Consider the following 249,310-nt stretch of genomic DNA (forward strand, 5'->3'; position numbering starts at 1 on the left):
ACCGTATCATAAAGCACGTTAGCTTTCTGAAGGCTAGCTGGGAATTTTCGGGAAGCTAGGACAAAGGCAGTGCCCCTCAGATCTGCACCCCCATTTTTCCTTCCCTCTCCTTTCCCCAAACACAGACACTTAGCAAAGGCTTTGCACTAATTTTGAAACAAGGATAGAATAAGAACTAAATCTCAAAATAAAAAGGAAAAGGAAAAGCAAACCCTTTATACTTAACTTCACCTTAAAGCAACTATTAGTTATGTTAGGCTTTCATCTTATTAGCTATGCTCACTTATTGTCAATATCTTTGAAAAAAACATGTAAGTATTAAACATTTTAAGGACCTTTCACAAACCAAATGACAGTAGGTTTTTATTAACATATCTTACAATGTTGATTATTCCTAGTTTTATAATTTCTGCTTAATTATAAAGATCAATTTAGCTTCCACAGTAATGTACTGTATTTAAATGATCATTCATACAAGGTATCACACCAGTACATTTTTTGAATAATATACACACACCACTCTAACTTGGACCTGTTATTTTTAAAAGTGGATTTATAAATGGGACTTAAAAAAGTTATGGGAAAAAAATTAAAGTTCTAGTTTAGCAGCATGCATGTATGTATTCAAGTACAATTTTCAACCAAGTGCTTTTTTAAAATTTACTGGTGACTAATTCACCAATATCAAAATAAACACTAAGAAACCCAAATTTTAATGTTAAGGCTAATATTTTCACTTCACATCCATATGCACAACCATAAAACATTCCATTTTAAATATGTAGTAATCAAAGTCTGAATACATTATACCATGTATATATAGCATCAGAGTTTCAAACTGTAGAATTATTCAAGTTCATGAATCCTGAAACAGTATTTACTAGAGATGTAAATTAGCATTTTGCTCTTCAACCACACTTACAAATGGTCTGGTATTCATAATGACTGAAGCAAAAAATATGACAGGCTGAAGTTATGATACATTATTTTATAAAGTAGCAATGAGTTGGAAAGGACAGCTATTTAGTTAAACAGAATCATTCTAGTCTTTCAGAAAGTTATCTTAATATTTTGGAAATATATATAAAAATAGCAAGCTATTTCCATGTAATTCATTGTAGAGCTATAGATAATTTTCTGACTTTTTGAACACATTTGAGTATGTACTATTCTGCTCTTCCTATTTTAATTCAAGACCATCATTTAATGTCCACTTGCATATTCTGTAATGGCATGTCATTCATGATTTTTAGAAGCTAGATCTGACTTTTTTATATTTTATCATTAGATATTTTTAGTTTATTTTTACATGTAAAAATGTAATTTCATATAACAAGCCATGTAAGTCCAAAAGACCAGGAACTGCTTGATAGCACTATGTATGAAACAATCATCAACTTAATTATTTGAAAGAAAAATTCTGGTAGCAATATAGAACATGCTTTTCTGTCACCTTCCTTCTCTACTAATATAGTGGGCATTAGCTCAACCATTCCCATTCTGACTGACCAAAAAACCCTACACACATAAGCTGCTTTTCACAGCAGCAGCAAAGAAGAATGCAGATGCATGGCTCATCCATGAGGGTCATCATCACTGAGCCTCCCCCAACGCTTTAGAAAACCACACAGAAATAGCAGTGATTACACTGAACAAGTACCTTATAGATGAACCTCTTGAGCTAAAAGGAAAGTTCCAAAACTCTGCTTCCTTTGTGAGGAAGTCTGAGCATTTCCAATCTGGTCATTTAAATAAAACTGTGGTTGGTAATAAAAGGTGGGCATGCACAGACTCAAAATCTGCTCTGTGTATGCTCCTACCACTGTTGATTTTATAGTCAAATCTACTGCTTACTACCTCCAGTAATTCATCCAATTGAAATGGAAAATTTCGATTTTTAAGGGCTCCTTCCCCCACCCACACATGTATCTCCCAAAATGTACTGTATTATATTAACAGCATCTATCTACTTATTTTACAACTATTTCAATTATTTACCTGGGGACAATATTTATGAAATTCCTGAGAATGAATTAAGTTTTCAGCAAAGCCTTAAACTTTTAACAGATTCCTCACAATAAGAAAAAAATTTTAAAGTTCTACTATTAGACCAACTTTTACTATACAATATTTCACATAAATCATGTTTTACATTTTTTCTAATTACATACAGCAAAAATCTCAAATCAACACAAGAATGGCAGAGGGAAAAGATGCATTGAAAATATGCAGATGCAAATTAAAACACACAGATATAAGAAGCAGTAAAACTTTAAATAAATCCCACTCTAAGTATCAATGAGTAGCTGATGTGCATTGCTGGGAGAATTAGCTTTAAATAATTTTGTCAAGTTGTGCTTCTTATTAATTGTAGATTTTCTGAAAATGACCACTAAAGAATGATTTAACTTGTAACTTATGTTCTCCAGATATTTAAAAAAAATTATTATACCATTAATGTGATTACCAAGCACCTAATTTTGGAAAGGCTTTATAATGTATGTGTTCTTCTTATCCCTCAGCAGAAGCATTAATCTCCCAAAGTAAGTTAAAGCTTATTGTTGGTAAATCCTCAATGAAAATGATGACACAATGCAATGCCGAGGTGCTGAGTCACAGTCCGTTGTAATGTGGACCCCATCTCTTATTGATGTGATCGAAGGTGTGAGAAATCCACTGTTGTTCAAGAACTTTGTATCTTTCCTTACAAATGTAGAGAGGCTTGCCTCGCCTAGAACAAAAAGGGGGGGAAGGTATTAAAAGCAATAAAATACAATGAAGATTTCACACACATTTTTTAAAATAGATTTTTCATGACAAAAAATTCACACAATAATTTATTTCATGTTTCCTTAGCATATCGATGAAGAAATGATCTCAAAAAGTAGAAATAGCTCTACGTTAGTGACTGTTAGTGACTGTCAGAATTTAATATAAAAAATATTATCATTGCGAAGCCAGAAATAGCACACAGCTTTTCCCGACCCGACCCGACCCAACCTCCGGGAAACACCGAGCACGCCATGCGCATCTCACCTCAGGTCCCGGTCCTCCTCTCCGTGAGCGTCCAGGTACACAGAGCCCCAGAGGCAGAAGCGGTGGCCGCGGATGATGATGATCACCGAGGCATTGATCAGAAGGAAAATCCCTGTTCCTGCACCACAGTTCTGGGAGTGCTAAAACATTCAAAATGTATCGGTTAGCTTCATAATCAAATGGACTTTTTATAAGAAAATCAAGACTCTCCTAGGTAAATTTATTCTAAATAAAACAAATATTTTTTAAAATTTTAGTAAGATGTCCCTATGTTAAATTTATAATCTCATTTCTAGCACTTTATTAATAATACATTGGGAGGCATTCAGATAAGGATCATCTAGAAGAGTAATTAAAATCCAGTCTAAACCTGGCTCAGAGGTCAGCACCTGCAACGGCAGGCACGACCACCGTTCCGCTGCGCGCCGCTCACAAGCAGCGGTGAAGGACAGTGGGAGCAGGAAAAGGAAGAAAAGTGTACTTAAGAAGAGTTGTACTCAAAACCTCAAGTGTTTTGTTTTCTTTCCCTTTTTTTTTTTTTTACTCCTCTACTGGATTAAAAAGAACAGAAACAAATGGGGACGAAAACGAAGAACAAAATCTTTATACATATTATTTTTTTCAAGGTGTAGTTAAACTTCTGGAGCTGTTGTGACCACATGTGCCATACTTCCACATGACGGGGGCTTCTGAGTTTCCATAAATTTTGTATTTTTTACTAATGCTTACCAGTACACATTCACAGTAACTTTGTTGCTTGCAGCAAAGTCCTTTCAGGCATACAAAAGTCCCACAAACCAGGCAAACGGCAGGGTCTTTAGGAACCTTAGTGCAGACACTGCAGGTTTTCCTGTGGTAGTACTGGAAAATGGTATTATAATTCTCAGGCAACTGGAGGAGGTGTGGCAATTTCCATCGTGATTCTTGGATAAGCAAGGCCTAAAACATTATCCAAAAATATTAATTAGTCCTATGTATTTAAATTACTAACACAAAATATTTATTTTCTAAAAGGACTTTTTTTTAAAGAATGGAAACTCGGTCTCCAAAAACTAGACTTATTTTCTTTATCAACACTCTTCTTATTTCCATTATACAAATGACTAAAATAGTACTTCAAAAATTACCACTACATTTTAATGTTTCCACTTAAAATATGATGCAAGATTTAGATTAAACACCCTTCAACACTTAAACATTTTATTACTTTAAAAGAAAAATATTAAATATAACTAAGCATGCATGGCAAGTGTATCTAGATATACTTGTTTTTAAACATGCTTTTAAAAAGTTATACTTTATTTTTAAAGCCAAGTTCTGATCTTTCTCAGTTAAACAAATAATTCTTTGGTTTTTCTTTAGGGAAGGTCATACTTTTAACTCATTATTTCTATTTCAATACTGACGTAAAATCTTCTTCTACCTCAAGCTAACTAACATCTTTTGTATCCATAAGCACTGGGGCTGTAACTCTTTATAAATTTGCTGCTTAAGTATTTTTAAAAATGCCAAGTTAGTTCAATTTCCCTACAGGGTATGCTTTATTGATTATTTGCAGGTGTGTAAAAATATTGGCAAGTAATAGCACTAATTTCTTTCCAGATGCTACTCCCTTAACGCTTAAGTAAAATGTAGTATCAACCTTTCATCTCAAGAAACTAGAGATGGCAGGCACCTCGTGATGACCATCTCATGTCCTACAGCCATAATCTAGCCCAATCAATGCAGTAACTAAGTAGCTAGCTTGGTCAGTTGGCCAGTGATTTCATGGATAAAGCAGCTTGGATGCAAGGACAAGGACCATACATGGGCATCCAGTGTGCTATTTGCCAGCACTCAGTGCTCAGTTTTGGAACCCCCAAAACTGCATATTCTGTAAAGGGTTGATCATATTGGAACCCTCCCCTCAGTGAAAGGGACAGGAGTTTGTTCTCAATAAACTTGATATTTGTCTAGATTAGGTTGTAAACTGTCCAGAAGCCCACACCACGTGGTCTCTAATCGAAGAATTTTCTTCTTAAAGAGAGATGTAAGGCAGTAAGTAGGTCTCTATGGAATTAACTGATCTTAGCATATACTCAATCACCTAAAAAAAATTACTGATCTTTTAAATAATAAACTACTCTGCTGATCAATTTTTCCGTGGCACCAGCAGGAGGAAGACACCTAGAGACTGAGGTGTACGCTCCCACAGAATGCAGTTTATGGTCTTAACAAGCAGCGTACATGCATTCTCTCACAGCTGGATCTGCACAGGTTCAGAAACTGGGGGGAGAGGAACGGTTGTGCTCTCTCTCTCATGATTTCATTGAAGAATTTAGTCTTTAACTTCTGTTTCCCTGCTATTTTAGATTCTTCTGAGGTTTTAGTACCATCCTAAGGAAGGTGTATACTACCCTCCACTGGGTTCCACTGAATTAGAAATGAAATGTCATCTAACCATTCTAGGTTCCCCTGCACCACCAGAAGAAAAGGGATCGCTTACCACATTGTTTGGAGGGATGGACCCTGGCTATTAAGAATAACAAAAATATTGCTATACAATTGGTAACAGTATGTTTGGAACTTAGAGACCCCTTACTTTCACAGTGCCCCCACTGTGTCCCAAGCTTGAAAGGTAAACATTTAACACAAAACTATTACGTATTACATAAGCAAGAGAGGACCAATCCCCAGGGGCCTGGACCTCTCAGAACCAAGTGTGAGCTACATCCTTGGTCAAACCAGTCCAACCAGGTGAGATGCTGGTCAAAGGAGGTGAAAGAGACAGCCATATATTTGATTATATATCATTATAGGTTTATGACTGGTTGTAAATTTTCTTGCTATCTGTGGCATATATTTTTCATTCCCTTTTCCTTTTTCTTACTATTGAATTCAGAGCAGGTGCTAATTAAAATTTTCTAGACCACTGGGGGTGTGAGAACAACAAATCACAAAGGGAACAGACATCTCCCAGAGCCTCTAGATAGGGAGGCCCGATGACAGAGCTGTCCCATGTGACTTCGGGCTGCACATTTGGAAAAGCGGTAGCTGCATCTGTGGCTGTATCAGTGATGTGATGGTTACTTCACTTTGAACAGAGGAAGAAGTGAAACTCTACAAATGAGAAGGATGTCTATGTGCCGGGCAGATAAGACGTGGATGTAGTCAGCTACCAGTGTTTTTTCTTTTCCATTTGTCTGACTTCCTTATCTGCATTCTTACATTAATAGTATTACAAGTTCTTTTGGAACAAAAATAACCTCTTCCCCTGCTCCATACAAGATCCTTCCCCACCACAGGGGTGAACATATGATGCAGATCACTCAGATTCTCTCTCCCAGGAGTCTGAATCTTGAGCGCACATACACAGGAAAGAAAAGTGGTGGAGGCAGAGTCACCCAGTAGTAGCACTTCAGGGAAAACAGACGTCAGGTCTGCTGCCAAACCGTCTGTCTGTCTGCAGCCAAAGACTCAGCTGATACACAACACTGGAACACTAATTAATACTATCTTTCACTCATCCACTGTTCATCTTGCTAAGTCCCTCTATTCAAATGTAAAATTCCTGGTAAACAATATCTGGTGTCTGGGGTCCCGGTCGGTGTTAGACACAGAACAGAGACAGAGACAGAGATGTAGACCAGATGGTGATGCAGTCAAATACCTTGTAAAAATTCTGCATACATAGACATATGTAAGTAAATGTCTACTGTTCTGACTCTAAAACAATTATCTCTCAATTTTACAAAAAGATAAAATATTTTTAATGATAAATCTTTGTTCTCTATCAATATCCACACCAACAACCAGTCATATAAAATGTAGACCTGCTCTTATGTTATCACATAAGTTCATTTTTATCTATTGCTTAACCCATGGCTCATATGAAGACAAAAAATTCTAAGTATGCTCATCCCTTTTTCTCCTGTACTGGTTCTACAATTATACCCATCTCTTACTCCAAGTCATTCCTCATAGGTTCTCAAACATCAAAATATAATTTCAGATTGTAGCTATAATCTGTGAATAAAAAAATTACTAGACAGGAAAAAGATTTTCATATATAATATACAAGGTTCAATTACCTTCTTGACTTTCCCTTTTCCTTTTAAAAAAGGTATAAAATGAAAAATTATCTCTTTAAGGATTTCAACAAAAACCAGAAATGAACAAAAGAGACATTTAGTATTTATGCTTACCTTGCCTTTATTATTCATTTAAATATTTTGAAAATGAAGTCTAGTCTGACACCTCCATCTGAGATACTAATCTTTTATTTCCCCTTTGATGTTAACATTAAAATTCTCATTTTCCCTGAAACTTGGCTCCCCTTTCATCAGTTCTGTTTCTGACAATGACATCCTCCCACCACTAATTGTTCCACAAGTATGTATTAGGTCACTAGTCTATATCAGGCACTTTATAAGAACTAGGGATTAAAAATAAATAACTTCTGTTTTGTGGAGCCTCAACTCAGATGAAACAAACAAAGTGATAAACATGGCAACTGTAAGAGACAGTAGTGGCAAAAGTACTGTCATAAAACAGAGGGAGGAGGTTAGGACTTCAAAGGAAGATGGACTATCAGATAAGGTTTTAGAGAAGGGTAACATTTATCTTAGCAAAACCTTGAAAGGTGATTAATTCAACAGGAGAAGGGTAGGAAGGTTGCTTTAGATAAAAGGAAGAGCAGTGAGCTGTTTTGAGCAAGGTTGTGGGCAGGGGAGTGGCAGAGAACAAGGTCTGAAAGGCAAGCAAGATGGTGAAAATCTCTGAATGCTAGGCAAGGAGCACAGATCTTCATCCAATGTCAATGTGGCCATCACCAGTGGTGTTTAAGCAGGAGCAGGTTCCTATCAGAACTATGTATACATTACCATTCTTCTAGTGATTTGGGTTCAAGATCTTAAAATCCTGTATATCTTTCCACCAAGACCTATATGTTTTTCTCAAATGTCTCTTGCATTGGTTACATTCTAATTTTTACTAACAGAACAATAGTAAAGATTTTCTTCATCACCTAAATAATAATCTCTGGTTTCCCTCTCTGCTTACTTCAATTTACTTGCTAAAAAACCACCAGATTACCTCCATAAAAGACTACTTTCGTTCTGGCGGGTATGGCTCAGTGGATTGAGTGCTGGCCTGTGAACCAATGGTCATTGGTTCAATTCCCAGTCAGGGCACATGCCTGGGTTGCAGGCCAGGTCCCCAGTGGGGGTACGTGAGAGGCAACCACACACTGATGTTTCTCTCCCTTTCTGCTTCCCTTCCCCCCTCTCTAAAAATAAATAAATAAAATCTTCAAAAAAAGACTACTTTCATCATATTATGCCATTTCTCACAAACTGCAGGTCCAACTATAGAAAAAATCTGAGCACCAAACCACAGCATTCAACTGCCCACTGCTGCCCTCAGTCTCCAACACAAAACCTGTCACCCGCTTGGTGGGCAGCTCTGGTCCAGCACATTTAAAAGTTAAAGATGTGACCTTTTAGATCTCCTAGTCCCAATCTTTGATTTTTATATGACAGTTCTCTTTCCAATAAGCTTACAAGTTCCTCATCTATCTCAGAATTCCTTTGTACCTTCCAAGACTAATGCTGTGATTATTTCAGGATTCAATAAAAACCTGGCAACCTAAACCTAAAAGTGACATAGTAACACCTTAGCTTTGTTGACTGAAATGTTTCTGCTTTTACACTCATAACAAATATTATGCAAGTAAATAGTTTTCAATATAATTAGCTTAATAAATGCTTCCAGGAATAGATGACCTGAAATTTTAAATTCTTCATTATCCTCTTACCTATCAGTACACCTCCACTATAGCAAGTGAGAACTGTTCCTTTTACATACCTTCCCTTGTTCTGCGTGTCTTTCAGTAAATGCATTTATCTCAGAGCACCACTGAGATATGATACTGAGTGCTGGAACTGGCCACTCCAGGCAGGAGGCACTGATGAAGGGGTGGTCGGTTTGGTAAAATGTTGGCAGAAGTCCCAGGCAGCTGGAAAGAACGGAAAATTCTTCTTCTTCCTTTAAGACATGAAATAGAAAATTCTCAAGACATTTTCATCAAGAACATTTCCCCCTTTCAATATTTTAAGTGTCATTCTCATCAATTCCTTTTGGATAGTAAGAAAACTTTCTTGACTGAGTCAATTACAGAACACTAAAGGGGGAGCAGAGAAGAGAGACACACATCTGTTCCCAGCTGTTACAGCCAAATATCCCCATATTTCTTTGAAATGTAACTTCTAAGTGCCATGGCATCTGCTTCTTTTATACATTTATTTTTTAAATAGTGTTGCCACATATCTGATGAGTACAGTCTACAGAACCCAGTTACTCCTTGAGAGCAAATGTTAATTTGGGGCAAGGGAAAAGGGACTTTCGGTTTAAAAGTTATAGTAGCTATCAGGGTGGATGAAGGGCAAGAGTCAAATCATGGAATTCATGAAAGGCAGTGCTAAATAATTTGCCTAGATCCCGAATAAGTGTGAAACAAAGTCAGTTTTGACAGGTGGAGGGAGTTTTTTAAAATTTTAGAGATCTAAGTACCAGGCAATCTGAAGCGCTCTTCAGTATAACAGAACCAAAGTAATCAGTCATCCAAAGACTCACATTTTGAAAGGTCATTTTTAAGGAGTTTCATAGTCTCATAAACACCAAAATACACTCCCCAAATCTTTATTTAATTGAAAAACCATCTCTGAAAGTATGTGTACTTTCCCCTGTCCACTGGATCAATTCCTATCATCCTTCAAATTCCAGCTCCCCAGGAAAGATTCCTCTGACCCACTTAATGAAACATCAGATTACCATTCAGATAAAATCAGTCCTTCTACACCTTGTAAACAGCACTTCTGCTCTTGGATGTTTTCTATTAGTGACTTTAAAAATAAACAGGCTTTCCTTTAAGACTGTGGGAGTGGTAACTGGGAGTGGGAGATCTGCCCTCCCAGGGCTTGGCGTACAGGAGAAATTCAACCAACATCTCTGCAAAATCAAACTATGTAGATTAAGTACAAAATCCTGAAATGTTACAAAGATGAAATAAAGATGAAAAAGCAAAATAATATGACAGCAAAATAATGTTATTTTTTAAAATCTCTAGGAATGAGGCCACAAATCCCCCATTCATATAGCTACATAAAGAAGGCATTTTTAAAAACAAATTTATTGAGGTACAATTTACATAACCATAAAATGTAGTACTAACCTTAAGTGTAGTCTGATAAATTTTGGTAAAAGTATAGTCATATAACCACTGCTACAATAAAATTTTAGAACAATCCCTCCCCCCAAAAATAATTCCTTTGGGCCCCTATGCAATCAATTCCAGCCCCTTCTGGTCCAAGCAACAACTGATGTACTTTCCGTCCTTATAATTTTGGATTTTAAAAAAATTTCATATAAGTGAAACCATATAGTATATAGTCCTCTGTGCTTGGCTTCTTTCACTTAGCATAATATTTTGAGATTTATTCATTTTATAGTGTGTATCAGTAGTCCATTCCTTTTTATTACGGAGTAGTATTCTACTATATGAATAGACCACATTTTTTTCACGCATTCACTTGTTGAAGGACTTCTGGGTTGTTTCCAGTTTGTTTTTTTAAAGATTTTATTTATTTATTTTAGACAGAGGAGAAGGGAGGGAGAAAGAGAGGGAGAGAAACATCAATGTGTGGTTGTCTCTTGTGCGCCTGTCTCTAGTGGGGACCTGGCCTGCAACCCAGGCATGTGCTGTCACTGGGAATTGAACCAGCAACCTTAGATCACAGACCAGTGGCTCAATCTATTGAGCCACACCACCCACGGCTGTTTCCAGTTTTTGACTACTACAAATGAGGCTGTTATGACCATTTAAAAGTATTTATGTGGACATAAGCTTTCATGTCTTTTGGTATAGAATCACTGTGTTGTATAGTAAGTATATGCTTTATTTTTTTAAGATACTGCCAAAGTTTTTCCAAATTTGACTATACTTTTTGTATCCCCACAAGCAAAGAATGAGAGTTCTAGGTAACTCAAACTTTTCAGGAACACTTGTAATGTTAATCTGTATTCCTCTAAATCAACAACAATGTTGAACATTTTTTCATGTATTTATTGGTCACTGATATATTCTTATAAGAAGTGCTTGTTCAAATATTTTTGGCCCACTTTGTGTTGAATTTTTTGTCTTCTTATTGAGTTGTAAGAGTCCTGATATATTCTGGATATAAGTCCTTTCTCAATATATTTTTAAAAACTGAGATATACTTCATATACCATAAAAGTCACCCCTTTAAAGCATATAGTTTGGTGGAGTTTGGTATATTTACAAAATTGTGTGACTGTTACCACTATCTAATGTCAGAATATTTTCAACAACTTATTGTAAATAACATTATTTTCTTAACTTCATTTCCATATTGCTCACTGCTAGTGCAGGAAACACGACCAGTTGTTTTACACGTTTGTCACACACTCTACAGCCTTGCTCAACAGGTTTACTAGCTCTGATAGTTTTTATGGAGATTCCTTATGATTTTTCACATACAAAATCATCTAATTTGTAAACAAAGATTATTTTACCTCTCCCTTTCCAATCTCGATGCCTTTTATTTCTCTTTTTTACCTAACTGCTTTTTCTTGAACCTCCAATCCAATGCTGAAAATAAATTATGAGGAGAGACATCGTTGCCTTTCTCCTGATCTACCGGGACAAGCTTTTCATCTTTCACTATTACGACGTTAATATGGGGTTTTCATAGATGCCCTTTACCAGCTTAAGGAAATTCCCTTCTATGCCTTGCTTTGTAATGTTTTTATCATGAAAAGGTGTTAGATTTTGTCAAATGCTTTTTCTTTGACTGAGATGATCATAGGCTTAAAAAAAATCTACTCAATTAATATGTAGAATTAAACTAATTGATGATTTTTGTTGTGGAACCAACTGAGTATTCCTAGGACAAATCCATTTGGTCATGGAGTAGTTCCTTTCTCTTGCTAACATTTTATCAAGGCTTATGCTTCCATGTTCACGAGAGATAGGTGTTTGTAGTTTTACCCTGGTTTGGGTATCAGAGTAAGATTGGACTCATAAAATGGGTTTGCAGTGTTCCTTCTTCCTGTTTTCTGAAAGAATTTGGATAGTACTGATACAACTTCTTCCTTAAATGTTTCATAGAATTCACCATGACATTATCTTTGTTGTTACAAAGTTGACTTCTCTTCCTTTGGAAAAAACAATTACAGAATTTTAATAACTAAAATCAATTTTCTTATTTGATATAGATCTACTAAAAATTTTCTATTTCCTCCTGAGTCAGTTTTAGTAATTTGTGTCTTTCAAGGAATTTCTCCATTTCATCTACATTATCAAATCTGTTAGTAAATGTTACAATATTCTCTTATGGGGGGATGGAGGGATATTTCCTCCATCACTGGTACTGGATGGAGGAAATTAATTTGTACCTTCTCTTTCTTGTCTAATCAATCTAGTAAAGAGTCTGACTCCTGGGTGTGATTTCTCAGGCCTAACTTAGGCGATTACAAAGGTTTTACTTTACAGGCCTTATGGGTAAAAGCTGCCCTCCCAACACCACACTTAGTGCACAGCCAACGACAGTCTTTGAAGAGACTTGCAGTCAAGGTCTCAAGACACCCCTGGTCAGTCAAGCTCTCACATGTTTACAGCCCTAGCCCTGGTGCCTTTACTCCCAGGCCCCTTTATCTGAAGACGTGGGCAGGAGTCTTTCCGATGCCTCTGTTGAGGCCATCTTTTAGAAAGAAGAAGAGGAAACCTTAAAGACACATTTCCATATTCTGACTCAATACCCAGTACTTCCCCCCTATCTCTCCCACCTCACCCCCTCTCCACCTCGGAGTCCATAAAACTGCCAGAGCTTTTTGTTTGGGGCCCTCTCAAGAGATCCCACATCTGCAGACCCATGTGATCTTCAACTGGTGTGCCATTTCCATGAATGGAATGGGGGCAGGGAGATTGGTGTTTTCTCTGGGTTTAGTCACTAGCTTATACCATGACAGTAAGTGGTTAAAGTTTTAACTCTTTTATTTTTGGCTTGTTGCTTTAATCAGCTACTCTAACACCTAGCAGCTCAATTCTCTTTCCCAGTTCAGCTAAGTTCTTGACATTTAGGTTTATCTATTTTATTGATCTCTTATGAACCAGATTTTGGACTTGATGACTTTTTTTCTCCTGTTTCTCCTACTTTTTCCTTTCTATTCTGATTTTTGTAATTTCCTTTCTTATACTTGTTCTGAGTCTAATTTGCTCTATTTCTAGCCCTGTAAAGTAGAAATTTAGATAATTCTAGACCGTTCTTATTTTTAAATGTAAGCATTCAAAGATATTTCACTCCAAGAACTACTTTAGTTGCATCCCATAATTTTGCTATGTTGTTTTCATTTTCACTCAGTTTTAGTATTTTCTAATTCCCTTGTAGTTTCTTCTTTGATACACAAGTTATTTAGAAGTGTGTTGCTTAATTCCCATATATTTGGAGATTTCCATATTTCCTTCTGTTACTGGCTTCTAATTTAATTCCATATTATTGTCAGGGAATACATAATTTCCATCCTTTTAAATTTATTGATGTTTGTTTTATGGGTTGGCATATGGTATATTCTAGTGAATGTTCCATGTGCCCTTGTGAAAAATATACATTCTGCTATTACTTGGTGAAATATTCTATAGATGTCAATGATATCAAGTTGATTGACAGTATTTTCCTGGTCCCATTTATTTACAACTACTATATTGTCTTGTTCTATTTAGAGAGGGTATTTATTTTCTAATGCAAGGCATAAAAATAACAAGACAATAGAAACCACCAATGGTAGAAAAAGAGCAACATTTTTTCATCTTCTTAATGATGGAAAATCCAACAATGGATAAAAATTAACAAAGATCTACATAAATGCATTTTTCCCTGGGATTCATAGGCTACTTCAAGATTGTCTGGCCTCTCTTATGAAGCAGACCTTGAGTCCAAATGTGGGTCACTAAAATAAGAGAAACCTAACTGAGAAAAAACTTGTGAAAGAAAAAAAAAATTCTCATTCCTCTACCATTTGACTTGGACACAATAGATGAGAGTGGCAGATTATTCTAAGCAAAGAAAAACTCATGAGATACTTATTTAAGATTAGATAAATTGTTTTCCTGATTGTCTTCATTTTCTAATTTTTTAAAAAAAGTAGTACGTAGCAAGTAGGTCGCAGTAAAGAAAATATAATGACTCCTAAATAGGGAAAATGCTCAGCCTTAAAAGAAATGCAAATTAAAACTACACTGAGCCCTGGCTGGGTAGCTCCATTTGTTGGGGTGTCATCCTGTGCACCAAAAGGCAGTGGGTTCAACCCCCCAGTCAGGGCACATACAGGAAGTAACCAGGAGGCAGCACATCAATGTTTTTTCACATCAATGTTTCTCTCTCTCCCTTCCTCTCTCTGAAAAATCAATAAACACATTCTCAGGTGAGAATTGAAAAAAAAAAAAAACTACACTGAGACATAGTTTACCTAGTAAAAGCATCTAAAAGTAAAGATACATGCGGTAGTTTGATGACACTCTAAGGAGACACAAGTAGAGGAAAACTCTCGCACATTACTGGTGTTAAACCTAACTGGCACAACTTCAGTGAAGGGCTGTTTGGTAACAGCCATCAAAAGTACAAAAGTATGTGAGTGCTGACACAGCAAATCACTTCTACAAATTTATCCTACAAACACAATCAAATCATGCAAAATAATTCACATGTACTATTATTCACTGTGGTATCATTTATGAATAAACAAAGAACTAAAATAGTCCAAATGTTCATTAACAGATAACTGATTAAATATATCCTGGTACATCAGACACTGAAATATTCTGAACCTGTAAACCAAAATAGAAAGACCTGCATGTATTGAATACAAAATGAAATCTCCAAGATAACACTCTAAAGTGAAAAAAAATGCAAGCTGTTAAAAAATGTGGTAAAAGGGGGCTAAAACAATACACTCCTACACACTTTTTTCTTCTGGATTAATACAGAGAAAACTGATAGCACTTCACAGCTTTTGAGTGGCTAAGAAAAGGGATAAAATGAATTTTTTCATAAAATATTTTTTGAATTTTGAAAAATGTGAATACATTAACTATTTTAAGAACATACATTGTCTCTTCTGTAAAATTATTACAGTAATATATTTATACTTTTTAAAAACTAGAAGGTATAAAAAATATTGTTAAAAAGAAGTCTCTCAACCTTCCTATTCCCCTTCTATAGAAATCTCAAACTTTCTACTTACTCCAACTCCTAGATAAGAACTGACCAAAACTGTTAATGTATTTTTTCACAGTATTTTATATATCAACAAGTAAATATGAATGCCATTATTCCTCCCCATCATCATTTAATATAAGCACAGCTTGCCTTTGTTACTTAATATATTTTTGAGATTTTTCATATTAGCAGATAAAAAAACTTTCTATGCTTTCCTTTTCTGCAGAAAATTCTATTGCATTAACAAACAAACCCCAGTTTATTCATACCAGTTTCCCATTGGTGGCTGCTTGATGGTTTTGCGTTTTTGCTTTTCTAGTATGTTTAGTAAGCTATCAATAAAGCAACCACTTATTACACTATAAGAAATACCTATAGGTAGATTATTCATAGTTATATTGAGATTGAAGAGTACAATATGCAATATTATAATGGTTTTTACAGACTTAGTACTAGAAGAACATTAGTGGCACTCTTCAAAAACTGTTTGTGCAGCCAGCATGGCTCAGATGTTAATAGTGTACATTTGCATCCAAACTAAATGTGTTTAAATCCTGGCTGCTTTCCTTAATAGATGTGAATCTTGAGCAAGTTATTCATCTCTCTGTGCCTGTTTCATTGTCTGTAAACTGAGGCTTATAATAGCTACCTCACAGTTGTTGTGAAGCTTAAACGAATTTAAATGAAAAGCACTCACAACAGTGCTTACCATATAGTCAGCATACAAGAAATGCTAACTATCATTGTTATTTGTAGGGAAACTATTTTTAACAGACGACAGAAAAAGAAGCAAAGGAGATATACTGGAGCAGTGGTTTTCTACTTTGGAGGTAGAACGTGGATAACATGTTCCCATGTAAAGATCTTATAACTTTTCTTTCAAGAAAAATACAATACACAGGTATTTTATAAACAATGCTATGGAATTCAAAAATTACCTGTTAGTCCCTCTGTTAAGAATTCTATAGTTAGAGGATAAATAAGAGAGAAGGTATTTAAGTAGGAGAAAAGATAAGAGAACCATATAGGTTACTATAATTAGCCCTAATAGAATAGTAGAATAGCAGAAATAGCATTAGGCTAAGACGTTTAACTAAATTGCAGGCTTTCTGTTGTCAGAACACATACTAGGAACCATTCTCAATGATTTCCCAGGCTTAACAAAATGTTTAATTAAAAAATGTATTGTTAAATTCTAGAGTCTCCTAGCTATTAGAAATAATCACTGAATTTATTAGCAAGATAGCTAAATATGGAAGAATAATATTCAAAAATTCCAATTGGATGTCTACATTCAGCAACATATTAGAAAATATTTTTAAATGATTCCATTCACAATAAAAACAAACAAAACATGAACAGAAAAGCATTCTCTTTGGGGCAGGCACCACAAAAGGATACTAATACTCCCACTGCTCAAAATAATGCTGGACATGTATTAAGACAACAACAGAGTAATAAAGATTTGAAGGGAAGAAACAATTTGTCATTTTCAGATGATATTTTCTATCAGGAAATTTAAGAAGCAATAGGCAAATTATTAGAATGAGAGAGTTAAGCAAGTGGCCAGTCATGAGACATACAAAAGTCAATAGTATTATTCTATATAAGCAAAAAGTAGATGATGTTATAGAAAATAAGATATCATTTAAAGAGAAACTAGAACTATAAAGCCTCTAGAATTAGCTTTATAAAGAATGCTCCAGACTTTAAGATGACAATTTAAAAACTCTATGAAAAGTATTAAAAGACGATCTAAATAAATGGACATATGAACTATGCTCAATGTCTTAGAACTATAAGTCCAAAGCAAGTGTAATCTAACATCTTGTAGAATTTGGGAAGAAAATTTACAAATTGATTATAAAGTGTATATATAAGAATACCACATATAGCTAACCAAAAACATACTAATAATTTAGCAAAAAGAATAAGTTAGAAGGGAAAAAAAGAAGGGGTACCCGCCCTACCAGATATGTCTACAATAAAACCATAGTAGTTAAAATAGCCTGTTATCAGTATAGGAGCAAATAGCTTCATAGTATACAATAAAGAATCCAGAAACATAGAAACCTGTTAGTATCAAAAATCAGTGAGAAAAAGTTAGATTACTTTATAAATAGATTATTTGTAAATAGTGAGAATAATACTGTCTCATCTCAAATGAAGGAAAAATTAGATCATCACTCCATACCTTACTGTAAATTTCAGATTAAAAAAACATCTAAAGATAAAAATATGAAAATAATAGAAGAAAATACAAAATAACTTTATAATCTCAGATGGGAGAAGAATTTTTTAAGTAAGACTCCAAAAGCCTAAGTCATAAGGAGAAAGGCAATATTAAAATTAAATATGCTGTCCAACAAAGCACAGTGTGGTCAAGCAAATGTCTATGAAGAGATACCTGCAATGAGTAAAACTGACAAAACGGCAGAAAAATAATGACAGCAAACCCAATTTTTAAAAATGATCAAAGAAGAGGAATGGGAAATATACAAAGGAAATTTTAAATGGCTATAAGCATATAAACAGATAACCAATTACATTTATAATTAGATAAATGCAAATTTAATTAACCATAGCATATACTTTGCACCCATGTGACTGGCAAATATTAGTGCACTGGATAACAAGAGTTGCTGTCAAGCACAGGGCAGAAAACAAGAACCGTCAAGCACTGCAAACAGAAATGTGAACCTTGCGTAGCCATTTTAGAAAGCAAACAGGCAGGACACATCGTGTGGAACCAGCAATCCCATAACTAGGTACAGAAAGAACCTAGAGAAAGTTTAAAGTACATGAGACATTGGGTTCACTGTTACAGTTTACTTTTTCTGTGAAGCAAAGATCTAGATGTTCCCCATAAGGAGTAAGTAAAATGCGTACTGGAATACCACTCTGCAGCAATAAGAAAATCATCTAGATCTACATCATTAGTTCTAAATGGTGTAATAATTAGTGGAAAAAAGAGAGATGCAAGATTTATAACACAACAGTTATGCAAATTAAACAAACACAAAAGAACACATATGCAGTTTATACTGACACATACATTACTTCCCTAAGGTACCACGTAGGGAACAGAGGCATAATAATAACACCAGAGGCACTATGCATGATATGCCATGAGCTGAGGAGTGTGATCAACTAAATTCCATGAAGATACACCTCCATCCCCCATCCTTCCTCTCAAAACTGAAAAGAGAATTTCAGGTACAGAAATGAACAATGGGGACAATATAAATCTTCTCAGGTGAATGAGGTAAATTCTACCTTTAACTGATTAGCTTAGATATACCTTTATCCTTCAATTTCCTTACTGTAAAATAAGAACCTATTTTATGGCCAGTTAATAAATAGCTGGTCATTATTAATTGCTTTGAAAGTATCTTTGAGCAAATACAGTGGAACCTCAGTTCTCAAACTTAACTCATACCAGAAAATTGTTCAAGAAGTAATTTGTTCAAACACATAATCCTCTTTGTTTGTTGCCTGAGAGACACGTGACTGATCATACAGGAATCAGCATGAAAGGGTTGTTGGGTAGAGATTGAGACCCAAAATTTTGTTAGACAACTGAGATTTTCTTTTTTCATGAACAACTCGGTTAAGAACTGAATTGTTAGAGAACCAAGGTTTGACTGTAAACGTTTAGTCCTTTCTCCCCCAAATGAAACAAAGGGGAATAAATGAATGATTCTTGAGTTCACTTTAAGAAATACAAAAGAAAACACTTAAGGCAGGGGTGTCAAACTCATTTTCACCGGGGGCCACATCAGCCTTGAGGCTTCCTTCAAAGGGCCAGATATAATTCTAGGATGGTATAAATGTAGCTACTCCTTCACAGTTAAGTGAGAGCTCGGTGCTGCCACCATGTAGAAATAAGGTGATGGCCGGATAAAACAAGGTGGAGGGCCGGATTCGGCCCACAGGCCTTGTGTTTGCCACCTGTGACTTAATGGAAAACTGATGTAATAAGTTGCAAGTAGAATCAAAGAGAGAAATGGAATAAATGTCAATAAAATATTTTTTGGATAAAAGTATGAGATGAACAAGTGAAATACTCTAAATGAAAAAAGTGACAAAAAATATCAAATCCACAAAAGTTAAAGTATATGTGTAACAGTCACTTATCTATACCATACTGAGATTAACAGAAAAAGCCAAAGTGAATACGCTGTAAGAGCAAGCAAATATCTGTATGTATTTACATGGTACATATATTTATATATTTTAATCATATATATTTGTATATACATACTATGTAAAAGAAATTATATTTAATATATCTATTATAATATATTTAATATATTATATTTATATACACATTATACAAAACATATATTTAAAAACAAAAAAGATTACCCAGATGACAGAAATATAAACAAAAAGGGAGCAAACTTCTTCCAAAAGTTGTAATCTTACTTTTTCTCGCTTCAGTTGAATATATCCACTTAAACAGTCTAACCAATGCCTCACCTTGAATATATGCAACATACTTTCATTCAAGAACCCACGAACCTGTTCCATACTCCCTCCTTCTATTAACTGTACCACAAAGGTTCAAGTCTCCCAGGCAAAAAACCCACATACAGTACAACTCTTCTCCCTTGACCCTCGCATGTTCAACTAGCTGTCAAATCCTATTCCATCTCTGAAATCTCTAATCATTCGCCATCCTCTTCTATTTCTAATACAGTCAAACCTCAGTTGCCCCCAGCTGGTGTAGCTCAGTGGATTGAGAGCGGGCTGCGAACCAAAGTGTCGCAGGTTCGATTCCCAGTCAGGGTACATGCCTGGGTTGCAGGCCATGACCCCCAGCAACTGCACATTGATGTTTCTCTCTCTCTCTCTCTCTCTCTCCCTCCCTCCCTCCCTCTCCCTCCCTCCCTCTCTCTCTCTCTCTCTCTCTCTCTCTCTCTCTCCCTCCCTCCCTCCCTCTCCCTCTCTCTCTCCCCCCTCCCTCCCTTCCCTCTCTAAAAATAAATAAATAAAATCTTTAAAAAAAAAACCCTCAGTTCTCAAACACCTCCCATCTCAAACAATTTAGTTCTGAACAGCCCTTTCAGTTCCCAGTCCTTCCAATTCCTCACTCCCCACAATCTATCTTATTTCAGAATGAAGTTTTTTCTGAATTAAAATTTGAATTATGTCACATTCTGGTCCAAAATCTTTCAGTGCTCTGAAAGATTCTCTTACGTGAAATTCTCTTATGTGAAATTCAAAATCCACCACCACTTCACTGTAATCCATCTTTTTGATGCTGCCTCGCACTACTTCCTGTCACGCATTCTTGCCGACGCACTTCTTGGGCTAAGCCCATCTGGGGTTCTACTCCGGGCACCACTATACACCCAAACCCCAGGCCAAATTTCAGTGCTCGGTTCAAGAGCTTCTGCCTCCACGTGTTTTCTAACCTTTGGTAGAAGAATACCTTCCAATAACAACACGTGAAAAAATAAACCATAAGGGAAAAAGCACATAAGAAACAACAGTCTATGACTTAAAACGTGAGGAAAGAAAAGTTGATGAAGTAGTTGACTTTGGTTAATTTCCATGCTTGAGGATGCTCCTATGCCTCCTCATATGAAAAAGAAAAGAAATACACTTTTCTTTTAAGTTAAAATTTAAAACTAAATAATTATGAAAGAAAATAACTAATAGGTGATTTCTTTTGATAAGGAGGTAGAGGTAAGAAGGATAAAAAAAAATTTAATGAAATAATGGCCAAATTTTTTCTGAGTTGTGAAAACTACAAACCCACAGATCTAAAAAGCTCACTTAAGGTAAATCAGAGGAAACAGAGAGACCCATCACTGGAATTCTCAATAATGTTAACATGCTAACATTATAATATTATAGCATCAATTCTGCAGTTAAGATGAGAGTTTTAAATTAATATTTAGAGTTGATGCAATTCCCCCAAAAAGAGAAAGAAACATCCCAACAGGTTTTGTTTTTTTGGTAGAAATTTCCAGGCTGATTTTAAAAATTACAGAAATGCAATGAATAGCCAAAACTACTTTGACAAAGAAGACAAATTTTGAGGACTTACATTGTGTGATTTCAAGTCTTACTATAGAGGTCTGGTAATTACTTGGAGTTCTAGGCAAGATCTCATTTGAAAGAAAGGCTCTACTGATAAAGCACATTTGAAAGCTCCAGAGGCAGTGTCCTGGGCCCCAGGGGAGGGGAGAGATTGAAGGAAGGAGTGAGGAGGCGCATCAAACTGCACTGCAACCAGAAGGTGGTACCAGTGGGGAAAACAACACAGATTTTGTGGGGTTAAGGAATGAGTAGAAAGTAAATGCAGGCAGCTGGTACAGACAATTAGAACTAGAAAGGAGGGGCATAGAGAAATGGCCTGGTTGGGCAGCCAGCCCCTTTCTCATGCCCATGCACACTATCATTAATCCTAGGGATGACTTCTTAAGTTAAAGGTACTTTGATTAAAGCTGCAGTCTTCCAGTGAGTTACTTGATTTGACACGACCTAGGCCTCTCTCACCTTTATCTATCCTTCTAATGACTACAGAAGAGCTTACAGACAACCCTGATATATGGCTGGTTAAGTCACTGTTATTTATTTTAGAAATATTTATATTTTTATAATCATCTTGGCTTTCCAGTGCCTGAATTACTGTTAAAAAAGAAAAACCACACTGCCCAATTTAATCTCTACTTTCTGTTTAAGGAGATACTCCCGGGATATTGGTACAATGCAGTGACATGAAGAATTTTTTAATATTTTAATTTGTTCAATATCTTATAAATATAAACATAAAATTGGGGGAACAAATGTGCAGAATTTATATCAAGTCATTTCATAAAAACCAAAGAATCCAAACTAATGCAATGGAGGGAAAAAAACACAATCAACTTCTTAATTGTGATATACTTCAGGCTTCGAAGACCATAAATATGATAAACACCTTAACTGCCACATCAAATTCACTGCAAATGAATGGCAGACAATACCAGAAACATAATCCAATAAGCAGTGTTTGCTTTACTTACCTGCTGCTTTCCTCCCTGTCACTTTCTTGCCAACTCACATTGACCAACAGTTTTAAGAAATGAATTAAACCAGCGATAATTCATTCATCCAAGTTTTAATATAACCAGCCACAAAGCGAAATTTCGCTGTTCTCAAATTATAGAAATGCCATCATGTCTTCAAATAGCCAGCTTTCAAACCAACATAACTTTTAAACGGCTATTAAAAGCAGATAATTAGTAATAAATATATCAATAAAGATAGTGATAAATAATACCAATATGAGCATTATAATCCTGTTAAAGTATTGGGCATTTATTATCACTGATCTAATCCAAAACTGCTCAAATATCAAACATCAGTAACATTATAAAAATTAGTGGATGCTAACAAATATAAAAAATAATAATAGTAAATATTCTAAATATTCATTCCTTTGAGACTAAACAAGACTCCCTAATCTCTACCCCAAATTATACCTGGCAGCTGGGTAAATCTTCCCCAAAAAGGTGATGCTGAAGAAGGCTGGTGATTCGAAGGAAAGGTAAGCAAAAGTCCTGCAAGTATTTTTCCATGGATTCAGGAGACCAAGAAATAGGGCTAACCTAAAGTTACAAAAAGAAAAGTTGAACAATTCATTCTATAATAGACATAGCCTTAAAAATTGTATTCATAATGGCAACAAAGTCTAAGTTTTTAACTAAATAACCACCACATCTGATCTTAGAGAGAGCATACCATTGCACACTCCTGAGTTCCTTCTTCATGGTATAACTTTCCTTTAGACAGCTCACTTATCACAAAGCTCAGTAATACTTTATAAGACTTTTCAGCATCGCACGTATTCTAGAAAAAAATAAAAATACTAGTTTTATCAGTCACTGAATTTACAAAAAATAATACTGAAAAGAATACTTTTGAATGAGTACAGAATAATTACAATTACATTTACCATTACAATTTACAATTACAATTACATTTTTTAAGTAATTCCTCAAAACCTGTACACAACAATATATCCCTGGATTCACAATAGAATTGGGTAATTAAATACTTCTTTAAAAGAGAGCATATGAATTATATAATATACATATAAGTAAACATGTAAATCATAGATTTTTATCCAGTAATTCCCACTCCTGGAAATTCCTCTTAAAAAATAATCCAAAATTTAAAAATACCTGCATGCCTAAGACAGTCAGTACACCACTAACAAGAACTGAGTACATGCTGTGGAATATCACTTGACCCTGAATTTTTAAGGCACTGGTAGCCTAGACCACAGAGCTTGTTATTTGATGATGTTCAGTCTTTCCTGTAGTCCCTCACTGTTCCACACGTCATCATGCTCTCTTCAATGAGACTGTGAATTCCAAAGTGTTGGGGACTATGCTTTGTATTTTGCATGTATCCCTTTCCATAATAAAAATCTGAGCAATAAATGCTTAATTGATGAAATTTATTTTCAGTCTCAGAACTTCCATTGATGTGTCTCTTTTGACAATGAATTCTTTGCATTATCTTGAAATCACTCTTCTATCCTTTCTGCTGTGTTCACTCAGCCATAGAGTGTTTTTGTGCCCTGATTTTTAACTCTAAAAACATCTGCAGTATTGTATGTCAATTATGCTTTCATTAAAAATCAGGTCCCTTGGCTAAACTCTTCTCAAATTAGAAACAAAAAATATTAGGTAAGACAGTAATTTCATATATAAGAAAGCCTTAGTAAAGCACATTTTGTATGTGCAATATTTGAATAAGCCTAAGAGTAGGCTCATAAAGCTTAAGAAGAAGATTTCTGAGACCACGGATGAAAGACCTGGAATCCAGATCAGAAGAACTCTCTGAGAGAGGTGACAAAGGCATGCGGGTTAAACAAAGGCAAGGACCAAGGGTTGAAAGATGCAACAAATGCTGTGTTGGGTAGATGCTTTGTCTGAATTGTAGTGCCTTTTTATTTAACATTTTGTGGTGACAGACCCTTCAAGAACATGTCCTACTCCCCAGCCAAACAAAACAAAGGAAAAGGACCCCACATTAAGAAATTCTGACATAAAGTCTCTTTTAACAGATATTCCCAAGAACTAAAAAAACCACAATTAATACTAACTGTAATGATCATTTTTTCAACACAACTCAACCTCATTATCAAATTAATTCTGCTATCCTTTTGGAAAATACATATTTCTATTGCCCTAGGGCAGGTTAGGTCTGGCAAAAATCTGTTTTCACTGGAATTATCATACCTGAGAATAGAATCATAGGGATGGGATAAACGAGACTCAAGGAAGAAAGAACAGAAGAAAAAGGATAAGAAAAGAAGCAAAGGAAATGAATAAAAAGGAGAAATGAATGATACAGAAATCTAAACAGTTAACAGAAGTCACAATGATACACTTCATTACTCATAGAAAGAGTTGCTGCTAATATTTACAATATGCTACATATCTAAATGTTTAGATCAACTGCAGAAAAAGCTAATAACATAGCAAAACAACCTATTGAATATTATGATTTTTGTTTTCAACCACTAAAGAAATGTATGTGGCTATAAACTTCTAATTTAAGTTCTGATAAGAATTTGATTCATATTAAACATTTTATTTTTAAAATAGCTAAATTTACCTAATCAAGAAAGAAAATTAATAGAAGTTACCTAAATCAGTTCAAGTTCCTTCCATCACAGATTTACAATTGTCTTATTTTCTGTCTCAAGGTCTCATTTTTGCAGTTTGATGAATAGTTGAGAACCAAATTATATCAGGAAATGTTTTAAATGTGTAATTTTTCATTATGAGACAGTTTACTAAGAATACATAAACAATGACACAGCACAGAAACCTAACATACTTGATTTGAATACCAACAATACAAATATCAGATTTGAGTGTGTTCAGAGAATTGAAAGGATGTTTAGAAAAAAAGATAACTGCAGAATGAAAAATTATCCAAGAATCAATTAGGAACATAGAGGGAAAATCACTGCAGGGAGAGACAAAATTCCACTTTGAGAACTTAAAATAACAGAATTTTAGAAAGAGAGGCACTCATATTAATCATATATTCCAAATTCTCATTTACCTTTGAGAAAGCTGAAGTTCAGAGAGTTTTTATGTCTTGACTAAAAAAGTAATATCTCCATTTAGTGGTAGGAGCTTGGCCTAGTATTCAGGTTCAATGGCCAACCACCCATGTCCCTAATTAAGACATAATGAACTTTATGATGATATCATACTAAACTTTTATACATATAATCATGATCTGAGAGTAAACTGGTGATTAAAGTGAAGGATAAGTTGAATACGTTTCATGTATTTATAATTAGTTTTCTGTCCTTTGATATAAGTAGATATGGTTTTAACAGACACTTTTCAATGAGGTACAAAACCTCTTTAACAGTTTATAAGACAATCAAAAGGTTCAATTTATACTATACCTATATTTTTTCTACTAATTTCCCCAAGTAAGTATTAATTTTCTTATTTTAAACTATCTCTAAGCCAAACCACACAGTCAGTTAGTTCTTTGATTCTATGGTATCCCATCTGCTCTCAAGCCACTGAAAATACTCAACATTTAACTAGACCTGCACAATTCTTTTAAATGTTTACATAATTTTAACTAAACAGAACTCCTTTAAATTTGCTAAGAACTTATTTGTATTCTAACATGGGAAAAAATCAGAAAAAGGCACAATTAAGAAAAGGTTAAATTTTTTGTTTTTAGGCTTAGTATATTCTATCTTTAAGCCTATAAAATACTTGACAGGCAAACTTGCAATCCCAATAGTAAACAAAATCTAATACATTAAACTTATAAGTATAGTAATCAAGTTATCTCAAACATATCAGTAGTATTTACACACAATAAATTTCTGATGCATCCTTCACCTTAGGATTTTTAAATTTAAAACTGATGAGTGAAAAGCCATCTTTGGATTGTGACTGGGAATATGGAGAAGAAGACAAAAAGATGACAGATAAGTAAAATAGGTAGGTCCGCAGGCATTTTTTTACTTCCTCATGTGTTAGCACAATATTTGTAACTTCTCTAAGTTTAAGTCTTGTAGCAAAAACAAAAGAAAACTTTCCAAATATAACAGGATAATCGCCAAGGTTTAGATATGGATGCAGAAGACCTCATTGTACAGAGAAACATTTTTAACTTTTTTGACCTGAAGGTGTTCCATTTCCAATTAAAATACTATTAACTCATTTTGTCTTTCAAACACGTAATGTCATTCATTCACACATAAATTAAATGAGGTTACCGAAGTACCAAACGACAAACTCGGAGGAGACACTGACCTTTTTGAGAGCCCCTGTGTGTTTCCAGGCCACCCTATCTTCCTCACTGCATTTCACTGAGAGTGCCGCGAGAGCTTGTGTGTACAGCAGAGTAAAAAGCACCTTTACAATGCAGGTGAAGTGGTCTATAAGAAAAAGAGAAGATCATTATTTTTTTTGGACCTAGACATTTTATACTCAAGATAATCTCACAAATACCTGCCTTTCCTTGCATGTGTAATTGATTTTTGTTCAATTAGTCAATAAAATGAGGTTGTAATATGATGATGTATTTTGTACTCAATAGATCTGAAATTATGAAAGCAAAGTTCCTTTATTCATTCACTGACCATGTAAATGAGAGGCATTTAGCACAGTGGAAGGTGTGCTGTGTTTTGGAAGACCAGAGTCCTAATGCCAATTGACCTTGGAACAGCTGTGCAACCTTGGCAAATCCCCTTATGGGACATCACGTGCTTAACGTCTGGGAGTCTGAGTGCTTAAAACCAACATTTCATCTACTTCTAACAGGATGTACATCCTATAAATAATAAGGTAACATAATGTAATACAACATAATACAATACCATACAGAACTTCTAAAATTAAAAAAAAAGAAAGAAATCCCAGTGTTTTAGGTATTCTGAGATTTAAAATTCAACAAAAACTACATCAGTGCAAAAACAGTAGTAACAAGAATGTAAAATGCCTGGTATGTATTAGGTATTTAGTAAGTAGTAGCTTAATAGTCATAATTAATATTTCTATATGCCTCATAGCAGAAAATTTCCTCAAATGTCTCATGCAATCCTCACAACAGGTTTAATTGGACAACTAAGCTTTGAAAGGATGTGCCAGTAGTAACAAAGTGAGTAAGCACCCAGGTATTAGCATCCATGAATATCATTCAGATTCAGCACACCTTCTATGTATTCTGTTCCCCTGTAAATGGGTATTACCATTTAATCAGAAATGGTTAAGTTCAGAAACTTGTAGATATTCTTGATACTCTCCTGTTTCTTTCTTCCCACATTAAAACAATCTCCAAATCCTGCCAATTCTACTCTAAAAACATCTCACAAGTCAGTGCCAACCCCTTGGACCAGGCTTCGACCCTTCCCTGCCCGGACCTCAAACCTCAGCCTAAGCAGTCGTGCTGGGGTCCCCAAGGCCACTTCTAGGTTTGATGATTCACTAGGACTCAAAAGACTCAGTATACAGTCCTATGATTTATCACAGCAAAAGGATACAAAGTAAAACCCACAAAGGGAAAAGGTTTGTTGGGTGAAGTCCCAGAGGAAACTTTCCGAGTTCTCTACTAGTAGGCCACACAGGATATGCGTAATTCCCCCAGCCATGGGTTGTGACAGCCTGTGTGAAGTATCTACCATGAAAGCTCATTAAGAGACTTAGTGTCCAACACTTTCTTTGGGAGCAGGTCACAAAGGCAACCCCTGCCTAGTACCCACCAAATTTCTTGACTCCCCAAAGGAAAGCAGGAATGCACAGCTTAAATGTCTGTCTGTACAGTTTAGAGGCATAGTGAGCCACTCTCTTCAGTTCTAGGGAGGCGGAACCCCTCCCCAAATCAAAGTTCCCAAATGCTAGTCGAGCCCAACCTTACACACAGGCCTTTTAAAGGACAACAGTCAGGCCTTCTACAGTAAATCTTTTCTGCACCGTGGTTTACCCTTATCACCTCCTGCACGCCTGCCATCTACTTTTTAAATTAAACAGACTGATCTTTTTTAAAAGAAATAGTTGGCACTTTCCACTGGGTCTCAGTATAGGCTAAAGCTCTTTTCATCCTCATAGCCTGGCTAATTCCTAAATTAGTCAGGTGACATCATAAAAGTCACTACCTAAGGAAAATTTTCCGATTTTAAATTGTGTGCTTGTGTGTACTCACTGCCTCTCACCCATGTTGATGTGTTAGGGTAGAAACCTGCCGTGAACTGAGCCGATCAGAATACCTGAGGTTTTTCTAGCTGGAAGTAAAAGGAAGGTAAACAAGTAAAAATGAGTCTGGAGGTACCAGAGGTCATGTTCCTGGTCTATGGCAGAGAATGTCTAAAGCAAGATTAAATGAAGCAGGTCCAAAGAGAGACCCAAGATTGCAAGAACCCTGCCAGCCTCTGATGCTCTAGTTCTGGTCATCCATAAGACCACACCCAACTCCTACAGTTTGGTTAGATGAGCCTATTGGTACTCTTCCTTTGTTCTTATAAGCTAGCTCTAAGTGGATTTCTAAATAGCCTAACACCTAGATACTTCCACCAGGATACAGACAATAAGGACCTACAGTCTCAATAGAGACAGACAGACAGATGGCTGCAAGCATGTTCATGGTGTAATGGTAGCAAATGGGAGGAGGAACTCATACAGGCCAAAGGCAGGGCACAGAAAAAAGATGAAAGTTCCTGCCCCAACCAAGAGAGCTAGTCTCGAATGATGAAGAGAAATAAGCCATAATAAGAAAGGTAGGGATGAGAGAAAGAGAAGGGGCAGAAGAAGCCACTTGTATAAGGATCACAAAAAAAGCCTAAGACTTACAAGAACAGAAAACTGTCCAGGGCAACGAGACTCCAAGCAGTGATTTGTGCGAGATGAAGCTAGAAAAGCACTGTTTACACTGACCACCAAAGGCTGCAAACTAGAAGCTACCTGTCTGAATACAGCATGCAGAAATGTTCGGTTTGCCTTTAGCCTGCCTGGTTTGGTTTTGTTACTTTTACAGGCACTATCCCATTGTGTTACTTTTATGAGAAAGAGGATATTTCTCACTAAAGTCCAGAATCTCACTTATTCTGGAAAAACAGGAAGATCTGGCACAGACTTATCAAGAACAGGCTGACAGCTGTAGGGGGTAGGGAGCTGGGTTGGGTTTGAGAGGCGTTGAGGGATTGTCAGGGGCATGGACAAGAGTGTGGTGATTGCCGAGGAAGGGGTTGTGAAGGAAGGTGCAGGAGGGTACAGGTGGGATAAATGGCGATGGATGGAGACTTGACTGGGGCGGTGAACACCCAATACAGAGTACAGGCGATGTGTTGTTAAAAAAAAAAAAAAAAGGAAGACTGACAATACTGGGCCCATGTTATTTATGTCAACAATCACCTGGAGCAGAGTAGTAACTCTCCTTTTTGGCCAAGCGTACATTCTCTAGCTTGTCACAGCTCCCCCCATCCCACTCCCATTACATCGGATCAAAGACTATTTCACATAGGGTATCATTCATTTCTGACTGGATCTTTTTTTGTTGTTGTTTAGGTCCTCACTAAGCTCCTTGAGCATCCTTATAACCAGTGGTTTGAACTCTGCACCTGATAGATTGCTTATCTCCATTTTGTTTAGTTCTTTTTCTGGAGTTTTGATCTGCTCATTTGGACCATGTTTCTTAGTCTCCTCATTTTACCAGCCTCCCTGTGTTTGTTTCTATGTATTAGGCAGAGTTGCTTTGACTCCATGTCTTGGTAGTGTGGCCTAATATAGTAGGTGTTGTAGGGTCCAGTGGCACAGCCTCCCTATCCCCCAAGGTGAGTACTTAAGGTATGCCCTTCATGTGGGCTGAGTACACCCTCCTCTGGTAAATGAGCCTTGATTGCTGATGGCAGGTCAACAGGAGTCAGCTGCAAGGACTGGCTGTGACCACTGACACCCCAACCACCACCCTTACGGAGGATCAGCTGTGCAGGTACAGGATGGTGGTGCTCTGACATGGTCTATAGCTGTCCACAGGGTGGTGCAGGCCAAGGTCAACCCCCACCTGTGTTTTGCCTGGGGACCCCTGCATTAGCTATAAAGTGATCTGCAGATAGCTACTACTTGTGCTGGGCTTGGAGACTCCCAGGCAAAGCAAAGCTATGAACCTAGGCTGGCTGCTAGTACCAGGCCTGGGGCCACTTAGCAAGAAGTATGGGGGCTAGGGGCTCATTGAGGCTGTCTATTGCTTGTTTGAGAGGATTAAGGAAGTTGGGTAGCATGAGCCAAGACCAGCTATTCATACAGAAAAGCAGCTTGGGTGGGCCTATAAATTGGGTGGGATAGAGTCTCTGGGGATATCCAGGACAGGGCGAACAGTGTTAGTCATGTTGATGGAGTCTCAGATATGGCACCCACCTGCTTGCTTTGTGGCTCTGTTGGGGGAGGGCTCAGAAAGGGACAATGGCCTCTGCCTGCTTTTTGGTCTGGGAGAAAGCTGTCCCTCAGCTCTCACCGTGATGCCAAACACTTTAGTTCCTCTCTATGCCACTGGTGCCTGTCAAGCTGCTACCCTGGTGCTGGAGCTCAGAAGGAATGAGTCTGCATAAGATTGTTCTTTGTAGCCTGAAGTTATAGGAACTTATCTTCCTGGGCTGTGGTTCTGGTGTGGGGCTGGGACTCCTCAACCCTGAGATATCCTTCCTGAATTTCTATCATCCTCACATGGATGTGAGACCAGCCCGTTCCCTATCTCTAGCCCTCCTACCAGTCTGGATGATGTGGTTTCCTGAATTACATAGTTATCAGACTTCCATGCAACTCGATTTCTGACAGTACTAAACGATGGCTGTTCTATAGTTGTTGTAATTTTGATATGGCTGTGCAAGGAGGTGAGTCATGTTTACCTATACCTCTATCTGGACTGGAAGTCTCCAAATTATTTTTTAATTAAAAAGAAATAATGCATTTAATTAAAGAAATGACAGCTACTATAAGCATAACTTTACTTTTTCTTTGGTTGTAGCAAACTAATTTCTGTTTTTAATCATATTGTCTGCCTTGATTATCATCATTTTAAAAATATTTAAACTGGCAGTTTGAAGTCAGAGTTTAAGCTTAAGTTCTTGCTTTCACTCATTCATTTAGCAAATATTTATATATTGAATATTATTCAACACATATGCACACCATGTATAAAATCATGTCTAAAATCAGTGTCTTTTAGGGACTTAGAAAAAAAAGAAGAAATCACTTAGATGAGATGTCAACAGGTTGCTATCTTCCAAGGTTGCCATAGAAAGCAAAGACCTTCAAATACAATTATTAAAATTTAAAAAGGAGAAAAACAATTGTACATCTATGTATTAAAAAAATTCTGCTATCAAAACACCTGAGGGTGAACAAAAGAAGATACTTATTTGAAATGCCTTAGAAGCAAAAAGACTTTAAACAATGACACAGATTTTAAGTTTTGTAGTGCTACTGCATGATAGGAAAAACGAAAGGGGTGGGGCAGGGAGATATGATATTTAAAATTGAAAATTTCTGTGAGAATTAAACTAGAAAATAGGTACCACATCCTCCTCCGTTACACTATTTCAGATAAAGTCATCATTTTTATGCACAATTCACTATTTTTATGGATTTGAAATACTATAACTCATAAAATTAAAATAACTCTTTAAATAGTTATCATTTGTAAATCTTTGTCTATATATCTGATTTTCCTTCACGAGATAACATTTTTAAAAAGGAATAAATAGTTGAAAGTATATTGACATTAACTGAGACAACAGCTTGACTCTGGAATGATACCAACAACATCTAAGTAAACCATGTATTCTTCTGTGGCTAAATATAAAAACACAATGAGAAAATTTCAAAAATCAGACAATTAAACATTTAGTGAGTATAATCTATGCAATGGTATTTGCGCTCGATTTTGCAAGAGTGATCCAAGGATTGATAAACAAGAAGGCAAATCAGGTTCAGTTGTTTGCCTGAACCTGAAGTTCCTTTCCCATAAACTGTTTTAGTTAATACAAAATGCTTCAAGTTTATTTTAGGACAAGGTAGAGTATATATAAAATATATGAAACCCTAAAGGGAAAAATCATACAAATAAACAGGACACAATCTGAACAGGACAGTATCAGACATTTTATTCTTTCCTAAAATTACCATAAAAAATTTTTACTAAAACATACCATTCCAGCCGTGGCCAGGTGGCTCAGTTGGTTGGAATGTCATCCCATACACCAAATGGTTGTGAGTTCAATTCCTAGTCAGGGCATACACCTACTAGGGTTGTGGGTTTGATTCTCAGTTGGGGCACGTGTGGGAGGCAACCTACCAATGGTTCTTTCCCACATCAATCTTTTCTTCCTTCCTTCCTTCCTTCCTTCCTTCCTTCCTTCTTGCTTCTCTCCCTCCCTCTCACTTCCTCTCTCTCTCTTTCCCACTTTCTGTCTCAAATCAATAAACATATGTTTGGGTGAGGATTAAAAAAAATACTATTCCATTGCTTTCATAAAGTACTGTGCACATATCCATCCAAACAGCAACTCTTCTAAATCTTCCCTTTTATGATCTGAGTTATTGACTACATGTCCTCTCTCTTCAGAAAGTTCCATCTACAAAAGTCAATTTGTGATATGTTTTTGTGTAACTTTAAGTCTATTTTTTCTTTGGTAAGTGAAGATCTCAGTTTAGTTAAGACTTTCTTTGCTTTAATTAACACAGAACTGAGAAAAGATTCCAAGTCCATGTAACAACTAATAAGGTAGTCAATTCCGTCCCCTTGAGTATAAATCAGAGTACCTAAGGTCTGGGCCTAATAAAGTGCCAACAATCTCAATGAATATTATATAGAAGCAATTATAATGTAAAATATAAATATTCAAGTAGTAACTTTCTTTAATTTCAAAATAGAAAACAAGCAATTTACCAGTCAATGTGACATTTAATACATCCAATCCACAAGTATTTACTGAGCCTATTATGTACCAGGTAGACACTACAGATATGCATAAAATGGCATGTGTCCTAAAGGAACTGATAGTCCAAAGACAGAGATATTTTTTAAAAATCTACTATGTGACAATTAGTGTCAAAAGAGAACTATGAATGACTTATTATTGGAAAGGGAAAAGGGGACATCCAAGGGAAAGGCTTCATAGAGGGCAACACTTAGGGTAAAAGACCACACCTGGAGTTATTAAGTGAATAGTGGATAAATAGCAAGTACTTAAACATGCTCAAAACTCTCCTATCTTAAAAAACAAGCCCAGTCAGGCCACATACCTGGGTTGCAGGCCACGGCCCCCAGCAACCGCACATTGATGTTTCTCTCTCTCTTTTTCTCCCTCCCTTCCCTCTCTAAAAATAAATAAATAAAATCTTAAAAAAAAAAAACAAGCAAAAAACAGCCTCTTGAATTATATCCCCATATAGCTTCTGTTCTCCTCCCACATTCATTCTTAATAATTCTGTTTACTATTTCTGTTCTCTCATCTCCTTCTCATTTCTCATCCCACTATAATCTGCTTCTGGCTCTATGATGACTCAAAAGCAATTTCCTTATTGTTATGCCTTATTATATATTTATTTGTCCATCAACTGAAAAACAAATAAACAAAATGTGGTATATTCCTAAAATGGAATATTATTCAGCTATAAATAGGAATGATAAACATGAACCCTGGGGCCATAGACTACTGCAGGTCCTTGGCCTGTTAGAAACCAAGAAGGGAGAGAAGGTCACCTGAGCTCCACCTCCTGCCGACCTCTCTTCCATGGTCCACAGCAGGAGGTGAGTAGTGGAGCGCAAGTGAAACACCTGAGATCCACCTCCTGACCCACCCCCACCTCATCTCCACCTCCTGTTCCCCTGTCCTCCCTGCACCCTTCCAGTCCATGGTCCCTGCTGCCCAAAAAGGTTGGGGACCACTGATATACATACAACTCATACTACAACAGATGAACCTTGAAAACATTATGTTAAGGGAAAGAAGACAGACACAAAAAAGCCATGCATTATATACTTTCATTAATATTAAATATCCAGTATCAGCAAATCCATTTAGACAGAAAGTAGATTAGTGGTTACCAGGAATTAGGGGAAGAAGGAAATGGGCAATGACTATGTAATGGGTACAAAATTTCCTTTGGGGCTGATGAAAATGTTCTGGAACAAGATAATGGGGATGGTTGTACAATATAGTTAGTATATGTACTGAATTGTACACTTTCAAATAGTTAAAATGGTCAATATTATAATTAAACCAATCCAAAACTTATAGTGTCAGTATAAATAAAATATCAAGCTTGTTTATTAACATTTAAATCTTTATAGGGTATCATAATTTATATGAAACATGAATTAGCCTACATTTAAAATAAATAACCACTTCACATACTTAGGTAAAAAGTGTTATCAAAAGATCAAATTAAAGACACACAAAGAATATTTACTCCAGTAACAAGGCCTTTATACACCCACAGATCTTCTTTCCTTTTTTTAACAGAATTTATTGGGGTGACATAGGTTAATAAAACCACATAGGTTTCAAGTGTACAACACAACAAAACAGCATCTGCATACTGCATTGTGTCCTCGCCACCCAAAGTCAAGTCTCTTTCTCTTCCCATGTATCCCACCTTTGACCACTTTCAAGTCTCCAAACCCCTACTTCCTTCTGGCTATCAATATACTGTTCTTGTCCATGTCTATGTGTCATATATGTATCAAAGTCTGTCCGGAAAAGGTCTAGCCATCGTCAATATAACGAGAACAGTTTACACATTGATGTAACCTGGCACCAGGGACAGTAAACCAGAATGCACATGCGTGAACAATGACAACTTCACTGTACTAGTCAGTGGGGATGGTAGAAGCTGTTGAGTGAGCATGTGTACTATGGGGCCATCACATTCAAAATGACTGAGCAAGTAGAGCGATGAATCTGCATTAAATTTTGTGTTAAGCCTGAATATTCCTCTGTGGAAACTATTTGGATGATTCAGAAGGCTGCAGTTATGGGCAACTGGTGATTGGCAGCTTCATCACAACAACACACCCTCTCATGCATCATGGCTTGTGCAAAGTTTTTTGGCAAAACATCAAATCACCCAGGTGACTGAGACCCTCTAAAGCCCAGGCGTGGTACCCTGTGACCTCTGGCTTTTCCCCAAACTAAAATCACCTTTAAAAGGGAAGAGTTTTCAGACTGTCAATGAGATTCAAGAAAATATGACAGGGCAACTGGTGGCAATTGGGAAAACTGTGTGAGGTCCCAAGGTGCCTACTTTAAAGGGGACTGAGGCATCATTGCCCTATGTACAATGTTTCTTGTATCTTCTTCAATAAATGCCTCTATTTTTCATAGTGTGTGGCTGGATACTTTCTGGACAGACTTCCATGTGTGTTTCTTTTTTTACTTAATCCCTTCACCTTTTTTCACCCAGCCCCCACAACCAACCCTCCCCCGCTCTGACAGCTCTCAGTCTGTTTTCTGCATCTATGTTTCTGTTTCTATTTTGTTTGTTAAATTACTTTATTGATTAGATTCTACATATAAATGAGATCATATGGTATTTGTCTTTCTCTGACTGGCATATTTCACTTAGCATAATAATTTCCAGGTCCACCCAGGCTGTCAGAAAAGGTAAGATTTTTCTTCTTTCTTACAGTCAAGTAGAATTCCATTGTCTACGTATCACTGCTTTATCCATTCATCTACTGATGGGAACTTAAGCTGTTTCCAGATCTTGGCTATTGTAAATAATGCTGCAATGAACACAGGGGTGCAAATATTCTTTCAAATTAGTGTTTTGGGTTTCTTCAGATACATTCCAAGAAGTGGGATCACTGAGTCAAAAGATAATTCCATTTTTAATTTTTTGAGGAAACTCCATAGTGTTTTCGACAGTGGCTGCGCCAGCCTGCATTCCCACCAATAGCACACAAGGGTTCCCGTTTCTCCACATCCTTGCCAGCACTTGTTTTTGGATTTATTGACAATAGCCATTCTGATAGGTGATAGCTCACTGATGTTTTAATTTGCATTTCTGTGATGATTAGCGATGTTGAGTATTTTTTTCGTATGTCTATTAGCCATCTCTACGTCCTCTTTGGAGAAATGTCTATTCAGATCCTTTTCTCATTTTTAAATTGGGTTGTCTTCTTAGTATTGATTTATATAAATTCTTTATGTATTTTGGAAGTTAATCCCTTATCAGATATATCACTGGCAAATATGTTCTCCCATGCAGTGGGCTCCCTTCTCACTTTGCTGATGGTTTCTTTTCTGTTCCCTTCCCTTGCCCAAGAAGATATATTGGCAAAAACATTACCAAGAGATATGTCTGAGATTTTACTGCTTATATTTTCTTTGAGAATTTTATGACTTTGTGACTTACATTAAGTCATTTATCCATTTAGAGTTTACTCTTATGTATGGTACAAGCTGATGGTCTAGGTTCATTTTTTTTGCACGTACCTGTCCATTGTTCCCAACATTATTTACTAGAGACTTTCTTTACTCCAGTGTATGTTTTTGCCTCCTGTGTCAAATACTAATTCACCATAAAGGTGGAGGTTTATTTCTGGGATCTCTGTTCTGTTCCATTGATCTATGTGCCTGTTCTTATGCCAGTACCAGGCTCATTACAGTGGACTCGTAGTACAGTTTAATATCAGGTAGTGTGATACCTCCAACTTTGTTCTTCTTTCTCAAGATTACTGAGGATATTCAGCATTTTTTGATGTTCTATATAAATTTTTGGAATAGTTGTCCTAGATCCCACAGATGTTCTTTTTAGTGTAACTTATAATAGAGCAAAAACAAAAGCAAAATCCTTGTGTCCCAGCAAAGGAGAATAGTTAATTATTTGATAGAATATTTTAAATATGTTCAAATGGAAACTGTAGACTATGCAGTAATAATTAAAACATTACTATATTAATGCTCTTAATAACATATTATGACACCAACACTAAGAAGATGAAACATTATACTGAATAACATCATACTATTATATTAAAATATACATTCACGTAAATAGGATGAAGACATTAAGGCTGACAGTTTGCTCTATTTTTCACATTTGTGTACTATAACTTTAATTTTTAAAAAACAAGTTCTCAGAGTGATTTCACGTCTTTACCTCATTATTGACTAAAAACCTAGAAAGAATAGACCTATAAAAGAAAATTTTTCATTGTCTTCTTTATATGTATATGATTACTATAACTAAAAAATTTTTTAATGTTATTTACCTCTAAACAAACTCCATCAGACTAGATGCTATATTTGTCTCCCCAATTTTTAGAATATTCATTATATATACTACATAATCTAAGAATCTGAATTATAAACACATACCTTTGCATAAGGGTTGCGGCATCATTAAAATCTGAACAAGCAGGAGAGATGTAACATCATGATAAAGAATTGGAACCTCAAGCTGTTGTTCTTCATTTCCCAGCCTAAGAGAAAATGCATAATCACTTTAGACAGTATTATACATCTTTTCTTTCTAATTCATTTTATATTTCACATATATGCCTATGGAACAGAAATCAAACTTTCGTAAGCAACTGAGAAATCACAAAAGAAAAGGCTAGAGGTCATATTTCTTGACTAAAATATAATCTCATAGACATTATTTCCTTGACTTTGCCTAATATGAAAAAAATTACATAGAAATTTTATTAGGTCTTACTAAACAATTAGCATACAATAATTTAACTCATTCTTTAAATAAGTCAATGCAATTCCTATCAAGAATCCAATGACATATTTCACAAAACTAAAACAAAGAGTTCAAAAATTTATATGGAATCACAAAAGGCCCTGCATAGCAATAGCGATCTTGAGAAAGAAGAACAAATTTGGAAGAATCACACTACCTAATATCAAACAATACTACAAGGCCATAGGAATCAAAACAGCATGGTATTGGCATAAAAACAGATACATATATCAATGCAAGAAAATAAAGAGCCCAGAAATAAACCCACACGTTTATAGCTAATTAATATTGGACAGAGGAAGTAAGCACATACAGTGGGCTAAAGGTAGTTTATTCAATAAGATGGTATTAGGAAATTGGATGGCTATGTGCAAAAAAATGAAACTTAGGCCATCTTTTTATAGCACACACAAGAATAAATTCAAAATGGATCAAAGACTTAAATTTAGCCCTGAAACCATAAAAATCCTAGAAGAAAATATAGGCAATAAAGTCTCAGACATTGCTTCTACCAATATTTTATCTGATATATCTCTTTCAGGGAAACAGGGAAACACAAGAAAAAAAAACAAATGGGACTACATCAAACTATAAAGTTTTTGCACAGCAAAGGAAACCATCAACAGCAAAAAAAAAAAAAGACAATCCATGAAATGGGAGAATATATACACCAATACATCTGATAAGTAATTAACATCCAAAACTTATAAAGAACTTACAAAGCGCAACACCAAAAAAGTAAACAACCCAATTAAAAAATGGGCAAAGGGCCTGAATAGATACTTCTTCAAAGAGGACATATAGACGGCCAATAAACACATGAAAAGATGCTGATCATCATTAATCATCAGAGAAATGCAAATTAAAACCAGAACAAAGTATCACCTGTCAGAATGGCTGTCATCAATAAATCAACAAACAACAAGTGCTGTCTAGGATGTGGAGATATGGAAATGCTTTTGCACTGTGCAAAGCAGTATGGAGATACCTTAAAAAATTAAAAATGGATCTGCCTTTTGACCCAGAAATCCCACTTCTGGGAATATATCCAAAGAAACCCAAAACACTAATTTGAAAGGACATAAGCACCCCTATGTTCATTGCAGTGTTATTTACAACCATCATGATATGGAAGCAGCCCAAGTGTCCATTAGCAGATAAGTAGATAAAACAAACATGGGACATTTACACAATGGAATTCTACTCAAGTGTAAAGAAGAGGACAATTTTACCCTTTGCAACAGCACAAATGGGCCCGGAGAACATTATGCTAACTGAAATAAACCAGTCAGAGAAAGACAAATACCATGTGATTTCACTCATATGTGGACTCTAATGAATAAACTGAACTAACAAGCAAAACAGAGACAGACTCATAGATAGAGAGCAGGATGGCAGCTAGAGGGGCAGGAAGTTGAAGGGGAGGGATCAAGCAAAAATAACTGGACTCAGGGACATGGACAATAGTGTAGGGAGTGTGGTGACTGCAGGAAGAGGGTGCATAAGGGGGATAAATGGTGATGGAAAAATACAATAAAAAACAAAATAAATTTAAAACAAAGAAATTCATATCACTAGTCATAGAATGTTGTGTTGAAAACTAAAGTGAGAAAACAAGATACCTCAATTTTAAAAAATCTAATATATAGATATGAAATACAGATGACATAATCAACTGTAAATACAAATTAGTGAACTAATGAAGCTAATTGAACTAATGAACTAATGAACTAATAAAAAAGAGAGTAAATACAGGGGGTAAAAACTCAAACAGGTTTTTCTGGAAATTCCCTAGATCTCTTAGTACTAGGAAAGGAAGCATAAGGTAATAGTTAAGGACTTAGGCTCTGAAATCAGAAAGATCTGAAATCAAATGCCAGCTGTATTCCTTTCTAAGCCACAGGTTCCTGATATGTATGCAATAAAAACTGGGATAACAATGGTATCTATGGTATACAATCATGGTGATGATTATATACACAAAACACAAAAACGCCTAGCATGAAGTAAGCACTAGAGAAGTGTTCACAGCATTTCAGAAGTGTTCACTACTATCCTAATGGATATTAAATCATAGGGCTTAAAAAGAACATAACCCAGCAATGAGTATTATGGAAAGCATGGTACCTATGTCTCTTTTTTAAAATCTTAATTCAACAATTCTATACTTAAAAAATCTTTTGCTTGCTGAACATCTTTAGACTCAGAGTTAGGCTTTCTAATACTTTATTTGCACAACATCCTGTCATTGAGTGTGCAAGTCTAGCTAGGAAAAAAATTACTAGCTCATACAAACAAAAGTGATTTTCCTTAGCCACAACATGAAAAATACTTATAGTTTGCTCATTTTTGTCTATAAACACCCCAAAACACACAAAACTTTATTTTATTTTGTTTTTGAGAAGTAGCAGGACATATTCATAACATCAAAGTATCTCCCCACAAGATACTAACTACCAGAGATGAAATAATAACTGTACAGTGAAAAAACCTGGCAGATACCACATTAGCCAAATGATGACAGTTATTATCATCAATAATAAGATAAATCAATATAACATATGCCTCCTAATAAAACACAGTAAAAAGAATGCATTACTTCTGTGGTATTTCTGCCAAAAGTTTATAGCCTGAATCTAACCACAAGGAAATATGAGATGAAAATAAATTGGAGAATTCTACAAAATAATTAGCCTGAGCTCTTTTTTTTAAGCATCATAAAATACAAAAAAAAAGTGAGGAACAATTTCAGATTAAAGGAAACTAAAGAGACATGACAACTAAACAGGTACATGATCTTGAATTTTCTTTGCATTGCATTTGCATTTCCCAGGGTATTCCTGAAACTAGAAAAATCTGAATAGGTTCTGTATGAGGTAGGGGTCAATATTAACTGTTCCTCATATAAACAGACAATTACCCAACACCATTCACTACAAAGACTATGCTCCCCTCACTGCTCCTTAGTGCCATCTATACTAGATATCCAGTATCTAGTATATAGGAGAACGGTTTGTGTGTACGTGTTTTAAACAGGTGTTTTGTTTTGTTTTGTTTTAATCACTATTGTGCAGCACCTAATGAAATACTTGATTTAGGAAAGAATCACCAAGGATTGAAAAATCCTTAGAAGAAAGGCTGACAGGGAACTTTACAATAGAGGGATCAGATTTAGACTACCTGAACCCACTGATCAATTCTGATATTAAACGAGGAACAACCAGCCATTTTGTGCCTCCATTAGACTATTTTATCTGCATAAAAACTAATGGGATTCTTTAAAAATTTTTCTCAGTGGGTAGGAGTTTTTATAGAAAATATAATTGTAAACTTTTCCATTTTTATTACATATTTCTGTATTTTATGAGGAAAATTCACATATTCATAAAGAATTCCAATCTTATTTTTATACTTAACCAACTGACTTTAATCTTTCAATAATACTTACTGCGAATTCATCTCTTCTAACTGTGTGAGCTTTCTCCAGGGACTATACTCAGAATCAATGCTATAAAGCCGCATGTGCAAGGCTAATACATGGAACAGTTGATCTAAATAAATCAATGAAGAAAAGGTAATTAGAAAGTTTACAAAATTCTTCCAGAACAATTCAGACAAAATTTCTCACTAATTCATAAATGTTTCCTATCCTTATAATTACAGTTCACCAACTTTCAGTACAATTACTTCAGGTTCTCTTTTAAGCTAAACTCTGAAATACATCTAAATTTCAATGGGAATGTGGACTGTCCTTATGGTCAGCCTTAACAGGAATGGTTTTGCTTTTTCTTCATCTGTCACAGACTACTTTTCCTTGGCTCTATGCTACAGCCATACAACATGTATTTCTCCTTGTATTATTGTGGTCTCCTCCTAACCAAAATGAACTATTATCTTCAACACCATTCCCTGAGTAATATGGACAATAACAACTATATAAATCAGTTAGGTGAAGTTTTTCTTTACCTAATATTTCCCCCTAAGTCTTCTTTAGGTTGAATTTTGACTTTATCATTTTTTGATTCAACATGAAGAAAAAAATAACTGAAATAAGAATATTATTTAGGAGGACTAATCCAGCTATTTTCTTCCCTTTAAACCATAATAATAATTTATCAGTCTTACCTTTCAACAAAATTCTACTCATGACATTTATAAGAAAAAATTTTACTTAAAATTTTGTAATTATCCAGAAAAAATCCTAAAGTTTACTTTGGTATCACCTGTCTTTTTTTGTATAAATAATAAGGATTGGATTATTCTGTCACAAATACTCACAAAGATTTATGTATCAAAAGTCATTTTCTAGAAAGTCAGGTAATACTTCTTGACATATGACTTTAATTAATTCTTAAAACCAGAAAGGAGGAAATTAGCCACCATATTATTGTCACATTCTCTAAATTAAAATAATCAAAAGTAAACAAGATTTTGTTTCTCTAAGCAACTGACTTGAAAATCAACTACATTTTAGACTAAGATCCATCAATATGATTTCTGTGTGGGTAGGATATGTAGTAGTAGTTGCAGTAATATTTTGTAGTAGTAGTAACAGTAGTAGTTGTTGTTTTGGGAAACTATTGTAAAACACAGAACTGTAAGATTAACAAAATAAATGTTCCACTCTGTGGGCAGGGGAGGTAGGTGGCAGAGTTAATCCTAAAACTGTGCATACATTTTTTAGTCTGGTCTTTCCATAACAAACAGAAGAATCTAAATACCTTACCCTGCTTCAACCTCTGTCTATAAGTCATTGTATAGTATAAATCCTCTCTTAAAATTTCTTCATGCTATAAATGGCTAACACTAGGTGAGTATTCATTATGTGCCAAGCACTACTTAATAATTTATTTTACATAAATTATCTCAATTTTCGTAAAAATTCCACCAAGTAGGTAATATTGTTATCCCCAGTCTTGAAAGCAGTAAGCTTCTCAAATTTCACGTTTTTTCCACTACCCTGGTCCCACTGATAACACTGAGAAGAAGGGGTATTTTTAGCAGAAAGGTAACATAATGAAAAATATATTGGTTGTTTTTATTTTAATCCATTACACATAAGAGATTGTTTTTATCAAGTATATAATTTATAATTTTTAAAAGTATTTAGAACTAAAAGTATTACAAAACTAAATCGCTCTATCAGAAAAATATAAAGATTAATTCAAGTTGCAATGTGGGAAGTTTTGCATTCTTTTTACATAGGTGTTAACTGACTCGAAGAGCTCTTTTAAATATATCCTTCTGAGATGAAAGTCAGTTAACTTAAAGTTTAAGATTTAATCAAAAGCATAGAAGTTGCCATTTTATTAACCTGTTTTGCACTGAAGCCATAGCCAGCACAGAAATAATGTTGTAATCTATATTTCCAGCCTCTACCATAATTAAAGAAATACAAATGGTAGAGGAAACATTTTCATCTCCTCATATTCCCTCCTTCTGCAGAGGAGGAAAGAGGCCCATGCGAAGGATGCACCTTGTCAGATGACACTAATATTTACTAGAAAAACTATTGAGTAGAATTTAAGATTCACTATTTCCTAGTTATTTCCATCACTCCAGTTCTCCTTGAGGTTTTAATGATTAAAAGAATAGTACAAATTCCTTTTAAAAAAAAGGAATCCTCACCAGAGGATATGTTTATTGACTTGAGTGAGTGAGAGAGAGCAAGAGGGAGACATCGATCAGTCTGCCTTCCGTGAGCACCCTGGTCAGGGATCAAACCCACCACCTGTTGCTGTATGGGACAATGCTCCAACCAGCTGCACCACCCGGCCAAGGCCAAAACCCCTTTTTTAACACACACACACACACACACACACACACACAACTTTCCTATGAAAAATTGAGATTGTAACCCTAAGGCATCTTCTAATACTATTAATACAATATATAACAAGAGTCCTTGGTATTGGCTTTTACCAGAACAAAAGAATAATAACATAACTAATGACGTACTTCTACCTTTCAAAACCAATTCTAGAAATTGCAGGTAACTTCAGTGGGAAATAGAGAATTGGCTAAATAACAATCAGTACTTTTAACTATGTTTATACAATTCACTGTGTTTTCAAAATTTAGTCTGAGACCCATCAGTAAGAATGAACTCTAACACTCCTACAGCAGCAAGAATATCACATACTAAACAAATACTGACAGTAGTAGATACAGGATAAGGAAAACCTAAATCATAATCAGAAAGTTAAAAACTAAAAAAAATGAAAAAAATTATTAAATACCAACTGTGTGCATGATATTTTAAAAGTTGAAAAACAATTATATCAAGACAGCATATTAAGCCCCGGCTGGTGTGGCTCAGTGGATTGATCACTGGCTTGCGAACCAAAGGGTCAGTGGTTCGATTCCCAAACAGGCCACATGCCTGGGTTGCGGGCCAGGTCCCCAGTAGTGGGTGCTTGAGAAGCAACCAAACATTGATGTTTCTCTCCCTCTCTCCCTTTCTTCCCCTCTCTAAAAATACATAAATAAAATCTTTTAAATAAAAAAAGGAAAGCATATTAAAATTCTGAATAACAGTAGTAAAAGGAATAGATAACTCCTTTTTTGGAATGACACATTTTAAAGTTCTAAAGTTAGACCTATATTTATAAAAGAGTTTGGAAATGAAAACATTAAATTAACTTACAGGTGTGCTATGTGATTTCAACACATGTATAGGAGATACCACTGTCTAGCAGGAGCTAAGAAGTCTCGGATTTGAATCCAAGCTCTGTACTGGCCATGTGTCCTTGGACAAATTATCTCAGTTTTATTATCAGTAAAAAGGGGATAATACCACCTTTCTGGGCTTTTATACAGTAATAGAAGCCACAGTAATAACACATCTGAGGTGTGTAGATAGGTATGCTTACATATATGTATGTACATATATGGTTTCTAGGAATAAATTCTAAACAATAAATTTAATATTTATAAACTTGAGATATTATACCTAAAATTGGAGATTATGACTATTTTAGAAACATCAGGCCTCCATATAAAATTAATACTCTACAAAAATATTAACATATATTTTTAACTCTCTTCTCGCTCCTCTCCTGAACTGTTGGTATCACTCTTCCCTGGTTCTCCCCCAATTCTTTCTCAATTACTTTGTATATGCTCTTCTTGCTCTACCGAACCCTAACAGGTGTTATCCTCCCTAAGGAAGGAAAAGGGATCCCTTCTTAGTCCTCTTTGCCTCTCATTCTACATACACTACTTCACCTAAGCTAGACTTCCACCTCTACCTATAATTTTACCACTGACAAATTTCTCTAGCACTTCAGATGTTCAACAGGCACCATAAAAATCAATATATATCCAAAGCTAAACAGATTATATAGCCCCACCCAGCTTCAATGTTCATTTCCTCTTATAGTCCCTATTTGAGTAAATGACATCAATGACCACACAAACATCCAAGGAAAAACTTGAGAGTCATCTCCTACATCCTTGCCTTCCGTGGCTAATTAATTACCAGTCCTATTCATTCCGCTTCCTATGATCCAACCTCTCCTGCTCTACCACACCACTACATCATTTCTAAATTGGATAACTCAAAAGAGTACTCATTCAGCTTCAAATCTGTTGTGTTACCCTCTTCCAATACCTGTAAACAATAAATCTGTTCATATTACCTCACCATTGGTTCATGAACCACTGAAGTAACAGGCATGGAATACTCTTCATGAGCTAATCCCTATCTTCTTTTTCCAGTTTCTTTCTCTTTTTTTTTAAGATTTTATTTATTTATAGAGATAGGAAAGGAGAAAGAGATGGAGAGAAACATCAATATGTGGTTGCCTCTCATGCACCCCCTACTGTGGACCTGGCCCAAAACCCAGGCATGTGCCCTGACTGGGAATCGAACCAGTGACTCCTTGGTTCACAGGCCTGCATTAAGCCACTGAGCTACACCAGCCAGGGACGTCAGGTTTATTTCTTAACCTGTTTTCCTCCCTTCCCCTTCCCAAGTAATTCCACAATGTGTCATGTTATCTCATTTTTTTTTTGCAAACTGTCCTTTCAGCCTAGAATAGTACCTTATTGTCTTCAAAGAAAATTCAATTCATCACCAGCTCAAGCACTCTTCTGTAAAGTTTTCTCTAATATCATACCTAAGACAGATGTAATCAGCCCTTGCTTTTATGCATTCTCTATACCTTGGGTTAACTGTTTTAGCAGTTTTTATACAGCCCTGTAATTATCTTTTCCTTACATTCCTCTCTTATTAGATGGTGAGTTCTCCCTGAAAAAGACAATTGTGTCATTCCCTCTTTGTACTTCCTAGGCTAGCAGTGTTTAACATATAATACGATTTTTTAAGAATGATGAATATTATATGAATACGTCAACCATCTTGTAAAAATCATAATATGTAAGCATACAATTCATGAAGAATTTATACTCATCCTTTTCTCTCATTATAACACACTGGATCACTAACCAAAAATAGGCCAATTAATCAGCCTTAATTCCACTGCTCCCGAAGAGACACACCTATCCACCCCACGGAAGCAGTGCCGGACCGACTGCTCCCGCCTTCCTCCCCACGCTAGCGGCTGTAACAGCTTACGTGGGACAAAGGATTCTATTTTTCTGAACTACTTCACCAAATGCTTTCCTTACAACTGTGAGAAATCTAAGGCATTATTGTGTGCTTAATTACAACACAGACATATCATTACTAAAACAGAAAACATCACTAAAAGACTGGTCTGTACTTATAAAAATAAACAAAACCCTAAAATTTCATTATAAGAAGTCTCAGCTGGAACAAACAAGTAAGGTTTAGCAATACCGCCCATCTTTATCAACTTTAAAGTAAGACTATTTTACATACATACAGGAAAATCTATAAAGTACATAAAAACAACTTCTACTTTACTGTAAAATCTATAGATTTACATGTATGACTATGAATACCATACATACACATGAAACACCATTATGCCAATTTTTATGTCTATAGGAATATCCACTTAAGGAAACTGAACCCAAAGTTGTTACATGTGAAAATCTTTTAAAAACGCTTTTGAGCAGATGTTCATTGAGCTTAGAAATCTGTGTCTCTGTCAGTTATTTCAGGATGTGTAAGAAATTGAAAACTGGTATATTATTTCTTCATATAACTCATATTAGTCACTAAGACAGAAATACATATGAAAGAGAGAATTATCCTAAAGACTTTTTTTTATTTTAATCATTGTTCAAGTAGTTTTCTCCCTTTTACTCCCATTCCAGCCCACCCACCCAACCCTCCCCACTTCCTAAAGACTTTTATAAATTTGTTCTACCTTAAATTTTATCACTGTTAAAATTTCCCTAAGATAAACTTAACTTGGTCTGCATTTCCACCTCAAGATTTTAGTCCTGTAAATGTAAATTATCAGTGAGTAAATAACTGTCAAAGAAAAAACAATCTCTGAATTAGCACAGGGAGAAAAATCTCAATTTCCCTGGAAGAAAACAGACAAAATAACAGGAGGGTTAGTGTGGCAGTGCCTGTGAGGACCCCAAGGCAACAATGTGCTCTAGGATGCCCTTGACTAAGCCCATGGGTGAAAGTTCTTAAAGGCTCTGCATCCTCTGGGACACTTAAGGGCAAGGGATACTTCATACATAACTAAACTCAGAGTCAGAAGAGCTGGGTTCAAGTGCAAATTCTGACATTTGCCAGCTGTATGACTTGGTAAAGCAATCACCATGAACTTTAGTTGCCTTTTCTATGAAAAAGAGATAAATGATTTATGTGAAAGTACTTTACAAACTTTAAAACTAGAGATGTAAGGTATTGTCAAAATACCGTAGTATGTTACTATGTGAATCAATTTTGCTCATACTTTACTGTGAAAAATTTCCCAGACACATATTTAAGAGTGAACTCTTATTTTGACTACATACTGGTCATTTTACTTCAATATTTAAAATTTTGGCTTGAATACATGAGCACTATGATTTTATTTGATTCTTCAGTATAAACGTCCCCGTAGCATTTTCTGGTTCTACTGTCAGAGAAAGAACAATTTCCTCCCTGCCCTGACTTTCTACTCTGACCCTGACTTGGGCTTGCATGCCTGTAATCGCCTATCAGGCATCACTCTAGCTGTTCAGACAAAATTCATTTTATCCTTCTTAACAAAACTAATCTTCAATTTCATCAAAAAGTTGTAAAGAAACATTATTTCAAAAGTGAAATTTCCCTCATCATTTGTTTAATTAGTGGAGCATTTTCTCACTCTCTTACGTCAAAATATCATGGAAAAAAGAGACACTTCACACAATGAAATATACAGGTGATGTATCATACAACTGTACACTTGAAACCTATATAATTTTATTAACCAATATTTAATTAAATGGGAAAAAAGTTATGTTAAAAAAATTTTAATGAGATATTTAACAGGCAATGGAGAGCTAAAGAATGAGAAAAGGAAAATATTGACTTATAAGGAGTCTCTAGAAAAAGACAAAATTTTTGTTTAATAGTACCATTAAAGTTCTATTGGAAGATGAAAAAAAATGAGGTATTTGACCTAAGAGCTTATGAAACACCATCGATTTAAGTTCTGGTGTTCAGCCTAAATCAGGTGTGAGTTAGGCTTCAAGAAAAACAAATACAGTAAGTTTATACACTTAAAAATGGTGGGATGTCATATGACATACAATATATTCTACATACATGACTTAATAGAGCCACTTTTATAATGGGATAAAATGCATAAGCAATTGAACAATAACAAATCATATGAAAACTAAAATCTAAATATTGTGTTGTATATCATAAATATATATATAATTTTTCACTATCAACCATACTTCAATAAAGCTGAAAGAAAAAGAACATAATTGATTTTAAAAAAATAAAAGAAAACTCAAAACAGTATTAACTTATATTTAGGATGTGCTTTATCACGGCCTTTTCTGCACTGGCATAATATAATTTCTTATTTGCTAAAGGGGGAATTAAAAGGAAATGAAAATTTGGAAGTAACTATCAATTTAATAATTTAAATAAAAATTGAGTGTAATAATTGAAGTGGTTACTGCTATAATTTTACTACTAATTTTAGGATTCTGAATAAATTCATCATTTATAAACCTCTGAATAAATTTAAATACCTAAGAGGAAAAAATAGAGTTTTGAACATAAAACTAAAATTCCTTTATTAAACCCTTACTAATATAACAATTTTTGGAATGTTATCAGCCAATGCCAAACAGCAATTGAGAATAAGTTAATGAAAAAATAATTTATATTAGTAAAATTATACTTCCTTCTAATTCAAACAGACTATATGCTAAAACTCCTGTGTACCAACAACTTCCCCATTAAGCATAATACCAAATCACTGCATATAAGTAGGATTTAACTGCATACATCAAGGGGGACAATAAGTACTAAATACTCAGTAAAAAAATAACTTTCAAAACATTAAAGTTCTAGGAATCAAGTAATAACCCAAAATAAAATATCAAAATCTAATATAACTAGCAAGAATTTTAAAACTCAGTTGAAATTTCCTATGCTTGTATATTGATGGTGGAAATTTCAAGTTAGTTTTGATTAGTCTTTTGCTTTGAAATCATTCCAAAATCACATATACATCTTTTTACCTTTCTAAAAGGTTTTATTTGTTTATTTTTAGAGAGAGGGAAAGGAAGGGAGAAAAGGAGGGAGAGAAACATCAATGTGTGGTTGCCTCTCAAGTACCCCTACTGGGGACCTGGCCCGCAACCCAGGCATGTGCCCTGACTGGGAACTGAACTGGTGACCCTTTAGTTCATAGGTCAGAGCTCAGTCCACAGAACCACACCAGCCAGGGCATATATCTTTTTAAAATAATGTACAAATATGTTTAAAAACCAATATGTACTGACAATTTTTATAATTACTAATATTTTAGCACTTAAGATATTTATTTTTCAAAAGATTATATTATGTATTCTAAACAATTTTTATTTCTTGTGCTAATCACATTAAGTAATATTTTAACTCCAGTAATTTGGAACCAATAGTTAGCTATACATGACATTAGACAATATTATTTCCAGAATTCACATTGATTCTCTAAACAATAACTAAATAGAGATAGCATCAAAACCATGTTCATAAAAATCTACTTTAGTTCCAAATGACAATTCTCCCAACTATATACCCTTACAAAAGTATTAAAGAATCATGCCATTTTACAATATAAAGTATATTCATAAATAAAAGCAAATATATACAACTTTAATGCACTTTAACATGCATACCAATATAGTAAAAATGTCTTTTTGTGTCAACAGCAGCTATATACAGGACTCTGTGGGCAGTACAAGTTGTCATTATAAAAGATTTTCTTAAATCTAGACAATGTGAAAATTCTTCAAAAGAATTCAAGTTCAAGGACAATTTTTTATTGTCCTAAGAATGGTATATTATTTTAGAACCAATGTGAATCTGATCAATTAGTATGGCATTTATTTACTGAGTAATCACAGTACAAAAAGAGCAGATTATTCATGATTCTTCTAAGTACAAGAGTAACTATTTAAGGTATATAATCACTACTAAAGCAGATTAACATAAAAAGAATCTGAAAACGCAACAAAAAATCACTTTGTCTGTATATGCTTTCAATATGCCATAAATATAAACTTTTAAAATTTTTACCCTGTTTGATACTTACTTAAACAAGACCTTTTGCCAGCTGTGCTTGCACCACCTGAACACAAATTGCCTCCTCGATGAATTAATTCAAGTTCCAAATTGGTTCTGTAAGTAAAGCATTATAGTGTATCTCAGTCATTAGGCTGAAGCAATATTTTTTTATTTGTCTTACTGATACGACTGAATCAAAATAAAGTTCTTCATGCATTATCAGTACAATTTTATTTCTGATACTTAGAAATAAAAAAGAGATAGTTTATCTGTCCTTACTTATATGTTCATGTTTATACCTGCAAAACTGCATACACATCATGGTGTAACTTTGAAATGCCAAATGTTGGCAAACACGAAAAACTAGGCCATAAGGAAAATAACCACATAAACCTGCAAATGAATCTGAAGAATTTGTACTCTGTTAGCCACTGAGTAGGTGGCCACTGTCATACAAACACAAGGGCACACCAGTTTTTCTATCAGCAGAGCTTAGAGGGCATCTAGAAATCAATACTAAGAAGCAAAATCACCGACATCAAAGTGGCTAGCAACAACACATAATTAACAGCAGTCCTTTTTATGGATTTTTAAAATTACAGTTTTATTAAAATACTTTGTCTAACTAATGACACTGCTAAGCATCAGTAGTACTATTCATATAGATCTGAAACTATGAAATATTTAGCAATTATTAACTTACAGAATAGCAATAATTAGTAAATTGGCATTTCAAAAATCAAACAGATACAGAATCTAGAGATTTACTCAAAAACAGTAACAAAAAATAGCCATTTTTGCCAAAATAATAAGTAAAAATTTTGAATGACAAATTATGTATATTTTAACTTCAACAGTATTAATAAACTTAAATATACTTTTATTTGCCACAACTAAAACTGAATAAACATGTTTATATCCAAAATATGCATTTAACACTACTAGTCAGCTATATCCCCCTCTTAAAAAAAATTAGGTAGCCAAGTTTCAAACTTACTCTTTACAAGTGAATTCAAGAATGAATATTATGCTATTTTATTTAAAACAAAACATTTTGAACTGGTTGTGACTGTATTTTGAACAAGAATGTTTCAAAATGTTATTTTCATATATTTACTTATAAACACAAACTGTTCAAAATATTAAATATTCCTAAATCTGTACATTTGCCTCCCACTTCTAAAGGAATGCTTTAATCCTATCTAGTTGTTGGGGCTAGGGGTGGGCAGTGAGTCAGGAGGGGGAAGAAAAGCAATTTAACACTGATAATGTTTCTGCTCAGAGCTCCATCTGGCTGCTGCTGATAAGGGCATCTGTGTGACAAGGAAATTTTCCACCCTTCAGGCGATTTGCATTGCTCACTGAACTTCTAAAAACCTACCAGCAAGGAAGCAGGGACAAGGATTTCATGTTAGTGGACAGAAAGCGAGCGGAGACCAGCATGTGTTCCTTCATCAGGGGAATATAAATGAGATCAATACATTTTGTTTTCACAAATCTTCTGTTGCCTAATCTGTAGGAAAAAATTAATGGCTATATTCTCTTATAAAAACTAAGATTTCCTGGACAGTACTTTTAAAAGAGCTAACCAGAAACATGATTCTTATAATCGAACCTCAGAACTAGAATGTCAACTTTTATTTCAACATAATTTGCAAAAATATTCATTAAAATATAAAAACAAGAACAATTCTGTTTCTTCAATAATCAAATAAGATACTTTAAAGGATGACGAACATGTTACTAGGAGTTTTAAAGAATTCTTGGAAAAAAACTACTGAATGTAATGAATTATTTCAGATAATGGTAGGACAACCTCCTACACAACATCCTTTCTGGACTAAAAAAAATACTATCTATTGAAAGGTTAATATCATTCAATATTATCTAAAACTTTAAAAATCAACGTCAGAGGCCCTAACCATCAGCTTTTCCTTATTTCATTTACAACAAAATTGGCCCTCTAATTTGACACTGCTGGAAAAAAGAAGACACAAATTTATCTTGTGCACCATTCCTGACCTTCCTTCACTGCTGAAAATCACAACACAATAGTTTTCCCTGCCCTCCTAAATGGATGATGTTAAAATAAAGATGTTCTGGGAGCAGGAGTTTTCTGGGCATTCCAACAATTTCTTCTTTACTGCCCTCAAAAAATCTTCTAAGGCTTCACCATACAAATAAAATTAAAAACAAAGATATACTCACTGTCGTACAAAAAAAAGCTCTAAAAAATTATTAAAGGAAATAATTTTATAGGCTAGTTACCCACTAGCAATATTTTGTTTCTAAACATCAAAAAATTGGAGCTCCCCAAAGAGCAAACAAAATTGCTTATTCAGCAGGAAGAAATTCAGCTCCAGGAAACTAGGGTTGCAGTCCATTCAAATTACTAATGTCAAATAAATAAACTTGTACATTCTAATCAATTATATATTTAAGAATCATGATATTTAATTCAAATGTTAAGTAATTCAAATTAAGTTTATTTCTAAATATTTTATTTAAATATCTAAGCATTTCTGATATTAATATTTTAATACCTACCTTTTAGGCATAAAAATACTCATATCTATAACCATAAATATTTATGAAATAATGTTATATAGTAGGCATAAGATAATTAGAAAGAATCTGGTTACCTAACTTGAGAAAATTACATCCTATTCAAATAATTTACAAAATACTTTTCTTCCTTCAATTCCTGCTTTTGTTTTCTGAGTCAATTTGGTTTTTGTTTTCTTTTTAATGACTAAATAAAACTTAGAGAAAGCATGCAATCTCACTGTGAAAACTTGGCAATGCCCTGGGTAATGTTAACCAAAGGAAAATGAGGTTTTTAAGCATTATATATTTTCTCACTCAGAATCATTATTTTCCTGCTTTAGAGTTTATCATTAAGGATCTGAGAAGTATGAGAGGAGAGAGTGCATGTTCTCTGTATGTATACCTTTAGTATATAACATCTGACATTTGTCTCTGCTTCTCTATAAAAGAGAAAAACTAAAATATGTTGATTTGAAAAGTCTCCTGCATTATCACAGCAAGCTTTATTCTATAAGTTCAAACCAACAAAAAAAAAGAATCTAAAAACTTCTGCTAAACTAAATTTAAATCAAATTATTGAATTTATCTTTCTATAGCAAAATTCCATATATAGATCATTCCCATTCAACCATGACTTTATTATGAGGTCGATCCTAATAAAATCAAAGGCATAAATATATAATCAACGTAAGTGTGCATGTGTGCAGTCATGCATTGCATAGCAATACGTCAGGCAATGGTGGACCCCATATACCACAGTAACCCCGTAAGATGAGATGGAACTAAAAAACTCCTATCACCTACTGATGTCATAACTATCCTAACATCACAGCAGAATACATCACTCATGTGTCTGTGGTGAACCTGTAGGTTTGTCTGTCTGAACAACCTACTGTGCTTCCAGTCATATAAAGTATAGCACATACAATTATGGATAGTACATAATACTTGGATAATACCTGGATAAGAAACCATGTTACTGGTTTATGCATTTACTATACCACACTTTTTGTCATTATTTCATAGTGCATGATTTCTAGTCATAAAGAAAGGTTTGCTATAAAACAGTATACCATGTTATACTGGCAGCCACCTTATATATCTCATGTTTACTGCATCTGTTTATTGTATTGTTTTTTCCTGTACTTGATTTAATATTGTGTTTATTTGTACAGTAACATACTGTATAGGCTTGTAGCCTGGGAGCACTAGGCTATATCATACAGCCTAGGTGTGTGGGCTACATCATCTAGGTTTGTGTAAGTATGTTCTATGATATTCACATGGCAACAAAATTACATATGGACACATTCCTCAGAACAGGTCCCATTGTTGAGTAGTGGAGGACTGACTGTGTGTGTGTACACACACACACACACACACACACATCATAACTGAGTTGACTGACATTCATCCCAATCTTCTACAGCATTATTACCACAATAGAGTACAAAAGTTTTGTAGAACCTTGAAACCTTGGGAAATTAACTTATATTCAATTAAAAAATAAATTATATTCAATTCACTTTACTCATAAAGTGTATTTTACTGCAAGTATGCAATTGGTAACTATCCAGAGACAAAATGTTAAATTAACTGTTATATCTTCCCCCAAAGCATTCTGGATAAATAAATAACAACAGTCATGAATGTGCAGACTAGAAAGTTACTTCCCAATTCATTAGATCCTTTTATATCAGTCTATGTCCAGCATTTGCATTCTTAAACCAAAGATAGTGTTTCCTTATCTTGAGTTCTAACATGCTTGCTTCAATTCTCCTGAATCTGGTTCCAGAATTTTCCTGGGTTCTAAAGACAACACATAACTTTTTTACCCTCCATTATGCTCTGCTCCAGGAATGGGGCAAAGAGAATGGCCATGATGAGCTACATTCATTTATGACCTATAGGTCATAAAGAACACTAGAGCATGACTCAGGAGATCTCTAGTCCAACTCTGCCACTAATCTGCTGCATGACTTCCAGTCACATTATCTCTCTAAATCTTGCCTATGACAACACTACTTGGACAAATATGAAGCATGCTTAGAGAATAACAGGGGCCAAGAAAATCAGTTCTGGCAGAACATGTTTACAACTTTCTAATTGGGCCCATTTCTTCACTATTTACTTCTTTTATGGTTCTTCATTTTCATTCAATTAAGTTTTCTAAAATTTGGAACTATTTCTTAGATATTGAACGCCTACTCAGTCAATTAGACTAACCCTACCTAGTGTGAAAGTTGTGAGTTATTTACCTGTGCTTTCTTGAGCCTCCGGCTAGCTACTAACAGAGACTTAGGATGTGCCTAATCTTATGCTTCCTCTCCTTTACTTAACCAACTATAGTCTTCAAGGATTTTATTAGATCTTCGACTAGTTTAAAACAAAATAAGTTCTTCTGTTATTTTTAAAATAAATAGTGTTTAACATAGTGCAATGTTTTAGTTCTCAATATTATCACTTGTTGACAGACCTTGAATAGTGATTTCTTTTTTTTGATAAAGATTTTATTTATCTATATTTAGAGAGGAGGGAAAAAGAGAGGGAGAGAAACATGTATCGATTGCCTCTCGCACATCCCCAACCAGGGAGTTGGCCTGCAACCCAGGCATGTGCCCTGATGCGGAACTGAACTGGCGGCCTCTTTGTCTGCAGGATGACATTCAGCCCACTGAGCCACACCAGTCAGGGCTGAACAGTGATTTCTTACCACCACTCTTCACATATAATATTTACATACTCTGAGATAGATATCTGTCTCAAAATGTTAATAACATACTTTTCCCACATATTGCATAATGCTTAATGACACTTAATATTTCATTAAAATAGACTCTTTAGAAAAATGAAGAAAAACTATACTTTTATAGTCCTTTTAGGAGGTTCTAAAACTAGCCGTAATTTCAACTAGCATTAAAAATATGCCTTCTTCAAATAAATATGAATGACAATGGATAAAACAATAAACATGACCAATGAGTAAATATAAGAATATATACTATATACACCTACCTAGCAACAGAATACATAAAGAGAAAATCATTGTCTGGTGAACCTGGGGTCTTGCTGTAGTCTCTGTACTTCTTCTGAGTTGTATTTTTTATATCTTTCATTACAGATTCCATTTCTTTACTTAAGTTGGTTTCAGACTGTTAAAAATACAAACAAAAATACAAAATTTAGTTATATTCAGTTTTCTCTAATAGTCTAACACTACAATGTTTATCATATGAACATACTAGAAAATTAAATTTAAAAAGTACATTAGCTATCTGCTATAAATATATTTAGTGCAGAAAGATAAAACAGATCAAAGAATATTTTCTCTTATGTTTGAGACTGCTAACACCATATAACCCAACCATGAACTAACCACACAAACTACATTATAAACAAATGAGTGGATGTCATTAAAATAATATTTTTGAATAGTTCCCATGTTTATAAAAAACCTATTTTCATTTTTCAAAGATTGATATCAATGTCCCTTACTTTAAGCATATTTTAAACATGTAAAATTTAGAATTACCAAAAAAACAAAGCACACAGACTCTAAAATTAGTCTTCAACTGAGAAAAGGGATAGCTAGGAGGGGATTCTGAGTAACTTCCAAAATGAATTTGTTTCAAAAGTCAAATATTCAAAATTTTCATAAATTTATTGCATAAACCAGGTATAGCTGTCACGTTTCTCAAGAAATACAATATCATAAATATATCATAAAGGTGAAATATTTGAATTTAAATCAAATAAATCCTACTGGATGGGATAAAAGATGGGTTCACTCATACTAAATCACACAGTAAAATAGACTGACTTATGGTGAATGGTTCAATCAAGTATATACAATATTTCATCTAATAATTATAATTATTATAATTATACATACATAATAATTATACATACATAAAATGTATCTGTGTATATGTATAAATATATCATCTTAGTCCTAATATACTTAATGGACATATTTTTAAATTATTAGACTATGCTTTACATTGCAAGATACATAGATATAGTTTCTTTGTTTATTTGGTTTTGTTTTTAAACATTTCAACATCTTTAAAAAGTTTAACCATATCTAAGCTTATGGGATTTCATGATCTGAGAAATATATATTAAAACCATAACAACTTAGACTAAGGAAAAGTACAGCCTTTGGTAAACAATTTGTTCTATTACTCATTTTTATTTTTAATAACCACAAATAAAGAATAAAACCTCTAAAAGCAATTTCTACTAAATGTATAAAGGCCCAGAGTAATTTAAAAACAGAATGAAAATAAAAGCTAAAAAGCAGAGCTGAGTTAACCAGGTTTTTTCTGCCTTACAATGATGCTTACTGGGAAAGCTCCCGGCTGTCCCTGCAGCTCCTCCACCTCCTTTATGAGATCTTGTATGCTTTTGTTACTAGGACGTTGCCAAAGGTTATTTTCCACATTGCTTCCAGGATAACAAGGAAGGACACTGTTCGCAAACTGCCTACAGAGAGGACACGTGAATTCTCCTTTGTCCACTGAGAACCCCTGAAGAACCTGGTCATTCTAAAAGATGAAATAAACATAACAGATGTATGATGCACACCTTAACATAGAATAAAATTTATACCACTACATTTTATAGTAAATAAATGAACCATACAAAAGAAAGACATCCCTAATATATGTCATAAAAACATAAAATCTCTCATTTAACTGTTGAAGGTTATCAAATCACCTCTTATCTCATGGCAATCATGCAATAGTTGCCATCACCAATGAACAGCTTAAGCACCCTACTCTTCTCTCAGTACTAAAACATTCAAGCAATGAGGTAATCAATCTGAAGTGTGGATTTAAGATAAAGAGTAACCAAAAAAGTAGGCCACATTAAAGTGGATCACCTTTCTCTTACTCCCTGGCTCCTGTTTTCATAATCTATCAGTGATTACTAGGGAGATTCTCTGAGTGCCCATGTAGGGAGGATAGACAGCTTTTGAGCATAAATTAAGCCAAAAAAAAAATGCGATGTGTCTTCTAAGGTTTCTTAATTGCTGAACACAACTGACTAGACGTTTGTGGTACGTTTGTCTAGGATTAATGGACAGAGGGAAGATTCAGAGTACTCAGAACATAAAAGTGTAATAAGAGGGGAATTAACACCTTCCTTCAGATATTTCTGATAGAAAGAGGAGGAGAAAGAATTCTTCAAAAAGAGACACATAATGCACATGAGCTCTTGCTCATGAGAGACTGCAATGCATACTAACTAAGCAGAGGACTTAAGACAAGAATCCAGGCTGATGCACCTGTTCCCTCCTTTTGCCTGGCGCCATCCCACACCTGTTTTGCTCCTTTGGGCCATTGCTGTTGTATAGCCCTGTCATATTTCTTTTTCCCAGCAGTCTCTCTTACTCTGTTAACTAACCTAACACTTCATCTCAAAATGCACTTTTAATCCATTATGTATATGTATGAATGCAACCATATGACCATTATTACCAACAAGACAAAAATAATGAGAAAGTAAGATACGAAGAAAAGAAAATAAATTTATTTGCCTATGGTTTAAAAAGGTAGTTAATGACTACATCAGAATGAACTTAGGATTTCCAACTCTTAATTTAGTGCTCATTTCACTATATCTTGGATCTCAAATACTTTCACTAATAGAACTGAATTCTATTTTTTTTACTTGTGACATTTAGTTTTTCAAGTTCTTAAAAATGCAACACCTTGTCTTCTTAAATCCAATTCCTTAAACACTTATTAAACTCTATCATGTGTCAAATGATGGCATAAGGAGTTAAGATATATCTTACTTGAGGTACAAACGATGTAAAAGCAGATAGAAACAACTAAATAATAATAATAATAATATGATAAATGCAACAAAGAAGGCTTCCCAGGGGAGGAGATTTGTGAGCAAAGTTTTAGAGATACCAAAGAAGAGTGTACTAGAAGGCAGAGGCAGTGGTCCTGGTCACTGAGGGATGTTCTGTGATAAGCTTCCCTGCAGCCTTAATTTTAAAGAATACTGCATCATCCTCCTCACCTTCTTTGAAACTTGGTTCTTTCCTGAGGCCCCCCAGAAACCCTCTCAACCAGGCATCACTCATTCCCCTTCATCCTCACATCGCATCAGGCTTCTCATCTACTGTGATGGCTCAAGATCTTGCATTCTCCTCTTGCGTTCTAATCTTGCATTCTCCTCTCTGTGTGGCTTGTGTCATCTAATGATGCCACAATTTTCCTTCCATTTTACTAGCCTTCACTGCCTTCAATCACATGAAGACTTTGGTACCAAATCAGTTTTCCTCATCACTCCAAGTCCTACCACCCTCCTATGAAACTTCAGTGTATACGTCAACAATGCATCTTGCATCTGAATCCTTCAACTCCTTGACCTAATCAGCTCCTATGAGCACCTGTTCCCAGGACCACACTCTTGTCCTGTAGTGACCCAAAATTATCCATATCTGGAAGTGCTAATTCACATATCTTATATTCTGACTGCCAACTCCTGTCTCCTTTAGTCCCTTCCTTTTTTATCCCATTTTATCAGGCCATTCCTGTCGTGCCTATACATCATGATCTACCACTTCAAAAACTCTCAAGTCAATACTTCTCATTCCCCTCCACATGTCCTTCCATCATACATACCTAACAAAACTTTCATACAAAATTAATCCAATGTATGACTTCTCTGGTTCTACAAATCAAATGCTATTAGAAAAAACTGAAATCAGTTCTTCCACAACCTATTTCTAACCTCAGAAGTCCAGAATACTGCATGGCAATCTTGCTCCAACACCAGCACTCTCTCACCCAAGTCCAAAGTGGTTTTTCAAAACCACCTCCTCACTTGTGAAGTCCCTTCATCTGCCCCAGCCTTCCCCCTTTACTCTAGGGGAAAAAAAAGCTATCACTCCTGCCTTAGAAAGAAGAGAGTCATGTCAGCTGCTTCAGCTTCCTGACTTCTCCCACCCCAAATATCTAGTTAATAAATCCTATCAATCCTTCCATGCACTTTCTTCCTCTGCTCCTTTGTTAATGTCTCCTAACCAGTCTCCCAACCACAGTGCTGCCAGTATGATTTACCTAATGTAAGATTCTTATTACAAGTCAGAATCTTTCAGTGATCACCATCACCTCTCACCTTGATTCCTTCCTGTCTCTTATGCTGTACATGCAATCTCTCACAAGACTCTTTATATAGAGAGAGTCTTATATTCATATTCTATATACATTTCAAATATCCAACCTCTTCTCCATTTCCACTGTCATGACCAAGCCCAGCCACCATCATCTCTTGCCTCCTAAATGATATCACCACATTCTTTCTTATTCTTCTGCAATCCCACAACAATCCCCTGCGATCTACACAACTACCACAATAAACTTTTGGAGCATGTCATATCTCTGCTTAAGAGTATTTAATGGCTTTAATGTATCTCTGTAAGGAATCTGTCTAAAGTCCAAATTCCTTACATGGACCACAAAGCCCTTTACAATATGACTCCTAATTACTTCTCTAGTCTTCTCTCTCATTACTCAAGCACCTCACTTCATGAAATGTTCTAGCACTTAGCAGATGTTCCAATAACACCCTGTATACCAGGGGTGTCAAACTCTTTTTCATCAGGGGCCACATCAGCTTCCCAGTTGCCTTTAGAGGGCTGAATGTAATTTTAGGACTGTATAAATGTAACTACTCCTTAACTGTTAAGGAGTTGAAATTACATTCAGCCCTTTGAAGGCAACTACAAGGCTGATTTGGCCCCTGGTGAAAATGAGTTCAACACCCCTGCTGTATACACTTCATAATACTTAGCACATATACTGCAACTGTTCATTTCTATCTCACACAATGCATAGTAAACTGATTAAGAGAAACTGCGTCCTGTTCACTACTGTATCCTGAAGATCTATCACAGTACCTAGAACACTGTAGGAACTGCATAAATATTTGTTGAATAAATAACTGAATAAAGACGTATAAAAAAGAATAATGTGCTTATGGAGCTTTTAATTAACTCAATGCTGAAATGATGGAAGGTAAAGCCAAAGGAAAAGGCAAGCCCAGATAAAAGAGTGCCTTGAATGCCATTCAAAGAAGAGTAAATTTTATCCCATCAGGACTAAGTCAGTATAGAATCTTTAAGCCATAAGTCATCAGATTTACATTTTAAAAAGACCAATGTCATGATTAAACTAGACTTGGAATAAGGAAATTGATAGGAAAGCAAATGCAATTGTGAAGAGATAAAGGCATACACACAGCAGAAGTGGGAATAATTAAGACAGAAAGAGTGAGAGTTAGGAGACAGAGTCAGTAGAATTTGGTAAGAGACTGGATGTGAGAGGTAAGGAACAGAAAAGGGAAAAAGAAATCCACTGCTTCTGAGTTAGGAATATGGGAATAGAGTAGACCATGCTTTTAAGAAGTTGAGCTGAGCAAAAGACAAAGACTGCAGTTACAGGGGAATGCAAGGCCAAGCGAAGGAAGTTTAAATGGCAAATTTTGGTGTCTTTATGAACTGAAAAGGGACAGACCAGGCAGAAAAACTGAAGATGAAGAGAAAACAAATTTACTTACTGATAAATCAAAGCCCCTGTGGTAATGGGAACAGAATACTATGGCATAAACATAAAGATTATTCCTCTGAAGAAGGAATACTACCTCAAAGACTAGAAAAGAAAGGATTGGTTTTAAGATGCAGTCATTTATCAAGAAATAGAAAAGCAAGGTAGGAAGCTAAAGCAGTATGTGAAAGAAAACCACTGTTTTCTGGTAAGAGGGAAGGGATCTTGGGATGTAGCCGAAGAGTGGGATAGGGAAGGCAAAGGTTTGGAATGGCTGCTAAGGAGACTGGAAGAGAAACCTGATCAAAGACAGATAAATAAATCAATAAGCAGTAACTACAGTCTGTGATTCTAGACCAGCAATTTTCAACCTTTTTCATATCATGGCATATAAAATCTAATTACTTAAATTTTGCAGCACACTAAAAAATATATATAGGGTCCAAGCAGAAGTAACTCCTGCTTAAGGTGGTTGGTAGGGAATTATATGACTATAATAATTTATGGTTTTAATTTGAACATTGCACCTAAATGTCATATGGTGTGCTTGAGTGTAATATTGTTATGTGACAGAATTACATGCTTATGATCTTGTAATAAAAAGGGGGCATTATTTGTGCCAGCCCCTGTATTTTGCCAACCTGACAAAAAAAATAGGTATAATTTTGATTCATTCACACTGACTAAATAGTAAGTTGTTGCATGTTTTAGAAATTCTTACAGCACACCAATGTGTTATGGCACACTGGTTGAAAATTGCTGCTCTCGTCTGAGACACTATTGTAGGAAACCAGTAGTTTATGGAGGTGCTAGTTTACTTAGTTTTATGATTTTTTTCTAGCAGAGCTAGCTGCCTGGGTCTATGACCAAAGGAGGTGGGTTAAATGTCTGGTATCGCAAGTGGAATGGGGAAAGGACAGGTGGGCAAGGCAAGGCAAAAGCTAATGCACTAGGGGAACTGGATTAAAGGACTAAAGGATTAAAAGACTAGAGATCTTTATGCCAGAAGCAAAACATACGAGTGAAAATAAAAGAATTTTTAAAAAATCAAATAATACAGTAGCATAGTAAAGCTTAATATTTCAGAACTAGAATAGCAAAGTATGAAATCACAGCCATGGAAGTCAGTCGCCAAAGTCAAGTGAAAAAATGAAATCCCTGAAGTCGAAGAGGTGAAAAAACCGTAGTCTGGATAGTTCAAATGATATACGTAATATCAGGAAAGATATATAACCTTGAAAAATTATTCAATTAACTTACCCGTAAGGATTCCATGTAAGATTTATGACAATCTATATGTAATGTGTGGCCACAGGTTTGTACGTAAACACCTCCTTCCCAGCCAATTGATATTGCCAAGAGACAAGAACTCTTAAAAAAAAAAAGACAAAATCAATTAATTTTAAAGAAGTATAAACATGTTCAAATATATCCACATAAACCTCTGACTGATTTCATATCATCACACTAATGTGGACTTTGTACTTTTGTGATATAAACTAATATCTAACTTGACAGCCTTAAGGCAATAGCTTTGAACTAGAAATTCCATAAAATTTTAGCTTCTAAAACTCTATGCTCATTATGAAAAATAATTATGAATTAGCCTTTCTCCACCCCATAAAATATAAGCTCTCAATGTTATATTAGAGTTCAGTGTAAACTATGCTGCTCTTGGTTTTACCTGCCCTATATGGTACTTAATCTCTCTGTGATTGACATTAACAATGTCCTTCTTAAAATGTCTACTTCCCTTTGGCTTTCATAATGAGATTCTCTTTTGGTTTTCCTCCCATCTCTTTAACCATTTGATTTAGGCCTCCTTTTAAGACTCTTCTGCCTTCCCCTTCTCTTTCAATGTTTATATTCCTCAAGATTCTATTCTTAGTGTTAATCTTTCCTCATTAAAATTATTCTCCCTAAGTGATTTAATCAGTAAATTCAACTCCCTCTGAGCTGGATGTCTTGCAAAACTGACAGATACAAATATTTAGCTGCCAACCAGAAATCTCCAGTTTGACATCCATCAGATAACACAAAATTAATGTGTCAAAAACTTGTCATTTTCTCCATTAATCTTCCCTTTCCTCTTGGTTTAAAAACTGTATAATCTATTTAGTCACCAAATCAGAAAGCTAAGAGTCATTCTACATAACACCCTTTCCTTTGCACCACAGTCTTAGTTCCCAAACTGTGTGGAATCTATTGCATAGCACATGATGTTAGCCTGTCCTCTTCATTATAATATTCAAGTCTGTATCATTTGTTGTGTGTGGGGGTGGGGGAGTCGGGGGGAGTATTCTTATATAAAGTTTCTTAACTGGTCCTCTTGGCTCTGATTTCATCTCTCCATGATGCATCCTCCACATGGCTAATAACCCCCCAAAAGTGCCTTAACATTTACAAAGGTTTAATATAATACACAATAAAGAAGGGAAACATTATATAAGCTAACTACATACTCATTTGAAATTGGTTTTAAAAGTTAATTGCTTCTATCTCCTCTTTTTCCTACATCTTCAACTTCTTCTCTAATTCCTTCCCTTAAACCTGTAAACAGGCTTAAACATTTCCTTCCAAAATAATTTTGAGTTTTCATTTGGCCTCTATCAAATAGCACTTGGCCCCGAACTTCAGTTCACCCTCTGGAGTCTGTAGCAAATAGATGGCCAAGCAAGAGCAATATGAGGCATAAGGTCTAATATGAGTGACAGCTATGATAAAATATTTGAAAGCCATAAAAATTGAGTAAAACTTTAAATTTTATTTTTATATTAGAAAGAAATTTATACATTATAAACATGACCAGATCATCTTTAAACAATAGTAAACAAAGTTCTGATATTAAATCAAGACTCTTCATGAGCATCTGAAAGTTGAAACTATTCCAGTGCAAAATGCTTTCCTAGCAGATTTAAATATATGTGCAGCAACATAAATCAAATACTCACAGCAGGTGAGCTAGCTCCTGCTGTTATAAATCAGAAAAACAACAGGAGACCTGCTCATCTCTGTTTTATGACTTGCAGCCAGTTGAAGTAGAAGCAGATTGTGGCATTAGATCATTTTAGAATGGTTGGTAGTCTGTTAATAAACAAGCTGCTCTCTTTGACAATGTATTATGAAGATGTAATTAATCTTTCTTTTAAAAAATTATTTATTTACAGAGAGGGGAAGGGAGGGAGAGGTATTAATGTGAGAGAGAAGGGTCAATCAGTTTCCTCTTGCACACACCTCAACCAGGGAGGAACCCGCAACCTAGGCATGTGCCCTGACCAGGAATCAAACCAGTAACCTTTCGCTTTGTGGGATGATACCCAACCAACTGAGCCACACCAGCCACAGCTAATCTTTCTTTTTAATAAAAGCAGTTAAACTAAAATGGCAAGTCACTTGTTAATGTAACTGTTAGATGTGTTATTTTAATCTGCTAGACTCAAAAAAAGCATTTACTAATATGAGACTAATATTTTAAAAACAGTTCAATGATGTGCCCAGCACTGTGCTTAAGTGCTTACCATTGAATATTCACAACCTCAATATTTATTAAAACCTCACACAGTAAGTGGTGTTATCTATTTTACAAAAAAGGAATAAAGGTTTACCAATTTCACTCAGTTATAAATGGTAGAGCACAAGTTCAAACCGAAGTCTATCTGACTCCAGCGCTCTGGTTCTTCCCCTACTGTGTTACATCTCTCATATATAACTCTTCCAGTTTCAATAGTAACTGTACTGTCTAACATGACTAAAATTCTAAATGTCAAATGTATGCATTTGATCAGAAGAGAGCAGAATCTAAACAGTTTAATTCTATAATCAAAATCAGTGTCCACTGATAGTAAATCTCTATACAGTCTATCTTCTGACTACCAAACTTTGGTACTCTTTGCTAGAATAATTAAGAACTCCTATATGCATCTACAACACACATAGCATGTGCTAGTCCCTCAGGAAACTATATAATTAATTAAAGAAAAGGCTCCAGACCTTCAGAGGCACAGTTTAGGGATCACACCATACACGAGGTCTGTCAGGAAAAATTCAGCCATTGTTAATATAATGAGAACAGTTTGTGTGACATCTATGTAACCTGGCAGCTAAGGATAGTAGACTAGAATGTGCATGTGTGAACAATGATAACTTCACTGTACTAGTCAGTGGGGGTGGCAGATGCTGCTGAGTGAACATGTGTACTGTGTGGCTGTCACATTCAAAATGACTGAGCGAGTAGAGCAAGGAATCTGCATCAAATTTTGTGTTAATCTTGTACATTTCTCTGCAGAAATTATTCAGATGGTTCAGAAGGCCACCCCTATGGCCAACTAGTGGTGGCAGCTTCATCACAACAACACACCTATTCATGCATCATGTCTCATGCAGTTTTGTGGTAAAACATCAAATCACCTGGGTGACTCAGCTCCCCTATAGCTCAGATTTGGTGCCCTGCAACTTCTGGCTTTTCCCAAAACTAAAATCACCTTTGAAAAGGAAGAGATTTCAGACCACTGATGAAATTCAGGCAAATACGATAGGGCAGGTGATGGCAATTGGGAAAACTATATGCAGTCTAAAGGTGCCTACTTTGAAGAGTACTGAGGTATCTTTGTACTGTGTACAATGTCTCTGGTATCTAACATCTTCTTCAATAAATGTCTCTATTTTTTTTACTACATGGCTATATACATCCTGGACAGACCTTGTATATGAAAAATAACCATTATATTAAGTACACAAAAGTATCAATATAAAAATAAAGTCTCATAATCACTAACAGATACATAACAAATGTTCAGATTTCAGAATCTATTAAAGAAAAGATCTTTTTCTAGAAATGATTAAGTACTCTGTCTCCAAGAAAGAGACACCCTACTTTTTCTCTCCTTTATTAGATCTCCCCTTCCCTGAAAATCATTTTGCTTTTAGGTCTGGATTATATTTTGATTAAATGAAGTCATTTTTCTATTTGGCTTCAGGATTTACCTTTAACCATTTACTCTAAAGTTATTCAGATTTCCAGTCAGGATGGTGGCATAGGTAAACACACTTCACCTTCTTGCACAACTACAGGCAAAAATTGCAACGAGACCTCAAAACAAAACACCTAGAAGCATCAGAAAATCAAGCTCTATGGAAGTCTGAGAACCAAGGATTTAAAGAAGCCACGCTTCTCCAGATGGGTAGGAGCAGCAGAGACGTGGCGATGGACAGAGAGGCGCAGTGACGTGGTGTGGCGCAGAGAGGTGGTGGAATGGGCAGTCCCACGTTCATATGTGGTGGATAAAAACTGAAGGGATACCTCAGGAACAAAGGATCCCAGCCACAGGCCAGATCACACAGGTGGTGTAGCCCAGGGTTAAAGCACCAGGAAGAGAAATCTCCATAACTACTGGCTGCAAAAACCAGTGGAGCTTGCTGCTGGATTTTCAGGAGACTCCACTTAATGGACTGCACAGACTTAGAATTTATGAGGTTTACCCCCCTCTAAGATTCAGCACCACGGAAACAGGTAAAAAAGCACCAGGTACGTATAGAGAGTATGTGTGTGACTGAAAACAGGGCCAGTGCCAGGAAAACCTTCAGAGGCCAGGAGAGGCATTTTCCCCTTTCCAAGCCCACCCCTACACAGAGCCACAAAATGGTGAAATGGGTTGCCCCTGCCCTGCTGAGTACCTAAGGCTCTGTCCCACACAACTTACAGGTACCTTTTCTACAATAGGCCACGCTACTAAAACAGGGAGTCAAAGCAGCTCTTCCTAATACACAGAAACAAACACAGGGAAGATGCCAAATTGAGGAGACAAAGAAATATGGCCCAAATGAAAGAAAAGAGCAAAAGAACTAAATGAAATGGAGATAAGCAATCTATCAGATGCAGAGTTCAGAGCACTGGTTATCAGGATGCTCAAAGAACTCAATGAATACAGCAAAAACATAAGGGAAGAAATGAAGGTTACACTAAGTAAAATAAAGAAAAATCTATAGGGAACCCACAGTGGAGAGGACAAAGCCAAGTTTCAAATCAATGATTTGGCTCATAAGGAAGAAATAAGCATTCAACCAGAACAGCAAGAAGATATAAGAATTTTTTAAAAATTAGGATAGTATAAGGAGCCTCTGGGACATCTCCAAACATACCAACATCTGAATCACAGGGGTGCCAGAAGGAGAAGAGGAGGAGCAAGAAATTGAAAACTTATTTGAAAAAATAATGAAAGAAAACTTCCCCAATTTGGCGAAGGAAATACACAAGTGCAGGAAGCACAGAAAGTCCCAAACAAGTTGGATCCAAAGAGGGCCACACCAAGACATGTCATAATTAAAATGCCAAAGGTAAAGATAAAGAGAGAATCTTAAAAGCAGCAAGAGAAAGGCTGATAGTTACCTACAAAGCAGCTCCCATAAGACTCTCAGCTGATTTCTCAAAAGAAACTTTGCAGTCTAGAAGGGACTGGCAAGAAGTATTCAAAGTAGGGGAGGGTGGTAATGAGGGGGAAGTGGGGAGGACGGGAGGGGGGACTGGATTGGGAGTAAAAAGGAGAAAACTGTATTTGAACAATGATTAAAATAAAATAAAATTAAAAAAAAAAAAGAAAAAAGAAATTCAACACCCAAAAAAAAACAAAAAAAAAGAAGTATTCAAAGTGATAAAAAGCAAGGACCTACAACCTGGATTGCTCTACCCAGCAATGCTATCATTTAGAATGGAAGGGCAGATAAGGTGCTTCCCAGACAAGGAAAAGCTAAAGGGGTTCCTCATCACCAAGCCATTATTACATGAAATGTTAAAGGGACTTATTTAAGAAAAAGAAGATCAAAACTATGAATATAAAATGGCAACAAATTCAAAACTATCAACTGAATCTAAAAAAGAAACTAAGCAAACCACCAGAACAGAAACAAAATCATAGATAAGGAGATTATTTGGAGGGTTATCAGTTAGGAGGGAGAAGGGAAGAAAGTGTTAGGGAGAAGGTTCAGGAATTAAGAAGCATAATCGGTAGGTACAGAATAAACAGGTGTATGTTGAGAATAGTATAGAACAGGGGGATCAAACTCATTTTCACCAGGGGTCACAGCAGCCTCAAGGTTGCCGTCAAAGGGCCAAATGTAATTTTAGGACTAAATAAATGTAACTACTCCTTAACTAGGGGCAAGGAGCTTGGTGCTGCTGCTAGATAAAACAAGGTGAAGGGCCGGATTCAGCCTGAGGGCCTTGTATTTGCTATCTGTGGTACAGAAAATGGAGAAGCCGAAGAACTTACATGCACGACCCATGGACAAGAACTAAAGGGGGAATTGCTAGAAGCAATGGGGTACTGGGCAAAGGGAGGCAAAGTGGGAAAACCTGGGGCAACTGTAATAGCATAATAAAATATATTTTTAAAAATAAAATGAAATAAAGAAAAATAAAGTGATTCAAATGATAAAATTAAAATCAAGATTATTTGAGGAAAATAATCTAAATAAAGGTGGTAGTAAATTTCTGCAAAAGCAGAACTTAGCACAGTTTTCATTATTTTCTTCAAAATGAAGATATCTGTCCATCTCTGACTAATAAAGTAATATATATATATATGAGGGAGGACTCAAAAAAAAACACAGAATTTAGGGCCTTTTCCCAAGTTCACGTGTCCTGCGGGCCTACTTGCTGGTGTCTCCTTGAGGTCACAGCACAAGAGCAGAATACAAACTGTAGCGGCCAGAGCCATTGCCAGACAGGCATTCAGAAAGTTTCTTCCCCTCCCGGACTGAGTGTTGGTTGAAAAGTGTGCTGCAGAAACTGTAACCAAAGGAGGCATTATACTTCCAGAAAAATCTCAAGGAAAAGTATTGCAACAACTGTCATAGCTGTTGGATCAGGCTCCAAAGGAAATGGTGGAGAGATTCAACCAGTTAGTGTGAAAGATGGAGATAAAATTCTTCTTCCAGAATATGGAGGCACCAAAGTAGTTCTAGACAAGAGGTGTTATTTCTTATTTAGGAATCATGACATTCTTGGAAAGTATGTAGACTGAAATAAATCACTATTGAATGGCATCACGTGATGCAGCCCATTCCATTGAAGTACTGAAATCTTTCATCATGTAAATAATGTCTCTTCTACAATAAACTGAATTTATTTTTAAGAAACCATAATTTATATAAAACACTGCGTATTTATTCTTACATGTTTAAACTTCAGTCACCTTCAAAGTACTCTCTATTTGATGTAATACACCTATCGAGACTTCTTTCTACTGCTCAAAACAGTTTTTGAATACATTAATTTTGATACCCTTTAGTGCTTCTGTCTGTTTTTGTTTCTCCTCTTCTAATCAGCAAACATTTCCCTTTGAGGATGTTTTTTCATCGGGGAAACAAAAAAAATTCGCTTGGGGCAAGATTGGGTGAATGGGGGTGGGGGGGTACGGCATGGGCGTCATGCTATTTAGGTCTAAAAGCTGAACACTCAACGCAATGTGGACAGATGCACTTATAAGTCACCCATCACAAAATGGGTAAATGTAATAGCATAACCAATAAAACATATTTAAAAAAAAAGAAATGGGCAAATGCATTGAAAGAGTCTTCAAAAAAATTCAATGAAACCAAAGGAAGCCTCTTACAACAATGCCAGTCAGCACACTGATAGAGATGGGTTCCAGGAAGACTCACCTAGTAGGGAAAGCCTGTACTACAAGAGGCCCACCCTCTGAAGATAATTCTGGTTTTTTGGGGGGTCCCTCCCTCATATACACTGCAAAACATTCAAAGAATAAACAAAAGAAGTATGAAAGTTTGTGGGTTTATATTTTTTTCCAAATAATAATAATTTCATTTTAAAGCCTCAAAATATATGGAAGCATGATCCTCATTATCTAACCAGAACTACCTTTATAAAGCCTAATACCTGAGCCCTCCTAAATTGCTGCATGAAAGATCATTATGAGCCTTACCACACAGATGAGGAAATTGAGTGCTTATTTGGCCAAGTTCACAGTATTAAGAAATGGCAGAATCAAGACCAAACTAGTGTTTCTGATCTGCACTCTTTCTACACTACAGGACACCTCCACAATTAGAGCCATCTTCTCCAGATTTCACCATAAACCTTCTCCTCAGTCCAAACCGCTGAACCACACTCAACTCTGTCTCCTACCATCACTAGGTCAGTTACTGTTTATTCTCATTAAGCATTCTGTCTTTTACCTGTCCTTTTAGTTTCTTACACACACTCCAGTGCATTATGGGCAAGAAAAAATATATTTGGAAATCTATCCAGATTATGATCTCAAATAGCTAAATAAAAATAATGCTTCACTTTACAATTTAAGCAATTGCTTCTCATCTGTTTACTTACCTGAAGATACAAAATCCAAAAAACTACAGGTGAAAGAAATCCCATTTGATAATCCAGTCAGGAAACATTAAGAATGGTACAGAAATTTTATAAAGAAATTAAAGCTGCAGCAACTAAATAAATAAAATTGGTCTTCTAAGACATATGACAACTGAGTGCTAAATTCACTAGGTACAAAAGCTAGACAAAAATCTACCAAGTTCACAAGAAATCATAGAAGCCATGTATTAAACCTGACCCTACTTTACATTTAAACAGCATTAAATAAGATTTCACTGTATATCTTTATATGAAAGTAAAATAAGGAGACAAAAATCTTCATAAAATATCCATACCATATCTAAAAGTTTTTATAGAGTTAATACTTATTATTCCATTATACTGAATTTGTACACCTCCCACTAAACAAATGTAAAACAAAGGTGTAACATTTATAACCTGAAATGTTTACTTATTAATAGATTTCCATTTTACTATTCACAAATTAATTTTTTCTAATAAAGTTCCAGATTCCAAATTAGAATGACATTTATTAGAAGAAAAAATATAAAACTCTGCCATGAATTTTGCAAACAAAAATACTCATTGATAAAAATGATACTCACATCCTTAAAATAACGCTGTAATAATGAAAGCCTCACGTCGTGAACTGCTGCACATGTGTCCCAAGGGTAAATCTGCTCCTCTTCAGTGATGGGCAGCGTTTTGGGCTCAATGTTGTCACGGCACTGCCCCAAAACTACATTAATGTCAGAGATAAGAACTCATTAAATGACCAGCATACAGACCTGGTTCACCATAAAAGCTGCTATTTACACCCAGCTACACTAATTTTTGCACTATTTGAATGTTGGTAAAGACCCCAAAAAGGTGGTATTCTAGCTCTAACTTCAAATACACCAATACTTAATCTTTAAATAACGTGAAATATGAGTATGAACTCTAGGTGGGTGGATTGATGGAGGATGGTTTCCAAAGTCTGTGGACTTTGAAGGTCTACTGAAAAGGTCTAGAAGTTATGACACTCCAGTATCAATAAACTTCATTTATAAATACACCATCTCTCATGGAAAGGAAACAGATTCTTAGAGGAAAACCTGAGTCCAGGGTTGGGGAAAAGTTCAAGATGAGCCTGGCATTTTGTGTAATAAAGATCAAGGGTAATGGTAACCCTGAGGGGGCAGGTCATGAGGACCTAAAGGAGTTCTGACTGGTCAAATCTGAGAAAATTTCATTACTGAAAAGAATAATGGTAACAGATAATATATTCATTGATTCAGATGAGGAACATCAATTAAAAAGATAAAGGATAAATTGTTAGTGTCTCAATGTATTATCATCCTATAGATCACCTACCACCTTAGCCAAGTGACCAAACCTCGCTGGCCTCATCAACAACAGGACAAGTTGTCACTATGAACCTCATGCTACAGAAGAACTGACTTAGACTCTTCAAATATTTTTGAAGGGCTGGAGAAACTGTCTTAGAGTAAAGGAGACCAACAAGAAATGGCGACTAAATGCAATGCATGATCTTTCCTTGGCTCTTGGATCCAGAAACAAAAACTTTGCTATAAAAAATATTATTGGGATAATTGAGAGAAGATGAACATACAGTATTAGATGTTATTAATATTAAATTTCTCAGGTATAATGATGATACTTGGTTATATAAAACATATCATTGTCTTAAGAGATACAGTCTAAATTATTTAGGAATAAAATGTCATGATGTCTACCATCATCTACTGAAGAGGAGAGGGAAAGAAAAATAATATGACAATATGTCAATTATTGGTGATTATAAGTAAAAAGTATTCAACTTCTCTGTAGATAAAAAATGAAAAGCTGGGAAAAGAAGTGTATGGAAAAAGGAGAAGAACACACACTATAATTTTATAATTGTAAAACATCAAAACACAAAAAAAGGGAGTGGGGATATAAACACAGGGTGCTATACATTATTATAAGACTCAACAGCATAGGAGGAGCCATTATGAGGGGAGGGAATATCAGGTGTATTGTTGTGGGCCTAGGCCCCAAGTTTTGAAGAGATTTATAGTAGCTGCAGAAAGAAAAGAAGCAAATAAATCCTACCAACTACAAAATAATGAATTATCCATGATGTATAATTCTCATACGCTTCTGAATTGGTTTGTTAGTATTTCACCATATCTTTATGTGGCTTTTGTATCAGGGTAATGCTGGGCTCACAGGATAAATTAGGAAGTGTTCCCTCCTCTTTTTTTTGACAAGTCTGAGAATAATTGTTGTTCATTACTTAAATGGTTGTTAGAACAACCAGGGAAGCTATCTGGTCCTAGGCTTTATTTATTTAGATGTTTTTAATTACTGATTCTATTTCTTATTTAAGGTCTGCTCAAATTTGCTAGTTCTACTTGAATCAGTTTGGGTAGTTTGTTTTCAAAACTTACCCATTTCATCTAACACCAAATCTGTTGACAAAATTATTCATAATATTCTCTTACAATCCTTTTTATTTCTGTAAGGTCTGCAGTAATGTCCTCATTTTTGTTTCTGATTTTTAACTATTTGTGTGTTTTTTTTTTCCTTGGTCACTCTAGCTAAAAATTTTGTCCATTTTGATATTGATTTTCTGATTCTCTCTAGTATTTTCCTATTCTCTCTTTCATTTATCTTTCTTCTAGTCTTTATTTCTTTCCATCTGCTAGCTTTGGGGTTAGCTTGTGCTTATTTTTCTAGTTCCTAAAAGTATAAAATTAGGTTACTGATTTAAGATCTTTCCTAATGTAAGCATCTGCAGCTATAAATTTCCCTCTGTGCTCTGTTTTCACCCCACCACCAAGTTTTGGTATGTTGTATTTCAATTTTCATTTGTTTCAAAGTACCTTCTAATTTCACTTGTAATTTCTTCTTTGACCCACTGGTTGTTTAAGAATGTGTTATGTAATTTCCACATATTTGTAATTTTCCAATTTTCCTGCTGTAACTGATTTCTACTTTCATTCTTTGTGGTCAGAGTAGATCCTCTGGATGGTTTCAGTCTTTTTAAATGTATTGAGACTTGTTCCATGGCCTAACACACGGTCTATCGTGGAGAACATTCCATGTCCAGTAGAAGTATTCTACTTCCCCAATGTAGAATACAGTTGAGGAAACTGTATTCTACAATTGTTAGGTTGTATGTTCTATACAAGTTTTTTAGGTTTAATTCTTTCATAGTATTGCTAAAGTGGTTTATTTCTTTTTTTAATCTTCCGTCTAGATATTCTATCCAATATTGAAAGTGGGACACTGAAGTCTCCAACTATCATTGTAAAACTATTTCTCCCTCCAATCTATTTTTGCTTCATATTTTGGGCCTCTGATGTTTGGTGTGTATATGTTTATAACTGTTATATCTTCTAACCCTAACCCTACCTCAAAATACTTTAATGTGGGTGGGAGACGATGGAGAATATTCAGAAAAATCCTTCAAATTAAAAAAAAATAATTTTTTTGTCAACTATGGATGGGCAAACATATCAATTTGCTGTTATGCTGTTTCAAGAATAACAGCTTCTACAATAGCAGATCAAGATATAAGGGCAAAGCTATCTCAATATGCCTTATGCAGTTAAAATATTTAAACTGACAATATTTCTGGGATTAAAGCACCTCCAGATTTTAGAATAACTAAATTGCCAAATGCTGACCTCAGTTATTGGCCACCTAGCCTTGGTAATACACCGCATCATTTTAAGGAAAGACTGTAACATATAAAGAGATGTCTTTGTTAAAAAGTTCTTCCAACACTCATGTCTAGGAAGGTGAGATAAAACCAGATTAAGAATCTTTATTATACAAATCCTAATCGATTCTTGCTATGTAGATCTATAGTTATATCTAGACAAAGACACAACTTCCATTCAATGCATGTATGTATTAATCTGTTACAGATACTTTGTCTCTAATATGTTCGTTCCCACTGAAAAATTACTTTAACTTTACCTGAGGATGCTTGTAATAGGACAACCAGTCCTGTAGGTCTGTCTTCAGAGGAAGGGCCGCTCTGTCCACAAATAACACAATCATACACCGCCTCAGAAACCTGTGGTTCTGCTGTGGTGATCTCCATAGGAATATCATTCTCGGGAGAATCTGAGAAGAGAAACCACTCTTTAATGGAAATGTGAAAAATTAAGTTCAAGTAATTGTGAGCTTCCATACCCATAAAGTTATAAAATATTAAAATTCTGGAAATAATACCTTGCTAAAATAAAATATTTACTCAGAAAAAGATAATAAAAAGCAAAGAGTTGATATAATGAAAGACCTTAAATAATATATGATTAAAAACTGCTAATATTGTATCATTCACATACAAAATTGAAATGGAAAACAAAGAGGCAAAGACATTTTTATCAAAAAAAGCTTTAAAATATTATAATTTAAGGAAATTGCTTTAATTGTCTTTCAGGCACCTCGGAAGCAAAATTTATAACATTGCAGCTCTCAGGGGGTGGGAGAAGAATGATGATATTTACTTGGAGATAAAAAAGGAACAAGCTATTTCTCCTTCACTTTCAATTCTAGTGATTGTATCTTGGCAACAGTAATTATCAATATATTTATTTATGTAGAGAAATCACTTAAATATGACCATATATATTCATAAAGCAGAACTGCTATAGAAAGTAACAGTAATCCTCTGGTGGCATAATGTTGATAACAGCAAGAAATAAAATACTTAGTTGATAATGATTTTCTGATAAAGACTCTTAAATTCACAAAGATCAGAGGCATATTCCACAGTTACAAAGGAATCAGTAGAGGGGGTTGGGAAGACCAGAAGAGCAGAAGTGATTTATGGCTCACTTAAAAGAAGAAAACATACCTAAATAAAGATGCAAAAATACATGACAGAAATAGAAAAAGAAAGACATCAAGTTCAGATACATTTAATAAGAATCCATGCAGATAAGCATATATCTGACAGATACTGAAAGTAACTGAGAGGACAAGTGAAAGAAGCCTAAAATAAAACTTTGGATAATATCTGGTATTAATGGAAATAAAAAATAAGCCAATAAAGAAATCAGAGAAAAATCAATAATATACAAGTAGAATCAGAACAAGAAATCTCAATGTCTATGAAAATACGATTAATGAATCAAAATGAAAAGATTTCAAAAGAAAGTACCAAAGGCCATGAAGACTTGATATGTGGTTACTGGTTTTTAGGAAGAAAATTTTAGCACAGAAAAGAAAGGATGTGTCTGCTCTCAGGTTCAAAGGAGAATAAACACCTGACTTAAAGTGACATGAAATAATTCAGGCTCACCGTAAATGCCAAAGAGATTGCATTTTATTAACTCTGTCTCACTCGCAAAGATAGTTTTCCTTATCTTTTTCCTTTTTTTTTATACTGAAGTACAATCAACTTGAAAATTTCAAGGAAATCCTAATACTAAAATGCAATACTAGAGAAGCTGCTAAGTCTCATTTTCTACAGCTTTAAAATGTAAAGCCTGACAGTGCAAAAGGGATGAACATAAAACAGAGGACCTCTTTTCATGCATAGTAATATTATATTTGAATTCTGACTCTAATAATTAGATAGTAATGTCCATCTTTATTTTTCTTCAAAAAATAAAAAGATCATGGTTTATTTCTTTTAAAAAAAGGAAACCACTGCATCTATGTATTGTAATATTATGTTAAAATATGTTATTGGCAATTTATGATTGATTCTATCATTCTGGTACATTTAAAACAGAGTTAGATTCTCTTCTCATGCTCTGTGTTCCATCTTGGGACCTCCAACCTCCTAAATGACTTTTTAAATTTGCATACATTAAGATTCACTCTGTTGTAAAGTTCTGTGGGTTTTGACAAATGTACAGTGTTATGTACCCAATTTTATAGCATCATTCAGAATAATTTCATTGCTCTAATAAAATCCTCTGTGCTTTACCTATTTAGCCTCTCACCACTCCGAACCCTGGCAACCAATGATTTGCTTACAGTCTCTATAGTATTGCCTTTTCCAAAATATCACACAATTGGAAACATACAGTATGTGGCCTTTCCAAACTGCCTACTTTCACCAAGCAATACGCATTGAAGATTCATCCACATCTTGCATGATTTGATAGTTCATTCCTTTTCATTGCTGAATAGTATTCCATTGCATGAATGTACCACAGCTTATTCATATACTGAAGGATATCTTGACTACTTCCAGTTTTGAGCAATTATGAATAAAGCTTCTATAATCAATCATGTATAGATTTTTGTGTGGACATAAGTTTTTTTTAAAGAATGAGTATTTATAATTTATCTTTTTAAGATTTTATTTATTTATTTTTAGAGAAAGGGAGGAGGAAAGAGAGGGAGAGAAACATCAATATGTGGTTGCCTCTCATGCACCCCTGAACTGGGAACCTGGCCCCGCAACCCAGGCATGTGCCCTGACTGGGAATCAAACCAGTCAGGGTTTGATTCACAGGCCAGAGCTCAATCCACTGAGCCACACCAGCCAGGGCCTGGACATAAATTTTTACATTAGTTGGATAAACACTAAAAAGCATGATGACTGGATTAAATCATAAGCCTAAGTTTAGCTTTGTAGGAAAATGTCAAATTCTGACTTCCAGCCAAGATGGAGGCATAGGTGGATGTACTGTACCTCCACGCACAACCAAGATTAGAACAACAACAATTTAGAAGCAGAATAACACCAAGAACTGACAGAGAATTTATCTGAATGGAAGTCAGACAGCCAAGAAGTTGAAGTAGACCTGTTCATCCAGACTGGTAGGAGGGGCAGAGACAAGCAGCCTGGCGCGGGTCGCAGTGAGGAGAGCAGAGAGAGTTAGGCTCATAAGGCAATTGGGGGCACGTAAGGCATCTGGGGCGTGCAAGATCACAACAGGTGGACCTCAATACACAAGCGGCAGCTGGCAGACCCAGTGAGACTGCGATTGTGGAGCAGGACAGAGCGCACAACTCAGTATACCAGAGAAGGGACTGAGGTCCCATGGAGAACGGAGCTATCGCCATTGTTCCCTCCCACCCCACCCCCCCGACCCTACATACAATGTCACAATCTAGTGACTGGGGTGCCCCGCCCTGGTGAACACCTAACGCTCCACCCCTCACCGTAACAGGAGCGACCAGATCAAAAAAAAAAAAAAGAGAGAGAGAGAGACATGTCTCAAACAGAAGAATAGATCAATGCCCCAGGACTCATCATTTTAAGTAACCAAGAGATAGCCAACCTATCAGATGCACAGTTCAAAACACTGGTGATCAGGAAGCTCAGAGAATTGGTTGATTTTGGGTGCAAATTAGATGAAAAAATGCAGGTTACCATAAAAGAAATGAAGGAAAATGCACAGAGAACCAATAGTGATGGGAAGGAAACTGGGACTCAAAACAATAAAGTGGACAAGAAGGAAGAAAAAAACAACCAAACAGGAAAGATAGATAAATAAGAATTAAAAAAAAAACGAGGAGAAGCTTAGGAACCTCCAAGACATCTTTAAACGTTCCAACATCCAAATTATAGGGGTACCAGAAGAGGAAGAGGAAAAGCAACAGATTGAACACGTATTTGAACAAATAATAAAGGAGAACTTCCCCATTCTGGCAAAGGAAATAGACTTCCAGGAAGTCCAGGAAGCTCAGAGAGCCCCAAAGAAGTTAGACCCAAGAAGAAACACACCAAGGCACATCATAATTACATTAGCCAAGGTAAAAATGAAGGAGAGAATCCTAGAAGCAGCAAGAGACAAGGGGACAGTCACCTACAAAGGAGTTCCCATCACACTGTCAGCTGATTTCTCAAAAGAGACCTTACAGGCAAGAAGGGGTTGGAAAGAAATATTCCAAGTCATGAAAGACAAGGAAGGACCTATATCCCAGATTACTCTATCCAGCAAAGCTTTCATTTAGAATGGAAGGGCAGATCAAGTGCTTCTCAGATAAGGTCAAGTTAAAGGAGTTAATCATCACCAAGCCCTTATTTTATGAAATGTTAAAGGGACTTATCTAAGAAAAGAAGATACAGAAAAAAATATGTATAGTAAAAGGACAGCAAACTCACAATTATTAACAACCACACCTAAAACAAAACCAAAAGAAACTAAGCAAACAACTAGAACAGGAACAGAACCACAGAAATGGAGATCACATGGAGGGTTAGCAACAGGGGAGTGGGAGGAGGAGAGAGGGGGAAAAGGTACAGAGAATAAGTAGCATAGATTGTAGGTTGAAAATAGATAGGGGGAGGGTAAGAATAGTATGGGAAATGTAGAAGCTAAAGAATTTAAAAGTATGACACATGGACATGACTACAGGGGGGGATGTGGTGGGAGAGGGTGTACAGGGTGGAGGGGAGTGAAGGGGGGAAAATGGGACAACTGTAATAGCATAATCAATAAAATATATTAAAAAATAATAGTTAAAATAAATGAAAAAAATAAAATGTCAAATTCCTAAACCAGAAAATTTTATGAGAAAGAACTCTTTGTACCGTTAACTGGCAACACATGGGGAAAAAAATCTGAGTTAATACCAGAGTTATATCCCTATAACTGGATCTTTTAAAATTATTAATAGGTATTTAAACTATATAAATACTATGAAAGAGTAGGTATACAGAGTGGGGCGAAAGTAGGTTTACAGTGGTTCATATGGAAAATAATACAATAATAAATAATAATATAAAAATAAACTTTCACATACTCACAACTGTAAACCTACTTTTGCCCCATCCTGTATGTAGTGAAATACCAATTTCAGAAACTTAGATTGGCTGTTTACTTAAATATTGCTAGTCATAGCAGAATAAAAGGCAACAGCCTGAAAATAAAGTGAATATCCAATAATAGAGACATGGATGAGCAAATTACTTCCTTTTGGACTATTAGGAACTTTCCCCCACTTCCCTCAAATAAAGAAACACTGAATTACAGCAGTGGTTCTCAACTTTGGCCACACATTACAATCAGCTGGGAGCTTCCAAAAGATTCTTATGCCTCAGCCACATTCCCAGATATTCTTCTTTAACTAGTCTACAATGGAGCCCAGGCACAGATATTACTCTAAGGGGACTACAATGATTCTGAGTGCTCTCAAAGCTGATAACCACTGAATCAGAACTACTGGAGAAGACTTGGAGGTATTACTAAGGTAGAGAGCAAGGAAGGGTCACCCCATTCGGTAAAGCAAACAATGACCAAAACAAAGGAAGGAAGGAAGGAAGGAAGGAAGGAAGGAAGGAAGGAAGGAAGAAAGGGAGAGAGGGAGGGAGGGAGGGAGGGGAGAAAGGGAAGGGAAGGAAGGAGAACCTCGTATAAACAAAAAATTGTAGTATGTTTGTATATGATTATATGAATATAGAGAAAAGCACAAGAGTACACAAACAAAATTGAAATCATGAGTCACAGAAGAAAATAACACAAACCAAAAGCATTTATGTTAATCCCACATATGTAACACTGCATGCATGTGCATGTACATGTGTGCATAATAAAATCTGGAGAAAAAGAAATCTGCACACACTATTTGCAGGGACATTAACGATAAGTAAAAGGAAAAAGCAAACTGCATGTTATGTACAGCATAATTTTATTTACAAAAAAATAAATATGAACAAAACCATTTATATAATTTTATATGCATTAGTTAGTATAAAGCAAAAAAGCCTATTTATAATAGTTTATCCCAGGGGTGAGAGGAAGGTATAAGGAAGGTAGGAAGAGGTGATTAACTTTGCTTTTATAAAGTTTTACATAGTATGTTAAGCACATTATGTTTTTTCAAACAAATATGAAATAACCAAAATATAACTTTTATTTATGGGCTGTATTTTTTAAAATGCACATCACAGTAATTGACTTAAAATGACAGACAGACTATCCCTCAAAATTGAACAAATTCATATTCAGAGCAATCAATGTAAAAAGTATTCTTCCCATGAGATCTGCATTCTCATTTCAGTGAAAAGAAATACATGTAGTTTCTATTCAGCTGAGAGAATAAGAACTTTACAAGCTAACACAGAAATTCAAAACTACAATAATTTAAATTATATCTTTTACAATATGGATGCAATAGCCATAGATACATGGGACTACTTATGTATTATGTGCATTCCAAGGACACAGATAGATTGGTGACACCTGAATAACAGCAAGGTCATCAACTTTGCCTGATTCCAAGAAAATTTAAAAACATAAAAAAGAGCCCTGGCTGGCGTAGCTCAGTGGATTGAGCGTCGGCTATGAACCAAAGTGTCACAGGTTCGATTCCCAGTCAGGGTACATGCCTGGGTTGTAGGCCATGACCCCCAGCAACTGCACCTTGATGTTTCTCTCTCTCTCTTTCCCTCCCTTCCCTCTCTAAAAATAAATAAATAAAATCTTAAAAAAAAATTTTTAAAAGGCTAAATACCTAAAACTTTCCTAAAGTAGCAAAGAAATGTGTCAGAAAACAAGCAGCAGCTAAAGATGTAAAAATCATTTTTTTATAATAATAGGAATATTAATTAAAAGTAGACCATGATACCATATCTTTCACTTACTAGATTAGCAAAAACACTAAAGTTGGACAACATATTCTAATGACAAAGATGTAATTAATACTCTGACATACTGTTGATAGGAATACAAAACATTACCACCCCTATGAAAACATTTGGCAATATCCAGCAAAATTACATGTGCATTTACCTTTGACCTAGCAATCCCACTTCTAAAAATCTATCTTATAGCTATATTATCAAAATACAAAGAAATACATGCTCTTTATTCATTAGTAATATCTGCATAGCAAAAGAGTGAAAAGAAACTAACTGTCCAATAATAAAAAACCATTTGAATAAACTATGGAAAAATCTGCAAAATAGAATATTATACAGCTAAAAAAAAGGAATAAAGAATATCTATACACCACATGGTAAACTTGCCAGGGTAAAATATTAAGTAAAAAAGGCAAGGTAGAAAAGGTGTGCATAGTATATTATCATTTACCTAAGAAGAGGAAATTGGGATATAAACCTTTTTATATCTCTATATTTTTATATATTTAAACATTTTACTTATTTATTTTTAGAGAGAGAGGAGAGAAAGAGAAAAAGAGGGAGAGAAACATCCATGCATGAGAGATACATCGGCTGGTTGCCTCCCACACGCTCCCAACTGGGAATGTGGCCTGCAACCCAGGAATGTGCCCTGACTGGGAATCAAACCAGCAAACTTTTGGTTTGCAGGAAGGCACTCAATTCACTGAGCCACACCAGCCAGGACTATATTTTTATAAATTTAAATATATATATATATATATATATATATATCCCCACTGCCCTTCTTACATAAATGGTAGCATATACATAGTATATTGTACACTGTTAAAAAAAAAGATAAACCTCAAATAACAAAGCAGCTCTCTCCAAAACTAAAAATAATAATAATTAACAAAATCCTGATCAATGTCAGCTGTTGCTTGGACTATCCCACTTTTCAAGTGAAATCTTAAAGGATGGGTACTCTGGACAGATGCTATTTCTGTCTACCTACTATCTATTGCCCCTTCTGCTAACAGCTGGTCTCAATTTTTCTTTAGGAGAATCACCCCCTCACCATCCATTTTCAATTCATATGATTTGGGTGGAGCTGACCCAATAATCAGTGTAAACTCATGGTATAACATCAAGGATCTTTTAAACTATATTTTATTGATTATGCTACTACAGTTGTCCCATTTTTCCTCTCCCCTGTACCCTCTTCCACCTGAATCAATCAATCAATCAATCAATCAATCATCAGGTGTCTTAATTCTCACCATGCAACTATTCTCACATCTGTTCCTTTCTATCCCCAGGCTACCAGCTTGGCCTGAAGGAGAACTTAACTCTCCTCAGTATTCTTCAAATATGAATAAAGTGTAAAGAGCAGGCAAAGCTTGCTGATAAATAGCCAGACTCCACTATTTACTACTGTATAGCCTCAGACCCATTACTTAATATAAATTTAGGCATCTGTATCCGAAATAATGCCATCTATTTCATGGGTGTGTCAAGAAAAACAAGTTGGTAGAATGTGCTTAGCATAGTGCTGGGTACACAGCTGAGATACAAACATATCTATCATCATTATCCTCCCAAAACAATGTTTCAATCCCTCTCTTTGTCCCTCCCTTATTTTAGATAATAAACCTATTTATTATCTCTCTAAATAATAAAATCTGTAAGAAAAGTAAATTATAGAATAAAAATAATATTAATAGCCATAAACTTATTATGTGTCAAGCACTCTGTTCTGTTTTAAATGTACTAGTACTATCGATCTTCCCAACAACCCTATGAGGTAGGTAGTACGGTAGGTCCTCATTTAATGTTAATAGAATAGGTGACTTTAAGTGAAATGACACACAAGGATTTTACCACAGGCCAATTGATATAAACAAGAGTTAAGTTCCTATATAATCTCATTAACATTATAATAAAATGACCTTGAATGAAAGGATGTTCTTTGAGGACCTGCTGGATAATAATCCTTTTTAACTGTGTGGAAACCAATGCCAAGAGAAGTTAAGTAAATCACTTCGGGCAATGGAGTGGCTGAGATATGAATCTAGGCAACAAGCTCCAGAGTCCGTTCATGCTCATAACCATTACCCCATGCTATCTCTAATGAAGTACGGCTTTTAAAAATTATAGTTGCTAGGAGTTTTAATAATAATACCATGGGGATATTTTTATGCTACAATGTTGAGTAAAGAGGCATGATACGTAACTGTTACTACACAGTATCATCAGAAATATAGTATGTTTCTGATGGTAAGATTAGGGATAAAGTTTGTCCCTTCCTTATTTTTCTGTATGGTATATTTCTACAATTAAAACAAAGTATGTCTAATATCAGAAAATAATTTCCAAAATAAATAAGTTCTTTTAACTCCCATTTGAAACTCAATTCTGTTGCATTTCAGCCATCTCTATGTGACTAACTTATAATGGATCAAGGTTATAATTTAACATTTTGACTCCTACACCTTGATAGCTAGTCAAAATAAATAACAGGGATTAGTGATCAGGAGAAAAAATATGAAGGACATACAGAGGTGAGACTCTTTGTGTCGAAAACTTCATAACCTCAGAAAGGCAGTGAACAATGAACTGGTTAAGAGTGCTGTCACACGGCAGAAATCTCTTGCATTCAGAGAAAAAAGTTTTGTCCTTAAATTTTCAACTAATAAAATTATTTAATTAGAGGATTTGAAGAGTACTGTGTGTTATAAATTTGAAATATTCTGCATGTTGTGTTACTAAACTAATAGGAGAACATCCCTCAAACACAAAGATAAAGGCAAAATAAGAAAACAGCAACCACAGAATGTTTACATTCCTGCAACACTGATAGGAAATAAGGAGAGAAGATAAGGAATCTGACAAATGAAGCAGAAGATGGGACTGAGATTAAATTGTATCTGTACTACTGCCAGGTAGTACTTCAGCTATAAGTGTTAATATACATGTGTTCATGTCCAGGTTCATGTGTTAACAATATTATAATACATAATGTTCCATGCAAGTGAAGCAAATAGTCATTGGAGGTAAGAAACATGTGACTGCAATTTTCATCTTGGGCCATGGATGGAAATGGAGCCTCAGATGGGGTTTTGGGGTCAAACAGCTCTCCATGAAAAGGAACTGAGTTATAAAGAAAAGGAATATATAAATCTGAATGGTCCAGGGTCCCACTCCCACTGGCATGGCCATGAATAACCTGAATAAACCAAGTACTCGTGAACCTTTATTACCTCACCTGTTGCCACTGCAGCATGCAAGAACCGGGGCTGGGGTCATTATCCTGACGGCTTCTGTGAATTGCCTTTGTTTGCTAGCAAGCATGTCTGCCTGATCCCTCAATTGTTCTTCCTGTGCCCTGGCTACTGCCAAAATAGGCCATACCTTTCAAAAAGTAGTAAGATTTAGAAGAGGGAGTCAATAACTTGCAGGCTAGTAACAATTCAAATTTATGATCTTGAATATAGCTGGTCCCTAAGCATTGTTTATCAATCTTTACACTTAGCCTTGGTGAGCATTATCTCCCACTTTCCTCAGCAACTATTCCAAAACTCTGGTTGCATTCTTTTCACTCAGCAGAACTCACAATTTACTTAACCCTGAAAACTAAAGCAACCAAGTGATCACCTAAACTTCCCACTTCCCTTAACCCCAGTGAAACTTACCTCTATCTCCATCCACTCTCTCTTCCTTCCCTCCAGTCTGCTCGGGAAAGGAGGTGGCTATTCTCCTATTCCAGAGAACACTACCTGACCTCCTCTAGGTGCTTTGCTTAATCAATTCCTCAAAAAACTATTTCATTTTATCTCACTTGGGACTGGGAAACAACAGATAAAAACAATTTCTAAAATTATTATTAACATTCCTTAGTTCCTCAAGTTGAAAACAAATAAACCAAACTGCACGTGAAACTGATTACATTACCTCCCAAAAACAGGACGGCTCTCCAGTGACTTCAGAACACAGAACTTTGACTCTCTATACCCTTAGCGGGATGTAGTTAAGGACAAAATGATATGTAAATAAATTTTATTTTTTTAGTTACTTCAAATAATATCATTGTTTAACATAATATCAAGGTTAATAGTTTGAAATTATTTTCTTACATATAATATATTATGGTTGAGTAGGAGAATATTCTCAATCCTAGGACATGCATGCTGTAACTTTTAGGAATAAGGTAATATGATGTCTGTAACTTCTACAGAGAGAGAAAACAAGAAAGTGCAAGCATAAAGAAAAAATGCTCATAAAGGCTACACTGGTATATGGGAATTTATAATGCTATTCTTTTAGCTTTTCTGTACCCTCTCCTGCTGCTGCTCTTGCTCCTCCCATCATCCCCATGTTCCAGTGGTCACGTACACCAACCCTGGTGCGTGTGGAAGTAGAGTGCACCAGGCATCAACACCAGGAGGCGTGGATCATCGAGGGTCATCCTGGAGGATGACTATACTAGTTATCAAGGAAATCATGGGAAAGTGTTTTCTCAGAGCTTCAAAGATACAAATCTTCAGACTAAAAGGCCCATTAAGTACTAAGGAGAATGAAATAAGATCTACCTGGATACAAATCATAAAATTTCAGGTCTCTAAGAATCAGACAATTGTGAAAGTGTCACAGAAAAGAAAATGCTCACCTACAAAAAATAAAAATCAAACTACCACCAGACTTCTCATCAAATGAATGGTCAAAGACAAGTGAGTATTGCCTTAACAGTTATAAGAGAAAATATGTATCAACCCAGAATTCTAATTGTATCCAAATGAATGAATCAGCATGAGAGCAAACTAATGTCCCATCCAGAAATATAAAGAATCAGATTAGCCTCCACATAAGCATTATTAGGAATAAACTTGAAGCTGCACTCCAATAAAACAAGACAAAAAAGAGATGGTATAAGATGAAGGATGCTCTGGCTGGCATAGCTCTGCACGCAGGCCTGTGAACCAAAGGGTTGCCGGTTAGATTCCCAGTCTAGGGCACATGCCTGGGTTGCAGGCCAGGTCTCCTAGGCAACCACAGTAGGCAACCACACATTGATGTTTCTCTCCCTCTCTCTCTTCTTCCCTTTCCCCTCTCTAAAAATAAATAAATAAAACCTTAAAAAAAAAAGATGAAGGAAACACCATATCAACCCCAGAAGAGGAAAATTCCAAGGCAATGGCTGTACAGCATGCCAATAAATCAAATGGACCAGACTAGAATAGAATAACATGCAAAGGACAGTAGTACTGGGTGAGTAGAATAGAAATATCATAAAAATAATTAGTTAAGAAAAAAGGGCAGTTGGAAACTTCAGGAAAAACAAAAGACAATGTAACAAAGCAATGGCCCAAACAGAAATGAGTAAAGGGTGGTATGGTTTTACCAGTTGGGAGAGACTATAAGAAAAGAGGCTATATACTAAATACAGTCTCCTTAAAGTGGTCCATCCACACTGGACTCAAAAGAAGCAAATGCATCCTAGCACACTACTTAGCCCTGTACTGAACAACATTCGAAGAGTCATACTAATTGTTTTCAACTTTCAGAGTCAACCTTTAGATGAAAGACTTTATTGCAACTGCAAAACAAAATGTTAGCAACCTTGACAATTTAAAAGTAAACAAGTAACTGATAAAATGTGGAAGACAGATGAAGAAAGCAAAAATAAAAAAGGGGTGCTTTATTAGTATATTTTATATAAATAAGGAGATATGAAGAAACTCATTATAGATATAATTATATTTAGTATGTAAAAAATATATAATTATCAATATTTGGAAAGAAGTAAAAGAAGAGATGGAGAAAGGGAAAGTAGTGTAATGAACTAAATTCTCTTCTTTCATATAAGACAATCAACTAAGTTAATCGAAAAAAGAGAACTTAAGTATTCTTAACAACAAAGTTATGTCTTGAACATATACTCTCCACTGTTGATGTTTAGAAGACACTATGCTAGCTAAGTCTGGACTGACCCTCTCTCCACACCTCTTCTGGACATTGGTCATGTGTGCTTATGTGCAAAAAGGTGCATGAGAATGTATCTGCATGTTTGAGTGAACATAATATGTGTATATATTTCAACTAAATGCCTAACTTTATTTTATTTCAGAATTTTTGTCTAAAAATATCACTGGCATGCAAGAAGTACCATATTTTGCCATATATAATGCATACCCACATTTTTGGCCCAAACTTTCAGGAAAAAAATCTTTCATTTTAATTTTTTATTCAATTATTTATTTATATTTAGATACTTGTTTTTGTATTATAAAGGAGTTTTTTAGCATTTATTTTTAAATATATTATGGTACAAGAAATTTTATGTAACAAAACACAAGTACAGATAAAAGGTATTTCAGATACTACCCACATATTATACGCATCCTTATTTTTCCCTCAAAATTTTGAGCAGAGGCCCTGGCTGGGGAAGTTCAATGGACTGAGTGTGGGCTGCGAACCAAAGAGTTGTTGGTTTGATTCCCAGTCAGGGCACATGCCTGGGTGATGGGCCAGGTCCCCAGTGGGGGGGCACATGAGAAGCAACCACACATTGATACTTCTCCCCTTCTCTTTCTCCTTCCCCTCTCTCTAAAAATAAATACATAAGATCTTTACAAAAAAATGGGCAAAAAAGTGTGCATTATACACAGTAAAATACAGTAGTCAGAAAGGAAGACTAAGATTAATTGATATTTAATCTGTTTCTCCAATGTTTGTAAAAGATTACTCAAATCAACCTACCATCATACAGGAAAATGGCACTGCTTCTCATTGTACAAATGCTCATGTTAATCCAAATGAAGTGAGAAGTGCATTTGATTTTAAGGAATACTGAAGGGTGGCAGGAGGAGGAGGCAGTACACCTGTTTGAAAACTATTTTAAGGATCTTAGGATAATTTCACTCACGCGCACACACACACACACACACACACACAACAGAATAAGTAAATGCACATTGGTGAACCTCACAAATCTACAGGAGAATTTAACAGATGAGAACAGTGAGCAGACACTTACAGCTACCATCAGGAAGCACTTTCTAATTGCAGCTACTCAACAACAGAAATGGATGACCTATAAAGATCTGATCTTCCAGGACTTCATTATATAAATAAAGACCAGAAATCATTTGTCTGTAATGTTTAAAACTGGTGGAAGATTAGACTAAATAATTCCTATGATAATAACTATTATTATGAGAGTTCTAATAAATTTTGACTTACCAACATCCATTGCTGTTTCCATGAAGCTTTTCTGTCGTGAAGCAAACTCTGCAAGCAATTTTTGCTGCCTCTCTCTAGCCTTTTGTCGCCTAGGTCAAACAGAAATAAAGTGATAAGTACCAACCATGCTAAAGACTTACCTGTTATCTCTCAGGAGTACATAACATGCGAAAAGGCCTTGGTACACAGTTGAGAACAACATGAACTATATATTAAATTTCATGAAGGTTGCACTGCTTTTTTAAAATCCTCTTCTGAGGATATGTTTACTGATTTGAAAGACAGGAAGGGAGAGGGAGAGAAAGATGGGGAGAGATGGGTGGGGGAGGGAGAGAGAGTAAGAGACAGAGAGAGGGAGGGAGAGAAACATCAATGTGAGAAACATTGATTGGTTGCCTCCCACACATGCCCCAACCAGGGATATAACCCACAATCTAGGTATGTGCCCTGACCGGGGACAGGACCCAAAAACTTCTGGTGTATGGGACAACACTCCAACCAACTGACCCACCTGGCCAGGGCAGGATTCCACTGTATTAAAATGGTTCGATCCCCAGTTGGGGTGCAGTTGGGGTACATATGGGAGGCAACCAATTGATGTTTATCACATTGACATTTCTCTCTCACATCTCTCTCTCTCTCTCTCTCTCTCTCTCTCTCTCCCTCTCTCTCTCTCTCTCTCAAATCAATGGAAACAAGTCCTTGAGTGAAGATTTTTAAAAACATACTTTGAAAATCACTGGCTTAAAGATAAAAATAAAATTCAAAATTTATTTTAAAATGTGAAATAATAATTAAAGTAGAAAATTTGGATTACCAACACCACAACTTCCTAAGCATATGTCAATTGGTAGCATGAGCTAGAAAAGTCTTTTTAGCAAGGAACTGAAATTTTAACCCCAGGAACAAATAAGAGCAAACTGATTTCTAGAAGAAGCTATGATGTTTAGATATGAGCAGAATCTAGAAGATAAGAATAGTCAGATTTACTCTCAACTTCACAACAGACCTCTCCTTATAGAGAATGAACAGAGAAGCCAGGAAGCTTCCCAGTTTCTACAAGGAAATGCTCCAAGTTCAGTTTATTTTGTTTTAAGTAAAAGAATATGAAATAGTCTCAAATATAATATAAAGAATTAAACTATATTCCAAATCTTAGCATGAATATTCCTTTGGATTTAATTGCTGGTGGGAGGGGGGCTACAGGGCAGAGGGGAATAAAGGGGAGATAAATATGGGACAACTGTAATAGCTAGCATATTTGATAAAATATATTTAAAAATAATAATTCACTATATTCTATTTATAACTAATCCCTTATCTACTTCCAAAGAATATTTTAACTTGAGGCTGGCAAAAAACAAAAAGTACAACAGAACTATACACAAGAATAAGAAAATAAAAGTAAACTAATAAAATAAGCAGATAGGCTTCCCTAGATTTGGGAAGACTAACAATATTAATGAGCGTAAAAGTTTATCCAAAGCTAGGAAAGGTTCAAAGAGTAATTTAAAACAAGAGGAAAGGGAGGGGGAGAAGAAAAAGAAAAAGGATTAAAAGATGAGTTAAATATTAACTCATTGCAAGAGACAAACTTTTTAGCTAAACAAAACTCAAAATGGGACTTACCATAGCCCATGACACAAAGGACACTAAAAACATAATGAATAGAGTATACTATTGCAGTTTCTTTTCATGACTATTTATTATATCTATACTCCAAAAGTCAAAGCATTTCATTAAACTGAGATTCTATGAAGTCACTTCTATGGGAAACCTAAAAGAATTCTTCTATTAATCTGAAATGATTCAAGTATATAGAATGGAGAATTTAGAAGAAAGGAATGCTAATAGTAATTTTTAGAGTATTCATACATCTGCTCTCATCTAATTAATGGAGATAATCACAAATACCTATAAAGCCAAGTGCTGTGGTCCACCTTACTGTAAGAAGTTACATATTTATGCCAATAATATTCAAAAGATTTTTAACACTCCTTTTTCTAACATTTACTTTAAGTTAGGATACATTTAAGAAAAGTCACTTGATTATTTTATAACTATAACTCATATGTTTTACATTGTTTTTCAACTAAAATATTACCCAGGCCAATCCTTCATTCACCTTACTAATCAAACTTACTATTTCAAAGAAGTTAAATCCGCTCCTGCCCTTCCTTCCCTCCTGAACACGGAGAGCGGCAACAGTGGCCTGGCACAGGGTATCGAAGCCCAACGGCCTGGCAACAGGAGGGCATTCTTGTGTGGTAAGATTACAAGAAATTGGTTATGTAAAGGGAAATTCATCAAAACAGTAATATATATTGAGGATTACAGGTGCCAAGTATCTCACCGTGGGAAAGTAACAAATATAGAGAGAATACAAAAATGACTCTCATGGTAGTGAATTAAAATTGGAATTATTAGGGTAAACTCAAGGTTTTTAATACCTCCCTCCACACTCCCTCCATCTACACCCTCCCCACTGCCCCCCTCTGTCTCACACACACACAACACATGCAACTTTCCCTAGTTCTGTCTACTAAGAGAATCTGAGAATAGCTATACCTCATCAGAATCAGGGCATGGATTGTGTTTTCTAATACCATTCTCTATTAACATAACGAGGAATCCTTGGAGAAATGGGTGATTCTTGTGCCTGAAAATAAAAAAATGCTCAAAGAATGATGTGGATAAATCCAAACCAGCTTGAAGGGACTCCCACTGCTCAAATCTACAACAATTTGAGCATCAAAATGAGTAACGAGCCGTACTGCATAAAACAAAATAGGAATCCATAAATCCAGACTGATATAAATAAATGAATGAATAAATTCAAAGTTGATGAGGAACACATTATTGCAGCATCTCAAAATATCTCACCACAAATTATGTATTAATGACAAAGTGGGAAAAATTGGTAACTTGACAGTGAAGAAGTCTGGCAGACATCCCCTTAACCAAGTAATCAAAGTTAATCGCCAATGAAACAAACTAAAATCACGTGACACCCAACGAGCTACAATGAACAGACAACAGCACTTCCTTGATATTCCTGCCAGGGATGCATAACCTTAATCAAAACATAAGGGGACAGTAGATAAGCCCAAATTGAGGGATATTCTACAGTGTTACCTCCCTGTAATCTTTAAAAGTGCCAAGGTCAAGAAAATAAAAATTGAGGAAATTATTCCATATTGAAGGAGATCAGAGACATAACAACCAAATGCAATGAGTAATTCTGTAGTGGATCTTTTTAAATGCTATAATAAACATTATTGGAACAACTATCAAAACTTGGGATTTAAGGATTTTATCATACTCAAATAAAATGTTAATTTCCTTATTTGGAAAGCTGTATTGTGATTATATAAGAAAGTGCCCTTATTTCTAGGAAATACGCTATAACGTATTTCAGTGTAAAGCAATTTACTCTGAAATGGTCCAAAAAGTTATTTGTACTATCCTTGAAATATTTCTACAAGTTCAAATTTTCTTTAAAATGAAAAGGTTTTAAAAATTAAATCCATCCTCAGAAGAGAAAAATTTGTCCCCACAGAAGAAATGGAAATAAACAGCAATATGCTGCGGATGCTCAAAGCATTCTCTGAGGCCTTCAAAAATGCAATGAGCGACAACAGACTTGACAGGATACATGTTTGGTCTCCTATACCTCTACTTTGTAAATTTGTAAGTTTTAGCAGGTTTCTTTAATTAAAATACTCAGTTATGCCACTTTACAGCTCACCTTTAAACATGTACGTTTACATTAAGAATATATCCATAAGAGAATATTTCAAAAAACAAACCCATATATCAAACATAAGAAAACCTCAAATGTAACTGCTTGATGCTAGTATTAAAATGCATTTCCACACGAGCCTGGAAGATGGTAAGATCAGCAATAGTGGCTGTCACCTCGTGAGACTAAGCAGAGAGAGAACCCAATCACACTATGTCTAGACTTGGACATACATAAACAGTGAATAAATAAATGGGTGTTGCTTTAAGCTTCTAAAAAATGCATGTCTATATTAGCTTTCTATAGTTTCCAGAAAAGAAATGTCATTGTTATTTTTCTATTGTGAATTTGTTCTTAATTCAGGTTATTCCTTTCTAAAATTGGGCATAGATATGAATAAAGCCATAAATAAGCTCTGGCAGATTCAGTACAACTCAAGAATTTTCCATTATCCCAGAGGTTGCATAATGTTACAACCATCTAAGGTTTCCTATTTGTACCTTGTTTTCTATGGAGTTTATCTATTAGAAAAGTGATGCCAAGTTTGTCTATAGGTTAGGGAATGGGTCATCATTAAGTGTTTATGAATTATTCTGCCTTTATTATGAAACTTAATCCCAAACTCAAAATAAATTAAGAAAAGACAATGTGGGAAACAGACTGAGATTCAAATAGATTCATCTTAATCCTTAGCAGTCTGCTGCAGACTTAGTTTCAAGATGTTGTCAATACCATCACCGCTCAAAGGAAAGAAAGCCTATTACGAAGAAAGCCTTAAAATTTTTAGAATATTATTTATTACAACAGCATTAGAGCTTTTGTAAAAATAGCATCTGAGCTATGTCCTCCAGTATCATATATATTATGAGTAATAATTACAAAATGCCTTTACCCAAATAAAATAAATTTAGACTCACTGAATGTTTATGTTCCTTTAAAAAAATTATTCTGTAACCAAAAGATCACAAATTTTAAAAAGGTTAGCAAAAACTAAAATTTAATTATTTTAACCTTTTAATTTTATCAGATCTATTAAATTCTAGAAAGTTACTGAATCAAAATTAATGAACTGTCAACTAAATTATGTTATTTATTTATTTTTTTAAATTGTTATTTATAATAATTCCTTTTATAAAGTACTATAAGAAATAAGAACTCTCCTAAATTCTTAATATACTAAAGCCTTTTATATATACTTGTAACACAAATTACCTATCTGTAACAAAATCACATCAGCAATAAAATGCAACTATATATGTAACTAAAACTGCTCCTGATATAGACCCCAAAAATGGCCTCCTGACTATAAGATTAAACAGGACAGCCAATCTGAACTGAACTTTTGTAGCATTTAACAATCTTGATAAGTTTCTTCCTTTCTGAACTTCCTCATGCCTACTCTAATGCCACTCTCTGAAATTTTCCTCCTACTCCACTCCTTTCGGTCACTTTTGTAGGTAATGCCTTCTTCAGTCACTCCCTTTAATGATTTTTCCTTGAGTCCTATATCAAGTGTTCTCATCTCTTTACTATACACACTCTTCTATATACAGGGCTTTAATTATTACCTATGTGCCAAATGTGTAGCTATAACTCAGAATTCTCCCCTAAGTCTCAAATGTATTTAACTGGATATCTTCACCTGGGTATCCCGCTTAAACTCAGTAATGTACAAAGCCGAGCATATCAGTTTTACTGTTAAGCCTGAGCCTAACTTCCCTTATCTTGGTAAAAAGGAACATCATCCAAGAAAGATTGTTTTAAATTTATAAATACCATGATTTAACAACAAATTAAAAGTAATGTAAAGTTCCAAAAGCGAGAGCCCTAAGTATGTTCTAGAGCAAAAGACATAAAGGAAAGGATAAACAAATGGGACTTCATCAAACTAAAAAGCTTCTGCATGGCTAAAGAAAAGATCAGCAAAATGAAAAGGGTACAAACCATATGGGAAAATATATTTGCAAATGATACCTTGAACAAGGTTTTGTTCTCCAAAATGTATAAAGAACTCACACGCCTCTACTCCAGGAAGACAAACAACCCAATTTAAAAATGGACAAAGGACCTGAACAGACACTTCTACAAGGAGGACATACAGAGGGCCCAGAGATATATGAAAGGATGCTCAGCATCACTAGCCGTCAGAGAGATGCAAATTAAAACCACAATAAGATACCACTTCATACCAGTCAGAATGGCCAACATAACCAAATCAACAGGCAGCAAGTGCTGGTGAGGATATGGAGAAAAGGGAACCTTAGTGCACAGTTGGTGGGAATGTAGACTGTGCAGCCACTACGCAAAACAGTATGGAATTTCCTCAAAAAACTGAAAATGGAACTGTCTTTTCAACCAGCAATTCCACTGCTGGGATCATGCCCTAAGAATCCTGAAACACCAATTCAAAAAAACCTATGCACCCCAATGTTCAGAGCAGCACAATTTACAATGGCCAAGTGCTGGAAGCAACCTAATTGCCCATCAGTAAATGAGTGAATTAAAAAACTATGGTATATTTACACAATGGAATACTATGCAGCAGGAAGAAAGAAGAAGCTCCTACCCTTTTCAATAGCATGGATGGAACTGGAGAGCATTATGCTAAGTGAAATAAGCCAGGGGGTGAAAGACAAATACCATATGATCTCACCTATAAGTGGAACCTAATCAACAAAACAAACAAGCAAGCAAAATATAACCCAAGATTGAAATAAAAAACAAACTGACAGAGGGGCAGGGGAAGGGGGGAAACAGGAGAAGGGCTGTCAAAGGCCATGTATAAAGGACACATGAACAAAGCCAAAGGGGTGAGGTTAGAGGGTAGGAGGCAGGGACAGGTGGGGTGGTGGGGGTGGGTGTCGTGGAAGAAAAATAGAGATAACTGTATCTGAACAACAATAAAAAATTACAAGAAAAAATAAAAAATAAAATTAGTGATCATACATTGGAAAGATTGGGAAGAACCAAAAGGAACTAAAACAATTATTTTTTATTTTGAGATATATTTAAAATATTTTTTTAAGTTTTCTTTTCTTACTTAAAGTTAAATTGGAAGACTGGTGTTTTTGGGAAAACGCTCTGGTTCCTGCAAGTTTTTTGCAATCTGACCAAGATCTCAAGCCAAAGACGGTGGTGATGAGTAGACTGAGAGTCATTCTTCAAACCTCTCCATTTTTTCACTGTGGAGAAAATTCCAGATTCCGAGGTCCATGGCAGTGAGACTTTGAAGGCTCTACACCTGCACTTACAAAACCTGAAACTGAGCCTTGCACCCACTCTGGGAGAGCATGGACCTGGTACCTGGTCCAGGGAGTCCAGTGCCAGTCTCCCATCAACATCTGGTGGAGGGATAGTGTCTACGATCCTGACTTAACACTGCTCACCATCTCTTATGACCCAACCTCCTGCCTACACATCTGGAATAACTGATATTCTTTTCTTGTGGAATTTGAAGATTCTACAGATAAATCAGTGATCATGGGAGGACCCTTGGAACACAACTACCAATTGAAGAATTCCACTTTCACTAGGGGGCCATCAATGCCTAGGGCTCTGACCATACCATGGACAGCAAATGTTACCTGGCAGAGCTGCACCTGGTGCATTGGAATGCAATCAAATTTGAAAACTCTGAGGATGCAGCACTGGAAGAAAATGGTTTGGCTGTGATAGTAGTATTTTTAAGTTAGCAAAACATCATTAAAGACCTACAGAAATTGGTGGATACATTGCCATCAATTAGGCATAAAGATGCCCTAGTGGAATTTGGGTCATATGACCCTGCCTGCCTGATGCCCCCCTGCCCAGATTACTGGACCTACTCCGGATCCCTGACGACCCCACCATTCTCCAAGTCCCTCACCTGGATCATTAAGAAGCAGCCTGTAGAGGTTGATCACCATCAGCTTGAGCAATTTCAGACCCTCCTTTTCACTTCCAAGGAGAGAAAGAGAAAAGAATGGTGGACAGCTTCCATCCCCTTTAGCCTCTCATGAATAGCACTGTCCGCTGCTCACCCTTCCATCATGATTATGTGCTCAGTACACAAGTGAGACCCAAGCTGATGACCAGCCAAGCGAGCCCCTAAATGCCCATTTCTATGTGGTGTTTTGCATTAATACATACTAGCTTTTAAAAAATTGTTAACTAAGACTGTTCTAAACACCTGCATTTAATACTAATTCTATATGTGCATTTCTTGGTAAAAAACAAATAAATAAAGTTGAATTGATAAAAGTTTTTTAAAACAGAGGGTAAATTATTAGATCCCTATACTATGAACAGAAGTAGCAACTTTTGCACAGGGACCTACAAGTTTAAGGCAGTAATTTAATGTTGGGTTCAGAAACTTGGGTTTTCTTACCTCCAACTAAAGCATACTACACACACAAGCACCAACTGCATTTGGTTCCACATTGATAGTACCATACAAACCAATCAGCTGTGATTATAGCCGCTAAACATCCAAGTGATTAGTCTTGGATGGCCAATAAGGAAGTTATATCAAATCGAACTGTACCACTCATGCTTACAACATTAAATATAAAAAATTACCTTTCTTCTTTGTCCAGTGTTTTTTTCTCTGCTGCAGTGATTTTTTTGGGTGGTACAGGAGGGGTCACTTTTCTACAAATCTCTTCAATGATACGTTTGTTCATTCTGCTTTGCAATGCAGCTTTTAGTAAAATTCTTTCTACTGCAGTTATACCATCTCCATGACTGTACTTAGGAATTTCTGGTTGAATTAAAATTTCTATGTCATCAAGCCAAGGAGGATAGTAGGAGTTTTGTTTTCCTGAGAGTTTGTGGTGAAGCTTAATGAGCAAAGACAATATGCTTTCTTTAATTTCCAAAATGGCTGTAGTTAACTGTGGAGCTGAACCAGGAGCAGACCATTTACTTGAAGTTTTGGGACGAACCACCTGATTTGCTTCACTGCTACTGCGATTGATGATCTCCTGGAACTTCTTCCTACGCTCTGCTACTAAGCTGAAAACTTGTGCTGTACCAGAATTCTACATTTAAAAAAAGGGGAAGAAAGAAATCAAGAGAAGTTATTCCATGTCAAGTTTAAAAACATATTAGTACTTCTTGTTCCAAAGGTAATGTTCAATAGATTTTCTCTTTAAGGATATTTGACCCTTCACCTCTCTTGCTCAAATATACTTAATCCCACTCAATCTGAAAACAACAATAAAAAGAAATAAGATTATTAAAAATAACACCTCTTTTGCAACCTCCTGGGCCTATCTACCAGAGATAGAACTGGTAGCAAACACAAGGCCCACAGACCAAATCTGGCCCTCCACCTTGTTTTATCCAGCCCGGCACCTTGTTTCTACCCAGCAGCAGGGCTGAGCTCTCACTTAACTGCTAAGGAGTAGTTATATTTATACAGTCCTAAAATTACATTCGGCCCTTTGAAGGCAACTGCGAGGCTGATGTGGCCCCAGTGAAAATGAGTTTGGCACCCCTGATCTCTAGTCACATTAAAGAGGAATCATAAACTAAGTTCCTTATCTGTTTAAAGGAAGAAAAGATGTTCTACCAACATTCATCATGAATACTATACTCTATTAACTTTTAGAAGATTGCTATATTTTCCAGTTAAGGGGCAAGTCAAAGAACATGAATAGAGGACTCAGGGCATGGACAATGGGGTGGGGATTGACTGTGGGAGCAGGGTGGTGAGGCGGAGAGAGCAATGGGGAAAAAGTTGGGACAACTGTAATTCAATAATAAAAAATAATTTTAAAAAGAAGGCCTGGCTGGTGTGGCTCAGTGGATTGAGTGTCAGCCTGAGAATGAAAGGGTCACTGGTTTGATTCCCAGTTAGGACACATGCCTAGGTTGAGGGCCAGGTCCCCAGTAGGGGGGGCTCAAGAGGCAACTACACATTGATGTTTCTCTCCCTCTTTCTCCTTCCCTCCTCCCCTCCCTAAAAATAAATGAAATCTTAAAAAAAAATAAAAAACAAAAAGAAGAAAGAGTACTAAAATATAAAAAATTATAAATTAATTTTTTCTAAGTTAATCTGAAGTGTTAATTTCATTTTTAAGAAACTCAAAGGTTTGAAAATTCTAACATATATAAAGTTACTAACATGAAATATAAAGATGAAAAATCAAATTGATCTGTTTCATATTTGAATGTAACTATAATTTGTTATTTGAACAGATTTTTTAACACTATTTTTCTTGATTCATTTTCTAAATAGCCTTTTTGCTAAAGCAGTCAGACTGCATTAGGTCTCTTAGAAATCGTCTTTTTAAAAATAAAAAAAAGAAAAAATAAATAAAAAAAAAGAAATTGTCTTTTTAATTAAGATACAAGTCAGTTTAATGGATTTCATTAATTTTTAAAGCAAGAATAGAAAGAATGTGCCAATATTACTTGAGCTTTTATGAGGTAAATTATAACATACACTATTTTTCAAACAACCAAGCTGTTTTTCTAAGGACTCTCTACCAGCATAATAGGCAAAAGCTCTTTCTTATAAAGATTCCAGTATTTTCATCAAAATTCTTTATGATGTTCACAGGAAGAACATATTGTCAAAGGCAAAGAAAGCTCCTACAAATGGACTCTACAATGAGAAATGTCTGATTAAATGTTCTCTACTCTCAAAAAATATAGATTGTAGGAATCAGAGGTGTTTAAGTTTAGTTCTTTGGCATGTCATTTCAAGATATTTCATTTCTGCTTTTTAAAAATTAATTAAGCTACACACCTGGCTGGCTTAGCTCAGTGGATTGAGCGCGGGCTGGGAACCAAAGTGTCCCAGGTTCGATTCCCAGCCAGGGTACATTCCTGGGTTGCAGGCCATAACCCCCAGCAACCACACATTGATGTTTCTCTCTCTCTCTCTCTCTCTCTCTCTCTCTCCCTCTCTCTCTCTCTCTCTCTCTCCTTCCCTCCCTCCTTTCCCTCTCTAAAAATAAATTAAAAAGTCAAAAAAAAAGAAAAATACAATAAAATTTGAATAAAATGTAGCACCCATCCTTTAAAAAAAAATTAATTAAGCTACATGCAATAAGAAAGCTGATTTTCAAAATAAGTCCAAATATACAATATATGGAGTTTAAGGTTTTGGGGTTTATTTTATCAAAGTTAATTAATTGCCATCGAAGCAAAAAAAAAAATGATAAATGGCCATGCTGCCAGCAAATAAAGCTTAAATTTATTTTGACTTAGGAAACATTTATTTTTAAGATGTTAGTAACAATGCTAAATATAAACAGACCCAAATGTACTGCTTATAATTGGTCTAAAATACTTCTAACACTATTAAGAGAAACTCACTATTAAATAAATATACAGTATTATTTTCTAAGCTCAATAACATAAATTATCTTTACAATTATGCCTAAATCACTATATAAAACACACACACAGGAAAGAAACATTTTAATTTAAGCATATTAATTAAACATACATATAGACATACAAATGCTTCAATGTTTTTCCACACCTCCAGTTAAAGCCATATTGCTAGTTAATGCAAAGATCATATACATCTACCTCTCTTTGAAGAACTTTAGGCCGTCGTGAACTCTGGCAGATTAAAGGAAAAAGATAGGTGAGGCAGAAGTTGCTTAGATATATCAGAGGAAATAAAAGACAATTCATAATTATCTATAATCACATTTATTTTTGTTTCGGATATCACAGGATGATCTAAACAATATATCTATCCCAACATAACATAAAGCCTTTCCTTTTTTCTTTCTCTTTTACACTTACTTGTAAAGACCCCAAGCTATCAGAGCTGGTACTTGCAGGTGATTCTCTCTTCACTTCAGGAGCAGTCTCTGGGACTCTCACTCTAACATAGTTTATAAAGTGTCGCATGTTGGATACTAAATTGCTGCCAGGAAACCAACTGTCATGACAACGTTCTGGTCCACATAATGATGCCTAAAACACAGACGTAATGAATATCAAGTTTTGTCAAGTTAGGTCAAAACTATAATTGAAATATAACAAGCCCAAATAATCATCCACTGTCTGTCATTTTCCTAAATCCCTCTAGCCTCATCCACAAATTATAAAGTGCTTATAAAACCAAATTCAAATACAACATACAAGAACAAATTTCTCAATATTAATAGGTAAGTTCAATAAAAGTCAGCTAAATTTCTCCTGAAAAAGTATACTTTTCAATCTGAAAATGCTAACAGTACAGAATATTTTTCCTCACCCATTAGTAACAACTCATCATACAGCCAAATAATGGTAATTTGGACTAACTGTGGAAGAAAGTGAAAAATCAGCTAAAAGTCTGACCTAGTCTTAGAGGAATCGTAATGATCCTTTAATATCTATGGAAGAATATATGTTGACTCAACTTAGACTACAGAGTACTGCCTAGTCTTTTTACTTGCTTGTTTTTTGCTGTTGTGTTGTATTTTGTCTTTTTTGAAGGGAGGAAATGAGGATATCTTACATAGTAAGATGAATTTGTAGAAACAATTGCTTTTATGTAATAATACTTCTAAAGTCCCCAAAGACCTTAACTTGTATACTTAAGTACTACCTTGTTCCCATAAAACAATAATAAAAACAAAAACTCCATTAATTTAAAATCTTAAAAAAAATTTGCTACTCAAAAATGATCCCTAATCAAATTATTAGACTTTCTAGACTGAAGTGATTATTACCAGTAATCAATATTATTAGCATAACACAAAAAATTCATTAACTACTTTTCTCAAATCTATATATCATGAATTTACAAATTTCAAATTCAATAATTCCACAAGTAGAGTTTAGCATGTCAGTGAAACCTCTAAAAACCCATGAATTTAAAGATCAAAAAGAGCCTTTACCAGTAGTTCCCAAGAAGATCATATAAGTATTCATAAATACATTTCAAGATAATATATTACCTTTACTAAGGCATGTTATAATGTCAATATTTAAAATATAAGGAACTATTTACCTCTTCATCTGATTCCTCGTCAGCTGAATTTTCAAGTCCTAATTCAATCAGGTATAAAACCATGCAGAGTACATGTTCTGACAGATTTTGATGATCCATCAAAATCTTTAAAAGAGGAAAAAATGCCTCATAATTACTTTTTTCCACAAAATATTTTTCCTTAAGTATCCCAAAACATTTTACTGTTATAGATGAAAATAACAAACATATATATAAATACATAAGATGATCAAACATGTAAGTAAAGCTACATTTTGGTGAAAAGACAAACTAAAACCAAAAACACAGGTTCCCCTGCAAGATTATGTATATTTTAAACAATATGTAGAAATAAGAGTCCACTGATATCCTAAAGGTTAACACATTAAACAGTCCACTAAAGCCATTATCATAAATATACTAATATCTAAAAATAATTCAACAAGAAGTTTTTACATCCTAATTTGTTGATACTCTTCTACTGATGACAAGGATATAAGATAAATATGTTTGTTAAATAGGATAGATAATTCATGCAAATGTGCTTATCATAACACCTGGCATATATCTGAGATCACAGTAAATGTCTGTGAACATTAATGTTCTTAAAATCTATCTCTAAAATTAAAATTCTGAGCCTGAGTATTTTGTGTTTATATGGGTGAGAAAGAAAAAAGAAATGCAAATGGTAGGAAGAGGCTTCTCTCAGGAAGCATCAGTAAATCTGATCTTATACATGGATTGCACAACACAAGGCTTACACATCTTATGCAGGATTGCGGGGCTAACCTATACCAATCACTCATTTGATACGATGCAACAAACTACTAACCAGAATGGACTGGTAGCTATTATGTTGTCCTCACTGTAAAAAAGCCATCTAGCCAAATGATGGAAGGGGTAAGAGGAAAACGTTCTGCAGGGAGTGGCACTGTCAGCTGTAGGTGAGATTGCAAAGGGAAAAAAAGCAAGCAGTATAGGCTGAACCTAATAGAAACTGCCCAACTCGCTGAGGGGTCTTGATAGGACTTGGTCACTTAGGAAATAATCTATTATGATTAAAAGAATAAAGACTTTAAATACACTTACTTTCTAATGATTATTTTGACTACTGAGAAGGCTTTTTCATTCATTTTTTTGTGGCAGAGTGGTAAGGAGCATAGACTTGCAAAACCTTTTGAAAACACGATGTTTTTTATATAAATTCTGTTTATATCTAACAATTTGACCTTGAGCAACAGATCCTGGCCTTAACTCTCTCATCTTTAAAACTGGAATAATAGTCCAGAATCATTGTAAAAATTACATGACTTAATATGTATGATTTGCTTAATACAGTATCTAGCAACCAGTGTTCACCAAATAGTAGGTGGTGGAGGTGGTGGGAGGAGCAAGAGCAGCAGTAGAAGCGGGTGAAGGCTGGAAGGCAACCAACGTCATCACTGTTTCCAATCCACTACTTTCTAAGAGGGGAAAAACCAAGGCTCAGCCACACACTCTGCTAGTGTAAGCAATACCAGAACACAGACTTCAGGCTCCAGTGATTACCTATCATTACTACACTGCCTCCTCTTGAAAAATAAGACATTATAAACTAAATTCAAATAAATTTTGGTCTGAAATCCTGTGACTTTCCATTTTACACCTCCAAACAAGTAACATAATAGCTAAGAAAAAATCATTAGATACTGCAAAAAAATTTTTAATGATTTTTTTGAGAAATTTTATTAACATGTTCTATATTAATGTTCTTCATTGAATTTATTGGGGCAACACTGGTTAATAAAACTATATAGTTTTCTATATTAATAATTTTTAAACATGGCAGGAGAGAAAATGGTTTACTGACATTGATTTGTAGAAAGTTGACCTGCCAATACAATGTCAACTAGAGAAGTTGTTATTATTATTATTATTATTATTATTAGAAAAGCTATTACAAAGTTCAGACTTTTAAAACTTTGTTCAAAATAATCTTGTAACAACTAAAACACTACCACTCTATTTTTAATAAAATATTGTTTTCACATTAAGCAAATAAAAAGATTGAAAAGTATAACCTGAAAAAATACAAATTATTTGAAGGCTTTTAAATTTTTAAATCATTAATTATTGACCTACTACTTATTAATTATGACAACACTCAACTTCACCATCGGAACTAGTTATTTAATCCCTAAAACTCAATTATCATATCTGAAAAATGAAAATAATAAAACTTTCATAAATTTTTGTGAGAATTAAAGTAATATATATAAGTATATATCAAGCATTTGAAACAAAATCTGGCACTAAGTAAACATTGAAAAATATCTGTTATTTGTAAAATAAATACAAATATCTTTTTAGTAAGAAAAATATTTTACTTTTTCAATGAAGAAAATTTTAAATCATTTTACTTAATAATCCTCCTGAAAATTAATGGAAAGAAGCCATTCAAGGTATTTTTTGAAGCACATGTCTAAAACTTAACAAGTGTAACTTTAACAAGTAAAATGAAAAACTACTGGGGTCATAGGGTAGAGCTGAAAAGAATGGGGAGATACAAAAATCTAAAAACATTACTTCATTACATAATGAACATTAAGAAAAACCTAAAGTATCTACTTAACTAAATTTAATATATATTTTCTTAAGTAATTAAAAAATGTGTATGCAGTAACTGGAAATATGTGCAACAAACATGCTTACTATTCTTTTTATATCTTTTACTTTTTCAAATGCTAATAAGGAAGAATAACATTTTTATATCAAATTATGTATTTATTGTTTCTGTAATTACTTTATAAATGTCTATAGTAATTTTCTCTATATAATGTAAGTATAGTTCTTTTGTCTTTAATCTCTTATCCAGATTAAATCATAAATATGCCTATTTTATATAAGTATACACATACTCCACAAAATTATGCATGTAACTTGAGTACATAATTAATGCTAGCCAAATAAATAAATTAGTTCTGTGTGAGAAGATCGAAAACAAAACAAAATCAAGGTAACAAGAAAGTAAAAGTGCCATCTTTCGAGTTTCTAGGGGATGTAACAAAAGCAAAATCTTAATGATGTCACATAGGAGCCCTCTATGTCACGTTCCTGGTCAGAGTTGAAAAACCCAGAGCACAACCTTAAACACAGGGTCACTAGCCCCCATGGCTATCCTCTCAGTTGTGTCATTATAGTGGACACTGGTGGTTGTCTGGTCCCTGTTGTTCACTTCATTCCTGCTGTAATCTCACCATATTTCATTGTTTGTCCTACAGAAACCATAAATAAACATTCCTATCTGAAACTGCATAGCATGAATAATTTCCCACAAAGAATGGTATAGATATTCCATTATTTTTAACTTAGAATTCACATAAATGTGATTATAACATACCCTCACACATCTCAAATATATTAATACACTTTGCTTTATAAATGGTACTTTTATATAAATATTATCATTTAGCACTTTTATTTGAAAATTATGGAAATAAATTCTAATCCGAGTCATTCTATTCAAATTACTACTGTACCTTGTAAAGCAGAGTGAATAGCACAATGTGTAAAGTTTTACAGTGCAAAAGTCTCATGAGACCTTTATAGCTGGGGTGCAGTGGTGTCCTTTTCTTATAGGGAGGCCAGGGATTTCCGGGGAATTTTCCACTCTGTTTTAAACTGTAAAAATAAAGCAAAACTAATGTTAGATGATAGATGCAAGATTAAGCTGTAATTTAAATAGTGATTTATAGACATTAATTTTTGTCACATTTTTATATGCAGTACTATTTTTTTTAATCCTTACCCAAGGACATACTCATTGATTTTGGAGACAAGGGATGGAAGTGGGGAGAGAGAAACACTGACGTGAGAGAGAAACATCAATTGGCTGCCTCTTGTATGAGCCCCAATTGGGGGACTGAACCCACAACCCAGGTATATGTCCTGACTAGGATTCAAACCCACAAACTTTGGGTTTAAGGCAGAGTTATCAAACTCATTTTCACCAGGGGGCCACATCAACCTCACAGTTGCCTTCAAAGGACCAAATGTAATTTTAGTACTGTATAAATGTAACTACTTCTTAACTAGGAGGCAAGGAGCTCAGCGCTGCTGCTGGGTAGAAACAAGGTGCCAGGCCAGATAAAACAAGGTGAAGGGCCAGATTTGGCTTGTGTGCCTTGTGTTTGCCACCTGTGTGTTACGGGATAGATGCTCCAACCAAGTCACACCAGCCAGGGCTATGCCGTACTATTTTTAATCAAATTGCTTAAAAATGCCAAATGGACATCTATTCTCCCCACAATGAACATTATTATTGCCTTTCATAATGGATAAAAATGAGTAGAGTTGAACATTAAATAAAAGTACAAATATGAAAATGTTAACAAAGGAAAACAGAAAGAATACAATGTAAAGAGCTAAACAAAAACAATTTTCTAGCTGCAACAACTGAACAAAATAGATTACCTAAAAAATTTCCCACTACAGCTGGGAAAGCTGGATAAAATGTAAAACATAACCATTTAAAGGCATATTTGAAGTCACAAAAAAGAAAGTAGAGTTCCCCCAAGTACCAGGAAAAAAAATTAACAAGCACCAACACTGTGTTTAGCAGTGATTTTTAAGTCTTTGAGCTGGCAGATTTCAAGGTGTTCGACCTGTACAACTAGGCTCAGAGGTGGAACTGAACTCCCACATAAAGCTAAGATCTTTGTAAAGCTTTACCCTCAATGAAACTCGCAAGGAGAAATAAGAATTTGTCTCTTCTGTGTTGGGAAAACAAGATTCCTAGGAAGATAATAATTATGAACTTGTAAGCAACAGCAGCAGACTCAAAACAAAAAAGGGAAAATCTGAAAGAATTACACGGAGAAACCGACAAATCTACAACCATAATAAAGGACATTAACATACTTCTAACAGGAAGTCCAAGAAAATAAACTGGGAAGGATTTTGAAGATTTTTAACAACACAATTAATAAGCTTGAACCAAAGACAAAATTAGAGAACATACATAATTTTAGGTGCACTTAGAAGATTTATTAAAATTAACAAAATAATAAGATGCATAGCAGATCTCAACAAATACAAAAAGAACTAATATACAGACCACAACCACTTATCACAAAGCAAATAAAACTAGAAATCAACTAAAAGATAACCCAAACCCCCCAGTAGACATTTTAAAACACCATGTCCAAATCACCCCAAAATTAAAGCTCAAAATTTACAAGTTCCACCAAGGCACTTGAGAAAGCTCTTCATAACAAGCAGCCAGAATTCACAGATAACTGAAGAATGCCTCTAACATGGAAGCTAGACACTAAACAACAGAAAACTCAACTTAGAGTAAACAAGTATTTTGTAGGTAGGAGGAGAGCTTTAACAACTTAAAAAAAAATTAACTACCAAAGCAAATGAGTTGCATATATGACTCATGGAGATGCCATGGAATTGTTCTCATTTAAAAAAAAAAGGGTTTCTGCTCTGCATGGTCGGTGTGGCTCAGTGGAGTGAGTGCCAGCCTGTGAACCAAAAGGTTGCAGGGTCCATTCCCAGTCAGGACACATGCCTGGGTTGTGGGTCAGGTTCCCCAGCTGGGGGCGTGTGAGAGGCAACTGATCAATGTACCTCTCACACACTGATGTTTCTCTCTCCCTCTTTCCCTCTAAAAAGTAAATGAATAAAATCTTTTTTAAAAAAAATAAATGTTTCACCCTGGCTGACATAGCTCAGTGGATTGAGGATTGAGCACAGGCTACAAAACAAAATGTTGCAGGTTCAATTCCCAGTCAGGGCACATGCCTGGGTTCCAGGCCATGACCCCCAGCAACCGCACTTTGATGTTTCTCTCTCTCTCTTTCTCCCTCCCTACCCTCTCTAAAAATAAATAAATAAAATCTTTTAAGAAAATGTTTCTATATAATAATTTAGTAGCTACATATAAGTGTAATTTTCAAAATAATCCCAACAGTTTATGGTAAAATATTTCAACTATTTTGTTTAGCACAGAGAAGCAATTTTTAGTTTTTGTTTGTTTAAACACTAGTCCCTAAATGTGCAGCACCCACCTTAATAAAGTGTTTCAAAATAAAGTTTATATATTTGTATAAAGCAGCAGCAGGTAATACATCATTTTGACTGCTCTTTTCGAAAGCATTAATGGAATAATGCAAATGAAAAGCTACATGACAGCAAAAAAAAAATTTAAGTGACTCAAACCAACACCTAATTACTGATTAGCTTGAGACAAAAATGATATATATAAACTCATACATCGTACTTTCAAACATGGGTCAGCAGCTGTTAACCTTCAAGATGAGAGATGGGAAGCAACAAAAATATCAGAAATTGTAGTTTAAAAAATTGACTTTCTGAATGGATTTAAAACAGCCACTGTATAAAAATCATGCTTGTCTTTTGGAAATGGCCTAGACAATAGTTCTAACACTGCAACTGACAAATACATTTCACTGAACTTCTCTGGGCCACAGCATCTTCAAATGTAAAATAAAACAATGAATTGAATGGATGGTTTTCTAAGAGTTGGTTTGTTTTGTTTTCCCTTTAAAAGCTGACCTGCCCTTTCAGAGGAATTACTAGTTGGGATGAGCAGGGGGAGCAGGATGAGTCACACCACCCCTCACTCTCTTCTTAGGTCTCTTCTGACTATTGCAGAACCCAGTTTCCACTGATGGCCCCAAGATACTTTCCAGAAACTGGGTAAAAGATCTTGAAGGCCTTTTTCAGCAATATGATCCTAAGATTCTAAACATTTAAATATTACATAAAGCAAATAGTTTATTTTCACTTAAATTCTCAGCACAAAAATTTAAAGAAATTTACCTTTCATTCATTTAGCAATTACTGCCTACAAACAGCCTAGCACTAAGCTAGATTCTGAGGACATAATAGTTCTAACTTATCCAGTCATGTTTCATTATTATTCTTCAAAACATCTTTCTACTACCTTCTTGCATATAAAAAAGATCACACTCAGAAACATCAGTTTAACTCCTCTTTGTCCTTTAAAACCAAAAAGAAAAAAAAGAAAATGACCAATAGCTGAAAAATATTAAATCCCATAATTTAGGGTTATTTTCCTAGTTGTGCTCTAATAAGAACTGAAACAGTCCATTATACAGTCAAATGGTACAGCAAATAAAAGATATAAAGAAAACAGATGTTATATTTCACATACAAAATAAATTTCAAAAAAATTTAAGTTTTACATTGAAACACATTTACTTTATACAAATTGTTATTAGATAAATATAACGGGCTTTACATAAATTTTCAAAGATTAACTTACAAGAAAATAACTTAAAGGTTTAGTCTGAAGCTGGAGAGTATATTTATTTGTTATGTTATTACTGCTTTATTTAAATTACATATTTCTTTTAAAACAAAGATTTTCAAATGGCCAAGAAACATCATATCACTTCCAAAATATTTCCAAGAAACTATAAAGATATGGTACAGGAACTCAAAAGTCAAATGGAGGAAATGAAAGAATTAGAAAAAATGGAGAGCAAAATGAAAATAAGGAAAAATTAATAAAACTAGCTCTGAGGATATGATTTTCTCTATGTGAAGCTGTTCTAAGTCAAACTATGTATAGTTCTAAACAACTAACAAAGCAAAGTAGATTAAAAAACACAATATAACCTGCAGACAGAAAAGATTACCTGTATATCAGTATAGGTCTAAGCTAGGATCCTCAACCTTGACACTAACAACATTTGGAACCAGACAATTCTGTTTGGTGGGCAGACCTAATGTCTACTGGTGCAGTCTTCAGACAATGCCAAGTGGCCACGGAAGACAAATTCATCCCCAGCTGAGAACCACAGGTCTAAACGAGCTCAACTGAAAGTCTGCTATGTGAAAAATAAAAGATGCAATTCTCTGCTTTACAGAGGCCAAGCATATAGTAAGCATTCAATAAATGTATATTGTTAAATTAAATTTCCCCTTTTAAACTGGTTACAGGAAGTGTTTAGTGACTTTCAAGGCTTTGAAAGTTTCAACCCAATCCAGTCCAATTTTCTATTTATTACAAAGTAAAAGAGAATAATAAAATTTACTATTCTTTTCATTCTTATGTAATGCTCAAATGACCAGCCCCTACCACTGCCTCCTGATAGAAAGGAGACCACCTAAGACAACAGTACTTATAAAGGCCGCATTAGGTTTTTCCATGCAAATGCTTACTCCTACCTATCTTTTCACTTTTCAATGTGAATCACTCAAATGATTTATTCAACAAATATATTCTGAATGCCTACTATGTGCCAGCACTAAGAGAATTAATAAAGATATAAAAGAGATATACAGACAAAATTATCTTCCCTCAAGGAACAAAGAGTCTAGTAAAAGCCTATAAGCAAACACATAATTACAAAACCACATGATCAGCACAGAATGACATCGCTGAGAAAGCAGGGAAAGGAGAACCTCAGACTATGGAAAGATAGGGAGAGATGCTGATAGGTAAATTAGGGTTTCTTCTTTGTTTTTTGGGGGGAGTTGTATGCTAAAATTTGGCACTACAACCTTTCTTCAGATATATCTATGATGGATCTTAAATTCAACATACCTCTATCATTGCAAAGAAAGTCTTGGCAAAAGAGAAGTTTCAATTATACCTAATATAAGTCCACTCTGATAGTTACCTAGACAAGTATTTTCTCAAAATTAAAGACATCTGCATCATATCAAAGTTGTTTTTTAAATGTTTAACTTTAGGAAAACACAAATAAGATGATAACCTATAATGTTCAGAAATATAATAGTGATTACTGAAGTTTAAAAATAGATGGAATATATTAAAAACAGTCCATAAAAACAAAATTGAGTTTATTCAAAAGATATCCTTCAAAACTTTATTTTCTGCAGTCATCAACATTTAAACTACTTTGTTAAATATTTACAAGTAATATTCATTTTACCTTGGTTAGTTCCCCAGTTAATAGCAGTATTACCACCCATCATCTCTGATACCCATCATCTCTAATGTCAGGCAATTTTATTCTCTTAACTTGTGCCTCCTCTAGTGGTTTAAAATAGAACAACATGAAACCAAGCTTTGAATTCCACTGGTCAAAGAGTAACTAAGTTTGCTAGTGTTTGATTTATGTTAATACATGATACTTTATAAAATTTATTTTTATCACATTAAAATCAGATTTTGTATCAAAAATCTTGAGGTTACAAATCTCAGCCAGATTATTTTTTAATCTTAAAATATTTTCTCCTCTAAAGATTGAGAGCATGCTTTAATAAGAACATAATCAGCATCTGTTATAATTATTTTTTTATATAAATACAAAATATCAATTATCATACTAATCAATAGAACGGACTTACAAGGCTGTATATCTGTCCATTGCAGACTGCACGTCTCTCCGGTAAACTGTTCGAAGAATGACCATGACGGGGTCAAACTCCTGATCCCAGACTTCAGCTATTATTCGAATTAAAGTAGAAACAGAACAGTAACTTCACAGAAGTCAAGTCAATCTCTAATGACTAATTACATTTAAATATATTTTAATTTAAAAGATGGGATAGTTTAATGTGGCATATTTGCCTTAATAAGCTTGATGCCATTAATACTTTCTAAATCAAAAAATTATAATTTCATCATTATGAATGTTGTTTTTCTTAAGTTCAGCGACAACTACTGAGCAAAAAGTTGTATAACATGACAATGCCTCACCATAAAAGTTTAGTTCATTAGAGGGTTTTTTGTAAATTGTCAACTAGAAAGAAACAATATATTAAACTTGGGAAAGTTGTCACAGTACTGACATACTGAAGTTGGTAACTGATCTCTCACCTTCCCCATAACTAGAAACCACTACCCTATGTGTGCTGTGTGTGCAACTGGTGGCATACGAGATGATTTTAAGTATTAATTGTGCAAAGGTTTTTATTTTAGCAATTACATAATTATATTAACATGTATTACAAAATTGTACATTATAAATAAAACCCACAATCTCACTAACAATCATGCATATAATAAGGCAAAGTTTAAAAAGTAAATATATTTAAGAAAATACAGCATACTAAATATATAATAATGGAAATGGTATTTAAATGTGGTAAAAATCTACAACATGGCCTGAGAATAATAATTTTAGAAATTATTAATGCTACCCCTTTCCTAGATTAAGTTTGTTGTCCTCTCACTCTCTCCAGCAGAACTCTCAACATTTGAAAACATAGTAAGAACCTTAAGCTTCTCCCTACAAATAATTTCAACTTTCTGGCATAAAAAAATCTGTTAACAACTTTCCCTATTTTCAAGTAACATGCTATTCATCATAAACTATCATAAGTATGATTTAAGATCTTTATGATAGTCCTTCACAAAGACAAAGGCTTTTGTTATTATTTCCTATTACCATTTATTGTCCTTCACTTTAACTCTATTAATTTACAAAATGAAAATGCCAAAGCTTTTATCAGAATTATAAAACCACAGCAACGGAAGAAAACTTGAGTGCTTAACTAGTTCAGCAGGCTTCAAGCAGTGTTCCACTGGAGCTGAATTTCCACAGAGGTTTTAACAGGGGCCACTTCATGGGAAAAGAGATGGCAAAACAGCCAAGAAGCTATGGCCACTGCCCACACACACTTTAACCACAACAGGACTGCGTTTTGTGCAACAGATTCACTTAAGGTTTAGTTCCCCAAAATTAAAAAAGGTTTAGTTAATCACTTCTGAAAAGTTTAAAAACCATTCATTTCACAAATAAATCAAATCCAAAGATAAAATTATTTTCTCAATATCACACTACCTAACATAATTCAGTAATATATTTAAATGTGACACTCAAATTATTTTATTTTTATGATTTTATTGTATTTTTTCCATTACCATTTCTTTTTTTTTACTACTGTTCAAGTGCAGTTGTCTCCATTTTCTTCCCACCACTCCCCCCACCCCAGCTATCCCCACCTCACACACCCATGATCCTATGCCTCTTTGGCTTTGTCCATGTGTCCTTGACAACCCTTCCTATCCCCCCCGATACCCCCTCCTACCTCCAGTTTGTTCTTTACTTCAATGTCTCTGGTTATATTTTGCTTGCTTGTTTGTTTTGTTGATTAGGTTACACTTACAAGTGAGATCTTATGGTATTTGTCTTCACTGCCTGGATTATTTCACCTAGCATAATGCTCTCCAGATCCATCCATGCTATTGAAAAGGGTAGAAGCTCCTCCTTTCTTTCTGCTGTGTAGTATTCCACTGTGTAAATGTACCATAGATTTTTGATCCACTCATTTATTGATGGTCACTTGGGTTGCTTCCAGCACTTGGCTATTGTAAATTGTGCTGCTCTGAACATTGGGGTACACAGGTTCTTTTGGATTGGTGTTTCAAGATTCTTAGGGTATAATCCAACAGTGGAATTGCCAGGTCAAAAAGCAGCTCCATTTTCAGTTTTTTGAGGAAATCCCATACTGTTTTCCACAATGGCTGGACTAGTCTGCATTCCCACCAACGTGCACTAGAATTCCCTTTTCTCCATATCCTCACCAGCACTTGCTGATTGTTGATTTGGTTATGATGGCCATTCTGACTGGTATCTTATTGTGGTTTTAATTTGCATCTCTCTGATGGCTAGTGATGTTAAGCATCCTTTCATATGTCTCTAGGCCCTTTGTATGTCCTCCTTGTAGAAGTGTCTGTTCAGGTCCTTTGACCATTTTTTAATTGTGTTGTTTGTCTTCCTAGAGTGGAGTCATGTGAATTCCTTATATATTTTGGAGATCAAATCCTTGTCCGAGGTATCATTTGCAAATATATTCTCCCATACAGTTGGTTTCCTTTTCATTTTGCTGATGTTTAGCCATGCAGTAGCTTTTTAGTTTGATGAAGTCCTATTTGTTTATTCTTTCCTTTATGTCCCTTGCTCTTGGGGACATATCAATGAACATATTGCTGCATGGAATATCTGAGATTTTCCTATGTTCTCCTCTAGGACTTTTACAGTGTCACCCAAATTCTCGACTCTAATCTTCAAATGCCCAGAGCTCCATCCAAATGTCTAAAACTTTATTGTGTATGACATTCATATTAAAGAGCTTCTTCAAAAAATATATTCCCAGAATCTGTTCCCAGAGATCCTAATGAGAGCAGACCTGGGCTAAGGCACAGGAAACTATGTTTGCAAAAAGGACCACAAATGAGTCTGACAGATTATTCCTCACCTCACTTTAATAAGCACCGCACTATACAAGAACACCACTACACTTAAAAGCTTATCTGAATTTTAGATACAAAATATTCTCTACAACAAAGAAAAACTGCTTTTTTCCTTTAATGGAAGATATTCCAACCAGAAACTCTGGAATGTTCTGCATACTTTTGTGAACTCCTGAAAAATTCCCACAATAAGACTTATTCTGTTGTGTTTTGCCAAACACAGTACATCTTTACAACTTCACAGTGGGCATCAGTTTTTTGTTTAGACAAGTGTTGAGGGGATCAAGAAGCATACAATTGCTACTTCCTCAAAATTTTAACTTACATTAGGGAAAATGTCAAAGTTTAAAAAAAAAGACTATGAATCAAGACTTCAACTACTTCTGGCTCTTATCAAACATGTCATCTATGAATCTAAAGGGAAAATCTTAGAAAATCAACCACTCAAGGAAAAGGATTCTATCTATTTATATAGGATCAAAATGTAAGAAAATGTTTCAGCATTCTACACAGATTTTAAACTGTTTCAAATTAAAATTTGGGTAGTGAGAACCATTTCCAAATCAACTTAGAGAGCAAATACACTCAAAATGTTTCTAATGTATTTTATTGATTATGCTATTACACTTGTCCAAATTTCTCCCCTTTGCCCCCACTCCTCCTGGTACCCCTAATTACCTTCAGTAATCCCTACCCTTAGCTCATGTCCATGGGTTGTGCATATAAATTCTTTCACTTCTCCATTTCCTAAATTGTTCTCCATTTCCTAACATCCCCCTATTTTGTACCTACCAATTTGTACTTAATCTCTGCACCTTTCCCCCCATTTTCTTCCTTCCTCCTTCCAACTCTTACCTCTCCAAATGATCTCCATATCTATGATTCCATTCCTGTTCTGGTTGTTTGTATAGTTTGTTTTTTAGATTCAGTTGTTGATAGTTGTGAATTTGTTGTCATTTTAATGTTCATAGTTTTTATCTTTTTCTTTTTCTTAAATAAGTCCCTTTAACATTTCATATAATAATGGCTTGGTGATGATGAACTCCTTTAACTTTACCTTAACTGGGAAGTACTTCATCTGCCTTTCCCTTCTAAATGATAGCTTTGCTGGGTAGCGTAATCTACACTGTAGCTCCTTGCTTTTCATCTCTTTGAATACTTCTGGCCAGTCTCTTCTATCCTGCAAGTTTCTTTTGAGAAATCAGCTGACAGTCTTATGGGCACTCCTTTGTAGGTAACTATCTGCTTTTCTTTTGCTGCTTTTAAGATTCTCTTTTTATCTTTAACCTTTTGCATTTTAATTACAATGAATCTTGGTGTGGCCTTCTTTGGGTCCAACTTGTTTGGGACTCTCTGTGCTTCCTGAACTTGCATGTCTATTTCCTTCATTAAATTGGGGAAGTTTTCCTTCCATATTTTTTCAAGTAAGTTTTCAATTTCTTGCTCTTTCTCTTCTCTGTCTGATACTCCTAAAATCTGGATGTTGGTTCATTTGGAGATATCCCAGAGGCTCCTTAGTCTATCCTCATTTTTTTAAATTCTTTTTTCTTCTTGCTCTTATGACTGAATGCTTTTTTCTTCCTTATGTTCCAAATCATTGATTTGATTCTTGGCTTCATCCCCTCCAGTGTTGGTTCCCAGTAGATTTTTCTTTATTTCACTTAATGTAACCTTCATTTCTACCTGAGTCTTTTTTACGCTATTGCAGTACCCGGTGAGTTCTTTGAGCATCCTCATGACCAATGTTTTGAACTCCACAAGTGATTGGTTGGCTATCTCCATTTTGCTTAGTTCTTTTTCTGGAGTTTTGCTCTATACTTTCATTTGTACTATATTTCTTTGTCTCCCCAATTTGGCAGCTTCCTTGTGTCTGTTTCTGTGTATTAGGTAGAGCTGCTTTGACTCCTTGTCTTAGTAGTGTGGCCTATTGTAGAAAAGCACACCTGTAAGTCGTGTGGCCCAGAGCCTTAGGTAATCACCAGGGTGGGGCAACCTGTGTTGCCACTCTGTAGCTATGCAGGTGAGGGGTCAGAGAGGGGACAATGCCACTGCCTGGTCTCTGGTGTTTTGCCCAGTACGAAGCTGTCTCCCAGCACTTGCCCTGTTGCCAGTCTCTTCACTTTCTCCTTGCCACTGGTGCTCTTGCAGCTGTTGCCCTGGTGCTGAATCCCAGAGGGGGTGGGTATGCGTAAGTCCTAAGACAATCATGGACCCTTTAAGAGGAGTCTCCTGAGAATACAGCAGTTTCTTCTGCTGCCCCAATCCCCACTGGTTTTTACAGCCAGAAGTTATGGGGACTTACCTTCCTGGTGTTGGAACCCTGGGCTGTGTGATCTGGTCTGTGGCTGGGATCCCTTGCTCCCAAGGTAACCCTGCTGATTTTTATACACTGCATGTGAATGTGGGAACCTTCTCTGTACCACCCCACATCTCCATGCCTCCCTGCGCCTCTTCACCTGTCTGCACACACCTCTCCTGGTTTCCACCCATTGGATGAATGTGGCTTCTTTAAATCCTTGGTTGTCAGACTTCTATACAGCTTGATTACCTGATGATTCTGGGTAGTATTTCTTTGTAGTCTAGTTTTAATTTTTGCTGTAGTTGTGCAAAGAGTTGAAGCATGTTTACGTACCACTCATCTTGATTGTAAGTCTCAAAATGTTTTTAAGTATACATTTTGTTTTATAATTTTTGGTTTACTTACAGTGTGTTCACTAATGAAAATGAACTAGATACAGTTCATATATAGAGTTCCTTTTATAATTTAGAGTCATCTAAGAAACCTTATTGTAATATAAAACCGTAAATTTATAAATAAATGAAGAAATATACTATATACCATAAAAGACAAGCATACATCTATATAAGAAAGTTGAAGAAAAAAACCAAAGTTGAATAAATAAAAGGAAAAATATTTTATTTCCATATACACAACTCACCTTCAGAAAAATTGATACTGAAGACTATCTATGTATATAAACATACCTTTAGGAGTATACATTCCTTGTTGCATAGAACCTCCAGGTTCAAAAACAGGAGCCTTAAAATCAGCTACAGCTGATAAAACTGATTCAAAGCTGTAACTGCCTGGAATAATGCCACTTTTGGGATTTGGATTTTCTGGAATATGATGTATGTGTCAAGAAAAAAAAAATCATACTATATTTGCCACATATATTGTCATTCTTTGTGTTAACATTTTCACAAAGTATTCATCACCTTACATTTTACTTTGTAGTTTTTCCTTGTAGATGTGTGACTTATAAGTAAAATATAACTAAAAAAAAGAAAAAGATAAAAATCATAACTAAAAGCCAGCTTTATAAACTTACCGAGGTACCCTGGTGTCTGTTTTTGTTTTTAAAAAGAAAAAGGCAAAGTAATTGTCTGTAATATAAAAAGTTGGCCACAACAGGATTATATAACAATTTGATTACTTTTTATTGTGAATTTTAAAAATATTTTTAATCTAGAAGCCTACTAATAAGCTATATGCTGAACTGTTCCCAATTATATTACTCCCCCCAAATTTATCGAATTTCAGAAAAGGAAAAATAAAACTTTAAAAAATTGAATTTCCATACATCATTTTGCAAATGTACTTTTCCTTAGAACATTGAGAGCAGACTAAAAATTAACCAAGTTTTTTCTGAGTAAAGGTTGTGTTTCCAAAAACACAAAATGTCATCCTCAAAATAAAAAGATAATAAGAAAAATTTTTAAATATGGAAACAAGAAAACTATAGTTTTTTCCTACTAGTTTCATTTTAAAGTATACAATTCTTTTAAATTCAAAGTTACAGAGAATGCTTTTGCTCTGTCTGTTCAGCATTGATACACCATATACAACTGTTAAAAAAAATTATCGGCCCTGACTGATGTGGCTCAGTTGGCTGGGTACTGTCCCACAAAGCAAAAGGTCACTGGTTCAATTCCTGGCCAGGGCACATGCCTTGGTGGGTTTGGTCCCAAACAGGGCGCAAATGAGAGGCAACCCATTAATGTTTCTCTTTCACATAGATGTTTCTTTCCCTCTCTTTCTGCCTCCCTTCCCCCTCTCTAAAAATAAATAAATCTTTTTTAAAAAAAGAAAGCATCAAACAATATCAAATTGATGCTGCTTATGAAAATCTTCAGTTATCAAACAGGCATTCCAATAGGAGTTATTTTACAAAATTGTAGCAAATTATTCCAAACATATTCACAATATACAAAATAAATGTAGTCAAAAATTTACAAAACATTTTTTTCACAAGATAATGTGATCTTCACCTAAAATACTATTAGCAATAACAAAAATAATGTGTATATTGTATGCTCAGCCCTATACAAGGAACCATATGTTTTCAGAGTTTATGAACAACAGTCCTTGCCCTTAAAAATCTCTTGATTTAAAGCTGAATGCTAAGAAAAACTCCTCAGAATGTTTAAAACCCTGGCAATAATAATTATAAGGTATATATCTCTACATTATAACCATGAATTCCAGCCAGGTTATAAGATAAAGTAGACCTAAGCTGCCTTTTCCAGTGTCCAGCTTTCTTTCACTAATGCTGTCTCAGAAGGTCACACACGCCCTTGGGTGCCGGAGCCTTCAGTCCCAAGGTCTAATGGAAGTCTAACGAGAGAGCTCCTTGGGACGCAATGCTTAGAGCAAAACATCTGCCACGAGCCCTGAACGTATAGTTGAACAAACAATTGGAGTTCTTTTTTCCATACAGTATTTCAACTTCAAAAAAATTTTAATCAAAAAAGTAACATCTCTTTAATCCATAAAAATTACTTATTATTTAGATCCTACAACTATCAGAGAATTAAACTTTTAAAAGGATATGAGGTCCAGCAATGAACTATGTGTCCTGTCATTCATACACAGCTGGGCTACCATCTCTGCCCTGAGAATCTCATCATCAGACATTCCTAAAATAATTAAAAACAGAATTAATAAATCTGAATATATATAAATTATAAAGAAACAACTTATCATACATTTTATTAAGCTGTTTTACCAAAAATAAGATGAGTTCAAAATTAAAGAGCAAAGAATGCAATTCCTCAAATATAAGTGCATTTTTAACTACCCTGCAGTTTATAGTACCCTTAAATTAAGGTTTTTTAAAGGATATTCTAAAAGGAGTATTAATTGTACAATGCATCAAGTTTGACACACTGATTAAATATGTCCATATTCCTTTCTTTTATCCATAAGCCAGGTACTAACACTGGGAGGGAGAGGAAAGGGAAGAGCATAGTTAATACCCAAGTATTAGTATTAGTGTTTTTTACCTAAATGTAAACGAAGACTCAAAAGAATCACAAGAAATGTAAGAGCGCCTTCTAACATTGATCTCTCATGCTCCGCATCAAGCACTGTGTTTTGATGTTGTGATGCCATTGTCAACAAATCCACTACCTTAAATCTATAAGAAATATTTGACACAGATTTTTTGAATGTTAAAACAAAATGACTTAAATCGCAAATACTTCCTAATACCTATCTTAATAAAATTAGGCTTACCTTTCAAAAACAGATGAAATAAAATAATCTGGGTCAAGTCTAGAAGCACAAACCTTTAAAAGGCAAAAAAATAAATAAATAAAACCCATACACATTATTTCTCAATATTCAGTTTTACTTCTTATATCAGTCGTGGGTTTTTTTAAATTTCCTGTATCTTACGATGTTTTGAAATCCTGGGGAGACCTTACAAACTCAGGCAGAGACTACCCCTCTAGAAGAGAGCTAATTCCTAAATATAGTAAAAAACTTACTTGGGAGCCAGCCTCCTATATGCAAGTCAATCACCCACTTTACCTAACTCTCACACACCACACCAACATTCCCCCTACCCTAAATCAATATAGGACCAGGTGCCAGATAGCTGGGGACAGCCCCTATGCCCCCGAACCCACCAAAACTATTCAAACCAGCCAATCCTAAAGTGCTTCCCCTGTTCTGACTTGCCTTTCCTGTGGAAATACCACAGAACAAAGTCACTGTTCCAGTATTTCCCTTCACTCCTGCTTCTGCCTCCTGAACAAATCTAATGCTTCCTCTGTGGTCCTGCATGATGTGGCATGCCCCCTTCTATTAGGAAATGAAGTAATTATTTCAATAGCAATAACCTCTCCATGTTGTCATTTAGTCACCTCTACAAGTTAGAATCCTGTGGGTACAAATGAGACACTCTAAAGTACAACATCTGCATTATCAAGTCAGCTTACCTGTAACAGGTAAATGTCAGGATCAATCATGGAATTACAGAAATGAGACTGAACATAGGTCATGGCTTGTCCTTTGATTTGCAGACCATTTCTTACCCACATATTGCTGTGTATTTCAGCAAGACTTGCCTAGTAAGATAAAAATTATGTAAATTGGACAAAGAAGTCACCTAAATTCAATCTTCATAAAATCATGTTATATTGAACAATCTTTTCAAAATATTACATCTTAATCTAACAGTATGAGCCTGACATTCTGTCCAATGTTAGTTTAAGATATTCAATTCAAACATATACTTTAAAGTTTTTAAATGCTTTATACAGTCCCCTCTTTTGGAAATTTACATGTGAGTTAGCTTTCCATGATGGCTCCTGGACATACTTATAGCAATATTCACTGAAATTGTTCATAAGGAATCAGTGATACTTACACTTAACTCTTCCCTCCTCAAAAAAGAAAGCCATACATAATGCTTAAAGAACACAGAAATAAGCATAAAACAAAGCTAAGTGTTCAAACTCAAAGAATATAACCTATATCTTTAACACTCTAACTCAACCTTCAATCCAAACTAGTCACTTTCCAAATAACTGGCAGATAGGACAGGGTCATATTAGAATAAATTATCTTACTATGTTAATATTTAATTCTTCATGTATTTATGCCCTGTATCAATTAAAACTTAACCTAGTCATAACTTCATCTCTTATTCGTTCCTAAACCTCAGCGTTAAAGTTTAATAATGATTAACAAATGTAAAATAGCCAGAAAAAAACAAATATAAGTGCAAGCCCCAGAAATGTACATAAATAAAAGGTTGGCCCACAAAATTAAGGTGTTAGAACTGAAAAGAAAAAACAGAATTTATTATACAGGCTAACTTTTCTCTCTTTTATCTCCTCTCACTTATAGATCGGGAAACTAAGAATCAAGTAGGTGAACTACCGCAAACGACATAGATAATGAAATAAAGGTGGCACAAAGGCTAGAATCCATTAGGTCTACTGGCTCCCAAAACAGTCTATAAAGTTCCTTTGTAAGTAAATAGAAGGAGGAACCCCCCCAAAATCAAAATTTATTTATAAAAAATTGTGTATTCATTCTTACATGTTTAAACTTCAGTCACCTTCAAGTACTCCCCATTTGATACAATATACCTATCAAGACATTTTTTCCACTGCTCAAAACAATTTTTGAACTCCTCAAGTTTGATGCCTTTTTGTGTTTCTGCCATTTTTTGTTTCACCTCTTCCATATCAGCAAAATGTTTCCCTTTGAGGAATTTTTTCATCCAGGGAAACAAAAAAAGTCGCTCAGAGTTAAACTGGGTGCACAGGAAGGGTGGAGCATGGGGTCATGTCATTTTTGGTCAAAAACTACTGAACACTCAGCACCGAGTGGGCAGGTGCACTCATAAATCGCCCATCATGAATGGGCAAATGCATTGAAAGAGCCTTCAAAAACATTTCACTGAAGCCAAACACAGCCTCTCACAATGCCAGCTGGTACACTGAAAGGGATGGGTTCCTAGAACATTCACTTAATGGGGGAAGCCTGTACTACAAAAGGCCCACCCTCCAGAAGATAATTCCATTGGGGCAGGGGGGCGCTCCTTGTATAGTGAAAAGAATTCCTAGGAAAACTGTAACTAAATATACATCACATAAAAGCAAAAACACCTAAATATAATCTGGCAAAAATACCAAAACTGAGTTTAAATTTTTTTCAAGCATTTCACTATAAAAACAATGGTAAAAGGATAAAAATAAAGAAAGACTCATTTAACCAAAGAATTCCATTCAAAATGTTTTAAAAACCTGAATACATACTTGAATTTGGAGTGGGTGAATCATTAGTTTCATTAGCATTTCCTGATCAGGTAAAACAGAATCCAAATCTAGTTCTTGACATTTCACAGCCTATAAATTATAATTAGAAAGTTATTAATTCAATACTTATTTTTAATGTTAGGAAAAAGAATGTTTAATGACAGTCTTACCTTACTCAAAAACATAGCATAGTAACGATGTAGTGGCAGATGAAAAGTTACTTGGTTTGGTGCTGGCTGGAATAAACAAACAAAATCCATAAGTCAAAGAATGGTTTATGAAAGTTCAAAGGAAGTTTTGAAATGCTAAATCCACATTTTCACCTTGATTTATTCCTCTATATTTAAATCAAAACTTAAAATTTTAGAAGATACAGCTTTAAAAACTGCTGTAAATAAAATAATTCCATTTTAAACACCTAAATAATGCAAGTTCCTTAAAGGCAGAAATTGTATACTACTCAACTCTGAATCCTCTGAAGCATCTAGCACACAACAAGAGGTGAGAGAGCCGTCCCATTTGGGAATCTTCAAAGGTATGCATACCGAGCACATAGTAGGAATAAGAACAATAATGGCAGCTAACAGTCATTGAGTACTTACCATGTGCCAGTCCCTCACTTTATTCATATTTCCCCATTTAATCTTTCCCCAAACCCTACAGAGTAAAAACTACTAATTTTCCTGTTTAGGAAACTTAAGTAACTTCCTAACAAGTGGAAGGAGCTAGTCTGGACTCCACTGTTACATTCAGAGTGTTAAGAGGCTTTGACTACAGTCCTAAATTGAGTACAGGTGAAGTGCTTGCTTAGGTTCCTTCATGACCTAGAGGAGATGTTCCCCATATCAATGCCAAACACACAGGCTCCACAAGAAAACTTAGTACTGCATAAATTATGGACTTTTGGCACCCTTGTGAATATTGTGAAATTTGTATTTAAATCTGTGAATCCCAAGGGTCATGCCATCAATATAGGGCAAAAGCACACAACAGTTCTTTCTTAAACAAATAAGAAAATTAAAAATTAAAAAGGCATTGTTTTTAATGTGTCTATAAATTTTAGTAAAGTTTTTTTGTGTAAAAAAAATCTTATCCAGAACATTCGGATAATTGTCTTAATGTGGTATCCATAAAGAGTTATGAAGAGTTGCAATATGTCACCATCTCTGAGTTTTTTAAAAACCGATATGAGAATAACATCCTCCTCAGTACACGAATAAAAATCTAGAGTAAGTTATTCTAATAAGTTTGCCTTCCATAAAAAGGAATAAATTCTGACACATGCTACAACATAGATGAACCTTGAGGACATTATGCCAAGTGAAATAAACCAGTCACAAAGAGACAAATACTATGTGACTCCACTTACATGAGGTACTTAATGAAAATCATAGAAACAAAAAGTAGGGGAGCTTAATGGGTATAGTTCCAGTTTCGGGGGAAAAAAAGACAACAGAGGTTCCATCTGCCTAGGGTTCAGCAATCAGACGGACTCCGTTAAAGTAGTGTGAAATATGGTCTTCCTTCTACACGTGGCATGTTGCAATGCCACCTCATAAAAAAAAATAAAAGGGGCTTCTGACCGCAAGCTTGGCTGACTAATTAGAAGCAAGCCCTTTTTTAATTCATACAGAGCACATTCTATGCCAACTCGTCTCAATTCATTATTAATAACAATCACCTTTGTTTCCAAGCCCATACAAGAACAGTGACCAATTAATCAAGTTGTAACATACCGTTCCCATCAATCTCCCCCATCCTATTCATATTTGCACTGTCACTTTTAACTCTTCAAATAAAATTAATTCACTCCTGACAAATACTGAGACATACACATTTAAGCACAGGAAAAAACATATACCCTTCTCTAGGAATAAGCAAACATAATAAATGCACTGTGGAAAATGTCAAAGGACTGGTCTCCCACTTCTCTTTGTAAAAGCTTAATAATACTATTCACTTTGACTTCTTTCCCTTGTCCTATGAAGTGCTATTCATTATTTTCAATGTTAAATGAGATCTTTCAGTTCTTTTTATAAATGCTTTTATATATATTACAAATATACATACCTCATCTACAAAGTTTATAGCATCAAACCAGTCTTGAAGAGCTTCAAGGCAATATCTAACAACATTTCGAGTATATTCTTGAGTTTCCTAAAATAATAAATTATATGTTTTCAGTATATATGTATATTTTCACCTTCAAATTATATGCAATACATAAAAATAAGTTATGTACACTATATTACTATATACAATGATAAAAGTTTTTTCAAAATAACCATATTTGCCATTTCAAGAAATCATCTCTTTGCAAACTAATACTATCAATCAGTGACAATTATGAAAATTAAAGAACACAATCTGCTACCTATTATATGATATATTCCTTAAAATGAATCAAAGCTGAAATAGGTTTGTATAATATAAATCAGGTTAAATTTCAAGATATTCCCCACATATTATGTTTCCTAATGTTATTGTTTAATAGGTACAGAGCTTCTTCGGGATGATAAATGTTCTGGAAAAGGACAGTGATCACGCTTGCACAACACTGCGAATGCACTTAATGTCACTGAATTGGGCACCTAAAAACGGTGTCCAAATAATAAATAATAAAAAATAACTAAGAGGGCAGAATATATGAGTACTCTAAGTAGCCTGTATCTTTGTTTGCAACAAAATTTAGAAGAGGATAAGTATGTGCTATTGATGTTTTATGGAGAAATGGATACAGTGAAATAGGCAAGTATTAAGTAAAATGGGAAAATACATCATGATTGCCTTTGTGAAAATAAAAAAGGTAAAGAATTTGAGTAGACATTTCTCCAAAGATCTACAAAATGGTAAATAAGCACATGAAAAGATGTTAAACACTATCAGCCATTGGAAAGCTACAAATCAAAACCACAATAAGATACCATCCACATATACTAGAATAGCTATGATTTTTAAAATGTAAAATCAAAAATGTTGGCAAGGATACAGAGAAAATGAAACTCTCTTACATTGCTGATGGGAATGTAAAATAGTACAGCTATTTCCAAGTTAAACATAGAACTACCAAGCAATTCTACACTCACATACCCAAGAGAATTAAAGCATATATATTCACCCCAAAATCTGTATATCCCTGGCTGGGTGGCTCAGTTGGTTGGAGCATTTGGTCCCATGCACCAAAAGGTTGTGGGTTCCATCCCCAGTCATGGCACACACCTAAATTGCTGGTTCAATCCATGGTCGGGGCGTGTGTGAGAGGCAACCAATCAATGTTTCTCTCTCACTTAGATATTTCTTTCTCTCTTCCCCTTCTCTCTATCCTCCCCCCACCCACTCCTTCATCTCTCTCTGAAATCAATAAACATATCCTCAGGTGAGAATTTAAAAAAAAAAAACTTGTATACAAATTTTCACAGAAGCATTATTCATAACAGCCAAAAAATGAAATCAACCTATAAATGGACAAGTAAAATTAGTATATCTATGTGAAGGAATACTATTCAGTCATAAAAAGAAATAAAGTACTGACTGATACTTACTGCAACACAGTTGTACTATAAAAACATCACGCTAAGTGAAAGAAGCCAGACACAAAAGGTCACATATTGTATGATTCCATTTATATGAAATCTCCAGATTGGGTAAATTCATACAGACAGAAAGGAGATCAGTGGTTTCCAGGACATGAGAAGAGGTTGGAATTAGGAGGTATGAGGATTCAGGATTATGTTCTGGAATCTGTGGTAATGGTTGCACAACTTTGTGAATATAAACTACTAAATTGTATACTTTAAAAAGGTTAAAATGTCCCTGGCTGGTATGGCTCACTGGATTGAGTGCTGGTCTGTGAGCTGAAAGGTCACCGGATCAATCCCCAGTCAGGGCACATGCCCGAGTTTCAGGCCAGGTCCCCAGTTGCATGGTGTGCAAAAGGCAATTTATAGATGTTTCTCTCACACATCGATGTTTCTCACCCTCTCTTTCTCCCTCCCATCCCCTCTCTCTAAAAAATAAAATGAAATATTTTTTAAAAATAGGTTAAAATGATGACTTTTATGTTATATGAATTTTAAATATATTATCTATGTAAATGTATTTTCACATATGTAAATTACTCTGGGCCTTTAAAGAAAGCTAGGTCTCACATTTATTGATGATGTCTCCTTCATCCTGTTCAGTCTCCACGTCCTGCTAATTCTTCCTTGATATTATCACGTAAATTCACTCCTACTTCCACCTATTTCTGCTATCATCCAGACCAAATATCATGTATCCAGTATCCTTGCCAACATTCACCCTGTTTTAATCTATCCCATAAGTGATTTATGTTTATAAAAATATTACTTTACACATTCTGTTCCCTACCTCTTATAGGAAAAAATTTAATGGCACTTAAAAGTTGCCATAAATAATCTGTGATAACCAAACTAAACTGGCAGATAATTCATGAATAAAGAAACTTTTAAAACCAAATATTCTCCCATTTTATCAAGTGTCTGGGCAAAAGAGTATCATTATACATACCTTCTTGGCACTAGTGTAAACTGACTCAATTCTTCTGGAGAATAATTTAAAAACTTGGTATCAAGACTCATTTAAAAGGTGGCCTCTTAATTCCATTCCTAAACACAGTACATTTAATAATCTGTTCAGATCATCTCTCTCCCCTCTCCCCACCACTAATATACCCACCCCCCAAAATTCAGTATGCATGCCACCTACTTGCTAGTTTTATCATCTTTGGCAAACTACTTAAACTTTATGAGTCACCATTTCTCCATGTGTAAAAAATGGGAATTAATACTACCACCACCTAGTACTGTTATGAAGAAGCAAATGAAATAATATATATCAAATGTTCTGTGTCACAGTCTAGCATTATGTCGGACAAATAGTTAAGTGTCCCATAGTCATGACCAGACTCAACTTCTCTCCCGTCTGCAGTAACCCAAAGGTGCCACTAGATGGAGATTTTATAGCAGGTTTGTTTTGTTCAAAAAGCAAAAACACTATTCTAGAAATGAGCCATCTTTTATCCACTCTATTTATTATAATCAATATTGTATTACTTGTTTAACTAGCCTTGACCATTTTCAAAAACCAAACAGCACTCAGGACAATCATACAAAGTAAGCTATAGGTGAGTTTCCCTTTTTGATTGCTAATCTTTTAGCTGTTTTTTTTAATATTTTAGTTGTTTTTTAATCTTTTAGTTTTCAGTTTTATAATTAGAGAATATAAACACAAAGAAATAGCTTTTAACTTTAAATAATAGTCATTATTCTAGTTTACATTTCTAAAACCTAACAACACTGCTGCTAAAGACATTCTTGCTTACAAGACAATTATAACAAAGTGATAAAGGACACTGGTTCTGAAATCAAATGGATTTCTCTTCAAACTCAGTTTTCACTAGTAGCTGTGTGAAAGTGGACAAGTTATTTAACCTATGAAAGAAAGATTATTTACTTCGTAAGAAGCTGTGAGGATTAAATAAGAATATAACATAAAGAATATAATGTAAAGAGCTACGCCTGGCATACTATAATTGCTCAATAGAACATTCTATCTAGAAACTAAGTACTGCCTTAATGGAGAAAGAACTCTCGGATACTACCAGGACAATATGAGCTTGTTTTCTCTCTGTTCGTTCACATCAGAGCTTGAAGGAGCCATAACACACTATAATCCTGGCCTTCAGAGACTAAAAATAAATTACCACCTGGAAACAATGATTTCTTGTTTTTACATACCCCAGCTTCATAATCCAAATTTATCCTCAAAGTAGTTGTCCAATAATCCTCCTAAAATAATGTCTCTTCATACCAACATATCAATCTTCCCTGTCAAGTCACTGTCTTCTGTTGGCTTCAATAATACTGAATTCTTCTGGTTTTTCTCCTTTCCCTCCACATCTAAATGTCAGTTCTTTCTCCAGGGACTACTGATCTTCCTTTTCTACTTTGCCTCATCCTGTCGCTGACAATAAATACCATCTATATTCCCATGGCTCTAAAATTTATAACCTTAGTCTGGACTTCTCTTCTGATCACAAGATGCATATAGCCATATAGTACAACTCATCCCACCTCATCTATTCCAACTGCCTATTCGCTATTTCCACTTGGATGTTTCATAAGCATCTCAAATTTAGCATATCCAAACTAACTCTAATCTCCCTAAACCTGCTTTTTCTATCAATCTTTTTTATCTTGGTACATAGTTACCCAAAAGTCTTCCTTTCTCATGCATCAACAATATCCATCTAAGTCTATTGATTGTACCTCCAAAATACATCTTCAATGTCTAAAACGAATCTTGAATACATCTTGAATTTTAAATCTGGATTTCCTATCTAGATTATCACAGCATCTTAACTGGTCTATTTACTTCTAGTCTTGATGCTCCCCACACTCCCTTCAATCAGTCCTCCCAACAACTACAGTGATCTTTGAACATTTGAACAAACCTGAACATTCTTCTGTGGAAACTATTGGGATGATTCAGAAGGTCACAGCTATGGACAACTGGCAATTGGAAGCTTCATCACGATTAACATGCCTGCTCATGCATCACATCTTGTGCAGAGTTTTCTGTTTGTTTGTTTGTTTGTGTGTGTGTTTGTTTTTTGCAAAACACTGACTCACCCAGGTGACTCAGCATCCTACAGCCCAAATTTGGTGCCCTATGACTTCTGGCTTTTTCCAAAACTAAAAATCACCTTTGAAATGGAAGAGATTTCAGGCCAGCAATGAGATTCAGGAAAATATGACGAGGCAGCTGATGGCTATTGGGAGAACTGTGTGAGGTCCCAGAGTGCTACTTTGAAGGGGACTGAGGCATCACTGTCATATGTATAATGTTTCTTGCATCTTGTATGTGCTTCAGTAAATGTCTGTTTTTCATATTTGCATGGCTGGATACTTTCTGAACAGACCTCATATTTTGAGAATTAGTAAAGAGAAATGACTGTGTTAAAATGGAAAAGAAAAGAAAGAACACTATATCATGAGGAATGGTAATCCAATGAAGGCCTGGAGGCACAGGGCGTAGGTGTAGGAAGATGAATTATGAGAAACAGGTTGAGGGAAAATTATGGAGAATCTTAAATGCCTCCATAGAAAACTCAGATATTATCCTGGAGACAGATTAGAAACAAATTTTTAAGCAAAAAAGAGATATCCACAGAACTTAGATAAGTAACTTAAGTATTGGGACAGATTACAGTAGGAAGAATCTTGTGGCAGTTAAGAAATTGCCTTAACAACCCAGATTTTTAAAATATACAGAAATAAATTAAGTCAAAAGGAAAGAAGTGGGAGGAAGACATTTCTGGAATGGAAGAGAGGATTCATGGCACCTGATACAGTTTGAACAAAGCTGGTATAGAAAGGGGAAAAGGTTTCTATATTAGACATTTATATCATTTTAAGATACCATTAAATGATATAAAGGACACAGTATGAACTGATGATTTTCAAAAGTTAGTTAGGGACCTGAGAAAACACGTCCTATAAGGACAGCTACATGAGTAACCAGAGCCGTTGGAAATTTGAACCTGGCTAGACTGTAGCAACATTGTGAGTCATCTGCATTTAGAGGATAGCTGAAGTCATGAGAGAAAATATAAATCTGCATAAAGAAGCACATGCACTTGAAGAGTATATGAAAGAGTGCCTCATAATTACCCTGTGAAGAATGACAGGCTTTGCTAGCCTTCATTTTGCTCTTTTAAAAATAAGAAAAAAGACTGAGACAGAGAAGTTCAAATAGTTTAAAATGAGTTGACCAAGTCACGTTAAGTAGAAAGAGGCAGACCCAAACCAGAATCCAGGGTCTCAAAATATTTCTATAAAATCTTGTCCAGCATGCTTATTGGTACAGGCTAGCAAGCTGGACTTCATGGTATCCACATAGCAAAATCTTAGTCAAGTCCTTAGTTTAAAGATCAAGGGATTCCATTTTTCTGGACTGTCCAAGGAGTCTGGAGATCCATCAAACCAATACTTCAAAATAAAAAAGTAAAATATATATTTATATAGGAAGACATAAATAGATAAATTACAAATAAGTATTTTCTTTCTTTTTTTTTAAAGACGATTCTTTTTTTTTTAAGGTTTTATTTATTTATTTTTAGGGAGGGAAGGGAGGGAGATAGAGATAGAGAGAAACATCAATGTGCGGTTGCTGGGGGTTATTGCCTGCAACCCAGGAATGTACCCTGGCTGGGAATCGAACCTGGGACACTCTGGTTCCCAGCCTGCGTTCAATCCACTGAGCTATGCCAGCCAGGGCTAAATAAGCATTTTCTTATCCAATTATAAGAATGTATGTTACTGCTCTTTTACCCTTAAGATTGTTTTATAAACAACTGGAATTTGTATGAAATGTATACTGATTTTGTGTCTGGAATCTTAAAAGTGCAAACTCTATTGAGAACTATCCTCATCCCTTAAAAGACAAGACAGATTAGGCAACTAACTGATAATGGGTAAAATGAAACAAAGATGAGTGTAGGAGTTCATACTCACAAGGGAAGCCTGGAAAGACATGATAATATAAATTAACTTCAACCTGCCTAAGAATAATAGTTACTGTCTCGAGTCAGCCTTCACAGAGCTGAGTGCAGAATTAAACACTGCAATATTATTATATACAAGTAAACAAATCCATGTTTTCACTTTTTTTCTTAATTATTTTAAAGGTAAATATAGAAATTAACAAAAATTAACATACCCTAACTTTACAATGTGATAAAAGCCCCCACATTGGCTGTGCGCAGGCCTCAAGTTCAGCAGCAAAGGCAGCATAGTAGGTCTGAGACTCAAATTCCACATGTTCATTTAGTTCCCGCTTGTTTAAATTCATACCTTGCAAAAATTAAAAGATATAAGCCTTGCTAAATGAAAACAAGATTTTTATATTAAAAATCAAGTAAAATACTTCTTAATACCAAACACATTCTGATATACATATGAGTGGCAATATGTACAGAAATAAGCAAATTTTAAAATACAATGATCTAGTCCTTTTGGAATTATTTATGAACTAGGTTTTCTTAGAAACACTTTATAAATTGGTTTCTTATATAATTAAATGTATTAAATAAAGAAGTCAAAACTATTTTAATTGATGCTAGTTGAAATTTTTTTATGAAAGCATTACAAAACTTCTTAGAGAATAAAAACTTCCAGATTAATGGTTTAAAATGCTAAAAAAATTACATTCTTATTCTCCTGTTTCCTTTTTAATACTTTGATATTTTTAATAACTCTCTGATATACCTTCATGAATTCTTTATTAAAGTACTCATAAATATCAATTAATTCAAATGAGACATTTCACACATAACCTGAATGATGTATTATTATCTTTTAATTAATGTTTGATAGTTCCACATTAGGCATTCTGTAAACTAAAGAAATCAATAAAAAAAGTAAAATTCATACCTTGAAAGAAAGATACAAAGTTCATCCATGTAACTAACAAACCATGGTCCTCCAAAAATCTTTTAGCCACACTTTGATGAGAAAGGATATTAATAAAATCACTGACAAGAGGCCAGTAAGTGTTATTCTTCAGTAATGCTTCTCCACAGTTCACTACCACATGTAAACTATTTTCTTCATCTAAAACAGACACACACAGCCCAAAATAAGTTTTTTTAAAAAGTTTACAATGACACAGATTATACACTTTAGAATCAGAGACACCTAAGTTCAAACCCCAGCCTGCCATTTAATACCTACATGGCTTTAAGCATGTTACTTAGACTCTGAATCAATGTCTACATCTGTAAATGGAAAAAGACCCATGTCTTAAGGGAATTAAATATGTTAACATAATATTGTACTTAACACATTATAAAAATTTTTACCCTATGTTTAACATACTATGTTTATAAAATATTTTGATTCTGACAAAAAACATTTCAATCCCAATCAATAAAATATTTTTATTCCTAGATTAATCTCATTCCATCTTATCAAATCTGTGTGATTTAAGCAATATACATGTAATTGCTTTCTTCTATTCAAAGAACATGTAAATATAATTTCTTAGCAAATACAGTATTTCAAAAATGAAAGAAAACACACATAAACTTTCTTAAGCCTTAAAAAAACCCTCAAAATTTAAATACATTGTTGGGGGAGGTGGTTATGCATACAAAACCTTTACTGTTAGATTTTTCCCACACGTGCATCAGCTCTCTTAACCTATTCCAATTTAACTGGACGAAGAAGTCCCAATTCCCACTGTAAAATACACTAACAACCACAATACACAGGATGCTCAAAGCTAGCAGCCTATTCCCTAGTATACAACCTGAGTACATATATGCTGATCCAGAGTCAGTTTTGTTTCTGTTCATGCAAGTTGTTCTTTTTATTATAATTAGAAAATTTAAATTAAAAGTATATAATCTGATGAAATCTGATGAAATACGAAAGCATAAAGAGAAACATTACACTGTATCATAAGCTTTTGAGAGACAATAAAAGTGCCTGAGAAAATGCTAAAAAAATCTTTGAGTGGAAAAACATTTTACATTCTGATTGCTTCACTAAGATCTAATGTTCCTATTCTACTTTAAAGAAACTGAAACTAAAAATCACAGATGATGCTTTACAGATATGATATATATAGGAAAGATGAAGAACTTCAGTTCAAGTAAACCATACCTTAAAAATGCTTTGCCCAAAATTAAAAGATTGGAGAATGAGCATGCATTTCTGTGCTCTAAGTTAAAATGTACTGTTTCAGATAATGTATGTATCATTTTTTAATGATTCCTCACTTTAACCAACTTATTCAACTAACCATCTACTTGTCAAACTCATCAGTGAGGAGGCTTCTACTGAACTACTTAATTTCCAACATTAAATTTGGGTTCAGTCCATGAAATTATTTTACCCAACTCTTGATTTTTCATATGAATGCTTGCCTTCTCTTAGAAAGATTTATATCAGTTTTAATTTTTACAAGGTATGAATTTAAACCAGCGAGAACTAAATGAGCATGTGGAATTTGAGTCTCAATCCTACCATGCTATCTTTACTGCTGAACTTGAGGCCAATGTAGAGGCTCTTACCACACTGACATTTAACTATATTAAGAACAAGGCCTACAAAGTTAAGTATGCTCTCTGTCAGTGCTTCTCAATAGGATGAGAGAGGGTATAGCTGCATGACAGAGAGGGGGTAAGAGTCTTTCTATAAATTATCCACACCTGAGATTCAGAAACGCCCTCTGACTGACAACTACTGCCACTGTGAGCTGGTGAGCCGTTGATATTGATGAGACAGTGCTCAGGGATGCTGGGATTAAAAAAATGTTTTAAACATTGATCACTGCTCTATTTATCCTCTGAATTAAAATCAGAGGGTAAATAAGGAGAATATTGAATATAGTTACTCAAAAATCACTATTTTCTTTTTTTTAAGATTTTATTTATTTGTACAGAAAGAGGAGGGGAGGGAGAAAGAGAGAGAGAGAGTTATACTGATATGAGAAAGACATACCCATCAGTTGCCTGTTGTACACACCCGGACTTGGGACCAAACCCACAACCCAGGCATGTGCCCTGACCGGGAACTGAACCAGTGATTCTTAAATCTGCAGGACAATACTCAACCGAGCCACACCTGTCAGAGTTAAATATCACTATTTTCTTGACACTGCTTTAAATATCACTGTTCTTGTGAAAAACACCTTTGAATCCTTAATGAAATAAAATGATTAGAACTTCTATTTTTACCCAAGTGCTTTCAACACTATAAATACAGAGAGCAATGATTCAGTGCTAACAAAAGTCACCCACCAACAATTATTTATTGAGCACCTACTGAGGACCAGGTAGTCTATTAAGCTCTAAAAATCAATCCAGGATCATATAGTTTCTTTGCCCACTAAGATTAAGATCCAAGAAGAAAATGTATGTTAGGGACTATAACAAGAAAAGTACAGAAAGTCACCAGAACAAATAAAATTAGTCTACAATTCAGGAAAAGTCTCTCCTGAGGAAGTGATATTTAAACTGAGATTCACACAATAAAGCAGGAATTAGGACTAGCCAAATAAACTACAGATAAGGGAGGAAATGGTGTTCGAGGTAGGCAAAGCTGTATTTAAAAAAAAAAAAAAACAAAAGATAAAATCACTGAGACAAAGAATGCAAAGAATCAGTGGCACAAATGAGGGTAGAGAGCTTTATAAACTAGCTTCAGGAGGCTGGAGTTCATGTAAAGAGAACGGTGAGCCACTGGAGGGCGCTGGGGTGGTAAGAAGGAGTCCTGATCAGACAGATGTGCAGAGTGGACAGTGACTAAAGCAGAGTGGTGATGACTAGGGACAGAGCCCCACAGGTAATGGCTTGAACTATGGTGGTGGCATGAAGATGCAGAGATAAAGAGAAGCAGCTATTTTAAGCTGTTTAGAAATTGTAAAAGACAGACTTAGTGATGTTCATTATATCTACAAGGAGCAACAAGAAGTCAAAAATAACTCCTAGGATTTTGACATGAGCAGCTGTGTAGATGGTTAGACGATGGCACCAACACACAGACTTGTGTACTCATAAACACCCACACACACGCACACACAGGATGACAGAACAGCAGCAGCCTTGATAGAGAGATAATGGGGTTTTAGTGTGGAAACTGTGTTTGAGGTGCTTGAAGACATACAAAAAATATAGTCTAATAAACAGTTGATATGCAGAACAGCTTAATCTAGGGTTTCTAGCAACTACAGACATTCCTATTGTTATGCAACACATAGTTTTAAGTTCCATTTTACAGACTTTTACAAGGCAAATTGTAAAATTTCAGGAATATGAAAAGTTCTGAGTTACACCTGGAATCACGGAGTGGTTAGGTATAGAAATGAATACAACAAAGTAAAAATGTAATGTAGGAATCACGTACTACCAGAGGATTTTTTCCTTTTAATCTTCAATCATTGCTAAATAGTGGTCACTGAATTCTCACTGTGTCAGCTCCTGTATTTACTAAAAGTGTAGACAAAACATTCAGATATCATCTAGAGATAATTTATATAAAAACTACATAGAGATTAAAAAAACAAAAAAGAAAGTACAGAGATCCTGTTTTAATATCTGTGGCTAGTTATATTTAATATATCTAAAGCTCATTCCAATACTATGCATGTAAAAAGGGGAGAGACTTATGGTACTTTTAGAAAATCAGTAAATATGTACCATGAATTGCTATGCTACTTTTAAAAGAGGAAAAAACACCATAGAAGCTAAAGATAATTTTAGACCTTGGCTTAGAAATAATATAATTTACTGTTAGAAAAAATACATTTGTATTTAAAGATCTTAGAAAAGCTACCTATAGCTATTTAGCTTCTGGAAAATTCAACTGTGTAAGAATTTCCAGGATGAACCTATTTCCAGCATTAGAAGGGAGGTATATATAAAAAGCAAATAAGACCATGCAGTATGATTTCACAAAATAGGGGAAAGGTGAGAAGAGCAGAGACACCAGGACCAAGTGCCAAGAAACACCAACATCGACATGACAAACAGAAAAAAGTATTGGTTCACAAAAAGACCGGAAAATCAACAGCATAAAATCCTGTTGAAAATCAAATAAGATCCAAAGGATAGCCACTGGCTTCCTCATCATGTAGGCCATAGAAAGGGTGGCCATATAACTTATTGTATGAACTGAGACTCTTTTGGAAGTAGAGGAGATTGTAGTAACAACCATGTCAGAAAGGGTGGCCATATAACTTATTACATGAACTGAGACTGTTTTGGAAGTAGAAGAGATAGTAGTAACAACCATGCCAGAACAACAGACATCACTTGGAACTATTCTGGGAACCCATGAAATGTGGCCACTGGAGTCATAGACAATTTGGAAAGAATGACAGAATGATGGAAGCAGACACTACAGTGAGGTGGGTTAATGAGTGATTAGAGGTATAAAAACTCTCTCTGGAAGAAGTATAAAAACTCTATATGGAAAAAATGGGAGGAAGACTCATATACATCTTCTTCCAAAATATTCTTCCTTGAAGACCAGATACAAACCACATATAATAAGCACAGCTGAATCATTTAGTCAAGAAAATGGACTCCCACCCTGACTGGTGTGGCTCAGCAGGTTGGGTGTCACTCCCTGGACCAAAAGGTTGCCAGTTCAATTCCTGTCAGGGCACATGTCTGGGTTGTGGGCCAGGTCCCCAGCTGGGGGTATGTGAGAGGCAACCAATTGATGTTTATCTCACACATCAATGTTTCTCTCCCTATCTTTCTCCTCTCCTTTACCTCTCTCTAAAAATGTAATAAAATAAACTCAAATTAAAAAAAAAGAAAAAGAAAAGACCCCTGACTGGTGTGGCTCAGTGGATTGAGCGCTGGAATGCAAAGCAAAGGGTAGCCGGTTCGATTTCCAGTCAGGACACATGCCAGGGTTGTAGGCCAGGCCCCCAGTAGGGGGCGCAAGAGAGGCAACCACACATTGATGTTCCTCTACTTCTCTTTCTCCCTCCCTTCCCCTCTCTCTAAAGATAAACAAAATCTTTTTAAAAGAAAAAAAATAGACCCCCACAGCTAAACCACTTAGTCAAGAAAACTCCAGATTCTTTTAAAGAAAACAGATATTTCTAAATTTAAAATTTTTTCTAGTTTATAAATTTAAAATACTATTTTGAAAAAAAAAGAAAGAAAAAAGAACAATATATCTCTAAATCTCTAAGAAAGAAAAAGTCAACTCACATGAAAACAGAAAAACTATAATACAAAGCAACTTTTAACTTCTCCTTTAAAAAAGTAAAGAGATATACAGCTTACTGTAAGTAATGTATTATGCTCCCACTATACCTACAATGTAAAGACAGATTCGCATAGTGGGCGAAAGTATAAGTTTTGAAGTCAGACACTCGAGCCTTACCACTTTACAGCTGTAAACAATAAATCATTGACTTCAACTCCCTAAGCCATAATTGCCTCACCTATAAAATGGAGAAAAGAGTATGGCATATAGTAAGTGCTCAGAAGATGGTAGCTGTCATATATTAGCTAGCTATTATTAACATAAGGCATTGTGCCCTGCACTGACCATATATCAATTTTCAGGTTATGGAATCACATCTAAAAACAGACAATCAGTATAAAAAGAAACCTGGAGCTGGTTTACAGAAGGAGGCAGCAGTGGAACAAAGCAATTCTCAACTATAGAAAATAAAAAGGTCCTAAGATTTAATTTGAAGTACTGTTTGTTGTTTTTGAAATTTAACTCCAGGTGCCAAAAAGAGAAGACACAGTGCTATCAATGTTGGCCTGACTGTTCACAGTGAAGAACACAGATTCTGACATCAGGAGACATAAAGTCCTTCTTGGCTCTGTCATTTGTTAGCTATATGGCAAATGACTTAACTTTCCTAACCTTCAATTTACTCATCTTTAAAGTGGGGGTAGTAATAATGTCAATCCCAGGGAGTTGTTCAGAAACTTAATTAAAACACCATATAAATAGTATTAACACAGTGCATATTATATAGCAAATACTCAAATAATATAAATTATTACACAGAGGTAAAGTTAAGGTGAAAGACCACAGAGAAATGAGAATGTGATAAGGTTCTAGAAATATATGGCATTTTGAGGAGTATTAACCATATAGTGGCACAAAGAAGAAAATCCAAGATCTCACTATGGGAGCACAGAAAAAGCAAGATTTATTTCAACTTTTAAGTTAGAAAAGCATAGGCATATAACAGTGTCTCAGGCTGATAGTAACAAATTTATGATTAAAAATAGAAACATCTAATAAACAAATGTTTAAATAAATTATAGTAAAGCCATATAATATTAGTACTTGCAATCATTAAAACACATCTTCTTGGCATGCACACTATGGCAACACATTTTTAAGTATGTATGTATATATATAAAATTTACTATCACATGAAATGACAGAAAATATCCCAAAATGTTATTTGTGAATAACAAAACTATAGGTGATTTTAAACTTTTTCTTTAAATTTTACTGAAAATTTTCCAAAAATTTCTTTAACAAATTGTATTGTACTATAATATTTTTAAAACTATTTTTAAACATATAAGGAATTTTTAAGACTAGGTATACATAGTATACTAATAATGAAACCAGTGAAAATAATTCTGAGTTTACCTTGTAGTTCACTTTTAATAAGGCAACTTTCCATCATGTATAATAGCACAGTGACCATAATATCCAGCAGCTGACATTCTTCTGTTACCTGTCTGGCCAGCTCCTCATTGCTGAACAACTGAACACTGATGTGCACGATTCTGTTAGACATTGTGTCTGATTCGTGACTTTTCTTCAGTGTTTTCATAATGAAAGCATAATGCTGAACGAAAGTTTTTGTAAAAGCAACCTGTAAATTTTTTAAATAGAAAAAATACATAGTAGTTTAATTTTTATAACATTTTCCAACATATTCTATTAGCATTTTAAACCATTATTAGTTTGTGATGATGTCCAAGGTAACTGAAAAAATAATTTCAATGATGATGGTAGTCTTAATTCACATTTCCCCATTTTTTTTGTAACATTAGCAAAATACTTTGATGATTAAAAAAATTTTAATAGGCATTTTAATTTATTAAAATTTTAAAGCAATTATAAATACCATGATTTAAAATACAAATTTCACTATGCTCATAAATCAATCAATTTATAGTCAAAGTATATGTCTTTGTTCTGTGCTACCTACTTTAACAAAATCTAAAGTCTCAGCTAAAAACTATCACAGATTTCACATACTTAACAAGTCAATGTGATTACTCTAAAGAAATAACATTATCCTATTTCACCTGAAAGCTGATCATTAATCTGATTAAATACTCCTTCTGTGTAACATGTACATTTCCTCTGTTGTTTTCTAAAGCAGGTATAAAGACACAAAACAATGTCATTATTAAAGTGTCATGCCTACAGAGGCCTTATTACCTAATCCATAAAAGAACTACAGCATGATTCGTTTTTTTCATACCCTATGCTGTAAACCTTTGCCATACCACCTGGGGGCCACAGGTGGCTCCACACACTCTGGGAACTGGAGACTTCACCTACCTGAATTTATTTGTACATGAGTCAGTCAGTACCTGTTCTGTATTTAAGTTCATGGCCAGCGGCTACTAATCCCATGTTTTCCCATCCAAACCCCACAGGCTAAATTCAGTTGCCCCCATTACACATTCTCATAGTCCTTGTACCTCTCCTTCAAAGAATTTACTACAATTTGTAACAACCTATTTATTCGTGCAATTGGGTTTATGTTTGTCCCCCAGCACTCCCTTTGGATTAAGTTCCATGCAGAAAGGCAACCCTTAGGAATTGTGCTTCATTGTGGCACTTTGCCGCAGATCTCTAATGCAGTGCTTTTTCTGCAGACCCTGCACACTTTCGTATGTTTATCAGTCCTCAGAGCTGCAACACAGTAAGTCACAGCTGAGAAATATATTAAAAAGATTTAGTAAAGAAAAGGCAAAGAAAGGAAGATGGAAAAAAACATAAATACCTTATACTCTTGATCAGGAAGCATATTGAGTAAAAAAGTTACCATCTTCTGGGGGAATTCATACTTTATAGTCCAAAACAGTAGTTCTTCTAGGAAACTTTTATGTTTTAAAACATCCATTATGGATTGATCTGCATAAGAAAAAATTTATTATCTAAGATTTAAGTTCCTCATCTTATTTAAGGCCTTACTATAAATAATAAACCATGAAACTCAAAACACCTAAATGTATTTAAACATTAAAGGTATCTTTTCAATAATTCAGAGATAATACTAACAATATCAAGCTACTTTTCTATAGTCTCCACAGTATATAAACCACACGATACTTAATCCTTATATTTTAAAACAAAGCAGTTACTTAAAAAATAAGTAATTATTTTTCCTTAAACATGAGCCATTTACCTAAAATTCCTAAGATCAAAATAATTATTTTACAAGAACAATATTCATGATACCTAATTTAAAATAGTAATTATTTTAAGCTAAAAATATACTATTAAGGACATAAAGTCCAAAGTTATCTAAATTTTTTAATTCTTAATATTTATAAAAGGTGGTATCTTTATAAATAATTTATCTATTTCTTCAAAATTATCCTTCATAATAAAATACTAACTTCATTACAGAAAATAAGTATTAATGCATTGCTTACTGTAGTATACAGAAGCATTTACTGTTTTCTAGTAGAAATATACCAGGAAAAATATAGAGTGTTAAACACTGGACACAAGATGCCCTCTTCATGCATACAGTGCCCATTTTTAATATAAGTATTCAGAGAGAAAATTATCTACTGGAAAGCCTATATCTAAAGCCAAGTGCCACTCCTTGAAGGCGTGGCTATCTCTTGCTAATGTCTAAATCCTTGCCATACTCAGTCAACAGAAAGGTCTCAACATTTATATGATGAACTAAATTTTTTATATTTTAGCTTCTCTTTCTCTCACTTTCTCTAATTTTTCCCTAAAAAGTGAACTAGAAATTTTCTTTTAAGATTTTATTTATTTATTTTTACACAGAACAGAAGGGAGAGAGGGAGAGAAACATCACTGTGTGTTGCCTGTCACGCACCCCCTACTGGGGACCTGGCCCACAACCCAACATGTGCCTTGACCAGGAATCAAACCGGCAACTCTTTGGTTCACAGGCCAGTGCTCAATTCACTGAGTCACACCAGCCAGGGCTGAACTAGAAAATTCTGAGTACTAATCTCTGTTAGAGTTAATGATCTTGGGCTACTGCTCTGCATCATTAGCGCTATATAAGGACATCAAAAGGATACACCAAGCATCAACTGTGAATGGACCAGTTAAGTGATGGTGCTTAAACAGGAACTAGAGCCAGATGAGAGATTTGAAAAAAACAGTATCACGTGCACTAAAATATGCAGGCACAACCACAACTACCATTACAATTCAAGTTGTCTTACAGGATAACCTTGTAGAGTTTTTTCAATTAACCCAACCCAATTTCACAGTTGTTCTGTTACTGAGTAATGTGTTCATACCACATCTCCCTCAGGTAGAGTCCAAAAAAGTAACAATAAACTCAGTACATCATCACTCTCTGACTCTTTCTATAAAACATTCTGAGTTAATAAGACTTGATTCAGTTATTAGACATAACTTGAACCCAATTTTCCATCAGCAATTAATAATCCATTATTATTTCAGAATAATAAAATTTATTAATCTCAGAACACATATGATTCTAACTACAGCAAGGCAAAAGTATCTACTGATCCCCTACCCAGCTCCCTTTCAATGGTGCCTTCAGTATAAGCAATATGTAATAGGGGTAAAAATATAAATACATTTACATTATGCATCCCTTTATTAGAAACTAAATAATTATTTCCAAATCTCAGAATTTTTTACCTGTAAAACAGAAATCTATTCCTCCTGAAATACATTATTCCCAGGATATAGCAATGATTTAAAAACACAAAAAGACCAGTCTTGCAAGAATAAGGTAAAATATATCAAAGACACACATTAACAGATTCTAAACCAAAAAGTAATAAAACTAGGACCCAAGTGAATCATGTGGCAGAAATGTAAAGATTATAATTAAAAATTAGAACATAAGCCACAGCACATTGCTGAAGCCAATTAATTCTCACAATTCACTTGGCACTAACATGAATGAAAATTTAACAGACTAAAATAGATAGACAGATAGATAAATAAAATCCTCGAAGATGCTTCTTAGCACATGACAAAGCTGAACAAAACCAGTAGCATTAATCTTAGGAATTTATAGTTATGATTCTGCAAGATCACATTGAATGAAAATGAAGCCAATGAAATCTACCATAATATTCTACTATCAAGCATTAGAAGGAAACACATATTAACTCTGTTTTAAACAAATATAACAATTTAAAAGCACCAGAAAAGCTGTGGCTCCTACTAAAATGCAAATAGCTACAGTTATGTATAATTCAACTTCTTTCATCTTCAGACCTCCCAAAAACAGCCTCCCACAATAGTCTTCATTATGTTCTTAAAATAGGTGATGTCAAATTTCCCCGAGATATTTAAAGCACAAGTTATGTGCTTTTTATGTGTTATGTTATGGAAATGTGGTTAGAAATGCTTCCATTAGTATGTATGACTATTTACCTTTAAAATTTTGATTAATTGTCATGATCTGTACAATGACTAAACTACCTAAAGTCAAATTTTAGAGAGAAATTATTGAAGACTCAGTATGTGCTATAAATGCATGAGTAAGGTAAAGGTTTTATTAGGACAGCAAGCCCTGACTCTGCAACTCACTACCTCAACAATGCTGGCCATGTTAGCAACTGCCCTCTAGGCCTCAATTTCTTTATCCTTGAAATGTAGGGGTTTTTTAAAACATTTTATTTACTTTATTTTTAGAAAGAGTGGAAGGGAGGGAAAGAGGGAAAGAAACATAAATGTGTGGTTGCCTCTCATGTGGCCCCACTGGGGACCTGGTCTGCAACCCAGGCATGAGCCCTGACTAGGGATTGAACTGGTGACCCTTTGGTTTGCAGCCCATGCTCAATCCACTGAGCTACACCAGCCAGGCTGAAATTTAGGTTTTGAGAATAGGCAGTAATGTGTTTAGCACAGTGCCTCACCTCTTGCTTATCATTATCTATCTTCTCTTCAGCTCACTTTCAATCTGTTGAACCAAATTCTTACATAAACTAAACCACTCCCTTCAGATATATTCAAAAGCAATAATCATTTCTTTAAAACACCAGGGGTTCTACTAGCAAAAACTATTTCTTCCATATTCATACATAAACTAAAAATAGTAACTGATCATCTACTTCCTACCATAGAGAAAGAGAAGACAAATTCAATCCAAAAGTGAAAAAATTTCAGGATAAAAGAAAAACTTCAACTTTAAGTCTGCATGAAAAATACCTTCAATCAGAATTTCTTCAGGTTAAAGGAAAACAATGTCCTCCTACACCAATAAAAAGGTATTTTATCTGGGCCATACCAAACCTTAAACTCAAGTACGTACCTAATAATCTGCTCTAGCCAGAAGTGTCTCAAGGGCTCTGGTAAAAACATGAACTCAAGCACGTCAAAGGGCCAGGTAGCCACATGGGTTTCTAATTTTCTTCAGGCATCACAGACTCTCTGCTGAGCCAGGAAAAAGGGGAGCAGGTGTGTATGTGTGCATCCTGGCCTGCAGACCAAATTTCATGCCCATTGCTAGCAGCCACAAGTTCAATGCAGCAGCCTAAGTAACCAAGAACAGACTACAAAACGAGACCTCAAAGGTCACTGCCTGCTGCTCATCCCCTTTCCAAGCAGTCCTAAATATCCGCAAGATATAACTTAACCAGCACCAAAATAAGGATTTCTTTCATCAAAATATTATTTTAAACTCTGGAGATTCTAACAGACCATATCAACCAGACAACAGACCTTGTTAAACTTCTGACCATGGCAAAAATCCAAAGTACAGGCTGGCAAACTAAAATCGGGTACTCTAGAAAAGCTTTGAGTGAGAGCCCAAAAAACACACTGGTTGAGAGCTTAGGTCCTGGGATGACTTAAGGATCTACCTCCCATGGCTTGTGATCTCCAACATGTCTCCACTTTCTAGTTCATAAAATATTAGTAATAAATTTGCTTCATATGGTTTCTTTGAGAATTAAAGGAAACAATGCATGTGAAGTGCTTAGCACTTATATCTAGCATATACCAAGGTTCAATAAATATTATTCATTATTATTATAACTAATATTATTCCCTCACTATAGGCATATCTACTTCCTCCTTTGAGTAAACATGTATTAAGTTCTCACTGAACCCTTAATATGTGTTAAGTGCTGTTCTTCCCATTCATTCTCATATTCATTCATTCACAAGCTTTTTATCATCTCTCACCATCTCTCCCTTATTTGTCCTTTTAAACTCTAGAAAATGCATATCTCAGATTATAAAAAGACATAAACCAAACTAAAACTTTATACCTGAAACACTGGATCCAAATTGAGGAATCCATGAAGACTATCATTTTTCTGGCTCAAATATGATAATGAACATTTTATTTTAAAAAATAGTAACAAAATCCCAGTAGTAGGGGTTTTAATTGTGTTTGGGATCCCCATAATCACCCCTCAACAACAGTTTCTTCATTATTTGCCAAATGTAATAACTAACTCTCTTCTTAAACACCTCTGATGTCAATATGGCTAGCCAGTTGAGTGTTCTTAGTGATGAGGCATTTTAGGAGCATTTTGTACAAGGTAAAAATAAAACATAAATACCTTTGGTGCTACTGCTTAGCTTGACCCTCTTTCTCTTACCCAGGCCTTGACTCCCATCCTGATCCTCCTGGATGAAAACAAAACTAGCATTACAAAGCTACTCATGAATTTACATATTTTACATAAATATAAATATGCTTATAAATGATTAATATAGAACATAATCATGCATACATATTATTAATCAACACATTTTACTTTTACCTATTTTATGTATATCTTTTTAATGCTGCTAATTTTGATTAAAATATATAATTAAAATCTTTAGTATTAAAATACTAGAGCCCTTAATATGTTCTTCTGATGCAAAATGCCAACATAAAAAATTTCCAACTTATAAATATAACATCAAACTAACAAAGAGCTAAAGGGAAGGAGAAGCAGATTAGCATAGGAAGGAAGGAGAAAAGGGAAAAAAGGGTCTAAAATAATGAATAACGGCTTTGGAGAGTCTAAGACAAACAAAAGCCATAACCTGTTCCTGGGGAGATCATTTGGATGCCCAGATAAACATCCTGGAGGGGTTTGAGGCAGTCTCCAGGGACAGTACACTGCACCACAACAACAGGGGTAGGAAGCTAGGGAGCTGAGACAACACAAAAGGAGGAAGAATGGGGAAGCAGCCTGCTGCTAGTGAAACCAAGGTGAGGCTAGGGGTGTGCCTCTTAGGGGAGCCCTGGGTACAGGTGCACATTTCTAATTTTCTTTAAAGTGTTGCTAAAGAGGCTCTTGCTGTTTGTAGCTGATTTCAAGATTTTTTTCCCCTCTGGCTAAAGATCACCATTCTACTCCATTTTCCCAGCTCTCCTAAACTAGGAAAGATTGCATATGAATCCAATTTCTTCCTATTTGCCAAACATATATGACCCAACTGGCATTACAAAGACATATGTGGTAGAATTTTGGCATATAGTCTGTTGTGTTAACAATGGTGTTGGTGGCATGTTAGAACTGTAATAAAAATTCCCAGACTTCTCAAGTAGAGCCCATCAAATCTTCAAAGCAGAAAAGTAGCCTCAGCTTCATGTTGCTGTTCTATCTACTGGTATAGTTTCCTGGGTCTTCAGGTTTCTGTCAAGTCCAGCATCAGTCCTCAGGGCCAGTCTGGGGCTTTCCAGAGCTACCACTTAGCTCAGTCATTCAATTTACTGAGCACTTCAATATGCCTTCCCTGTTAATCCCCAACTTTGCCAAGGACTCCTTGGCAATCTGCCCAGCAGTAGGATTGAGAGTCAAATTACATTATCATCCACCTCTACCACCCTCACCCTTGCCACTGAAGAAACTCAACCAGAATAAAATTTGGAGCCTTAGAAGATAGAAAACAGATACAAGAATGTAAAATCATGCCACATGGCCTAGGTGATTCCAAAGTTAGAGATTTTAGCTAATAACCATTTGGGAAACTCAGCCCTGAAAGAAAAGACAAATATGTTATATCCCAGGTTAGAATTACTTCATTACTATTTCATTACTTTCAAATATAAACTTCCTATGAAAAGAATAACCTTGATCAAGCAACGGTCATGGAAATACAAAGTTCTATAAATTTCCCAGCTGTATATAGTCTAACAGAAAGTAAAATTAACCAAAGAAAGGGGAAATCATTCTAAAGGAGAAGACAATGTAAGCAAAGGCACAACAGAAGTCTGTAAACATAGACCAGTAAACTAGTCTGGACACCAAAGTACATAGCAACCACAGCTAGGAAAGGAAACTGTGTCCATCTGAACTGGCGGGAAAACGGGTACTGTTGTACATTGCTGATGAGAGTATACAGCAGTACAATTTTCTTGAATGGCAAGTTGTCAATATGCATAAGTCTTTAAATTATATTTATCACTAGAACAGATATTCCAGTTCCAGGATTCTATCCTAGACAAATAATCAGATAAGTGAGTAGGAACTATATGCATAAGTATTCATCACATGTTGTTTGTAATAGCAAAAACAAACAAACAAACAAACAAAACAACTTTGGCTTCCAACAACAGGGACCAAGTAAATTATACCACACCTGTACCCTATGAAGAAAAACAACACTAGAGCTAATTGTGACCAGACAGATGTTAAAAAATTATTATAAATGAGAAAGGGATAGCATATGTAGAATAAAACAGAGTATAAAACCATTTAAGTATTCTCAATACACATAAATAAAATCTGTTAAAATATACTCCTTGTTATAGATATCCAAAACTACCATTAGTGACAAAAGCAGGTATAGAATAGCATGTACAGCATGAAACCATTAAAATATACTATGTACTGGGTTAGCAAAAATAGGTTTATAGTTGTTCACATGAAAAAATAATATAACAATGAGTAAATAATAATATAAGAATAAACTTTCACATAATCATAACTGTAAACCTACTTTTGCCTACCCTGTATAAACATCTGTTAGAATACAGATGTTTACAGAAAGTCACCTCTAAGTGATAATAATAGGTAATTTTATTATCTCTTGTTAGTATCTATTTTCTCTTTATTCAGTAATGAATATGGATTGTAGCTCTAAGTTAATATTGTTAAGTACTAGTTCTGATTTCCAATCCTAATTGCAACAATCTTCTCAAGATAATGGACTACTGTGTAATCCATTAAAAGTTCCATATTTTGAGAAAGAACAATATTTTTAATGAACAGGAATACCTCTCAGCTGTGCAGATTTTAGGCATCAAGGAAGACAAAAACAATGCAGTTATCATGACCACAATATCCCACCCTATCCCAAATCCATCAAAGGAAGTTACAGTTCTTCCCATTTATCCATAAGGAAGCAATATAGAACCCTAGGAGAAGATGGTGCCCAAGAGGTAAGACAGTAAATAAATAAAGGACAATCTCACTCCAGATGGCAACTGCACAGCTCTTAAGAGCACTTTCCAGACCTTAACTAGTCCATGGACAGAAAAGTAAAAAACAATGTCACATGTGTTTCAGGTACAAAAATATGTATATAAATACAAAACAAGATATTTTAAAAAACAGATTCAAACTCTAAGCCTCAAAAATCAACAAATGGCTTCTCAATGAAAATCATCTTTCTTTCTTTGATAGATTTACTAGACAAATGTAAAAAATATGAGCTACACAAAAAGAAGGCAGATTAAAACAATACTCAAAGAAGGTTAGTACAGAATGCACAAGGCTAAAAGGAATATTTAATACATCAGGTTGTAAATACAAAATCCAATGGAGATCTTGAGAGACTGGAGCAAAAGGATAAAACTGTAACCTGAGATTGTTTGCTTTACATCAACTCTACAAGTACAGAGAGAGCTCTAACTTGTCAGTTTTAAGTTTGAGGAGGTGGGGGGAATCCTAGACATTTCATTTGACCACTGGAGCTCATGCCAACAGTCTAACATAGCTGCTAAAAGGCCAACAAAAAGTCTTGGGCCTTAACAAAGGCACACTATGTTTATCCAAAAATGTGCCATCGCAGTATGCTGAATCAGATCACAGATTACCGAAAGGAGTGCATAGGTGAAAGGCATATGTAGAGCAAAAAAATATTAAATAACTAAAGCTAACTATTTAAAGGGTTGGCATATGGAAGTAAAAATAAAAATTATTCTAGGGGAGGAACAAGAAATGTGTGAAAATAATATTTAACACAGTATTGAGAACTTCCTGTAATGAGAGCTATCAAACAAAGGAACAAGTTGCCTCTTAAACTAGGCAAGCTTCCTACCACTGGAAGTGTTTATAGAGAGGCTGACCAATTGTCAGGAATGCTGTAAAATCAATTCCTACACTGAAAAGAAAATAATTAGATATTTCTAAGGTCTCCCCCTAAACATTTCAATGATGTCTCTACCCCACCTTAACCATTATGTAATTTATGATAACAAATTAAAAATTATAACATCCCTGGCCAGGTAGCTCAGTTGGTTAGAAGTCTGTCCCCAATACGCCAAGACTATAGGTTTCAATCCCCCATCAGGCACATATTAAGAATCAACCAATAATACAAAATAGGTGGAACAACAAATCGATGTTTCTCTCTCTCTGGCTCACTTGTTCGCTTTCCTCCCTTCCTCCCTTTTTCCTCTCTCTAAAATCAATAAATGACTTTTTTTAAAGTTAAAATTAAAACTTATATCTCCAAAGTCAGTAATTTTCTTTTATCTATTCATTTATGAAAAGCAACTCTGACTTTCCAATTTTAATAATCCCCTTTAGGTAAAGTTTTGACAAATTAGTTGTAACTGTTCATTTGGAGTCTGTCTTGAATCAAGACAAAAATATTGAGGAGCATATCTACCAATAACTTAGTTTTTTTCTAAGAAATAGCATAATTATTTCTCAAATATGTAAGAGTATTCAGGAAAAAAAACAGAAATAAACATGCAAAAAAATTTTTAAGGGTTTGCCTTTGATTATATGGCCGAAGGTAACTGTTTTCTTTTCATACTTGTTTGTATTTTTTTAATTTTTTTCCACAGTGGACATTCATATTCATATGTATATAGTTTCAAAGGGGTAGGTCATATTTTAAATGAGGACTGCTTACGACAATGGCCACAGTGAACATAATCTTTCCTTGGAAAGTTATCTTAATCTAAAGATATTTTCTCTGAGAAACTTTAATTAGACCCATGTACATACAACTCTGGAGATAATTTGCCTTTGAAATAATTTATCTGATGTTTATAATAAATCTAAATAAAAAATAATAACTGTATATTTAAATTTAAAAATTACTCGAAGTTAAAATGTATTCTTATTTTCCTTTTTAGTTCTATCCAACACAACATGTTCTACTGTTATTTCATATGAGCTACACACAAAAAAAAATAAGTAGTGTGAAGAATGTCATGTGTATAAATAGCACTGCTGAGTACATACTGTCCCTGTTATTCCAAGGGACAGTGGGGACAAATATCTGACACAACTTGTATGAATAACATGAAGTAGACTGTAATATGTATGCTCATTCAATAAAACTCTTTGCAATTGAAAGAAATATTGTTGCAGTTACAGTTTCAAATCTATTTCATTCATTTATTTAAGGAAATGGTAAATTAGATTACCTCTAGGGTCTCTTCCTATCCTAAATTCTAAGTTACAGCATATTTTTAATGTTAGAATTTCCTCTGTAATAATTAAGATGTCACTACCCTCTTCTCATCCTTTCTTTCTTTTTATACAATTTGTAAATTATAAGAATTAAAATCATGAAAAGGGTTGCTCAGTAATTCCAGGGGCTGATAGGATATGGCTATAGAAATTCCAATCTTTAAGCCTGATCCAGCTCTTCCACTAAATTTCAAATATAAATACTAAAAGCAACACACCATTGTGTCCTATGGTTGCAAAAACATGCAATATGACTATAAAAGCCTAATGAAATTTATAAATGGCATATAAAATAGGTATGGTCAGGAACATCTGTAACTGGATACCATTCTATTTACACTCTTCCCATCTATCTATCTTATCTCTAAATCTACTTCCTCCTTTATCTACTCATCCTTTATTAAATTACTGCTTGCATTTTTATCATTTTAAGTAATATATGTAAAAAACTATTTGAAAAGAATAAAGGTACAATAAGTTAAAATATTAATGACATTAGTTTTTAAGTGAGTGGGTAGAAATTCTTATATTTTTCTCTCTAAATAAATTACTCTAAAACTCAATTAACATTCTCTTATTTATGATACTTAGCCTCAAACAGAATTCTTTATATGTAGGTCACTCCACAGTATCCTAATAGAATAATGTTTTCCATTAATAAAAGCAGAATAAAATAGGATTAAAGACCCCCAAGAAGAAACTAAACAAAGAGTTACAATAATTTCATTATTCATTATTACACTCAAAAGTATATTTTGTTCCTTAAGCTGCAATAAGTGCTCATAAAATTTTAGTGCATTCCCTTCTGCTTTACAAAGGTAAAGATCAACTTTAAAATAAAAAGTCTTACAATATTGTAAGTTTTTATTCTCTTGATGGTAAAAGAGTAACTATTATACTTACAAAAAACTTTAATTTTAATTAAAACTCTACAGGAGCCATTTCTGGCTATACTGGTACTTCATCATCATGTTGTAGTTTTTCCCAACATACAAGTACCATTGAAATAGATGGAAAAATCTATAATCAATTGTTGTGTTTATTTAGCTATAATCACTAGTCATTAACGGGTAATAAAATAATCCAAGGAAATGAGTGGCAAATGTCCAACCAGTTTGTGAAAGTTTTAAAACATGTTTACAAATTATTTGACAGTCGTCCCATTGAGTGGTGGGATCTATGTCCCTTCTCACTGAATCTGGGCTCACTGCGGCAACTCACTCAAACTAATGGGACACAGTGGAAGTGACACTATGTCACTTTCAAGGCAAGCTCAGAAAATGTTCTACAGCTTCTGCTCTGGGCTGCACACCCTAGGAGAAGCCAGTTACTATGTAAGAAATCCAAGAACTTGAAATCACCAGACTGGAGAAGCCACATGTAGGCAGTCTGGTCAACAGCCAGCTGAGCTCTCTGGCAGCACCAACTGCCAGCCCTTTGCCAACTAAATCTCTATCTCGGCTGAGCCTTCAGATGACTACAGTTGTGCCAACAACTAACTGGAATCGTATGAGATAACCCAAGCAAAAGTGCCCAGCTGCCCTTCCCAAATTCCTAAGCCATAAATTGTGAGCAAAACAAAATGGTAGTTTTAAGCTAGAGTTTAGGACAAAACTACTGTATAGCAATAGTAACAAGAACAGTGGTTTATTCACTTTACAGAGAAAAACCTCTAGACCAACAGATAGGAGACCTAATCTCAATTTCCAACTCTGCAACCAACTAGAAGAAATTCACTAGCCTGAGTGAATCAGTTAGTTAATTCTATGGAATTCAGCCTCCTCCTCTGTAAGTAAGAAAGTCAGGCAAGATGGACTTTAAGGTCACTTTTAGCTCTAGCATTTTTAAGTTTTATAACCTTTAAATTGCCTCCTCCCCATTCTCATTTTTGCTTTGTTATATTATGTGACTTTCTATTCCTAACTCAAGATCTGAAATGTGTTCAGAACCAAAAAACACTTTGTAGTACATAAATCAATAAAACAAATGACTTTTTATTTATCACCTATTATGTATGACTTTTATAATCACAAAGAAATACAATCTATTAAAATTCAAAATATGCATACCCTACAACCTAGCAATTCCACAACTTAGAGAATTATATGTGCATCTGCACAAAAAAGAAATGCAAGAATTGTCTTCAATTAAAAAACTGAAAATTAATAAAACGATTGGATAAACTGCAGTTAACCACATTTCAAAATACTATACAGCAAATGGAAAGAAAAGTACTGACAGAGATGAATTTGCACAAACATTATAGAGGGAATAACAGGACAAAAAATAGTGTAATCTTTTTTTATTTACACAAACACACATTCACACACACTATATTTTTCTATAGGCACATAGTTCTTTAAACTACGTAGAAAATGGTCTGTCCAGGACATCCAAACTATTAATTGTAGTTACCTAGAGTGGGGGGGGGGGAGGGGGATGGTAGCAGGAAGGAGGGTAGAAGGGGGATTTTTATTTTATCTCAATTGTCTGGCAAAACAACTACCAAGTATTCATTTGTGCGTTATTTTCTTAATTTTTAATAACACTTTTAGAGATAAACTTAATTACTTTTAAACCATGCTTTAGTTAAGTAATTCCTCTACAAAGATAGGAGAAATATCTGTAATATAAGCCATAGAGTTCAAAAATTCAAATACTGGACCCCTTCTACATATAAATCATCAGGATAGAAAATATTTTATCAAGAACCTAATTTCTGTCTGGTCCACAATAGGTACTTTACATATTTAACACATTTAATCCTGACATCAGAATTATCATCATTTTTTCACAAGGAAATTGATGTTCAAAAGTTAAATAACATGGCATTAATTACCATTAAACATGGTAATAATGTCATATAGTGACATTATATGACAAGATTAAACTCAGGTCTCCCTAACTAAAGCTCAAGTATCTCTTAAAGAAAAACTAAAAGCAGATATCCCTCAGTCTACTTCCAACTAACAATGCTACCTCAAATTCTTAAGATTTCAAATGCCCAAATGACCCCATTTTTCTCCCAACTAGAAAGAATAATATATAAAGTATAAAGTACTCTGAATTAGACTAAAATTCTAATTCATAATTCTAGAATTATTCTAAAAACATAATCCTGATTGTAAAATATGATTTAAAGATCACAGAATCTAAATATTTTTAAATATATAAGTTAAATACATTACATGCTCTAAAAGTAAATCTTCTCAGCTACCTATCACAAAAAACAGTGTATTACGAGGATAGATGCTGACATGAAGTATTCAAATTCATCAAGAAAGTTTTACTATGATATTTGCACTAAGCCATAATCCTAATTAAGGAACAAATGATTATACATAACACAGAATTTGATGAAACAAAGAATCTAAGAGGAATGAAGAGAAGAAAGGATCTAAGAGGGACAGATTAGAAGGAAAGATAATGAACAAAAACATATTTTAAATCCTCTGATATTGGCCTAGGAATTTGTAGAAGAGATTTAAAAGCTCCTTGACCCATATACACAAAAGATCTCCTTCTAGCACCCTATCGTAAAATATGGTGTTGTTGCAATGCAATTATGCACAAAGAAAGTCTCCACTGGCAATTTAAAAGCTAATCCAGAGAGTTTAGCCAAAACAAAAACGAATGTTACTTCTCTCCTAGACATGGGAGAAGACACCTGTGTTGAAGGTCAGCTTTACACTTGTCCAGATATCAAATCCAATTCATGAAAATTAAAGTAAAATTGTTAGCAAGGCTGTTAGATGCATATAGTTAGGTGTGCCAAAATGATATGAAGGTTTTAATCAACCACATAAATACAAACATAAAATTATAGATTTTTCTAGATCATTTGAAGATATTTTAGATTATTTAATAATGGTTTAATAACATCACCAAACCATTTCATTACGTAATAGTTTTCTGAAGTTTCTACTGACGATAGATACAAGTAGAAACTCCTTTCCTATCTACCGGCTTTACCCAAGGAAGTGCACATGCACCATTCATATTCAACTAAGTATTCTCATATCTTGGCTTTTGAGAAACAATTTCCACCTCACCACAAACAGTAATGTTATAAGGGCTTATTAGAAATATTTACTATATTAATAAACACTATAAAAATTGAAATTTCAAATTGACAGTCTATTTCCTAGTGCTTTTTAAAATAATCATTGACATATTAGATATAACTTTATTATGAGATTAGAAAAGCAGTTACAGTTCATATTCTTTTAATAAATTACTCTAGACTTCACTACATTTCCTAAGACAATTTCATTGTACACATAAAGAGCAATTTGGATAAATCTGGGGATCTCTTCCAAGGAGAAATTTCTCTCTCTTTCTATCTCCCATTTCTAAGCTGTCAGAAGGGAAGTCAATTATAAACAAGTAAAACTCCAGCTGCAGTAGTCCTTGTTCTGTCACTCAGTAATTGTGTGATCGTGGCTAAGTTATTCCATTCTGAGCATCAGTGTCCCTGTCTACAAAATGAAGAATTTAGGCTGGATAATAACCATAGATCTGTACAGTTATAAAACCTTTTAAATTCTATTTTTTTTTAATTTGAATTTTAAATCTCACCTCATCTGAAGAATCTAGTTGTCCCAGTGTCCCTGTTGCACCTGCAAAACTTTGGAAAGGAAAACAAAGTTACCCTTCATAGTTGTTACATAATGCTCTACCTCAAATTATTTTTGCTACATAATAATATCAAAAGCTAAGTTTTGTTACATTAAGACACCTCATTCTAAGTTATCTCAGCAGAGTTCAACACTTATCTTTTTTTTAATCCTTACCCAAGGATATATTCATTGATTTTAGAGAGAGGTAGAGAGGGAGAGAAACAGTGATGTGAGTGAGAAACTTCAATCAGCTGCCTCCCATACGTGCCCTGACCAGGGATCAAACCCTAAACCGAGGTATGTGCCCTGACCAGGAATCAAACCTGCAACCTTCTGGTGAACAAGGTGATACTCAAACCAGCTGAGCCACTTGGCCATAGCTCAACATTTATCTTTAATAAATTGAAATTAATACTTTATACTTATTAAGAAATCTCCAGGAAAACCCAAATTCAATCATTGCAAATGGTGTTTCAGAAGTATCTTTCCTTTCAGTTTTTTCATTTTTTATTGGTATTTTTTCCTATTACCAACTAGTCCCTTTACAACCTCCTCCCACCACCACAATCACCACACTGTAGTCCATGTCCATGAGTCCTTTTACATTTTTGCTCATGGCTTACTACTCTTAAATATACCAACTGCTACATTCTTTACTAATTAGAACTAGAACTTTAATAAACTACCAAATTCCATTTAAGAAAAATACTTTATCTTCTTTAGCTAATCTGTATTTCTTGTTTCTAAATTTTTACAATTTTTATTACTTTCTTTACAAAAAATGACACATTTAAATTTCTACAAACAATGTGTAAGTTTACTGGGGTTTTATTTAACACAGAAAAGTTACCATTGTCCAAATAAAATATTTAGACAAACCTTGAACTGCCAGAGTGCTAGTGCCAGCAGATGGCTCCTGTATACCATATACAAGTTTATCCTCAGGATAGGTAAGTCCAGAGCTCTTCAAAGCTATAAGGTACTTTTCATGGCTTTTCTTTGCACACGCATTTTCTCCAAGACCTAATATTCAAAACAAATTAAAATAAGATTAAATATTCCATTTTAAATGTAAGTACAGCCAACTCCGTCACTAATAGATACATATATAAAATAGGGAATACGCTAATGAAGGGAGAACCTTAGAATGAATGATATAAAATAGCTTCATACATATTTGTGCTCATGTTTGGCATTAAAAATCCCAGAATGTATGGCATGTTTATAACAAATAATGAAATCTACTAAGTAATTGAACATCTAAAATATGCTAGAGATTATATGCAAGACACAGAGGGTGCAAAGATTAATAAGGCATGATTTCTGCCCTCAAGAAACTTGAAAATTGGTGGCAGAGAAAGGTACAGCAAAGTCTCAAGGATCTATTAGAATCAGATGATCAAACAGCAGGACAGGTGGGTGGGATAATACAGTAGAGATAATATAGTAAAAGAAAATTATGTAGCAGACTTCACCATTTGGTTTGACAATCTGTTCTCATGATACTGTGCAGCCAAGTTACCCAAAGCAGAGTACTTAAAACAGGCTTCCTAGAGAAGATAATGCCCAAGTGAAATTTGAAAATATTACAACTGAAATTACTGTTCATTCCTGTTTTACTAGGCTTTTTATGATCACACTTAAGAAATTAAAAACACCCTGCCTGGTGTGGCTCAGTGGATTGAGCACCGGCCTGTAATCCAAAGGGTCGCTGGTTCAATTCCCAATCAGGGCACATGACTGGGTTGTGGGTCAGGTCTCCAGTAGGGGGCGTGAGAGAGGCAACCACAAATTGATGTTTCTCTCCCTCCCTTTCTCGCTCCCTTCCCCTCTCTAAAATAAATAAAATCTTTTTAAAAAAATAAATTAAAAGCACAATTTCTACAGAAGTATCAGTTAAAACTAATTCCAAAAAATATTGAAAAGTTTGGAACTGAGAATTAAATAATCCTAGATCTTTCACCTTAGCATTTTAGTTTATTAATTTTTGCCAATTCTTTTCCATTGTTCAGTTTTTAAATATATTATGTAGGATGGAATAATAGTAAAGAAAACACTGATATTTGAAAGTGTCTTTAAAGAAAAAATTATTCTCTGTCTGAAAGCCAAATTACCATGGCATTTGCCACCTCTCCTCTTAGGCAGACTGTATATCTTAATAAATTAAAGTCTGAATCTCTCTGATATAAAAATATATAAATGAGTTTCTTTAGTATTTGCTGAGCTTTTCTTTATTCTCTTTGCTACCCTCAGTAATTGCAAGAGAACAGTTTTGTACACTCTTTCTGAGCTCATTTTAAAAAAAAAACCCTCCAACACAGGTTAAACAAATAAAAATATATTCATCCTTCAAGTCACATTCCATATTAAAAACAACCATAATTAGTTTACAAAGAATAAAAAACTCATAGAGTCCTATATAATAAATGACTAAATGTCTCCTGAATAATGAAAGTCAAATATTTATGTCAATAAGATAGATGAAATTTTTAATAACTTTTAGTTAGCAAAATATATTTCATTAACACCTCACAACGAGCCTGAGAAAAATGATGTATAAAATCTTACACGGCCCATAAGCACCTCGTTAATCTGGAGTTAGCCTAAAATAGTAGCCTTTTTTGTGCCACTATCCCCTTACATTCATTCCATTTCAGCCATTTTTATTCCCTTTTTTAAAAAAATAAGCTCTTTCTCACCCATATATACTCCCACATGCTGGTCCCACTGTATGGTAGCTAGGAAGTGCCTGATGTGAAAGTCTTTATATTTTTCCTGTTGGGGTTCATGAAGCATCTTGGATCAATAAGTCTATGTTTTTTCATCTAGCTTGGGGAATTTTAGTCATGATTTCCCCAAATGTTCTTTATTGCCCCAATTCCTACCACCTGTCCTGATGTCTGATCATCTGATTCTAATAGATCCTTGATGCTCTGCTGCTCTCGAGTTCTCTCTGTTCTCTGTATCAAATAATCTATTGATCTGTCTTCAAATTCACTCTTTTTAAAAATAATTTTGTATTTTATATTGATTTTAGAAAGAGAAAGGGAAAGAGAAAAGAGAGACAAGAAACATTGATTTGTTTTTCTACTTAGTTGTGCACTCACTGGTTGCTTCTTGTATGTGCCCTGACCAAAGATCAAACTCACAACCTTGGCGTATCGGGATGACACTCTAACCAACCAAGCTACTCCACCAGGGCCAGATTCACTGAATCTTTCTACCTTCTCCAGTCTGCTGCTAAATCCATCCAGTAAATTTTTTTCAATTAAATTACTGCACTCTACAGTAATTTTCAGTTCCAGACTTTTATTGTGTATATTTATTTGCTAAGATTCTTATCTCTTGAATCATAATTATTTGAATAGGTTTTTCTTTAATTTCTTAAGTGTATTTATAATAATTGCTTTAATATCTCTATCTGCTACTCTTTTTCTTGGGTATGGTGCACAATTTCTTATTTTCTTGAATGTCCAGCAGTTTTTGTTATATACTGGACATTCTAATGACACATTATAGAATAGTCCAGATCCTGTTCTCTTCTTATGAAGAGTATTCATCTTAATTCTAGAAAACATTTCAATTAACAACCTGATTGCCTAGAACTCGTGAAGGTTTGGTTTTACACTTTGATAAAGAGCAGATCTGTGGAAACCTAAGGTTCTCTAACAACCCTCTAAACTGACAGGAATAATCTCTAAGCTCTATCTTCTTTGCAGATTCTGTCAGGGGTTTAGACTTCATTAAGGTTGACCTAGACTAGAGCTTACTCTTAGGTTTGGCTTTCTGTCTGAGCTAGATGCCTTGGGCATTAATAAGGAATCTGTGGTCTGACTGGGCTGAAACTCAAGTGTCTCCTAAATACTGCTTAACCTCTACTATTTCTATTCTACTTTCACCCCCATAGCAGTCACTCTCTAGTGAGCCTAAGGTAGTCTCATTCTGTTCATATGTATCTCATTCCTCAGCCAAGCACATTCAGGGATCCCTCACCTACCTGCCCCACTTCTACTTGGTATTCTGCCCCCAAGACTCCAATTTCCAGCTGCCTTCATCTGTCCTAAAATGTGATCTCTGCCTCCTTAGTGCAAATGGACCACCATGCTCTGTGTCCATTCAGCTTGCCGCAAGTACAGGCAGGAAGTTATCCCCAACAGAGATTTAAGACAACTGTGGGACTCATCTCACACTTTTCCTTTCACTCAAAGCTTTACAGTCTTGTATAGCCTACTGTCCAATGCCTGAAAAAAGATGCCTTTCATTTCTTTCCAGTTTTATGTTGTTTATGGCATAAGGGCTAGTACAGCAGTGAGAAGCAGAAGATGTTCTCTACTTGGAACCTAACCATCCCATTATCACCCAACTCCCCTCACTTCTGTGAAGCTTCCTCACGTCCCCCCATCAGTGAAATTAGGTCAATCTTTAACAACACTTGTCCTACCCTTTCATAGCATTTACTAAGGCTTATAATTACACAATTTTTCGGTCTGTCTCACTGTCATCTCACTCACTAGACTCTAAGTTTTATAAAGGTATGAACAGGATTGCCAAGTTTATTAATTACCTTCTCTAACCCAAGCTCTAGTACCTAGCCCAAAGCCAAACACACAGTGTATACTTAACTATCTGTTGAAGAAATACATATATCAGACTATCTTTAAATAACAGGTGATTAACAATAAACATGAAAATTATACCAAAAAAAAAAAACAAGATAAACTTCACTTTTAAAAACATGTTATTTATGAGCCAGCATAAAGAATGCTACTTAAAATATAACAAGATTTTTAAATAATTGATATATTTATTATACTATAAATTTGAGCTAAAGGTGTAAAAACTAAAGTATTTTACATAACAGTACAGTACATCATAAAAGCATACTCAACAATTCCAAGTTTTATAACTTAAATTCTACATTACTATAAAATCCTAGGCTATAAAACCCAAAAGTTTAGAATGCCAAAGATGAAAACATGAAAACAATTGTTGTTATTGTTTGAGGAAAGGAATGAATAATATAATTATAATTATGTCACACCAAAAGTTAGGAGACCTGGGTTCTAGTCCCAACTTCAGAATAAGTTAGTTGTAAGGTCTTGAATTAGTCATTTAATTTTTCCAGAGTTTGGTTTCTTCATCCATAAACTAAAGGTATTCTTAATAAATTCCAGCCTTATAGAAAAAAATCTACATTTTAAGTTGTAAAATACCCAATTTCTAATAATTATAGTAATATACATAAGTTTTAACATTCTTCTACTCTAATACTTTACTCACCAGAAGTCAGATCTTTGTAGTTCTGTTGGTTTGTCAAAACCTGAGTAAGAACAGATCGCATTGCCCCTCCCATTTTAGTGAGATCTTCTAAAAAGGAAATTTGAGGTTCCAAAAGCTGAAGGACTTTGTTAAGGTCTTTTTCTGATGGTACATCAGCTGCTAAAGAAAAAAATATATATAATTAATTTTCCTTAAAATATTTTTATAATAACAGCATTTTAACTTTAAAATTTTTTTTATTACCTTCAACCCTGTACCCCGCCCCCAACAGCATTCTCTCACCTTACTTCATGTCCATGGGTCATACATCTATGTTCTGTGGCTTTTCTATTTCCTATACTATTATTAACCTCCCTTATCTATTTCCTACCTACCATTTATGCTTCTTATTCCCTGTACCTTTCCCTCCATTCTCCCTCCTCCCCCTTCCTGCTGATAACCCTCCATATGATCTCCATTTCAGTTATTCTGTTCCTGTTTTACTTGTTTGATTAGTTCATTTTTGCTTTTGTTTTTGTTTTTTTTAGGTTCAGTTGTTGAGAGTGGTGATTTTGTTGTCATTTTACTATTCATAGTTTTGATCTTCTTTTTCTTAGATAAGTCCCTATCCTTTTAAAATTATACTGACTTAGTTGACAGTATTTTATAAATCAAAAAAGTTAATATAAGAACTCTATTTGGAAAGTAGGTATCCATCCAGCACCCAGCCAAGGGCAGACTTGCTCAGAAATTCAGTCCTGTAAGAAAAGGTTGATGAGGAAAGGGATCACACCATGAGGTCTTTATTTAATTTGTATAAGAAACATTCAATTTGAGGTTACTATACTTCCAGGTATATAAATGTAATCGTAAGGCCATTTTAAAATTAGATAGTAGTTAATAAAAAGTTAAGATAATGCCCTAAAATAAAATAAGACCAAAATCAGACTTCCAGCCAAGATGGAGGTGTAGTTAGACACACTGTGCCTCCTGACACAACCAAGATAGGGACAATAACAATTTAGAAACAGAATAACAACCAAAACTGACAGAAAACTGAACTGTATGGAAGTCAAACAACCAAGGAATGAAAATAGACACGTTCATCCAGACAGGTAAGGAGGGGCAGAGTCAGGCAGCCGGGCGGAGCGGTGTCAAGGCACAAAGAGCAGTGGCACCGAGCATGTAAAGCATTTGGGGCACACAAGACCTCAGCGGGCAGACCCTGGGCACGCAGGCAGTGGCGGCAGACCCCGGGCGCATGGTGGCAACCCACAAACCCAGCGAGGCGGCGACTGTGAAGCAAGACACTGCACGCAACCCAGGGTCCCAGCATCTGGAACTAGAGCCTCAGGGCACTGATTGAAAACATGTGTGAGGGTTGAGACACAGGAAGAGACTCCCAATCTCACAGGAGAGTTTGGTGGAGAGACCCACAGTGTCCTAGAATGTGTGCAAGCCCACCCACATGAGAGTCAGCACCAGAAGGGCCCAATTTGCTTGGGGGGAAGTGAGAGAAGTGACTGAAATCCGACAGAGTGTGGAGCAAGCACTCTTGTTCCCTCTTGGACCCCACCCCCACATACAGTGTCACAACCCAGCCACGTGGGTTGCCCCTCCCTGGTGAACACCTAAGGCTCTGCCCCTCATATGTAACAGGCGCAGCAAGACAAAAGAAAAAAAAAAAAAAGACCTAAACAGAAGAACAGATCAAAGCTCCACAGCAAATACACCTAAGTGACAAACAGATAGCCAACCTATCAGATACACAGTTCAAAGCACTGGTGATCAGGATAATCACAGTATTGGTTGAATTTGGTAACAAATTAGATGAAAAAATGAAGACTACGCTAAGTGAAATGAAGGAAAATGCACAGGGAACCAATAGTGATGGGAAGAAAACTGGGACTCAAATCAACAATGTGGACCAGAAAGAAGAAACAACCAAATAGAAAAGAATGAAGAAACAAAAATTCAAAAAAAAATGAGGAGGAGCTTAGGAACCTCCAGGACAGATTTAAATGTTCCAACATCCAAATTACAGGGATACCAGAAGGGGAAGAGGAAGAGCAACAAGTGGAAAAGCTATTTGAACAAATAATAAAGGAGAACTTCTCCAATCTGGCAAAGGAAATAGACTTCCAGGAAGTCCAGGAAGCTCAGAGAGTCCCAAAGAACTTGGACCCAAGGAAGAACACACCAAAGCACATCATAATTACATTAACCAAGGTAAAAATGAAGGAGAGAATAGGACTGAGGTCCTAGGAGCAGCAAGAGATAAGGAGATAGTAACCTACAAAGGAGTTCCCATCAGACTTTCAGCTGATTTCTCAAAAGAGACCTTGCAGGCAAGAAGGGGCTAGAAAGAAGTATTCCAAGTCATGAAAGGCAAGGACCTACATCCAGGATTGCTCTATTCAGCAAAGCTTTCATTTAGAATGGAAGGGCAGATAAAGTGCTTCTCAGGTAAGGTCAAGTTCAAGGAGTTCATCATCACCAAGCCCTTATTTTATGAAATGTTAAAGGGACTTATCTAAAAAAAAAGAAGATAAAAAAGCATGTACTACTGTACAACAAACTCACAATTATTAACAACTGAACCTAAAACAAAAACAAAAATAAACTAAGCAAACAACTAGAACAGGAACAGAAACACAGAACTGGAGATCACATGGAAGATTAGCAACAGGGGAGTGGGAGAGGAGAAAGGAGGAAAAGCTACAGAGAATAAGTAGCACAGATGGTAGGTAGAAAATAGGGGGAGGGCAAGAATAGCATGGGAAATGTAAAAGCTAAAGAACTTATGACACATGGACATGAACTAAAGGGGCGGACTGTGGGTAGGAGAGGGTGTGCAGGGTGCAGGGGAGTGAAAGGGGGAAAATGGGACAACTGTAATAGCATAATCAATAATATATATTTTAAAAAAAAACAAGACCAGAATCAAATATATTGAGAGTAATGTAAAAATATTAGACAAAATCATGTGTGCTCTAAATGTAAACCTGTGTAACAAACAACCCATCTTCTATCATATTCCAAAAATACAGACTGTGTTAGCTGGAGGTCAAAGCAACTAAAATGAAAAATAGCAGTTTTCATAAACATAAATGATTTTACTAAAACAATTTTAAAATACCAAGCAATATATGCCTAGTAGTGACAGGAGAAAAGAGAAACTTCACAGTAACGGAAAATAGAATATTTAAGAGGCAAAGATGCTTTAAAGAAACTGAGGCCTAAAACAAAGAAGTGAATACAGAGATGTAGAGCTTTGCCATACATGGATAAAAGAAGATGCATATAAAGGAATTAACAGGATCCTGTGTGCCCAGGAAAGGGGACATCAATTTCATTCATTAATTCAGCATCTACTCCATGATAGGCACTAAAAAGCAAAACTAAATCAGACATAGTTCCTACCCCCAAGGAACTCACACCTAGTTTAAAGACAATCTTTGAATACAATTCTAGATAACTCTGAGTCCTGGTTTTGGTTTGGGGCACAAACCAAAAACCTTACTTTCTCAGTAGAAAATGAATCCTGTATATTATTCATCTTTACTGCCTCCCCCAATGACTTAGGCCATAACACAGGATATATTTAATTAACATTTGCTTTGCTTTCATTTCTAAGGGCTCTATCACAAATTCTGACATTGGTCTGAGGTCTGTAGAGTGAAATGAAAAATGGAATTCAAGGCAACTATAAAACCATAAGATCTCTGAACTTCCATTACCACAGATTAGATCATTTCAAGTCCTTTCTTTAATTTTAAACTTTTTTTTTCACACAGACACAAGAAATTTATGCTGAGCAGAAATGGTTATATACAAAGGAAAATATCATGAATCTAAGTTCATGAAGCTCAGCTATGACAAAAGAGTGCTTCCACTCATTTCTCTATGTTTTCACATAATGGTAACGGATAATTATCAAAGCTATGTATCTATGTTATCTGCCTTTATAATTGCTAAATGTCACCATAAGAGAAAATAAATATAATACACTTTTGTTTGAATTATTCTGTGATTATGAGAAATCGTACAGAAGGCAAGTTCAATAATGCAGCCAGTCCCTGGTTCCTTCATTTCAAAGACAGGGTAAATTAGAACTAAATCAAAATAATATTTCTTTCTGTATTTTACAACATGTACTGTGAGAAGAGTAGAAGTACTTAAGAAAGGATTGTATAATTTGCTAAAAATGTAGAAATAAGAAAGTGTTTGCTCACAATGAAGATAATATGATAGCTTTAGGAACAATGAAGATGCTATGTAATATTTCTCCACACTTTAAGAACAGGGAATAAACCTAAGATAAAAAATGTATAGCATAGTTTTAAATTAAATTTAAGATTATTTATAGCATTAAATAATTTAAAACCTCTACAAGTAATGTAAAAATGCAGCCCTTTTATGACAGAAATGCTAGTATTATTAGAAAAATAAAAAGACAACAATTAATTAATAAATTTCTTTCATACCACTGATGTCTGTAATCCGCAATGTCAGAATGAAAACTTTTAATAGATAATGCCTAATCCAAATATTTTACTAAAGTATATTAAGATTGTGAATAAATCTTAAAAGGTAAGAAGAATATCTATAATTTTCATACATCTTTTCTCTTTTCAACACTGTCATGATGCTTACACCCATGCATTCTACCAATAATCTGAGTATGAGCCATTAGACTCTCTCATTAGTTGTTATATATGGAACAAAAATATATAGACCACTACAAAAAAAGTGGGGAAGAGTGGAGAGAGAGAGAGAAAGAGATGAGTATTGGTAAAAAAACAGTGTAATCTTCTAAAAATATAAGTTAAATTCAAACATTTCCAGGACTTCTTAATTCTACTCAATCGAATATAATCACAAATAAAGTCACTTTAACCCTATAAAATGATTATTTCCTCACATGCAAAAGGCAAAGTAAGTTTTATGAAAATCATCTTTGATCCAAGGAGCAGAGTGTCAAATTGTGCCAATTACCAAGTATCTATGAGGTTATTTAATTAATATTCAGTGTGTTTTTATTTACTATTTCATAGTCACCTCATTAAAAATGTTAAGCAAAAGATGCTATCTGAAAAAATTCACCTCATTATTAATGCTAAACTTTGTTAACTGGAACTTAGAAAGAATACTAACTAAAAGCAGATTAAACATAGCTGGTTTGCCCTAGCTGGTGTGGCTCAGTTGGAGTGTCAGCCCGTAAACAGAAGACTGTGGGTTCAATTCCCAGTCAGGGCACAAACTTAGGGTGTGGGTTCAAACTCTGCTCTGAGCATGGACATGTGAGAGTCCCAGTCTGGGACCCATGATCCCATGTCTAGATGCCCAGGATGTAACAAACTGATGCTTCTCTCTTGCATAAATGTTGTTCTTTCTCCCTTCCTTTCTCCTTCCTTTTCCCTTTCTCTCTCTCTCTAAAAGCAATGAAAAAAATGCCCTCAGGTGACGATTAAAAAAAGATTAATTAAACATACCTGGTTCATTATAGCCTTCTCTTAAGTACTGAATGAGACAAAAAATAAATCTTGGAAGAACAAATTCAGACATCATCAGCAAGTCTTTGGGAACACAAGGAATATTTGAACTTGATTTAATTTGATGCCTTCTGCAAAACCTGTAATATGAAAGAGACAATAACAATTAATAATGATATCTAATCTGCCAAGAATATAGTATTTCTATTTACAATATCCATAAACAGAATGCAAGCCAATATCAAAGCCAACACATTCTTCCTTTTTAATTTTAAAGGCACCAAGTTAAAAGAATACATAGTTCTAATAGATCTTTAAATCAAAAATGACATGGAGGGATATTTCTTCCAATAAAAGATCATACTAGTTAATTCCAACTGGAATGCAAAAAGAAACCCCCATTACAGGATTTATACTTTTAACAGCAATTTATAACTTTCAAGGACTTATTTATTATTTCATCCTTTACAAACTACTAAATATAAATTTATAATTTTTCAAGAATATGCATTGCTTAATTCAACTATTTCTAACTCACTGTGTTAATGGATAAGTGACATAAATACTTATTTTAAAAGTTTATATACTTAAATATACACATTTCAATTTCATTTATAGTTATTTTAAAGAATGATTGGGGACTTCCGGCAAGATGGAGGTATAGGTGGATGCACCATACCTCCACGCACAACCAACAATAGAACAACAACAATTTAGAGGCAGAATAACACCCAGAACTGACAGAGAATTTATCTGAATGAAAGCCGGACAGCCAAGAAGTTAAAGTAGACCCGTTCATCCTGACCGGTAGGAGGGGCAAAGACAAGCAGCCTGGCATGGGGTCGCGGCATGGAGAACAGGGAGAGTTGGGTGCATAAGGCAACCGGGAGCGTGTAAGGCATCCGGGGTGCGCAGGATGGCAGCACGTGGACCCTGAGTACGCAAGCGGCAGCTGGCGGACCCAGTGAGGCGGTGATTGTGGACCAGGGCAGAGCGCACAACCCAGGATCCCAGAGAAGGGACTGAGGTCCCAGGAGAACGGAGCTACCGCCATTGTTCCCTCCCGCCCCCATCCCCACGTACAACATCACAATCTAGCGACTGGGGTGCCCAGCCCAGGGGAACACCTAAGGCTTCGCCCCTCACCATAACAGAACCAACCAGACCAAAAAAAAAAAAGAGAGAGAGAGAAAGACATGTCTCAACAAAAGAACAGATCAATACCCCAGGACTCATCCTTTTGAGCAACCAAGAGATAGCCGATATATCATATGCACAGTTCAAAACACGGGTGATCAGGAAGCTCAAAGAATTGGCTGATTTTGGGCGCAAATTAGATGAAAAAATGCAGGTCACCATAAAAGAGATGAAGGAAGATACACAGAGAACCAATAGTGATGGGAAGGAAACTGGGACCAAAACAATAGAGTGGACCAGAAGGAAGAAAAAAACAATCAAACAGGAAAGAATGAAGAAATAAGAGTTAAAAAAAATGAGGAGAAGCTTAGGAACCTCCAGGACATCCTTAAACGTTCCAACATCCAAATTATAGGGGTACCAGAAGAGGAAGAGGAAAAGCAACAGATTGAACACGTATCTGAACAAATAATAAAGGAGAACTTCCCCATTCTGGCAAAGGAAATAGACTTCCAGGAAATCCAGGAAGCTCAGAGAGTCCCAAAGAAGTTGGACCCAAGAGGAAGCACACCAAGGCACATAATAATTACATTAGCCAAGGTAAAAAAAATGAAGGAGAGAATCCTAGAAGCAGCAAGAGGTAAGGGCACAGTAACCTACAAAGGAGTTCCCATCAGACTGTCAGCTGACTTCATAAAAGAGACCTTACAGGCAAGAAGGGGCTGGAAAGAAATATTCCAAGTCATGAAAGACAAGGACCTATATCCCAGATTACTCTATCCAGCAAAGCTTTCATTTAGAATGGAAGGGCAGATCAAGTGCTTCTCAGATAAGGTCAAGTTAAAGGAGTTCATCATCACCAAGCCCTTATTTTATGAAATATTAAAGGGACTTATCTAAGAAAAGAAGATACAGAAAAAACATGTATAGTAAAAGGACAGCAAACTCACAATTATTAACAACCACACCTAAAGCAAAACCAAAAGAAACTAAGCAAACAACTAGAACAGGAACAGAACCACAGAAATGGAGATCACATGGAGGGTTAGCAACAGGGGAGTGGGAGGAGGAGAGAGGGGGAAAAGGAACAGAGGATAAGTAGCATAGATTGTAGGTTGAAAATAGATAGGGGGAGGGTAAGAATAGTATGGGAAATGTAGAAGCTAAAGAACTTGTAAGTATGACACATGGACATGACTAAAGGGGGGGATATGGGTGGGAGAGGGTGTACAGGGTGGAGGGGAGTGAAGGGGGGGAAATGGGACAACTGTAATAGCATAATCAATAAAATATATTTTAAAAAAAGAATGATTGGTATAGTTGAGCAAAAATGAAGTAAATTATTCTATATTCACAATCCAATAATCACAATTAAGATATTTTGTGACCAAACATAATGACACTAAACATATAAAATCCCTAGAAATAATCTTATTAAGAAGGGTGTGAAACTATTTTAGTTGAAAAACATAGAAGATTTGAATAGAGAAAAATATATACCCAAATGGAAAATCTAATTTTATTTTTTAAATGTCAATTCTACCTAACTTAAAGCCACTCAATTTATTTTTTAATTATATTTTATTGATTATGGTATTACAGTTATCCTGATTTTTCCCACTTGCCCCTGCCACCCAGCACCCCATACTCCTTCAGGCAATACCCCCACAATTGTTCATTTCAATGGGTCATACATATAATTTCTTTGGCTAGTCTATTTCCTATACTGTACTCACATCCCCATGGCTATTCTGTAACTCTTAATCCCCATACCTCTTCACCCATTTCCCCCCATTCACCTACCATCCGGCAACCATTAAAACACTCTCCATATCCATAACTGTCTCTATTCTTCTTGTTTGCTCAGTTTGTGTTTTAGATTCAATCATTGATAGATATGTATTTATTGTCATTTTATTTTTCATAGTTTTTGATATTCTTCTTTTCCTCAAATGAGTCCCTTTAACATTTCATATAGTAATGGTTTGGTGATGGTGAACTCCTTTAGTTTTTTCTTGCCTGGGAAGCTCTTTAGCTGCGCTTTGATTCTAAATGATAGCTTTGCTGGGTAGAACAATCTTGAATGTAGGTCTCTGCTTCCCATGATTTGGAATATGTCTTGCCAATCCCTTCTAGTCTGCAAAATTTCTTTTGAGAAATCAGCTGACAGTATTATGGAACTCCCCTTAGGTAACTAACTCCTTTTCTCTTCCTGATTTTAAGATTCTCATTTATCTTTCACCTTGGTCATTTTAATTATAATGTGTCTTAGAGTGGGCCTCTTTGCATACAACTTGTTTAGGACTCTCTGTGCTTTCTGAATTTGCATGTCTATTTCTTTCACCAAATTAGGGAAGTTTTCTTTCATTAATATATGTATAATTTCTTGTTCTTTCTCTTCTCCTTTTGGCACTCCTATGATGTGAATGTTGGACCTCTTAAAGTTGTCCCAGAGGTTATTTATACTATCCTTGGTTGGGTTTTTTTTTGTCCTTTTGTCTTCTTGTTCTATACAGTTTTTTGCTTCCTTATGTTCCAAATCACTGATTTGATTCTCAGCTTCAGCTACTCTACTGCTGTTTCCTTGTAAATTGTACATTATTTCAATTAGTATATCCTTCAATTTGACTGGGTCTTTTTTATGCTGCTAAGGTCCTCACTAAGTTCCTTGAGCATCCTTATAACCAGTGTTTTGAACTCCACATCTGATAAATTGCTTATCTCCATTTTGTTTAGCTCTTTTTCTGGACTTTTGATCTGTTCTTTCATTTGGACCTTGTTTCTTTGTCTTTTCATTTTGGCAGCCTCCCTGTGTTTGTTTCTATGTATTAGGCAAAGCTGCTTTGTCTCCATGTCTTAGTAGTGTTGCCTAATGTAGTAGGTATCCAGTAGGGTCCAATGGCACAGTCTCCCTATCACCCAAGCTGGGTACTCAAAGTGTGCCCTTTGTAGTTGAGCCTTGGTTGTTGTTGGCAGGTAAATGAGGATTTACCAGGGCTAGTCAGCTACAAGGACTGGCTGTGACCACTGACCACCATTTGCCCTCTGTGGAGGATCAGCTGTGTAGGGGCAGGGTGGTTGTGTTCCAACGTGGCCTTTAGTCATCCACTGGGTGCGCTGGCCCTGGGTTTTCCCAGGTGATACAGTGTCAGGTCAGCCCCAACCTGTGTTTTGCTCGAAGCACCCAACCTGAGCTATAAAGCAACCTGAGATGGCTGTTACTTGTGCTGGGCTTGGAGATTCCCAGGCAAAGCCAAGCTGTGAATCTAGGCTGGCTGCTGCTAGTGCAGGACCTGGGGCTCACTAAAGCCAGATGTTGCTTGTTTGAGAGGATTCAGGAAGTTGTGCAGCAGGAGCCAAAACCAGCCATTCATATGGAAAAGCAGCTTGGGTGGGCCCATAAGTTGGGTGGGGTGAAGTCTCTGAAGATCTCCAAGGCAGGTCAAACAGTGTTAGCCAGGTTGACGGAGTCTCAGATATGCCACCAGCTTGCCAGCTCTGTGGCTTTGTTGGGGAAGGGTTTAGAAAAGGGACAATGGCCTCTGGTCACCTTGATGCCAGACACTTCAGTTTCCCCCAGGAAGCCAGTGGTACCTTTCTGCACTGGCATATGAAGGTTCAATGTTATGTTGTCTTTAACTCAGTGTATGTTTAAAATTTTGATAACACAAAATGTTTTTTCATCTTACAGATTAGGAAAGATTCATTGTTAAAAAGAATGGGCAAAAATTTCTGTTAGCATACACATGGAAGTATAAATAGATGCAGTTTTGGGTGACATTTTGACAATGTCTATTAAAACTTTAAGTGTTTATAACCCTAGAATAGCATTTTAATTTCTAGAAATTTATTAAACAAAAATATCCCTAAATTTATAGGAATACAGAGTGGGGCAAAAGTAGGTTTACAGTTGTGATTATGGAAAACACTTTATTCTTGTATTATTATTAATTATTATATTATTTTCAATGCAAACAACTATAAACCTACTTTTGCCCCACCCTGTATATCCACAAAGATGTTGACTATACCAATGTTTGCAAAACAAAAATGAAACAATTCATGTGTTTAGTAATAGAACAAAGATTAACTACATTATGGTGGGTCTGTGGTATGCAGTTAGACAGACATGGGCAGAGCAAACACGATGGGCCAAGTACAAAAAGTCACCAGGGATGAAAGCCCTGTGTGCCTAGCAACCTGCAAAACTAAGAAAACAAGGTCCTCACGCCCAGAGTAACCTTTCCTTCCCTAGCATACCACTGGTCATGCAGTTTAGAGCCACTGACCTTTTATAACATTGGTCTAGCAGTACCAACCCTACCCTGACCTTTCTTACCCTAGTATATTGCTAGTCATTTGGGTCAGACACCCTTTGCGGGAATGATCAAAGGGCCAGAGAATAGCCTGTAGGGATTAAGCTTCAGACAATAAGGTTCCGACCTACATCAAATACCTCTAAGCCTCAGTTGTGTTTCAGCTTCAGGCCCAGAATAGCACCAAAACCAGACAAGTGACACCACTACTGACATCAGGACTGGTTGCATTGACTAATGATCCCTTTCCCTAGTGTCAAGGAATCAGTAGAGACCATGACCCTGAAAGGACACACCTGGAAAGCTGGTGAATATTCTATTGGGATCCTCCCCTGATACCTCCAGATAAGTACTCTCAAGGCCCAACTGGGCTCTCTCTATGGAGCACACCACACCTTCCCCAGGCACATTTTCCTTGCCTCTCCTTCTCCTAAGCTCCAGGGACCCTTCTTTTGTCTCTAACTTATTTCCTGAGCCCATTTATTCTACCTCTGTGACTTTTTTTTCTTTTTTTTTAAGATTTTATTTATTTATTTATTTTTAGAGAGGGAAGGAAGAAAGAGCGAGAGAGAGAGTAACATCAATGTGTGGTTGCTGGGGGTTATGGCCTGCAACCCGAGCATGTACCCTGGCTGGGAATCGAACCTGGGACACTCTGGTTCCCAGCCCGCGCTCAATCCACTGAGCTATGCCAGCCAGGGCTTCCTCTGTGACTTTTTAAATAAACTTTTTGTTATAGTTTGAGTCTTGGCTCTCAATTCTTTCTTAGCCAGCACTCAATTACCAAGGTTATTGAACCAAGGTCTCATCTGACTTCACCAGTCTAAAACCTGGCGCTGTTTTGCTGCCAGCACATCCATAAAATAGTATGCATTTGTTTAAAAGAATGAGGTAGATCAACAAGTATTATAAACAGAACCATACCTAACATAAAATGAGAAAAGAATTGCATAGTAGGAAATGGGCAAGAGACCTGAATAGACACTTCTCCAAAGAGGATATACAGAAGGCCCGTAGAGTACGAAAAAATGCTCAATATCACTAATCACCATAGAAATGCAAATTAAAACCTCAATGAGATATCACCTTACACCTGTCAAAAAGACCACCATCAATAAATCAACAAACAGCAAGTGTTGGCAAGGATGTGAAGAAAAGGGAACCTTAGTGCACTGTTGGTGGGAATGCAGTCTGGTACAACCACTATGGGAAAAATATGGAGTATCCTTTAAAAAATTAAAAATGGAACTGCCTTCTGACCCAGCAATTCCAATTTTGGGAATATACCCTAAGGATTCCAAAATGCCAATAAATAAAATACACATGTGCCCCTATGTTTATAGCATAGTCATTTATAATAGCCAAGATTTAGAAACAGGGTAAATGCCCATCAGTAACTGAGTAGATAAAAAAGCTGTTCTACATTTGCACAAAAGAATATTATGAAGCAGTAAAAAAGAATGAACTCCTACAATTTGCAACAGCATGAATAGACCTAGAGAAAATTATGCTAAGTGAATTAAGCCAGTCAGAGGAAGTAAAATACCATATGATCTCATTTATTTGTGGAATCTAATGAACATACTAAACTAACAAACAAAGCTTAGATACACAAAACAGGCTACCAGCCACTGGAAAAGAGGTGGGTGCAGTGGAGAGGCAAGCAGATAAAAGGTGGTAAAGGGATTAACTGAAGAACATTTATGCACAATCCATGGACACAGACAACAATATGGGGATTGGCTTGGAGAGGTGAGAAGGTGGGGCTGGGTGGAGGTGAGAAAGCAGAGGAAAAGCAGGAACTATAACAGCACGAACAATAAAAATAAAATTTAGAACTAAGAAAGAATTCCCTAGTAGTATAAACATAGTCTTTTTCACAAATAAATTTTTGGAGAAAGAATGGCAAGAAAATGTTAATATATGTAAGAAAAAATATTTAGAGAAATGTATGCCAAATTTGGTGTAAATTAACTGGGAGTGATATGGCATACTGTTACTTTCTACATTAAGTCTACCTGTAATGTTTGAATTTTGTAAAACAAACATATCTATAACTTTGTAGTAAAAAAAGAGTGCCAAAAACAAACAAGAATAAGTATGCCAATCTATTGATTTTAGTTCCAAAATTTAAAGCAATAATTATTTTTTAATTGGTAAAAGAAATTTTATTTTTTATTTTATTTTTCATTTTTGTTATTGTATTATTTTCATTACCATTTACTCCCCTGCCCCAACCCAGAATCACCACACTGTTGACCATGTCCATAAGTCCATTTTCCTTTTTCCTCAATCCCTCTACCCTCTACCAACCCTTCCATCCATGGCTGCCATCCTGCTTTCTATCAATAATTCTTAACTTCTTTTGCTTCATGGACCCCCTTGAGAATCTCATGAAAGTTACAACTCTTTCTTTAAAATATACACATATACAAATTTAAAAAAAACATCCAGAGGTTTCACACCTCCTTAAGTCTTTCTACCCTTAAGGCAAAGCTTCCAATTGATAGACCCAGTAGATTACAGAGAAGAGATAGGATCTCTTCAGTCCTCCAGGCAGACAGAAGGGCAGGGTCTGAGTAGCTTTCTCAGTTGCCTTAGTGTCCCATCAAAATATCATTTCCACATCTATCATATTATGAAAAAGGCTAGTAACCATTACCCCCTAAGGTCCAAAACTTTATTTAAAAGGAAAAATGAATTTAAGAACCTCTTTCACCTGAGCACACAAAAACTAACTAAAATCAAGAAAACTTTTAAAATGCTACCATTTCTATTGGAAGCATGTTCCATGTTCATGGAATGGAAGAATTAACATCATGAAAATGTCCATACTACCCAAAGCAATTTATATATTTAACACAATCCCTATTAAAATACCAATGACATATTTCACAGGTATAAAAGAAACATTTCCAAAATTTATATGGAACCATAAAAGACCCCAAATAGCCGCAGCAATTTTGAGAAAGAAGAACAAAGTAGGAAGGATCACAATACCTAATATCAAACTGCATTACAAGGCCACTGTAATGAAACAGACTGGTGCTGGAATAAGGACACATAGATCCATGGAACAGAACAGAGAGCCTAGAAATAATCCCAAGTCTCTATGATCAATTAATATTTGACAAAGGGGGCAGAAGCATAAAATAGAGTAAAAATAGCCTCTCCAACAAATGGTGCTGGGAGAGCTGGACAGCTACATGCAAAAAAATGAAACTCAATCACCAACTTACACCATACACAAAAATAAATTCAAGATGGATAAAGACTTATATATATAAGTCACGACACCATAAAAGTCCTAGAGGAGAACATAAGGAGGAAAATCTCAAGACATTCCATGCAGCAATATTTTCACTGGCATATCCCCTAGAGTAAGGGACATAAAGAAAAGAATAAACAAATGGGACTTCATCAAAATAAAAAGCTTCTGCATGGCTAAAGAAAACATCAGCAAAATGAAAAGGGAACCAACTGTATAGGAAAATATATTTTCAAATGATACCTCAGACAAGGGTGTGATCTTCAAAATATATAAAAAAGTCACACAACTCCACCCAGGAAGACAAACAATGCAATTAAAAAATGGGTAAAGGACCTGAACAGACACTTCTCCAAGGAGGACATACAGAGGACCCAGAGATATATGAAAAGATGCTCAGCATCACTAGCCATCAGAGAAATGACCTCTGATGGCTAGTGATCAGAGAGACAAAAAGAACTAACAAAAAGAACTTGACCTCTGTGATAACTTAGAAAAACAGTGGTGATCTATGATAATTTAATTAAAGCACCTACAAACATAAGTGAAAAGGAGAGAAAATGGATGAAAGAAAAGCCAGAATAGAAGAATGAGAAAACATACTGGGCACACAGAGTAAAGGATGCAATGAAAGCTTTGCTCAACAGCTGAAAAGCAGGAAGAGAGAAAGGATTAGATAAAGGAGGACACAGAAAGCTCCCTGAGACACTCAGTGCAGGAAATAAAGCAATTCAAAAGAATTGCTCTGGGTACAGAGTGAAAAACAATATGAACAAAGTGTCAAGTGGCTTCAAGGAGTAGAATTTCAACCTGGAACTAAGCCCAAGGGACAGCAAGAATGGTCTAAGCAACCTAGGGACTGGGGTTACAGGAGTGTATCAGATGGCTGTGGACTGAACAAACTAACAGCCAAAAGACTAAAGAACCAAGCTCTGTGAGCTAGTTTAAATAATGCAGGACTGTCCAATACAGATGTAACATATTATGACTTCAACATACAAAACTGATTTTAGTATTTCAGGCTTAGCATAGTAACAGGAACTAAAGCGTCTTAAATAGCAAGTATTTCAAAAGGCTTGATGAAACGAAGACTTAATCTGATAGAACACCCAAAATGATTTCATGGGTGTCCAATTAAAGAATAACCACTTCTTCAAATATGCTGTGAAGAACCACTATATCCCTGGCATTTAGACCATAGGAATACGGGGGCCTTGTTCTCATGGAGCTAACTTTCTATTGGGTGAGGGAGGGAAGGAGAGGAGAGAGAAACAAAAACAATAAATATGAATAATAAGCTCTATAAAAACAATTTGATAGCATGATTTACAGAAAGCCTCCATTAGGCTCCTTTAAATCAGGTTTGTTGGGAAGGCCTTTCTTTTTTTCCCTGATTCATGCTTCTTTTTAATTGTTGTTCATTTACACCTGTCCCCATTTTCCCCCCATTACACTCCCTTGCCCTACCCACCTCCCACCTCCCATATTCAGTCCTTCCCACCTCCTACATTGTCTTTGTCCTTGAGTCCTTTATACAGGTTCCTTGACTTGACCCTTCCCCTTCCTTCTCTTGTTATGCCCCTCCCTCCCCCTCTGGTTTCTGTCGGTTTGTTCTAGGGAAGGCCTTTCTGAAGAGATGATATTTAGGCTACAGGCCTAGGTATGCAAAGCTCTACAGGTAGAGCATATTGTTAAGAGACCTGACAAATGCAAGTGTATATAATCAGGCACTAAAAACTTCTCCCTACATGAACAGGACGAAAGCTTTCTAGACAAGTAGAATGGCTCCAAAGAAAAAATGAGGCAGGAAGCAAAGTGTTCAGATTAGCAGTTCATAGGTCACAGGTACTTTCTTCAAGGAACCCAATGGTTTTCAATGATTAAGAATGTGAAGCCCTGGCTGGTGTGGCTCAGTGGACTGAGTGCTGGCCTGAGAACTCAAAGGCCGTGGGTTCCATTCCCAGTCAGGGCACATTCCTGGGTTGCAGGACAGGTCCCTAGTTAGGGGTGTACAAAAGGCAACCACACATGGATGTTTCTCTCCCCCCGTCTCTCCCTCCCTTCTCCTTTCTCTAAAAATAAATAAATAAAATATTTTTTTAAAAAGAAGGATAAATATTCCTTAGTGGAGCAGTATGTTATAGCAATAATAGAATGGTCCAATAGAACTATTAATATATAAAGAGTTGATAAAATGACCTCATCAAATTTTATTTTACCTCAAGTTTTTTAAACTTTTTATTAAAGTACAATGAACAGAAAACTGCTCACATTATAAGTATGCAGCTCAGTAAAACATCACAAACCAAACTTAAATGATTAACAGCAGAATACTCGGACTCTAAGAGAAGGGGAGGGAAGGGAATGGATAGAAGAAAGAAAAAGAAAAGGGACAGGGGATTCTGGAGGTCAGTTTGCAAATTATGAAGACTTAGAAGGGAGTAGGAGGACAAGGAGAGGCCAACAAAAATAACAACCACATGCTTCAAAAATTAAAAAAGTATCTGATAAGCTGCCCTAAAAATTAGCCTTTGATGTGCACACCCCATTTCCAACTTAGCACAAATTACACACATATACAGTATTTTGCATATAATTTAAGGTAATTACAGATCCCTGGAGACTAACCAGACCCCAGACAAAGAGACACTGAAATAATCTATTCTCTTCATTTTACAGAAGGGGCAACTTCGGACACACTAAATGCAAAACTTGAGTGATAAAATTGTTTTAAAAACTCCTGGGGGTCACAAGAGGCATAACATAAAGATATACATTATCTACCTAAACTAATCTACATATTTAATATGAACCTCAGTATAAATGCCAGTAAGAAATTAACAAGCTGGTTCTAAAGTTCCTATGGAAAAGTAAGAATAGCTAACAAAATTCAGAAAAATAAGAGTAATGAAGATGAAGTAGCTTTATCAGATAAAAACTTGCTTTTTAAAATTTAAATAAAACAGTGTATCCAGCCTTTAGGGAGCTTACATTCTACAGGTTAGAGATAGGCATTAATGATAAATATAATTAAATATACTATAGAGTAAAAAAAGGAGTCACATCAGAAATTCAGTTCCAATTTCACCAATATGTATTCTTGTACTATTTCTCTACATAGACAACTCTACATCTCTAATATGAGTGGCTTGATTGACGTACAGAGTCATCTCATGTATAAAATTGTTAGATTATATGCGTTAAATAAAAGGAAACATTTTAAATCCCATCTACACAGGTTTAATATTATTTGTTGGGCCTAAAGTACTAAAAAAAGACCAAAGCAAAATATTTATGAAAACCAAAAGTTCTAAATTCAATTACACACTGCATATAAGATCAGGAGATTTGAAAGTAAAATTAGAGATGTAAATAAATTATAAATTGAATGCTTGAAAGGAGAAAGATAACAACAGTTAAAGGCACATGAAAAGACCTGCTAAATAAAATCAAATATATGTAAAATTTAAACTATGATAAGGTCAGATTTCTATGAAGAAAACATAGTTTTATCAGAGAAATGGTATTCAGATAACTGAATAACCAGCCAAGACCTGGGGAAGGAGTACTCTCTTGACATCTTATACTATGATAATAGATAAATAAAACCCACATCAAACTTCTACAGATGAAAAATGCACTATTGAATACAATATGTATCAGAAATAAAAATACACCAATAGGATTAACAGATTAAACACAAGAAAGAAAACATCAGTAAATTTATTGACATAACAATAAAAAACTATCCAAAATAAAGCAGAAAGACATAGAAAATAAACAGAGCCTCAGTGAAGTGGGAATAACAAGCAGTCATGCTTATTCTGGAATCACAAAAAAGGACAGGATGGGAGACAGAACAAATAAATGAAGAATCGCTAGATTTTTTTCCAAATTTTTTGCAAATCATAAAATCACAGATCTAAAAACTCATGAAACCCCAAGCAGAATAAACATTTTTTAAAGCAATACCAAGATATATCATAATCAATTTGTTGAAAATCAGTGATAAAAAGAAAAATCTTCAAATCAACCAAAAGAAAATGATACATTATGTACAGAGCAACAAAGACACAAATGACAGTGGACTTATCATCAGAAACTGTGCAAGGCAAAAGATAATGGAAAGCCATATTTAAAAGTGACTGAAGAATTGCCCTGGCCAGTGTAGCTCAGTGGATTGAGTGTGGGCTGCAAACCAAAGGACTGCTGGTTCAATTCCTGGTCTAGGGCACATGCCTGGGTTGCCGGCCAGGTCCCCTGTGGGGGCCATGCGAGAGGCAACCACACACTGATGTTTCTCTTCCTCTCTTTCTCCCTCCCTTCCTCTCTCTCTAAAAAAAATAATTTTTTTAAAAAGTGACTGAAGAAAAAGAAACCTGTGAATCTAAAATTCCTCACACAGAGAAAATATCTTTCAAAACTGAGGATTAAACTCTTCAGACAATATCTGAAAGAATTCATTGTTATCATTCATGCACTATAAGAAAAAAAGAAAAGAAAAAGTGAAGAAAGCCAAGAGGACTTATGGACACCATTCAAAGAAATAATATAAGGTAATGGAAATTACAAAGGAATAAGAGAGAAGGGAGCCAAAAATCAATTTTAAAAAGTAATGGATGAGAACTCCCAAATTTGGGGGAAGAAATAAACATCCAGTTCATGAAACCCTAAAGTCCCTAAACAGGTTGAATCCAAAGACAGCTGCACTGAGACACATTATAATTAAGATGCCAAAGTCACAAAGAGAAAAATCTGACACATTATAATTAAGATGTCAAAAGTCACAGACAAAGAGAAAATCTGAAAACAGGAAGAGAAAAGCAAACCATCAAACATGAGAGCCCCCAATAATCTATAATGGTTTTCTCGGCAGAAAGGTAAAAAACCAGGAGAGAGTGAGATGATATATTCAAGATACTGACAGGAAAAAAAAACTGCTAACCAAGAATACTATGACCAGCTAAGCTGCTTCAGAAATGAAGGAGACATAAAGACTTTCCCAAACAAAAAAGCTAAGGAAGTCCACTACTGCTAGACATGACATAAGAAATGCTACAGGGAATTTTAAAGTTGAAATAAAAGAAAGCTATTTAACAATGTAAAAACAGGAGTATACAAAATTCACTAGTAAAGTTACATATGTAATCAGTCAGAGTCAGATTTTCTAATATTGCAGGGGTAGTATGTCAATCACTTTTAACTCTTGTATAAAAGTTTGAAAAACAAACATATTAAAAATAATTGCAACAATAATTTGTTAATGGATACATAATATAAAAAGATATAAAAATATAATATCAATAACCTAAAAGGTGAACAGGGAGAAGTAAAACTATAGACATTTAGGTTGTTATCACCTTTTAAAATGTTATTATAACTTTAATAACCTTTTATTATAAGTTACTTTATGTAAGACTCATGGTAACCACAATAGTAAAACCTGTAGCAGAAATACAAAAAAGAGAAACAAATCAAAGTATGCCACCACAAAAAGTCACCAAATGGTCCTAGTCCAGAGGTCAGTTGTTAGAGCATGATTCTCATATGCCAAGATTGTGGGTTCAATCCGCAGTCAAGGCACATATAAGAATCAAGTAATGAATGCATAAATTAGTGAAATAACACATAAATGAGTGAAACAACAAATTGATCTCTCTCTCTCCCCCTCCTCTTTAGCTTCCTCTATAGGAAATCATTCTGCCTGGTGTGGGAAATGTAGCCCAGCCCCCGCTCAAAAAGGCCAGTGGGAAGCGAGGTCTGGCACACAGGACCCATGCCCAGGGATAGGTTCTCCCACGGGGAATCAGGCCTGCATTCTACCTAGGCTGCTTTGAGACTTGTTCTTTGCTAAAACTCCCTCACCCTGAGTTGAGGTAGCAAATATTTACTGCATATCTTTAAAGTAACTTCCTAAAATCGATGCTAAACCTCCCAAGGATGAGTATAACCGATTCAACCACTTTTCCCTTTGCATTTGCAAATACCCTTCTTTTTTTTATGTAATTAGCAACATCCTGTCCTTTGTTTTCTGTAAAAGGTAACCACCTAAAGCGAACTTATGCATAGTAAATGAGGACCATCCTCAGTGTAATGTGCCCGGAAAAGCAATAAAAGCCTGTCCAGGCAAGGAATGGGGTCAGCCCTCTCACTCACTCAGACAGCAGCCATGCCATTCCTTTTTCTCCACAGGCTTCTGTAGTCTGTGTGAATTTGTCTTGTCTCATCCATAATGCCACGGGCACTGTGGGCCAGTGTCTGCATCATTCCTCTCTCTCTCAAAAATCAATTTTTTAAAAAGTCAACAAATGACAAAGGAAGACAGTGAGAGAAGAATAAAATAAGGAACTAATAAACAATCAGAAAATAACAAAATGGCAATAGTAAGTCCTTACCTCTCAATAAATATTTCAAACGTAAATGGATTAAATTTTCCAATGTAAAGATACAGAAAGACTGAATGATAAAAAATAATAAGATCCAATAACATACTGCCCAGAAGAGATTCACTTTAGCTTTTCGGATACAGGTAGGCTAAAGTGAAGGGAAGGAGAAAATATTTCAAGCAAATGATAACCAAAGAGGACAGGAGTAGCTCTGCTTACATCAGACATATTAGACTTTAAGTCAAAAATGGTGACAAGAGACAAGGAAGAATATTACATTATGATAAAGGGGTCAATTCATCAAGAAGATATAACAATGTTAAATATTTATGCACCCAACAAGAGTACCTAAGTATATCAAAAAAATATTAACATAACTGGAAGGAGAAATAAACATTAATCCAAAACCATTGGGGACTGCATAGTCCACTCTCAACAATGATAACCAGATAGGATATTAATAAGAAAACAGCCAATTGGAACAAACTACAGATCAAATGAACCTAACAGGCATATACAGGACAGTGTGTCCAACAGCAGCAGAATACACACTCTTCTCAAGAATGAAACAGGACATTCTTGAAGAAAAATCATATGAAAGGCCATAAAACAAGTCTTTAAAAAGTCAAGAAGATTGAAATTATGTCAGGTATCGTTTCTGAAACTAAAGGTATTAAACTAGAAATCAGCAAAAGGAGAAAAGTTGGGATACTCACAAATATGTGGAAATTAACACTCCTAAACCAATGGGTCAAAGAAGAAATCAAAAGGAAAATTTTTAAATATCGTAAAGCAATACAAACCAAAACCTACAGGATGAAGAAAAACACATTCTAAAAATAACAGTATCATTCATAAAGGTTTACATTAAAAAATAAGAAAGATCTCAAATAAACAACCTAACGTGACACAGTATGGGACTAGAAAAAGAAGAAAAAATACGTGCAAGTTAACAGTAAGATGGAAATAAAGAGTAGAGAAGAAATAAAATAGAGACTAAAAAACAAAAAAGATAAAACTAGGAGTTGCTTTTTTGAAAAAGACAAAATTATAAATTAAAGAGAAGAATTACAACTGATAACACAGAAATACAAAGTATCATAAGACACTACTATGAACTATTATACACCAACGAATTGGATAGCCTAGAAGAAATGAGTAAATTCCTCAAAATAAATGATCTAATAAAACTGAATGAATGGAGAAAAAAAAACCTTAACAGACCAATAATAAGGAGATTGAATCAGTAATCAGAAATAACTCATCCAAGAAAAGCCCAGGACCAGATGACTTCACTGGAGAATATCATCAAATATTTAATTAAATAGGAATTAATGCCAGTCCTCAAACTCTTCCAAAATGTTGAAGAGGAAGAAATACTGCATTACCTTGATACCAAAGCCATACAAGGACACTCTACAGGAAAAAAATATTACAGGCCAATATCCCAGATGAATATTGATGCAAAAACTCTTTTAAAATGCTAGCAAACCAAATTGAACAGCACATTAAAAGATCATTCACCACAAACAATGCAATTAAAAAATGGGCAAAGGGCTTGAACAGACACTTCTCCAAGAAGGACCTACAGAGGGCACGCAGGCATATGAAAGAATGTTCACCATCACTAGCCATCAGAGAGATGCAAATTAAAACCACAATGAGCCCTGGCTGGTGTGGATGAGTGGACTGAGTGTCGGCCTGTGAACTAAAGAGTCACCAGTTCAAATCTTGGTCAGAGCACATGCCTGGGTTGTGGGCCAGGTCCCCAGTTGAGGGTGCATGAGAGGCAACCACACATTGATGTTTCTTTCTCTCTTTCTCTCTCCCCTCCACCTGTCTAAAAATAAATAAATAAATCTTTAAAAAAATAAAACTACAATGAGATACCAGTTCACCCAGGTCACAATGGCCATCATTAACAAATCAACAGGCAAGTGCTGCGAGGATGTGGGGAAAAGGGAACCCTAGTGCACAGTTGGTGGGAATGCAGACTGGGGCAGCCACTGTGGAAAACAGTATGAAATTTCCTCAAAAAACTGAAAATGGAATTGTCTTTTCACCCAGCAATTCCACTGCTGTAATTATACCCTAAGAACCCTGAAACACCAATCCCAAAGAACTTATGCACCCCAATGTTCAGAGCAACACAATTTACAATAGCCAAGTGCTGGAAGCAACCTAAGTAACCATCAGTAAATGAGTGGATCAAAAAATTATGGTACATTTATACAATGGAATTCCACATAGCAGAGACAAAGAAGGAGCTTCTACCCTTTGTGACAGCATGGATGGAACTGGAGAGCATTATGCCAGTACAATAAGCCAGGCGGTGAGGGACAAATACCATATGATCTCACCTTTAATTGGAACATAATCAACAAAAGAAAAAAAGCAAACAAAATATAACCAGGGACACTGAAATTAAGAACAATCTAACAATAGCCAGAGGGGAGGAGAGAGGGGACAGTGGGGAGAAGGGTTTTCAGGAACTACTATAAAGGACATGTGGACAAAACAAGGGGGAGGGTGGAAGCAAGGGAGGGAGGTGGGTTTGGGTGAGATGAGAGGGAGTGGGGGCGGGGAGAAAATGCAGACAACTGTAATTGAACAACAACAAAGTAATTCATTTAAAAAAATTTTTTAAATAAAAATTAAATTAAAAAAGGAAATCCTGCAATTTGTGACATGGATGAACCTGGACAGCATTATGTTAAGTAAATAAGTCAGACAGAAAAAGACAAATATTATATGATTTCATTATATATGTGGAAATCTGAAAAAGTCAACTACATAGAAACACAGAATAGAATGGTGGTTGCCAGGGACTGCAGGGTACGGGAAATGAGGAGTTATTCGTCACAGAGTATAAACTTTTAGAGTATAAACTTTTTAAGTTTATTTTACAAACTCAGTTATAAAATAATTTGCAGCAACTTAATGTACAGTAAGGTGACTATAGTTAACAACACTGTGTTGTATACTTGAAATTTACTGAGATAAAAAGGTAACCATGTGAGATGGTAGATGTGTTAACTAACCTTATTATACTATTCATTTTGTAATACATGCATTTATCAAATCATATTATACACTTTAATTTATATAATTTTACTTGTCAACTATATCTCAATAAAGCTACAGGGGAATTCCAGGCTGAATGGTCCTTCTAATTAAATTAAATGACAATTAATTACTAGAGGAGACTTCAGAAAGTTGCTTGATCAATATCAAAAATTAATAGCATTTGGCCTTGGCTGGTGTGGCTCGGTGGATTGAGTGCCATCCTGCAAACCAAAAGTTACTGGTTCAGTTCCCAGTCAGGGAACATGCCTGGATTGCAGGCCAGGTCCCCTGTGGGGGCATGTGAGAGGCAACCACACATGAATGTTTCTCTCTCTCTCTTTCTTGCTCCCATCCCCTCTCTGTAAAAAGAAATAAAATATTTTTTAAAAAATTTTTAAAAATCAGCCCTGGCTGGCATAGCTCAGTGGATTGAGTGCGGGCTGGGAACCAAAGTGTCCCAGGTTCGATTCCCAGCCAGGGTACATTCCTGGGTTGCAGGCCATAACCCCCAGCAACCGCACATTGATGTTTCTCTCTCTCTATCTCCCTCCCTTCCCTCCCTAAAAATAAAAATAAAACATCTAAAAAAAAAAAAAAATTTTTAAAAATCAATAGCATCTGAAAAGTTTTATAATATAAAATATTTTTAAAAATCAATAGATAAGGAATTAGGCAAAATTTGTCATGATACCATTTATAGTATAAACAAAAATAACAAAGTTATCTAGGTACAAATCTAACAAAAGATACGCAAGATTTATGGAGATTACTTTGTTGAAAGAAAAAATTTACTTTCATGAATAGACAGACTTAATACTATAAAAATGGCAATATATGTATTCTACTGTAAAGTATTCCACTGTATGATTAAACCACAGTTTACTAATCTCATTGTTTCCAACTTTTCCCTATTTCAAACAGTATTACAATAAATATCTTTGTACATGTCTCCTTAAGCAAAGGGCTCAAATTTAATGTGATTCCAGTCAATATCTAATAAGAATTTTCCACAAAACGTGTCAAGCTGACCCTGAAATTCAAATGAAAGAGTTTAGGACAAAGAATAGCCAAGATTCTTTTGAAGAATAATGAGGGAAATCCTGCCATATCAAGACTTTATTCTAATCTTATAATAATTAAAGTAGTATGATATTGCAAGAGACATAATACAACATACAGCTTATGACACAGAGGAAGTTAGTATGTGACAGAGGTGGCACTACAGATCAATAAGAAAAAGGTGTTCATTATATGGGCTAAAACTGGATCATCATATTGAAAAAGATAAAATTAGACCTCAAGTTCACATTATACATAAAAATAAATTCCAGTTGGACTAAAGACATAAATATGAAGTATAAAACCTTAAATCTTTTAGAAGAAAACATACAAGCATTTTTTAAACCAAGGTAGAGAGAATTGCTTTGTTTTTTAAAGATTTTATTTATTTATTTTTTTAGACAGACAGGAAGGGAGGGAGAAAGACAGGGAGAGAAACATCAATGTGTGGTGGCCTCCCACACACCCCTCACAGGGGAACCCACCCACAACCCAGCAGCGCCCTCACTGGGAATCAGACAGTGACCCTTTGGTTTGCAGGCCAGTGCTCAATCAACTGAGCCACACCAGCTAGGGCAGAATTGCTTTTAAAAGGCACAAAACTAAAAACTATCCCATTCCTCTCTCTAAAATCAATTTAAAATTTGTTTTAAAAATTACAATCTAACAAGGCTTCCAAATTACTTTGTTATAACTAAGTCTCAAAAATGACTAAAAATTACACTCCTAGCTGAAGTTGAATCTTCTACACTGAGTAGAATCTGTCTACATTATTTCTAATAAATTCACAATGAGAAAACACAACAAACACAGAAAAGAGAACAAAAAATTTCAACTTGTCTTTTTCTTCCAAACCCTTGAATCATAAGGAGTGTGTGTTCCTTCATTTGAATTTGTGACTTTAGAGTTAGATATTGCTGTAAAGAAAACTCCAGATTCACAGGGAATAAAAGTTCACAAATAACCCATATAAATACATACACACTGTGAGAATAGAGCTGACTCCACCTTGAAAAGATTACTTCACTTTAAAACTAATCGAACCAGGACCCTTAAGCCCCTCCCCTTTCCTCCTGCTGAGGCTCTAGGTTAACCAAGAACTACCATGAATCCTTAAGCCTCCACCACTTCGATCTTCATCAGGGGCAAGGTTCCTTCAATGTTATCCATCTTGTAACTCACTCTGGTGTCAGGGCACCCAGCATCTGGTCCCTTTGCTCCCCTCCATCACCCCTGCATTCCTTTGGAAGTACCTTGGTCCACTGCTTAGGGAAATGTAAAACAGGTGGTCTGGGAGGTAAATGGTGTGGGGATCCATTTTGTCGTAATGCAGCCTAGGACTGCATTTCTGTAAGTTCCCTAAAACTCTATAAACCAACAAGCTAGGTTTGTCTCCTGTAATCCAACTCTATTCTTTCACCTCTTGGCTTCATTTGGGGCGGGGCGGGGGGGGGTGTGGTTCAGAGCCCACTTTGCACACATGGCCTTCTGAAGAAACATACATATGTAGCTGAAGAGATGTGCTTTAACACTCTCCCTACAAATTCAATAAACACAAAATATAACACAATTAACCAATTTACTAAAAATCTGAATACATGTGAAGAGGATATAAATAAATGAAACAGACATGGCACAGGTCTTCATCACCAAATATTTACTGAAAGTTCATCTGTAAGGATATAAACCAGAGATTTTAAAAACTGTTTAAATTCAGAAAATCAAATCCTTCACTTTCATTTCATACTGCACTTAGGCTACAGGAGCGCTGCCCCTGCAGATGAGCTTAACAGTGAAAGCAAAACTTGCCACTGTTCTTTGTAGGAAAAGGTACAACCAGAATTCAAGGACAGGAATATATACAGCAAGCTAAAAAAAAGAACAGGATCTCACTGCAATGGTGGTGATAGGTTGGCAATGTAGGTAAATGCCACGCTGTGGAAAATTTTAACACCAGGTAAGGGCTCTAGACTTCAGCCTATAAACAATGGGAGGCTATTTTAAGCAAGGGAGTGATATATGGAAAGCAGAATTTTTAAACCTATGTTAGACTGGACTGTGACTTACTATAGGCAGGAAAACAGTAACTTATCATGGAATAGGTTATAACGTGACATAAGCCTTTAACACATTATAACCTATTCCATGATAGGATATCTCTATCTCATTCATATTAGAGACTGAAAAGGACTAATCTGAGGAAAAATAAAAGAACAGGTCTTGGTACCAAACTTGTAAGCAGCAAAAAAGGAAAGGTGTCAATCAAGAATGACAATAGCAAACACTGTTAGACATCTAACCAAAATCCATTCCTTTGTGTTTCCCTAGACATGAGACAACGAAGACCAAAAGTACACAAATTAAGTGATGAACAAAAGATAATAAAAAGCCTGGGTGCCCAACAACACTAATTAGCTGCTGAACTAACCCTGAGCTACAGTAAATGTCTTCAAGGTTTAAGCCACTATTAAACTGGGATTTCTGATGGCAGAAAAAAATGATAATTTTTTTAAAGAAAGAAAGAAAAAATCTACATACAACTATTTTGGGAAAATATAAAATTAATTCAATTTGACATACTGATTTTAAGGTAATGGCAGAATATTAAGTGGATAAAATTTTCTAGATTGTTATAACTCAAAAATAATATTTCCCTCAATTTAACCATTGAAACTTTGGTTATTCAAACTTACAAATTTCTTTACTATGAATTTTCTTAAGATGTTAGGCATTGCAGATAGCCAAGAAGATACAGCATATTGCATTTCCTAAATTTGTTTGAACACAGCACAGCCCTTCAGTACAAGATCTGTGAAAAACACATCTAGTGATACAGATGTGAATATAATTGATCCTTGAAACTCTGAGTAGAGTATGCTGGAAAGAACTCTCAGTAAAATATGAAAGGCAAATTCCATTAAAATGTCACCATTTTGGAACCACTAATAAAATAATGGATCTGGAAAATAAACATCAACAGCTGCTAAAATCTTTTAAATACGGAACTTTATAACAAATGAATCAGGCTGGTGAACCTGAAGCCACTGATCAATCATAATTAAAGGAGGCAAGAAGACAGTCTGTGGCTCCTCCTATGATGCAACAGTAAGTATAAAACACTTTTATAAAGTTTTCTTGCCAAAAAAAAAAAAAAAAACAGAAACTAAAATTGTATAAAGGGCCTCGATCCACTACTAGTTTACAGGAAATAATAAACAGAGAAACAAAGATGTAATTGGTAAAACCCAGAATGTGGTTACTTCAACTAATTGCAAAGAAGGGAAAAAAGGAGGCTAGACGGGGCAGAGGGAAAGGCTATAAATTGAAAGAGACCTTATGAAGACCTTGTTTGAATCCTAATTCTAAATTGACCCTGAGAAATCAGTTATAAGAAAACTGGGAAAATCTGAACCCTCACTGAATGTTTGAAGACATTAAGAAATAACTGCATATTTTGTGTGCATTTTCTTTGTCTTGAAAATGTAAATAAGTATTGAAAAGTTTTCTGCAACTTTCAAGGATGTGTTTCCTTCCTCCAGGTCATTTGTTGGCTGTTGAGGTTCTTCATCACCAAGATAGCATGTTAAAAGTGGTGTCTGGATTATAAAATTAGGCTCCCATGATTTTCACACAAGAAGAATTAAAGAAATTCCCAGCTACACCCCTTCCTACTGTAAGATTAAGGCTAGGGGTAGTACCTCACTTTCTCAGGGCATCATGATCCCATGAAATGCCCCGTGATTGCAGTGACACTTCGGACTAGACCAAGGATGGGCTTATTGATAAGAATGAAATTTGCTCTCTCTTGCATAATGAGCTGGGCTGTAAGAACCTGAAAGAACAGTCTCTCCTCGTATCAAGGTCTTTGTTATCTGAAAAGAACATCTCTTTTTTAATATATTTTACATATTATGCTATTACAGTTGAACTCAATTTTCTCCCTTTGCCCTCCTGCACTGGTACCTCCATTCTCTCTGGCAATCCACCCCCTTAGTCCATGTCCATGGGTCATGCATATAAGTTCTTTGACTACTTCATTTCTTATAGTGTTCTTAACATCCCCCTGTCTACTTTGTACCTACTAATTTATACTTCTTAATCCCTTCACCTCTTCCCCCTTTCATCCCCTTCCCCTCCCAAATGATAACCCTCCAAATAATTTCCATATCTATGATTCTGTTTCTGCTCTGCTTGTTCTTTAGATTCAATTGTTGATAGTTGTGAATTTATTGCCATTTTAATGTTCATAGTTTTTATCTTTTTACTCTTAAGTAGTCCCTTCAACATTTCATATAATAATGGTGTGGTGATGATGAATTTCCTTAGCTTTACCTTGTCTGACAAGCACTTTATCTGCCCTTCCATTCTAAATGATAGCTTTGCTGGATAAAGTAATCTAGATTGTAGGTCCTTGCTTTTCATCACTTTATATACTTCTGGCCAATCCCTTCTAGCCTGCAAAGTTTCTTTTGAGAAATCGGCTGACAGTCTTATGGAAACTCCTTTGTAGGTAACTCTCTGCTTTTCTCTTGCTGCTTTTAAGAGTCTCTTTATCTTTATTTTAACCTTTGGCATTTCAATCATGATGTGTCTTGATACAGTGTTCTTTGCACCCATGTTGTTTGGGACTCTCTGTGCTTCCTGGACTTACATGTCGATTTCCTTCACCAAATTAGGGAAGTTTTTTTCAAATAAGTTTTCAATTTCTTCCTCTTCATCTTCTCCTTCTGGCACCCCTATGATTCAAATGTTGGTACATCTGAAGTTGTCCCATAGGATCCTTAGCCTCATTTTTTTTTAATTCTTTTTTCTTCTTGCTGGTATGATTAAATGTTTTTTCTTCCTTATGTTCCAATTTGTTGATTTCTCAGCTTCATCCACTCCACTGTTGATTCACTGTACATTTTTCTTTATTTCACTTAGTGCAACCATTATTTCTGCCTGGGTCTTTTTTATGCTGCTGAAGTAACCAATGAGTTCCCTGAGCATCCTAACAACAAGTTTTTTTAACTCTTTATCTGATAGATTGTTTATCTCAATTTTTAGTTCCTTTTCTGAAGTTTCGATCTGTTCTTTCATTTGGGCCATGCTTCTCTGTCTCCTCATTTTGGCACTCTCCCTGTGTTTGTTTCTATGTGTTAGGTAAAGCTGCTTTGACTCCCTGTCTTAGTGGCATGGCCTACGTAGAAAAGTGCACCTGTAAGTTGTATGAGGCAGAATCTTAGGTAGTTGCCAGGGCAGGGCAAATCATGTGAACCACGTTGATAGAGACTCAGATATGGCGTTGTACTCAGTGGCTCTGTGTGGGGGAGAACTCCCAAGGGGGACAATGGCCAATGCCTCACCTCTGGAGTTTTGTCTGGGATGAAGCTACCCACCTGGCACTCACCCTGATCCCAGACACTTCAGTTTCTCCTTGTGTGCCACTGGTGCCCCTCCAGCTGCTGCCTTGGCACTAGAGCCAGAGGGAGTGAGTCTGCATAAGTCCTAAGTCCACTGTAAGCCTTTAAGAGTAGATGCCTGAGAATGCCAGTTTCCTCTGCCACCCCAACTCCCACTAGTTTTATAGCTAGAAGTTATGGGACCTTATCTTCCTGGTGCTGGAAACCTGGGTGGTGTTGTCTGGTGTGGGGCTGGGATTCCTCGCTTGCGAAGTATCCCCCCCAATTTTTATCTACCATACATGAGGGTAGGACTGCCCATTCCATGCCTCAGCATCTCCATGTCCCTGTGTCTCTACCCTTCTATCCCTCCTACCCATGTGGATGAATGTAACTTCTTTAATTACTCAGATGTCCAACTTCCATACAGTTCAATTTTCTGATGATTCTGGGTAACAGCTGTTTTGCATTTTAGTTGTAATTTTTGCCATGTTTACCTACACCTCCACTTTGACCAGAAGTCTGAAAACAACATCTTCACTCAACTGGATGTAAAGGGGATAAACAAAAATAGCATACGCTCTCTGACATGCAGAAACCTAGGTTTCTCTAACAAAATATTTAACTGGAACCATTTATGAAATTACATATCCAAGAACCACTAAGCAGTAATCTCTTTCAATAACATGATTTTCAAAATGTCTTTTTCTCATCCTCATCCGAAGACATTTTTTCATTGCATTTAGAGAAAGAGAAGCATCGACTGGTTACCACCCATTCCCACCCAGACCGGGATCATATGCGCCTGGAGCAAAGTTCGAACCACAACCCAGCTATGTGCCCTCCCTGGGAATGGAACCTGCAACCTTTTGGTTACAGGGCAACACTTCAACCAACTGACTACAGGGTTCAATAACATGATTTTAATCAATACTTTCAAGCAAATAATATTAAAAGAGCACCATCTACCATAAGAAAAAATGTTCTGCTCTTATAAAAAATAATTTACCCAACTTAAAATAATATATACTATTCAGACTATTTCATTTTCCACTAATATTTTAAAATGTCATTAAAAACACAATAGGTTTGTCTTATATGTTCTGATTCCTCAGCTTATTAGAATTGATCCTGTGAATCAAAATGACCAAAGGCCAAGATTAAAATTTCCCTCAAGTACACAGGCAAAATGTTGTTATATCAAGAACTAAATTCAGCTTTAAAAAGAAGATGGGCCAGTAGACCCGGAGCTATTAAACCTTGGCTGAACTTGAGCTCAAAAATGCAGTCCACTGACTGGCAAATAACATGGGTTGAAAGATAAGATGCAAATAAGATTCTTAATTTTTCTTAAAGCAACTCATGCAGCATAACTGATAAATGTTATTGATGATAAAGATTTCTAAAACAGAACTTCTCAGGAATTAGAAACAGGAGTTATAAATATTCCAGTGGCAATTATTATTCATCAGCTTCACATAGAAACATCTTAAAAGTGTTACAAGCTGAGATAATGAATAAAAAATAAAGTATCTTCCTTTGGATAAAACCTAACTTCAAGATATATCAGAGATCTGTTTGAGGGTTTTTGTTTGTTTTTCGTAAAGGGAATGTGGACTCAACTTAAGGCTAGAATTGAATTTGTATGTTGTATACTGAAAAATCACTAGAAATAAAGTATACTGCTAAGAATTTCAAAAGGCCTCTAATTAGAATATCATGTTCTACAAACTCTTCTCATGACTGTAATATTCAATTTAGCCATTTAAAGAAATAAAACAAGCTTCACATTAAAAACACAGAGTACACTTCCACAACAGCAACTTCCCACCATGGCTAGTGGAGAACAGAGAAGGACTGGAACTGGATTGGAGGCCAGAACACACGCTGATTTTTGCACTTAAATTCCCCTGATGCCCTGGGAACATGTCACTTATACTTAATTATATGGTAAGCCTCATTCTCAAACTCAGGACCAATATCCACAGAACTCCTGGTAAAAGGGAAATCAACCTGCCCAAATTTCTGTATTTGTCCCTAATACTCAAAAAAACTCTGAAGAAACACATTTACTTGGAGACCCAGGATAATCCCACTGCTCTTCCCTGTTCCAGCAGCTCCCCACACCAGAGATGGATGCTGAAAGGGATTTTAACATTCATTAATTCAACTTCCTTATTTCACAGAGCAGGAAACTGAGGTCCTGGCAGGGAGTTGACTTGTTGAGAGTCACACAGCTTGTCTGTGGCCAAATCAGCAGCAAGCTCTATGGTTCCCCCATTACCCTCCTGAATCTCCTGAAAATCAGTTTTTTGTTTTGTTTGCTTTTGTGTGTTTTTTTGCTTTTGTTTTGTTTTTATTTTTTATTTGGTATTCATTATTATACTAGTTTCAGGTGTACTGCACAATGGTTAAACATTTACATAATTCAACAAAGTGATACCCCCCCATAAGTCGCTAGCACCTGCCTGGCATCATACATAGTTATTACAATGTCATTGACTATACTCCCTATGCTATACTTTACATCCCTGAAACTATTTTCTAACTGACAATTTGTACTTCTCCATCCATTCACCTTGTTCACTCAGCTCCTAAAGCCCCCTCCCATTTGGCAACCATCAGTTTGTTCTTTGTATTTATGAGTCTATTTCTGTTTGGTTTATTTTTGTTTTTAGATTCCACATATAAGTGAAATCACATGGTATTTGACTTTCTTTGTCTAACTTATTTCACTTAACATAACACCCTCTAGATCCATCCATGTTGTCGCAAATGGCAAGATTTCATTCTTTTTTATGGCAGAGTAATATTTCATTGTATATATGCACCTCTTCTTATCTATCCATTCTACTGGCAATGGACACAGACTGCTTCCATATCTGGGCTATTATAACTAATGTTGTAATGAACATAAATAAGAGTGCATATGTCTTTTCAAATTAGAGTTTCAGATTTCTTCAGATAAACATCCAGAAGTGGAATTGCTGAGCCACATGGTAGTTCTATTTTTAGTTTTTGTGGAACCTATATGCCATTTTCCATAGTGGCTGTACCAATTGGCATTCCCACCAACAGTGCACAAGGCTTCCCTTTTCTCTACATCCTTGCAAATATTTGCATATTTATTGATGATAGCCATTCTGATAGTTGTGAGGTGATGTCTCATTCTATGGTTTTAATATGCACTTCCTTGATGATTAGGGATATTGAGCATCTTTTCAAATGCCTATCGGCCATCTCTCTGTCCTCTTTGGAGAAATGACTATTCAGGTCTCCTGTCTATTTTTTAACTGGATTGTTTGGGGGTTTGTATTAAGTGGTATGAGATCCTTACATATTTGGGATGTTAATCCCTAATCAGACATATTACTGATGACTATCTTATCCCACTCATGAGGTTGTCTTTTCATTTTGTTGATGGCTTCCTTCACTATGCAAAAACTCTTCAGTTTGATGTAGTCCCACCTGGTTTTCTTTTGTTTCTCTTGTCTAAGGAGACATATCCAAAAAAATATTACTAAGAATCATGTCAAAGAGTTAGCTTTTTATGTTTTCTTCTAGGAGTTTTGCACTTTCAGTTCTTACATTTAACTCTTTAATCCACTTTTTAGTTTATTCTTATATGTGGTATAAAAGAGTGGTCTAGTTTCATTTTTTTTGTATGTATACCTCCAGTTTTCCCAACACCATTTATTGAAAAGACTGTCTTTACCTCATTGTATATTCTTCCCCCTTTGTCATAGATTAATTAACCATATAGGTGTCAGTTTATTTCTGAGTTCTCTATTATTTTCCATTGATCCTTGTCTGTTTTTATGTCCATACCATACTGTTTTGATTACTATAGCCTTGTATAGAGTTTAACAACAGGTATCATGATATTTCCACTTTGTTTTTCTTTCTCTGCACTGCTTTTGCTATTTGGGGTCTTTTGTGGTTCCATATCAATTTTAGGGTTATTTTTTCTAGTTCTGTGAAAAATGACATTGGTATTTTTATAGGAACTGCACTGAATCTGTAGTTTGCTTTGAGTAGTATGGACAATTTAATGATGTTAATTCTTTCTACCCATGAACATAGTATATGCTTCCATTTATTTGTATCTTTAATTTCTTCCTTCAATGTCTCATAACTTTCTGAGTACAGGTCTTTTACCTCCTTGGTTAAATTTATGCCAGGGTATTTTTAATGCAATTATGAATGGGATTGTTTTCTTAGTTTCCCTTTCTGACAGTTCATTATTGGTGTATAAAAATACAATAAATTTCTGGATATTTATTTTGTACCCCCTGCTTTACTGAATTTATTCATAAGTTCCAATAGTTTTTTAGTAGAATCTTTAGAGTCCTCTCTATATAGTATCATGTCATCTGCAAATAATGACAGTTCTACTTCTTCCTTTCCAAAATGGATGCCTTTTATATCTTTTTATTGTCTCATTACTGTGGCTAGGAAAAAGACCAGTTTTTCAATATTAAGTATGATATTAGATGTGGGTTTGGTATGGTATGGGTTTGTCATATATCTCCTTTATTATGTTAAGATATCTCCTCTATCCCCACTTTGCTGAGTTGTTTTATCATAAATGTATATTAGATTTTGTCAAATGCTTTTCCTGCACCTATTGATATGATTGTATGATTTTTATCTTATATTTAATGTGGCGTATCACATTAATTAACTTGTGAATATTGAACCAACCTTCCATCCCAAGAATAAAATTCACTTGATCATGGTGTATAATCTTTTTGATGTGTTGCTGAATTCAGTTTGCTAATATTTTGTTGAGGATTCTTGCATCTATGGTTATCGGAGATATAGACCTACATGTCTCTTTTTTTGTAATGTATCTGCCTGGTTTTAGAATCAGGGTAGTGTTGGCCTTGTAAAATAAGCTTGAGGGCCTTACCTCCTCCTAAATTTTTTAGAACATTTAAGAATGTTAAGTGTTAAGTATTCTTTGAATGTTTGATAAAATTCACCCGTGAAGCTATTTGGTCCAGGGCTGTTTTCTAATCCATGACTAAGGATATGTTTATTGATGAGAGAGAAATATTGACGTTAAAGAGAAACATCCATCGGTTGCCTCCCATATGCTCCCCAATCAGGGACTAAACCCATAACCTAGGTGTGTGCCCTGACCAGGAATCAAACCAAGAACCTTTTGGTGTATGGGATGACACTCCAGCCAACTGAGACACCCAGCCAGGCTGGGCCAGTACTTTTGTTTGTTGGGAGTTTTTTTTTTCACTCCATTAGTAGTTTTTGGTAAGTCTGTTCAGGTTTTCTGTTTCTCCTTGATTCACTTTTGGAAGATTGTAGGTTTCTGGCAATTTACCCATTTCTTATCCAGGTTATCCAATTTGTTGATATGTAATTTTACATAATATTTTCTTATAATCCTTTGTATTTCTGTGGTGTTAGATGTCACTTCTTTCATTTCTGATTTTATTTATTTGGATCCTCTCTTTTTCTTGATGAATCTAGTGAAAAATTTATCAATTTTGTTTACCTTTTCAACAAACTATTTATTGGTTTCATTGATTTTTTTTTACCATTTCTTTTAGTGAGACTCTATTTCACTTATTTCCACTCTGATCTTTATTAATTCCTTTCTTCTACTCACTTTAGGCTTTGTTTGTTCTTTATCTACTTCCTTTAGGTATTAGGTATAGATTATTTATTGGAGATTTTCTTGTTTCTAGAGGTAGGCCTGTATGGCTATGAATTTCCCTCTTAGAACTGCTTTGGGTTTTGAGTCATTGTGTTTTCATTTTCATATGTCTCAAGGTATCTTTTGATTTCTTCCTTAATCCTGTTGTTAATCCATGCATTATTTAATAGCATGTTATTTAGCCTCCATGTATTTGTGCATTTTTCCGTTTTCTTCTTGTAATTGATTTCCAGTTTCATCTATTGTGATTGGAAAAGATCCTGGATATGATTTCAATCTTCTTAAATTTTTTGAGACTTGTTTTGTGGCCTAACATGTTATCTATCCTGGGAAATGTTCCATGTGCATTTGAAAGAATGTATATTTGGGTACTTTGAGGTGAATAGTTCTAAAAACATCAATTAAATCCATCTTGTCTAATATGTCACATAAGGATGCTATTTCCTTGTTGATTTTTGTCTGGATGACCTATCCACTGATGTCAGTGGAATATCAAAGTCTCCTATTATATCTATATTAGTGTCCATCTCTCCCTTTATGTCCATCAATATTTGTTTTATATACTTAGGTGCTCCTATGCTAGGTGCATACATGTTTACAAGAGTTATATCCTCTTGTTGGATTGATCCCTTTATTATTATGAAATGTTCTTCTTTGTCTCTTGTTATAGCCTTTGTTTTAAAGTCTATTTTGTCTGATACAAGTGTTGCTACCCCAACTTTATTTTTGTTTCCATTTTCATGAAATATATTGTCATCCCTTTACTTTCAGTCTTTGAGTGTCCTTTCTTGTAGACAGCATATGTATGGGTTTTGTTTTCTTACCCATTCAGCCACCCTATGTCTTTTGATTGGAGCATGTAATCCATTTATATTTATGCCATTATTGATAAGTATGTAGTTACTGCCTTTTAGTATTCACATTCATTGTTTCTTCACCTTCTACTTCTTAAAGGAGCCCCTTTAACATTTCTTGTAATAATGCTTTGGTGGTGATGACCTCATTTTAACTTTTTCTTGTCTTGCAAGTTCTTTTTCTTTCTTTTGGTTCTAAATGATAGCCTTCTGGGTACAGTATTGTTTTGTTGTAGGTCCTTGCTTTTAATCACTTTGAATATTTCATGCCAAACCCTTCTGACCTTCAAAGTTTCTATTGAGAAATTAGCTGACAGTCTTATGAGAACTCCCTTGTCGGTATCTAACTGCTTTTCTCTTGCTACTTTTAAGAATCTCTCTATGTCTTTGACCTTTTGCATTGTAATTATGCTGTGTTTTGGTGGGGACCTCTTTGGGTTCACCTTGTTTGGGACTCTCTGTGCTTCCTGGACTTACATGGTTATTTCCTTCACCAGGTTAGGCAAGTTTTCTGTCATTATTTCTTCAAATAGGTTTTCAACCACTTGCTCTCTCTCTCTCTCTCTCTCTTTCCTCTCTGACACCCCTATGATGTGAATGTTGGTACATTTGATGTTGTCCCAGAGGTCCCTTAAACTATCCTCATTTTTTAATTCCTGTTTCTTTCTGCTGTTCTAACTGGATATTCATGCCACCCTGTCTTCCAAATAACTGATTCAAATCTCTGCTTTACCTACTGTTGATTCCCTCTAATGTATTCTTCATTTCAGTTACTATATTCTTCATTACTAACTGGCTTGTTTTATTATTTCTATCTCCAATTTTATGTTTCCCATCTCCTTTTTGAAGTTTTCACTGAATTAATCTACTCTTTCCTTAAGTTCATTGGGCATCCTTATAATCAGTGTTTTGACCTCTGCATCTGGTAGATTGCTTGTCTCCACTTCTTTTGGTTCTTTTATTGGAGTTTTGTCCTGTTCTTTCATTTGGGACATGTATTTCTGTCTCCTCATTTTGGCTAGTCCCCTGCATTTGCTTCTATGTATTAGGTAGATCTGCTAGGTCTCCCAGTCTTGGCAGAGTGGGGCCCAGTGGCTCAGTCTCCCTGTTCCCCTGACCCAGGTGCTCCCTTATATGGGTCATGTGTGCCCTCCTATTGTAGTTGACCCTTGATTGCTTGCTATTGGCACATTAGTAGGAGGGACTGACCCTAAGAATGATTGACTGTGAGGACTGGCCATGACACAGAGAACCAGCTGTTGTGCAAGGACTGTTCCCACAAAGTGGGATTACCTTTAGTGGGGCTCTGGTACTGCCAAGTCTGCTCTCTGCGTATGTCATTTGGAGAGCTGGTTTGGCGATGTTCTGGTGTGGTCTAAAGCTGCCTACCAGGTATGTTGGTTCTGGGGACTCTTGGACTAGTGGGGTGGGGGAGTGGGGGTCGGGGGAGGTCTACTGCTGGCCAAGTTCAGTCACTGCTTGTGCCTGGCCCAGAGCTACCTCACAGGAGTTACAAAGTGATTGGCAGTTGGTTATAACCTGTGCTTGGCTTGAGGTGCCTGGGAAAGGCTAAGCTGTGAACCAAGGTTGGCTGCCACTAGTGCCAGATTTGGGCCACTTAGCAACAGGTACAGGGCACCCCAGGGTCATATGCTGCTTGTTTGGGGGCTTTGAGAGATTTTATGAAAAGTCCACAGGTCGTAAGTGTGGAAAAGCTGCTGAAAGAGGTTCAGGCTATGTGCTCAAGTTGCGTGGTGCAGGGTCTCAAGGAATCACCAGGGCAGGCGAACAGTGTTAGCAAGGTTGATAGAGACTCAAATTTGATACCCACCTGTACCTGCTGGCTGGGTGGCAGGAGAGCTCAAAAAGAAATAATGCCAGCCCTCTGTCCCAGGAGTGAGCTACTCTAATCCCTGCCTCTCTAATCTTCATACTGAAACTAGTTATTTCAGCTCTTCCCAGTAGGTTCCTGAAACTTTTTGATCTGCTGCCCTAGAATTGGAGCTCAGAGCAAGTGAGTCTGTGAGCAATTAAGTCCATGCACTGGCCCTTTAAGAGAAACACCTGGGACTCCAGCAGCCCTTGTCTCACTGAGCCACAGTCCCCATTGGATTTCAAAGCCAGAAGTTACGGGGACTCCTCTTCCTGACAGAGGTTCACTGGGCTGGGAGCCCAGTATGTAGCTGAGACTCCTTGCTTCTCACTGGAGAACTCCACAGCCAGATATCCCTCCTGTTTCTCAACCACCACACCATGGGTGTGGGACCTGTCCCTTCATCATTCCACCCCTCCTCTAGTTTCAATGTGGCTTCTTTATATCCTTAGTTCAGGACTTTTGTTCAGATGGTCTTCAGGTGGTTCTCAATGATGGCTGTTCTGTAATTTAGTTGTAATTCTGATGTGGTCAAGGGAGGAGGTGAGCACAGCATTTATCTACTCTGCCATCTTGACCAGAAGTCTTGAATCTGAACTGGAAAAGGAATTTCATTCCTTTTAAAGGCTGAATAATATTCCATCTTACGTACAGACCACATTTTGTTTAATCATTCATATGTCAATGGGTATTTGGATTATTCTTCTAATTTTTATTTATTGATTTGAGAGAGAGAGGAAGTGGGGAGAGAGAATGAGAAACACTGATTTGTTATTCCACTTGTTCATGCATTCTTGGGGTGATTCTTCCTGCAACCTTGGTGTATCAGAATGATGATCTAATCAACTGAGCTACCTGGCCAGGGCAGACTATGTTTTATTTTTAAGAGTTCATATCTCTTTACTGAGATACATACTCAAATATTTATAAATTAAGTAAGATATCTGAGATTTGCCTCAAAACTACTACAGTTTGGGAGGAAAGGGTAGTGGGGAGAGGGGTAACAGATGAAACAGGACATCACTTGTGACTTTTCCGATCAACAAATACCAGATATTCTGATAGTACTATGTATATTGACTAGGATGTCTGGAAGCATGCTATTTCATACAGTGTTGGTGAGAGTGTAAATTAATTTCTTTGGAGGATTCAATCAAAGTTTAAAATGCATTTTTCCTTTAACCAAGATATAACTTCTGGGAATTTATCCTAATACATACACTCATGCATACTCACAAAGAAGTGTGTATAAGCATTCTGTTTGCAACAGTGTGCAGAAGAGCCCAGGATAATAGCCCAAGGCTGAAAAAAAAATTTTAAGAGTTTATTTATTTATTTTTAGAGAGGGGAAGGAAGGGAGAAAGAAAGGGAGAGAGATGTCAATGTGTGGTTGCCTCTCACATGCCCCTTACTGGGGACCTGGCCCACAACCCAGGCATGTGACCTAGACTGAGAATCGAACCGACAACCTTTGTTTTACAGGCCAGCACTCAATCCACTGAGCCACACCAGCCAGGGCACTGAGACTAAAAACAATTTAAATGTCTATCAGTAAGGAACTAAATTCATAAATTACAGTAAAATACAAAATACGAAAATACTGTGTAATACTATTAAAATAAAGCTGTTCTATGTGTACTAATAAGACAGTGTCCAATAAATATGTTAAGGGGGGAAATGCAAAGTACAGACAGTATGACAATATTCAACCAGACATTCACTACTTCCACGTCTGGCACTGCTGCAGACCAAACAACCTACAAACTTCCCACAACAAAACATCTACAAATGCTGAGTAAATCATAACTAACATCTTTTAAATGGCTAACAAAATTCAAAAGGAAATAAGGGAGAGCTCTCACTGAGGAGTACAATAGAAGAAGTAGGAACTTTACTTTCTAGTTTATCCATTTATTTTTATGTTATGACCAATATGTATTATTTTTGAAATTAAGAAATTATCCCTGAAGTAGCCTGAAAAGAGATGTCATTGAATCAAAAATCAATGCCTGAAACATTGTAATCTTAGGGCACATTTTCAGGTGTAACAGCCACTATTTCATCCAATTAAATCCCACATTTATTAAGCATCTACTAAATGCAAAAGACTGTGCCAAACTCTGATTTCCAGGTAATAGCTAGATGAGGTTCCCACTTTTTAAAGAGCTTAGAATCTGTAAGGGAGAACCAGCAAAGAGGCAAAAATATGTATCACACAGAATAGAACATGAAAATGGTCATCCCCTGCACTGAATTTAAGAACTAAATATTTAAAATTCCAATTTCTAGTTACCATCAGAACACTAAACCAGTCAGAGATTCTTTCACATATTCCCTTACTTGTTTTTTAGCTGATCCATCCATAAACATTTGTGACAATGACTGCACTTACTCATTAGTAGTAAAACTATGATGTTATACATACAGTTATTAATATATAGTTTCCATAGCCTTTGTGATCTCATCTGACAAATGAATTCTCAGTTGTTTTCTTCCTTTGCTTTGTATACCTGTTAATACCACCACATTTATTATATCAGTGCGACTGAACCCTCATACTGATATAATTACGTATTTGAAAATTAAATAGTAATACAGGTGGTGAGGGCTGCAAGATTTTCCCCATCTCTAATCCTACCCACAACAGTCAAGACTACTTGGAAAAAGGATTAAAACATAGCAAGATTTCTTCTCTTTTACTAAGAACACAAATACAGAGAAAAGTGAAATCCTTCCTTAAGATTTACTGAACAATAGGATTTACAAACTTCTAGGGCAGTTTGAATAACAACCCCCAAATCAACACATCTCCAATCTTCAGCAACCTAAAAGGATTTTAAGAAACATCAAAAGCTGAGAAAAGTTAAACATATTCTGTCCATGCCAGGGTAATCCAGCTTTGCCCACCAGGAACACTGACATCATTTGTTCATGGTTTCCAGTTCTAAAAAGGTTCAAGAGGCAGCCTTTTGACTTGCAGTGTGGGCTAACCTTATTTGTGTCTCTTCAGAGCAGTAGATTAGGTGTGTAGCCCAGAAGAATTATTCTGCCCAACCCATTGAGTTGTAAAAATTTCACAATAATTATATAACCATAACATTGTTTATTATCAACTACTGTCCTTTATGAATTTGAACATGGAAACTGCTGGCACACATAGGCAAGAGTTCTGCATTTCAGATAGACCGTAATATATCTTCAAATACTATATATCAACTCATAAAGGGTTGTCAGATGGTTAAATTAACTATCTATGAGACGTCAGTAAAGGTAAATGCTATAGGATTAGAATGTGGACTATCTAGACCCTGGATGCCCTAAACCTGTATGAGTACCTTCAAAGAAACTCACTAACATAGTTCGGCTCCTGCACTGTAGCATCATAATTAGACATCAGATTTGTTTCTCATCTAGATCAACATGGTAACTACCACTGTGTTCCAAAATTCAGGAGAGAATCAATATTATTTCCTAGTTCTGTGAGGATCTCCTAAATGCTATAAACTAGTCTAAGAAGTAAAAATGACTAAATAACAGGAAAGAATTGTTTCAACTCCTTCCTCTATGTTTTGAAATGCCTGTAATATTTTTTTAAAACATAAGTTTAAAAAGAATTAAAAAGGCCCATACAAGAATGGCATATTTAAAAAACACTCACACAATATAAATGGATGTACAAATAAGAATGTTACTTGTAGAGGCAGCAGAGAGAAGTGTTCAGTGGTCAGGCTCCAGTGCCAGCATGCCTAAATCACTACCTGTGTAATCCTGAGCACCTTTTTAAAAAGTCTGTGCCCCACCTTCTTCTTCTGTACAATGGGGATAAGGAGAGCAATAATCTCAGAGCTGTAGAAGATTAAATGAGTTAAATCATGGAAAGCAGCTAATATCTGACCACTGTTTACCAAACAGATGGAGAAAAATAGTTTTAACAACACTGTTGATAAGGCTGTTGGAAAACAGGTAGTCTCATTCTCTGCTTAGTACTAAGCCTCATGGAGGTCAATTTAGAAATCCCACTTTTGAGAATTTATCCTATTGATATTCTTGCACAGGCGTAAAGAGACAGGTATACCAGGTTTTTTATCTCATACTAGACCCAAATGTCCATCAAAAGTAATGATTAGATAAAGTACGGCAAGTGCATGACATCAAACACCATGCTGTAGTTTTGGTTTTTTAAATAGAGTACACCAATTTACTGACACAGGAAGACTTACTAGATAAGTGAAAAATGCAAGATGTGTAGAACAGTGCATTGGTATGTTATGTTTTGCATGAAAGAGACTGAAAAATCAAAATACATATTCATCCTTGTTGGTTTTTGCACTAAGAGAAACTGAGCAGATGGGAAACAAAATAGGAGGGACATTCAAACCATGTGTTTTTATCTTTTATTTTTTGACTTTTTAGCTATATTACTTTTCCTATTCAAATACTAATTTTCAAAAATAGTTTGTATCCTCACCTGAGGACATTTTTTTCACTGCTTTTACAGAAAGAGGAAGAGGGGGGAGAAACAGAGAGAAATGTCAATGTGAGAAACATCAACCAGCTGCCTCCCCTAGGCACCCCAACCAGGGATTAGAGCCCACAACCCAGGTTTGTGCCCTGGCTGGGAATCGAACCTAATACCTTTAGGCATACAGAACAACGCTCCACTGAACTGAGCCACTGAACTGAACCAACCAGGGCTCAAAGGTATTTTTTTAAGTGTCAGTCTTACACTTTATGCTCTTGAATGTTAGCTGCAACTGTTACTGTTGTTAATAGTAACATTAGTAGTAGTGGTAACAATCTCTAAACAATCTCTTTCTGAAGCTTTTTTCTTATTCCCTCTGTAGAGAAGCCTCCTCGAACTCCTGAACTATTTAAGGAGTACACCAGTGTCTTATTCATGTTTAATATCCTAGGAACTTTGCTTTTACCTAGTTACAAACACTCTAGAGTAACAGTAACCTACAAGTACTCTAACAAGAAAATAGAGTCCATTTCTAAAGGGATTATACTCTATAAGACCTAAAATTTGAAAAACTTGAATAACTGGATTTGCTAAAGTTCTTTCAACTACCTGCCCAGCTAAAATCTCTCAGTCACTAAGTTTTTTCTTTTCCCAGGGCTTCCCTAGACATGTACTAACTCTAACTCACTGCAACCTCTGAAATGTCTTTTATCCTAAGTCCCAACACCCCAGTACCTTGCTCCTATTGAAAAAGCATTTGTTGAGTGTCTCCTTTTAGAAAGATGGCATGTATTAGTGAATAAGGTGCCCTTTTAAATGGAGAAGAGCTAACATTTAACTCCTAATTCTCTCAGTGTTTTGTTTGTTTTTCTGGTATGGGGGGTATTTCTATAACTGACTGCTCAGGAGCCCAATTCTAGATGTCATTACAGCACACCAAATACTCCACTGACAGCTCAACAGTCACTTTTCATGCAGGCCCCTCCCACTCCCTCCTCCCTCAGGAGCTCCTTCTCTCATAAGCTCAAGAGCTCCTTCGCTCATAAAGAGACACACGACACTTCAGAAGTCCTTTCCCCAAGCTGTCCGCCCCTGCAGTTGCAAGGCCACTTCCTCGCCTCTCACCATCCTGCGACCAAATTCGGTCCACATACCCCTCCCAGCCAACCAAAATCACATCATTATTTCTTCCCAACACCAAGCAGCTTTACACAGCCTTTCCCACCAAGTACAAAATTGACAGCTCGATACCAGATTTCCCAAGTATCCTTTCCTCCTACTACCCCACGCACTGGATCTTTTCTCGCTCTCATTCACTCGCCCTGGCTTCCCCCGAAAATTCACAGCCCGGTTCCTTAAACATGCTCTCCGCTTTCCCCTCCTCCCCACCCCTTTCCACCGCTGACAGCTCAGACACCTCCATCCCCATGTGGCTGCACCCTCCCCCACTCCTTCTCCTTGACAGCTCAGGATCCGCTCCCGGGTCCCCAATTCCCGGCCTCCCCAAACCCCAGCCTGGACCTCCCGCTGCGCCCCCCGCCCCGGGGGAGGGCTCCACTCACCCACTCTCCCGCATCACGTTGCTGTCCCCGCAGTCACAGGCGCCCCCGGCCTGGCTGCGGAACATATTGAAGTCGTGTCCGGTGTGATCGCCCTGGTGGAAGCACTCCGCGCACAGCGACATGCAAGGGGAGATGCCGCACGTCCGGCAGCGATAGGCCACGAAGTTGGCTGTCCAGACCAGGCCGCAGAGCGCCGCAGGGTCGTAGGCCCGCACAGCCGCGCAGAACTCCTCGTAGCCGCCGCCTCCCGCCAGAAGGCACTTGCACCACTCCAGGGCCTCCTCCTCGGCCGCCCCCGGACCGCCTCCGCCGCCGGCCGCCGCCTCCTCGCTGTCCGCAGCTGCGGCCAGCGGCCGCTCGGCGCTCAGCACCCGCTCCAGCAGCGCTTGCAGCTCCTCAGCACCTGCCCGGTTGTCCGGCCGGCTAAGGGCCGCCTTCAGGTGCGCGGCGGTGGCCGCCTTGTCCAGGGCTAGCCCGGGAGTAGGCAGCTCTGGTTGGGGCGCCTGCGGCCCCCCGACGGCCGCCGCGGCCGCCGCCGCCATGATGAGAGCTCAGAATTTGGAGATCTCAGGGCTGGTGGCTCCTCCCGGGAGGGTGGGGGAATTGACTGCTGCGATTGCTCGGCCTGCCCAACTCTCGCGATACCCGGGAGGGAGCCGCCGCGCACCTTCACCCGAGTCCTGCCCCTGCACACGCCCCCTACGCCCCCTACGGCTGCTGCGATGCCAGCTCGGTCGGCATCAGCCACCTCTCGCCCAGGACGCTGCTCTGTTCACCTCCCGCCACCTCTTAGCTCTCAAAGTTAAGAGCCACTAAAATATTTACTATGAAAAGTCTTTAATGTGGATCATGTAATTTACCTGGACTGTAGACATGATACACAGCATGTTTCAGATGTATTTTTAAAGTATCTGCATTTCATTTTGATATAAATTCCCACTGTTATCAAATCTATACTTACTCTTGAATTACAATTATTATTGAAGTAACCTCCTAATTTCCCCCTGGAATCAATTCTTTCTTTTACACCATTACCAAATTAATCACGCTCCCGTGCAAAATCTTTAGTTGAAACAAAAGCCTAACTGCTTAAATCTCTCAAAACTCAACCTATCTATCCCTATCTTCTGACAGTGCTCCATATTTGCCACGCGAAGGAGACCGCTGGAACTGATCACTGTTTAATGAAGATGCTTTATCATTTCCTGCCTCCGGGTCCTTATCTTTCCTAGTTCCGACATTACTCCAGCCCCACGAATTCACCCCACACCGTATTCTAGTAGTGTCCGCTGCTAATTTTCTGTCTTCAAAAAAATGGCTCTGAACTTTATGATAATGACTTACTGCCTTCACTGTAAAAATCTCATCTGTGCCCCACTGGTAATTGCTACATTTCCTGAAGGCAAAGAATGAGTCTTCCTCATTGTTGCCCTTAAGTGCTCAAACTTACCAGGTTATTGTTGTTAAAACGGAACATAATTACAATAGATAACGGCTGTTGCAAATTTGTATGGACCCTGCTCTTTATATATGTTCTTTCTTTTAATCCTCTCAAAATCCTATAAAGTAGTATTAATAGAGGAAATAAAATTTAAAGAGGTGACTATGTTCCCCAAAACACAGTATTTTTACCACACCATTGTTTTTGCAGACTTGCCTGATTCTGAGAATCACCTTATTTTCTCCTCACAAAAATGGATCCCCAGGCCCCATCTCAGAACTATGGATTCAAAATCTCCAGGGGTTGTAATGCTCTATATAGCAAAATCTGAATCTTGAAAGAGATAATGAATACAATCCTTGAAGAAGTAAAAATCTATAAATTATTAATTTCCTGTAGCTCACCTCCAGAGAGCTGGATATATTATACAAATAGTAACCTATAACAGAGGACAACCAAGAATGAAAAAAAAAAATTGGAGAAGCAATCCAAGGGAAATAGAATAAAAGTATTTCCAATCCATAACCCAGTGTTATAAGTGAATTGTACATAACTAAAACTTACTATTTCACCTGTCCTGACCCCCTATGTTAATAAAGCATTTCACAGTTATTCTTTAACAGTGATAAGTAATTCAAAAGTTGCTCAAGAATTCTCTTTAAATATCATGAAATTATAAACCAAGTAAAATCCAGGAACATTTCAAACTAAGGTAAAACTATTATGTATTCACTAATCAGTGTCTCTGGGTTAAGGCAGTGTACTGGTATGGGTTCAGGAAGTTTACTGGTATCTCTCCAGGATTGTTTTCCTGTTTAGAATAACAAGGGTGTCTGCTCTGCTTGACCATGATGATGCAGCTTTTCCAGCACCCTACAATGGTTTCCACACAATCCTAAATTTCTCCAAAAGTCCACCACTGACAAGTGCCTCTTTTGTTCTATACAACAACAAAAAAAGTTTAAATACCTCCCCACTATTTTAGTTCCATAGATATTGCAGTACATATAAAGAAACCTGGACATATGCCAGATTTCCCACCTATTCTGATCATGATGATATTAGACCTCTTCACAATCTGAGAACCATTAAAAATAACCAGTAAAACAAGAATACAAATGACCCAATTGAAGATGGGCCAAAAAATGTGAATGGGCATTTAACCAAAGAAGTTATATAAATGCCAATAGACAAAGAAAAGGTGCTCAGCATCATTAGTCATTAAGGAAATGCAAATTAAAACTATGAAATACCGCTATGCATACCCACTAGAATGGCAATCAACAAGACAGACAATGACAAATGTTGGCAAGGATGTGGAGAAATAGGAATCCATCAGTACTTCACTAATGGGAATGTAAAATAGTACAGTGTCTTGGGAAACAGTTTGGCAGTTAGTTAAAAAGTTCAACATAATTTTACCATAGAGCCCTGCAATTCCACACTTGGAATCTACCCAAGAGAATTCACAACATATATCTACACAAAGACTTACAGGTAAATTAAAAAAAAACTGGAAACAATCCAAAGGTCTGTCAATTCATAAATGGATAAACAAAATATGGCATATTCACACAATGGTACACTGTTTAATAATAAAAAGGAATGAAGTACTGATACATCCTATAACATGGAGGAACTTCAGAAGCTTTATGTCAATGAAAGAAGTCAGACACCCAAAAAATAATGTGTATTGAATGATTCTATTTACATGAACTATCCAGAAAAGGCAAATCTATAGAGAAAGAATCTATAGATTATCAGCTGAGTAACCTACTGGGGGAAAGAACAGAAAGTTCTTAGACACAAAGGATCTTTTCAGAATGACAGAAATGTTCTAAATTTGGATCGTGGTGATAGTTGCACAACTATGTAAAGTAATTGAATTCTACTCTAAAAACAGGTGGATTTTATGTTATGAAATTATACCTCAATAAAAACAGTTAATGATAATAATCAGTAGTAGGATTTATTGTTTGAGATTAATAAAATAATCAAGTTTCTGTCCAGATAGAAATTATTTTATTGCTTTAACTTTCAGAATCAATGTGACAGGTTCTCAAATCTTTGGTTCTCCTATAGTGCCTGGGACTTCTATCATTTGGATCCAGGAAGTATGACATTTTTCTCTTTCCATGCATTAGTGTAATATTAAAACTCTTCTAAATTACCTCTCAAATCATTGTGCTGTGTCATGTGAATTCCTACAACGATCATATTTCCATGAGGGAAAGCTAGATTGAAATTCAGCTAAAACTCTGTACTCACTTAAATGTCATACCTCATAAAATCTAAGTATGCTACAGTTACTCTATTGAAGACATTGAATAAATAATGCAATATACTGCAGTTATAGAAAGCTAAAAAATAGTATCTAAAAACTGTGTTTTAATATATTCCATCTTAATTAATGCAAAGAAAAATCTGGTGATATTTCTAAATTGGCTTTTCAAATTGAAACACACAGATCAGTTAAAAGCTATAAATAAATGATGGGTGACATCATTGCTTCCAAAATCAAAGTAGACACCTTCAACAGAGAATTTAAAAATTAATATAAATACTTCAAAATTGTTTTTGTATTATCAATACTCTCTTAGTTGCAAGAGATAAAAACCTGACTGGAACTAGCTTAAGCCAAAAAGAGGACCATATTAGCTCTTCTGGGGATGGTATCTTCAGGCATTCACAATGGTCCAGTGTTTGGCATACTATCAAAGGCTGTCCTACAATACAGCCTCTAAAAAAACTAGGCTGTCCCAAACCGCAGGTAACAGAATTGTTTACCTTTAGTCCAAGAAGATGGAGAAAGCACCCAAATCTGCATGTGGCGTGTGCCCAGGCTAACTGTGCAGAGTTCCTGCTGTGAGGCCTAAAGCTCTAATGAGGTTGTCTGAAACAAAAAAGCCCATGAGCGGGGCCTGTGGTGGATCCGAGTGTGCTCAGTGTGTCTGTGACAGGACCAAGTGTACTCTCCTCACTGAGGAGCAGAACACCATTGTGAAAGTATTGAAGGCACAAGCACAGGGCCAGAAAGCTAAATTTGAAAAAATGAAGCTTATTTGAGTAATAAAAACAATTAAAAGGCTAAAAACAAACAAAAAAGAGGGCCATATGAGATCATATTAGATCAACAGAGGGAAGGGGGAAATGAACCTGGATGTACATCCATCTTTGCTTTCAGTGAGCCTCAGCTCTACTGTCTTCTACGCATGGGCCTCCCCCAGTCCCAGCTCTGGACCACCTCTCCACAGCTTCACAACAGAGAAAAAGGGTCTCTTCTCCACCAGATCCACTAAATATCTGCCAGAAAAATAAATCTGACCCAACTTGTGGCCAATGCCACCCTTACTATCAAAAGGTAGAAGAGGCCCTATCTACTGGAAACATAAACATACACAATGCCTATAACATTATCAATTTCTGCCTCGCCTCCAAATACACAGCAGACCTTCTCTTGAAATTCACACAGTAAGAAATATTGTGTCTACCATGTACAAGAAACTTCTTCCAAGTGATTACATTTAAGATTCACAACAACCCTGAGAGGGACTTCTCATTATCTCCATTTTACAAGTAGCAGTGATACCCTTCATTTCACAGGCTTCAAAACATAAGAAAAACCCTGAAGAAAAATCATTAATTGTTCCTCAGTGTTCCTCTTCCTCCCTTCTCCCCTCTTTCCTTCTTTCCTATCTTAATAACTACCTTGCAACTACACTTACTGCGAGTCTCTCATTTGTTTAATATTGAAGCAAAGACAACATTAGTAATTCTCTCAACTTGTGCATGAGAGTGCATTGAAAGTGTTTGACCTATTTTAGCTCCTCCACAGGAGCAACTTTACCGAGGTTATAAATGCTTAACAACCCTCTGGGGTCTTTTTTATTATCATTTAATACCATTAAAGTTGTCCTAATTTTCTTTTCCTCCATTCTTTTTTCATTTAACCCAGGAAAGTTTCCTTCTCTGCATCCCTATTCAAGACAAGAAGATTTTCACCCACTGCCTTCTTTGTATAGCTAATTAACTCAGCAAATGTTTGTTGAGTCCCTACTAGTTGCTGTGAACAAAACGGACGGTCCACAGCATCGCCTGGAGAGACACACAAGTCCAGGGGCCACCATTCACATGCACTGCTCCTGACACGGAGCTTACAGACTGAACTGATGGAAGCATATAATAAATTGTAACCTTTATTATAAATACATTATCATTGTTGCTACAGTGTTTATCAATTCTGATCTGGGAGTAAGAATACAAAGTTCCAACCACAAAAGAAAAGACTGGCAAAGTGGGTTAATTTAAAATTTAAAATTTCTATTTATTGAAAAAAAACATTACAAGTTACAGAATTTTGTGGGGGAAAGCAACAGGCAGCAGAAGGGGGGGCATGGGAATTGGGACAATTGTAACAACGTAACAATAAAAAAAGAGTTACAGAATTTCTATGAGGGGTGATGAAAAGGTTTTATTTTTTTTTTAATTTCCAAATGCTATTAACAGCAGTTTTTTCTAGTTTCTCATCCTTTTTATTTTTTATAGCATATTTTCTTTATTATGCTATTACAGTTGTTCCAATTTTTCCTCTCCTTTATCCCACTCTACCCGCCCCACCCCCAGCATCTCCCCCCACTTTAGTTCATGTCCATGGGTAATGCATATAAGTTCTTTGGCTTCTCCATTTCCTATACTATTCTTAACCTCCCCCTGTCTATTTTATGCCTACCAATTATGCTTCTTATTCCCTGTACCATTTTCCCCCATTCTCCTTTTCCCCCTCCCCACTCATAACCCTCCATGTGATCTCCATTTCTGTGATTCTGTTCCTGTTATAGTTGTCTGCTTAGTTTTGGTTTTTTGGTTTTTTTTTTTTTAGGTTCAGTCATTGAGAGTTGTGCGTTTGTCATCATTTTACTGTTCATAGTTTTTGATCTTCTATTTCTTAGATAAGTTCCTTTAACATTTCATATAATAAGGGTTTGGAAATGATGAACTCCCTTAACTTGACCTTATCTGCGAAGCACTTCATCTGCCCTTCCATTCTAAATGATAGCTTTGCTGGATAGAGCAATCCTGGATGTAGGTCCTTGCCTTTTATGACTTGAATACTTCTTTGTAGCCCCTTCTTGCTTGCAATATTTCTTTTGAAAAATCAGCTGATAGACTTATGGGAACTCCTTTGTAGGTAACTCTCTCCTTCCCTCTTGCTGCTTTTAAGATTCTCTCCTTATCTTTAATCTTGAGTAACTTAATTATGATGTGTCAAGGTGTGCTTCTCCTTGGATCCAATTTCTTTGTCACTCTCAGAGCATCCTGGACTTGCATGTCTAGTTCCTTTCCCAGATTGGGGAGGTTTCCCTTCATTATTTGTTCAAATAAGTTTTCAATTTCTTGCTCTTTCTCTTCTCCTTCTGGCACCCCTATGATTCGGGTGTTACAATATTTAAAGTTGTCCCAGAAGTTCCTCAGCCTCTCCTCATTTTTTTGAGTTCTGTTCTGGTTGGATGTTTATCTCTTAATTTTGTTACAAATGGTTCATTTAAGTCCTGATTTCCTTCCCACCATTGTTGGATCCCTGTATATTTGCCTGTATTTTACTTTGTATAGTCTTCATTTCTTCCTTCATTTTGCAACCGAACTCAATCATTTCTGTTAGCATCCTGATTACCAGTGTTTTGAACTCTGCATCTGATAGGTTGACTATCTCCTTGTCACTTAGTTCTTTTTCTGGAATATTGATCTGTTCTTTCATTTGGGCCATATTTCTTTGTCTCAGCATGCCTGTTACATTGTAAGGGGCAGAGCCCCTTCACTGTATTGGGATATTCCTTGCAGTGGGGGTGGGTATTTATGAGGGGGGGCAAACCACTTCACTGCACTGTGGCACTGTATGTGGAGGAAGGGTCAGAGATGGAAACATGCCATTTGCTCATTTGTTTGGGTCTCGCCCCAATTTCTGTCACTTCCCTCGCTTCCCACAAGTGGACCGTGCCCTCTCAGGTGCTGATTCCGAGTTGGGTGCATTTGTGGACATTCTAGGACCTTGTGGGTCTCTCCAACAGATTCTCCTGTGAGACTGGGAGTTTCTCCCATCACTGCCACCCCCACAGGTTTTTACAGACAGGGCTTTTGAGGCTTTATTTCCCCACACTGGAACCCTGGGTTGTGCAGTTTCTCTGGTTCCCTAGTTGTTCCTCCCGGCTTATCCACATGCAAATGTAGGAAGTCCTGTCAACCAGCCACCACCTGGCCCACCCGGTCAGCCTCCTTGCTACGCATTCTCTCCACCCTTGCTTCCAACCCCTCTCCGCCTCTGCCTCTGCGTTTGGTTTCCTCCCCTCCTACCAGTCTGGATGAATGTTTCTTCCTTAGCTCCTTGGTTGTCAGACTTCCAAATAGTTTGATTTTCTGGCAGTTCTCATTGTTTTTAAATTGGTTCTTTTGGTTGTGCAAGGAAGTGAAGTGTTTGTACCTGCACCTCCATCTTGGCCGGAACTAGGGTGATAAAAATGTTTTAAAAATAGATGTTGGTGATGGTTGACCAATATTATGAATATAATTATTGCCCCTGAATTGTACCCTTAAAATGGTTAAAATGGAAAATTTTGATATATATGTAATGTATTCATATATAGAAGTACTAGACCACAATGAAAGTGAGCAAATCAGGATGAATCTTACATAATGTAGAACAAAAGAAATATGACAGATTGAGAATGATTCTACTTATATTGAGGGAAAAATCAACAAAATTAACCTGTGATGTTAAAAGTCAGGATAGAGCTTAATTTTGCAGAATGGGGCCAGAGAGTGATTGGAGAGGAGTATAAGGGGGATGCTTAGGATTTCCCTTGTATTTGTCCAGACTTAGTGCCAAATAACCATCAGACATGATCATTTATGTGAAAGCTTGGCAATAAATACATTCTATGTTGAGACATTGAGAGAATTGAACAGATTTCTTTTTTACATTTTTATTTACTGATTTAAATGAGTGAGTGAGTCAGTGAGTGAGTGCAACATGCTTCAGTTGTTTCACCCATTAATGCACTCCTTGGCTAATCCTTGTATGTGCGCTAAGCAGGATGAGACTCCAACCTGGGCTTATCAGGATGACACTCTAATCAGCTGAGCTATCTGGCCAGGGCCAAACAACTTTCTTGAACCTCATGATTTGTCCTGGAACAACTGCACTGATAGTTGCACTAATGTTGCAAAAAACAAGGACAGATTAAACTGCTTATAACTTAATATGAATCAAGGCAGTAGGACTAAACAATCTAGTTGACACTGTATTTCTCTGTTAACTACTTTCAGAAAAACAAGCCAGTTTCCCTTTAAAATGGCCACAATAAACAGCAAAAATATAATTTTATTATATTTTGATTTACAGGGATATCCCTTAAAATTCTCATGACAGTAAATTACACACAAAGCACTTTTATTGCATGCTGAATTCTCCTGGTAGTCTCTCAGAAAAAGCACATATGTGATGCTGTAAGCTAAAATAGCAATTTTTAAAAAAAATATGGCAAAATATACAAAACATTTACTATTTTAATCATTTTAAGTACACAATTCAGTATCTTTAGTACCTTCAGTACTAAAGGTATTAAGTACACTTATATTCTTGTGCAACTATCACTACCATCCATCTCCAGAACTTTTTCATTCTTCATACCTATTAAACAGTAACTCCCCATCTCCCTTTCCCCTCAACCCTCCATACCTCTATTCTACTTTCTGTCTCCATAAATTTGCATATTCTAGTTATTTCATACACACGAAACTATACAATAACTGTACTTTTGTGTCTGGGTTTTTGCATTTAGCATAATGTTTTCTTTTTTTATAGTACTGTTTTTTTAAATATATTTTATTGATTATGCTATTACAGTTGTCCCATTTCCCCCCTCACTCCCCTCCACCCTGTACACCCTCTCCCACCCACTTCCCCCCGCTTTAGTTCATGTCCATGGGTCATACTTATAAGTTCTTTAGCTTCTACATTTTACATACTATTCTTGCCCTCCCCCTGTCTATTTTCTACCTACAATCTATGCTACTTATTCTCTGTACCCTTTTCCCCTCTCTCCTCCTCCCACTCCCCTGTTGCTAACCCTCCATGTGATCTCCATTTCTGTGGTTCTGTTCCTGTTCTAGTTGTTTGCTTAGTTTTTGTTTTTGTTTTAGGTGTAGTTGTTAATAATTGTGAGTTTGCTGTCATTTTACTATACATGTTTTTTCTGTATCTTCTTTTCTTAGATAAGTCCCTTTAACATTTCATATAATAAGGGCTTGGTGATGATGAACTCCTTTAACTTGACCTTATCTGAGAAGCACTTCATCTGCCCTTCCATTCTAAATCAAAGCTTTGCTGGATAGAGTAATCTGGGATATAGGTCTTTGTCTTTTATGACTTGGAATACTTCTTTCCAGCCCCTTCTTGCCTGCAAGGTCTCTTTCGAGAAATCTGCTGACAGTCTGATGGGAACTCCTTTGTAGGTGACTGTGCCCTTATCTCTTGCTGCTTCTAGGATTCTCTCCTTCATTTTTACCTTGGCTAATGTAATTATTATGTGCCTTGGTGTGTTTCTTCTTGGGTCCAACTTCTTTGGGGCTCTCTGAGCTTCCTGGAAGTCTATTTCCTTTGCCAGAGTGGGGAAGTTCTCCTTTATTATTTGTTCAAATATGTGTTCAATCTGTTGCTCTACCTCTTCCCCTTCTGGTACTCCTATAATTCGGATGTTGGAAAGTTTAAAGATGTCCTGGATGTTCCTAAGCTTCTCCTCACTTTTTTAAATTCTTATTTCTTCATTCTTTCCTGTTTGGTTATTTCTTCCTTCCTTCTGGCCCACTCTATTTTTTTTTTTTTGGAGTCCCAGTTTCCTTCCCATCACTGTTGGTTCCCTGTGCATTTTCCTTCATTTCTTTTATGCTAACCTTCATTTTTTCATCCAATTTGCAACCAAAATCAACCAATTCTGTGAGCTTCCTGATTACCAGTGTTTTGAACTGTGCATCTGATAGGTTAGCTATCTCTTGGTCCCTCAGTAGGATGAGTTCTGGGGCACTGATGTGTGCTTCTGTTTGAGCCATCTCTCTCTCTCTCTTTTTTTTTTTTTGGTCTGGTCGCTCCTGCTATGGTGAGGGGCGGATCCTTAGGTGTTCACCGGGGCTGGGCTCCCCAGTCACTAGATTGTGACATTGTATGTGAGGGCGGGGTCGAGAGGGAACAATGGTGGTAGCTCCGTTCTCTGTGGGACCTCAGTCCCTTCCCTGGGATCCTTGGTTGCGAGCTCTGCCCTGCTCCACAATTGCTGCCTCACTGGGTCCGCCAGCTGCCACTTGCATACTCAGGGTCCATCCGCTGTGATGTTGCATGCCCCAGATGCCTTATGCGCTCCCAGTTGCCTTATTTGCCTAATTCTCCACTCTCCATTCTCCGCGCCGGCACCCGTGCCCAGCTCCTCATCTCCGCCCCTCCTACCAGTCAGGATGAATGGGTCTACTTCAACTTCTTGGCCATCCAACTTCCATTCAGGTAAATTCTCTGTCAGTTCTGGGTGTTATTCTGCCTCTAAATTGTTGTTGTTCCAATCTTGGTTGTGCGTGGAGGTACAGTGTGTCCACCTATGCCTCCATCTTGGCCAGAAGTTCCTAGCATAATGTTTTCAAGGGTTATCCATGTTGTAGTATGTATCAAAATTTCATTCCTTTTAATGGCTGAATAGTACTCCAATGTATGTATACACCACGTTTTGTTTATCCATTCATCTACTGATACATACTTGGGTTGTTTCCACCTTGTGGTTATTTTCAATAAGGCTAAAATAAGGATTGGTGTACAAGTATCTGTTTGAGTGTCTGCTTTTAGTTCTTTGGGGTACACAAGGTGGGGCAAAAGTGGGTTTATAGTTGTTCATATGGAAAATAATACAATAATTAATAAATACTAATACAAGTCTAAACTCTGTCCTTTGCATACTCACAACTGTAAACCTATTTTTACCCCACCTTGTATATCCAGAAGTGGAGCTGCTGGATCATGATACCAAAAACCTCCACACTATTTTCCACAGAGGCTACACCATTGTACATTCCCACCAGCAATGCACAAGGGATACAATTTCTCCATATCCTTGCCAAAATTTGCTGTTTTCCATTTTATTGATAATAGCTATCTTAATGGTGTGAGTTTTTTCATGGTTTTGATTTCCATTTTCCTGATTGCCATTAGTCACATGAAAGTCGCATCCTTTCATGTGACCAATGGCAATTAATATATCATCTTACAAGTAATGCCTACTCAAGTCCTTTGCCATTTTGAATTGGCCTGTCTTTTTGTTTCTGAGTTCTGGTAGTTCTTTACCTATTCTGGGTATTAATCACACAATTTTACTTGAAACTATGACTGACAGAAAAATTATGGTTATTCAGACTTGGTATTTGGCAGCCATTTTCTAACAAATGGATGAAATAAGCTTGTCATTTGATGGAAAACACCTTGCAGTATTTTTTACCAATATAAATATTAAGATTTCAAGCAAAAAAAGTAATATTTTTGGAAATTTATATCCACCACTGTGAGCTTGACAGTCTTTCCAGTAATTAGAGACCTTTTCTGGGGAGATCAGAGGTGATATTGATAAATGTGATTTTCTGATTTGTATAATAAAGCATGTCAGAAGACTTGGGTAACTCAGTGGAGCAACATTTTCCAAAGAATTGATGCATAATGTTACAAAATCTTGTGTGGGTAAAAAATTTTATTCATAGGTCAAGATACGTTTATGAATTGTAATTTAACAGTATAAAAAGTTCATTGAGCCCTCGCCAGTATGGCTCAGTTGGTTGGAGCACTATTCCAGTAAACCCAAAGGTCATAGGTTCAATTCCCCATCAGATCACATGCCTAGATTGCAGGTTGGGGTGCATATGAGAGGCAACCAATCAATGTTTCTCTCTCACATCAGTGTTTCTCTCCCTCTCTCTCTCCCTCCATCACCCTTTCACTAAAGTCAATAAGCATGTCCTTAGGTGAGGATAAAAAAAAAAGTTCATTGATATGGCTTAAGATTCTACATTGCAACTAAACTTCAAGAAATTACCTCTTTAAACTTCTAGCCAAGATGGAGGTGTAGGTGGACACACTTCACCACTTCACACAACCATACGAAGGATCACAACTAATTTCAAAACAAAATATAACCAGAACTGCCAGAAAATCAAACCATATGGAAGTCTGACAACAAATGACTTAAAGAAGAAATATTCATTAGGCAGGTAGGAGGGGCAGAAATGGGTAGCTGGAGCAGAGAGGACGTGTGGCAGCATGGGTGAGGCCAGCAGAACTGGCGGTCCCACATTCACCTGTGGTGGATAAAAACCAGGAGGGACACCTGGGGAGTAAGACCTCCCAGCCCCAGGCCAGACAGCAGTGCAGCCCAGGGTTCCAGCACCAGGAAAATAAAGCCTCATAACTTCTGGCTCTAAAAAGCAGTGGGGGTTGGGGTGGCAGAAGAAACTGAAAGTCTCTCAGGAGAGTCCATTTAAAGGAACTGCACTGCTGTAGAATGTACACAAACCCACCCACTCTGGCACCCACCAGGGCAGCAGTGAGAAGGGTGCCAGTTGTATACAGGAAGTAGAGGCAGTGACTAGAAACTAGATGAGAGCCAAGTAAGCAGCATTGTTCCTTCTTAGCTCCCTACCCCACATATAGCACCACAAAGCAGCAAAGTGGGTTGCCCCACCCTGGTGAATAACTAGGGCTCCACCCCTTAAAAAGTAACTGGTACACTAAGACAGGGAGTCAAAGCAGCTCTACCCAATACACAGAAGCAAACACAGGAAGGCTGCCAAATTGAGGAGACAAAGAAATATGGCCCAAATGGAAGAACAGATCAAAACTCCAGAAAAAGAACTAAGTGAAAGGGAGATAGCTAACCTATGAGACGCAGAATCCAAAACTCTGGTAATAAGGATGCTTAGAGATCTCATTGATTGCAACAACACATAAGAGAAGAAATGAAGTTTACACCAAGTGAAATAAATAAAAATCCACAGGGAACCAAAAGTGGAGAGGATGGAAGCTGCGGTTGAAATCAATGATTTGGAACATAAGGAAGAAATAAACAGTCAACTGGTACAGAATGAAGAAAAAGAATTTTAAAAAATGGGGAGAGAATTAGAAGACTCTGGGACATCTCAAATGTGCCAACATTCCAAACATTGGGATGCCAGAAGGAGAAGATGAAGAGCAAGAAGTTGAAAACTTAATTGAACAAATAATAAAAGAAAACTTCCCTGATTTGGTGAAGAAAATAGATATACAAATCCAGGAGAGTCCCAAACAAGTTGAACCCAAAGAGGACCACACCAACTGGGACAACTGTAGTAGCATAATCAATAAAATATACTTTAAAAATACTAACTTTTCCAACTGTATTGTCATAACAAAAAATATCCACAATTATCTGAATAGGCATTGAGAATACTGCCTGCTTCTAAAACTAAAGATCTGTGTCAGCTTGGAATGAGTAATAAGTCTTGTGGAATCCAATGAAATCACTCTTTAACCCTCTTTATCAATGTTCTATACAATTCAATCTTGCCTCTACATTTTTAAAGAGTTGGCAATAGACAGCTTTCCTCTACATCTTGAGTTCTCACCACCATTATGGAGATTTCAGGGTTCACATGGATGGTCCCCCAGACACTGACTTTCTCCCCACTCTGCTGCACTGTAGCCTACCCTTCTCACCACCTCTTCCTCAGCCTTGTCAGCTCTCACAACTGATCCTTCCTCTAATGTATTTTTACCCACTTTTACATTTTAGTGACTTTTTAAAAGCATACAAAGTATTTTAAGTAATTTAATAAGATGTGCAAGCATCACCAAAATTCAGTTTTAGAACATTTCTGTCACCTTTAAAAATACCCCTTGTGCTGGTTGAGTCAATCACTGCTCCCATCTCCAGCCCCATGAACTTGATACAAATCTTAAACCTCAGTAGTCCATTATTTGAACTGAACTCAACCTCTAATGTTCTAGATCTCTCACTCTCTTTCTTCCATTAAACCTATTAAATAATATCATCAAGTCCTCATCCCTCTATCTTGTTCCCCTCACTCTTATTCCTTCCCTTTTCACTTCTTTCTCCATATAGCCACAGACTTCTAGTCAATCACTACAACCATTCTCTTGCCAATACCACCTACTCATCTCTCATGCTCATATATCTCTGTCAAAACTACTATCTGAATCTATTCAACTGTCAGGCCTTCCTTGCTCCTGCCTCAATATTTCAGAAGAAAAAAACCAACTTTGAAGAATGGTGCATTAGAACTATTGTTTTTGAAGAAACTTCCTCTACCTAATAAAAGAGCATCTATAAAAAACCCACAGCGAACACCATACTTAACCATGAAAGACTGAAAGCTTTCCCTCTAAGATCAGGAATAAGGAAAGGATGACTATTTTCACTACTGTTACTCAATATTTTGTTAGAGGTTCTATCCAGAGCAATTAGGCAAAAGGAAAAAAAGACATCTAGATTGAAAAAGAAAGAAGCAAACTATTTCCATTTGCAGATGACATGACATTGTGTAAAAAAATACTAAGAAATACGTAGACACAACTAGAGCTAATATGTTTAGAAAAGCTACAGGATACAAGAGCAATAACAAAAATCAATTGTATTTCTTTACACTAGCAATGAACAATCTAAAAATAAAGTTGAGAAAACAATTCAATTTAAAATAACATCAAAAAGAATAAAGTACTTAGTAATAAATTTAAAGAAATGTAAAACTTGTACACTAAGAACTACCAAGTGTTGTTGAAAGAACATAAAGAAAATCTAAATAACTTAAAAGGTATCCATGTACATTAATTAGAAAACTTAATGTTATTAAGATGGCAATACTCACAAATTGACCTTCGGATTCATGGCAACCTCTATGAAAATTCCAACTGCTTATTTTGCAGAAATTTGTTAGTTGATCCTAAAATTCATATGAAAGTGCAAGTGACCCTGAGAGTTAAACAACCTTGAAAAGGAAGAACAAAGTTGAGAGACTCACACTTCCCATTGCAAAACTCACTACAAAGCTATAACAATCAAAATAGTGTGGTACTGACATAGGGAGAGACATATACATCATGAAATAAAATTGGGAGTCCAGAACTAAACTCATACATCTATGCTCAATTGATTTCTACAAGGATGCCAAGACCATTCAGTGAGAGAAAGCAGTCTATTCAATAGAGTTGAGACAACTGGATATGCAAATGCAAAAGAATAAAGTTGTACCTCTACCTCATACCACATACAAAGAAATTACTCAAGATCGATGAAAGACCTAAGTGTACAGGCTGGAACTGTAAAATTTAAAAGAACACACAGGTGTAAATTTTCATGACCTTAAATAGGCAGCATGTTCTTAGATATAACACCTAAAAAATAGGTTTGGACATCATCAAAAATGAAAAATCTTTGCATGCTAAAGAAAGTAAAAAAAACAACCCACAGAATGGGAGAAAATATTTGCAAACCATGCATCTGATAAGAATCTGGTATCCAGAATATAAAAAGAACTCTTACAACTCAACAATGACAACCTGAACACAATTTTAAAATAAGCAAAAGATTTGCATTGCTATTTATCCTAAGAAGCTACAGAAATGGTCAAGAAGCATATTAAAAGATGTTCAACATCACTAGCCATCAGAGAAATGTAAATCAAAACCACAATGAATTGCTACTTTATACCTGCTAAGATGGCTATAATTAAAAAAATGTAAAGTAGCAAGTATTGATTGGGACATACATACTTTGGAACCCTCATACATTGCTCATAAACTAAAATGGTGCAAAACGAAGGATCTTTATGGTGATGGAAATGCTGTCTTGATTGTATCTGTACTACAGCTTTGCAAAGTGTTATTGGGGAAAACTGATTAAAAAGTATACAGGATCTCTATGTGCTATTTTTTATGATTACATATGAATTTACAATAATCTCAAAATAAAAATTTTAATACATTTTTTCAGTGTTCAAAATTTTAATCAATTTTTAAATCAATCTTCAACCACAGATTGATCAATATTCCTTCCATACATCCAGCTACTTTCAGTCATACATTTCATTCAACTTCTTGCTCCAGCCACCTTCTTCTTAACAGATAACCACCAGCACCACCAGCAACTAACATTTATTGGGCATTTGTTATGGGACAAAAAACTTTGTGTGCAAGAACTTTATATAATCCCCCAAACAGAGAACTTTGAATTCTATTTTCCACGGGAAACAGCAGCCTCAGACACCACCCCCTCTGCTTCATCCTCATCCACCCATTCCTCCTTTTCTTCCTTTAATAATGAACAGAAGGGCCCATTTCGCAAATTAAAGGCAATCCTTTCACTTAAGCACTGACCCTACTTTTCAGGATCCTAACTCCACCCAGTAACTTTCTTGTATTTTGAACCCCTGCCTTCCTATTAAACTTAATCTGTCCGCACTTAGCTAAATTCACATTCACGCCTATCGTTAAAAAAAAAAAAAAAAAAAAAAAAAAAAAAGCGGGGGATGGGGAGGAGGAAGGAAGGAGAAAGAAGGAAGAAAAAGAAAGAAGAGGCAGCTTCCTTTCCCCAACCTTACAAATACATCATCCATTCTCATTCCTCTTTTTGTAGCTATGTTTCTTAAGAATTGTTCAAATTTACTGTTTCTACTTCCTAAACTTCCATTCAGTTCAAAATCCAGTACAACTCGGTTTCTGCTCCTACTCTATGAAAGCCTCACCTCTTTCCAGCATTTGACACCTCCACCTATTCTTTCATTTAAACTCTCTCTTCTTTGGGTTTCTCTGACATCACCACCCTCTGAGATTTGAGGTAAATGGCACAGGTGACCTAAAAAGAAGCAAACACGGTTATAATAAAGTAGGACATGCTAATGGCCAAGGAGGCAAAGGTAAGGAGACTGCTACTTTTTGAGAGGGGGGTTGGGAGAAAGGAGGCAGAAAACGCCACACTGGGCATCAAAACGAAATGGTCGTGACTTTCGCCCTCTTTTCCCCATCATTTCCACCCAGTTCCTTCCCCTATCCGTTCAGAGCCTGCTGGTACTCAAAAAAAAAAAAAAAAAAAAAAAGCTGGAGGGTATTGGCGAGGACAGGCTTGGGGTCTGGGAGAAGGGCCGACTCTGCCGGCGGTGCGGATCGAGGAGGTTGGTGGATGAGGAGCTTGAATCACCCCGGAACAGGTGAGGCGGGCCAAGGTTGCAACTCGGCGGGGAACCACTGGTAGCAGACGCGAGTGCGCTTGCGTAGCGGCACTTCCGGCCCCAGCCGTGGAAAGAGCCGCATCTTGAAAAGTGCCGACGCTATAGGTGAAATGCAGGTGGGAGCCGCCGCTGATCTCGGAGAATCCCAAGATCCGCGCGGAATAAGCTGGAGGCAGAGGAGTCAGAGGCTGGCGGAAGAGTCCGTCTGCCGTCCGCCGCTAGCGCAAGTAGAGGATCGGAAACAGTGTGGGTCCTTGGGTCCTTAGCGTCCTTCGTCCTCTGCCCAGCCCCTTGGCCAGCAGCACTGAGAAATAGGCGGGGGGTTTGGGGGTAAGGGAAATGCAGGTTAAACGGGTTTCTCTGCAGGTCCAGTGCCTTTAAACCCGGAGAGCCCACACTTTTTTAAAAAATGAAGAAATTAAGGCTTAAGGAACTAGAGAGTCGCCTGCAACAAGTGGATGGATTCGAAAATCCCAAGATACTTCTAGAACAGTATCCCACCAGGCCTCACATCGCAGGTAGGGTGGCTGGTCCTTTCCCTCGCGGGCTGATTAGTCTTGTCTACTTACTCCATAATGAAATGAGGACAATTATTTAGATACAAAGACCGTCTAGAGGAAATCTGCTGAAAGATTACCTATCCCGTTAGAGGACTTTGTTAACACCAAAGCTAAAAACGCCCCAAGAGATACACGTTGTCATTTTACTGTTTGGTTTTTCCATATCTGTTAACACTGTAAGACATCATTTTAACGGTTTATTTCTCTCATTACACGGTACATTCTTTGAGGTAAAAGAATTTGTTGGTCTTGTTTACACAATTCCCAGTGCCGGAAGAGTTTCTGGTACTAATAAGGAGCTCAGTAAATATTTGCCAAATAAGGATCAATTTCCTATTGCAACAATTGTCAGCACAGAGATTTCTATGCTATACTCTGCCCTATAAATGAACACTAGGTGTGCTAGCTGAAGGACTGAGTTTAACAAATCCAGAATAGGCGCTATGTAAATATGAGGATGCATTTCAATTTTAACAAGTGATCCCAGAATCAGCAGTGTTGCTTGGTGTGAGAGACTGATACCAGTAATACAGCACAGAATACAGGAAAAAACATTCTACTTAATAAATGTATTACCAAAGTCATTGGTGAGTCTTAGGAAAATTAATTTGTCTGCAACACCTGCAAGGAAGAGACTCATCCAACTCCAACACAGTTTTGTTTCTACGCTGCCAATGAAAGTAAAGGAAAATACAGCATTCCTGCACTTAACGCCAACATATTGTCATAATTTCAACCAAAAATTGGCACAAAACTGTTTAGGTTAAGACCAGTTTACCCGATTTAGAGAATGTCTTCTGGTTATAGGACTCTAAGTAGAGTCCAATTTTTTAAAAAGACAGTTTCACACTTGTGTGCTAATTCTTACTTTATTATTTTTAATTGATTTTTAGAGAGAGAGAAACATCTATCTGTTGTTCCATTGATTTATGTATTCATTGGTTTCTTCTTGTATGTGCAGTGACCGGGGATCAAACCCAAAATCTTGGCTATTGGGATGAGATTCTAACTGACTGAGCTACCCAGCCAGGGCTTTGTGCTAATTCTCTACCAGCTTCAAAGTCACTAACATCTGCAGCAATAATCAGGACAGTGTATTCAGCCTGAGATGTCCTATAATTGTGTTTTTGATGAAACCTCTGGATCCTGGGAAATCAGTGATGGCCAGTAGTCCTTGCAGATATTCACAAGGAGATATCAGTGTTCTTACTCATGGGTAACCTTCAGTATATCCCAGATCTTTATGTATTTGAAATATCCCTTTCCAATCTCAGCAGCTTCTGCTCTACTCCTTAATAGTTCTCTTATCTGCTCATATTAGAAGAACATGAATATAAGTGCCCGTGGATCGTAAACATGTGTCTGAATACATGAGTCTAAAGGCTGCATTGTGGATGTAGGTCTTTTTCTTTCCCATTCTAGCCTAAGCTTATGGTAACTGTGTTCTGGTGAAGAATTTGTTGCAAAAACAGTTCTGTGCCATTTAATGTTAATGCTGTGGTTCCCAGACAGATTCACAAATCAGTAAAATTTCAAAATAATTTTGGACACTGATACAGAGTTGCCAAGTTTATGAATTAACAAGGAAAGAATTTTTTTGTTTCTTAAAATTTAACTTTATTTTCCTGAATTTTTCCTAAAGGTTGTTTTAAATTGTATATACTGTTACAGTTGTTCCCGCTTTTTATCCCCTTTCCCTCCTCCACCCAGCCCCCATCTCGCCCCCCACTAAGTCAAACCGCATATCACTGTCCATATCCATAGTTCACACATAAATGTTCTTTGGTTAATCCCTTCACCATCTGTCATCCAGTCTTACCTCCCCTGTGGCAGCTGTCAGTCTGTTCCATGTGTCTGTGTTTCTGTTTTGTTCATTAGTTCATGATGTTTATTAGATTCCACAATATGTGCAATCATGTGGCATTTGCCTTTCACTGACTAGCTCATTTCACTTAGCCTAATATTCTCCAGGTCCATCCATGCTGTCACAAAATGTAAGAGTTTCTTCTTTTTTTACTGTTGTGTACTATTCCATTGTATAAATGTACCACAGCTTTTTTATCCACTCATCTACTGATGGGTGCTTAGGCCATTTCCAAGGAAAGATATTTTTAAAACCTATTTATACTTACCACCATTTCATAAAAATATTTCAGCATCAAAGAAAGCTGATATATATGTGTGTATAGCAATGTTTTGAACAGGCTGAGGAAATATAAGACATTTTGACCCTATGTTTCTGATTTTACCTCAAAGTCATGTCATTTTTGGCATTGTCAGCAGAGGCTACTTTTTGGAAATCACTGGTATGTGTTTTATTATTTTGTTGGGGGCCCTTGTACTAAGTGCCAAGTTATTGTGCCTTATGGTTTGTTTTTGTTTTTTTTTTTCATTATCTAGAATACCATTTGGGGGAGGACTAGATAATGCCAGACAAATTATTTTAAAGAATTATAGGGACAAATTGGATTTTAGTCTTCAACTTGCTTACTTATTCTCTAATATGTTCTTTGATCTTTTAGCATGTATGCTCTATACAATTCATAACACATATGATGACATTGAAAATAAAGTGGTTGCAGATCTAGGATGTGGTTGTGGAGTACTTAGCATCGGAACTGCAATGTTAGGAGCAGGGTAGGTGATCCAGTATGTACTATTTGGTATGGGGTGGCTTTAATAAGCATAAATAGATCAACTGATTATGTTTATGGGACTTAGTAGTATGAGATGAGGGGAGCAAGAATCTGATAATGAGTATGTTTTGAGCAGAACAAACTGAAAAAAACAGTAACAGCAGCAGCCAGATACCTCCCTTGTTTGCAGACCTAACTTTCCAGCCCCTGCCAGGCTGGGCAGTCATGCTGTTGAAAGGGAACACTCACCCTTACTTTGCCAGTTGGGTTAAAAATGTATATGGTTTTGATTATGTTAATATTTTGACGTAGAAGCTATTAAGTAGTCTTTGTGTTTTGTATTCATAGGTTGTGTGTTGGATTTGACATAGATGAAGATGCATTGGAAGTATTTCATAGGAATGTGGAGGAATTTGAGTTAACAAATGTTGACATGGTTCAATGTGATGTATGCTCATTATCTAACAGAATGTCCAAGTCATTTGATACAGTAATTATGAATCCTCCCTTTGGGACCAAAAATAATAAAGGTTAGTAACAAGAATCAGGTGTATTGGTTTTGAAAACCACTTGCTTGCTGATTGTTTAGGTTAAGTGATTTTATCACTTGTCATTACATAAACCAATTTCCTACCTGTAGTTACTACAATTTCAGCTTGTCTAATGCATGGATAGGGAATTGACTGTTTCAATCTTTGTTGTCACAGATTTGTACTAAATGAAAAATATCTTTTTATCATTTATGTATACTCCATCTGGTTTCAAGAATGCTTTACTTAACCTTTACAAATGATTATGAATCCTCTAGTTTATACTTTTAGAACTTTTTTTTAACACCTTAGCACACCTGAGGGTTTCATCATGTGTCCATCAGTAACAGTGACCCACTAGCTTTTTATTTGGTGTGTGCTGTGGGCAAGGAGAGTAGAAAGTCAGTAAGATGAGAAGATGCATAGGTTAAGTCCTTCTTGCACCTCTCACCCCCGCATGACTGATTACTGCTCTATCTGTTCCGTTCTCTTCTCTTTGAAAGTCATTCCTTTGGGATATAATACTAAAACATTTACTTTATCCTTATTCAAATAAGGCAGTATAATTCTGGTTTTATTCTATCAACCTTTTTAGATATTTAGGTGCATACTTATTTGTACCCTTTCTGCAGAGAGAATTTGAAGTGGCTATTTTGGTATTTATTAATACCTTGTATAAATAAAAATTCATTTAATTTTCTATTTTGATAAAAGGTATATAATGTAAATTGGAGCTTTTTGTACTTTTAACAGGGACAGATATGGCATTTCTGAAGACTGCTTTGGAACTGGCAAGAACAGCAGTATATTCTTTACACAAATCTTCAACTAGAGAAGTAAGTTTTAAATCTCATGATATTCTGTGTCATTTAATTTTAAATTCATGACACTGTTTTAAGGATTTGCTGTGAAATTTATTTACTGTTAAAAATCTGAATACCAGAGTATTTATTTTTCCTGACCTTTTTTAACATCTGGCACTTAGAAACTGAATTCTCCCTTTAACTAGCTAGCGTTTGTGGTAGCTTTCTTGGGCTATCCATCCTTTTGGGGTGTCCAACCTTGTGGCGTTTCTGGGCCACACATTAAATACATAAACACTAACAAAAGCTGATAATCAAAAAAAGGTTTTAAGAATATTTATGATTTTGTGTTGGGCCACCTTCATAGCCATCCTGGGCCACAGGCAGCCCATGGACCAACCACAGGTTGGCCTCCATAGCCCATATACTGGTAAGGGTTTTTTTTTTTTTTCATTGTTGTTTTTTGGTCAAAGATTTGTTCAGACAGGAACTGTTACCAGGAAAGAGACTATAATTCAAGAGTAGAGAAGTATGGTATAACTAGGGTTAAACTATGTCCTGTTTGCCTGGGTCTTTTTTTTGTAATACCCAAAGATTGATTTGAGAAAGGTGGTGGAGAGAGGGAGACATACATTGATGTGAGAGAGAAACATTGATTGGTTGCCTCTCCTACACACTGTGACCAGGGATTGAACCTGCAACCTTTCAGTGTACAGGAAGATGCTCCAACAAAATGAGCCACCTGGCCAGGGCTGCCTGGGTAACTCTTGATTGATGTCTGTAGCCCAGTGGCCTTGTGTGGCCTGGTGCACATAAGTAAGGCAGTAAGGCCTGGTTTTTCAAGAACACTGAGCCTGGAGTTAAACAGATTTGTGTTTACAATCCACCTCTTCCATTATTCTTGCCAGCATTTGACATGTGAGGTGTATAAAGTGTGTTCCAGAAAATTGGGGGTGAGTTGGTACACTTTTTTGGTATCAAAATAACATAGTGACCAAGAACACAGATGATAGAGTGAGCCTGCCTACGTTCATTTCTAAACTCTGCTACTTCCCAGCTGTTATCTTGGTGAAGGTACTTGAATTCAGTTTCACTACCTATACTGTATTTACCTGTACTCTTGTAGTATAAGAAACTACAAGTACCTTATACTTTGAGGGTTGTCATGAGAATTAAGTTAATATTTACAAAGCACTTAGTATCTAGAGTATGCAATTGTTTTAGCTATTATTAATTTAAATAATACATGTATTAGAGATTTTTAGGTAGTTTTGTAGTAAAAATATTTCTGTAAATACAGTGTGCTGGGATCCAGTTGGAAACAATAAGTTCTAGATATATGGTAATCTAATAACCCCTTAAAAATATAAAATTGTATGGCTAAAAAATATATACTGCTAATGAGTGTTACCAAATATAGGTAAGCAGCAGAAGGCATGACTTCACTGGTAAACAAATCTCCATTTGATATGTGAAAGCAAACACCAGTTGTTATTGTTATCTAAAAAGCTTGTGTTGAGGTCCCCAAGACCATCCTCAGGTTTGATGCATCTCAAGAAAGTCTCACAAGACGCACCATACAATCATACTCATGGCTATGATTTATTATAGCCAAAGGATACAGAGTAAAATCAGCAGAGGGAAAGGTACATAGTTCAAAGTCAGGAAACCAGGTTCAGCTTCCAGAGTTCTGTCCCAGTGAAGTCACACAGTACATAGTGGATTTTCCCAGCAGTGAATTTTTGTGACAGGCGTGTCAAAAACTGTCAATCAGTGAAGCTCATTAGAGATTTAGTGCCCAGGATTTTTACTGAGGACTGATCATGTAAGACCCCTACCCCCTGCCTGGCACAAACCCAAATTCCAGCCTTCCAGTAGCAAAACAGTTATTCAGCATAAAGTTAAAGCACAGTGTGCATATCATCTGAGGGGATAGGGAATGGAAACTCGCCCAAAATCTAAGTTCCCATGTTCCAGCCAAGGGCCAACCTTATATGCAGGCCTTTTCTAAAGATAAGCAGGCCTGCTCTGTTCATTTCTACATAGCTTGAAAGAACAAATTTTATGTTACTTATATACAGTTCGTGCAGACCAAGTAAAATATGCCAGTAAAAAATGCAATTAAGCCCTGACTGGTGTGGCTCAGTTGGATGGCGGCCTGCAAATCAAAAGATCACCAGTTTGATTCCCAGTCAGGGCACATACCTGGGTTGTGGGCCAGGTCCCCAGTAGGGGGCACGTGAGGTGCAACCACACATTGATGTTTGTCTCCCTCTTGCTCCCTCCCTTCCCCTCTCTAAAAATAAATAAATAAAATCTTCTTAAAAAATGCAATTAAGCAGCAAAGTCTTATTGAATTCTTGTAGCCACATTACCAAGGAACTCCTATCATTGCTGTTTGGTTGGTATTACCATGTTCCACCATTAAAAGGTAGCATTATCATCATTGCCTTGGCAGGCTTAATGGTTGAATTTTAAGCATATAAGTACATTTTTACTTAGTACATATTTTCCACTAGTACAGGAAATAATTTGCAGAATTAATCTGCTGTATATTATGCGTACATGAAGGAGGTACGGTGAGGAATGAACTAATATTAAGACAGTCCCTGTTACGCTTGTGGTACTTTTGTTTGTTTTAAATACTCTATATAATTAATTGTCGCTGAAGCTTACGCCGTATCTCTTAACTGTAGACCCTTTGTATTTAAAAGTGCTTGGCCCTCTATTTATAATATAGGTACATTTGTACAGTAATTTTTTGGTAGAAATAGTTAAGTAAAATGGAAGTATCCTGGCAGATATGCTGGCAAGCTGTGACTCCCAAGACTGTGGCCATATCTTTCTTCATTAGGAATTTCGATGATTTAGTTCTTGGCTCAGTTAAAGCAAGTAAGCCAGGCACTGTTCTCTCAATGTTTATCCCAAACTTACCCCATTCATACTTGGACATCTCTGCCAGAACCAGCCACATTCCACTGTATAATCTAATGTCTAAACACTTTTACCAACCTTAGGGCTCAGCTAGCAAAGAAATGTCATCATAATTTATTTCTTACAAATTTATCAAAGATCCTGAGTCCATTAAATTACAGTATTATTTGCAATGAAGTCTGTATCCTTATACAGAAATTCTAGATCTCAAAATGGGAAAATATGCACAAAATTGGGATTTATTACATTCAAGAGAAAACTGCACGCATAAACATATTGTCAGTATTGTTTATAATGGGAATATCTGAACCTACAATTTAGGGAAAGTTATCAACCTGCTTAATGCCAATTAAATATTACAAACACTGCCAACATGAACAAAATGCTTAATAGCAAATATTGGTATCTCTGGATTTGTAGTATTTCTAGGTAATTATGCACATAATTTAAGGGATTATATGCAACTTTTTCCCATCTCCATTAATGTTGAAGAAATAAAGCAGTTTTTATAACAAATTAACCAAAAATTTTATGAGGCGATTCAAGAATTTTAGACCTGTAATAGTTTAACACTTAGAGCCAGGACAGTTCAGAGCACTTTTCACATTCCACAACAATCTGATGAGAGCTACCACTGCTGTCCTCATTTAACAGATGAGGAACTGAGGCACAGAAAGATGAGTAGATCACGGTTACGATGCCAGTAAGTAGCACAAGAGCAGTTCAGTTGCAGGCTGTCTTAACTACTATTCCATACTGCCAAGGAATGGTCTCTGTTGAATGGTTTCCAGGATAGTTATACTTGTATATATTGATGAAGGAATGCTGCAGAAACCATTTGAGTACATTGTGAACTTCAATGTATTTCTGAAACAGCAGCTTTGTGATTTAGATTTGATTATGTAATTTGTCTCAGTTAAATATATTGAAATGGCTTGGTTTCTTAATACTGTCCATTGCATTCAGTTGAAAAAAATGTAAGGGTCTAGATTCTAATGAAGTTTTAAAAGCTTGAAAATTTGTTACCAAGTGTTAACAAAGAGGGATTTTTAAAAAACTTAAAAACCAGTTCACACGAACATGTCATTATGTACAGCATATTCAAAAGAAAGCCGCAGAATGGAAAATCAAGATAGACATCATTGCAGGTAAGACAATTTTCAAATTTCTCATAAAACAAATCTCAACTTAATTATCTAAGAAAGCCAAATGCATTATTAGCCAAACCAGAATTTTTATACAGGTACTGAGAAGATACTGTAAATCATGTTTTTAGTGTGGCAAATAGACATGGTTGTAGTGGGTAGCAAATGGAGTAAAGACAGAGTATTACTGTTTGCCAAGACTGTCCCAATTTATGTATTCATTTTAATAATAATGTCTAATAATACCCAAGTATTGGGCACCCCAGACTCAGACAGAACCCCATGAAGCTGCTTTACAGTGGCTGAAGTTTGGGTTAGAGTAGGTCAGACATCAGTTTGAAATCCATTTTTGGAAAATACCACCAGATTATGCCTGGATTGCCTTTCTATTTCAATTTTGTAATTGCCCCTGGAGTCAAATAACTATTGTTTTTTAAGTGGGGGATAGAATATAGTCATCCACACTGAATAAATCATGCTTATTACATTTTTATTAGTAAATTGGAGAATATTCACAAACATCAAAATGGGGAAAGCATACAACAATAAGCTAACTGTAATCCAATTTTGTAAAATCTGAAATGTGTACAGTAATGGGGAAATGTTTTTTTACATGATGATAAACTATCAGTTAAAACTATGGCATTACCATATAACTAGTTACTGTTCTTAATAATTAGTAATGTGTGAAACATCAGTCTTCATATTATTAAAGGTATAAGGATGTGTGACACAGAGCATCCACCTCAGAACAGATTCAGCAGTGTACCAGACCAGGGCCTTACTGCTCCACGTGTGGTCCTTAGATCATCAGTGTTGACATCCCTTGGGAGCTTGTCAGACTTGCAGAATTCTACTCTCTACCCAAACCTACTGAATTATATCCTGCACCTCAACAAGATTTTATTTGAGGGTGATTTGACTGCACATTAAAATTTGAGAGCTGTGACCTAGAGTTAGAATTTATGTTGTAAAATATGAAGGGATAGGTAGACTCATTTGCATCCCTCTGAAATGGATCAGTAGTAAGTTTGGAGAACTTACATTATTCTTTAGAAAGAAAGAATATGGAAAAAAATGGGTTTTCATTGAGCTTAGTAGGAAAATACTTAGCTACTTACTATCACTACTAAAATCCAGACAAAATTTTAAAATAAGTGTTATTATGAGAGTGCTATTAATTAGGAAATTAAAAATAGGAAGGTACTATCACTTTCGTAGGATATACTTTTTTGTCCATTTGTTACCCTTCTCAACTCTTCTCCATAATCTCAAATTTTGGTTTAAGTGACCAAAATAGCAGAAATGCCAAACTCAACTTCCCGTGGTTAACCTTGGGATTCATCATGGCAGTCCTTGGATACCAAGTTAAAGTGACAGGCCTGGAATCTTCATTGTACCAGCATTAAGTGCTTTCATAATTCATGGGGTGGTTTTTAGTCAAGGGTGGTAAATGCTTGGAAATAGAATTTTTATCCTTAGTTGGCCTTTTTTGTTGTTTTATAGAGCTGAGATATGACCTGCCAGCATCATACAAATTTCATAAAAAGAAATCAGTAAGTCTCTTGAACTTTACAATAAGTAATTATTTCTAATGTTACCAAGTTGCCCAAGTAAATACAGAAAGCCAGCCTGGGAGACAAATTATGGAATGGCCTATAACCAACAGCCAATATTCTGGTTTAAAATAAATTCTTTCTCATACTTTGGGTAAAAATAAAACAAACTAAATTTTTGCTCTTTTTACATAGTATATTTTATTAGTTTGTACTAATACATTCTCATATTAAAAAGGCAGTTTAGTACAAGAATCTTTCTTCTGATATTTGAGTTATCTGAAATAACATAGAACTGTACATCAAAAATATCCTCATTTGGATAACAAAAAAAGAGACAAGCTAAACAACAAAAAATTTTCCTTTTTTAAAGGTGGACATTGAAGTGGACCTAATACGGTTTTCTTTTTTAAAAGCCTCCAAAGACAAAAGCAGCTGAAAACCTAATTAAAATGAATAAAAAGTTTTTTACTAAACTACTGGTCTCCGGCACCATTTTCTGTTTTCTGCTGTTTTGATACAGGTTCTTCTTTGTCTGTTTCTTCTCTTGCTCTTTTTCCTGGTCCTGTACAATAACAGACATAATTTTTAAGTTCGCTGTAAGGCTTACTCTATTTTAATATTGAGCATAATTACCAAGGAGAAAAGGCTGTTTCTTAGTACAAAACCTTCTGCTCTCTAAACTTATCTTCCAAACATCGTTGTTATCACTTATAAAACAGCATAATGGGTAAATCACAATCCAAGAATGTCATTCATGTAGAAAGTGAAAAACCACATCACTGTTCTCTCCCACAAATAATTTCTCATGGAAGTAGCAAAGACTTAAAAAAACTTACCAGATGCACCATTTTCATCACGTTCCTCATCACTATCAAATTTAGTCTTCTTGCCCTGAAACTGTACTTTTCCTTTAGCAGACCCAGTCTGGGCAGCTTTATTTCCCTTTCCTTTTCCTTTAAATCTGCGACCTGCAGAGACAATTGAGAGATCAATAAAGAAATGCTTTAAATTTCTTGTCTTTGAGCAATTATTACAATTTTTACTCAAGCAAATGAGTTTAAATAACTGCACTGTCAGAAAAATCAGAACTAGTGACCTTTTGACTTCCATTTGTTTAGGGATTCTTGCTGATCATCTATGATTTTCTTCAGTGCTTCTTTTTCCACATCTCCATCTAGTACTTCCCATGTCACTTCTTTGTTCCTTAGTTGTAGGTTACCATTATTTGCATCTTTGGCTTTATCCAGTGCTTCCTTAGCTTTTTCTTTAAATAGAATTATTCCCTACATCAAAGACAAAAGGCCACACCCTTAAGTTTTTGGTCCCACAGTTAATTCCTTCAAAGTAATTTTTCCTAGCCTGCAAAATCTTCCATGCCATTACCATTTTCAATGAATTTCAGTGAACATCAGGAAGGAAACTGCTACAAAACTTATAGTCACTGATCCAACAATTATTCACAGTATAACAAAATAATCACACATCATATGGAATTATAGCAACAACAAAATGGACAAGTAAATGATTAAATAAACTTTTCAACACCATTAAAAAATGCTTTCTCTTTGCTAATTATTTCATCTAAAAGATAAATTTCTATGGGTTTTCAACATTGGTAAAACTTTACAAACCTCTTTTGATCCTCTGACAAAGTCTATCCATTTTATTTCACCATGATTTGAGAAAAGGATGTGCAAATCTTCTCTACAGGTCTGATCATCTAGGTCCCCCGAGAATTTCAGCAAGCAGCCAATTTTTTCTTCTAGAGATTTCTATGAAAATATATAAGGCAATAAAAGTTTCTTAAAATCAACCACAAATCATAAATGGCTTACACCACTCTATACCTATATAAGGAAAAGGCTACAAACTAAAATGCTAATTTGAGTAGTTGAACATTTGGTGTATTTCCTCTATCATCCTTTGTTTTGCAATGGCTTCTGATTTAACTTAATTTCTCCAATAAGTAATATTTAGTTGTATAAATCTGATCCTTAAACTATCTCTGGGTAAATACTAATTTTAGGCAATAGTATTTGGCTATTACTTTATGGTAATGCTTACAGATTTTCTGTGAAAAGTCTTCAGATCGTTTATTCTCATAGCCCTGAATTACAGATTTCTTAAGATACTAGTAATATATACTTACAATTTCGGCATTTTCTGCTAACTTTTGTTTTTCTTCTTGCTCTCTACAAATGAAAAATGTAATTGAATGTTTCCATTTACCATATATATATGTGTGTGTATATATATATATATATATATATATATATATGAAAATTAAATCCTGATAAAGTTAATCTTGATCACTATCACTAAATTACTTAATAACCAAAGCCAGTCTTAGGATTTCTGATTGTCCAATGCTACAGTGCAACACAGTGTGGCCCCAGATTATCGATGCAGCTTAAGACCTCAGTGTTTCATGAGCAATAGAAAGGCCTACTGCTACTCATTTCAGAGCTCATCATCAGCTTCATTCCCCAGAACCACTATCTACCTTTGTCAAAGATTTAAGGAATTAAAACGTTCTATTAGCCCTGGCCTTGTAGCTCAGCTGACTGGAACATTGTTCAGTACACCAAAAGGCAGCAGGTTCAATCCCTGGTTAGGGTGCATAGGGGAGGCAACCAATGGAAGTTTCTTTCTCTTTCTCTTCCCCTCCCCCCTTCTCTCTAAAATTAAGAAAAAAAAAAATCCTCAGGCGAGGATTAAAAAGTTTAGTAGCTCTATTTAACTTACTGTTTAGCTCGTAATTTAGCTTCCACTTTATTTTGCTTTCTTTCTTCATTTTTTTTTGCAAAGTAATCTTCCCTAAAGGACACAAAATATAGAGGCTAAATTTATGAAAAGATTTCAGATTATTCTGAATGATTAAGACATGGCATAAAATTCAAAAGGTGTCAAGGAAGTTACCATTCTATGTTTTTTTTTTTTCAAGTAACAGCTTTACTAAGAAATAATTCACATACCATAAAATTCAATTTTAAAAGTATATAATTCTGAAAGACAAATACCATATGATCTCACCTTTAACAGGAACCTAAACAACAAAACAAAGAAATAAGCAAAATATAACCAAAGACACTGAAATAGAGGACAGGCTGACAGTGTCCACAGGGGAGAGAAGAGGGAATTTCAGGGGAGAATGGGGAGGGTTTACTAGAACAAATTTAAAGGACACATGGACAAAAACTAGGGGGAGGGTGGTAATGGGAGGGAAGTGGGGAGGGTTGGGTGGGTGAGCTGGATTGGGAGTAAAAGAGAGAAAACTGTACTTGAACAAAGATAAAAAAAAGTATGTAATTATATGCTTTTTAACTTACCCAGATTATACAAATATCACTATTATTTAATTTCAGAACATTTTCATGACCCTAAAAAGAACCCCTACATCTCATGTATCATTCAGGTATTAAAAAAAAAAAAAAGTAAACCAGAAGTTATGTAAAATATTTTAATGTTTCAGAATTTTCTACAGTGTTCATCTCACAAAAAGAGAAATTCTAAAATCCCTGAGACCCAAGAATAAGAACAATTATAAAATCATGTTAAAAAATACTTTTGAGGGCTTAACACTGAGCAATTCATCACAGTGCATCTCTAAGTAGACCAGGTTTAGAACACAGCATATTTAGAATACTGTATAACGCAAAAGTAGGAAACTATGGTCACACATCTAACTTAATCATGAAAATGCTCTGCTTTGTCCAAGTTTTTAGATATACATATTAAAAAATGTGATCCAAATCTCTATTAAAAAAATCCTTTGTACTATATAAAAATATAGGCATATATAGGCTATGAGAAATAAGAACAGATAAAAATTGTGTAGTGATTTCTAACACTAAAAGCCCAAGTTTTAGTATCCAGCCTCATTGTAAGTTTTAGATGTAAAGCACTAAAACTTAACCTCCTTTACTAATTGCTAACACAGAAAAGGTACTAATAAATACTTCTATATATTCTCAAAGGACTAATAGTTTCCACTAAGCAAATTCCAAGCATTTCTCAAAGGATGCCTGTGGTTACCAAAACTACTGGCCTTACAGGTGATCTATTCCATATTCCTTATCCCAGTGTGTCAATTTCATACAACTAAGTGGCCAGAAGAAACATCAGCAAAAACACTTACTTGAAAAGTATTAGTAGATCTGTGTCTTTGTACTTTTGTCCAGGGGTCTCCACAAACTTTTTGGCAGACTCAATGCTATCGAACACAGCAAATATTGATCCCTTTTAAAAGGGAAAGAAAGATTTTTAGTTATGTCCCATATATTTTTCAACTAGAAAGTTTGTTAAATCATACCACCATACCTTAAATGTTTTGTGCAATGTTCTTCTCATCTGAATATTTAGTACTTGACCTTTATCTTCTAACCATTCTTTAATGTCATCAAGGGTTGCATCAGTAGGGAAGCCTTTCTGTGATGAGAAAATGTACAAATGACTTCTCAGGTAAAAAAATTAGGAAGAAATTCTGAATTATTTTGCCTTGAATGAAGCCAGGATATCTCTACCTCCCACTCTTCGTCCCTCCCTCCCTCTCAAAATGTTTAACAGCTCTGGTTAAGAGCCTTTGTTCTCCAGTGCAAAAGTGACTCGTTTATCTGGGGTTTGATTCAAAATAATCCAACTGGGTAAGGATAAAGCAAGATTAACCATGTGTTAATACTGAAGTTGGATAATGGTATATTATATATCCAATCTACTTTTGTATGCCTGAAATTTTCCAAAATAAAAAACAACTTAAAAATTAATGTGCTAAAGAAAATTGCTATCAAATTCAGCTGATGATAAAGAAAAACAGGTGATATACACTGGTGCTTACAATATGTTAATGATTTTGTCCAACGGTATATGGGTTTTTCATTTAACTCTCACAACAGTTCTGTAAGGTAAAAATAGTATCCCCATTTATGCAGATGAGGCTTAAAGAGGTTAAGAACATACAGTAAGTGGTGAGGGACATATACTAAGTAGTGAAGTTATGATGAGCTGTTATTTTTACCAACTCTATTACCCATTCTTTCTAAATTTAAGATATAATTAAATGCGTTAAAGGCCCACTTACAATATAAACAGATCTGTTTTTTACATCATTTTTATACTCATCAGTCACTTCAGGGAGGGGTTTGTTTGGAGACCTTCTGATTTTGGTTTTATCTTCACTTATCTCCATGAGTTCTGCCTTTGATTTGCTCAATGCTTCTACTATTACATTGAAGTCTGTTGTTAGACGGTTTAACCTGAAGAATATATATGAAAACATTGTAAGACTTAGTACTAGCACTTGTTAATAGAAAATTTAAAGATGGTTTTTAAAAGGTTTTTACCTATTGAATTTTATCATTATTTCCAAAGGTACCCAGCCTTCATCCAGTTTGATCTGTTCCTTTAAAAATTTGTCCCGTGGCAAATTGAAGTCACCAAAATAATACTACAAGATAATTACAACATAGTTCAGATCATTGTAATAATATTGACTCCGACCTAGGAGATGTATTTTTATTACCATTACATCAAGTTCTAGTCTTTAAAATACAAGTTATAACTTAAGAGGCAATAAATATTTCCTCCTAAATATACCATAATTAAATATTTATAATACAAATTTAACAAAGAGATAAAACTAAAAATTGATTACCGAAACAATGTAATTTAACAGATATGTCAACAACAAATAAAAACACCTGAGGATTTAGTATATAAAAAATCCTCACTTCAAATCAGCGTGGAAACAGTAAATTAAAAAACTGGAATGAACTGGTTAATCACTCTAACTTTTAAAAGTTAAAAGCATATATCTAATTTAAGCATAGAGGCACTCTTTCTCAGTATAAAAACAAAGGGAAATTATACATGAAAAGGCCCAAGTGTAACAATTTGGAATGCCAAAAGTAGCATAAAAAGTAAGGCAAACAGAAGTTTGTTAATAATTCTCATAAATCAAGGGGGAAGAAAAAAACCAGAAAATACTAACAGAAAAATGAATAAAGGACATTACAAAAATTACTAAAACTAAAAATGCACTATAAACAAGTTCAACCTCATTATTAATCAAAGAAATGTAAATTAATAAAAAGCATTTTTCACCTAATTGGCCAAAATTCTAAACACAAATATGCCCAGTACTGGCCTGAACAGAGAAATGGTCATGCAGGTAGAGATGTAAACTGGCCAAGAGATGTAAAGTTTGAAATTTTTAAAAATGTACATCACCCTCGACCAGAACATCTCTCATATATAAAGATATCCATGATAAAACTATTACAACTAAGAAATATTGGAAATATCCTATATATCAAATAAGAATCTTGGCATATAAGTGATGACATAAAACTCACTCCCCCAAAATGCATCCCATGTTTGGTGGAGGAAAGGGAAGGAAATAAAACGTATGTTAATGTGAACACTGACCAAAGTGTAAAAGGGTAGTCATTAGGCTTTTAACCTTGATTACCTCAGGAGGGTGGCATTTGAGAGGTGGTAGGTTGTAGAAGGGAAATCATTTTTATATCTACATCTATGTTTTTTTTTAATTTTTATTTTTTTATTTCCAGAGAAAGAGGAAGAAAGAGAGGAAGAGAAATTATCAATGTGTGGTTGCCTCTTGTGTGCCCTCAACCAGAGAACCTGGACCACAACCCAGGCAATCAACCCTGGGCGGGAATCAAACCAACAACTCTTTGGTTCAGCCCGCAATCCACTGAGCCACACACCAGCCAGGGCTATATACATCTACATATTATTCTAAATATTAAATACATAATAATTTGTAGTTTTCTTCACAATTATAAAGAAATCAGTTCAAAAAGTTACAACATAAGAATTTAAAATGGCAGAGAAGTACAACCTAAAAAAATACTTCTAAGAATTTCCAAAACACATCAAATAATATGAAGTTATTTAATAGGAGCATAAGATATAAATTAAGAAATAATTTCCCACACCAACCATTATGCAAAGCTTCAACTTAAATACAAGACTTTAGTTCAAAAAAGTACTAAGAGGCCCTGGCCAGGTAGCTCAGTTGGTTAGAGCACTGTCCCTATAGCCAAGGTTACAGGTTCAATCTCGTCAGGGCACATACAAGATTCAACCAATAAATGCATAAATGAGTGGAAAAGCAAATCTACTTCTCTCTCTCTCTCTCTCTCTCTATAGTCAACAAAAATTTACATAAATTTTAAAAAGTTAAGTAACATTCATTTATAGTGTTATCTTTTGAAATGTCTGTAGTCTTAGGGCTTCATAAACTGGCTACACTAATATAAAACTATATACTATTAAGACGTGGCTGGTGTAGCTCAGTGGATTGAGCACGGGCTGCAAACCAAAGGGTCACCAGTGGGATTTCCAGTCAGGGCACATGCCTGGGTTTCAGACCAGATCCCCAGTACAGGCGCGCGAGAGGCAACCACACATTGATGTTTCTCTCCCTCTCTGCTTCTCCTCCCCTCTAAAAATTAATTAATTAAGTAAAATCTTTGAAAAAAACCTGTATACCATTATATATACAACTAATTCAAAGAACCAAAAACAAGCCCAACGTCGAATATAGGTCAATATACATACTCAAATGAAATGTTCTTTCTGTATTTGTTTTGAAGCCCCAAATTTCCTTGCAAAGAGCTGTTTTCACACTTGAGTAGTACAAGGATCATACCTCAATTTGATGACAGATTTTAGCCTCCAGAGCAGCCATTTTTTCATCACCATTTTCGGCCATTGTGGCTGTCTGTAAATTTTTCCAAATTAACATTATTATTGTTATGTTTTAACATAAAATTCAAGACCAGAAAAAGAATGATTATCAACACCCCACTAATTTCTTTTGAAACAAAAAAATCAAGAATTTTTCATTTCACAGGCTCAATTTCTCTACTCAATTGTCAATTTTCAACAAAAGAAAACTTTAGAATAAGGGATGGAAAACTGAAAAGCTACCGAGCCCTGGCCAGGTAGCTTAGTTTGTTAGAGCCTCATCCAGATAAGCCAAGGTTGTAGGTTTGATCCCCAGTCAGGGCACATACAAGAATCAACCAATGAATTCCTAAGTAAGTGGAACAACAAATCATTGTTTCTCTCTCTTCCTTTCTCTCTAAATAAAAACATAAATATAAGTATCAATAAAAATATTAAAATTTTAAAAAAGAGAAGCTGTTAATACACACCCCTTTCAGTAAATCACTATTCCATGTTCCGTAACAAAGAAAGTGGGTATCTTCATTATGGATTTCAGTCTCACCTGTTTGGTGCGGTCAAATTTCTTTTAAACTTAGTCACAGTTGTCCTGGCCAGTGTGGCTCAATTGGTTGGAGCATTATCCCGTACACCAAAAGGTTGGGGTTCGATTTCTGGTCAGGGCACATACCTAGGTTGTTCAATCCCTGGTTGGGCACGAATGGCAGGCAACCAATCAATGTTTCTCACACTAGTGTTTCTCACTCACTATCCCTCTCTCTCTAAAATCAATGAACATATTAAAATAAATAATAAAACTAGTCACAGATGACTTACCAAAAACTTATCAGCCAAGATTAAGTATTATAATCCTATTTTAGCCAGGGCTCAATTAGATGCAGTATATTATGGAACATATGGAATGACAATTTGAGAGCCCAAGGACACTAAAACATCGTTAAACTGGGAGTACGCCTACTCATTCACTGATATATTAGCTAATCAGTTTCCTGATTAACAGTGCAGGAAAAAATGAGGCTGTGAGGATGGTTTGCTAGACACAAAATCAAGGCTTCTCATCTCAAATTACTTTGCCTCCAATGTTCTATTAAACCATCCAGTCGTCCACATCGTACAAAAGTACATAGGAACTCATCAAGGATATATGCCATTAAGCGACTCTAGTGATGAACTATCACTGGTATACTTCTTGGAGGCATCGCTTCTACACTGTAATTACAATGTAATAAGCTGGATGCACATTGGAAGCTCTTGTGATAGGGACTTATGTGGTGCACATCACATTACAAAGTTTGATCAATCTTATGCATTGGTGTGTTGACCACAACCTACAGTCCTAAATTATTACCATAATCTAGGGCCCCTTATAAAGCAAAGGGTGAAATAAAAAATTATTTAATCCTTACAAGACCTCTTGGCCCACCCAATTTCATCATATTCCTTCCCAGAATGTACAACTACGAGTGAAATATTAATCACATTTACCATTTCGCACAGAAGCCTTGATGTGTGTGAATGAAGACCCTAAAAACCCAAGAGAAGTACGCCAGGGAAACACCTACATAGACGCGATTCTCGGGCCTCCACTCTGTCCCACATTATCCAAGGAACCCTACGGAGTTTAGCTGGGCCAAACTCCTTAGAAACTTACACAGATGGCCTCAAACGTACGCCTTTGGCGACACTGGAAGATGATGAAGGTAGGAAATGTGCAAGATTCAGTGGGGATGCCCGCGGCTCTGCCCAAACGACACCTCCAGGGACCCGTCCCAAAGCAACTATTGGCTAGCCTGGGACCCAGGCACGTGCGCAGAAACCCGGGTTCCAGCATTCCTCCAAGAAGGCCCCCTCACGCGTCCCAGCCCAGCGTGCCGCGGCCCACGCGGCTCAAAACCCAAACGTGAGGAAGGAGGCGCGGGCGCAGCCAGCATGAGGCAGCAAAGAAAGGAAAAGACCCGTCGCGCACCACGGAAAGCAGACCTTTGGTACCTTCTCAGTAGCCCCCAGGCGTTGCTCACCTTTCAGGTCCCGGTCCAGCAGACTCGGGCCACAAAAATCACTAACAGTGACTGCAGCGACCAGCCTCCCCAACGCCGCCAGCTCGCCTAACGCGCGTAAAGATGGGGGCCGTCCCAGCAGCCCTTGCGCCTTAGTGGGCGTGGCTTCGGGGAAAGCAGTAGCCGGTGCCGCTTTTTGAGCATGCGCGCAGGCCGCGGACTCCCACAGCCCGCCGAGGCTCGCCCCCTCCAGAAAGAAATTTGTTTGCAGTGTTCACCAGGGTGATGGAGGGAGTTAAGATAAATATTTATTTTTAAGTGGTTTTGGACGTCGTTCGTATCTCCAGCCGTTCTTTAGCCTTTCCATTCATATGAAGTCTTGGCTTTTTCTCAAGTTATGCGTTTCAAAAAATTGATTTAATTATCCATATATGTTTAAACTACATCATGTTGTAATCTCAAAAAAAATGAGAAGTGAATTTATTTTTAAGTCAAAGATTCATGTAATCTTGGAGTTGAGAAAAAAGTACAGTAAGTGTTTAAGAACTAGGACTCCAATCCAGAGGGCCTGCCTTCAAATGAGGGCTCACCAGTTTACAGACCACTAACCTTGGGCGAGTTACTCAACATCATCCCTCGTGTATAAAATGGGGCCAGTGATAAATGTCACCTATTTTATTAAGTTGGTGTGAGCATTAAACGTGATACACCCCTGGTGGGTAGTTCAGTTAGTTAGAACGTCCCCCTCATACTCAAAGTTGTAGGTTTGATTCCCTGTCATGGCACATACAAGAAGCAACCAATGAATGGGTAGATACGTGGAGCAACAAATCCATGTTTCTCTCGTTAGCTCTCTCTCTCCAATTTTAAAAAATAGTGATACAATATATACCTTGCCAGAACCTGTGCCTGGCATATGCTGTAGTAGGAGGAGCAGCATACATTAAAATAAACATGATTTTAGATCATTAAAATGCTGTTTATTGCAAAAACCATTGCCTCTGCCAGAGCTCTTTTTTATTAGTATACGTTTTTGCACAATAATTTTAGTCACTTAATTTAAAAGATTTTTTCTTATGGTGAGGCACTTTTTTCACTCTGATTTTTGTCAAATCAGCAACTCAAACCAAACCAGCAGTACAACGAATAATACAAATAACATAAAGATTCCAAAGAGTAAATAGATAGGGATACATAATGCCTGTAAAGATATGATTCCCTAATGTTGTCCTTTCCCTTGTGGAGGCACGATGCCCAAAGCCAGTTGTTCTCAGAAATCTTTTGGTGAGTGAAGACTGTGCCAAGTCAGAGTAGCCCAGAAACATGAGCTAGTTGCTTCTTGGAATATTTTAGGGCTCTGGGGGTTTGAGGGTACAAATAGGTATGGAGCATCTATCCTTAACATAAAACAGTATCTTGATGCCTCACATGTCTTCTTGTCACATATTATTTCTTGCTAAGCCGCTTCAGCTTCTGATGAACCAGTCCTGTCAATTATCGCTGGATCTGAGGGAGTCTCATTTTGGTTGCCACAGCTTTTCTTGTCACAACAGGAGCTGTACACGATTTCCTCTGTGAGCAAGACTCAGTACACTTCTGAGCTATTGTCTTGACCTTCATACACTGTGGTCTTCCCAGCTGGAGTGTGTGGGCTGCATCTTTGCAGTGGTGGTGACGAGAGACAACTACTGCTGCAGCACTTGCTGCTTCATGAGTCCGTGCTCTAGGAAGTCATTTTCCACACATGAGGCAATCTCTTATTTTTCCCTCAGTTTTCTTGAAAATTTGAAAGGATATTGGTGAAATAGCCTGTTATGTGATCGCAGGACTTTTGGGCATCCCAAAACATAGCTAATGTATTTATTGGGAAAAACTGCAGCTATAGATTCAGTCCAAACATTGCATCAAGCCAATGGTCCCCTCTCCTCCAAGGACCAAGCTCCATGCAGTCACCATCCTTTGGGGAAAATGGAATCCTGGCTGCACACCAAGAAGCTTCATTTATTCCTATAAAGTATCAAGAAGTGTCTCATACTGACATCCATCTCTTTCATGGCATAACTTTGTAGGATAATATACTAGAAGACCATCTTTCTGAGTATGAATTAAGTACAGTAATTTTAGAAAGCAACTTGGTAATGTTACTGAAAGGTTTTCTTAGGCTCCTCCGAGGAAATAAATGCTAATCGGCCACAAAGTTAGGCAGTATAGAGCTTTACTGGAGTTTGCCTTCCCAGAAAAGGTTTCCCGGTCCACACGGTGGGGGCCAAGAAAGTCACCCCAGCAGGGAAAAAGGCGGGGTTTTATTTTGGGGTTGGCTCTATGTGGGAGCTGGGGATCGGTCCCTCGTGAACAAAGCGGCAACATGTCATTGGTGGTTCCCCTCGCACCCTGGTTTGACATCAGCCATCTCTTCCGGGTTGTAGTCCAGCCACCATCTTGTCCTACCCTGCCCATCCTGACAGTTACTGAAGAAACTCCCAGAAAATCGCTTCTTCTCAATGACGCAGTAAAGGATTACAGGCCAGTGAGCCTACTAGTGTTCAAGCAAAGTTTATTAGTGCTAAGTTTATTTTGCTAATGGGAAAGCAAAAGCAAGAGTGGCTAGAGCAGGGTAGCAGAAGTAGGGTGGCCAGAGGCTGGGTGACTAGCATCCATGTGGCTAGAGGCCAGGTGGCCAGGGACCTCCCATGTGGCAAAAAGAGCCCAGAGGCCAAGAGATAATTCTTTGTTCTGAGGACTTTATAGTTGGCAGGATGGGGATGAAAAAGTTACATACTGCTTGATGGGTAAAGGTGGTGCCAGCTTTCCCAGGGAGACATGGCTACCCAACTGTAGGTATGGTGGGGAGTCAGTTAGCCCGAATCCTTATCTTGCTCCAGATGCTATTTGTTCATTTTGCGTATGTGACGGGAGGAAGGCAGTTAACCAAAGTTGTTTTATGATCTTTTTTTCTTTGGGCACTGTAGTCCCGCTTCTCTTCTCCCTTCCAGGCCTTGGAATGAATAGACAGTCTCAAGGTTTTCTTTTCCTACCTAGTAGAGATGATACACACAGACTTTCAAGGGCTCCCCACCCCCTACACTATCATAGTTGCACTTGTTCAGGGCGCCGGGCAGCCTTATCAGACCAGGCTCAGGATTACCAGGTCAGGGGGAGATTTTTGTTTTTAGCCTCCCATGTTAAATCCTTTGTTAGATTGCAATGGTGAGGCCCTGCCTTTATTTCCCCTCTGGCCACTCATTCCACTGTAACAGTAATATATGCTAAAGTTTAATATACATATAGCAGATGGCCCCAAAGTTCACTCACAATAACATATTCTAGAGAAATTTTCACATCTATGCACAAGAAAATGTGTTCAAGAATATTCATAGGAACATGGTATATAAGTGCAAAAAATTGGGAATTAACTAAATGTTCACTAAAAAGAACAGATAACTGAATTGTGGTGTAATTAAACAATGAAATAATAAAAATGCTGTGATGAAACAAATAAACCAGATCTACTTTCATTGACAGTGATGAAATTCACAAACATAATGCTGAGTTTTAAAAAATGTTTAGAAAAAATATTAGTACCTCCAGTCATTGTGGCAATGAAAAATCCCACCCACATTTCTAAACCCTAAGAGGTGCTACTGCTCCTCCCCTGCCCCTCCCCCCATGCTGAAAACAATTAAGATGATGGCATTATTTCATTTGGGACACTTAGTTCGAAATTTGTATTAGATATCCAGGTAGAGATGTCAAGTAGAGAGTTGGTAAATAAGTTTGGAACTTAGATGAGAAGTCAGGGTTCGAGATCCAAATTTCAGAGTTTTTAGCATGTAGAAGACATTTAAAGTCATGGCATTCAATGAGCTCTCCTAGAGAGAATCTAGACAGTGAAGGTAAGAGGACTCAAGACAAAACCCTCTGGTATTCCAAGTCTAGATATTGGGTCAAGGATGAGAAGCCTGAACCAGGAGCTAGAATAAGCACAGCCTGTGAGGTACTAGGAAAACGTGGTGCCATAGGAGCTAAAAAGGGAGAAGGTGCAAGGAAGGAGTGATCGACTGGGTCGATTCTGCCGAGAAAGGTTGCAGTCTGACCTGAACTGACTTTATCATGTGGCAGAGACTGTTACTTATCCCCCAGTATTGACTTTCCTCTCATGGTATCATAATAAAATTGTCCTGATTTTTAACCAAGTACATGGCCCACCCAAAAAAAGAAACAAAACTACATTTTTCCAGCTTCCCTTAGGGATAAATAAGACTATGTCTGGCCAATGAGAGATATGTGAGTGCTGTGGGCAACTTCCAGGTCATTATTAAAGAGAAAGAGTTTGTTCTCTTCCCACTGGCTGGGTGTGGATGTGTCCACAAGCAAAGCTGGACCAAGCAAATGAAGGTACCACCATAGGTATGGCAAAGCAGCAATAACAAGAATCCAAGTCCCTTTCAGCTTTGAGCACCACACCAGCCCTGATTGCCCCATGGAGTGGACTTACCATTCCAGCTTGACTTTAATGAGTATGGGAAATGCATGAAAAGTTTATTCCAGGCAGATGTGTCAATGTTCTAGCCTTTTGGTCAGGGTTAGGCAGCAGATCTGTCACTGAGTGGCAGAATATCCAGCTACATCAGAGCTCCAGGCCAAGTACACCCCTCTGAAGGCTGTTGGCTTGTACTAGATTTTTCTATTTTTGTATGTGTGAGATGAATATTACAGTGTCTAAAAACTAAGAATCTACTGCCTCCCTAAGCTTTGGGAATGAGTTGTAGGGATGGTTAGTTGCCTTCTTGCTAATAGGTATCCAAATGTGTGACAGTATCTTGTGTGGGACCTACCTTCATTGGAACACATCACCTGAATAGGAGGTTGTTGGGGAAAAACCTAGAGCCTGCCCCTAGGTCTGACAGTTGGAGGCCTCCAATATCACCCCAAATTATCTAACCGTTGTGAAAGACCTAATTTTCTTAGGTCAACTTGACACAGTGAACAGTTTGGCATATACAGAAATTATAAGCAGACCTTCTATGGAGACAAGTGGAAACTGATAAAACAACACAGTTTCTTTACTAAGATCTGACCTAAAATAAAGTATTTGTGACATATAGAAGGAGAAGAAGAGGCCTTTTGGAGGGGATAAACTTTTAAACAATTGAATTATAACACACAAACCGTCAAGTATATGAATTTTAAGTGTATGACTCAATGAAGTTTCACAAACGAACACTACCTTATAACCACCACCCAGACTGACATGTAGAACATTCTCAGCACTCCAGAAAGTTCCTTCATGCTGCCCTTCCAGCCAGTACCCCCTTAAAAGTAACTATCATATATTAGCCTCCCCTTGCAGGTTTTAGGAAGAGGAGGACTTGAGCAGAGCCTTCCCACTTTATTCTTTAAAAATTTAATAATTAGAAAAGTCATCCCTCCTTCCTTAGGGAAAAGCAATAGAAGCCAGGGGCGTTAAACTGAGTCATACACAGTTGGGTGACAAGAGCAGAGTAGGAACAATAGGCCAGGTATAGAAGGTTGCCAGGGCAGAAAGCCCTGGGTTCCTAGCAACACAGAACTGACTGGACGAGAATTGTAGGATTCCACTCACTCCCAGAGTGACTTTCCTCCCCTGACCTTTCCCTCCCTGGCATGCTGCTAGTCATGTGGTAGACCCCCTTAGAGGAGGAGCAAGGGTGCTGGAGAATAGCCCCATGACTCCCAAGAACAGCCATTCCCTTAAGCATTAAGCCTTCCAGACAATGAGGTTCTGACTCACATCAAATAATCTTAGGAACAAAGTCTTGGTCCTTGACCACAGAGACAGAGTTTTGGTCAAATTAGAGATAACATCTAGGCCTCCGTTGTGTTTCAGCTCCCGGCCCAGAAAAGCAGTAAAACCAGGTAGGCCATATGGTGGCTGATATCAGACCAAATGCAACAACTCGTGACGCCCCCCCTACCGTAGCACTGACCGATCAGTAGAAACCATGACCCTGAAAGAACACAACTGAAAAAATGATGGATATTCTATTGAGATCCTCCCCTAAGACCTCCCCTAAAATCTCCATCTTCAAAACCCTGAAGATGAAGGATCAAGCACAATTCTGCATTCTTTCTCTCTGTCCTTCCCAGGCACACTCTCTCTAGAGCACACCCATCCCTTTCCCCGGTGAGGTGTGTTATCTTTGCCCTTCTCCTAAGCTCCAAGGGTCCTTCTTTTGCCTTTGTAACTTGTTTTTTAAATCCATGAAGCTCAGTGGGCTCACTCCTTCCCTGGCTCACTTCTACCTCTGTGACTTTCTAAATAAACTTTCACTTGTGTTGAGTTCTTGGCTCTGAATTCTTTCTTAGCCAAACTCAAGGACCGAGGTCTAACATCTAGAGCTGTTCACCATTGACGAAACCAGCAGAGCTACTTCTCTCTGGAAGAACTCAGGAGAAGAGAAGCACGCCACCCTAACAAAGTACTCTTCTGGTTCAAAAGGATTTTTAATCTGTAATTCTGATATAGTTTTCATTTTTGCCCTCAGAAATATATTTTGCCAATTTAAAGTCCTTCCAGGTGAGGATGTAAGACCCAGACACATACAAAAATGTAATATAAAAAGGTTTTCCAATTATCTGTCTATTCATGTCTCAGTACCTCAGAGGTTTTCCTTTAAACTTCCCTGTTAATTTTGAAATATAACACAGCAAAGTTTTAATTATAGTAGTTTACAGCATTTTAACAACTGGCGGAGACTATCAATTGACTGAGTATCCTTTAACCCTCTCTTTCTGTTTATAACAAGACTGAGCTTTTTGCCTGCGTGTGTGGCTACCCATCTACCTATCAGCCCATGACAGCATACATGCGTACTGCTGTAAGGACTTTGACTTTAACTCTAAATGAAATGGGTGTCTTCACAGGGATTTGAACAGAGGTGTAACAGCATCACAGTGTCTTGTGGACTATATTGTTACTATTGTCAGCAGGGATTTATCTGCTCATCAGGAGAGCTTGAGGAAAAAAGTACACAAGGTGTTTCTCTCATCAAAAAAAAAAAACTGGCTGCAAACTCTCCCCCAAGACCAGAACTAAAGCCTCTTTGCAAGTTGAGGAGACTAGGACACTGGACAACAGCGTGGGTAGCTCTCCTTTCATTCATCTTAAATTCTTCTGAGTGTTTGGTTTTTACCGACAAGGAAGGAGAAAGAAAGGGAAGGGCCCTGATGAGAAAGTTTCTAATCCTGGATTTATGACACAGGATGCTGTGCTTGATGTGGACTCTGGCCCACAGGGTCCGTGTGTTGCGGCTGTGATGAACAAATTCACTCGGACTACAGAAGTCCTGTGGAGAAAAAGGGATGGTGTGGCCGCTCTCTAAGTGAGAGAGAGGGCCCTGACCCCTGTGTGGACAGGCTTTTTCTTTTCTGAGCACATTACATTGAGGATGGTCCTCATTTACCATGCACAGGTTCACTTTAGGTGGTTACCTTTTACAGATATCAAAAGAAAGGATGTTGCTAATTACTTCAAAGAAAAGGATGTTTGCAAATCAAGAGGCAAAGTGGTTGAACTCCCATTCTTGGGAGGTTTACCACAGATTTTAGGAAGTTACTTTAAAGACATGCAGTAAACACTTGCAGCTTCAATTCAGGGTGAAGGGGCTTTAGCAAAAAGCAAGCCTCACAGTAGCCTAGGTACAATGCAGGCCTACTTCCCCACAAGAGAACCAATCTGTGGGCCTGTGCTGACTCATTCCCCACTGGTTTTTTGAACCAGGGACTGGGCTACATCCGCCATGCCACGAGGATAGGTTCCCTAGAGTGCCACAGATGGGTTTTTTTTTTTAATTTATATACTTTTGCAGATGTTTTCTCATAAAACTTTGAGCTTCCTCATTGAAGAAGGATTTTTAAGCCTCAGCTCATCTAATGCAGTGGCCGAGAACATCTCTTTTTATAAGTTATGTAATAAATACAGAGGTTCACAGAAGGCAGATGTCACTATGGAAAGATGTTCAGTTAGAACTACTTTCCAAAATATTACAGGTATGCAAGATG

General features: G+C 36.0%; 3 protein-coding genes, 1 long non-coding RNA gene and 3 pseudogenes across 15 annotated transcripts; 5 read left to right on the forward strand and 2 right to left on the reverse strand.

The window, feature by feature from the left end:
* Nucleotides 1-336: 336 nt before the first annotated feature.
* Nucleotides 337-204,254, reverse strand: UBR3 (ubiquitin protein ligase E3 component n-recognin 3). 6 transcript variants are annotated; one of them, XM_036023319.1, is made up of 40 exons: nucleotides 203,660-204,254; nucleotides 164,619-164,758; nucleotides 159,145-159,300; nucleotides 154,743-154,887; nucleotides 153,824-153,872; nucleotides 144,158-144,224; nucleotides 139,393-139,523; nucleotides 138,018-138,246; nucleotides 131,301-131,480; nucleotides 130,588-130,721; nucleotides 123,919-124,005; nucleotides 122,019-122,084; nucleotides 121,849-121,938; nucleotides 120,019-120,147; nucleotides 119,312-119,364; nucleotides 119,080-119,213; nucleotides 118,628-118,713; nucleotides 116,779-116,920; nucleotides 110,943-111,039; nucleotides 105,107-105,248; nucleotides 101,610-101,714; nucleotides 100,412-100,585; nucleotides 100,190-100,222; nucleotides 97,223-97,683; nucleotides 88,924-89,012; nucleotides 75,126-75,275; nucleotides 71,759-71,892; nucleotides 63,071-63,181; nucleotides 57,578-57,790; nucleotides 56,259-56,395; nucleotides 50,725-50,810; nucleotides 41,496-41,598; nucleotides 37,678-37,781; nucleotides 26,615-26,739; nucleotides 23,046-23,153; nucleotides 22,787-22,912; nucleotides 8,881-9,060; nucleotides 3,766-3,975; nucleotides 3,037-3,176; nucleotides 337-2,731 (listed from the first exon to the last, which is right to left on the reverse strand). In XM_036023319.1, the coding sequence occupies exons 1-40, from the start codon at nucleotides 204,199-204,201 to the stop codon at nucleotides 2,614-2,616; spliced, it is 5,706 nt and encodes a 1,901-aa protein (XP_035879212.1). In that variant the 5' UTR covers nucleotides 204,202-204,254; the 3' UTR covers nucleotides 337-2,613. The 6 variants fall into 6 exon arrangements, with proteins under 6 accessions (XP_035879212.1, XP_035879211.1, XP_035879213.1 ...); XM_036023318.1 differs by having other exon boundaries at nucleotides 159,145-159,303; XM_036023320.1 differs by having other exon boundaries at nucleotides 57,590-57,790; nucleotides 159,145-159,303; nucleotides 203,660-204,253.
* LOC114494018 lies at nucleotides 69,395-70,106 on the forward strand (annotated as a pseudogene).
* LOC114494019 lies at nucleotides 95,443-96,877 on the forward strand (annotated as a pseudogene).
* LOC118500087 lies at nucleotides 140,201-153,812 on the forward strand. Its single transcript, XR_004902618.1, has 3 exons — nucleotides 140,201-140,213; nucleotides 143,043-143,045; nucleotides 153,180-153,812. It is a non-coding gene; the product is annotated as an uncharacterized LOC118500087 (long non-coding RNA).
* A 3,477-nt stretch (nucleotides 204,255-207,731) lies between the features above and the next one.
* LOC114494832 lies at nucleotides 207,732-208,204 on the forward strand (annotated as a pseudogene).
* Nucleotides 208,205-221,436: 13,232 nt separating this feature from the next.
* On the forward strand, nucleotides 221,437-232,036 carry METTL5 (methyltransferase like 5). 7 transcript variants are annotated; one of them, XM_036023327.1, is made up of 9 exons: nucleotides 221,437-221,512; nucleotides 221,763-221,914; nucleotides 224,479-224,593; nucleotides 224,941-225,122; nucleotides 225,876-225,958; nucleotides 226,834-226,878; nucleotides 229,956-230,007; nucleotides 231,511-231,560; nucleotides 231,934-232,036. In XM_036023327.1, the coding sequence occupies exons 2-9, from the start codon at nucleotides 221,806-221,808 to the stop codon at nucleotides 231,997-231,999; spliced, it is 702 nt and encodes a 233-aa protein (XP_035879220.1). In that variant the 5' UTR covers nucleotides 221,437-221,512; nucleotides 221,763-221,805; the 3' UTR covers nucleotides 232,000-232,036. The 7 variants fall into 7 exon arrangements, with proteins under 7 accessions (XP_035879220.1, XP_035879218.1, XP_035879221.1 ...); XM_036023325.1 differs by having other exon boundaries at nucleotides 221,444-221,572; nucleotides 221,762-221,914; XM_036023328.1 differs by lacking the exon at nucleotides 226,834-226,878 and having other exon boundaries at nucleotides 221,444-221,572; nucleotides 221,762-221,914; nucleotides 229,929-230,007.
* Nucleotides 230,478-241,424, reverse strand: SSB (small RNA binding exonuclease protection factor La). Its single transcript, XM_028509002.2, has 12 exons — nucleotides 241,292-241,424; nucleotides 239,236-239,307; nucleotides 236,903-237,006; nucleotides 236,641-236,815; nucleotides 235,884-235,991; nucleotides 235,702-235,802; nucleotides 234,309-234,380; nucleotides 233,713-233,755; nucleotides 233,195-233,335; nucleotides 232,660-232,846; nucleotides 232,400-232,531; nucleotides 230,478-232,125 (listed from the first exon to the last, which is right to left on the reverse strand). The coding sequence occupies exons 2-12, from the start codon at nucleotides 239,296-239,298 to the stop codon at nucleotides 232,037-232,039; spliced, it is 1,215 nt and encodes a 404-aa protein (XP_028364803.1). The 5' UTR covers nucleotides 239,299-239,307; nucleotides 241,292-241,424; the 3' UTR covers nucleotides 230,478-232,036.
* Between the last annotated feature and the right edge of the window lie 7,886 nt (nucleotides 241,425-249,310).

Source organism: Phyllostomus discolor, chromosome 4 (assembly GCF_004126475.2).
Source record: "Phyllostomus discolor isolate MPI-MPIP mPhyDis1 chromosome 4, mPhyDis1.pri.v3, whole genome shotgun sequence".
In the NCBI taxonomy this organism is placed as follows: domain Eukaryota; kingdom Metazoa; phylum Chordata; class Mammalia; order Chiroptera; family Phyllostomidae; genus Phyllostomus; species Phyllostomus discolor.

Bases quoted from the DNA above. Each gene is read 5' to 3' on its own strand.
- UBR3 (XM_036023318.1), bottom strand. From the start codon at position 204,201: ATGGCGGCGGCGGCCGCGGCGGCCGTCGGGGGGCCGCAGGCGCCCCAA. The intron at 100,223-100,411 runs GTAAGTGTAAAA...TTAATCTGCCAG, and splicing joins ATAGCTTGGGGTCTTTACAA to AGTTCACGACGGCCTAAAGT. The intron at 9,061-22,786 runs GTATAATTTGGG...CATGTCTTAAAG, and splicing joins AAGATTTACCCAGCTGCCAG to GAAGAAGAAGAATTTTCCGT.
- METTL5 (XM_028509003.1), top strand. From the start codon at position 224,265: ATGTGTTTTATTATTTTGTTGGGGGCCCTTGTACTAAGTGCCAAGTTA. The intron at 225,123-225,875 runs GTTAGTAACAAG...TACTTTTAACAG, and splicing joins TGGGACCAAAAATAATAAAG to GGACAGATATGGCATTTCTG. The intron at 231,561-231,933 runs GTAAGTCTCTTG...CCTTTTTTAAAG, and splicing joins AATTTCATAAAAAGAAATCA to GTGGACATTGAAGTGGACCT.
- SSB (XM_028509002.2), bottom strand. From the start codon at position 239,298: ATGGCCGAAAATGGTGATGAAAAAATGGCTGCTCTGGAGGCTAAAATC. The intron at 235,803-235,883 runs GTATGGTGGTAT...CCCTTTTAAAAG, and splicing joins CATTGCACAAAACATTTAAG to GGATCAATATTTGCTGTGTT. The intron at 232,532-232,659 runs GTCACTAGTTCT...TTGTCTCTGCAG, and splicing joins AAACAAATGGAAGTCAAAAG to GTCGCAGATTTAAAGGAAAA.